This window comes from Phacochoerus africanus, chromosome 14 (genome assembly GCF_016906955.1).
Source record: "Phacochoerus africanus isolate WHEZ1 chromosome 14, ROS_Pafr_v1, whole genome shotgun sequence".
NCBI classification, from domain to species: Eukaryota; Metazoa; Chordata; class Mammalia; order Artiodactyla; family Suidae; genus Phacochoerus; species Phacochoerus africanus.
The window spans coordinates 27,337,058-27,567,832 of NC_062557.1; the positions used below are offsets into that span (position 1 = coordinate 27,337,058).

Below are 230,775 nucleotides of genomic sequence, written 5' to 3' on the forward strand. Positions count from 1 at the left end.
AGGTCTAGAACACTGATTAAATGACTGGAGGAACAACCTTCAACATAATAGACTGGAAACTATCAAAAAAGATATCCTACTCCAGAAGACCAAAGAGAAGCCCACATCAAGATGGTACGAAGGGCGATAACACGATATACGCAACCCCATACCTGCTGGGTGGGTGGCCCACAGACTGGAAAGTACCTATACTGCAGAGGCTCACCCATGGGAGTGAGAGTTCTGAGCCCCATGCCTGGGGATCTGGCATTGGGAGGAGGAGTCCCTGGAGCATTTGATGTTGAGGGCTGGCAAGGCTTGTGTGCAGGAACTCTGCAGGACTAGGGGAAACGGCTTTCATGTGCACAGGGCCCCAAGGCAAAGCAGAGACTCCACAAGAATCTGGGTCAGACCTGCCTGAGGTTCTCCTGGGAAAAGAGGGGGTGACTGTGGCTCATTGTGGGGGAAGGTCTCAGGAATAATCATTAGTGTGAACTGAGGTGGCCATTTTGAAAAAAATCTGGCACTGCCCATCAGGGCTGAGAAGTCCCAGGCCAAGTAACAAACCAGGTAGGAACACAGACCAACCCATCAGCAAACGGGCTGCCTAAGACACCCCCCCCCCGCCCCCCGCCCCCGCCCCTGCCACCAAGGCATACAGCCTCCTCTAATCACACCCAGAGACAAAGCCCCACTCACCAGAGGGATAAGAACCAGCTCCACCTACCAGTGGGCAGGCACCTCCCATCAAGAAGCCTATACCCACTTCAGCCACAGGGGGACAGGCAAGAGGCTACAACCCTATGGTTTGCAAAAAGAAGACCACACCAAAAATCTATATGAAATGAAAAGGCAGAGAATTATGACTCAGATAAGGGAACAAGAAAAAAAAACAAAACAAAACAGAAAAACAGCTAAGTGATCAGGAGATTATCAACCTCCATGAAAAAGACTTTAGACTGATGATAGTGAAGGTGATTCAAGATCTTGGCAATAAACTGGAGGCAAAGATTGACAAATTACAAGAAACACTGAGCAAAGAAATAGGAGATTTAAAGATTAAGCAAGTAGAGATGCAAAAATACAATAACTGAAATTAAAAATTCATTAGAAGGAACCAACAGCAGAATACAGGAGGCAGAAGAACAAATAAGTGAGGTTGAAGAGAGACTGGTGGAAATCACTGACATGGAATGGAAAAGAGAAAAAAGATTGAAAAGAAATGAAGACACTCTAAGAGAACTTTGGGACAATGTTAAATGCACCAACATCCACATTATAGGGGTGCCAGAAGGCGAAGAGAGAAAGGGCCAGAGAAAATATCTGAAGAGATAATAGCCAAAAACATCCCTAACATGGGAAAGGAATTAGTCACTCAAATACAGCACCATATAAAATAAACCCAAGGAGGAACATCCAGAGACATATTAATCAAACGCACCAAAATTAAGACAAAGAGAAAATACTCTAAGCAGCTAGGGAAAAGAAACAAATAACATACAAGGGAAACCCAAAAAGGTTATCAGCTGATTTTTTTCAGCAGAAACTGCAGGCCAGAAGGGAGTGGCACAATACACTTAAAGGGATGAAAAGAAAAAAGCCTCTAACCAAGTTTACTCTACCCAGCAAGGCTCTTATTCAGATTTGAAGGAGAAATCAAAAGCTTTACAGACAAGCAAAAGCTAAGAGAATTCAGCAACACTATAACAGCTTTACAACAAATACTAAAGGAACTTCTCTAGGTGGAAAAGAAAAGGCCACAACAGGAAACAAAAATACCACAAATGACAAGGCTCAGTCGTAAAGGCATACATATAGTAAAGGCAGGAAATCATCCACACATGAATATGCTACCAAAACCAGAAATCATGAGAAGAGATGGGTACAAATGCAGGACACTGGAGATGCACTTGCAATTAAGAGACCAACGACTTAAAACAATCTTGTATATATATAGACTCTGTATATATATAGACTCTGATAACTAAACTTTATGGTAACTGCAAACCAAAAATCTACAATAGATACACACACAGGTAAGGAAAAGCAATCCAAACACAACATTAAAGACAGTCATCAAACCACAAGAGAACAAGAGAAGAAGGGAAGAAAAAAGACCAACAAAAACAAATCCCAAATAATAAAATACCAGTAAGAACATACATGTCAACAATTACTTTAAATGTATTTGGTTGGGACTAAATGCCCCAACCAAAAGACACAGACTGGCTGAAGGGATACAAAAACAAGACCCATACATGTGTGGTCTTCAAGAGACCCACTTCAGTTCTAGGGACACATAAAAAGTGAAAGTGAGAGAACAGAAGAAAATATTCCATGCAAACGGAAATCAAAAGAAAGCTGGAGTAGCAATACTCATATCAGACAAAACAGGCCTATTTAAATAAATAATATTATAAGAGACAAAGAAGGACAAGCCATGATGATGACAGCTCAATTCAAGAATAAGACAAAACAATTGTAAATATATAAGCACCTCCATATAAGGCAACTGTTAACAACCTTAAAAGGAAAAATTAAAATAACACAATAATAGTGGGAGGCTTTAACACCCCACTTACAGCAATGGACAGATCATCCAGACAGAAAATAAACTTGGAAAAACAGGCCTTAAATGATGCATTAGACCAGATGGACTTAATAGATATTTATAGAATGTTCCATCCCAAAGCAGCAGAATACACATTCTCTTCACGTGCACACAGAACATTCTCTAGGATAGATTACATTCTGGGCCACAAATCAAGCCTTGGTAAATTTAAGAAAACTGAAATAATATCACGCATCTTTTCCAATCACAATGCTAAGTGACTGGAAATCAACAAGAAAAAAACTGCGAAAACACGAATCTGTGAAGACAGAACAACATGCTACTAAATAAGCGATGGATCACTGAAGAAATTAAAGAGGAAATTAAAAAATACCTGGAGGCAAATGACAACAAAGTCATAACAATCCAAAACACATGGGATGCAGCAAAAGCAGTTCTAAGAGGGAAGTTTATAGCAATACAAGCCTCCATCAGGAAACAAGAAAAATCTCAAATAAACAACCTAATTTTACACCTAAAGCATCTACAGAAAAAAGAAACGACAAAACCCAAAGTTAGCAGAAGGAAAGAAATCATAAAGATCAGAGCAGAAATCAATGAAATAGGAGTAAAGAGAACCAAAGAAAAGATCAATGAAACTAAAAGCTGGTTCTTTGAAAAGATCAACAAAATCGATAAAACATTACCCACACTCATCAAGAAAAAAAAAGAGGATTCAAATTAGTAAAATTAGAAATGGGAGTTTGTGTCATGGCTCAGCAGTAATGAACCTGACTAGTATCCTTGAGGATGTGGATTTGATCCCTGGTCCCACTCAGTGGGTTAAAGATCTGGTGTTGTGGTGAGCTGTGGTGTAGGTCGCAGACACGGCTGGGATCTGGCGTTGCTGTGGCTGTGGTATCAGCCAGCAGCTACAGCTCCGATTTGACAGCTACAGCTCCGATTTGACCCCTGGCCTGGGAACTTCCATATGCCGTGGGTGTGGCCCTAAAAAGAGAGAGAGAAAAAAGAAAAATTAGAAATGAAAAATGAGATGTTACAATGGACACCATAGTCTCATAAGAGACTACTACAACCAACTACATGCTAATAAAACAGACAACATAGAAGAAATGGACACATTCTTAGAAAAGTACACTATTCCAAGACTAAACCACGATGAAATAGAAAAGACGAATGGACCAACCAAGTACTTAGATTGAAACTATGATTTAAAAACTTCCAACAAACAAAAGTCCAGGACCAGATGGCTTCACAAACTAATTCCGTCAAAAATTTAGAGAAGAGTTAGTATCTATCCTTCTGAAACTATTCCAAAAAACTGCAGAGGAAGGAACACTCCCAAACACATTCTGTGAAGTCACTATCACCCTGATACTAAAACCAGACAAAGATATCACACACACACAAAAGAAAATTACAGGCCAATATCACCGATGAACATAGATGTAAAAATCCTCAACAAAATACTAGCAAACCAAATCCAGCAATACATTAAGAGGATCATACACCATGATCAAGTGGGATTTATCCCAGAGAGGCAAGGATTTTTCAACATCCACAAATCAATCAGTGTGATATACCACATTAACACACTGAAGAATAAACATCATAAGATCCTCTCAATAGATGCAGAAAAAGCTTTTGACAAAATCCAACACCCATTTCTGATAAAAACCCTCCAGAAAGTGGGCACAGAGGGAACCTACCTCAATATAATAAAGACCATAGATGACAAACTCACAGCTAACATCATTCTCAAGGGTGAAAAGCTGAAAGAATTCCTGCTAAGATCCACTCACTCCACTACTATTTAACATAGTTTTGGAAGTCCTAGCCATGGCAATCAGAGAAGAAAGAGAAATAAAAGGAATCCAAATGGAAAGGAAGAAGTAAAACTATCACTGTTTGCAGATGACATGATACTATACCTAGAGAATCCTAAAGACTCTACCAAAAAACTGTTAGAGCTCACCAATGAATTTGGTAAAGTTTCAGGATACAAAATTAATATACAGAAATCAACTGCATTTATATACACTAACAATGAAAGATTAGAAAGAGAAATTAAGGAAACACTCCCATTTGCTATCACATCAAAGAGAATAAAATACCTAGGAAATAAACATACCTAAAGAGACAAAAGACCTGTACTCTGAAAACTCTAAGACACTGATGAAAGAAATCAAAGATGACATAAACAGATGCAAGGATATACCATGCTCTTGGATTGGAAGAATCAATATTGTCAAAAATGGCTATACTTACCCAAGGCAATCTTACCCAGATTCAATGCAATCCCTATCAAATTACCAATGACATTTTTCACATAACTAGAACAAAACATTTTAAAGTTTGTTTGGAACCAGAGGAGATCCAGAATAGCCAAAACCATCCTGAGAAAGAAAAATGCAGCTGGAGGAATCAGGCTCCCTGACCTCGGAGTACACTACAAAGGTAAAGTCATCAAAACAGTTTGGTACTGGCACAAAAACAGAAATATAGATTCAGTGGAACAGAACAGAAAGCCTAGAATCAAACCCACACACCTACAGCCAACTAACCTATGACAAAGGAGGCAAGAATATACAATGGAGAAAAGACAGTCCCTTCAATAAGTGGTTCTGGGAAAACTGGATAGCTACATGTAAAAGAATGAAATTAGAACACTCCTTAATTCCATACAGAAAAATAAACTCAAAATGGATTAAAAACCTAAATATAAGACCAGATACTATAAAACTCTTAAAGGAAAACATAGGCCCAACACTCTCTGATGTAAACCACAACAGTTTCTTCCTGGGATCAGATCCACCTCCTAGAGTAATGACAATAACAATAAAAATAAACATATGGGACATACTTAAAATTAGAAGTTTTTGCACAGCAAAGGAAATCGTAAACAAAATGAAAAGTCAACCTACAGAATGGGAGGAAATATTTGCAAATGAAGTGACTGACAAGGGATTAATCCCCCAAATATATAAACATCTCTTTGCAGCTCAATACCAAAAATAAACGACACCATCAAAAAACGGGCAGAAAAGATCTAAACAGACAATTCTCCAAAGACATACAGATGGCCAAAAAACATATGAGAAGATGTTTAACATCACTAATTTTTAGAGAAATGCAAATCAAAGCTACTATGAGGTACTTATCACCTTATACCAGCCAGAATGGCTATCATCAAAAAGTCTACAAACAATAAATTCCAGAGAGGGTGTGGAGAAAAGGGAACCCTCTTACACTGTTTGTGGGAATGTAAATTGGTGCAACTTCTATGGAGATTCCTCAAAAAACTAAAAATAGAATTGCTATTTAATCCAGCAATCCCACTCCTGGGCATCTATCCAGAGAAAACCATGACTCGAAAAGATACATATACCCCAACATTCACTGCAGCACTATACCCCATAGCCAAGATGTTGAAGCAGCCTAAATGCCCACTGACAGAGAAATGGATAAAGATGTGGTATATACACAAAATGGAGTATTACTCAGCCATAAAAAGGAATGAATAATGGCATTTGCCACAAAATGGATGGACCTAGAAATTACCATGCTAAGTGAAGTCAGTCAGTGAGACACAAACATCATATGCTATCACTTACATGTGGAATCTAAAAAAAGGATACAATGAACTTATTTGCAGAACAGAAACTGACTCAAAGACTTTGAAAAACTTTATAGTAACCAACAGGTTGGGGCACAGGAGGGATGGGCTGGGGGTCTGGGATGGAAAACGTTGTAAAATTAGGTTGTGATAATGGTTGTACAACTATAAATATATATATATATATAATTCATTCAAAAAATAGAAGACGAAATAAAAGTGTTCTGTGCTACATAAGCATTGAAGACAGTTTTTCTCATGTTTTTACCACATTACAAAATAGCCAAAGCAGGCACCATAGGGATATCATTTTTCAGCTAACAACTCAACGGACAAACTTGCTTGACTCCACCATTTTCATGTCCACTTTCTTCTCTTACCCTAATCTCCAGGGTGTTTTACTCACCTTCACATACCCAACACCTAGGGACCTCCAAAACCTGCTGTTGGGTGCCTAGTGGGGGCAGGCAATGGGCTGGTTGCTATCACATCGTTACTTCACTTAGCCATCATGAGAACTCTTTGGGTGTTACTCTCCTTTTAAGGTAAGGAAACAGACTAGTTTGGTAACTAGTGAAGGTCTCAAAATTAGGGAACAGCACACTCAGGATTCAAACCCAAATCTCCTGATCTGAAATCTAGTACTTTTCCCAACACACTGGCAGTAGCCTCTAGTATGGAGTTCATCTGGTTATACCTCCCTGTGAGGACCTTGGGCTTCTGCTCATCTCAGGTAGACCTGTTTACCAATGGGCAAGGTCCCTCCTGCAGCCAAGCCTCTGGATCACCTCAGCACAATAATATACTCCAAAGGGTGAAAAACAAAACAAAACTAAAAAACAAACGGTGGCTCTGTGGATCACTTGTGAATTTACGGAGTAAGTACCTGGAGAAAATTTAGATGTCATGCAAATACAAGCTAGTCATAACAACTAAAGGGTTATAGCTTTTTTCTACCAAAAAAAAAAAAAATAGACGTACCAAGTGAATGGATATGAAATATTCTCTTTAAGCTTTTAACGTAGCAGAAAGTTCAAAGAACCCTAAACTTCGATTATCCCTAAATCAAAAAGGGAAGAGTATTGAGTTGAGTCTGTGCTTGTTTATTATGGCTAAGAATGAAGAAGCTTTGTGCTCCTGGAAAACAGATGTCTGTGAATGCAGCTGGGCTGCTCAGAGTTTCTCTTAAGTAGCTGTTCCCAAGAGAAGGACCAGAATCACCAGGGTAACAGTTCTTCTAAACACACTAGCAGAGTCTGATACTTCTGAGGTGAGAGAAAAAAGGAAGCAATTTCATTCTGGAACCAGCTCCTGGGTGATTCTGGCCACACCTCTCTCTCCTGGCCTGGTTGAGAACTGCTGGGCCCTCTGAGCTAGGGCTTATTGATCCACTTCTCCCTTGAGACCTCAAATCGAATCATAATTACTTTCTGTCTGTGGGTGGTAGCCAATGTTTTGCTTGGACATAAAAGCAAGTAGGAGTTCCTGTCGTGGCTCAGCGGAAACGAATCTGACTTAGCATCCATGAGGACACAGGTTCGATCCCTGGCCTTGCTCAATGGGTTAAGGATCCGGTGTTGCTGTGAGCTGTGGTGTAGGTCACAGACACAGCTTGGATCCCACGTGTTGTGGCTGTGGTGTAGGCCAGCAACTACTGTTCCAATTCAACCCCTAGCCTAGGAACTTCCATGTGCCATGGGTATGGCCCTAAAAAGACAATAAAGTAAAATAAAAGCAAGGAGCTAAACTACCTGTCTCTTTTGAACAGTGATGTTCCGATAAATAGGGTTTTCTAAGTAATCAAATCCCACCGACAAGATATCTAGGCCCCAAGGGGGACTGGACAATCCTGGACCTGTAAGCAGGCATGGCTAGTATCTAGACAACCCACCAAGGCAAATTAGAGCCAGGCTCACAGACACAGAATTTTTTAAAAGATCACCTGTATAAACCAACCCTCAACTAACACGAGAACTAGGGTCCAAAGACACTAAAGCAGTAGTCCTCAAGCTAAGTGACACATCACACTTACCTGTGACACTTTACAGATGCCCAGGTCCACACCCATAAGAGAGTCAATTCAACAGGTCTGGAGTAATTTTATGTCTTTGTGGGTGGCTCTGGGGTGCTATGCTGGAAGGAGTGGCCAATGGTCACTGCAGGGGCAAGGCCTGTTCAGCTCTACTGCCTTCTTTCCCACTGTTCCACTGTCTCTAAAGGAAGTGAGTTTAAAAACTGAACTGTATTGGAAGTTCCCATGTGATGCAGGGGGTTAAGGAGCCAGTGCTGCCATAGCTGTGGTGCAGGTTGCAGCTTTGGCTCAGGTTGTAACTGTGGTGCAGGTTTGAAACCTGGCCCAGGAACTTCCATGTGCTACAGGCAAGGCCAAACAAATAAACAATGACTGAACTTTATTAATTACAAATATTTAAGGCATTCTGAGAAGTTCCCTAACTACAACACCTTCCCTAACAGATTGGCTGCTGCTGAAGAGAGAGTTCATGCTTTTGTGTCACCAGGACTCTCTCCTGGCCACAGTTAATGTGAGAGGCCTGAAAGCTGGTGAAGAGGAGCTTGGAGGTTTAGGCATATCTCTCCACTAAGGTTTGAAAGATAGTTTTGCCTCTGGGTGGGACTGAGGGCTACAGTTCCAGTTAGGAGGACAGGGTTCCTGTCCTGTCCCCCCAACAAAATTAAAATGAACGTTTGCTCCTCTGTGTTGCTACTCTAGTCTCTCACTAGAGACTGGCTGAATCAGGAACAGGACTGAGGCTCAAAAAAATCAGCTTCCAGGAGTTCTGTCGTGGCTCAGTGGTTAACAAATCCAACCAGGAACCATGAGGTTTCGGGTTCGATCCGTGGACTTGCTCAGTGGGTTAGGGATCCGGCTGCTGTGAGCTCTGGTATAGGGTGTAGACGCGGGTCAGATCCTGTGTTGCTGTGGCTCTGGCGTAGGCCGGCAGCTACAGCTCTGATTTGACCCTTAGCCTGGGAACCTTCATATGCTGCAGGTGCGGCCCTAAAAAGACCAAAAAACAAAACAAAACAAAACAAAACAAAAACAAACCCAGCTTCCAAAACAATGATTTGGCAGGCCCCAAAGGACAAAGGGGCAGTTAATGAAGGTCCTGTAAAGTAGGAATGAGAAGTCATTAATTATATTCTAGAGCATCCAACCTCACTGGATAGATGGCTGTGCCTCCATCTGGCCAACTGTCCCATTAACATGCCAATCGGGGCTACTTTTACTATCACGTTGGAGACATGTAAACAAAGCATATGGCACTAGACTCAATACCACCCCACTGATTGTGTGGATTCACATTGTGCTACCACATGATTAGTTTTTATAATCATCCTTGCCTCTACAGTCTCTCCTGAGCAAATGGATCACAAGTAAGCATACCGTATTATTAACATCATATTACAGCCTGCCTCTTGTTACTGAGTAATCTGGCAAATGGTATGCCTTGGTATCATGTGTGGGGTGATACTCAACACACCCACATTTCTAGAAAACCCTCCTGTCTATTACTCATATCTCACTTAAACACGTGAGCCAAGCAAACATGTTTTTCATGTATTCCTCATGGTTCATCTTCAGCCAGTGCCAAATGGTGACAGTCCTGACCCTCAGAAATGACATTTGATGGGGGATGTTTACTGGACTTTCAAATAAAAATCAAGTTCAGACCCCTAGGAAAGGCAAAACCAAAACAAAACACACTGAACCTCATACATGTTTCATATACATATTTATATATATTTCATGTACAAAGTTACATTCCGAACCCCAGGGATTCCATAATAGAAATAAATACTGAAATAACTACAATGCTAAATGAGCTTTTTGCTCACAGAAATGAAGCATCAGCCTCTAACCAAACAGCAAGTAGGACATACTAGAACCCATTTTTAAGATTATAGAGGCAAGTAAAATTCTGAATAAAATGTCTAGGACAAAAAAAACAAATGCAGAACATAAAATGGTTAAGTATATTCAAATACTGAGAAATGTATAACAAAATTAATAAAAACTTAATTTTTTTTAAAAAGAAAGGAAAGACATTTAGTGTTACAAAATAGCACAACCCTGTTAGAAAAGCATTTATGATTTCCACATTTATTTCTCTCTTCTCTTCCTGTTACAAACTGGGACCAAAATGAATCCCTTTCTCAACATGATCAATTCAGAAGAGCCCTAAATCTCGCTGAATCCTTTGGTAACGATCATAATACTCACAAGGAAATAAATATTCAGTTCCACAGCATTTGCAAGACACACGTTCTTTAGGACAGTTAATATTATGAGACAACTGTTTTGTTCTGTTTTGTCACTAAGGCAGCCTATGTTAAAGGGTCTATTCTCAAACGTAAGAAGTTACAAAAAAGAACAACACAGCAACTGAGAAGAATGTGTTTTAACCTTTTCTATGCAAACACACTTCATCTGAAAAGTTATGTGCTGCATATTTTGTGCTCAAAATGTTTTACACTCTCAACAAGCTGCAGCTATTAAGATATTCATTCCTATTTTAAAAATTTAGATCCACAGGAGTTCTCAAAACTGAGTTCCTAAAGAATATTCTCCCTTTGCCCCATAAGGATTTTAACCTGCATTTAGCAGTAAGTATTAGATTGACATATATGAATACTGCCGTTTCCGTAGATCAGTAATAGTTGAATATCAGCAACTTCACATGCTTCAACGTCATATATAAACCAAGCATAACAAAATAAGAAAATTCTGGGTATTCCTTTTTTCTTCTAATAGGGATAATTTTTTTTTTTTTTTTTTTTTACATAGACCAACCCGAGCTACTCTGGACTCTTCTCTATCATTGATAGTAGTAGCTACAGGCAGTTTATACCAACCGCTTGCTGCTTGCAACTATACATTTTGGCATCTACTTCCAAAGGCTTCAACCTTTACCAAAGTGAATGTTACAAGAACATATACCTATTATTGGGGAAAAAGCAGAAGTAAAACAATCTGTAGAAAATATTTAACTGAAATTACAAACATAAAGACAAGCCCTTAAAACAAATTGTACAGGCATTTTTGTACTCTCTAGTCCCTTAAGTTATTAACAGGGCCACAGATACCTGACAGCTTTAGATAATAAACTACATACCTACATTCCTTAAGTTAAAGCCAGCAAGTTTAAAAAGAGCAATAAACAACCATTGTAACATGCTTGCATTTTTCATGTTTTAACTCCTGGTTTCCTAAATTACATTCTGTCATAGAAACATGTAAAAGACTGAACAGCAAATGGGGTATGACTCTGGGATGTTTATTTCTTGGGATTAAAATTCCCAAACACTTTGGTGTCTTTTTTTTGTGTGTGAATTTATATAACATTCCTCCCAAATGTTTAAGGATGTGGGTTTTCTGTGTTTTTTGTTTTCTTTTTTTTTAAGGTATTGCCAAAAATGGCTCAGATTTAAAGTAAAATAAAAACATAGCTTATAAGCTATGGAAAAGTGACCTAAGTTTTGGTGCCCTGAAGAAAAGTGACTTAGCAGTTCAGGCAAGAAATCATCCTTTTAATACAGCTTTACCCAGAGTTTTTTTTTTTTCCCTCTAGTCATCTAAAGTGGCCACAACTGTACTGTGTACATAATGTGCTTATAGACACATGTAGCCAAATGGATTGAAAAGCCTCCTCTAATTCATTAAATCCTGTGAATTTTAAAATCTAGCCTAATCATCTCTATGCTTAAAAGACACTGGTAGTACTTTTCACTGGTAGTACTTTTCAGTGTCTTAGAAATATCTTTCTAAGACAGTTTACGAAAAAAGGCCCTGGACCTCAAGGATGCTTAGACAATCTGAGACCTCTGTTGCTTCCTTTTCCTGAAGTAGTTGTTGTAGTCCTTTTTTTTTTTTTTTTTAAATCCCCCTCTTTGTCCAATAAATTTATATTTTAAAATAGTGCTTAAATTTATATTTAGTTTTGCTTAAAGTAATGGATAATAAATGGTAAATGACATATTTTCAAGAAGCTTGAGAGGGAAAAAAACTGCAGCACAATGGGTTTTAAAAACTTCTTAAGCAAGAAAATCAGTTAAGCCTAGACTCCTTTTTTTAAATGGGCATTGTGAGTGAAAAGAGGTAATAACTTTTACTTTATGCTATTTTGGCTTTGTCTTCTCCTTCATGGTTTTCCTCTTTGAAGATGGCATTTTAATCTTAAAAAGGGCACAAAAGCTTAAATGTCATTTACATACAGAATATCAAGTCCTGGCAGTTGTGTTTTATATAGAACAAGAGAAAATCCCATTTCTAATCAAATCTCCCATTCAGTTCATTATGCCATATTCCATCACCAATACAGACTTACTCTTATTAACTGCTAAGAGCAGTCCAAGAACAACTGGTAAACAAGAAATTTTTTTATATGGAAAAAACTCATTCAACCAATATCACCCATTGGTACAAGAAATCCAAAACACATTTTCCATTTTAAAAAAGTTCCCCCATTGCTGAAGTATATCGTCTAAGTCTTATAAATAATAAACCTTTGAAATATGTCAGTGTGAAAATGAGACTAACCTCAAAAACAAACAAAAAAACAAATAGAATATTCAGAGAAGCAGGCCTCATAAACTTTAGAGCTCTAATAAGTCAGAAACAAGAAACTTTTATTTAAATAGTGTAGTCTTAATTTCTTTAATATAAAACCCCCCATGAAACTTGATGAAAACAAAGTTTTATATACCATATAAACAAGATTTGTCAGATTTGAAAGTGAAAGCAGTTTACAGTTAGCTTTTAGCCCTCTCGGGTCATTTAGATAGATCCTGATATTAGTTTGTGTCAATTTTATGATACAATGGGGAAAATTTTACTATTGTACTTAATAGTACAGTTTCATTTATCAAGTGTTTCCATTAATTCCATTATTAGTGACAGGTAAAAAGTGACCCCATTAAATGAAGTGAGCGACATTAGCTGTGGCAGAGTAAACCACATCTGGATTGCTTTCTATAATTCACCAGTTTGCAGAAAGTAAACATTCTTTGATTTGTTCATAACATACTGAAATTGCCTAGAACACTGGTGCAGTAAAACAGCTAGTTAACTGTATTGTTACGGTAGGACAGATTTTATAGTATAAAGTCGACAAGAAAAAAAATGCTCACACATTATGTGGTGAAACTTATTTCACAAAGAGAGCATTAAATAAAGGGAAAAAGGGAAAATAAACCATGCAGAAGAGACGGCTTCCCTGTTACCACCTGTTTCCTATGGGTTCACTCACTACCATACATCACTTGCCACACTATCAAGTGACTCCTTTCTGCTTTGGTGACAGAAGGTTCGAGTGGAAGATCTTCTCCAAGAAGCTCTGATTCCCCACCTTCATCACCTGGTAGATGATAAAGAGACTGAAGTTAGGTTAAGCATGGGAGATGTATATCAGATTCATGGTTAGTCCATGAGCGGTATGTCTGACACCCATTTCAGAGAACACAGGGAAAGAAATGCCATGAGATCAATTTCCCATTGCTAAAATATTACAGGATATGAAGAAGGAAATGGAGGCAAAAAAGAATTGAATTTAAAATTCAATTTTTAGGAGTTCCCATCGTGGCTCAGAGGTTAACGAATCCAAGAACCATGAGGTTGTGGGTTCGATCCCTGGCCTTGCTCAGTGGGTTAAGGATCTGGCGTTGCCATGAGCTGTGGTGTAGGTTGCAGACGTGGCTCGGATCCTGCATTGCTGTGGCTCTGGCGTAGGCCAGCAGCTACAGCTCCGATTTGATCCCTAGCCTGGGAACCTCCATATGCCGCGGGAGCAGCCCAAGAAAATGGCAAAAAGACAAAAAAAAAAATTCAGTTTTTAGGAGTTCTCATCATGGCTCAGTGGTTAACGAACCCAACTAGTATCCACGAGGACAACGGTTTGATCCCTGGCCCTGTTCAGTGGGTTAAGGATCTGGGGTTGCCATGGGCTGTGGTGTAAGTAGGTCACAGATGTGGCTCAGATCCCACGTTGCTATGGCTATGGCGTCGGCTGCCGGTTACAGCTCTGATTCGACCCCTAGCCTGGGAACTCCCATGTGCCGTGGGTGTGGCCCTAAAATAAATAAATAAATAAATAAATAAATAAATAAAATTTTAAAAGCATACTTTTAAAATCAACCTATGCTTTAAGACGAATCTGCTTTTGGAGTTCCTGTCGTTGCACAGTGATTAACGAATCCAACTAGGAATCAGAGGTTGTGAGTTCGATCCCTGGCCTTGCTCAGTGGGTTAAGGATCCGGTGTCGCCGTGAGGAGGTTGCAGACACGGTTCAGATCCTGCGTTGCTGTGACTCTGGCGTAGGCCGCTAAAGCTCTGATTCAACCCCTAGCCTGGGAACCTCCATGTGCCGCGGGAGCAGCCCTAGAAAAGGCAAAAAAAGACCAAAAAAAAAAAAAAGACAAATCTGCTTTTCATGCTGTATTACCCAGAGTTACTGATAAATCTGCTTAAGCAATTTTTATGTTTTTTTTTTTTAATTTTTATAGCCACATCCATGACATATATACATTCCCAGGCCAGGGATTGAATCTGAGCTGCAAGGTGCAACCCAAACCACAGTTGTGGCAACGCCAGATCCTTTAACCCACTGCACCAGGCCAAGGACAGAATCCGCACCTCTGCAGTGATCTGAGACACTGCAGTCAGATTCTCTGTGCAGTGTGCCACACAGGAACTCCTTTAGTATTTTTAGGACCCATGACGAAAGAGATTTTTAGGGGAAATGGAAAAACCACATAAAGATTTTATAAACATATTACTCAGTATGATTCCAACTACCATGCTATATTGAAAAAAAAGTTCCAAATATCACTCCAGCTAAGCGAAGTCCATCTCTATAAAGGAATCCTGAACCAAGAGTCACTTATTTAAAACACTTTGAAGCAACTCCATTCCTGCTGATATCACCAGATCAACCGATTCCTAAACTTAACATCGAAAGCCCTGCCTTAAAAATGTGTCAGTAAGCCTTCTGCATCAGATTTTAGTTTATTACATGTGGCACACTGTCCCTTATATAACCCTAAATTTTATTTTTCATACTTTATTAGTTGCCATAAAGCCTTACGTTTAGAAAGGTTTCCAGTCACTGTGATTTCAGGCCAGTCCAAAGGATCCCTTTATGTATTGTAAATAGATAAATTTACATTGCAGTGCTTTATAGTTTACAAATCACTACACTTTTAGAAACATCTATACCCGCATTTTCTTTGAAATCTCTATGGCCATTCCTCCCTAAATCTACCCTTCATAAGCTCTAATTATTCTTGGAGTTCCTGCCGAGGCTCAGCAGTTAACAACACTGGCTAGCATCCATAAGGACATGGGTTCGAAGCCTGGCCTTGCTCAGTGGGTTAAGGATCCTGCGTTGCCATGAGCTGTGGTATAGGTCGCAGACCTGGCTTGGATCCCACGTTGCTGTGGCTTTGGTGTAGGCTGGCGGCTATAGCTCCAATTTGACCCCTAGCTTGGAAACTTCCATATGCCCATGGGTGTGGCCATTAAAAAAAAAAAAGATGAAGAAGAAAAACAAAATAAAACAAAAACATGAAAGTGTGTGTGGGGGGGAGAAATATAAAGTCATTTTCCAAATAAAGAGTTCAAAGAAAACCCCTTAGAAATCACTTATCTTAGTTTCTTGTTTGAAATCACTTATCTGAGTTTCCTGTTTGCTATGGGTGAAAAACTACATTATGGAACAGTGGAAAGAGAGCTGCCAGAAGCAATGACATACCCATTCGGAAGTCAATGTAGCCCTCTCCTCCACTGATGACTAGCATAGACTTCAAGGGTGTTTGGCTGCCAGGCTCCTGTGCAGATGGCCCTACTTTGTCAGCTGTTAGATCTGTGCCACTGCTGCCACTCTGTGGGCTGATGACTTGACCTATTTATAGAAGAACAGAAGAAAATATTACTTATCACAGATTAGGGTGGGAGAAACAATTTTTTTTCTGAATATTTTCATAGAGCAGAACAAAAAGCTAAGTATCCCATAGTACGACCAAAAGTACGGGAATGTTGGAAGCCTCTGCATGATCAGAAAATATCAATAAAGGTCACCAAAGCCTCATTTGAAAATCTAAGTAAAGCCACTTTATATTAAAGCAGAAATAGGTTCAGAATCCAGCATGAGATCTGTATATGGCTCGGCTGGTCTTAGCTGCCTGCTTCAGACTATTATAATCTACTTTATTTCATCTGAGGAACAGTGAGTGGAAAGATCTCTCCCCTGCAAGGGTACATGTGCATTTGTATAAGAGAATGAGAAAGGTCTTCAATTTAAGCCTTATGAATTTGGACATTCATAATTAATATTCAAATTGATTTCAAATCCATGGGTTTCCTCATATTTAAGAAAAGTACATTTTATTTTTAATTTAGATTACACAAATAAAATTCCTAGTAAATGTGTAATTTGTCCTAACATTTAAGTTCTAAGATAGAATCCTTTTTTTTTTTTTCCCCTTTTTTGCCCCATCCCAAGGCATGTGGAGTTCCCCGGCCAGGGATCAAATCTGAGTGGAGGTACAACATTTGCCACAGATGCAGCAATGCTGGATCCTTGCCTGGCATCAAACCCGCATTCCTGCCACTGCAGAGACACCACTGATCCCACTGTACCACAACAGGGACACCTAAGGTAGAATCTTTGAGCATGAAATGATAGAGAGAGACCTTGAAATACTATTCACATGATAATTTCTATGACATCTCTCTTAGAAAGCTCTGAGTGTGGATTATTTGTTCTTGCCAGATATGCTGTCCTTTGGTCAAACTAGTGACTATGCCTCCAGGCAACAGCAGGACACAGTCCTATGATGTGATACACCTTATAAATGATTAATTTATGTTGGACATGGATAGGACAGCTTGATTTATTTTCATAGTGTCTTATTCATGTATTACTCAGTTAGACTCTGGAAGAAATTAAGCCTGCCAGTTCTGTTAGCAGACTGGTTTAGCTTTGCCAGAGAAGCAAGGGCACAGTGGTATTATATTAATTAAGGCCAAGCTGGGTGTTTAATCCTTAGGGCCAACTGGTCAACAAACAACAATGCACTTCCGGATTTGTACCCAAGAGCAAAGTCTTTCCCACAGGGCACAAGGTCTACTGTTCTTAACAGTGGAGGAGAGAAGAGAAAAAAACCTACAGGTTCATCCATAGGAAAATGGATAAGAAGTAGCACACTGGGAGTTAACCACATTGTGTTGCAGTGGTTAAGAATCTAATTGCTGGAGTTCCCGTCGTGGCGCAGTGGTTAACGAATCCGACTAGGAACCATGAGGTTGCGGGTTCGGTCCCTGCCCTTGCTCAGTGGGTTAAGGATCCGGCGTTGCCGTGAGCTGTGGTGTAGGTCACAGACGCCGCTCGGATCCCGCGTTGCTGTGGCTCTGGTGTAGGCCGGTGGCTACAGCTCTGATTCGACCCCTAGCCTGGGAACCTCCATATGCCGCGGGAGTGGCCCAAGAAATAGCAAAAAGCCAAAAAAAAAAAAAAGAATCTAATTGCAGGAATTCCTGTTGTGGCTCAGCAGGTTAAGAACCAAACGTTGTCTCTCAGTATTTGGGTTTGATTCCTGGCCTTGCTCAGTGGGTTATGGATCTGTTGTTGCTGTGAGCTATGGCGTAGGTTGCAGAGATGGCTCAGATCTGGTGTTGCTGTGGCTCTGGCATAGGCTAGCAGCTACAGCTCATGGCCCAGGAACTTCCATATGCCACAGGTGTGGCTGTAAAAAGAAAAAAGAATCTGACTGCAGCAGCTCTGGTCATTGCAAAGGCTCAGGTTCGAACCCTGACCCTGGCCCTGGCCCGGCTCAGTGGGTTAAAGGACCTTGTACTGCTGCAGCTCTACTGTACATCACAGCTGTGGCTCAGATTGAATCCTTGGCCCGGGAACTTCCATTTGCTGTGGCTGTGGTCATTTTAAAAAAAAAAGTAGCACATTTGTTCAGATATTACAATACCACAGTTAAATGAATAAATATAAATATTAAATTTCAAAAATGAGAAACAAGTTGCAGAAAAAAAATATGTAACATAAGACTTAAGTTCAAAAATACAAATATATCTTGTTTATAGGTATGCTCCAATGTAGTAAAAATACCAAAACATGGCCAGGAAGATACACGTCAACTTCAGAAGAGTTTTAAATGGAGAGGGGAATGGGATTAGAGAGACACGAAGGAGACCCAAAGGGGACTCCATTACATTTATTTTATTTTGAGAAAAGCAAGTAAAGATTATTACCAGCAATTCCATTTCTAGGAGTTTATCCTAGAGGATAACTCTACAAAAACATACACAGGAAGCACATTACCATGTTGTTAAGAATCCTGAATCACTGGTTAGGGTAACATGTGCTGGCCCTACACTACGTACATTTAATCATTCAATCTTTGGAATACCCTTGGAAAATGAGTGTGATAGCTAATTTTGTGGGTCAACTTGGCTAGGTTACAGTGCCCAGCTATGCGGTCAAACTCCAGTCTAGATACTGCTGTGAAGGTATTTTTTAGATATAAAGAACATTTAAGTCAGTGGGCTTTGAGTAAAGCATATTACTCTCCATAATGTGGGTGGGCCAATCAGTTGAAGATCCTAAGAGACAAAGATAGGTCCACCAAGGAAAAGGGAATTCTGCCCTCAGGCTGCTTTTAGACTTGAGCTGCAAAACAACTCTTTCTTAGGCCTCCAACCTGCTCTGCAGATCTCAGACTTGCTAGCCTCCATAATCACGAAGCAATTTCTTAAATCAATCAACCTACCAACCAGCCTCTCTCCCTCTCACACATGCACACCCTACTGGTTCTGTTTCTCTTCAGAACCCTGAGAAACCACCATGTCTAACGTCACACGGTTGGTGTGGCAAAGCCAGATTTGAATTTTGTCTAACTTCTAAACTTGCCTCTAATGGGGAAAAAAAAAATCCAAAACATAGGTCCTGCTTAGAGACGGTCAGAACATCATTTTAGTATTCTCTGGACAAACATTTTCCACTGGATGTCACCACTGCCACCTTTCATCTGGATGGTGCTTTATAGTTCCCAAAGCACTTTCATTAATCTTCACAACAAATGAGGTTGACAGAACAGATATTTATCACATTCACTTAGAAAATGAAGAAATGAGTATCAGATGTTAAGCAATTTGTTTAAGAAAATAAGACAAGTGGCCAGGCCGAGACCCCCAGACTCCTAGTCTATTGCTCTTTGCCACAACACTGACAAAACTACCAGAGCACAATCTCCATCTCTTCCTGAATACAGCCTTGATGATAGGGGCTTCTTTCTAGATATCTCCCTTATGAAGCCAAAATCATTTTGGTATCCTGCAGTGACAAAATAATATCATTGATTTTCAAAAGTAAAGAAGTCTCTTTTTTTTTTCTTTCTGTCTTTTTGCTATTTCTTTGGGCCGCTTCCGCAGCATATGGAGGTTCCCAGGCTAGGGGTCCAATCGGAGCTGTAGCCACCGGCCTACGCCAGAGCCACAGCAATGCAGGATCCGAGCCGCGTCTGCAACCTACACCACAGCTCACGGCAACGCCAGATCGTTAACCCACTGAGCAAGCGCAGGGACCGAACCCGCAACCTCATGGTTCCTAGTCGGATTCGTTAACCACTGCGCCATGACGGGAACTCCAATAAGTCTCTTAAATAAAAATCAAGTTTGCTTTAGGGTAGAGAAGAGAGTCCCAAAAAAGCTTCAGTAAAGTATTCCTACAGTACTTTATTCATACCTCCAGTACAGAACATTTCATGCATCATATTGGAATTATCTGTAGTTTCAGTATTTAGTATTGGACTAGGAAGAGGAACAGACATTTGACCCTTGAACAACTCGGGGGGTGGGGTACAAAACTCTGAGTGTAATTAGTAGCCAGCCCTCCACATTCAGGTCGTGTAGTACTTAAGTGTTTACTACTGAAAAAAATCCATGTATAAGTGGATCCGTGCAATTCAGATGCTTATTGTTCAAGGGTCAGCTGGACATGCAACTTCTCATTAGAATAACTCACCTGGAACTGCCACAAAGAATTTCACAGCATCCCGGTGCCCATGGAAGCAAAGTTGTGCATGTGCCATTGAACAATAGGGTATGAATGTCCCTGGTGTCACTTTATCACTGTTTTCATCACCATATACTCGGATGACACTTCCAGGGCGATTTCCCGATGCTCCTGAGGTTTTATTTGCTGCAACAGAAAAACCAAACACCAAATATTTCCCTCTAGAAAACAGTAATGATACAAGACGTTACTGGTTAATCCTTATGATATTATCTAAAAGCTACAGCCAGTTGAGATAAAACAAGGGCAGCGATGCCAATTCAAGACAAAGCTGGAAAAAAGAGATATATAGCATGCTAGTTATTTTTAAGTATCTCAGTAAATGGAGTGGGGGATTTTGCCAGTCTAGCAATAACTAAATTTACTTTTAAAAAACCCTATTAATTTTTTAAAAGTCACTTTAGTTAACAAAAGAAAACAGATTTCTTAGGTATGTCTCTTTTGTTTTAAAATCCTCATTTTAGAAAACTAACCGGGTATATAGCTTAAAGTGAATAGGTATATTTTCAAGTAAAATTTTTATAGTTTATCTTCTGATTTTTTTTTCTCCCCTGTGGTCAGAATATCTCACTTGAAGGGTGGTAAAAGCTGTATTTAAAAAGACCCAGCCAGTACAATAGAGTAGTTTTTATTTACACCAGACTAATGGTTTGCTGAATTATTTTAGAATGAGCAGACTCACAAAACATCCCCATTCCATGGGCCAGTAAGTGAATGAAAGTAACATGATCGATAACAAGAGTAAACAACGTAGATTAATGACAGTTTTCAGAGATGTTTTGTGTTTTTATTGGAGGGAAAACAAAGTCTGAAAGAAAAGTTCAGCTGCAACAAAAGAGGATAAACAGACTAAGCTGCTGAGCAGTAGTTTGGTGGCCATGTAACAAATATTAAAAAAACAAAAACAAAAAAACACCTGCTGCAATGCAGTGACTGCAAGTGGATGACATTTAGGAACATTCAAGAGGGTATCTAGAGACGTGAGAACGGCCTCACGGTGGCCATGAGAAGCCGGGAAGAGTGTGGTTCAGGATCTGCACTTACCCCTCAGCCCCAGTAAACGTCCCTGGTGGAGGATTACGGCTAAAGTGAGAGAGGAGGAAAGGGGACATGGAGAGGTGCATGACAGGGAGGAGAAGGATTACTATGAGCCCCACTCTCAGCATCTTCTATCTGAACCCAGGAGCTCAAAGCTCCTAACTAAATTAACAAATCCAACTTGGTATAATACCAAGAAACACACAAAGTTCTTACCAAAGCCTCTAAAGAATATCTCTGCTCAAAAAGGATTTGAGTAAATTTTATTTCCTGCTTTTCTTAATTATAAAGCAATTTCACCAAATAAGAACTTATTGGGGAATATTTCCTAAATGCTACTATTTCCCCCTTTTCTTTAAAAAATGCAGTGCTGGAGTTCCCACTGTGCCAGGTAGGTATCCATGAGGATGTGGGTTCCATCCCTAGTCTTGCTTAGTGGGTTAAGGAACCAGCATTGCTGCAAGCTGTAGCGTAGGTCACAGAGATGGCTCGGATCCCACGTTGCTGTGGCTGTGGTGTAGACCAGTGGCTACGGCTCCAATTTGAGCCCTAGCTTGGGAATTTCCATATGCTGCAGGTGCAGTCCTAAAAAAGACCCCCCCACCAGAAAAAAATTTGTGCAAATAATTATGCTAAAATGAAGCTCTACAAAGAACTGAAATGAACTCTGGGGAACCTGGAATCTCTTAGGACATAAGAAGTGGTCTAAACATGCAGATTTATAAGTAATTGTAGAAAAACAGCCGGGATTAAGAATTTGCGTTCTTTAAAAAGGCTCCAGACATACCACCATCCAGTCCTCCTCCTTTCCCCTGAAAACTCTAAGGTGTTTGTTTATTAACTTATTTTATGGACTTGGAAGAACCATTCCCTGCCCATGAATTTTGCAACACAAAAACTTATTTAATGAATGATCAATGTAATGGAACACAATATGGAAAACATACAATGTACATTTTGTTCATAAAAATAATAATAATGGAGTACAATATAAAAAACATACAATGTACATTTTGTTCACAATCTTTTCAAATACATTATAGATGCTTGTCTCCATCATAGGAAAGGTTTGCTGACCTCCTAAGAAATTTTTCTCATAACCCTAAGCCAAATGGAATATCCTAAACTAACTGCTACAGAGATACAAAAACCTAGGATATTCCTAGTTAGGTAATGTTTTTGGATACTGGTATAATAAAGCTGGAAGAAAAATGGACTTCGACCATTATTTAAAAGATGAAATAGGACTGGGGTTCCTAAAATGAGAAAAAAATTTCTTGCCATGAAAAACTTTTAACTGTAAATGTTGGTCCTGATACATTTGCTAGAGTTTATAAATTTCATAGAAAGAGTGAAGGGACAATAGATCTTTGCCATCCACTTCACTTTCTGAATTACCACAGATTTGCCAATAACTAAACAATTCCTTCCACCTGAATTCCAGACTTGACTATTCCCTGTAACTCCTAACTGCACTGTGAAAGTCAGCTAAAAACATACTTACTTTCCGTCAGTGGGATGGAGATAATGACACCGTTTCCTGTCCCCACCCACAAACGATTGCAAGACACCATAAGAGCTGTGATCCTCACAAAAGAGAAGCCCAGTTTTCCAGTACCTATACAATGGAAGGAAAAACATTTTATTGAAAAACTTGAGCAGATGATGTTTTAAGTTCCAAGTCCATCAGAGTACTGGATTAATAGAGAGGACATGTAATCAGAGTTAGGGGGATGTTTCCTGAAGGTGAACACCAATCAAGGCTAACTCTCATTTGCTATTATCATCTATCTGACAATTTATGGTTAATGGAAAAAAATTCCAAAAGTGGCTGGCATTACATTATCTTTCAGAAGGAAGATACTGTGCACCTGGAAGCATGATTAGTATTTATTTAAGAAGCTGCAAATCCAACTAACCAAACCAAACCAAATCAAAACACACAAAAAAACAAACAAACAAAAAAAACCCTCAACAAAAACAGTTTACTTAGATTGGGGAAATCAAATGTCCTTCCACAAGCTGAGAAAGTTTTAGATTGCCTTAAATTTCTCTGCATAAGTAAGAAACAATCTTTGCTAACAAAACCCATACTCTTTCCTTGTTTACATATTTGGGTCTAAAGCAGATCTAATCCTAAATTTTAGGATAGCATATGCACATAATTTAGGGAGTATGAATGCATGTTTTTATTTTAAGGGAATTTTTTAATTGATCTTATTTTCACAAATTTGAGAGGCAAAATTATTAAAAGCTAATAGATTTAAGACAAACAGCAGTGTTCCTGTTGTAGCTCAGTGGGTTAAGGATCTGGGGTTGGTGCAAGCTGCAGTGTAGGTCACAGATGCGGCTTGGTTCTGGTGGTGCTGTGGCTGTGGTGTAGCCTGGAAGCTGCAGCTCTGATTTGACCCCGAGCCTGGGCACTTCCGTAAGCCCCAGGTGTGGCCCTAAAAAGAAAAGGAGGAGGAGAAAAAAAAAATTCAAACAGCATTTAGTTACTCATAAATCCTACTGACTAGAAATGAGAATATGATCATAGAATCACAGTGTTAGTCTAAGCTAGCGATCTTTAACCTATGGTCAAAGTATATTTCTGGAATTTGTGTGTGTGTGTGTGTGTGTGTGTGTATTCTAGGGAGAGGCATGGCTATCATGTTTTTTGAAGTCGACAACCATAAAAAGGTTAAAAACCACCAATGCAGTTCAACCTCTCTTGATAAAGAAATCATTTACAACATCCCTAAGAGTCACGTAGCAGTGAACTGTGTGCTAAGGATACTGCAAGGAACAAGCCAGAGATAATCCCCTGCCTTTCATACGGCTTAAGTTTTATGGAGGAGAGAGACAGTATAATATTGGTATAACCACAGTAATAAGGCAATGTAGAAAAAGTATGAGAGGACCTAGATCAAACTGGGAGATTAGGAAAGGTCTCTTCCGGATGTGACACGTAAGCCATGACCTGAAAGCCAAGTAAAAAGGGATTAAAAACGGCTCAGCACACATGAGGATATAGCACATGTGAAGGCCTTGAAACAGTAAAGGACTTGTTGAGTTTAGGTCAGTGTAGGCAGAACAGAGTGAGTGAGGAGAGTGGTCCAGACCTTTTAAGTTCTTCTGATAATGTCACAAAATGTCATCTCACCTAAGGACAAGAATATTCTAAAAGTGGCTGGCATTATATAAGTAGAGGTACGTCATGGTGCTATGGGCACACTGGTTATTACGCAGAAGATCAGCTGGAGTGGAGATAGGGAGACAGTCAAGAGGCTCATGGTCACCTAGGGGAGAAAGGATGGTGACCTGGCCTAGAGGAACAGTGGGAGAGATAAAGACATAACTGATGTAAGATATTTGGGAGGAAGACTTGACAGTTCCTAGTGAGGGATTAGGTGTGAGGAACAAGAAAGAAGTCAAAAATGATCCCAAGTTTCTGTCAAGTACCACAGGGTAGATGGAGCATCTGCCTGACACTTTCAGTGATAAGAGATCACTATTCCTGAGACAACTTATTCAGTGGTTCTACCCAGCATGTAGGACCATTTAAGAATAAACCAGGGAGTTCCTGTAATGCCTCAGTGGTGACGAACCCAACCAGTATCAATGAGGATGGACGTGGGTTTGATCCCTGGCCTCGCTCAGTGGGTTAAGGATCTAGCGTTGCCGTGTAGATCACAGACATGGCTCAGATCTGGTGTTGCTGTGGCGGTGGCATTGGCCTGCAGCTGCAGCTCCAATTTGACCCCTAGCCTGGGAACTATGCCATGGGTGCAGCCCTAAAAAAAAATTAATTAATCAATTAAAAAATAATAATAATAATTAAAAAAATAAAAAGATAAAAACCAACCAACCAACCAACAAATCATTTTCGGATGGTTTATGATTGACAAAGATAAAATGCTTTGGAAGCTTACCTAGCATTTTGCTTACATAAGGCTCAATGTCCACATCCTGCAGATGTTGGTAAGTGTGAGCATGATACAGGCGGAGTGTAGAATCCAAACGAATGGAGACCCACACACCATCACCCACCCACGCAAGCTGCCGCACTTGGCTCTCCTTCCTAGGGTGTGCATCAAATGATTTCTAGGAAAATTGTTCAATCACAATGTTATTTTTATTATTTAGGATTTTTTATTAGGTTATTTCTATTACATAGAAGCGTTTAAAAACTGTGCTAATTTAATTTGTACAATAATTTGGAAGACTATATATTAAAAGAGGAGCCTTTGTTAAATTAAAAATAGTAAATATTGTTTACTCTTATATACACAATTGTTATTATCCTAGACTGCAAAACAAAACGAAGAAGCACTAAAGGATGTCGGATTCTAGCATTGTGTGGGATATCAACTTCTGAAAGCAACACTGGCACATTCATATCACGTAACAGTGTTCTTAACAAAAAGACTGAATTTGATCTCAGGACTTCAGAGCAATACATGGAATAAGATAATTAAATAAAATACATATGTACAAAATTAGACATACACAACAATGCTATGTGTGTGGGGGGTGTGGGTGTGGGTATGTCTATCTCTGCATGTAAGGAATACATCTGAAAAATAAACACCAAATGTTTAAATTTGGAACTTTTAGGGTTGGGAACAGGATTTGAGACAAAGGGAGAAGAACTTACACCTTAAAAATTTCCAACTGTTCTTTAAAAAAAAAAAAAATTAGAAGAAATTAATGTATTGTGGCAAAACTTTTGTCTAAGAAAATAATACTAAAGAGGTTTTTTTGTTTTTACAACAAATTTGCACTGTGATATTATTCCTCAGTCTGGATACACATGTAGTAGTGGGAGAGACTTGGGAGTCCTCCTCCCAAACAGCAGATACATAACTAAACATTTCAAGAGTCACGTATTCAAATAATACATGTACGCATCTATGGATGCTCAGACACACATGCAGACATTTATGTGTGAATTCACCCTCGTTTTAAAAAAAAGTACTTCCCACCATAATAGTCAAAAGCGGCAACAGAGGTAAAGCAACACAGAAAGCTGAGAAGTCATTCTCTGTAACAGTGAAGTACCCTAAAACACATAGATTCAGAAAACAATTTCTAAAGAAGCTGAAAATTATTAGTCTTAGGGTCTTCAGATAATACAGATTCAACATGTACAGAACACATGAGTTAACTTGCCTCTATCTTCATGGCCTTTGGCTGAACCACATAAATTTTGTTCCTATAGCCACACCACACTTTGTCATGTACCACAGTCATGCATCGAATGGAATGGTGAGGTCGTCCAAGATCTAACAAGTGATAGTTTGACAAATCCCACTGCCCATCTTTAAAATAAGAAAGAGATTATTAGGTTACGCATACCACCTTTTACCCAATTTTAACTCAAGAAACATTCTATTTGGGTGTGTAATTAAATTTATTGATGAAACACTCTCAAATACCATGTATTCAGTATATCTTTATTTGCAGAGGTTAAATTCTCTTATTATATAAAAGGCAAAGTTGGAAGAGACCTCAAAGGTCATCTAGCCTAACCTGTCACCCCTTATGCTCTCAACAGCAGTGATGTGATAAATCATTCATAAGTTATCTGTTTATAATAATATTTTATGAATTAGAATGGATTTAAGGTTATTTTGGGTATAACATCTCTCTTGCTCATTTGCATTTTGATGTATTCTGGGGGGGAGAAGTCAAGGGCAACTTATTGCTGACACTTTAGAAATTATACATACTATAATTTTAGCAATGGTAGAAATACATACGAATGAGAACCAACCACTGGAAGCTTACTTTGCTTGAACAACTTCAGTGAAAGAAAACATACTGCCTCACAAACCAGCTGTTCCACTTTAAGAAAGCCATAACTGTTTGAAAAATATCCCCCATACCTAGCTCAAGTCTTGACTCCTTGTATGTAATCACTCATTAGTCTACAGTTTTGCCCAATGGAAGTACAGAATAAATGCAGTTCCAATTCACTGCTACTGCTTCACTGGAAGCTACTGCTTCACTGGAAGCAAAGTAAGCTTCCAGTGGTTGGTTCTCATTTGTACATATTTCTTTCACTGAAGGTGTTCAGCTGTGGCACAGGCTGGCAGCTGCAGCTCTGATTCAACCACTATATTATGTTTTCTCCTTTCAAAACCAAGCTTCTTCAGCATGTGTTTTGTACACACCACACCTTCATCCTAATTCTGCTTTGTCCAGGTCCATTTAATGTTGTCTTTCTACCAGAGTGGAGCAGGATTACTGCCAGCTCTGCTCTGCACACTAATTTCTCTAAGGCACAGGATGTTAACTAACTTGTTTTGAGTTTGATGTCAACCTTCAAGTAATCACACTCTTTAAGGCCTATCTCCTGCATCTACTCTTAGGAACCCAAATGTGTGTCTTTACGTTTATCCTTATTAAATGTTTTTGTCTTGTTCAATATACTTTTTTTAATGATTTTTATTTTTCCCATTATGGTTGATTTACAGTGTTCTGTCAATTTCTACTGTACAGCAAAGTGACCCAGTCACACATATATACATATATATATTCTCTTTCTCACGTTATCCTCCATTATGTTCCATCACAAGTGACCAGATATAGTTCTCTGTGCTATACAGCAGGATCTCATTGCTTATCCGATATATTTTAAGATTCAGTTTACTAGAATATTTATTACTCCATTTTTTCCAGGATCTTCTACTCACTAGTTAAGTGACCACGAAGAAGTGATTAAAATACTTTGCCTCAGTTTCCTCATCTATAGAAAGAAGGTGGAAAACAAAAGAAGATGACAATAGAATTTTCCTCATAAGTTATTGTGAGGATTAAACTCATATAAAATCTGTAAAGGGCCTGAACAAGGAAAAACAGAGGCCTCTGTTTGTTTTCAAGTCATTAATCAGCAATCTCTAGGCACCTAAGTATCATCTACCTCACATTTCTTGAGGCCCCAAAGGACATGAGACTTTGGGAAAAGCCTTGTATCTATGTTTTTATAATATTTTCCTGACCTACTCATCTCATAGTAGGAAATGGGGTATACTTTTGGTTGATATATGTACCAAGGAGTTACATGTTCATTTCCTTTAATTCACTCAAGGTGGTATTCTGACACCACCAACCCTCTGCCTGCAGATGGTAGAAACACTGGTTTAAGGGGAAGAATATAAATAAAGTGACATGAAAATAATGAACCCTTACCCAATCATAAATTCTTTCAAAAAACATTCCAAATGTAAGTGGATCCAAATTATATTTAAAATACTGGAGAAAACATAACCTCTCACTAAATGTCTCCCTATTAAGTATAGAAATAAAAAACAAATGCCTCCATAGGATATTATATAAGAGGACCATGGGAGTTCCTGCTGTGGATCAGCAGGTTTAGAACCTGACTAGTATCCATGAGGATGCAGGCTCGATCTCTGGCCTCTCTCAGTGAGTTTAGGATCCGGCGTTGCCACAAGCTGTGGCACAGGTCACAGATGTGGCTTGGGTGGGGCATTGCTGTGGCTGTGGCATAGGCTGGCAGCTGTAGCTCTGGTTCGACCACTAGCCTGCAGGAACTTTTCATGCCGCAGGTGTGGCTATAAAAAAGAAGGAAAAAATAAAAATAAAATAAGAGGACCATGAGGACTATTTACTTACTATGGTAAACAGATTTTCACTGAAGTATACTATTACTAATGTATGCCTCCAGCAAGCATTCACATAGTCACTGATGGCATACATGGTTAGTATTCAGTTTAAACTTTTATTCTTTCTCCTATTAAGTATCATTTCTTTAAAACACAAGAAGCCAATATGCTTCAAAATGCTCTTGCAAAGTAACAAATTAGTGCATGTGTTACATATTCATAATAACTCACCAACTCCTCTGTGAAAGATTGCAAGGGTACCATCAGCCAGGGCCACTAACACAATTCCTTTCACATGTCTGCAAACAGGAAAGGGAATTTTAGGACTCTTTATTCAGGAATACGACATCACATGCTACCAAACTAGTTCAGAGGTTCTCAGAAGGCCAATCCGTGATGCATGAGCAACTTACACGAGAACCTAAATGAACACACTCTTTGCTTCATTGAGAAAGTCTTGCTACGAAAATGTTAGCTGAACTAAATGCAAAGCCTATGTGGTGACTCAGTTGTTTCACTTTCTAGCCCAAGTTCCTCTCCTCACTGCAGACTGTCAGGACAAGGTCCACAGACCAGAGACACACACCTTGAGAAGAACTAACAGAGTCAGCTCTTTGAACTTAAAAGACAAACTGACTTTTGTTGGTCAACATATAGTAAAGGACTAGTAAACAAATGCTCCAATCAACATAAAGTATAAAGAACATTCTAAAACAGATATAAATTCCTGAGTATTAATAGTTTTCTCTCCCAAAATACTAAAGAACTTTCAGTATGTTGAGGAATCAATTCGGCAAGTTTTTTCTTCTACTTAAAGTTCTCTGGTTTACTTTCTAGCTAGAGTATCAATCTCACTCATACAGAGGGTTTAAAAAATAGGGACACTGATTTAGTCATGAAGTATATGTTAAGCTTAATATCTAGTTTATACCAAAATATATCTTTTAAAAAGGAAGAATTTCTAAAATAAAACTTACACAATACTGAGAATCGAATCTTTAAGTTTAATAGAATGGAGACATTTCCTCCACTGGGCTACAGATGAATGGACATACAAACTGTAAGAACAAAATCAAGACTGGTAAGGCATAGAGAACATCAAGTAGTTGCTTATATCTAATAAAGGACATAAAGTTCCTTCAGGAGGAAAAGAAGAGTAACATAAAAATTTTAGGAAAAAACAACAAAGAGGGTAAGAGCAGGCCTAAGGCAGAGAAATAAGTGGCTTAAGCAAACAAACATATGAAGAATGAAAAGCCAGAACTAATACATGGTTAGGTAGTTTCGGGTTATCCTATCGGAATCCTTGGCTATAAACCTTTTTAAAAAATAATGTTACTTTTCTACTAAACTGAGCTATAACTTTCTGATGTCAGAGTGGTTTATATCAAGGAGTGATAAACTAAGGCCTGTAGGCCAAATCCAGCCATCTACCTGTTTTTGGTATAGTCTGCAAGCTCAAAATGGTCTTCACATTTTTCCAATGTTTGGGAAAAAATCAAAAGGAGAGTATTTCATGACATGTAAGATTTATATGGAATTCAGCACTCATAAATAAAGTATTATTATTGGAATATGGCCACACTAGTTCACTTCCGTATTGTCAGTACAATGGCTGCTTTTGCATCACAACAGCGAAGTTGAGAAGTTGCTACAAAGATCACATGGCCATAAAGCTGAACATATTTCTTATCTGACCCTGCACAGAAAAAGTGTGCCAAACCTTCATTTTTTAGTATTAGCCCTCCATGGAAAAGATGCACTAGCCACCCTGATTAACCTTTGGAAAAGCACAGTTCTGTAAGATTCCCCACACTACTGCAAAGTAAACAAACCATATAATATTCATTTTCATCTCCTAAGCTTTTGGACTGTGATTTGTCTTGGTTTTCCTAGTAACTCTAATAGGAAGTTAGGAAGTAACTCAAATAGGAAGTTATGCTTAAAATTGGGCCTCTTTGCAGCCAAAGAGATTGCTTTAATCCCTACTATTCCCTGAACACACTCCAGCCTATATAAACCTTCTATGCAACAGTAATTGTCTTTTGTTGGTCAGGATCTCCTATTTCTAGATCACCCAGATTTTCAAGTTTTATTTACCTCTTTTTCCAAGAATATTATAGAAAAGGCACATTCTGTGACAGATAGTTTACCATTCAGAACCAATCCAAGTCCACTTTATGAGGTAGCTATAACATAACCTCAAAATTGGGTATATATAAAATTCTTTGGTTTAATAGGAATTTTTGTTTGTATTTGTATATACAAATTTCACTTCACAAGCAAAAATGAAAGACTAAAGACTTCTAACATTAAAGGAGTTGGCACCTACCAGCCATTCTGAGCTCCGAGCCACATAGTTGGTAAAAGGCTACTCATTTTCTGGGCTTCTTCCCTCACCAGGTCTTGTTCATTTGGCAATACTGATATTTGATCTTTATATGCATCTGAGTCATTACTGGAAAAAATGGGACAAAAGGAAAAAAATCTGAATATGTTTAGTTAGGATTGATCATTTTTGCATTTTAATTTACAGTTTAAAAAAATAAACAACTGAACACTAAAATTTCAGTAAAGCCAAAGTTAAATAAATATTTCAAAAAGAAAGAAAGAGAGGGAAAGGAAAGGAAAAGGAAAAAAACAAGGCAATGGGGAGGGGAGGGGAAAGGGAGAGAGAGGGAGAGAGAGAGAGAAAGAGAGAGAGAAAGAATGAGGGGGTTCCCAGCATGGCTCAGCAGAAACAAATCTGACTAGCATCCACAGGGACGAGGGTTCGATTTCTGGCCTCCCTTAGTGTGTTAAGGATCTGGCGTTGCTGTGAGCTGTGGTGTAGTTTGCAGACGCAGCTCGGATCTCAAGTTACTGTGGCTGTGGTGTAGGCCGGCAGCTGTAGCTCCGACTAGAACCCTAGCCTGAAACCTCCATAGGTCACAGGTTCGGCCCTAAAAAGACAAAAAAAAAAAAAAAGAATGAATGAAATATATGTATTTCAGCAATTGTACTATAAGTAACATTAACATACCAGGAGGTCCAAGGTACAGATTAAGGGAGTTAAGACACAGTGATGAAATATAGCAGTTAATATCCAGACTATAGTTAAAGTTCTCCCTTACAGTTATTTTGAACTTTATGAGTTTCTTCTGTGGGGAGAGGAGGAAGAGAGATGGTTTATCTTCAAAGTAAACACATACACACACACACACTTGGGTGAATTATGAAGAATTTTCTTTTTTTCTTTCTTTCTTTTTTTTTTTTGTCTTTTTTGCCATTTCTAGGGCTGCTCCCGTGGCATATGGAGGTTCCCAGGCTAGGGGTCAAATCAGAGCTGTAGCCACTGGCCTACGCCAGAGCCATAGCAATGCGGGATCCAAGCTGCATCTGCAACCTACACCACAGCTCACAGCAACGCCAGATCCTTAACTCGCTGAGCAAGGCCAAGGACCAAACTCGCAACCTCATGGTCCCTGATTGGATTCGTTAACCACTGAGCCACGACGGGCACTCCAAGAATTTTCTAAAATAAATTCATAAGCTGAAACATGCTTGTATTCTATCCGAAAACCTTCTTTCTTTTGGACTGTCAGAGGACATTTACCTAGGGGCTATCAAATTACAAACAGACAAATGAATCAGTAAGTATAAAACGATGATTTTATTCTTAAATTAACAATTAAATGTTAATTAAATATTAATAGGCACTTGATTGCTCTATTCACTAAAATGAAGAATATTAAACAGTAAAAAGACTCCAGTTTGACAGATACCCTTGTTATCTTTCTATAAGGCCTCGAGAAGGGAAGAAAGAAAAATTAAAGAATTTGCTAAATGGGTATCCTTTTGAAAGCAGAGTCTAAAACAAATTGTTTTCTAATAAAATATTTGCCAGAAATCTAAATTCAAAAGGTCATTAAAACCCACATAGGAAATTTAAATTTAAATAGCCAATTTTGTTGATAGAGTGGGTGTGAGAGAAGGGGTAGGGATTAAAATGGCAAAGAGTTATTAATCGAATGGAAGATAGTGAGTACAGCAATTTAAAAAAATAGAGGAGAAAATGACTGGGAAGATTTCTGACTCATATACTTTATAGGGAAGATTTTTTTAAGTTGGAAGGAAAAGAGAGCAAATGGGAAGGGAAAAAAAAAAAATGTCCAGAGATAATGTAAGACAGATGAAGACATAGTAAGAATAAGTAATAACATCTAAATTTGCCATAACAATGTCAATGAGTAGGAACATTTTGGCTACTTGAGATCATTTTGGTTCCTTTTGAGTACACTTATCTAGTTTGCTATTTTGTTGATCTATCTGTATACCTTGACTGATACACTGGTGAGAGGTCTTCTGGGATTTGAACTCCCAAAGGATCTGTAAAAACATGCTCTGTGTACACGCCAGCTTGGGAGATGTCCACAGTATCTTCAGCTGACCCTGCATTGCCTTCTGTGGCTTCAGTTGCTTCTTCTGCTGTTGGAACATTTTCATCAACCTCACTATTTTCTGCTTCCTTTTCTAAAAAGTAAATAAAACATGCTAAATATTACAAGTTTGAACATTTCTCCCAGTAATTTCCCTCACACAAACCCTCCTCTAGAGAATCCCACTCCATTAACCCCTTCTTTTCCAGACTATATAATAAAATTAGGAATTCTTGATTTCATTTAACATTCACTATAGCATCTTCTTTCAAGCTCTTTCATCCTTGTTACTTTAAGATCTAAGTTAAGTCCATAATGAAGTATCTGGGACAGGCTCAGACTCTATACAGGTGGAATCTACAGAGTACAGATATACCTGGTGGCTTTTCCGTCACTGGAGAAGTTCCATTGGTACTAGGGGAAGTGGCGACTGCTGTCACACCTTCGGTAGAACAACCAACCACTGTGATGCCTCCCAACAGACTATCTGTCTCTGTTGAGCTATTGCTTGTCATGCTTCCACATAAAGATGCTTTGTCTACCTGTCCAGATTCTGAAAGCTCTTCTCCTGCAGGGTAGTCTGTTTCTCGTGCTCCTGAAAAACAAGATAAACCTTCACTTAATAGCTAAGTAAATTCCTATAAAAAAAATTTTCTTCTATGAAGGCAACTGTAGATTTGAAAAAGTGTGAAGACAATAAAAGTGTGAAGGTGAGACAAATAGCTATTCAAATACAATGCCAAGATGGTCACTAACTTTTATTTAAAATAATTTAAAATCAATTCACAAATTGAGAAAGTAGCTTTAAAAACTAATTTAGGAGTTCCCGTCGTGGCGCAGTGGTTAACGAATCCGACTAGGAACCATGAGGTTGCGGGTTCGGTCCCTGCCCTTGCTCAGTGGGTTAACAATCCGGCATTGCCGTGAGCTGTGGTGTAGGTTGCAGACGCGGCTCGGATCCCGCGTTGCTGTGGCTCTGGCGTAGGCCGGTGGCTACAGCTCCGATTCGACCCCTAGCCTGGGAACCTCCATATGCCGCGGGAGCGGCCCAAGAAATAGCAACAACAACAACAAAAAAGACAAAAAGACCAAAAAAAAAAATCTAATTTAATAACTTCTATTAACACAAGCACAAGTAAACATGAAAATGTCAGGAATGACGCTTTTGTTCTTAATATGAGCTCTTCAGCAGCCACCTAATGAGATTAAAAATAATGAAATCTAAATATTTCTTAGAAGTCAGCAAAAAATATTTTAAATTATCAAGATTACTATTTGAAATATGAACTTCCACCATTACTAAAAATTAATACAGGAGGTTCCCACTGTGGCTAAGTGGTTAACGAACCCAATTAGTATCCATGAGTATATGGGTTCGACCCCTGGCCCCGCTCAGTGGCTTAAAGATCCAGTGTTGTCATGACCTGTGGTGTAGGATGCAGATGAGCCTTGGATCTGGTGTTGGTGTGGCTGTGGTGTGGGCCGGCAGCTGTAGCTCCAATTCAACCCCTAGCCTGGGAATTTCCATATGCTGTGGGTGCATCCCTATAAAGAAAAAAACAAAACAAAAACACAGCCTAGGTGTATGTAAGTGCCTTAAGATATTAATAACAGGGAGTTCCCTTTATGGCTCAGCAGTAACCAACCCAACTAGCATTCATGCGGATGTGGATCCAATCCCTGACCTTGCTCAGTGGATTAAGGATCTGGTGTTGCCATGAACTGCACTATAGGTCACAGAGGTAGCTCAGATCTGGAGTGGCTGTGGCTGGTAGCCACAGCTCCAATTTGACCCGTGGCCTGGAACTTCCATATGCCCATGGTTGCAGCCCTAAAGGGACCTCCCCCCCAAAAAGACATGAGTAACATATTTTGAAACTAAACATTTACCATATGCTGATAAATCTCTTCAGTTCTTTTTATTTAGAGAGCTGTTTTTATTCATATCATATTCAAAATTTTATCATAGTCAAATATCATATATACTACAAAAAACTTGCCATCATTTTAACCATTTTAAGTACACAATTCAGTGGCATTAATTACATTCACAATGTTGTGCAGCCATCACAGCTGCACAAAACTTTTCCATCACTCCACATGCAAAATATGCACTCATTACCTACCCCTGGTAATGTCTAATTAAATTTTGTCTTCATGAATTTGCCTACTCTGGATAGCTCATATAAGCAGAATAATACACTATTTATTTCTGGGTCATTTTACATAGCATAATGTTTCCAAGGTTAGTCCATGTTATGGCACATACTAGAATCTCATTCCTTTACATGGCTGAATAGTATTCTACTCTATAGATAAAACATCAACCTCTTTAATTTTTAAACCAATGTTTTAACATCACATAATATTTTATCCAGAACTTTAGAAGGCCTTCCCTTACTAATCAACCTAAATAGCCCCTTCCCCTCTGTCTCCAACTCATCTTCTCATATTTCCATTGTTTTATTTTCTTCACAGTATCTGAAAATATCCTGCTTAGTCATTTGTTCCTGGTTTATTTTTGATCTTCGCCAACTAGAACATAAACTCCACGAGAGAGTGGTACATAACTATCTCCAGTAACCAATCAGTTCCTGTCAGTTAAGGATCTATGCACAGTGGAAAGAGAAGAGCATGAGTCACTCTTACCTGGTACACTAGCTATACACAGAACATGAGAGTTGCAAACAGTGAAGCTATCTAAGATGTTGCCTGGCTGAACAGCATCAATAATGATAACTTTTGTAGCCGAATGAGTGCTGGTACAGATCCAGACTAGACTGGATAATTCTTCTTGATTTTTTAACTCCTTCTGCTGTTCCTGCATAGGCAAAGTAGGGAAAATGAATGTTTAAAATGGTATGTATATGTAAATAGTCATATGTTATGCTATTACAGTAAAAGGCAATACCATTTCAAATTTATTTCCAGATTATTCGGAAGGTTGAAAATATAACCACCATTCAACAATAATTAGTAGACTAAAAAACTAGCAGTTAAAGCAGATCAGTGATAAACATATTCTGTATTTTGGTTATTATATATTTGTCAAAACTCTTTGAACTGTACCCATTCCGAGAGTACACTTTAATTTATGGAAAATATACCCCAGTAAAACTGATTTAAGGTGGGGGCAGGAGTAAGGAGTAGGCAAGGGCATAGTAATCCCAATTAGAAGCTGGACCCACAATTAAGTTTGAGGCCAAAGAGCTAAACTTTGGTCTCAGAAACCAGGTCAAATGTTAGTATAAGCACTTACCTTAAGTTCCTGATCTAACTTGTCTAAACTACTCTGAGATGCACTTCGCTGTTTACTGCCTTCGGATTCCAAACCAGCAACATCCTTATAAAATACACTTGCTCCAACAACAGAACCACCATCTCTGGTCTTCCCACCTGATAAATTGACTCCAACAGCACACCACAGCTTTTGGGGTTAAAAAAGGATGGTATTAAGTCACTTTCTCTCTAAAAATGTTTAGAATTTTCACATTTCTTTTAAAAAATCTAATGATTACAAATAGAGGGCTCTAATAGTCAAAGTATTCAAGTCTAAAACTACAAAATGGACAATAATCCCACCCACAGGAGAATTTAAACTTTTTTAGTTTAAAAAAAAAACAACTCAGAGCTTAAGTAATATTTCCTTTAACTTCAAAATTTTTTATTACCTAGTGAATTTTATTACATTTATAGTTGTACAACGATCATCACAACCAAATTGTATAGCATTTCAATTTATACCATTTCAATTTTATAGCACTTCAAAATTAATTTACCTTCATTGATGCATCTTTTTCATCTAGAGGTCTGAGATAGACAGGCACAGGTAAATTTTTCATCTTATTTTCCCCTTGTCCATTGGTTACCTTATGATTGGAGAGGGGAAAGACACATTTGTAAACTTCATCAGAAGTGAACTTACAGAACTACTAACCACTGCTGTTTCATTATTTACTCTATGAAATCAAGTTCAAGTTAATTTTGTCATTCTTATTTGAAAAATAAACAAAAAATGTAATGGCAATTAGAGAAAATAAAATGATATGGGGGCTTAGAAAAGATATACTAATTCACGGACCTGTTAGTACACGCATGTGAGTGTGCATGCGTGTGTGCGTGTGTGTGTCTATCTTTTAGGAGTAGGGAATACAATAAGGTTCCTGAAGACCTGAATTGAATGGGCTTTTTTTTTTTTTTGGCCAAGCTCATGGCATGTGGAAGTTCCCAGACCAGGGATTGAACCCATGCCCCAACAGTGAATATGCTGGATTCTTAATCTGCTGAACCACAGCAGATTATGTATTTCTTTATGTATTTATTTATTTATTTTGTCTTTTTAGGGCCACACCTGCGGCACATGGAAGTTCCCAGGCTAGGGGTTGAATCAGAGATAACAGCTGCAGCAACATGGGATCCAAACCTCATCTGTGACCTACACCATAGTTCATAGCAATGCTGGATCCTTAACCCACTGAGCGAGGCCAGGGATCAAACCTAAGTCCTCATGGATACCAGTCAGGTTTGTTACCACGGAGCCATGATGGGAACTCCCTGAAGTGAGTTTTACATAACAGTTTGAAAGGCTCCGTGACAATGGCTTCCTCAAATATTTAAAATAGTTTTTTAAATGAAATCTTCAAATATTAAAAATAGAGCAGCACACCCCGAGTCTCATGTACACAGCCATCTCTTAATGATCCCTCTCTCTACTCATAGACTCAGAGGCATTTCTTTTGAGCTGTAGGGCTTTGGAAAACAGTCTGAAAACTCCTACCCTCAACACTTCACTAGCCATGTGCCAAGTCCAAGCAGCTTGAAAGGAGCAGGTTTGGGATGTACATTTCGAGTCCTTCGTGCCCAGGCATACACGCCTGTCCCCTGGCATTTCCCACTAGATGCTCTTACCATGGTCATACGCTACCTGTTTGTACTTCTGAGGCAGGCTCCAGCCAAAAGCCTGCACTCTACCATCTTCCTTCTGAACATGTGCCTTTACCTGACGATACTGTTCCCTCTTTTGTTCTCTGCGTGAAGCTAAACTAGCTTCAGTTCTAAAAGGAAAAGAAATTTCCTTTTTAAATTAAGCAAATTAACAGTTTATCTCCCTTCTCCTGCTAAAACAGCAGAAATAACAAGAAAAAATTACCTTTGTGTCAGACACTTTAGAGACACTATATTATTTAATCCTAACACATCTGAGATAGGTTATCATACTCGTTTTATAGGAAGAGAGACTGGGGCTCTGAGAGGTTAACGTCCCCAAGTTCATATACCTAATGAATAGCAGGATCAGGATGGGAAGTCAATTCCTTCGACACTAAAGGAAATTCAAACATTTAGGACAAAGGCTTACATGAACTTTCAAAATTCCTATTAATATTTATCAATGTTACCATACCAGCAAAAAGGAGCTTTTAAAAAATTTCTTCTCTTTATGAAAACTATGAGCAACGTAGGTAGTCAAGTTACAGGAATAGTTTATAGTTTTATCTAAACCCTTATAACTCATCTGATAAGAGGCAAAAATACTCTGAACTGTTACCATTAAAATGATTTAGGCCATAACCACTACTCTGGAAAATACTTACTCTTCGCTAAGGAAATCAAAGGCTTTGGACTTATCCCCAGGGAGCTGAGATAGGGTGCTGCTTCTTTTCTTGACCGAAGGAGTAACATGAGAGGTGGGTGCATTGTATTTCAGATTAACGGGTGGTTCAGGCTTCTTAGTAGTGTTACTTGAGGAGCTGAAAAGTCGGCTGAAACTAAAAAGAAGTAAGAGAGGATTTGTTTATAATAAGTGTGTATGTGGTGTGTGTATGTAAGTGTGATGAAAAACAAACCACCATTTCCCACAAATTCCAGAGTAGCTTTCATGAGGCAATGAGTTAGAAACCAGCAAAAAAAAAAAAAAAAAGTTTGCAGTCACACACTGCAGCCTTAGCAGTTACTCACAGCCAAACTCAGACATTCAGGAAAGAGAAACTATTGCATAGAATGGCAGATCCTTGTTCTTTAATTGGCAATTCTCATAATGAAAGGAAGATTTATTTATTTTGGGGTTTTTTTTTTGTTTTTTTTTTTGCTTTTTAGGGCCACACCTGCAGCATATGGAGGTTCCCAGGCTAGAGGCTGAACTGGAGCTACAGGTGCCTGCCTAAGCCACAGCAATACCAGATCCGAGCCGCATACACCACAGCTCGTGGCAATGATGGATCCTTAACCCACTGAGCGAGGCCAGGGATCAAACCTGCAACCTCATGGTTCCTAGTCAGATTCGTTTCCACTGTGTCATGATGGGAACTCCAAGATGTTTCTTAAGTACAGGGAAATTCTCATAATGAAGAAATAAAATGAAATGGTTCCTTTAGCCAGTGATTGTTAAATAGCAAGGTTATGGCTTGAACAGAAGCTTAGCAAGCCAGTTCTAAAAACAGTCATAGAACAGATATTACCATTTTAGCACACATCTTATACATTCCCTTAGTAACCTCAATTTAAATAACTATTTTCACATCCACTCAAAAAAATTTTTTTTTCAATTAAATAGCAGATTCATCAAAAGGGGGGTAAGTTTTAAGCACAGTAAATGCACAATACTTCTGGCGCAAACCGTTCAAATGCAAAATACATACACACGCACACTATTCAAACCCCACAAACACTAAATTTCTAATCTTCACTTTGTAAAGTTCCTTACAATCACATAACCAGTGAATCAATAACTTATTTAATGGGGGTCCAGGAAATTATCAACTCTAAGAATAATTTTGCATTCTTTTATTAATTCAGCAGAGGGTTCCACCAAATGCATAATCAATATGATGCAGCTTACGACAGCTTTTTTTTTGGTCCTCAAGAACAGCCTTACCGAGCTGGCATACTACATACCATAAAAAAGAAAAAGTTCAGTTTAGCTATAAATTCTAAATTTAAGAAAGAAAGCATGAAAACACAAAATCATTCTTAAAAATAAATTTTGATTCTCATCTTCTTGCATCAAAGTGCTCATGTTTTATGTGTTTTTAGATACTTACAACTGCCAAATGCTTGACCTTTTTTTTTCCTGCATGGCTGGATTTTCTCTTGATGCTCTACAAGGAAAGGGAGAGGGAAAAGGAGAGAGACAGGGAGAGGGAAAAGGAGAGGGAGAGAAGGGAAAGGTGTTATTAGTGAGTTGTTCTAGCTTTCTATCTGAAGAACAAGGGACCCAAGAAATTCAGGAAATATACGGAGGACAGTCAACAAGTTCAGTAAGTAGTTACTTTGACATATCATGTATCATCAGCCAGCTAAGGCCAATACAACTAATATAAATAAAATACCATCTCTCCCTCAAAGAGCTCAGACTACTGATGGAGGCAAGATTGCTATCGGTGCTAGACAGATAGCCAACAAGCCTAAATGTCAAGTTAACCTAAAAGTTATCTTCCAACTTTCTCTTTGATCAAAATATTGCCTTGTACATTCCTATCTCTACATAAAGGTGTCATTTGTCTTATACTTTCATATTTCAAAAACTAGCTTACAACTTACCATTCTGATGGGTCATTTTCACAGGACTAAAACTTTAACATCATGGAAAAGTTGAGCACGGAAGAAAAGAAACTAGACTGACAGACAATTCAACAAAATTTCAAAAAGGAAGAAAAGGCATTTCAAACTGATTTATTAGTAAGGTTGCATGGATTCTGCCATCACTATCAGATGCACAGCCCCCTTTTCACTTTTTTTTGTTTGTTTTGGTTTTTTTTATTTTATCTGTTTTTGTTTTGTTTTGTTTTGTTGCTTTTTAGGGCTGCACTAGCAGCATATAAAAGTTTCCAGGCTAGGGGTCGAATCAGAGCTGTAGCTGCCAGCTTACATCATAGCCACAGCTAGGCAGGATCTCAGCAGCGTCTGCAATCTACACCACAGCTCACAGCAACGCCTTAGCCCACTGAACAAGGCCAGGGGATAGAACCCGAATCTACACAGATACTAGTCTGATTCATTACCACTGAGCCAAGATGATAACTCCTCGCCCTTTGTTTTTTTTAAGATTAAATTTAAAACATCTTTTAATTCAATGGAGAAAGTTAAAATTTACCTTTATTTGCACTTGTTGACTACCATTTGGCTTCTAGAATTAAAAATAGTAATGAAAAGTAGAGCCTGCCCATATGCCTCCGTTTAAGAAATATTTACTAATTATTTAGCTAATAACCATTAAAAGGCTGGTGTTAAGAACATACTTATCAGCACATTAGTTTCTTTGTGCAACAAATAAAGATTATGATATTAATCTTCTTTCTTAGCAACTATAAGCAATTACCATTTTTACAAATTGTAAATGTGCTATACAAAATGTTTTGTTCATTATTGTTGAGCAAGTAAAAGAATATCATTAGGAAGTTCAAGCTGGTGGTTAGAAAATATGTTCATATACTTTAAAACAATGTGTCAGTGTGTACTGCTTACTGATTAACGTGATGTGACAATCTGAACTCAAAAATACGGGCAAATTAGGGGGCAACTAGTTTATAAACTTTTCATGAGCTCTTTCTAAAATTAAAGTAAGGAATGCTATTACTGAGGATATGACCATTAGATGGCAGCATTAGATGAGATTTAAGATCCAACTGACAAAGATATCAATGCAAGTTGGATTTTGCATGACTCGTCAGAAAGGGTGAAAAAAAAAAAAAGAAAAAAAATCAGGGGAATTCCCTGTTGTGGCTCAGTGGAAACAAACCCGATTAGTATCCATGAAGATTTCGGTTCAATCCCTGGCCCCACTCGGGGTTAAGGGTCCAGTGTGACTGAGTTCTGGTGTAGGTCCCGCTGCTCGGATCCCATGTTGCTGTGGCTGTGGCTGAGGCCAGTGCTACAGCTCTTATTTGACTCTTAGCCTGAGAATGTCCATGTGGAGCACTTGCAGCCCTTTAAAAAAAAAAAAAAAAAAAAAGGAGTAATTACAGTATTTTACAGGAAGACAATGAGTAAAAGTGATTTCATTTCTTACGTAGCATATGAAATTTTTACTTTCTCCTGACACTATTGCAAAAGTAGTGTCAAATTTTTATATTCTTTTGAAAAATGGCTGATGAAAGAAATTTCTAAACACTGAGGTATGGGGAAGTCATTCTGGCTTATACAAGATGTTATGCTAACTAAAACAGCTTGTTTGTGGCCTATCAAACATACATTGTACACCTGCTTTAATTATTAGAGAAAAGGGTGCATCGACCAGAAGTAAAAAGAATGTCCACGTGACAAATAAAGATGAAATGCCTCCCTTCCTGGGACACCAATGCTAGTACTCCTTTGATGATAAGGCTTCCTTCCCAGGTGCCAAGGCCATACTGACTCATTGTGTATGTGTTGATCTGTTTTTTTTTGAAACCTTGAAGGAATATATCCCTGATTTATTTGATGCTGTTTCTTCTTACAAAATACACAACTGTGCTGAAAATCATGTTTCTCCAGAGCAGTTCCTCAGAGTTAATCTGAGAGGCTGTCTCCTAGGCTACAGTCCTCAGTTTGGCTCAAGTAAAACTTTTCTATTCCTATTATAGGTTGTTTATTATTTTCATCAACAGACATCATTTAAGTAATAACAACTGCCTTTTAGCTGTTGTGGGAACATTCTCTAAGAGCCCTTACTGGCCTAAAAGGCACCCAACTTTGATAATATTCTGTTACTAACTGCCAGTGGTTTTTTTTAGACCTCTCCTAGTAAACAGAGCAAGGGGCCTGGATCCCCAGTGCAGGAAGAACTCTAGTTCAGAATGAAGGAATAGTCAAACATAGCAAACAAAAAGCAAAAAAACCACCAGAGGTATTTCTCATACAAACCGAATCATCTCTGTCCATCGAACAGCTTCCTGAAGCTCCATCAGTCTCTCTTTATATTGGTTTCTCTCCATTAGAACTCGGGCCATTTCTACTCTAGTAAACCGCTTCCTTTGGGCTGTGGGAATATCACTCTATAACGAAAAGAAGACTGAAGATCACTCTGGGACCCTGAATCTGTTTTAGTGTTAACTCAGACTGAAGTAATATCTTTAAACTTTTAACATTCCTTAAATTTTTATTCTTTTTACAGCCACACCTGCAGCATATGGAAGTTCCCGGCTAGAGGTCGAATGAGAGCTACAGCTGCCAGCCTACGTCACAGCAACAATGGATCTGAGCCACACATGCGACCCACACCACAGCTTGCAACAACACGAGATCCTTAACCCACCGAGCGAGGCCAGGGATTGAACCCACATCCTCATGGACACTACGTCGGGTTCTTAATCCTCTGAACTACAATGGGAACTCCCAACATTTCTAATATAATAGTTAATTTAAAGAAAAATGGCCTTACAAAAATAAAATCTATAAAGAGATTTATTTAACTGCTTATGACTGAAAAGAAGTAGAAAATTTAATTTCTGAATATAAATACAAATATTTAAACATATTATAAAGGAAATATAAGAACAGTGTAGATTTTAAAGAAAACCAATATATCTTTACAGATTTAATAAGCTCACCTGGAAATGTCCTCATAATAGTACTTTACATTCGTGTCCTATAATAAATGCTAGTCACTCAGAAATTAGTTATAAGTAGTTCCAAAAGGGTTCTACCAAACTATATATACACTCAAGGTCAGCATAAAGTGTAAACTTACTGGAGCTAGTTACCAAGATACCCCATGCTAAAACTCCAAAAGAAATACAAGATGGGGACAACTATATTAACCAGAATTATTATTAGAGTGTGAGTATAGTGAGAACCCAAAGGGGAATGCTCAAGTCAACTTCCTTCTGCTGATTTCTAAGCGCTCTTCTGGAAAGGAAGGTTGGTTTAACCGCAGGGCTTTAGTTTTGTTGAGTGGAGTATACACATTTTGAATCAAAGCTGAAAAGTCAGAGGACAGTAAGAAAGAGGCTGAGCTTATTAGCTTATTAGTTCTCAGCAGTCTCCTCTTCTGTCCTCCTGCCACAGAACTTGACCTTTCCTTTTAAAAACAGGTCAGTGGAGTTCCCATCCTGGCACAGCGGAAACGAATCTAAGAACCATGAGGTTTGAGGGTTCGATCCCTGGCCTCGCTCAGTGGGTTAAGGATCCGGTATTGCTGTGAGCTGTGGTGTAGGTAGCAAACACAGCTCAGATCACGAGTTGCTGTGGCTGTGGCGTAGGCTGGCAGCTGTAGCTCCAATTTGATCCCTAGCCTGGGAACCTCCATACGCTGAGGGTAAGGCCCTAAAAAGCAAAACAAACAAACAAAAAACCTTGGCAAGAAGCTCACATTTGTTCTTTTGTATTTATATATGTTGACAGCAGTATGGGCTAACTCTTTTTATGTTTAATACCATTAAATTATTTTTATTACTAAGCCTTTCATTTATTTCTAAATTAAAATTGAAACAAAACAAACAACAACAAAAAACTCCAAATGTCCCCCAGCTAGTCCTTGAGCTTGAACATGTTTATAGAGCACAAAGCCACAGAGGAAAAATGTGCCTACTACATGTAGCTAGATAGCTTAGCATCTGGATACCATGTGGTAGCATGATCTATCCTATCCACAACCATAATTATGATTTCGACTTTTCTTTTTGATCGTTATAACATGATAGCCAAAGCTTAACTAACAAGATTTCCCCTAAATACCAAAAGGGGCTAAGGTAAAAAAACAAGTTCAAAATTATAAACCTACATCATCATCATCTTTTGCTTTTTGCCTTGCATCTTCAGCTTCTGCACGAGCTCTAGTGGGCGAGAAAAAAAAATCAAAACATTATTTGAGTTGCGTTCACCATTTTAAAGAATAAAAGTTTAAACTACCGCTAAATGATTACTTTTCTTTTCCCAAAGAATATTTAGCTTCCTTCATGTAAAAGAACATTATCATAGCACTGTTCTCAGAAAATCAGGTGTTAAACAAAACTGGGTAAAGGAAAAAAAAAAAAAAATCAATGTTTACAATTTCCTAACAATATTTGAACACTTTTTGGAACTTTTTTCACATCATGACTTATACAAAACAATTACACTATTCAATAAATGGAAGGGTCTGTTCAGAGCAGAAGCAATCACCTGGGCATTCCACCCTATCCCAGGCAGCTCTGGGCCCTTTAGGACTTGAGAGGGCCAAAGACAGCAGTCCTGGGTTTATACCTATAGTCTTGGTGGCACAATGGCAAATCTTGTTTAGAACAACATGATGAAAACTTACTTTCTAAGCTCTTCCTCTAATTCTTTGTTCTTTTCCTCTAGCTTCAGCTTGGCTTGTTTCACAGCTTCCAACTCCCCTTGCAGCACGTCTTTTTCACAGGTAAGTTCATCCACTTTTGCTATCAAATCATTCTTCACTACATTCAATGCATTTCTAAGAAACACATATTTCAAGAGAACCATTACAAACAAATATTCTTTCTCTTAGCTTATTTATCTTGTGGACTAAAGTAACTATACAATCAATCATAAAGCTAAATAATAAATGAATACTTCAAAGTTATTCTACCTGATGTTGTTTGTAAATAAAGGTTAAAAAAAACCCACAAAGCAACGCCTATTTTTACTCTTCCCACATATCAACAAAGAATAAATGGATAGAGAGTTCCCTGGTGGTCTAGATGGTTAGATTTGGTGCTTTTATGACTGCAGCCCAGGTTCAGTCCCTGGTCTAGGAACTGAGATCCCACATCAGCAGATGCACACAGCAGCAAGAAAAAAAAAAAAAAAGAATTAGAAGTTCCTGTTGTGGGGAGTTCCCTTCATGGAGCAGCAGAAACAAATCTGACTAGCATCCGTGAGGACGCAGGTTCAATCTCTGGCCTTGCTCAGTGGGTTAAGGATCCAGCATTGCCGGGAGCTGGCAACTTCCATATGCCACGAGTGCAGCCCTAAAAAGACCAAAACAACAACAACAACAAAAAAAGAAGTTCCTGTTGTGGCTCGCTGGTTAAAAACCCAACTAGCATCCATGAGGATTCAGGTTTGATCCTGGCCTTGCTCAATGGATTAGAATTGGCATTGCCACAAGCTGCAGGGTAGGTTACAGATGTGGCTCAGATCTCGAGTTGCTGTGGCTGTGGTGTAGGCCAGAAGCTGCAGCTCTGATTTGACCCCTAGTCTGGGAACCTCCATAGGCTGCGAGTGCGGCCCTAAAAAGCAAAAAAAGGAGAGAGAGAGAAATTCTACTTGGAAAAAAAAAAAAAATCAAAGATCTAGTTCCTTTTTGGATATAGTGGGCAGAGGACCTTATTAGAGCTACATTGTTTTGGATATACACAGATGTTGCAAAGTTACTCTGACATAGCAAGTTAACAAAAGGCCTAATCTGCTTTTCCGTATGACTTAGGACCTCCTGCACTAAACACAATAAACACAACTCCAATGTGTCTGAGGGCTAAGACCCCACAAATTGTACCTGAGAATCTGCTACTATGGGGGAGAGCTCTGAAGAGGTGGGGTGGGTATAGATTAAGGCATTTATGCAGAAATAAAAGAAATCCCAGTTGGAGAGATAATAAAATAGACAGGTCAGAACCCCCAAGGGAGCAAAAACCACATAAAACACATCTAAAAGATTAAGAGAAAGGCACAGGTACTTATAGGGTAGAAAGGAGATCAGTGAAATTAGGTCCCATTAACTATTTGCTTGTGTTTTATGTGTACACATGAGCCCACACAAAGAGAAGGGGAAGGAGATGGGGTAGTGAGACTGCATTTGTGCTGTGTTAAAGAAGTGCCACTGATTTGAATGAGAAGAAATTTCTGTATCTTTTGTTCCTTGTTAAAATTCTTTACTTACTTGGTTTCCAACAGTTGTGTATTTTCTAATATAAGATTCTCAACTTCACGACCCATTCCTACCAAAGATAAAAGATAAAAATCTTGAAAATAAACTTAATAAAATTATATAAACTTTTAATAAGCAATAGTCACAAAATTTTATAAATGTTATCTGTCCTTTAGTAATCTCATTTAGTCTATAATTTCACTTAGCATATCTACTTGTATGGATTATAAAATCATAAACAATTGTCTACCACAAAACAAAGCTAAAGTTTTTGTTACTCAGTATTTTGCTTCTCATAAATTATATTTCAAAAGAATGAAGACCTCTCTGCCAAGTATTCTAAAAGGTAGCAGTATTTAGGGGGGAAAAAAAAAAAGAGTAGCATAAATATGGGTCAGAAATCATTACTAAATCACATGTGATACTGTAGGCATTTGCCTAAAAATTAGGTCTTAATAATAGAGAACAGGCAGAAGCAAGAAAGATGGAACCCCAAAGCAGCTGAAACCTTACCAAAGAAATTATGGTCTTAAAGCCCATGCATTCCATGTAAAGCAAAAACAAAGAACAAGAAATGTTTTATGTAAGAAACAGCATGAAAATAGATCATTAATCTATAAAGTTTTATGCATGATATGAAAAACATCTGAAACCACAATGTAAGGATTTAACGTACAATGATGTGCAACAGACAGAAATTAGGATGATTTCCTTCATTCAGAAGTATGCCCTGATACGTTATTCCTAAACAAATGCTTTACTAGTTCCTTCACAAAATAAAATTGAATATAATTAGCATGAAAAACCAAGCTCAGTAATATAAAGGTTTCTTCAAAGTGCCACCTCTGAAATGATAATGTTTAGTTGTCAATTTATAAATGGTGCTTAATACTGAATGAGTAGGTGATAGAGCACTCAATGCAAGATCCAATGCAGTCATCTTTAGGAGAAGAAGCTATTTAGTTTGCTACTCGTAAGAAACTGAAGAAATGAAACAACATTCTAGGGAATATACCTCAACAAACTGAAAAAACAGCAAAGCAAAACAAACAAAAAACACCTACCACTCCCTTATCCTAAGCTAATGTTGCAAAGTCACATAAAATGGAAGAAGTAACACTCATAAACCACCTGAAAAAAGGAGGAAACATTTCTAAAGCATAAGGTAAAGGAGCTAACACGTGTATTTATTTTTAAAAAGAAATAATACTTGAAATGACTTAAAGACATTTTAAAACTCAACCAACAGAATTAAAAGTTCAATGCTCACATATGGACTCATTTTATCTGTATTATAATTATCTCAAATATTCTCAAAAAATAAGGAACTTCTACCATGAAAACATAAATATTAGAGTAGCTTATTTAATCACCTATATATTCCCCAAAAATTAAAAACAAACTAAAAAAGTTTCCAAATAACAATTTAAAAATTAATTTTGACAAAATACAGTCAACTAAACACTAATGTTAACTTTTCAATAAAGTTATAGAGTCAGAAGATATAGGGTTATTGTTGGGTGAAAAAATTTACATAATGACTATGTTTGCTAACTCTCAAGCACATAGGGAGATAAGCATAGAAGCTGAAAATATATACAGGGAAAAAAATAGTTGAGCAGGAAAAAAAATAACGAGAAAGCATTAAATGAGAACAGCAGCCATGAACACCTAGCTTAAGAAGCAATAATATTAAAGTATTTAAAAGCATACACACCAGAATATTCTCCTGGGTAAGCAGCCCAAGAGAAAAAAAATGAATGAGAATCTCAATTAGACTGTTCAGAAAGTAAGATCTACACTCATTTATTTCAAAAAGAAGAGTCAATAATATCAAAAAGATGTAGAGAAATCAAATAGAATGAAATGTAAATACTATAAATTAGAAAATTTTTTGAAATATGTATTCTACAGAAATCATATCCTATAATGTGGTTTCTAATATTGAAAAATACCCATTGAAGAGTTTCTTAAAATCTAGTATATAAATTTAATATATGATCAACAGACTGTCCAAAATTTTCACTTTGAAGTGTATTGATAAAAACTAATAACTATAAGAAAAACATAACTTCAAGTGGTCCCATTTCTATTCATGACTTCAACTAAGTATAAACTTAGGTCTAACATATTTGGAAAGTTTACCTACTAAAATGTGCAAAAAAACTGCCTGACAGGTTTTAAAATAATAGATTTTGGCACAGATTCTCAAGTGAGGTCCACAAATGGGCTTTCAAATTATCTGTTAATTCCTTGAGAAAGTATGCACAATTTTATCTATTTAATGTGCATTTTTTTCAAAAGTACACTGCTCTCTTACAGATTCTCCTGTAAAGGAGCTTTAATTCCAAATGGTAAAGAAGCATAGATTTAGAGGTGAAACAAAATGTAGAACTATTTAGTAATGCATTCACTTAGCTGCTGTACTGTGCGTCAAAGACTCAACAGTGAGCAAAAGACATAGCTGTCTTGGCCACACTGAGCTTAAAATCTAGCCAGGGAGACCAAATTAAAAAATTACAATAAAGTATGAAGAGTGGCATAATAAACTGCAGTGCTAGGGAAACACGTTTCGAGACAACTGAGCTTTAAGTAGGGAATCAAGGCAGAATTCCTAGAGGAGGATATGCCATTAAATCAGAGGCAAGGAGTTATGTAGATAGATATTTTTAAGAAAGGAAGCAAATGATCCTTCATGATTGGTTGTGAGGGAAGTGAGAGAGATTTAGGATGGAGAACTGAGCTGACGGTGAAGTCATTCATTGAGTTAATATATGCTGGTAAAGAATAGCCTTAGGGAATAAGGACAATAAAGATATTGATGAACTGAGCAGTAGGCTTATCAACTAGATAAAGCTCTACAAGTCTTCTTAAAGGTGTCTAGTATGCTGTTTGGAAGGGCTCTAGAAAATAATCTTGAGTAGAGATAAAAAAAACTTTTTATCAATCAGCCATGAAAGCCAAGAAGCAACAAGAATAATAAGATTTCCCAAACATGGAAGCAGGGGGCAGAGACAGGATCCTGCAAAGAAGACTGAAAATAAATAGTCAGAAGCAGAAAAGGATGCAGGGAAACCTGACACCACAGAACCCCAGCACAGTTTTAAAGACAACAGCACAGTTTTAAAGACAAATGCTATCTGAGAAGTCATGTGAATGACTGAGAAGGAACAGCTGGACACAGCAAATAAGAAGGCTGTTTCAGGAAAGGTTAGTTGGGGCAGAGCCAGATTTCAGCCTGATGAGATGCAAGTAGGACAGAGGAAATCTTGCCAGGTAAAAGCAGCCACCCTTGAGTTCCTGTTGTGTTTAGCTGGTTAAGAACCCCAATAGTATTCATGAGGATGCAGGTTCAATCCCTGGCCTCAATCAGTGGGTTAAGGATCCTGCATTGCCTGGAACTGCAGTGTAGGTTGCAGACACAGGCTTGGATCTGGCATTGCTGTGGCTGCAGTGTAAGACGGTTGCTGCAGCTCAGATTTGACCCCTAGCCTGGGAACGTCCATATGCCAGAGGTGCAGCCCTAAAAAGAAAGAAAAAGTAGCCACCCTTTCAAGAAGTCTGTTTTGTTCAGTGGTATATCACAAGCATCTAGAATAGTGCCAGAGACATAACAGACAACTATCTCATTAATAGTGCCGCGAAAAGCATGACTAGAAATGAGGGGAGAATAAGTGATGAGGTGGGAAGGTACTAAAGCTATGGGGTCACGGGAGGGTAGTAGTTTTAAGTGGAAAAGACCTAAATATGTTTAAATGATAATAGGAAGAAGTTAGTAAAAATAGTAATGTTGAAAATACAGAATTTAGGAGTTCCCATTGACTTAGCAGGTTAAAAATTTGACACTGTGTCCGTGAGGATGCGGGTTCCATCCCTGGCCTCAGTCAGTGGGTTAAGGATCTTGCATTGCTGCAAGCTGTGGTATAGGCTGTAGATGCAGCTTGGATCTGCTGTGGCTGTGCTGTGGGCCTGTAAATGAAGCTCTGATGCAACCCCTAGCCCAGGAACTTCCTTACGCCAGAGCTGTGGCCATAAAAAGAACATAAAAATTATATAAAAAAAATACAGAATTCAGGAGTTCCCTTGTGGCACACTGGGTTAAAGATCCAGTGTTGTTGGCACATGTTTGATCCCCAGCCCAGAAATTTCTACATGCCCAGGTGCCTTCCATATATATATATACATACATATAATTTTATACATACATATACAAAATTTAATCAAGAGAAAGATAATAATGAGTAGGATATATGAATGTATATTTCCAAGTTCTAGAATGTGGCCATGGAGAGTAAGTGACCAAAGTGAATGGAGAAAAGGATCATTGAAAATAAGAAAGTCAAGGGATGAGACACCAATCAAGATAAAGGACAAAGTGCAGAGGATTATCTCTTTTAAATTATTAAAACTGAAAAAAAGTAATCTAAATACTGAGTACATGTATAATGACTTCAAAAACAAGAGAAGAGTTTTATAACACAGTAATTAGAAAAATGAATAATGAGTTACAGAAATGGAGTATGTATTTATTTATCAACAGAAGATCATTTAAGGAACTTTGAAAAACAACTTCGCTAGTTTAACTATGTTCTATTTACTGAGAATTACTATTGCTGAAATGAAGAGACGCCAAGGACCAACTATGTGCCTTGGAGATTTCATTTAACATCTTTGACCAAAAATATTCATACTGGTATAAATCATTACACTTAAGGTAATATATTAAAATCCTCTAACATTCTAGAGATAAACATATCAATATATGCAAAAGCAAAAGACAGTAGTTTACAGTCTATTTCTTATTTTCAAAATGGAAAGGAAATAAGGATTTTGCTTTTACCTATTTATTATGCTCAATTTCCTGACTTAAAGAATGGAAGCTGGAGTTCCCATCCTGGCTCATTGGTTAATGAACCCGACTAGTACCCATGAGGACGTGGGTTCAATCTCCGCCTTTGCTGAGTGGGTTAAGGATTCGGCATTGCCATGAGCTAAGGTGTAGATCACAAATGTGGCTCAGATCCAGAGTTGCTGTAGCTGTGGTGCTGGCTGGCAGCTGTAGCTCCGATTCGACCCCTAGCCTGGGAACCTCCATGTGCCACAGGTGTGGCCCTAAAAAGACAAAACAACCCTCCCCCCCCCAAAAAAAAAAGAATGGAAGCTTTTAGAAAATACTTAATTTAAAAGACCACAATTATTTCTAAGTACTATGTGGCTTCTTCTTTTTTGTTTTGTTTTAATTTAGGGCTGCACCTGCAGCATATGGAAGTTCCCCAGCTAAGGGTCAAATCAGAGCTGCAGCTGCCATCCTAAGCCTACACCATAGCCACAGAAACACCAAATCTGAGACACATGTGTGACCTACACCATAGCTCACGGCAACACCGGATCCTTAACTCACTGAGCGAGGCCAGGGATCCAATCCGCAACCTCATGGATACTAGTCGGGTTTGTTACTGCTGAGCCACAATGGGAACTCTGTATGTGGCTTCATAATTCTTCATGAAGAAGAAAGTTTGAGGCCACCTACCTCAATAATGATATTATTCAATATTGGATTATAAGGCAGCAGAGGGTACAAAACACATTAAAAAGTACCTCACCCTGGTTAAACACAAAGGGAAAGCATGAAGGAATTTTTGTGGGTGATGTATATTGATTCTGATGGTAGTTACACAACTGTATGCATTTGTCAAAATAAAGAATTCACTAAAAGAGTGCACTTTACTGTATATCAATTTGAATATGTTTCAATATTTTAAACTTCTTTTAACATTTTTTGCAACCACCCTGTCTGCCCCTCAGTTTTGCTAGGGAGTCAGCTTCTTAAACTGGTCAAATCTTAAAAGGAACTTTTCATGCATAACTTAATGTTAACAAAGTTAGAGTATAAACTTAAATGTAAAAATGGAATGTTCCTTAAGAATTAATCTTTTAGCCTTTCTTTAGAAATGTAAACTCATTTACTTACTTCCAATGTTTTACTTATTAGACTTGGATGGTAGGAATTTATGTCTAATGCAGAACACTTTTATTTATACACTTTGAGTCTCTCTTACTTTGGATAAGACTGTGGGCTCGGTTTAGATAGAACTTGTGTTTCCATCAAAAACTATCTGTCAAGGACATAATTGGTAATCAATAAATTTAACATAAATGAATGTAAGTAAGACTATAGTCACAAGAATTTACAAATAGCACCTTTTGAGAACAGTGTAATCTATATTAAATCTACACTAAGAGATACAAAAAATGTTTGAAAACCAGAATCTATTCCAAAGGTATAGATTTTTAATACTATAAGGTTTCCAATTTCTGTAAGGTCTTAAGTTACAAGAAAGGCATGCCTAAGCTAATTGACAAGTCAGAGTCATATAATTATTGTTGAAAGCAACTTTAGAGATCACCTAGACCAGAAGCAAAACTTTTAAGGGCCAGATGGCAAATATTTTAGCCTTTGTAAACGACATAATCTCTGTTGCCGTCAACTCTGCTGCTGTGGTGCAAAAGCAACTACAGACAATATATAAACAAATGAGTGTGGCTGTGTCCCAAAAAAACTTTATTTGTATGCATGGGTGGGGAGCTATGGATTTGCCCCAAGAGCTACAGTTTGTCCAATCCCTGAACTAGAGCCCAACTCTTTCTTTTAATACACAAAAAAACCTAAGGTTCAGAGAATTTAAGCTACTTGGCAAAGGTCACCAGATAAACAGCAGAAGAGCCAAATGCGGTATTCTTTTCAAACCAGATATTTTTCAACAATACAAACTCTGAAGATTACATTTCCCAAAATTCCTAAAATTTTACAGAATACTCTGTGAAATCTCAGAAAATTCAAGTGTTGTAGTTTCCTATTTAATTAAGGTCAACAGAATTTAATGAAATCTATATAAGCCAAAAAGTAACAATCCATCTATCCATAAATCTATATATTGACACTATATTACTATGTTTATGTCATACTGTTCTCAGAATAGTTTAATAAATTATGTTATATGAATTTAATATACAAATTAGAATGCAATTCAATTCTAGGCACATCCGCATGTAAAGACACTTTCATTTAAAACTTTCATGATCTCAAAGAAAGGTTAATAATTCCTATAAACCATCTAAAAGTGCAATAATTCTGCTCCAATGGGCAGTTATAGACATTTAAAGAAATTGTCCATTAAATCATTTAAAAAAATTTTAATAACAGAATGAGAGAGTTCACATTGTGGCTCAGCAGGTTATGAACCCAACTATCCATGAGGATGTGGGTTTGATCCCTGGCCTTGCCCAGTTTGTTAAGGCTCTGGTGTTGCTGTGAGCTGTGGTGTAGGTTGCAGATGTGGCTCGGATCTGGCATGGCTGTGGCCGAGCTATAGCTCAGATTCAACCCCTAGCCTGGGAAATTCCATATGCCTTGGGTGCGGTCCTAAAAAAGTGGGAAAAAAAAAAAAGCAGAAAACCCCGAACAAACAGTATGATACTACTCCAGATAAACTACCATACCTAGTAAATCTGCTCCTTCATCCACATCTCCAATTAGGCCTGAACCAGCTGAAGAGAGTTCTTCAAAGAGAGATTCTGTATTGCGATCAAAAGCTTTGTTCTCTATGCCTTTGGTGGGAGTGCTATGCAACAAAACAACAAAACCAAATCAACCAATGTGTCAAAAAATTTTAACAGTGCAAAATGAATACAAAAGGCTAAGTTACATAGGAATATTTCACCTGTAATTTACATTTAATATAAAATATAGTTTAAAAGAATTTCTCACAGGTTTACTAAGAAAGCTCCATTAAACTCCACGGAGAGAACTGCTGAAGAAAATATAGAATGTTTCTGCAGTGATATTGTAGTGAACACAAACAATAATAGCAGCTAACAAAGAGCATTACTCTGCATTGTATCAGGCACTGGTCTATGTGCTTTCACAAACCACCTTATTAAAATCTTCACACCTCCTCTACAAAAGAGCTGCTGATATTATCCCAATTTCACAGAAAAGGAAACTAAAGAGGTTAAGGTATTGGTCAAAATCATCCACCAAATGAGTCCAAGAGGCAAGATTCAAACCAGGCAGCCAAGCTTCAGAATCCATAATCTTAACTATCACGGTTTATGTATCTAGGTATAAATTGGTATGGTCATTTTATTTTCCTTTTAAGGGCAACTTGGCAGTATCCACTAAAATTTAAAATGCAAATACCCACTGACCCAAGAATTTGATGTCCAAAAAACTTCCCATAGTTCTCCTCTTATAGCACAACAGGTTATGGATCTGACAGTGCCTTAAGACTAGGCCATCAGGGAATTCCTAAAAGTGCTTTATAAAAAGCAAGTTGCGGGAGTTCCCTGGTGGCCTAGTGTTTAAGGACTTGGTGTTGTCACTGTAGTGGCTTGGGTTCAATCCCTGTGCTGCCATAGGTGTGGACACACACACACACACACACACACACGTTGCAATACAGTCCTTTTTTGCAGGTGTGGAGGGGAATGGGGAAATGTGCGTGTATGTTTGTGCATTAATATTACATTAATAGAAAATATCTACAAAGGATTTCCAATTAAACATGGTGAATAATAGTTATTTATCACCCAATAATTCAGAAACTCAACTAAAATGACAATAAAGGAATTAAGAAGGTATAAGCCCACAAGGACGTAGAGAACCGAAAAGAAAACTATAGCAGATAAGGAATTCCCTCATGGCTCAGTGGGTTAAGGATCTAGCAATATCACCGTTATGGCTCAGGTATACTGTGCCATGGGTTTGATCCATGGCCCAGGAACTTTTGCATGCCAAAGGTGCAGTTGAAGAAAAAAACTATAGCAGATTAAATATAAATAAAATTATATAAGATGGAAAACAAATGGGCAAACAATAGAAACAGATCCATACAAGAGCTGAAACTTAAGCCATTAGTATTTAAGTTAGTATGCGGCCAGAGGCCCTAAAAGGCCCAGAAACTTAAGGAACCAGCAATCTTCAGAGAGAAGCATGCAAGAGGGAACATAAGATAGAATGAAAGATAGCACACGAAATAATATGAGATCTAAATCCAATCCACTAGAATACTGAGACCTTCCTTCCATATTGTTCTCTGAACAATGGAAGCCAAGGTTAAATGTTAGAGGGAGAAAACTTTAGAATCAGCATCATTTACTTAAGTATGAGCAAAACAGCCACAGAACAGTAGATATTCAAAGCAGCAGTAAATCTACTATCAAATCTATTATGATAGTAAAATTCTATCATAATATTTAGAGCCCCCAAACAGGAGTTCCCATCTTGGCACAGCAGGAACAAATCCGACTAGGAATCATGAGGTTGTGGGTTCGATCTCTGGTCTTGCTCAGAGAGTTAAGGATCTAGCATTGCCGTGAGTTGTGGTGTGGGTCACAGACACAGCTCAGATCTGGTGTTGCTGTGGCTGTAGTGTAGGCAGGCAGCTGAAGCTCCAGTTAGACCCTTCACCTGGGAACTTCCATATGCTGCAGGTACAGCCCTAAAAACCAAAAAAAAAAAAAAAAAAGAGTCCCAAACAAATGGACTGTGACAGGAAAAGGAAACAATGAATGCAGACAATAAGGGAAAAAACTTATTTTTTTCATAATAAATGTTACATTCATAAGAGAATTGTACGATGTTTTTAAAGGTAGCCATCTGAGAAAAATAAAAAACAAATTTTTAGAAAAAAATTGATGAGCATTGAAAGAGAAAGTTGAAGAAGTCACCCAGAAGTTGTAACAAAAATAGAAGAGACAAAAAGGAGGAGGAAAGGGAATTATGAGGGTCAGGCCAGGATGTTCAATATCTGATAGATGTTCTCCAAAAGAAAGAAATAAAGAGAAAATTTCTCAACTGGGAAACACAAATATCCAGATAAAAAGACCTTTACATCAAATATATAATCATGAACTTTTAAAAGGAAAAAAACAAAACAACCAAAAAAAAAAAAAACCCAAAACAGGGATAAAGGGAAAATCTTAAAAAGCTTACAGAGACAATACAAAAGAATCCAAAGAGCAATACTCCAAATTTAACATGACAATGAAGCAATGTCTTCACAATTCTAAAGGAAAACTTCTGAAGATTTTCCAACCTAGCAGTTCCCCTCATGGATCAGTGGTAACGAACCCAACTAGTATCTATGAGGATACAGGTTCTGTCCCTGGCCTTGCTCAGTGGGTTAAAGGATCTGGCGTTGCAGTGAGCTGTAGTGTAGGTTGCAAGTGCAGCTCAGATCCTAATGCTGCTGTGGCTGTGGTATAAGCCAGCAGCTATAGCTCCTATTTGACCCCTAGTCAGGGAACCTCCACTTGCCGCATATGTGGCCCTACAAAGCAAAAAATAAAATAAAATAAAATTTTAAAATATAATAAAAAAATTCCAACCTAGAATTTTGCATTCAGCCAAACTACCACTCATGTCTTTGAATAACATTTACCACATTCAAGTTGTCAAAAAACTGACTCCAGAGTTCTCGTTGTGGTGCAGTGGAAACGAATCCAACTAGGAACCATGAGGTTGCGGATTTGATCCCTGGCCTTGCTCAGGGGGTTAAGATCCGGCATTGCCGTGAGCTGTGGTGTAGGTCGCAGACGTGGCTCGGATCTGGTGTTGCTGTGGCTGTGGTGTAGGCCAACAGCTACAGCTCTGATTGGACCCCTAGCCTGGGAACCTCCATATGCCACAGGTGCGGCCCTAAAAAAGGATTAAAAAAGACAAAAACCAAACAAACAAAAAAACTGACTCCTCCCCACAGCCTTTGCCAAGAAGGATAGTTATATATGTATTGCGTGTGTGTGTGTGTGTGTGTGTGCGCGCGTGTGTGTATCTCCTCTGTCCAGGAGGTGGGAGTTAGGCCACTCCCCTTCCTCCCCCAGTGAACTGTAGCAACCTCCTGCCACAGTGGGCAGGGGCTCCCAAAGCCCGTTCCCAGGACATCTTTAAGACTGAGGCGCTGCAGCAGCATGAGTAACCAGCTTATTTGTTCCTAACCAAGATTTTGTTCATGGGGGGGGGGGAGTGGGGATGGAGGCCTGGGAGCCTTGAGCCATGGGTAGGTGGGTTCCTGACTTTTGCTGTGTGGCGACTATCATCCTGAAGGCATTGTTCAGAACTTCTGTAAATGCTAGCACACCCCAGTCCTGCTTGCCCTCTCAGATCCTTGGTATCTCCTGCACACTGTTTGTCCATCTCCTTCAAAGGCTGTGCATCCTTCCTGCTGGAGTGGCTGTATCCCCTGAGTGTTAAGTACACCCTGCTGTCAAGTAAGCACTGAGCAAAGCACCTGCCGCCTTCTAAGAAAGGCCTTTCTCTTGGTGTTCTTTATGCTGTGAATCTTTCCATCGGAGGAACTCTTGAGCCTACAGAGGAAGGGTATCCATGGCTCCACCGAGGGGACTGTGAATGGGAACTAAGAATGAAGAAGGGCTGTGGAAGCCGTCCCTCTCCCTTTGACTCATGCTTTGGCAAAATCATGACTGAGTATGGCTTTGAAAGGTGTCTTTTCTACACTGATGCCAAGTTCAGTTTGTAGCATTTATAACCATTTGGTATGGTTTGGGGATTTTCTTCCCCAATAGAAAAGAGCAGCACTCAGTGAGAAATATGCTAGTTTTAATTCCCACTGTGAGGAACATGCTAGTTTTAATTCATGTTGATTCCTGTAAGCATTTGACTGATTCACAGTATTTCCCCCAGAACTTTTTCAGGAAATAGGTGTCATTTGGCTGATAACTGCTTAGTGACTTCAGGTTGCTTAATTCATTGGACAGAGGTAGTAATCTATTTTAAAGATAAAGTGGTTAAGTGAGGAAATTTATAAAGCTAAATACTATATATTTTATTTTTCATACGTTTTAAGTGCAAATATGTAGAAATTCCATTTGTAGGACAAGCTGACATACCCATTCTGACACTGTATGCTACAAGAACTCTTAAGATGGCATTTTGATTAAAATGCACTGGAAGATACAAAAAGAAAAAGAGAAAAGAAATATATAAAACAGAAACAATAAAACTCCCAAGGTTTTTTGATTGTTAAATCAAAAACCTAAATTAAAGAAACACAAAGTTGTAAAAGAAAGTAAATGTAACCTAATAGTATATTTTATGGCTAGGCTGTGATTAGTATTTATATAATCATGATATAAACAATGAATGTTAATGTAACAAAAACTGAGATATAATTATATTAGGAGGATGAAAGGAAAGACGATGGTTTAAAGAGATATAAAGTTAATAATCAATATTACATCCTTTATAAAACCAGGCCTCCTCATTTGATCCAAAGAATACAGAAATTTGAGTGACTATATTTTCAATTCTCCCAAAGATAGCACACAGCTAGTACTGTTACAGATACACAAAGTATAGGTAATCCATTATATACAAGGAGTGCCTTAGGGCATTGGGACTTAATTTTCCCACAGAATTCCAACTGAGAAAAAAAGGGACCAAGGAAGAACAGCAGAAGGATATGATTTAAATACCTGAAGATAAATACCCCAAAACAACTGAGAAGGGATACAAATTGCCTCTCAGGAGTGAGAATGAGGGGTCAGTAGGGGCAAGGGACAACTATTGGCCTTCATATTTTCTATTACTATTTGACTTTAATACTGCATACGTGCTTTAGTCTAATGAAAAAATGTTTTTGATTTTTAAAAAGAGGTTCAGAATGACAAGAGTGTACAACCGTTAATAAGAAGCTCTATTTCCTAGGTTTAGGAGAAGATGGAAATTTCATTGTTTACACTCTGCAATGTTTAATTTCTCAAATAAACAATAAAGGAAAAAATATTTTAATATGACACAGCCTTTGAAATCAGAGTCCCAGACTGAGTCCCAGCTCCACCTCTTGCTAGGTTGGTATTCTTGGACAAGTTACTATACAATTCTGAGCCTCCTTATTGATCAAATGAGGGTGAAGACATCTACCTCAAAGGTTATAATTAAGATAAAATTATATGGGAGTTCTCGCTATGGCAGAGCTGCCGGTCTAGTGGGATTTGTTTCCACTGCGCCATGAAGGGAACTCCCTCTGTGCTGTTCTTGAACATCAGTCTATTTCAGATGACCTTCGTTAAGATGATTATACATAGCCATCCTCTTCCCACCACTAAACAACCTCCCTATGTAAAAAGATACTTGAAATGAGACTAATTCCTTCCAGCAATGAAATCACTACTTTTTGAAGGAAAAAAGTCTCTTCTGATCTGGGGGAAGGAATAAATTTTCCTCAAATTATTCCTTTCCCCATTTTTGCTTTTATGTTTTCTCAAGTACCAAAAAACATAAAATACTCATTTTTTATCCCCATCCTCCCACATGTTCCCAGTCCCTGATGTTGCAAAGGTAACACTTTATACAACATTTAAACCATACACAACACTCAGCTTCAATAACAGAAGACTGAAATATAGTATCGACATTTCTTTTTTTTCTTTCTTTTTTTTTTTGTCTTTTTGCTATTTCTTGGGCCGCTCCCTCGGCATATGGAGATTCCCAGGCTAGGGGTCTAATCAGAGCCATAGCCACCAGCCTACGCCAGAGCCACAGCAATGCGTGATCCGAGCCACGTCTGCAACCTGCACCACAGCTCACGGCAACACTGGATCGTTAACCACTGAGCAAGGGCAGGGACCGAACCTGCAACCTCATGGTTCCTAGTCGGATTCGTTAACCACTGCGCCACGACAGGAACTCCTAGTATCGACATTTCTTCATCAAAATTTCTGAATATATTTTGGTCAGAGACCCAAGGACAACAGTATGCCTCTGGAAGCAAGAAAAGAGGGTAAGATGTCCTAATTTGACATTTACCATACCTTGAGCCTTTATATCCACTGAGATCTTTGTCCATATCCAACTCAGGAGTGGATTCAATGATTGCCTGAACTTCTGACTTCTCTTCATTTTCAGCAGAGCCTTAAAGCATAACATAAATAATGCAAATAACACATACTGCCCTTGATATGAAAATCCTTTTACTTCTACGGTTTTAAATATATTATATGATCATAAAAAATTTTAAAGAGTTGATTCTAGCAAACACAAGGTTAGATGGAAAGTACATGATATATTCAACTAATAGTCGATATCAGAAATTAATTAAATAACCAAAAAGTTTCATTTGTGTTTCTTGGGACACAGTGCCATGTACACAGGTCAGAACTCGCTGTTTCCATTCTATTTAATGGGTAGAATAGAGAGAAATTAAAGACAAAGACTGGGAATTCCTTGGTGGTCTAGTGATTAGGATTCAACGCTTTCATGGCTGTAGCCCAGGTTCAATCCCCTGTCTTATAACTGAGATCCCACATCAGGCCGCTGCACACCTCAGCCAAAAAAAAAGAGACAAAGACTAATGACCTAAGAAAGGGAACAGAAAAAGACTGCCCTCCTGCCTTTCTTTCAAGCTCTCCAGTGCTCCAGTCCTCACTCCCCCTTTTTCTCTCCAAAACCTTAATCATTATCTTTTTTTTAGGCATATGGAAGTTCCCGGGCTAGAGGTCGAATTGGAGCTACAGCTGCCAGCCTACGATACAGCCACAGCAACGCCAGATCCAAGCCACATCTGCAACCTACATCACAGCTCACAGCAATGCCAGATCCTTAACCCACTAAACAAAGCCAGGAATCGAACCCGCATCCTTATGGATACTAGTTGGGTTCACTACCAGTGAGCCACAATGGGAATTCCTAATCATTACTTCTTTTAAGCTTATTTACAATTGAGTACAATTTTCTAAGTTTACAGTCCAACACCCCAAAGATGTATGTTCTCACGCCCACATCATCTGGATTTATTAAATACTTTGCTAGCCAGGAAGGAATCAGGGTCACTTACCTATTGATACATTTCTAGTTTCTTGGGCTACCTGTACTTCAATGTGCTTGCTTATCTCTGACTTGTCTGGTGTTTCTGCAACCTTCACAAAACCTTCATTATCTTCATTTAAGGGAGTATCAGCAGGAATTGCTGCTACATCAGAAGCAGCTGTTGATGCTGGAGTGGTAGCTTTAGATCCTCCTTGGCTAACATCAGAAAGTTCATCCTACAAGCAAATAATTAAAGAAAAAAATCTGATTAGCAATTTATTTAAAATTATTTCTAAAATGGAGTAAGAAACTTGAGAGAAAAATCTATCAAAAAACACTAAGTCACTGATTACCAAAGGAAATCATATTGAAGTAATCATATTTTACTAGACATACACAAGATTCTTCTAAATAGAAAATCTGAAGATAAAAGCAGATTGAAGGTGTTAGTAATAAAATTATATATTAATCATTAATCAGAGTTTGTAATGACAGCTCTAATTTGTACAATCATTTTATAATAAAGACCTATTTCAAGATAGAACATGTACTGTGTAGTAGCTACTCCAAAACAGCAATGGAATAACAAGATTCTTAATCTGAGGACAGTTTTGTTCTTTTTTTTTGCTTTTTGCTTCTTAGGGCTGTACCCACAGCATATGGAGGCTCCCAGGCTAGGGGTTGAATCAGAGCTACAGCTACCGGCCTACACCACAGCCACAGCCACGCCGATCCGAGCCGTGTCAGTGACCTACACCACAGCTCACGGCAAAGCCAGATCCTTAACCCACAGAGCGAGGCCAGGGATTGAACTCACAACCTCATGGTTCCTAGTCAGATTCATTTCCACTGCGCCACAATGGGAACTCCTAGTTTTCTTCCTAAAATATCTTGCATACAGATCATTTGAAGTGCTTGTAGAAAGGACAGATTCTAAGTCCAAGTCCAGACTCTAGGCAGTGAGATCAGGTAATCTGTGTGTTAACAGACAATCCAGGTGATCTACATACTCATTAAAATTTAATAACACTTCTAAAGTACTCAGACTTTAAGAAATATATACCCAGAGGGAAAATTTATGTAAAAATATGTATATAATGTATTTTTCTAGGAAAAGAATCTACAACTTTCATCAGATTTTCAAAGGAGTTTGTGACTCCAAAATTAAAAACAGCTGTTCAGGGAGTTCCTGTTGTGGCTCAGTGGTAACAAACCTGACTAGTATCCACAAGGATACACATTCCATTCCTGGCTTTTGGAAGGTTAAGGACCCAGTGCTGCTCGTGGCTGTGGTGTAGGCTGGCAGCTGCTGCAGCTCCCATACAACTCCTAGCCTGGGAACTCCTATAGGCTGTGGGTATGGCCCTGAAAGGCAAAAAAACAAAACAAAACAACAGATGTCCAATGGGTACCAATAATGAGACAGCTCTTTATGCAAAGTACCCACGTCTTAAAAAAAAGAGAACCTGTCAAAATGTTTACTACTAGTAATGATGATGATGACGATTAGTATGAATTTACCAAATGTATAATTTTGGATAAGGTATGCATTTTTTCTATACCTACATTTTCTTAATGGTATCCAATTCATTGTGATATTTTAAATTTTTCTATATAAAGACTTAGCAATGTGTTCACATATACTAAATGTTTAAAATGTTGAGTATTACAATTTATAATAATACATTATGCACAACTTTGAAAATTTTGCAATACATGCTTTTGGCATAAGATAAAAAAAGAATATATAAACATATTGAGTTGTGCTATCTATGGTGAGGGATGATTATTAGTGATTTTTATCTCCCTCTTTAACATTTTATCTCCTTAAACTTTTTTTTTTCCATATCCATAGCTTGTGGAAGTTCCCAGGCCAGGGCTTAAATTTGTGCTGTTTCAACCTGCACTACAGCTGTGGCAAGACCAGATCCTAAACTCAATATGCCACATGGGAAATTTTTTTTAACTTTTGTTCTTTTTATGTCCACAACCCCCAGCATATGAAAGTTCCGGGACCAAGGTCTGGATCCAAGCTGCAGCTGTGACAATGGTTGATACTTCTAAACTACTGCAATAGCCAGGGACTGAGTCACTGCAGTTGAATTCTCCCCTCCCACTTTTTTTTTTTTTTTTTAAGGCCCCACCTGTGGCATATGGAAATTCTGGGGCTAAGGGTCGAATTGGAGCTGTAGCTGCCGGCCTATGCCACAGCCACAGCAATGCTGGATTCAAGCCATGTCTGCAACCTACACCAAAGTTTATAGCAACGCCAGGTCCTTAACCCATTGAGCAAGGCCAGGGATTAAACCCGAATCCTCACAGACACTACGTGGGGTTCTTAACCTACCGAGCCACAACAGAAATTCCCTGCAGTAGGATTCCTAATCCACTGCACCACAGTGGGAACTCCAAACTTTTAAAGAACATTATTTAAAATAGATCACAGTTAAATTAACTAACTTCAATTTTTTTAATTTTAAAAAATTTAATAAAATACATTATAGCCATAAAAATAATGGAATATAATACAAGCAATTAAAAATAACACCATACCAATCTTACACTACCTGATTTCAGTTTTTTTAAACACTGAGATCTAAGAGGGTGTTCAAATTCAAGTTTAAAACTCTATTCAAGGGAGATCCCATTGTGGGTCAGTGGTAATGAATCCGACCAGTATCCATGAGGATTCGGGTTTGATCCCTGTGCCAACTCAGCGGGTTAAGGATCCAGCATTTCTGAGCTGTGGTGTAGGTCACAGCCTCGGCTCGGGTCCCGTGCTGCTGTGGCTGTGGAGCAGGATGCCAGCCAGCTATGGCTCACATTCGACCCCTAGCCTGGGAACTTCCATATGCTGCAGCTGTGGCCCTAAAAAGCAAAAAATAAATAAGTAAAATAAAATTTAAAAAACAAAACAAAACAAAACTCTGAGTATAAGAAAAAAACCAAACAGGAGTTCCTGTTGTGGCTCAGTGGTTAACGAATCCGACTGGGAACCATGAGGTTGCAGGTTGGATCCCTGGCCTTGTTCAGTGGGTTAAGGATCTGGTGTTGCCATGAGCTGTGGTGTAGGTTGCAGATGCGGCTCAGATCCCGCATTGCTGTGGCTGTGGCGTAGGCCGGTGGCTACAGCTCCGAATGGACCCCTAGCCTGGGAACCTCCATATGCCTTGGGAGCAGCCCAAGATATGGCAAAAATACAAAAAAAGAAAAAAAAGAAAAAAAGAAAAGAAACCAAACAAAAAAAAAGAAACCTGCAAAAAGTACAAGAAAACATTTTTTGGCACATATTCAACTTATACATGCTATGATGTACAGCAACTATAATGAAAGTAATCACACTTGGAGAACTTCACCACCACCAAAACTCTTTCACAACATTAAAACATTTTCATCTCCACTATCTTCTCTTATTATTTTAATTCACTATCATGCATTTTGATGTATGGCTGAACTAATATGAATCAATTACCAGATGAGAACATATGGTTATAAGAGAAAATATATTTGCTATGGCAAACTGAGAGCTCTTTATTCCTTCAATAGTCCTCTCAACTCCACTACTCATCCCAAACTCAGGCTTTTGGAAGGTTTTTTTTCTCCTTGTTTTTGTTTTAAATGATGATAAATGTATAATGTCACAGAATGTGGCCTAGCATGATGTTACTCACTAAAAGTCCTGAATGTCTTAGCTCTACTGATGGGCTTAAGCTCTAACAGATTTAAAAAACCTAAATGTATGCTGAAGATCTTCATCTTAATAAATTTTTGCTAGTCTCATCTTCTGACAGTTTACATTGCATCTTGACTTTTATACCAGTTGGTCAGCTAGTGACTATTTACTGCTCATTATAATTTTAAGAAATATATATATATATATATAACAGATGATCCATTTACCAAAAACAAACTCTGAGATTCTAAATCTATCAAAAGAAAAGCAAAATGGTACATGGCATACAACATTAACTTAGAAGGAATTTTCAATGACATAGGAAAATGATATGTTGTTAGAAAAAAATGTACTTTTAAAAAATAATCAGTTTTTTTTTTTTTTTTTTTGTCTTTTTGCCATTTCTTGGGCTGCTCCCTAGGCATATGAAGGTTCTCAAGCTAGGGGTCGAATCAGAGCTGTAGCCGCCAGCCTACACCAGAGCCACAGCAATGCGGGATCCGAGCCGCGTCTGCAACTACACCACAGCTCATGGCAACGCTGGATCCTTAACCCACTGAGCAAGGTCAGGGATCGAACCCGCAACCTCATGGTTCCTAGTCGGATTCGTCAACCACTGCGCCATGATGGGAACTCCATGTCATTTATAACAGCAAAAAAATAAAAATAAAAATAAAAAAAAGCAAACAACCTAAATGCTCCAAAATAGGAAATTAGGCAAATTATAGTACATCCATACAACAGAATACTATGAAGCAATTTAAAAAATTGTGTTGTAGAATAATATCTTCTGAAATGAAAAATATTCAAAGTATTATGCAAAGAGATTGGGGATGAAAACAGTTCTGTATAGTATGATCAACCAAAAATTGGCTACAAAAATCTGTTAGGACACCTGACAATTTTAATAGGGTTGTCACTGGGTAGTTGGATAATGAGTAACTTTTGCTTTTACTATGCCCTTATTAGCATTTGTATATATGTAGAAAAAATACTAAAAATCAGAAAACAAATTTATAAGAAGTACGGTCTCAAAAACAATTTAAGTATATAAAGTAACTAGAAATAGTAAGCATAGATGAGATTCTCTTTTGATTTCAAAGTTTTGAGAAAAAGAAAACCATTCATATTTATGAATTGGGACTATCCATACATTACCACCTTGTGTTTAAAATAACTTTGAGTACCTACAGTGCAATATTAAACTTAATAAAATTAGCTGAATCATACAGCCAACTCTTTTCTTCTCTGCATCTCAAATACAGGGCTGATTCCCAATGGGAAGAAAAGCAAACCAAAGACATAAATAATAAATAGCTCAATTCTCTATCATCTCCTCCTGTCTTAAAATAAAAAGAAAAAATTACAATTTCCGTGAGCTGGAGACTGGCACCTAATATAAAAGTAGCTAATAAAAATTTAGTCAAGCAGGAGTTCCCATTGTGGCACAGTAGAAATGATTCCAAATAGTATCCATAAGGATGCAGGTTTGATCCCTGGCTTCCCTCAGTTGGCTGGGGATCCAGTATTAGGTGGCTGTGGCATAGGCCAGCAGGTATAGCTCCAATTCAACCCCTAGCCTAGGAAACTCATATGCTGCAGGTGTGGCCCTAAAAAGGAAAAAAAAAAAAAAAAAATTAGTCAAAAAGCAGTTCCCGGAGTTCCCCTCAATGGCTCAGTGGTTAACAAATCCAACTAGAAGCCATAGGTTACGGGTTCGATTCCTGGCCTTGCTCAGTGGGTTAAGGATCCGGAGTTGCCGTGAGTTGTGGTGCAGGTTGCAGATGTGGCTCGGATCCGGTGTTGCTGTGACTCTGGCATAGGCCGGCAGCTACGGCTCCAATTGGACCCCTAGCCTGGGAACCTCCATATGCCGCAGGAACGGCCCAAGAAATAGCAAAAAGACAAAAAGACAAAAAAAAAAAAAAGCAGCAGCAGTTCCCTCCTGGCTCAGCGGGTTTAAGACCCAGCACTGTCACTGCTGTGGCTCTGGTTATAGCTGTGGTAGGGATTTGGTCCCTGCATGCAGCAGGTGAGGCCAAAAAATTAAAAATTAAAAAAAAAATTTAGTCAAGCAAATTAGCTTGTTACGAGCTGAGTCAGAAAAACTGAGAATAATATTTCCGAAGCCAAAGAGGACAACAGTGAAGAAAACTAGACGTCAGCCTGAGTATTACCCTCTCGGTCTTTGTTTTGATGTGCACTCTACTTAACAGAAAAAGTAAAAGTGGTACTATTTGGATTAATCTAACAGCCTGGTTATTTCATATTTATATTATCATATATACGAATGCCTACTATTTTAAAGTTGAAAATATGAATTACATTTACAAATTAACATAAAATACGAATTCCCTTGTGGCAGAGCAGGTTAAGGATCCAGTGTTGTCACCGCGGCAGCTCAAGGCCATGCTAAGGCGCAGGTTCAATTTCTGGCCTGGGAACTCACACATGCCATAAGTATGGCATAAAATAAATAATAATAATGATATAAAATAAAGAGTCTAGGTTCCTGATGAATAGTGTTGATGAACAGCACTTAAAGCCATCAAGATTATGGATTCAGAAAGCCCTAGAGGATATCAAGTTCATCTACAATGAGAAAATGATATGCCATTGAAGCTATTTGAAAAATAAATGATGGGAGGTCAATCTTGACCTTGTCATTCATCTCTCAAAAGACAAGAAGAGAAATTATTTCCCCTGCTTTCTTATCACGCTACCCTCCAAGGTCTAGCTATTTTAACCTTTCAAAAATTACTTAATTGGAGTTCCTGTTGTGGCTCAGCAGTAATGAACCTGACTAGCATCCATGAGGATGTGGGTTCAATCCCTAGCCTCATTCAGTGGGTTATGAATCTGGTGTTGCCATGAGCTGTGGTTGTGGCCTGCAGCTACAGCTCCTATTCAGCCCTTATTCTGGGAACTTCCATATGCCAAGGGTGCAGCCCTAGAATCAAGAAAAAAATAAATCAAGAAAAAAAAATTAGTAATCAAAAAGTTCACAATATAAATAGCTTGGCAAAATCGCTTGTCTGCAAATTCATTTGTGGATCTAGGAGTATGAAATAAAGTAACCAGGAAGGAGCTCAGCCTAAAATATGAGAAGGACTGTGACAGGGGATCTCAAGGTTCAGGGCTACAAGGAAGTGGTGAATTAGGATTTGCTTAGAAAAAGATGATTATCTGAAGTTTTTTTTTTGTTTTTTTTTTTTTAATTTTATGGCCACACACATGTCATATGTAAGTTCCCAGGCCAGGGACTAAATGTGAGCCAGAGCTGTGGCCAATGCCAGATCCTTTTAACTCACTGTGCTAGACTAGGGATTGAATCCATACCTCCACAGCAACCCAATCCACTGCAGTCAGATCCTTCATCTACTGTACCTGGCAGGAACTCCTTAAGATTTTTAAGATTTGTCCTAGGCTATCCAAATAACACGAGTTTATTAAGGAGTTCCCTTGTGACACAGTGGGTTAGGCACCCGGTGTAGTCACTGTAGTGGCTCGGGTTGCTGCTGTGGCACAGGTTCCATCCCTGGACCAGGAACGTCCACATGCTATGAGTGCAACCAAAAAAAAGCTAATAACATGAAATTATTCATCTGTAACTTATTTCCCACATACTTTTGCCACGTATTATTTTACACAAAATAAATAGCTCACTATGTGGGTTGTACTTCTGACAACTGGATCCCAGGAATAGAGCATGAGAGCTAAGAAGGGAAAAGCTTTGAATTCTAGGGAATAATTTTCAAAAGAGGTATTTCTCCTTGGTCTCTCAGGCAGTGGAGACATAAAGCCCCTAATATTAGCAGGATAAGTAATGAGATGGAAAGTGTCTGCTACAATGTTTGACCAAGGGCATAATATTCTACTTTATCTCCTACGGAAGAAATTATGAAATTCTATCACTAAAATGCCTCCAACTAAGAGAGAAGGAAGAAAAATGCAAACCTAAATACTATTCTGTTAGAAGATAAAATATATCATTTTTAGTCAACAGTAAGTTTATAGGATACCACATGCAAAAAAAGGATGAAAAATTTTTCCTAGTTATCTAAATGGAAACTGGAAACATTTATAGGAATTATTAAACATCAAGTTACAGGGGAGTTGCAAGCTATTATTTCACATTCAATCTGTGGCTTCCTATTTTACGCCAGCCATATGCCAGGATGTACTATTTTATCTAACGGTCTTGATTACAAATGCTGCTTTATTTCTCTGAGGACCACTGGGCTATCAATTTCAATTACCTGATGTCATTACGATATCCTCTTTAGTGGCACATGTGGGTGCTAAACATGGAGACTTACTGAATTTTCAAGTCTCTTTCTGATAAACATACTTATTTTGTAACCTCTTTCTCACTCCTTCAGTCTTTAAGAAACTCTCACATTGTAGGCATTCATGTCACTGGAGAATGCCCACAAAAAGCAGGACCTGACTTGGGGTCCCAGTGCTATAACTATAAGAAAACGGCACTGTTGTGCAATAAGAATATAACAAGTGCTGGTGAGATGTGGAGAAAACAAACAGGAACCTTGTGTACTGTCGGTAGGGTGGTAAAATGTGCAATTGCTATGGAAAACAGAATGGAGTTTCCACATAAAATTAAAAATTGAACTACCACATGATCTAACACTACCCCTTCTAGGCATAAAACCAAAAGATGTGAAAGGAGAGCTACAAAGAGGTAACTGTACACCCACTTTCACAGCAGTACTATTCATAATGATCCAGAGGTAGACGAAACTCAAATGTCCATAGAGGGATGAATGGATAAACAAAATGTGGCATATATATAATGGAATATTACTTGGCCTTTATAAGGAAGCAAATCCTGTCACATGCTACAACATGGATGAATCTTAAGGACGTAAGGGAAATAAGCTAGTCACAAAAAGACAAATACTACATACTACATGATTCCTCTTATATGAGGTAGCTAAAATTGTCAAATTTATAGAAACACTAAGTAGACCAGTAATTACCAGGGCTGAGGGGAGGGGGGAAGGAGGAGTTATTTAATGGGTAAAGAGTTTCAGGTATTTTAGGAGTTCCCATCATGGCTCAACAGTAATGAACCCAACTAGAACCCATCAGGATGCAGGTTCAATCCCTGGCCTCACTCAGTGGGTTAAGGATCCAGCATTGCCATGAGCTGTGGCGTAGGTCACAGACATGGCTCAGGTCCCACATTGCCGTGGCTGTGGCACAGGTCAGCAGCTGTAGCTCCCATTCAGCCCCTAGCCTGGAAACTTCCATAGGCCACAGATGTGGCCCTAAAAAGCAAAAACAACAACAACAACAACAACAACCAAAAAAAACAAAAAACAAAACAACTTTCATGCCTTCACAAAATATTTTCATTTGTTCCATTCATCAAATACCTCATGTACTCAGTGCTATATAGGATACATGTCATGTGTTATGTGGCATTGCCACATTTCTACTTATGTTCAGAGAGACTATAAAGTAAGTTTGCAACTAGAAAAATAAAGACAACTTAGAAATGTTTCAATGTAGTGTTTTCCTAAGTAGCCTATCTGATTTCACCTGAAATAAGCTAAAAAAAGAGGCAAACAACTCTGATACGTAAGTTTGTATTTTAGCATCAAAGATTTTAGGCCTACTGGAAGTAAAGACAGAATTACAGAAAGTAATTAGTCCCATGGATCCCCCAGTATAACACTTATCATATACATACATTTTTTTTAATTTATTTTTTTCCCACTGTACAGCAAGGGGATCAAGTTATCCTTACATGTATACATTTTTCCCCCACCCTTTGTTCTGCTGAAATATGAGTACCTAGACATAGTTCTCAATGCTACTCAGCAGGATCTCCTTGTAAATCTATTCCAAGTTGTGTCTGATAACCCCAAGCTCCCGATCCCTCCCACTCCTTCCCTCTCCCATCAGGCAGCCACAAGTCTATCCTCCAAGTCCATGATTTTCTTTTCTGTGGAGATGTTCATTTGTGCTGGCTATTAGATTCCAGTTATAAGTGATATCATATGGTATTTTGTCTTTGTCTTTCTGACTCATTTCACTCAGTATGAGAGTCTCTAGTTCCATCCATGTGGCTGCAAATGGCATTATGTCATTCTTTTTTATGGCTGAGTAGTATTCCATTGTGTATATATACCACATCTTCCGAATCCAATCCTCTGTCGATGGACATTTGGGTTGTTTCCATGTCCTGGCTATTGTGAATAGTGCTGCAATGAACATGCGGGTGCATGTGTCTCTTTTAAGTAGAGTTTTGTCCGGATATCTGCCCAAGAGTGGGATTGCGGGGTCATATGGAAGTTCTATGCACATACATACATTTTGGTTGTTGTTGTTGTTCAGCTCCATGAAAGATCTCAGTTCCTAGACCAGGGATTGAATCCAGGCCACAGCAGGGAAAGCACCAAGTCCTAACTACTAAACCACAAGGGAAATCCCAGCTTATCCCCTTATATTTTAAATTCTATGCTTACATTTTTCTCCCCAAGTAAAAGTTAAATGTCCAAAGCAAGAGTTTTAGTGCTCTTGTGACTTACAACTCTACAGCATAACAGAATCAAAACGTGTACATGTACTTTCTGGAAATCTTTATAAAACTTTAATTTGATTCCTAAAGGAGTCTATGTCCTAAACAAATACTGAGAACTCTAAACACATTTAGATGAAATAAGTGTTGATATAAATTATACCAGAAGTTCAAAAAAATTCAGTGTTAAAGGAGAGGCATGGATAGATGTCCTACCTCAGACGATATTTCTGAAGAAGAAGCTATTTCACTGTCATGAACCTGCTGAAGGGTTTGCATGGTTAACTCTAATCTGGTAGGTAGAAGAGAGCCTTATTTTGTCTTTATATCCCCAGTGCCTAGCATATCAAGCCTGACGTGAAACAGACTCTCAAAAGATGTTTACTGGAGTTCTCGTCATGGCTCAGTGGTTAACAAACCCGACTAGGATCCATGAGGACGCAGGTGCCATCCCTGGCCTCGATCAGTGGGTTAAGGATCTGGCGTTGCCTTGAGCTGTGGTGTAGGTCACAGAAGCAGCTCAGATCTGGCGTTGCTGTGGCTGTGGCCTAGGCCAGCTGCTACAGCTCTGGTTCAACCCCCAGCCTGGGAATCTCCATATGCTGCGGGTGTGGCCATAAATAGACAAAAGACAAAAAAAAGATGCTTGCTGTATGAAGCTAAATAGTGCCCGAATGGGGCTGCAGAAATCTGTTCAACTAGGGAGGCAGCCCTTGGTAAAATGACATACTAGGCTGTCTCCAGGATACATACAAGTTATGTACATTCTGCCCTGAGGAAGGAATTTATGCAAAGCACACTAGTTTTCTCACCTAGAGCTGGATAAATAGAAATAGGCTAAATTTCCACAGGATTTACTTATATTTTCTTGACTTTACTTCAAAATGCTAACTTTAGAGAAGTAAATTATAGAGTGTGGTAAAGCCCTAGCAACCACTGTAGAAGAAATAATTTTCTTTTGTATTTCATTTTATTTTTTTTCCTTTTCAGGGCTGCACCTGCAGCATATGGAAGTTCCCAGGCTAGGGGTTGAATTGGAGCTGCAGCTACCATCCTACGCCACAGCCACAGCAACACCAGATCCAAGCCACATCCAAGACCTATGCTGCAGTGTGCAGCAACACCAGATCCTTAAGCCACTGAGCGAGGCTAGGGATTGAACCTGCAACTTCATGGGTACCAGTCAGAGTTCTTAACCTGCTGAACCTCCTTCTTTTGTACTTCACTGAATAACACCAGTTGTCTTCCAAACTGAGTACTTGATGGCTTTAAGAATAGCAGTTGAGAAAGTAACCAAAAGTTAATCACTTTCGGTTACATTTTGCAAAATGTTTTGAAATCCCATTCTCACCTCCTGTTCTATAGCCTTCACAGGTTCAGGACTACTGCTGACCTGCGAAGAGGGAAAGATTATAAAAGAGAAAAAAAATCATGTATTTACTAGGTATTAGCATATTTCTAATCATCTTTGGTTTGTGTTACCTCTCAGGATAACAAGATCCATCTCTCTTATCTACTTCGTTAAGATAAGAGTTTTAGGGTTTTGTTTTGTTTTGGCTTAAAATCAATTCCTTTAAGCCTCTATTTTTAGCAACATCATGATTCAAAAGCCACCACTTGGGTCTTATCTTATATTTATCAATAAGCAATTCATCATTTAACATTTTTTTTTCTGTTCACACAGCTATGTCGAAATCATTCTGAAATTTATCCTAATCATTTAGAAAAATTAACATAATAAATATTCCAATTTAACACATTTGGAAATGTAAACCGTACCCTCCTCCCCACTCTCCACTATTTCAGAAACTGTTAGATAACACTAATCAATGAAGGATAACCAAGATTCAAATTCATTTTCACAAATCATCTACTCATATATTTGCCCTCTTTCAAACAAAAGTGCTTCTATTAAACACAAAGCAACTTCAAGTTTTAAATATTATTGATCTAGAAATCCATCAAAGTTTTGTTGAAAGTCTAAAGTACAGCTGTTCTAGCTCTCTGTTAATTCACACACACACACACACACACACACACACACACACACGAACCACAGTGAGCAAGGCATAGTTCACATCTTTTTCTTTTCTTCTTTGTTTTTTCTGGAGCTTTCCCAGGCGGGGCTGCCATACAAACCTCCAACCTGACGAGAAGCCACTGGTGCCACCACCAAACTAGAAGCAGGAACCCCTAGAGCAGGTTCCACCTGTGGCTACCTGCTCATGCAGAGTTGATTCCTGCAGACTAGGAGGCCCCCTTTTTTCTTTCTTTTTTTCTTTCGGCCACATCCATGGCATGTGGAAGTTCCTAGGCCAAAGATCGAACCTGTGCCACAGCTGCAACCCAAGTTATAGCAATGACAACACCAGGTCCTCAACCCACTGAGCCACCAGGGAACTGTTTACTTTCTAAGTTGAAATATAATTGACTTACAATAACATACTAGTTTCAGGTGTGCAACATAGTAGTTCAATATTTTTATACATTACAAAATGATCACCATGATAAGTCCAAATACCATTTGTCACCAAAGTTATAATATTATTAACTATATTTTCTATCCTGTACATTACATCCCTTTGAACTTCATTTTATGAATGTAGTTTGTATCTCTTAATCTTCATCACTTATTTCACTTATCACCTAACCCTCCCCCCTCTGGCAACTACTAATTTGTTTTATGTATCTACGAGTCTGTTTCTATTTGATTACATTTGTTCATTTTGTTTTGTTTTTTTAGGTTCCATATATAAGTGAAATCACATGGTATTTGTCTTTCTCGGTCTGACTTTTCTCACTTAGCATAATACCCTTTAGGCCAACCACGTTGTCACAAACGGAAAGACTTTACTCTTTTTTATGGTTAGGTAATACTCCATTAAATATACCATGGCATGATCCACTTTATAGAAACCCAGATTGCTTCACCCTTAATTTTTGTTTACATGATCTCTGAGTTTGGAGTCTCATCTTTAACTCTTCTCAACTATCATTTCATCAAAAGTTCGGTAAATAACTAGGTAACACTCTCTAAATAAAAACAAAAGACTGTGAACATACATTTAAAAAACATAAAACAAGCTACAGGAAATACTTAGAGCATAAACCCATTTATTTTACAAAGACACACCTGAGTATGTATTATCTATGTGCATATGTAAAGAAAAGGGTATGAAGGATACACCAACTATTCATAGTGACTGGGGAAAAGGAACGAAATTTAGAGTTGTAGAAACTTTACATATTACTTGAGATTCTTTGATATTATTTGATTGTGAAATGGGCTTGATATAACTTTTTAAAAATTTTCTAAGCATATTTTATAAAATACTTGGACTCTGAGCATCTTTTCTATATTTCTAGCATCTGGCATTAAAAAACTTAAATGTATAATTGGGTTGCTTTGCTGAACATCAGAAATTGACAGAACATTGTAAATCAACTATAATAAATTTTTTTAAGAACTTGTGTTTTTTTTTTTTTTTTTTTGTCTTTTTGCTATTTCTTTGGGCTGCTCCCACGGCATATGGAGGTTCCCAGGCTAGGGGTCGAATCGGAGCTGTAGCCGCCGGCCTACGCCAGAGCCACAGCAACGCGGGATCCAAGCCGCGTCTGCAACCTACACCACAGCTCACGGCAATGCCGGATCGTTAACCCATTGAGCAAGGGCAGGGACCGAACCCGCAACCTCATGGTTCCTAGTCGGATTCGTTAACCACTGCGCCACGACGGGAACTCCAAGAACTTGTTTTAAAAATAAACAAAAAGCAAGGTAATTTTCCTTCAGCAGAATATATTTAAAGCTATTTTTCCTATTCTAACAGCTTAAAGATTAAGTATCAAGAGTATGTAATAGATACTCATGTGCAAATTACTTTAAAAGAAGTCACATTACAAATATAAGTTTTAGGAGTTCTCTGGTGGCTCAGCATACTAAAGATCTGGCATTGTCACTGCTGTGGCTCAAACAACTGCTGTAGTGTGGGTTCAATCCCTGGTTTGGGAACTTCCACATGCCATGCGTGTGGCCAAAAAAAAAAAAGAGAGAGAGAGAGAGAAATATAAGCTTTAAACACCATCATTTTTATTTGTTTGTTTGTTTAATTTTTTTGGCTGTGCCTGTGGCATGCAGAAGCTCCTAGGCCAGGGATCCAGTCCTCGCCCAAGCCACTGCAGTGACAATGCCATATCCTTAACCAGCTGAGCCACACAGGAACTCCTAAACACCATTTTAAAATAAGCGTTGTTTATTTAGAGTTTTAGCAATTTTCATTCTCAACATACACTTGTACCTGATCAATAAATATGCCAAGAAGAGAAAAAAAAATCTCATTTATAAACATTTACTAAGAAAGAAAGAATTCCATTCCTTCTTCTCCAAGTAAGAGTTTAAATAGAAAGAAGAACATCTCTATAATTTTGTCAATTGAACCCCAATAAAGATGAACAGAAAAGCACCAAAATATTAAAAAGAGTAAATCATCACTCCTTTCTCCTTCAAACCACAACTATAAGCTGTGGATGATTCCTGAAATTATCAAATGAGGATACATGTGAGCCAGAAAATTTGTAAATAAAAATTGAACTTAGAGAAAAAATTCCTTTCCCTCTGTCCCAAGCAAAACCAACATAAAATATCACAAAATATTGTTTTTTTCAAAATTCTATTTTTATTTTACCCTACTGTAGACACTATAAATAAAATCCATGAGTTCCCATCGTGGCTCAGCGGTTAACAAATCTGACTAGCATCCATGAGGATGCAGGTTCGATCCCTGGCCTCACTCAGTGGGTTAAGGATCCAGTGTTTCCATGAGCTGTGGTATAGGTCACAGATGCGGCTCAGATCCTGCGTTGCTGGGACTGTGGCATAGGCCAGCTGCTATAGCTCTGATTTGGCCCCTAGCATGGGAACTTCCATATGCCTCAGGTGCAGCCCTAAAAAGAAAAAAAAAAAAAAATCCGAAAGGAGGTAACATATAACATAAACTATGGAAAAACCCAACATAAGACGAAAGGGAAAACAGACCTAGAAGCAATGACATTTCAGGCAATAAGCACATTTAGTTCCTAAATACCATCTTCCAATAAAGAGAACCTAGGTTCCTTGGAGCCACAGTCGACTGCAGGCCTGGGGCAGGAAATATACAAGAGCCTGGAGCATCTGGTGGTGTCAGAAAAGCAGGCAGGCAGGAAAAGACCCAAAAGACTAGAGACATGTCAAAAGGATGACTTCTAAAAGACCTCCTGATGTCCAAAGCTGGAACAACTTGAACAACAAAATAAATGACAGCATTGTATATCCTACAGAATGAAATGATATCCATTAGTACAAAGGAGGAAGGAAAGTTAGCAATTCTCCCTTCTAAAAGAATTCCAGTTAATACATGTAGGATGAAGAAAACAGAAAATAAGCATCAAAGCATCACAGTAATACAGAGTTCCCATTATGGCTCAGCAGGTTAGGAACCCAACATAGTCTCCATAAGGTTGTGAGTTTGAATCCTGGCCTCACCCAGAGGGTTTAAGGATTTGGCATCGCCAAAAGTTGGGCTGTAGGTCACAGATGCAACTTGGATCTGGTGTTGCTGTGGCTGTGGCACAGGCTAGCAGCTGCAACTATGATTTGACCCCTAGCCTGGGAATTTCCATATGCTGAGGGTGCAGCCATAAAAAGAAAATTAAAAAAAAAAAAAATGAACACCACAGTACTAACTGCTGTGGGTAAGCTCCACTGATGGACGCTAAAATCAGTGAATGAAAGTTTGAGAAGCACAAAATCAAAATATATCCATCAAGATATTAATTAAATGATAAAGGCAAAACCAGTAACTTTACAGTGGAGAAATACAACACATACCACCTGAACCAAGGGATCGAGGTTAACATCCCCACCACTACAGCATGTTGTTCCTCTAGTATCCTTGCCAAAAATATATAGCCTCAATCTAATCAACAGAAATCAGAGAAGCCCAAATTGAGAGATATTCTAAAAAAATAACCAGTACTCTTCAAGGCTGAAGGTCATGAAAAACAATGAAAGGCTACACACATTAGAAGAGACTGAGGAAACCACCCAATGCAATGTGGGCTCCTGGATCAGATCCTGGAACAAAGAACAGTAGTGGGAAAACTGGCAAAATCTAAATACAAGTCTGTGGTTGAGCTAACAGTATCGTGCCAATGTTAATTTATTAGTTTTGATATTTTCATCATAGTTAACAATCAATAATGGATGGTGGGTGATGGGTGTAATTCCCTCTGTAATATTTGTGCAATTTTCCTGCATGTCTAAAATACTTCAAAATGAAAAGTTTTTTAAAAAAGAGCTTTAACTTTTAAAATTTTTAATTTACATGTTCATTTTATAATAGGAATCTTTAACCACAGAAGATACACAAATAAAGTTTAACTACCGTAGAGATTCGATCTTAGGAAAATTAAAGAAATATGAACAATTTAAGAACTTAACCACAAATGGAGGAGGATGGAAAATTCTTATAAACAAGAATGCTGGCTCTGTTCAGACATTTCCTATTCTGTATGCTAAGCACATCCCCTGAAGAATGCAGCACACACTGACCACTGGCTTTACATACCAAACCCTGCTAACAAGACCTTTTCAGAGCAATTCCACTGGAGTATTTTGAGTTATGCGGTTTTAAAAGAACTCTTTAAAATGTTCACAAGTAGGTACCAATCCAACTGTTTTTTTTTTAGCCAAAGTTTTTTTCTCAGTTCTAAAAGTCACACCCTAGGAGTTCCTGTTGTGGCTCGTTGAACCTGACTAGTATCCATGAGGATGCAGGTTCGATCCCTGGCTTCACTCAGTGGGTCAAGGATCTGGCGTTGCCAGGAACTGTGATGTAGGTCACAGACATGGCTCAGATCCCAAGTTGCTGTAGCTGTGGCATAGGCTGACAGCTACAGCTCTGATTCAACCCCTAGCCTGGGAACTTCCATATGCCGCAGGTGTGGCCCTAAAAAGCAAAATAAATAAATAAATAGATAAAAGTCACACTCTACTAATACACAACAATGCCGCAAAATCTTCAAAGGAAAAAAATAATACTTTTTTGGAGTATATATATACATACATATGCATACACTCATATATGTGTCTTTAGGTACATGGAGGTACATATATACACATAGGTGTGTGTGTGTATATATACACACACACACACATTGTGTATATGTGAAACTAGATGGAATCTATAAAATCACTGCCAAAGTGAAACCAACCAAGGCCTAGAAAACAGCATGAAAATTTTATGCATAGGATATTTTAAATAATATTTAAAGCACCTCGTTCTCTCTCTTTACACACTTGGGCATGAGGGAGAGATACCCGAACTCCGAACTTGTTTTTGTTTTGTTTTGTTTTGTTTAGGGCTGCACCCTTGGCACATGGAGGTTCCCAGGCTAAGGATCTAATCGGAGCTGTAGCCACCAGCCTATGCCAGAGCCACAACAAGACCAGATCTGAGCCACGTCTGCGACCTACACCACAGCTCACGGCAAGGCCGATCCTTAACCCACTGAGCGAGGCCAGGGATCGAACGCGTTCCTAGTTGGGTTTCATTTCCTCTGCACCGTGACGGGAACTCCTGAACACCGAACTTGTAAAGCAATGAAGAACTTAGACAGGGAGTTCCCGTCGTGGCGTAGTGGTTAACGAATCCGACTAGGAACCATGAGGTTGAGGGTTCGGTCCCTGCCCTCACTCAGTGGGTTAACGATCCGGCGTTGCTGTGGCTCTGGCGTAGGCCGGTGGCTACAGCTCCAATTCGACCCCTAGCCTGGGAACCTCCATATGCCGCGGGAGTGGCCCAAGAAATAGCAACAACAACAACAACAAAAGACAAAAAAAAAAAAAAGAACTTATACAATATGGCTGGTGAGAATACAAATGGCTACCATCCCTTTGGCACTCAATTTGGTAATATCTAGCCAAAGATTTTGGTAAAATCTTATACACCTGCTTTGATCTAGCAATCCCACTTATGGGAATTAGAAATACAAGTATAAAATTATGTATAAGGTTATTTGCTGTAGTATTGCTTATAATAGCAAAAGACTTGCTTATAATAGCAAAAGACTAGGCAAAACTGGAATTTCTGCTGTGGCACAGTGGGTTAAGAAACCGACTGCAAAGGCTCAGGTCACAGCTCAGGCTTGGATTCAATCCCTGGTCCAGGAACTTCCATATGTTCAGGATGCGAACATTAAAAAAAAAGATGTAGAACCTCACGTCCCACCGCAGACCTAATGAATCAGAAGACTCATTTTTGTTTTGTCTCTCTCTCTCTTTTTTTAAGGAATACGGAAGGTCCCAGGCTAGGGGTCGAATCAGAGCTGGAGCTGCCAGCCTACACCACAGCCACAACAAAGCAGGATCTGAGCAGTGTCTGAGACCTACACCCCAGCTCACAGCAATGCCAGATCCTTACCACACTGAGCAAGGCCAGGGATCGAACCTGTGTCCTCATGGATACTAGACAGGTTCGTTACTACTGAGCCACGATGAGAACTCCCCAGAGGATTCATTATATCAAGATTCACTTGCAAATTTTTCTTGTGCATATTAAAGTTTGAAGTTTGAGAAACACTGGGCTGGGGGCCCTTTGTTAAGTCTGCATTGTCACTGCCTGAGGACCAAAACAAACTCCTCTGCTTTCTGCCTTAAACTGATCCCTAAACTAGATTTGAGGACCATTAAGAAGGTGTCAGGTGAAGCTTCATGTAAACTGTGGCATTTAGATTAGCCTTAAAATGGTCCCCTAAGCAGGATACAAATACACATGTGAGAAAACTATATAGAAAGCAACTACATGAAAAGGTGTGGAGTTGAGGACAGGGTTCAAAGTCAGTCAGAGATTCAAATTTGTGAATACTGATGGGTGGATGGCATTTACAGACAAGAAAATTGAGCTACCCAGATTAAGTAGAGGAGAAAGTAGAGGTTTACGCCCTAGAGAACTCCAACATTTAGAGGCCCCAAACCAGCAATGGAAAAGGATCTGTGAAGAAAACCAGTCAGAGAATGACAAAAATTGTATCCTGGGAGCAAAATGAAGAAATTATTTCAAGAGGCAGAAAGATTCAAATGTATCAAATGCTACTAACAAGGCAGGGCAAGACTGAGAATTTTCCATCATATTAAGAAAGACGGAATTTTGGGTAACCTTGAAAGGTGCACTGGTGAGGTGGGTAGGACTGAAGTCTCAGAGGAATGGGATGAGGAGGGGAAAAAAAAGTTCCTCAAACATGCCAAGGTCAAACATGTAAAGATAGCTCAGGGTCTTTACAGATGCTATTTGATTGTCCTGAAACACATATTCCTCTAGACCTTTGCATGCACTTGTACATCTTCAGCGTCAGGGCACAAGTTACCACTTCCAAGAGGTTACCCTCACCAGCCTAAAATAAGCACCCCTCCTTACTAATTACTCTCTAGCCTCTTCTTTTGCTTTTTTTATACAGTGCATAAGAGTACTTGAAATTCTATGATTTGTTTGTTGATTCCCCCCCCAAGAATATAATAAATAAAGGAATAATATGTACCATACTTCTTTTTAATAACTTACATATTTTTCCAGGTGCATCAGTCCTAGAAAATTTTCCAGTACAGTTGTCCCTTGGTATCTGTAGAGGACTGTTTCCAGGACTCCCACAGATAAAAAAAATCTACAGATGCCCAAGTCCCTTATATAAAATGGTATAGTATATGTGAAGATATATCCTTATTGACTACAACTCTCTCACAGTGAGCGTTGTAAAAAAAAAAATTATTTCTTGCAATAAAGCAACAAAGAAGGCTACAATCATTGCTAAATCCCATGTACTGCCATTCTTCTGCCACAAAGTTTCCTATATATAGTTCTGTTCCCTTGGTTATAACCCATCATGAGGTTTTCTCAGAGAACATTTTCACCTTAACCTCACTTCACAGAAAAATTGTGCCAGTAAAACTAGTATTAATTTCACCTTCCCATTTTTTATAACAGAGGCAAAGCATACTCTAAACATAGCTAGGTCATCCTCAAAGTTCTCAAAGAAACGAAAGGTGAAGAACACCTTACATTAGTGCAACTCCTGTCAGACATGGAAACTAAGACGAGTGTGTGTTCAACGCACTCCGAAAGTGAACTCTAAACCCTGTCTCCCTGGCTTTTGTAAAGTTACAGAAAGACATGTGATTAATAATTAGGGCTTAGGTAAACAATAAAATATGTCCCAATTATGAGACATACTTCATATATTGGCCTTGTACTTTTTTTTTTTTTTTTTGCTTTTTAGGGCTGTACCCACAGCATATGCAGGTTCCCAGGCGAAAGGTCAAATCGGAGCTATAGCTGCTGGCCACGGCCACAGCCACAGCCACAGCCACAGCCACAGCCACGCCAGATCTGAGTCTCGTCTGCAATGCCCTGCACCACAGTTCACAGCAATGCTGGATCCTTAACCCACTGAACGAGGACAAAGATCAAACCTGCAACCTCATGGCTCCTAGTCAGATTCGCTTCCACTGCACCACGATGGGAACTCCACGGACTTTTACCATTTTGTAATGTATCATTTGGTTCCCAGAAATCCTTGTCTGTTGAGCCTTTATCTCATGTACTGGCCCCATGTCCAGAGTAGAGACAGACTAGATTTTATTTAAAAAACCTCTCTGGGGAGTTCCCTTTGTGGCTCAGCGGGTTAAGGATCTGGTGTTGTCATTGTATCAGCTTGGGTCACTTCTGTGGTGCAGGTTCAATGCCTAGCCTGAGAACTTCTACATGCCATGGGTACAGCCAAAAAAACCCAACCAACAAAACAAAACAAAAAAACCTTTCTGGGGAATACTTGCCTGAGTATATCTAGGGAGGACACCAAAAAAAAAAAAAGAAAAACCCATGTTTAAATCCATTTTAATAATCTGTTAACCAGTTTATAACTTGTCAGTAGAGTTCTGTCAGGGCATGTCAATAAATTAATTCTACAAGAGAATTATAACAATCTTCTCTTTAAGGTCTTTTGGATAGTAATTAAAATACAGTTACCATACGGTATACATTTTTGAAGTATCCTTCCTACCTAATTTTGTTTTGGAAAAGGGAGATGGCAAGTAGGTGATTAAGGGATGGGTGTTTTGGAAGATCTATTAAACCAGAAGGCAGGCTAAAAAAGCCAGTGTGGCCGTAGAAGTAGGAGTGAAAAAATTCCTAGCCTCACTGTGGACTGATACTGAGCAGCTGCATAATTACCTGCTAATAAGTTAAACAAAAAACAAAGGAGAAGGGGAAAAAGGTGAGGTTAGACCTACTGGTAAAAATACTTTTCAGTGGGAGCAAAGCTGTGAAATAGTTATTCACTACTTACTGTTTTGAGCACATTTCAAAGTTCAATGGAATGAATTCTAAATGCCTCTACCTACTAGAGCTAAGAAGCAGACCATTTATATTATCCCAAAAGAGTCGTTTTAACATCTAAAACAAATGATTCATTCATTTGACAGACATATTCCAAGTGACAACTACGTGCTAGGCACTTTTCTAAGTGCTAGGGATACAGTAGCAAATAATCTGCATGGGCTTTCTGTTCTTAGTGGAGAGAAACAGACCAAGCAAATAAGTAAACGACCAAGTATTTCAGAAGTATTATAAGAGTTATCGTTAAGTACTTAAACCATGAAAACCAATTTCAAGAAAAAGAGAGCAGAAAAAGGAGATAAGACTTGTAACTCAATTGCACTCACTGTATGTGGCCTGTTTATTTATGACAAAGTAGATTTTCTAATGTAACAAGGTTCTTTTATAAACAATGTTCTGTTTATAAATATTCCACTTTATAAGATATAGGCTAAAACTTCAAATATTTTAAATTATTAATATAATTCCATTCCTAGACTATCTTATTGTTTATATTTATAACTTAGTAAGTTTTATTGTGATAGTTGATTTACAATGTTGTATATAATTATTTGATGACAAGATATCATCAAGAACATAATCTATAATTAACACCAGCCCTCTTTAGCTAAACACAATGCACTTTTTGATACTGCTTTGTGAAGGTTTTGAGGAAGGTACCATGTTTCATTTTATTTTTTTAAAGTGAAGCCTACTAAACTGTGAAGCAATCAAACTGAACCAAGGATTTCAGTTGGCAATGATTTTTAATTCTAAAAAACATAATTAGGTTCAGTGGACACCTCATCCTAAGGTAAATCAAACAGAAATAGCCTAAATCAAATAGAAATTTTAGTCACTAGCTAATGAGCATGCCAATCAAGATGTAATAAATGTTGATTCTGTTTTCCTACATAACTTGAAAAAGAATAATAAAAACACTAAAACTCTTCATTTCCTATTAAAAAAGGGGATTAGTTTCACAAACTAAAATATATACATACTATTTCATTTTCTTATGTTCTGGTTATCTAGCACTTCAATTTGGATAAGAATGCCTATAAAATGAAAACTGGAGGAGTTCCCCTTGTAGTGCAGTGGGTTAAGGACCCGATGTTGTCTCTATGAAGATGCTGGTTGATCCCAGGCCTTGCTCAGTGGGTTAAGGATCCAGTGTTGCTGTAAACTGCGGCACAGGTCACAGCTACCACTCGGATTCAACCCCTGGCCCAGTAACTTCCATGTGCTGTAGATGTGGCCATAAAAATAAAAATAAAATAAAATGTAAATTGGAGATTTTCATAGACTAAAGCTTACCTTCAGGCTGGTATGAGAACGTGGTTGACTTAATTCCTGAAATTTCCATTGTTCTGAGCCAGGGGTCTCACCACCTTTCTGAGTGTCAGGTGTAAGCAATCCCTCTCCAGCAGGTAATGGGAAAATCCCTAATGATATAGGGCGTTCTTTTCTATTTGGAAAGATGAGAAAAAAAATTAAGCATTACTCTGTTTTTAATTTTTATTCATCATGACCGTAAGTTATAAGCCCAGGCTGTCATAGCTTTAGAAGCATCACTCTTAATTAAATAATATCGTCTACCTTTCTGAATAAGCAGACTTACCAAAGAGAAAGGACAAAGTCTCAGAGGTTAAATTAGCCCCAAGATATCAATGAAGAAATGTAGTTTAAAAAAAAAAAAAGTTAAGGAAATCTTATAAGTTACTGATGAGATCCTCAGCCAGGTAGCAAGAAGAGCTACCACATTTTTACTCTGCTTATTAAGTAAGCCCTAAGAAACTTCAACTCCTTTAGAAGTGATCTCAACTCCACTTCCCAAGTCCTCACACTAATCCATAGATATTTACCCAAGCCTGCTCAGGCTACCTCTTCAGGCTAGAGGCCTCTTTCTGCCTAGAGGAAAATCAATATATGGTCTAAATCAGGGCTACTGATAGAGCTCCCTGGTGGCTCAGCAGGTTAAAGATCCAGCATTGCCACTGTTGTGGTTTGGGTCACTGCTGTGGTACCGGTTTAATCCCTGGCCTAAGAACTTCTGCATGCTGTGGGCATGGCCATAAATAAGTAAATAAAGTCAGAGTTTCTCATTAATAGTAAAAACAGCATGTGGATTAAAAAAATAAGAATACTGCCTACCATTCAGAAACATACAAATTTTGCCAGCCATCAAGCCATCAGCCAATGCAGCTGCCCTGACCGTGTGCCCTGAGGGGAATTCAGGATGGAAAAAAAACAGTATACTGACCCTAGGTGGTTAAGCTGCATTATCAAAGGAATAATTTCAATGAGCCCAGACTCCTACATCTTCCCATACCTAGAAAAGCACTAAAATCATTAACTTGAGATGTCAGTTTTTTGTGACTAGCAGAAATCTTTTGATGTCCCACTATATGTTTTTTGGTTTGTTTTTTTTTCCCCTCTCAGTCAAAATCCCTACATATCCTGGCTCTTCCCTTACCTCTTTGGGACACTTCCTCAGAGCTGACAGTCTCCCCTCCAGGACTATAGTCTTTGGTAATGTCCCTGAATAAAACATAATTCTCAACTTTCAGGTTGTACTTTTTTTTTTTTTCAGTCGACGAACTCAAGATTTCATCCCCTAAAGTAGGAAAACTGTTATTTTTCTACAGGACCAATGTATGAGTTTCTTTCCATCACAGTATATATGAGAAAACAATTGTCATTTTTTCCAAACAAGGAGATTACAAAATTCTATGAAAGACTGTGGGGTTTCCAATGCTTTGTAAGATATTTCAATGAATAAGAGTTTCGATTTTAATAACAGAATTTTAAAAACAAAAAACACATCCTTTGCTGATACAAAGGACTCTGAAAGGCTAAAAACAACCCTACTAACAGGTCATCCTGGTCATTAACTGAAGCAGAAACTGGCAAGAAATGAGACACTAAAGGTTTGTGGCCTCCAGGAATCGTACTGGTTAATGCGCTTCTGGTAAAAATGTAATTTAGAATAGAAACTACAAGGTTGCAAATAAAAGTGGGAAAATATTCACTTTTGCTAAATAGGTCTTTATTCTGTGAACTCATTTTTATACCAAGAAACTTAAGCCACTTTTGAAATAATGCCCTCACATAACACAAAGGGTACACTGCTTTCATGCCTAATGACAATCAGAAAGGATTAATATGACTGTCAAACACCTTCTTAAAGATTAGGTGAAGCAAAAAGGTTGAGAGATTGCATTTTATTAAAGTTGTATGGACAAAGAAATAGAACAGGACTTTACCAGAGTGAATTACTCATCATTTCTTTACACTTGGATACTTTTCCTACTTGATTTGTGAGGAAAATTCAAGTGCAAGTAGGCAGCACAATAAAAGGGTAGATTTTAAAATCAAATCTAAGTTTGTCTCCATGACCTGCCAGAACAACCAAGTAACAAAGTAGTTGGCTATTCTGTTTATACCAGTTACTCCAAAATGGTGGTTAGGCAAAAAAAAAGTTTTCATAAGTCCACAGCAAATAAAAGAGGTATTACTTATTATATCCTTACTGGATAATATAGACATATAATACATGTTTCCACATATTGCAGAACCTGTTCTTTCTTGAGAATGACTCACCCTTCTTTCTACAATTTTTCTGCTTCTTTAAATTTAAGTTGCCCTGTATTTCAAATGACTGACAATGACTGGTAATTGGATTTTTTTTTTTTAGTGTCTACACATGACAAAATGAAAACTTATTGACCTGATGTTTATCCCTCGATTTTGGGAGAACATATTTTGGGAAACGAAAATCTAAGGGGTCTAAGAGCTACTACATTATTTACCTATTTTTTAAAAAATATCTTAATGACTTAAGCAAAATTGACCAGGAATTTAATCAGATGGAATTTAATGGAATGCTCTCTTAACTCAAAATGCAAAGAAAGATAATACATACTTCATCTGAATCCATCACATTGCCAAAAGGAATCAAAATACAGGCCAATTATGAGAATTATCTTCCTTTATGAATGATAATACAATCATTTTCACACAGGCAATACCAAAAAAATAAAAAACTACTGGGAGGAGTCAGCTATGGATTCAAGTTTTACATTCCTACTCCTGTTTAATATATTTAATCTACAATCCAAAATATAAGTAGAATTCAAACCTTTACATTGCTTTTATTTATCCATCAGAAACTGCTCTACAGGGAGGGGATTTCCGCCAGTCTACACCAGAGCCACAGCAACTCGGGATCTGAGCCCCATCTACGATCTACACCACAGCTCATGGCAACGCTGGATCCTTAACCCAATGAGTGAGGCCAGGGATCGAACCGCAACCTCATGGTTCCTAGTCGGATTCGTTAACCACTGAACCACAAGGGGAACTCCCATATATTTTTTTAATTGTCATATATCCTTTTTTTTTTTTTTTGTCTTTTTAGGGCTGCATTCCAGGCACATGGAACTTCTCAGGCAAGGGACTGAACAGAAGCTGCAGCTGTCAGCCTACATCACAGCCACAGCAACGTGAGATCTGAGCTGCATCTGCAACCTATACCACAGCTCATGGCAACACCAGATCCTTAACCCACTAGGTGGAGCCAGGGATTGAACCCACATCCTCATGGATACTAATAGGGTTCATCACTGCTGAGCCACAACAGGAACTCCCACATATCCATTTTTAAATCAGTTATTTAAATGTTACTTTACGTGCATAAATAATTTTGCAAATGTGCTTTGAAACAGCTTTTTGGCTATATTCCCATTTAAAACAAATACAATCTACTATACACACATAAGGGCAGTAAAAAGATTTACATTGCTCAACACCCACCACGTGGCAAGTACTAAGAAGGATGATTTATTTACATTATCTCATTTAAATCCTAAGGAAATAGAAATTATTTTCCCTATTTTCAGACTAGGAAAAGTGATGCCCAGAGACTTTAGAACTAGTAATCAGAAGAAATGGGATTCCAAGCCAGGCCTGTTTGACTCCAAGACCCATGTGCTTTCCTTTAACTACCTACAACTTAATCTCTCTCTCTCTCTCTTTTTAGGGCCGCCCCCATAGCATATGGAACTTCCCAGGCTAGGGGTCCAATTGGAGCTGTAGCTGCTGGCCTACACCACAGCCACACCACCACCAGATCCAAGCCGCATCTACAACCTATACCACAGCTTGTGGCAGGGCCATTGAGCAGGGCCAGGTATCACACCTGTGTCCTCATGGACACTAGGCAGGTTCGTTACCACTGAGCCACAACAGGACACCCGATAATTTAATCATAATATTGAGGACTTTGATATCAGTCTTCAATCAGATCAACAGCAACTTTTACGTCAAGGAACTTAAACTTAATCATAAATCATTTTATTAATAAAACAGCTAAAATAGTTGTTAAAATGGAGTAAATATGACTATGAAAATATTTGTTTAATTTACAATATACCTTGTAATTGGTTAAATACAAAATAATCATCTCACTTGATTTTTAAAACAGCCCAACCGGGTAAGAATCTCAGAAGAGGAAACTCAGGCATAGACATTAAGCAACCTGCCAGAGGTCCCACGGCTCACATGGGGCAGAGCATTTGTACCAGTCAGTCCAACTCCAAACCTCTTATCCACTGCATGGCACAGCACAGCACCAGCTTCTTAAATGGAACTGAAACCCAAGACAGCCCTTTAAAATTAATCTCATTTTAATGGTCTGTATGTTCCTGAGTTAAGGTATTTTTTAATTTCCTAAAAGCCTATGTATACATACATACAAATCTTTTAGGTACTAAAATATACACAAGTAATAAGATTGCACCTGATTGCTATAAAATCAGGAAAGAAAATAAATGACCAAGTACCTTATAGTTTTAAAACCACAGATGAAATTTAATTTCTGGGCCTTAGCCTAATGTTGAATGTGAATGGACCTCTGAATAAAAAAGAAAACATTGAGGGAATTTACTACTTTATTTCATCTTAATTTATCTAAATCCATAATTAGGAGCTGAGTATTTTAAATGAGCATTTAAATAATAAAAGTTATAAACTATGAACTCTCATTTAAAACCATGCACGAAGCCGAAATATCAACACATCAGGTAGTTTTAGTTTGATGAGTAAGTAAACAAAAGAAACCAAAACATTAAACCTCTAAAATACAGAAGTGCACAAGGAGAGTGAACAGCAAAAAAGCTACAGAGATTAATGACCACCCCCACAGGCAGGCATGGATATTTGTCACCCAAGTCTACAAAGAAAGGGCAACATCTGACAAAACAATAGTGAATAGGCTTTGTAAAGCTTTCCCAACTTTGATGTGTAAATAATAGCGAAAAAAATGCATTCCTTGCCCTAAAAGGCTTAAATCCTTTCACTTTAAAATATATTTTGTTTTAGGAGGAAAATATTTTAACTGTCAGGTCCCATGAACTGCTGTCAAAAACTGCAAAAAGATGTCTGAATCTCCATCAAAGGATAAATGAAGCAAAATAAGCACCTATGGCCTCTGGCTAATCAACGACAAGTCCCTGCATAGAAGATATTTGCTTCTCCATGTTCAGATGCTAAACGAAAGGTTGTGTAAACTTGGACCCAATGCTGCTCTACTCCTGCTCTCCCTTTACTCTTTGAACACTCTGCTTAAAACAAGACCACAATGACCTTGTATTTGTGTATAAAGTACAATCTGAAAATCCTTTTCTTAAGTCAGTGATTTCCAAACACAAAGCCATTATCCCTGAGTGAGAGCCTATAAATTGCTATATATAAAAATCAAAATCCTAGCTTCAGGCCATTTTCCATTGTTTCAATCTGCAACAGAAATGGTTACAAAGCAGACCCGTGAAGCTAAAAATTCAAGAAAAACCAACTAAACGGGGACTTCTAAGAGAGACTGGAATACCTGAGTATCCTTGGTAGGTTCTGCGTCAGAGCTGGCACTCCGGTAGAAATAGAAAAGTGCACAAGCAGCAAAACAGAGAGAGATACTAAGATAGCAGAATTAATAACCACCGCCCCGCCAACAAAGCCAAACACAAACAGCAGCATGCATCCAGGACTCATGGCGCTGTGCTGGCATGGTGAAACACCCGAACCAGGAGGCCTACTCGGGGGCCAAAGGGGTATCTTTGTAGTGAGGATCTGTCATTCAGCTGCTGCCACAAAAACAATGCCATCGGCAGCAGCTTTCCACTCCATCCTGCAGCAGCTCCCAAGCGATGACGTCATCCCACTCTCCCCACCTCATAACCATAGAGCTGCTGCTCCTCGCATTTATGCAGCAATCCAGAGAGACAGCCAGCCTATTAACTATTTTCCTCTCCACTAAGAGTCCTGGCTTAGCCTATTGGCTGCAATGCTTGGAGATTTACATAATTTATTCACACTCCTACATCAAACAGAAGTCTAGCTAACCCTTTAAAACATGCCTCTCCAAAGCAAAAAAGACAGTAAAACAATTATACAGGAGAAATAAAAAATTTTCAGCATTCTCACAAATCAGAAAACTTTAAACCTGGTGCAATCTCCATTAAGTATTAGAAAATAATCAAAATACCTCAAAATATTGCTTATGTGGCATGGCTCACAATTTACCTTTCATTAGTGAAAGCTGTTCTGTTTTTCTATGCTATTCTCTCCTACAGCATTCCAACTACAGTAGAAAGCTTTTTCCATCAGCCTAACTATTGTTCCAGGATTAAAGAACAGGGAAAAACAGAAACAGATTATTTATATTGCTTTTTCCTCCCAAGGCAAAAATGTGTAAAATGCTTACCTAATTCTACTATGAGCTGTGGATTCTAGTTGATCACTTCCTGAAAGCTGATGAAGTTTTGTTCTTTCTAAGTGTTCCATATAGTTATGGATCATCTATTTTGAAGAAAAGAATACACAAAATTTTAAGGCTAATACTTGAAATAAAAACATACTGTTTTAACAATGGAAACGTATTAATATAAATTTCTTATTTAATTACCCATAGTTCCATGGAAAGGATATTAAGGATGAAATTTTCTTTTAACGGCAAAAGAATATTCAAATACTTACATCTAATGATGCTAACGTCTGTAAAAGTAGCCAACATCTTGTTTAGCATAGCAAAAACTTTATTTTTTACCATATGTAATGCTATTCAATAATGCTTGCAAGTAACACAAATTAAGACTGGGAAGGAGCTGACCAGAGGTTACCAGGTTAAAAAAAAGAGAGGGCATCTGAGATATCCACCACTAAAAATGCAAAACAACAAAGAAATTAACATGAAACTTGAGAAGAAACCATAACCCTTATTTTTTCCTTTTTTTTTTTTTTTTGTCTTTTCAGGGCCATACCCTTGGCATATGGAGGTTTCCAGGCTAGTGGTCAAATCGGAGCCAAGGCTACTGTACTGGCCTGCACCACAGCTACAGCAACATCAGATCTGAGCAGCTTCTGTGACCTACGCCACGCTCAGGGCAACACCAGATCCTTAACCCAGAGCAAGGCCAGGGATCAAACCCTCAACCTCATGGTTCCTAGCCGGATTCGTTTCTGCTGTGCCATGATGGGAACTCCCTATTTTTTCCATTTTACAAAGGGGTCACAAAGTAAAGATTATTTTCAATTTATTACCAAGATGTTTATTCCTTTTGTCTACAGATTTAGTTCAAAGAATGCTAAAATATTCTCTCCTTTGATTACCAGAATCATCACTTAATATAATCATGGGTAATAACAGCATCAAATTAAAACAAATGAAAAATCAGAGTATTCTAAGTCTTAGACAAGGAACCATAAGACAGACAAGCAGAGAGTTCCCACTGTCGTGCAGCCTGGCCAAGTTGGTTAAAAGATCCATCACTGCTGCAGCTGTGGCTTGATTCAATCCCTGGCCTAGGGACTTCCACATGCAGTCAGTACAGCCATTTAAAAAAAAAAAGGAGTTCCCATCATGTAGGTGCGGACGAGGCTCGGATCTGGCATTGCTGTGGCTGTTGGTGCAGGCCAGTGACTACAGCTCTGATTCGACCCCTGGCCTGGGAACCTCCATATGCCTTAGGTGAGGTCCTAAAAAGACAAAACAAACAAACAAAAAAACAGACAAACTGAATATGGATATGAAAATTTCAAGAGTATCAAGTATATAACCTCTCAAGAAATGCTATAGTCCTATTTGATACTTGATCTACAGTTTCACTTTTAAGATACCTAAATCCTTATTTCCCACTGTGGCTCAGTGGAAACAAACCTGACTAGTATACAGGAGGATGCAAGTTCTATCCCTAGCCCTGCTCAGTGGGTTAAGGATCCAGTGTTGCTACAAGCTGTAATGCAGGTTGCAGATGCAGCTTGGATCTGGCATTGCTGTGGCTGTGGCTGGCAGGTGTAGCTCCAACTCAACCCCTAGCCTGGGAACTTCCATATGGCCCTAAAAAGAAAAAAAAAGAAAAAGAAAAAAGAAACCTAAATCCTGGAGTTCTCTCATGGTGCTGACGGTTAAGGATATCACCTAACCTTCACTGTCACTGCAGTGGTTTAAGTTCAGTTCCTGCCCCAGAAACTTCCACATGCTGCAGGTGAGGCAAAAATAAAAAATAAAAAGAAAGAGGAGTTCTAGCTTCAGCGCAGTGGGTTAAGAACCTGACTGCAGTGGCCCAGGTCACTGGGCAGGTACAGGTTCAACCCCCAGCCGGTACAGTGGGTTAAAGGATTGGGTATTGTCACAGGTGCAATGTAGGTCATAGCTGCAGCTCGGACGTGACTCCTGGTCTAGGAACTTCCAGATGCTGCAGGTATAATCAAAAAAGAGGAAAAAAAAAATAACTAGCCCAGATAAGAAATGTACCAAGCAAAGAAAAATGAATATAGAATCACATGGATATGGTATGTGAAAGCATTTTTAAAACTTTTAAACTTATAACTTTCAATTTTAAATTCAGAGATTTTCTCTTTACCATTTAAAGAACAGTTTTGCAGAAATATCGTTTTTGTCTTTGTGTCAATAAGTCAGAAATAATGAGCTGTTTCCTCCTTGTATCAGGAAAAACTTAAAGGGAAAAATTTATTTTATTTGTTTATTTATTTTTGCTTTTTAGGGCTGCACCTGAGGCATATGGAGGTTCCCAGGCTAGGGTCTAATCAAAGCTACAGCTGCCAGCCTAAACCACAGCCACAGCCATGCAGGATCCAAGCCACATCTGCAACCTACACCACAGGTCATGGCAACGCCAGATCCTTAACTCACTGAGTGAGGCCAAGGATCAAACCCACAACCTCATGGTTCCTAGTCGTATTCATTTACGCTGCTCCACGAAAGAACTCCAAGGGAAAAAATTTTAATGAAACTGGTATAACAAAGTGATGGTTTGGCCAAATAGATATCAATACAAATTTTCCAAAAGTTTTAGAAAATCTAAGTTGAATTCTTTTTTTTTTTTTTTTTTTTTTGGTAGGGCCACACACTTAGCATATGGAAGTTCCCAGGCTAGGAGTCGATAAGTTGAATTCTTATATAATGAATCGTATCAATATGATCAGTTCAAATGGAAGAATCGAAGTTTCTTTAAGCACTCAAATGAATAGACATCTCCCCTAGAGTGCTTTTATAATAGTCTACTTATTCCATCTAGAAAAATTAAAAGAATTATTAAATAAAATGCAAAGATACAGAATCAGTTTTACCCCAAATAGATCATTCTATAGACTAGTTCTCATGTTAAATTATTAATTTTTTTCAAATTTAGAAAATGCTGAATTCCAAACCTTCTTCAAATGACTGAGACCAGGTAACTGCAAATACAGTATTCTGACAAAATGGTCTACATAATGAAACTGGTTTCAACCCAACTAACCCAGTGCTTAATAGGAGAGAACAACAAGAACAAAATGGCAGTTAATATTTATTGAGCACCAACTACAAATCAGCCATTGCATGTACAGCCATTGTTTTAATTAATCCTCCAACAATACAATTTTCTGTATAAATTCCAGTTTAAGGTTGTTAAAGTAACTCATCCAATTTGATCAGCTAGTTAATGATTAACAGATTCTAGCTGTTTTTAGCTATTTGGCTCTGGGGCCAGAACCCAGATCCATCTGGCTCAGCAATCAGAGCAGTTAAGCATTATAGGACTTATGGTGTATCTGCCCTTTCAGTCAATTCTGGAGGCGGGCAATAAGCTCATTGTCCTTTCTTCCTCACCCTCACACCCACAAGAAACCCCACACCCTAAAGCATTTCCTGATATGTGAAATATAAAATCTGCACTATATATACGTGCACAAAAAAGAAAAAAATAAATTGTATATAAAAATTTAAATTTTAATTACAGGGCTTTACAGAGTAGCTCTGGCTTTTTTTTTTTTTTTTTTCCCCTAAAAAACTGAGTGAGAGGGAAGCATCAGTGCTACCAGACAGAAAAGAGAGTAAATCAGGGCACACTTTAGAAAATCTTCTGTTGGGTCCACCAGCCCCATCCCTCCTGATTTCAGAATTGCAATCCTCAATTTTCTCAGGTATGCACATTAATTCACACATATTCAAGAGCCAATTTAGCAATAAATAGCTGGGAGTCATGAAGAAGGATCCCAAGCCACTGGAACATCCCAAATCCCCTTCCAATCTAGAGAAATCTTCACAGCAAAGGTTAATGTCAGCTTTGGCTAAAATTGAAGAGCAAGGTGATAGTTACTAGAAAACAAGGTAAAAACAGATGTTTTGGAGACAAGTGCATGAATCCCTTTAATTCTATTGGCCTTGAATCTTTCCACGTGCAGCTCAAGAATCCTATAAGCATATCCAAAATGCCACTATTCTAAAAATGGTTGAGAAAGTTCCCCTTGTGGCTCAGTGGTAATGAGCCTGACTAGTATCCATTTATGACTCAGGTTCAATCCCTGGCCTTGCTCAGTGTGTTAGGGATCCAGTATTGACGTGACCTGTGGTGTATGTAGTCAGAGATGGCGCTTGGACGCTGCATTGCTGGGGCTATGGCTGGCAGCTATGGCTTTAATTTGACCCCTAGCCTGGGAACTTCCATATGCCACAGGTGCAGCTTTAAAAAAGCAAAAACATTTTTTTTATTTAAAAAAATAAAAATAGTTGAGGTGCCATAAAGCAAAGAAGCACAAAAAATTTTCTAATGCATTTAACACCCATGTATTCCATAACCTAAAAGCATTATTAAAAGTTCAGACAAGAGAATCAGATAGACCATAGGTTCAAATCCATATACTGGTATGGCATTTGGGACAAATCACTTCATCTTCTCTTTCTAAGCTTAAATCTAAAAAATGAGGATGGAGGATAGTTTTGTCAAAGAATGAAATGAGAATGTATCAAAACACTCCTTGTCGTAAGACCAGGGTTCAAGTTTTTGGTAATTAAAATAAGAGTAAGTACAAGTGTGGCCCAAGTGCCTTACAGCTTGATGTTTATATTTCCTCCACTGCCCTCCTTAAGATACGCCCTCTTTTAAGCAAATTCAGCAATGTGTATAAAATTTTAATTTGATTAGAGAACAGCTATTCACATATAAAAAAGAGCCAGAGATTTCCCTTAAGCAGCCAACAATGCTATTTGATAAAAGCGCTATTTAAACAATTTTTGTATGCCTATAAAAAGGGTTACTTTAGTTAGAAGTAAACAGTGGCGAGATTAAGGTTAAATCCTTCAGCCTCCCTTTCCCTGAAGGTTTTAGAATTTACCTTTAAAGGACACCTAGTTCTTCAGCATTGGATAGCTATTTATAATTGCTAATTGAATTGTATTTCTAGTACAGATGTATAAACACAAAAAAATGTGGGCTAGAGTAGAACAGACCCACATTTCAAAGCAGCCCTATCTGTGTTATATAAGCCTTCCTTGAGGCAGAGCAAAATAGAGGGAGTCTAGCAGGGCAGAGGATAGAAGCTGCTTATGACTGAGAGAAGGGATCCTATGAAAATGCTGCATGGGAGATCTGCCTTGGTTAATAGACAGGCACAACTCCCTGCCTGAAGTCATTTTTCTTCCTGGATTGTCCTTCTCTGAAGGAACAGAAGTAGAAAAAGTATGTTACCTTTTCATTTGAAATTAAGATATCAGGTTGTTTTTTTCTGTTGGAACACATCTTCACTTTGATAATACATATGAGAAAATATGAAATTTCACTTTACAATGAATTTTCAAGACTGCATCTATTTTACACATATTTAAATTTAAAAATTCTCAATTATTACAAAAGTTAAAATTAAAACTTCAATAAAAAAAACAAGTGATTATTCATTACTCATCACTATCAGTTATGTATGGCATATAAATCTATTCCCTAAAAATATCTATAAGTATCAGCATTGACAAGCACTGTACAGGGCTTATCAAGGCACTGAAATGATGGGGGTGGGGGGAGACCAACAATAGGCCTTTAACAATCAATTGGGTTTTTTTAACAGCCTTAATATCTACCAAATATCTATTAAATATCTGTCATTAAAATGTGGTTATTTTTTACCAACTGAGAAGGCTGCTTGCTGTGTAAGCTGTTCCTGTTTTCCCAGAGCTCTATGGTTCCAGCCCTCCATGGCCAATCTTTTTCCTCTACCAATGAGTATCAATTCTGTAACACTTTGTGCTTTGTTTGCCGCTGTGCAAGCTACGACACTAATAATAAATCTCACAGGTCAGAAAGAAACTCCAGCACCTTCCGAAGAAAGCGTTAAGCACATTACTCTCCAAAGCAAATGAAACTGAATGCAGTAGAGTTTTATATTCCTTTAAAGCAACAGTATAGGTCCCTACCAGAGGCAGAATAAGAGATCACCCAAACTAGTGAAAGGAAATGGAAGCTGAAGACTGGAACCATCTCCATCATGGGAAAGACTGGACCAGAAAGGAAAAAGAGCAATTTTTTTTTCACGTAAAAATAGTGAGTAGTGCCTGAGTCTATGAACATTCTATTCATCCAGGTATATTAACCCTAGAATGACCAAAATATTTTTTTAAAAAATTCACATTAAGGAGATAAGGAGAAACAAAGGCAACATATAAAAAGGCTGAGACAGAATCATAAAAAAGATTAAAAAATCCTCAAATACATTTTCTTTTTTTTTTTTTTTTGGTCTTTTTCTAGGGCTGCACTCAAGGCATATGGAGGTTCCCAGGCTAGGGTCTAATCAGAGCTGTAGCCGCTGGCCTATACCAGAGCCACAGCAACTCGGGAATCCGAGCCGTGTCTACGACCTACACCACAGCTCACGGCAATGCCGGATCCTTAACCCAATGAGCGAGGCCAGAGATGGAACCCGCAACCTCATGGTTCCTAGTCGGATTCATTAACCACTGAGCCACGACAGGAACTCCCTCAAGTACATTTTCTAACTTTCTCTGGAGAGATTATGTGCTAGAGTTGTTAATTTAAAATACTAAAATTTCTTGCAGAAAATCTATTTTAGAGTCATTTAAAGACATTATAATTTGTGTTTATTATTTGTTATGAGCTTAATGCAAATAAGTCCTTTATACTGTACTATAAATGCAGAGAGACCCTGGCCAACAATTTAGCAATCCATCATTTCCCAACTGGTAACGAAATAAATCAATTCTATCATATTAATATAACACACAGCTTTTTATTAAGCACTTGTAAATTTTTTCTTAACCAGCCAAAGAAGCAATAATGGAACTGCCTTAATAATTATATTACTCTGTGGCACACTAATTCACCACAAGAAATGTTATTCCAGATAAAGGGCATTAAGAGTCAGCATTTGGCAACTAAGTAAATGCTACATGAAATTTAACGTCTTCTTGAAATAATCCCCAAGGATTACACTAATTTTCAAAGAAAAACTAAGGCATTATTTTCGATGGTTAATTTATCTCAACATTAGCATGGTAAGAACAACCTAGGAACCCACCTCAGTGTGTCTTTGATGTAATGCATTATATTCCTTCTTCAGTTCTGCTTCTCTTTCTTCAAGTCTGCTAACTGAAATTAAGATACATACACTTAATCAAAACAAAACATAAGAAATTTACTTGAAAATTCTATCTTTGCAACTGGAATGGGTTATCCATAATTCGTGGCAGCTTCAGGACTCACTGCTCCATATGAAATTCTTCACAAAGCTAGTTACCTCGTTTAATGTCTTAAATAAAACTTTTGGAGAGGGGATAAACTAATTTTTTTTAAAAGAAACCGAACATCCTGTAAGTTCCCTTGTGGTGCAGTGAAGGGATCCAGCATAACCACAGTTGAGGCACAGGGTGCAACTATAATAAGGGTTCAATACCTGGGCTCAGGCTCAGCCAAAAAAACCATCCAATTGTTTCTCCTAATATGCATATGTATATCAGGTCATCCCCTCCAAGTAGGTTTTTAACATGATACAGAATTAGCTCTTCCAAAAACACTCTACAGGAAGTTCCTGATGTGGCTCAGCAGGTAAAATCCCACCAGTATACATGAGGACGCAGGTTCAATCCCTGGCCTCCCTGGGTTAAGGATGTGACAATGCCATGAACTATGGTGTAGGTCGCAGATGCAGCCTGGATCTGACATTGCTGTGGCTGCAGCACAGGATGGCAGCCACAGCTCCAATTTGACCCCTAGCCTTACTAGAACTTACACACGCCGCAGGTGCAGCCCCCCAAAAAAACCCTTTACAAATCTCCTCACAGAAGCTTGAAGTTGGGACTAAGGCCCAAATCACTGATTTTTAACATTATTCCAGTTATTTTTCACTTCTGAGCAGTAATGTGAACATGTCACTGTTGAAAACACTTTTTCTGCTTTAGGTCTTAATTTCAGGGACTCATCTTCTTTTATTTAGCTCCCTCTGCTGATGAAGTTTGTGAGTGGCACCACTTTGGGAGAGTGCTCAATAGAACACAGCTTATAGTTTTAGATCTTTGGATGCAGAATATCAGGACAGATTTCCACAGGGAAGAATGGTATCAGAGAGAAACGATTCTGAGAGAAGATGGAATCCCAGCAGGACCATGAAGAAATTAGAGTAGACAAGATATTATGGTGATGAGCGTGTCGCAGGCACTGTTACCACGGGTACAGGAACACACACAAAACTGTGGAGGTGGTGGAGCAGAGAGGCAACCAGTCAGCCTGGAGGAGGAGCCCATATTGGCTAAGGAGAAGTGGGAGACAGTCAACTGGGGAAAAGAAAAGCTAGTGCTAAAGAAGCTTGTCAAGATAGTCATTTAAGTTAGTTTGAAAACACGAGAGTAACTGGAATTCTCTTGGTATAAGGGTCAGCTAGCTACAAATATACAAGGCTATGTGGAAGTGACAGCCTGTGTCTGTGTCAGCATAGTGAACACACAGAGTGTTTTCATAGGCCTAATATTAACACACCAGACACTACACAATACAAAACTTGTGCTACCTGGTAAATTCATTTACCAGGTAAATGAGTAAAAGTATAGCTTAACTTGCCGCCTTTGTTTGAATATCCTGAAAATATGCCATTAATTAGGAAAACTCTGGCTGTGACTTTTGATTTGTTTCTAATCAAGCCCATGTGTTGGCTCATAGTGAATAAACACACCACAGTATCCAGAGCGCCACACTTTATCATGCCAGGCAAGGCTTGAGTGCATGTGATGCTCATCTTATCTTGTGGCTAAAAGCAATAAAAAGCAAATTTGTAAGGCAGCTGTTTTGTGGTAACACAATAGATATTGAAACCATAATAATTTTTAGTGCAGCTTCTGTGACTTATTTAAAAACAAGAAATCCTAGAGAATTTAGATATTCAGTAACAACTTCAAAATAAACATTTTCTATTACTTCTCATCAATTAAACTGATCCTGAAAAATAATCCTGGAGTTTCCTAGTGGCTCAGCGTGTTAGAGATAAACTGTTGTCACTGCTGTGGCTCAGGTTCAATCCCTAGCCTGGGAACTTAGAACATGCCAAGAGTGCAGCAAAAAAAAAAAAAAAAAAAAAAAAAAAAAAAAAAAAAAAAAAAAAGAAGAAAGAAAGAAAGAAAAAAAAAGCATAACCCTAAAACCAAAACTAATAATAATCCTAAAACTACTGAGTGAATCTTAAGGTTTTGTTTTTTTGTCTTTTGTCTTTTTAGGGCCGAACCCACGGCATATGGAGGTTCCCAGGCTAGGTGTCTAATCAGAGCTGTAGCTGATGGCCTATGCCACAGCCACAGCAACACGGTATCCGAGCTGCATCTGCAACCTACACCACAGCTCACGGCAACACTGGATCCTTAACCCACTGAGCAAGGCCAGGGATCAAACCCGAGTCCTCATGGATTCTAGTCAGGTTTGTTAACCACTGAGCCACAGTGGGAACTCCAACCTTAAGTATTTTCAATTGTTTGTCTGGGTGAACCATTTTGTTGGTATTGTGCAACCAAAACAAAAAATTGGAGGCTGAGGCTGAAATAAAATTGAAAACATCACCCATAACCCTCAATTTCAAATTTGTGCTCAACAGTACTGCCTCATTATTCCTCCTGTCAACCAACTTTATATGAATTCACAAAATAGATTTGCATCACCATCAGCACCACTACAACTAACGTTCTTACACAGGACTCCCATGTACTTTATATAAACATACTTGAGCTTGACAATATACTTATCAAGAAAGCTTATTACATTCATTTCAGAGATGAGGAAACTGAAGCAAATGGGTTAATTAAATAACTTTCTGAAATTCACACAGCTAGTAAATAGCAAAACTAGGATTCCTAATGGAGGACCCAAGCCTGGGTCCAGACTGCTTTTAATTACCATGGTATTCTGCCTCTCAAGAAATACCCCTTTTAATCTGTTTTATTTATTGGAGTCTACTTTAAAATTTCATTTGGGGGAAAAAAATGGAGTACGCCTTTTTTACTTGAAACAAAAAAACCCTCTGTTCCAGAAAGAACTTAATTACAGATATTACAACTTAAAGGTATCATACTGCAAAGTAAAATACGTACCCAACTTTAATAATCATGATGAAATGCATTATTAAAACCAAAATGTGGAGTTCTCATCATGGCTCAGCAGAAGTGAATCTGACTAGTATCCAGGAGAATATAGGTTCCATCACTGGCCTTGCTGAGTGGGTTAAGGATCTGAAGTAGCTGTGAGCTGTGGTGTAGGCAGACATGGCTTGGATCCCACGTTGCGTGGCCATGGTGTAGGCCAGCAGCTTCAGCTCTGATTCAACTCCTAGCCTGGGAACCTCAATATGCTGTGGGTGAAGCCCTTTAAAAAAAAAAAAAAAAGAGATATCGCTACATATCTGTCAGAATAGCTAAAATAAAAAACAGTACACCAAGTGCTATTAAGGCACTTTCATATACTGCTGGTGAGAGTATAAACTGGTACACCCAATGTGAAAACTCTTCAGCAAGATTTAATAAAGCTGAATATCTGCCAATCCCTGTGATAAAACAAGCTTAATGCTAGGAAATATGTATACGTGTCCACCAAAAGGCATTTATTTTCAAGGCAGCACTACTTGTGCTCCAACCTGGAATCAACCCAAATATCCATGAACAGGAGTTCCCGTCGTGGCGCAGTGGTTAACGAATCCGACTAGGAACCACGAGGTTGCGGGTTCGACCCCTGCCCTTGCTCAGTGGGTTAACGATCCGGCATTGCCGTGAGCTGTGGTGTAGGTCGCAGACGCGGCTCGGATCCCGCGTTGCTGTGGTTCTGGCGTAGGCCGGTGGCTACAGCTCTGATTAGACCCCTAACCTGGGAACCTCCATATGCCGCGGGAGCGGCCCAAGAAACAGCAAAGAGACAAAAAAAAAAAAAAAAAAATCCATGAACAGCAGAATGAATAAATACATAATAAATACTACACAATAATGAGAATGAAGAAATTACCACTGTACACAACATCATGGATGGATCTCACAAACAGGATACTGAGGAAAAGAAACAGAAGCAAAAGAATACAAAATTCATATACATAAGAGAAGTAACCTAAAACTAATCTAATGTATTAGAAATCAAGAAAGTGGTTACCTTTAGGAGGAGCTAGGACCTGATGAATTTAAAGTGTACACACCCATAGTCCACCCCAGGCTAAACATAATGGGTACCTGTTCACACAAGCACTTTCTTTAGCTTGAATACTCATCATTCTTTATGAAAGTTCAACATACAGCACAGAATTTAAACAGACAATTCAGAACTACACCAAATATGCTGTCCTAATTCACCATTAAAATTTACAGGAGGATGAACAAAAATAATACCAGATTAGAGAATTATAAAAAGAAATAAAAAATTATTGCCATCATTAGAGAATAAAATGGAATTGCTCTTTTAAGGTCATGTGGGTGATATGTATAAAATAAGCCGACATGTATATCTCTCTACCCAGACTTACTATTCTTAATTATCCTACAGAAACACACCAAAGCCCAGATATAAAAGTGGATGTTCCATGCAACGTATCTTAGAGTAATTCCCAAAATGGAACTTCCTCCCAAATATGTTATTAGTTGTTTGATGAACTGAATTATGATAGTCATATAGTAGACTACAATGCAGTGACTTTGCTACTTCCAAGTTATGTTACCTTGAGTATATTAACCTCTCTGGGCCTTAGGGTCCTTATTAATGATTGAGAAATAATAATAATATATCAGAGCTGATATTAGGATTAAAGAAAGTTAATGCTTATAAAGGGAATAGAACAGTGCCTGACACACATGTGTTTTTCAAACACAATTAAAGTTAGTATTAAAATGAATGCAGTATCATCTATATGTACTGACATGGGACGGTGCCTAAAAGTGAATGGAAGGATGTTGAATCTTATTGCTCTATCTGAAATTTAAAAACATTAAACAACATATAAAATGATATCACTAAGGTGTCTACAAAGTCAAAACTGAACTGTTTTTTGTTTTTTTTTTTTTTGGTCTTTTGTCTTCTTAGGGCCGCGCCTGCAACATATGGAGGTTCCCAGGCTAGGGGTCTAATCGGAGCTGGAGCTGCCAGCCTAACACCACAGCAACACCATAGCAATGCCAGATCCGAGCCACGTCTGAGACCTACACCACAGCTCATGGCAGTGCCAGATCCTTAACCCACCAAGCAAGACCAGGAATCGAAGCTGCAACCTCACGGTTCCTAGTCGGATTTGTTTCTGCTGCACCACAATGGGAACTCCAAAACTGAACTGATTTTCTTTTCCAAACCCGCTTTTTCCCATGATCTTCTAACTCAAATAAAAATTTTGCAGCTATTCTTTTGCTCTTCTCGTTCTTCCACATTGCAATCTAAACAGCAAAATCTGACCACACTTTACCTTCAAAATAAATCTAGAGTCTGACAACTTTTTACCACTTCTATCACTCACACCATGACCTAAGATACCATCTTTTGCCTGGATTATTATAATTATCTCCTGACTAATGGCTCTGCTCTAGCCTTTGCTCCCCAGTATTCTCAAAATAGTAGCCTGGGTGGAATCAGACACTGACTGCTCAAAACGCTTCAACAAGCGGCTTCCTGTGATAGAAAGAAAGGATGGAGGGAGGGTGAGGGGGAATTCTTACAGTGACCTATAAGACCCTTCAGGATCTGATGTGTCAAGGCGCACCATTCTTTGCTCCCATGAAGAACTCCTGTCTCCTGATCCAAATGTTACAGACTGTACTGTGGCCTCCCCAAATTCTTATGTTGAACCCCTAACCAATGTAACTATTTGTAGACAGGACCTTTAAGAAGATAATTAAGGTTAATGAGATCATAAGACGGAGTCCTAATTCAATAGGACTGGTGTCCTGTTATAAGAGGAAGAGATACCAGAGCTCTTTCCCACCCCGCCCCACCCCCACACACAGAAGGCCATCTGCAAGCCAGGAAGAGAGGTCTCAGAAGAAACCAAACCTGCCAGCACTTTTCAACCTTTAAAAGTGTGAAAAAATTAATTTCTGAAATTTAAACCACCCAGTATGTGGTATTTTGTTATGGCAGCCCTCTCTTCCTCTCTTTTAGGGTCACACCTGCGGTATATGGAAGTTCCCAGGCTAGAGGTTGAATCAGAACTACAGCAGCTGGCCTACACCACAGCCACAGCAATGCCAGATCCAAACCGCATCTGCGAGCTACACCACAGCTCATGGCAACATCGGATCCTTAACCCACTGAGCAAGGCCAGGGATAGAACCCACATCCTCACGGATACTAGTTACCACTGTGCCATCAAGAGAACTCCCCCTTCCTCTCTTTTATGGCAAACTGATCTGTTTATTATTTCTATAGTTTTGCCTTTTCCAGAATGCCATATAGTTGGAATCATACTGTATGCATGCAGCCTTTTCAGATCAGCTTCTTTTACTTAGTACTACATTTCTGAAGTTCCCCCATGATAGATCACTGCTTTTTAGCACTGAACAATATTCCTGTACCTCAGTTTATTCCTGTTATCTTCATAAGTGCTACAGTCTTAAAACTATAAGCCTCAACACTCAAAGATAGCACTAAAGTTAATTTTTTTATCTACAAAAAAGTATTTTCAATTAGTATTGCTGTACATTATAAAATTCTATGCTGACAGATAATTTCCAACTTTTCACTGTTTTTAATACAAAATAAATCACAAGTCTGCTTAAATCAAGGTCTCTTGGTTTTTTACATAAATATTTTTTTACCTTTTATACTATCTAACACTTATTTTATTTTTTCAAGCAGCAAAAGATCCAGGTTAAAAGAACATATTCACCTCAAAAGGAGACTGACAACACTGCATTTTACAGCTTATTAGTCTGATGCATCACTCTTATATTCGGACTTTCTGCCTCATCTGGAACTACGTTTTTGTTTTGTTTTGTTTTGTTTTTTGTTTGTTTTTTTGTCTTTTTGTGTATTCTAGGGCCGCACCCACAGCGCATGGAGGTTCCCAGGCTAGGCGTCTAATCGAAGCTGTAGCCACTGGCCTAAGCCAGAGCCACAGCAACACAGGATCCAAGCCGTGTCTGCGACCTATACCACAGCTCACAGCAACGTCGGATTCTTAACCCACTGAGTGAACCCAGGGACTGAACCCAAAACCTCACGGTTCCTAGTCAGATCAGATTCGTTAACCACTGAGACACGACGGGAATTCCTGGAACTACGCTTTTTAAGACCTAAGTAAAACTACTGAACCACTTAAAAATAAATAATGATTTTTAAATTTCCACAAACACACCAACAACTTGAACAATACACAAAGACGTTCTAAGGTGGAATCACTAATAAAAAGACAAGACTAAAATAGGCTATTCCTCCACTTACTTATCTCTAAAACCAAACTAGAAAATTCTCTATAGTAGACTATTTCCCATTCTATATGCCTCCAAAATACTCCCTTTTAGTTGCACATTGTTTTAAATCTAATTACAATACTCTGGTAAAGCAAAAAAGAGAAATAAGTAAAGGACAACTGAACATCCAAGCCACATTGACTACCTAGACCGTATTGCAACAACACTGGATCCTTAACCCACAGAGCAAGGCCAGGGATCAACCTGCATCCTCATGGATAGCAGCTGGATTCTTATCCTGCTGAGCCACAAAAGGAGCTCTGAAAATATTGGTCTTAAATGACACATTAGATCAATGTACTTATTAGATATATATAGAACATTTTACCCAAAAGTTGCAGAAATTATGCACTCCTTTAAGTGCACATGAAACATTCTCCAGCACAGATCACATGCTAGGCCACAAAACAACTCTCAAAAAATTTAAGAACACTAAAATCATATCGAACATCTTTTCCGGAGTTCCTGCAGTGGCGCAGCAAGAACAAATCTGACTAGGAACCATGAGGTTGTGGGTTTGATCCCTGGCCTCAGTCAGTGGGTTAAGGATCTGGTGTTGCCATGAGCTGTGGTGTAGGTTGCAGACTCAGCTTGGATCCTGAGTTGCTGTTGCTATGTCTATGGGGTAGGTCGGCAGCTGTAGCTCAAATTGGACCCCTAGCCTGGGAACCTCCATATGTTGTGGATGTGGCCCTAAAAAGACAAAAATAAAATAAAATAGGAGTTCCCATCATGGCTCAGTGGTTAATAAATCCGACTAGGAAACGTGAGGTTTTGGGTTCGATCCCTGGCCTTGCTCAATGGGTTAAGGATCTGGCATTGCCATGAGCTGTGGTGTAAGTCTGGCATTGCTGTGGCTCTGGCGTAGGCTGGTGGCTACAGCTCCGACTGACCCCTAGCCTGGGAACCTCCATATGCCACGGGTGCAGCCCTAGAAAGGACAAAAAATAAATAAAATAAAAAAATAAAAAATAAAATAAGCTGTTCAATTAAAAAAATATGTATTTTCCAACCACAATGCAATGAGACTAGAAATCACCTACAAGGAAAAAAAAAAAAAAACTACCAAAATTACAGACATGTGGAAGTTAAACAACATCCTACTAGCAACTAATAGGTAATGAAGAAATCAAAGAGAAAACCAAAAAATACCTTGAGATAAATGAATATGGAGACAATGTTCCAAAATCTATGAGGCAGAGCAAAAGCAGTTCTAAGAGGGAAATTCAAGAAACAAGAAAAATCTCAAATAAGCAATCTTACCTTAGGAAACAGAAAAGGAAAAACAAAGCCAAAAGTTAACTGAAAGAAGGAAATAATAAAGATTAGAGTGTAAATAAGTGAAACAGAAAATTAAAAAAAAAAATAGAAAACATAATTGAAACTAAAACATAGGCCTTTGAAAGATGAATAAACTTAATAAAGCTTTAGCCAGACTCATCAAGAAAAAAAGAGAGGACCCAAATATATAAAATCAGAAATGAAAGCAAAGTTACAACAGATTCCACAGAAATGCAAACAATCATAAGTGACTTCTACAAACAATTATAAGCCAACAAATTAGACAACCCATAAGAAATGGATAAATTCCTGGAGTTCCCGTCGTGGCGCAGTGGTTAACGAATCCGACTAGGAACCATGAGGTTGCGGGTTCGGTCCCTGCCCTTGCTCAGTGGGTTAACGATCCGGCGTTGCCGTGAGCTGTGGTGTAGGTTGCAGACGCGGCTCGGATCCCGCGTTGCTGTGGCTCTGGCGTAGGCCGGTGGCTACAGCTCCGATTCAACCCCTAGCCTGGGAACCTCCATATGCCGCGGGAGCGGCCCAAGAAATAGCAACAACAACAACAACAACAACAACAACAAAAAGACAAAAAAAAAGAAATGGATAAATTCCTATAAACATGCAATCTTCCAAGGCTAAATCAGGAAAAACTAGAAAATCCGAATGGACCAATTACTAGTAATGAAACTGAATCAGTAATAAATTAAAAAAAAAAAACTTTTCAAAAAATAAAAGTCCAGGACCAGAGAGCCTACCAGGAGAATTTCACCAAACATTTAAAGATGATTTAGTATCTATCTTTCTCAAACTACCACACACACACACAAAATTGAAGAGAAAGAAATGCTTCTAAATTCATTTTATGAGGCCAGTATTACTGATACAAAAACTAGACAAACACACAACAACAAAAAAAGAAAGTCACAGGCCACATCCCTTATGAACAAAAATGAAAAAATCCTCAACCAAATATTAGCAAACCAAATTCAACAATACAATAAAAGAATCATACACAATGATCAAGTGAGATTTTTTTCCCCAGGGATATAAATGGTTTAATATAGGCAAATCAATCAATGCAATATACCATATTAACAAAATGAAGAATTAAAACAAATGATCATACATCTCAATAAATGCAGAAAAAGTATGACAAAATTTAACATTAATTTAGGAGTTCCCGTCATGGTGCAGCAGAAACGAATCTGACTAGGAACTATGAGGTTGCAGGTTTGATCCCTGGCCTCGCTCAGTGGGTTAAGGAGCTGGCATTGCTGTGAGCTGTGGTGTAGGTCACAGACGTGGCTCGGATCTGGTATTGCTGTGGCCGTGGTGTAGGGCAGCAGCTATAACTCTGATTAGACCCTTAGCCTGGGAACATCCATATGCTGTGGGTGTGGCCCTAAAAAGCAAAAACAACAACAACAAAAAAAACCTAAAGTCAGCAAAAGGAATGAAATAATAAACATCACAGAGGAAATAAAATAGAGATTTTTAAAAAAACAGAAAAAATCTACAAGAAACAGACGATTTGAACAGACAGATCACTAGAAACGAAATTGAACACGTTAAAAAAAAAAAAAAAAAAAGCCCACTCCCTACAAGTGCAGGACCAGATGGCTTCACAAGTGAATTCTACAAAACATACAAAGAAGAACTTACACTGATCCTGCTTAAATTCTTCCAACAGACTGAAGGAACACTCCCAAAGACATTCTATGATGCCACCATCATCCTAATACCAAAATCAGACCAAGATACTCCCAAAATGGAAAATTATGGGCTAATATCTATATAGATACAAAAATTCTCAACAAAAACTTTATTTATTTATTTATTTATTTACTGTCTTTCTGCCTTTTCTAAGGCCGCTTCTGCGGCATGTGGAGTTTCCCAGGCTAGGGATCTAATTGGAGCTGTAATTGCTGGCCTACGCCAGAACCACAGCAACGTGGGATCTGAGCCACGTCTGCGACCCTCACCACAGCTCACGGCAACGCCAGATCCTTAACCCACTGAGCAAGGTCAGGGATTGAACCGCAACCTCATGGTTCCTAGTCGGATTTGTTAACCACTGAGCCACAAGGGGAACTCAATAAAAATTTTAACAAACCAAACACCACAACACATAAAAAAAGTTCATACACCTTGACCAAGTGGGATTCATTCCAAGTTCACCAGGATGGTTCAACATATGCAAATCTATCAATGTAACAGACCACAGAAAGACTCACAGACATGGAGAACAGACTTGTTTTTGCCAAGAAGGAGGAGGGAAGGAGTGGGATGAACTGGAAGTCTGGGGCTAATAGATGCAAACTATTACATTTAGAATGAATAGATATAGGGTCCCACTATACAGCACAGCAAACTATATCCAATCTTCTGGGATACACCATGATGGAAAATAATATTTTAAAAAAGGATGTATATATATGTATGACTGAATCACTTTGCTAAGAATTGCAGAAACTGGCACAACATTGTAATCCAACTATAATAAAAATAAATGAGCAAATAGATAAATTAATGAAATGTGTAAGGAACTGGAAAAGATCCCAAAGAGCCAAAGCAATCGTGAGAAAAAAGAACAAAGCCGAGGTACCATGTTCCCTGATTTCAAACCATATAACAAAGCTATAGAAATCAGAACAGTTGTGGTACTGGCAAAAAAAGACACCTGGATCAACAGAAGAGAGAACCCAGAAATGAACCCACATTTATATTAACCTATGACAAAGGAGACAAGGATATACAATGGGGAAAATGAAGTCTCCGGGAGTTCCCGTCGTGGCGCAGTGGTCAACGAATCCGACTAGGAACCATGAGGTTGTGGGTTCGATCCCTGGCCTTGCTCAGTGGGTTAAGGATCCGGCGTTGCCGTGAGCTGTGGTGAGGGTCACAGACATGGCTCGGATCCCATGTTGCTGTGGCTCTGACATAGGCTGGCAGCTACAGTTCCAATTAGACCCCCTAGCCTGGGAACCTCCCATATGCCACGGGAGCAGCCCAAGAAATGGCAAAAAGACAAAAAAAAAAGTCTCTTCAATAAATTATGCTAGGAAAATAAGAGAGCCACATGCAAAACAATGGATCTAGACCATTTTCTTACATCATATACAAAAATAAACTCAAAATGGATTAAACACTTAAATATAGTTTTTAAACCATAAAGCTCCCAGCAGACAACTAAGGTAGTATGCTTTCACATTTGTAATTTTTTTGGGTCTATCTCCTCAAACAATGGCAACAAAAGCACAAATAAATAAATGGAGAAACATCAAACTAAAAAGCTTTTGCACAGTGATGGAAACCATCAATAAAACAAAAACGCTAGCTAGCTACTGAATGGGAGAAGATGTTTGCAAATGATATGTTGGATAAAAGGTTAATATCCAAAATATATGAAAAAATAAATTAATTAAATTAACATTTTTTAAAAAAAAAAGGGAGTTCCCGTTGTGGCAAAGTGGAAACAAATCCAACCAGGAACCATGACGTTGCAGATTCAATCCCTGGCTTTATCAGTGGGTTAGTGATCTGGCATTGCTGTGGCTGTGGTGTAGGCTGGAGGCTACAGCTCTGATTCAACCCCCAGCCTGTGAATTTCCACATGTCATGGGTACGTCCCAATAAAGCAAAAAATAAAATAATTTAAAAAAAAACCAAATACATAAAGAACTCATTTAACTCAATTATCAAAAAACCAAATGACCCAATTAAAAAATAAGCACAGGAGTTCCCATCGTGGCTCAGCAGTTAATAAACTGGACTGGTATCCCTGAGGATGCGGGTTTGATCCCTGGCCTCGCTCAGTGAGTTGGGGTTCTGGCATTGCTGTGAGCTGTGGTGTTGGTCTCAGACTCAGCTCAGATCCCATGTTGATGTGGCTGTGGTGTAGGCCGGCAGCTGTGGTTTCACTTCGACCCCTAGCCTGGGAACTTCCATGCGCCAGGTGAGGCCCTAAAACAACCAAGGGGAAAAAAAAAAAAAAAAAAAGCAAGCACAGGCAGGCCCTGAAAAGACATTTTTCCAAAGAAGACTTACTGATAGTCAACAGGCACATGAAAAGATGCTCAACATCACTAATCATCAGAGAAATGCAAATCAAAACCACAACGAAACATCACCTTACACCTGTCAGAATGGCTATTATCAAAAGCAATAGAAATAAGTGTCTGAAAGGATATGGAGAAAAGGCTCAGCCATAAAAAGAATGAAATCTTGCCATTTGTGACAACATGGATGAACCTAAGTTAAAAAGACTGACAAAGGCAAGTATCACATCATCTCATTTACATATAGATTCTAAAAAACAAGAGAAATTTAACAAAACAGAAATACAATCATAGATACACAGAATGAACTACTAGTTATCAGAAGGGATGGTAGTAGGAGGAAGAGGGAAATAGGTAAAGCATGATGAAGAGGTACAAATTTCTGGAGTCCCCAAAATGGCTCAGCGGAAACAAATCTGACTAGTATCCATGAGGAGTCACATTCGCTCCCTGGCCTCGCTCAGTGGGTTAAGGATCTGGTGGTGCTGCAAGCTGTGGTGTAGGTCATGGACAAGGCTCGGATCTGGCGTTGCTGTGGCTGTGGTGTAGCTGTGGCAGTGGCTGTAGCTCTGATTAGACCCCTAGCCTGGGAACCTCCATGTGCCATGGGTGTGGCCCTAAAAAGAAAAAAAAAGAGAGATACAAATTTCCAAAATAAATAAGTCATGGAGATGTAGTTACAACAAAGGGAATAAACTCTGTATAGTGACAGACAGTAACGACTTAACAGTGATGATATAAAAGTATCAAATCATTACACTGTACACCTAAAACTAATATTTTTAAGTCAATTATACTTTAAGAAATTTAATAAAAGCAGACAAATTTTCTTATAGTTAAATGTCTACATAAATTAGATTTAAATCTATAGAAATGGTAATCAGCTTCTCTAGCCTAAGTATATTTATATTCTTCCATCTTCCTCTCCATTCCAGTACAAGGACTTAAAGAGTCTATTTACTTGAGGCCCTTAAATGATCTATCCCATTAAAAGTAAACAAGTTTTTTCTTTTGTATAGTTACACCCAGTTGTATGATACAAATCAAAACAAGAACACTAGGAAGTTCCTGTGTGGTACAACAGGCTAAGGATCCTGAGTTGCTGCAGCTATGGCAGACTGCAACTGTGGCAAGGGTTCGATTCCTGGCCCCGGAAACTTCCACATACTGCAGGTACAGCTGGAAAAAAAAGAAAAAAAAAACTCAAAACAAAAAAATAGGAACACTAACATATCAACTACTAGTAGACAACTACATTCAAAAGAATATGATTCAAAGATAGTTCAAATATTAAATTGTCCACTTCCCCACTTATGAACTAGTAACTAAACAAGACAGGATGCCAATGAAAAATCCAAAGGATGGAGTTCCCATCATGGCGCAATAGAAATAAATGTGACTAGGAACCATGAGGTTGCAGGTAAAATCCCTGGCCTCACTGGGTGGGTTAAGGATCCGGCATTGCCGCGAGCTGTGGTGTAGGTCGCAGACGTGGCTCGGATCTGGCCTTGCTGTGGTTCTGGCATAGGCCTGCAGCAACAGCTCTGATTAGACCCCTAGCCTGGGAACCTCCATATGCCTCAGGTGCATTCCTAACAGGACAAAAGACAAAAAAAAAGAAAAGAAAAATCCAAAGGATATCTTCTGAAAGTGGTTATTCATTATACTCAACTCTAGAAAACTATGTAGGCTTTCAGACAGCCAAGGGAGAGTTCTGACTGTTTCTAGTTATGAGACTATCAGGAAATTAGCAATTAAAGATGGGGGGTGAGAAAATATAGTATTATCCACATAATGGAATATTATTCAACTTTAAAAGGAATGAAGTACTGACACATGCTAAAACATGGATGAACCTTACACCAAATGAAAGAAGCCGGTCACAAAAGAACATATATTATAAAATTTCATTTATATGAAATGTCCACAATAGGCAAATCCATAGAGACAGAAAGATTTGCAGTTGCCAAGAGCTAGGGGAAAGCCAGGAGGAATGAGGAATGAGTGCTAACAGGTATGATATTTCTTTTTAGAATGATGAAAATGTTCTGGAATTAGATAGTGGTGATGGTTGTACAACTTTATTAAAATACTAAATACCACTGAATTTTCTACCCTAAAATGGTGGATTTTATGGTATCTAAATTACATTCTTTTTTTTTTGTCTTTTTGCTATTTCTTGGGCCGCTCCCACGGCATATGGAGGTTCCCAGACTGGGGGTCTAATTGGAGCTGTAGCCACCTGCCTACGCCACAGCCACAGCAACGCGGGATCCGAGCCTCGTCTGCAATCTACACTGCAGCTCACAGCAACGCCGGATTGTTAACCCACCAAGCAAGGGCAGGGACCGAACCCGCAACCTCATGGTTCCTAGTCGGATTCGTTAACCACTGCGCCACGACGGGAACTCCTCTAAATTACATTTTTTAAAGGAGCAGAGTTATCATTCAAAGCCTATCCCTGGAGTTCACATTGTGGCTCAGTAGGTTAAGAACCCAACATAGTGTCTGTGAGGATGCATGTTTGATCCCTGGCCTTTCTCACTGGGTTGGGGATCCAGCAACCCCTATCCCAGGAACTTCCATATTCTGCAGGTGCAGCCGTAAAAAGAAAAAAAAGAGAAGAAAAGCCTATCCCTAATATAAGCATCAGAAAATTACATCTCAATTTAATACTAACCTATTTTTTAAAGGAAAAGTCAGGAAGTCAAGGGAACAAAAACAAAATCTCAACACTCAGTAAATGTCTGTTGAACAAGTGAACATTCAGTTAAGTTTTTTTTTTTTTTTTAATAGCCACATCTATAGCTTCCATCTATATGGAAGTTCCTGGGCCAGGGACTGAATCCAAGACGCAGCTGCCACTTTCGCCACAGCAGCTGCAGCTGCATCGCCAGATCCTTTAACCCAGTTCATGGGGCTGGGAATCAAAGTCGTGCCCCCACAGTGACCCAAGCCACTGCAGTTGGATTCTTAACCCACTGTACCACAGTGGGAACTCTTTCGGTGAAGAGATTTAAAGCAATAGTAACAATTAACCAGAGTAACCCTATAGTAATTTTTAAAACCAGATGAGAATACAAATCATGAATGCTATATTTTCATTGAAGTTTTCTGACCTTCTCTTCCTCAGAGTATTCACAGTAGAAAGAATAAGCAGATGGTTGCTAAGTTTTAGGTACCTTGCCTCAACACTGTGGAAAACCATGTACAATCTTAGTAGGCTGTTAGGCTGGGGCAAAGACTGGCCAGATATACTAAAGCAGTTTCTCTTCTTCCTGGGACACATAGCTAGACTACATATCCCAGTCTCTGTAAGTGAGTTTCTGATTGAGTGAAGGAGAAGCAAAAGTTATGTGTGCTACTCCTAGGCCTGGCCCAATTAAGAGCCTTCCACATGGGGGTTCCTGCTGTGGCTCAGTGGAAATGAATCTGACTAGTATCCATAAGGATACTGGTTTGATCCTGGTAAAGGATCCAGCACTGCCTTGAGCTGTGGTGTAGGTGGCAGACATGACCTGGATCCCGAGTGGCCTGTGGCCATGGCTGTGGCTGGCAGCTGTAGCTCCAATTTAACCCCTAGCCTGGGAACTTCCACATGTTATGGATGCAGCCCCAAAAATCACAAAACTTCCACACGCAATCCTCCATTCTCTGTCCTCTTCCTCCACCTCAATGTAGGTGAGTATAAGAAACTCGGAGGAAAGCTGGAAAGGGGATATGTGTCTCCAAGGGAGCCACTCATGTATCAGAAACATCTAATATAAACTTCACATGAACAAGAAATAACATACAATATTTGAGTCACTGTACATGTTTTCATGGCTTATCTGCTACAGCAATAAGCTTTACCTTACTCATACATTAGCATAATAAACATGCATTTAAAAACACTTAAAAGTCATCCTAAATTATCGAAGGTGTGTTACCTCATGATGCTTAATAGTTTAGGTCTTTGTTATTCTGGATGATTTTCTGAATGTTACTTTGGCAATTATTTTCTCCAACCTAATACCTCCTGCAAGTACCTCGACAGAAACTATGACTTCCCATATTTCATGTTTTCTTATCTACACTGTGATTCTAAATATTAGTACTATATTTTTAGCTATATGAGTTAACCACCAAGATCATATAATACAAATTCAGAACTTAGCACTCTTATACTTACATCAGTACAACAACGTAGTCAATGGATTCAGTTTTCTTAAGACCTAAGTCACATGAGATGATACAGTGTTTTAACTGAAAAGTACCTTTAAATGCTGGGAAGAGCTGTATCTTCAAAGTCCTGAATGCCACTAATCCGTCAGGGGAAAAGAAAAGGGAAGTAGAAGGGAAGGGAAAGCGGGAAAAGAACGGCCCATCTGGGCAAAGATGATAGACATCCCCGAAAACATCAAATATCATAAAGTTAACTTACATCTATACTGTTGTATGATACCAAAATGTTTAGATAAGGAAAGATCATTTCTTGTTTTATGGTTCCCATGTGAACACAATCCTCAAAATAATCTCAGGGAAAATTCTAAAATCATTTAATTTTACTCAAACTAGCCACAACCTGAGACTAACTTGAAATAAACAAGATTCTGTTCATCCTTCCTATCCCAAAACAACAGATAACTAACCTGCCATTTTTTTTAACCTACTATAATATTCTAGGGGGAAAAAATCAAATCAAGGCATTAAAAAAGAAAAAGAGTGGAGGGGCAAGATAAAAGAAGAATCAAAAGACTAATTCGAAATGTTCCCACTCTAATAGCTAATGAAGATACTTCAGCCTTGTTTTAAATGCTCTTTTGCATTCATCTTTCCAAAGAGCAAGAGGGTATGATTAAGGCAGGATGAGCCACCTGCTCTACCTGCTCAAAATCAGAGCTTACCTCCTTAGATTGATGGCCTTTGCCAAGTTTGGAACACCTTCCATCTCTGTTGTCTTCTGCCCCATCAGATTGCTGATAGGCCTATGGGGGGAAGAAAGAGAAACAGACCTGCTAGAATGCCATATACAACTCATTATTAGCCTTCTCAAAAGGAATCATCAGTTCTTACTATTCAAGGAAGGCAGATAATCCAGCTGTTACTTGGCCTCAGAAGATTGACATTGGTCTCTCAGAGGCTTTCCTTGAACAATTTAGCATCAGAAGTCTCAACAGGTAAGCAAGAATCAAACGCTCACTTAAGAGCAAACAAATCACAGACAACCACATCAAAACAACAATAAAAACCTCTATTCTGCCAACTAAGTCCTTCACCATGTCCCTAAACTTCAAAGATTTTCAAACAGATGGTATATGCCACCTAAAGTCTCAATATAGGGAGAGTCCACGCTTTCCCTCAGCACATATATATATATCACCTTCATGGTCAAGGAATACTTCCTCATGATCAACCAAAATCAACAAATTCATTTTCTCTGATTTAATCTCCCAAATACAGAAAAACAACTTGGTATCTTCCTTACTCATTTCTTTATGTTTGAAGAATAACCAAATCATTCATGTTTATTCTAGTTCTAAGCGAAATCAACAACAACCCTTTAACTCTCACTCATAAAATTTAGTTCTAGATATTAATTACAAACTACAACCTTGAGGTTCTCAATAGACAACACTAGACTACAGAAATGAAATAGTCCAGATATAGATAATAAAACAAAAAGAGATCTGAAGACCACATAGATATCACTTAATGAAGCAGAAGTAATAAAATGTTAGTGTTTGCATAAATTATCATGTGCTTAATTGTCTGCCTTCCCTCTCATATAAAGGCTCTAAAAAAATCCTTAAAGTTTATTAAATATACAGATATTCTTTTTCTGTGTGTCTTTTTTGTTTGTTGTTGTTCCCTATCATGGGAATATCTATATGCCATGGCTGCACCCATGACATATAGAGGTTCCCAGAGGTTCCCAGGATAGGGGTCCAATCGGAGCTGTAGCCGCCAGCCTTCACCAGAGCCACAGCAACGCGGGATCCGAGCCACCTCTGCAACCTACACCACAGCTCACGGCAACGCCAGATCCTTAAACCCCTGAGCGAGGCCAGGGATCGAACCCGCGTCCTCATAGATGCCAGTGGTTAACTGCTGAGCCACGAAGAGAACTCCATTTACAGTTACTCTTAATAATGCAAAGAACCAGACTACAACCAAATGAATTTTTAAAATCAGGACATATAATTGTGAAAGTTCTAATTAAGAAATATACTTTCCAAAAAATACAAATCATTAGTTATCTACTTTCATCATTCTAAAAATAACATAGAAAGGGATTGCCTACTGACAAGATAAAACAGAAGTAGCCTATTACAGTATTATTGAAATTCTGAGAATATTAAAATTCTTTGCCAACTTCAAGGTACAGTAAAGAGGCTGATAAAAGCTTTTTATTGCCCTGAAAGTATTTTTTTAAATAATTTACAATGACAGAATATATTTAGTCCCTCTCAACTATTAACTTAATGGAATGAAACTATACCTGTTAAACTAAAAGAGGCTAATTTTCTTCTGTGCTGTGAAAATTCTCCATTTATCAATCACATTTACAAGACAGTCTTTGCTTGTATATAATTCCCAAATCTGAAGTATATTTTAAGCCTTTATTCCTTTAAAATTAAAAACACTGATTGCTGATTATACTACTGTCCCATATTTTCCATCTAGGGGCATGCTAATTTTTATGACCAATAAATAAGAGTTTCCCTTCCAATTATAAGTGTTCCGAGGTAAAGGCTTGATGGTATTTTATTAGACTAAAATCTTGAAACTAAATTTAAAAAGCAAATGAATACTATATGGGAGAAGGGAAGGGTACAAAAGTCAGAATGCAAGGCTCCATTACAAATATCTTCAGTTATCAAAAATATTTTTCAGACATACACCTAGCATCTTAATGGAAGGAAAATGAGGGGAACTTAGATTATGATTTATTAAAGACAATTTCTATTACACTGTTCTTTTTTTTTTTTTTTTGTCTTTTTGCTATTTCTTGGGCCGCTTCCACGGCACATGGAGGTTCCCACGCTAGGGGTCCAATCGGAGCTGTAGCCACCGGCCTACACCAGAGCCACGGCAACGCAGGATCCAAGCCGCGTCTGCAACCTACACCACAGCTCACGGCAACGCCGGATCCCCAACCCACTGAGCAAGGGCAGGGACCGAACCCGCAACCTCATGGTTCCTAGTCGGATTCGTTAACCACTGCGCCACGACGGGAACTCCTATTACACTGTTCTTTATGACAAGTGACATTTTAAATTTTAAAGTAAAACCTTATCATGCCTTTTTTTTTTTTTTTTTGGCCTAACACTGAGGCCTTAAACCTGAGGCTCCTGTGCATGATGGAATTCTTATAACATACACCTGTGCATCATAGAAAGCTACCACTCTGTTTCTCTTATGTATTCTTAATCTAGTTTATTAAGAATAACAAGCACATCTTTTCCAAAAATATATGTTTTTCCTTTTTTTTTTAATGGATTTTTGCAGTTCTCTAGTGGCACAGCAATTAGGGACTTGGCATTGTCACTGCTGTGACTTGGGTTACTGCTGTGGCTCAGGTTCAGTCCCTGGCCCAGGAACTTCTACATGCAGCAGACAAGGTCATAAATAGATTAATTATTGTAATTAATTTTGAAAATGGATTTTCATTCAAAGGAAGAAAAGGCAGATTCAGAGATTATTTAAGTAGCTTAAAATCACTACCCTCTATATCTTGCCATCTTCTCCACAATTCAAGGATGAGATCTTCTCTTATAAACTCAAGTAACTTGAGGGCAACGGAATTTTCCTGAGAGAGAATCAAATAATAATGGTTCTCTATCAACTCTGGTGCTAATACATTGTAAAGGATGATTCAAATTCTTAAGTTAGGATAACTAAAATGGAATTTGCTACTAACTCTCCTTACTTCTCCAATTCTATTCACATTAAAAATGGCCAAACACAAATAACAAAAACCATTAAAGTATTCATATTCCTTGAGCTACTTCTGTAAATATACTGAAAGAATAGTACCAAAAAGAGGGAAATCCATAGTATGAAAAAATATTCACTGTAATATGATTTGCTACACTGGAAAAAAGTCCAACCAACTAACAGAAGTGTTTTGCTTGTTTGTTTGTTTGTTTTGCTTTTGAGGGCCATACTTGTGGCATATGGAAGTTTCCACACTAGGGGTCGAATCAGAGCTACAGCTGCCAGCCTACACCACAGCCACAGCAACACCAGATCTGAGAAACGTCTGCTAGCCTATACCATAGCTCACAGCATGCTGGATCCTTACCTACTGAGCTGATCCAGGGATTGAACCTGCATCTTCATGGATACTAATCGGGTTCCTTTCTGCTGAGTCACAACAGGAACTCCTAGCAGTTTTTTTAAGTTTTTTTTTTTAATTCATCTATATTTATTTTTACCCTGATGCATTCCTCTATTCTACAAAGGATTTGAGGTTGTTTACAAAACACATAACAATTCACTATCTATGTGTAAAATGCAGATCAAGGGAAAAAAATTTAAATATGCCACCCAAGTAAGGCCCAAACCAGTTCTGTATTTCATTCAAAGTTTGTTCTGAGTTTCTGAGTAGCTAAACTAAAAAAATCAAAGTAGCCATTAAATAATTCTTATTAGAGCTAAAGGCACAGCTCCCCAGAGAAAACAAGAATTGTTAATAGATAGCACAGCTTCTGGATGATGGGTGTAGGCACACATTTAAAAAACAATAAAGATTATACAATAAGGAAAATATTTATGATAATTTTAAGGAAAAGATACAAAGCTATACATACACTCTAACTGCAGTGATATAAAAGCATGATCCATATGGAAAAGATGAGAAGGTCATACACATAACCTTTTCCCCAAAAAAACTATTATTTCATTGACGGTTCTTCTGTGCCAAAACCATACCTAGAGGCTGGAAGCTAAGAAGACAACAGTAGTTTAACTTTTTTTTTTTTGTCTTTTTGCTATTTCTTGGGCCACTCCCGCGGCATATGGAGGTTCCCAGGCTAGGGGTCCAATCGGAGCTGTAGCCACCAGCCTACGCCAGAGCCACAGCAACGCGGGATCCGAGCCGCGTCTGCAACCTACATCACAGCTCATGGCAACGCCGGATCCCCAACCCACTGAGCAAGGGCAGGGACCGAACCCGCAACCTCATGGTTCCTAGTCGGATTCGTTAACCACTGCGCCACGACGGGAACTCCTAACATTTTTAACATATTAAAATGTCTATATTTACTTGCCTTAGAATTAAGATGTACTTTAAAAAAAAAGAATTAAGATATATTTAGCTTACAAGAATGGAAGTAATCATAATCAATACACACACAGAAATCAGGATTTCCCAGTGGTCTAGCAAGGTTAAGAATCTGGCGCTGTCACTGCTGTGACTCAGGTCACTGCTGGGCCCAGGTTGGATCCTTGGCCTGGGAACTTTTGTATGCCATGGGTGCAGCCAAAAAAAAAGAGAAGGGGAGAGAAGAAAAAGAAAAAATATAAAAAGTATTTTCTAACAAAGAAAACATTACTGCCATACTATGAATGGTAAGGTTGACTGCAGATACCTAGTGTAGAAGAAAAGTACAACAGGGCTTTCTTTTTTTGTCTTCTTGCCATTTCTTGGGCCGCTTCTGCAGCATATGGAGGTTCCCAGGTAAGGTGTCGAATCGGAGCCGTAGCTGCCGGCCTACACCACAGCCACAGCAATGTGGGATCCAAGCCATGTCTGCAACCTACACCACAGCTCACAGCAACGCCAGATCCTTAACCCAATGAGCAAGGGCAGGGACCGAACCCGCAACCTCATGGTTCCTAGTCAGATTCGTTAACCACCGAGCCACAACAGGAACTCCAACAGGGCTTTCTCCACCCCCCCCCGCCCCCCCCCGCTGTACAGCATGGGAATCAAGTTATCAAGTTACATGGATACATACATTTTTTCCCCTACCCTTTGTTCTGTTGCAATATGAGTATCTAGACAAAGTTCTCAATGCTACTCAGCAGGATCTCCTTGTAAATCTATTCCAAGTTGTGTCTGATAAGCCCAAGCTCCTGATTCCTCCCATTCCCTCCCTCTCCCGTCAGGCAGCCACAAGTCTATTTTCCAAGTCCATGATTTTCTTTTCTGAGGAGATGTTCATTTGTGCTGGCTATTAGATTCCAGTTATAAGTGATATCATATGGTATTTTGTCTTTGTCTTTCTGACTCATTTCACTCAGTATGAGAGTCTCTAGTTCCATCCATGTGGCTGCAAATGGCATTATGTCATTCTTTTTTTATGGCTGAGTAGTATTCCATTGTGTATATATACCACCTCTTCCGAACCCAATCATCTGTTGATGGACATTTGGGTTGTTTCCATGTCCTGGCTATTGTGAATAGTGCTGCAGTGAACATGCGGGTGCATGTGTCTCTTTTAAGGAGAGTTTTGTCCAGATATCTGCCCAAGAGTGGGATTGCAGGGTCATATGGTAGTTCTGTGTATAGATTTCTAAGGTATCTCCAAACTGTTCTCCATAGTGGCTGTACCAGTTTACATTCCCACCAACAGTGTAGGAGGGTTCCCTTTTCTCCACACCCCCTCCAGCACTTGTTATTTGTGGATTTATTAATGATGGCCATTCTGACTGGTGTGAGGTGGTATCTCATGGTAGTTTTGATTTGCATTTCTCTTATAATCAGCGATGTTGAGCATTTTTTCAGGTGTTTGCTGGCCATCTGTATATCTTCCTTGGAAAAATGTCTATTCAGGTCTTTTGCCCATTTTTCCATTGATTGACTGGCTTTTTTGCTGTTGAGCTGTATAAGTTGCTTATATATTCTAGAGGTTAAGCCCTTGTTGGTTGCATCATTTGAAACTATTTTCTCCCATTCTGTAAGTTGTCTTTTTGTTTTCTTTTTGGTTCCAACAGGGCTTTCTTAATCCCAAACCTCCTTACTCCACTTCACATATACTTCTTTTCTTTTCTTCTTTTTTTTTTTTTGGTCTTTTTGCCTATTCTAGGGCTTTACCCGCGGCATATGGCAGTTCCCAGGTGAGGGGTCTAATCAGAGCTATAGCCGCTGGCCTACACCACAGCCACAGCCATGCCAGATCTGAGTCGGGTCTGTGACCTACACCACAGCTCACGGCAACGCCAGATCCTTAACCCACCCAGCGAGGCCAGGGATCGAACCCGCAACCTCATGGTTCCTAGTCGAATTTGTTAACCACTGAGCCACAACGGGAACTCCCACATATATTTCAGATTCTTCCTTAAGTTTCACAAGATGTGAATAATATGTGGCCTTTTAAAAAATGCTTTATTCATTTGGAAAAGCCTACATAGTTCTTATGTAATTCAAATTTTGAAAAGAGAGCAACCAGAAATCTCCAAAATCAAATATAACCATAAAATAACTAAATTTTCATATTCCCAAATATTTTTAAAGCATACCACAACAACCTAATAGATTCTATCAAAAGCAATGTGCCCTTTAATTCAGTTCCTAATTCTTGACTTTTTCTTGCTTCTCAAATAGCAAGTAACTACAACCAAAAATTCCCCTTTTAACATAGGAAGTAAGTCTCAAAGCAGAACTGGCACTTTCATTGTGGCTACTTTTTAAAGGGGATATATGCTCTAAAACATGTCAATCAGAATTTGACAATCTTAAAGACTCTAAACATTTAAAAAGTTAAATAGATGTTGGGTTACAGTAACTAATAAAAATCATTATAGTCTTTAAAAAACAAACCAGTATAATTAAGATTAAATAGTCCAGATATTCTGTTTTCTATTATTTATAACTAATATCTTCTGACATAAATACACTTAAATTTGTTTTCACCCTTTTAAAAACAAATTTATGGCCACACCCATTGCATATGGAAATTTCTGGGCCAGGGACTGAATCCAAGCCACAGCTTCAACCTCCATCACAGCTGCAGCAACACTGGATGCTTTAACACATTGAAATGGGTCAGAGATTGAACCTGCAACTCCACAGCAAGCCAAACTGCTGCAGTCGGATTCTTAATCCACTGCACCACAGTGGCAACTCCTGTTTTCACCTTTCCAAAAAATATATTCCTAGTCCTGGTTTTCCAGTAGAATAGGGAACTGATGGTACTTAAAGATTACCTACTACTACTACCTCTTTAAAAATAGTAAGGGGAGTTCCCGTCATGGCTCATCGGATAAGGAACCTGACTAGTATCCATGAGGACGTGGATTCGACCCCTGGCCTCATTGAGTGAGTTAAGGATCCGGCATCGCTGTGAGCTGTGGTATAGGTCGCAGAGACAGCTGGGACCTTGCATCGCTGTGGCTATGGTCTAGGCTGGCGGCTACAGCTCTGATTTGACCCCTAGCCTGCCACAGGCACAGCCCTTAAGAAAAAAAAAAAAGTCAAATAAATAAATAAGGGGCTTTTTTTGGGAGGGGGCACATCCACAGGATATAGAAATTCCTGGGCCACAGCAGCAACCTGAGCCACTGCAGTGATGATGCCGGATACTTAACCGAGTCACACAGGAATTCCAAAAATAAGGGGCTTTGATTCATACTGGAGATCTGAGGGAGGGAAAACTAAGACGGTAAAAAGGAAAAAGTCAAACTATTTCTCCCCGATTTTTTTTCAGATGTTTAAAATGTAGTTTAAAAAAAAGACCAGAAGAAAAATTTTAGCTACATACTTAGATTTCATATTACATTCACTTAGAGAAAAACAGAAAGAAGAGAGAGGAAGATAATTAGATGAAAAAGAAAAAAAGATTCCAAGGTATCAAAGGAGAGGGAGTAAGTTCCAAAGCATTAATAAAAGAAGGCTCATTATACCCATAGCTCATGGACCAAGAGATTATCAGCTTTGTGCTTCTGAATGGTCAATTTTGACTAACCACAGTTTTTTAAGTTCTTCATTAACTGCTATTTAGACAAGATTTATTTCAAAATAGGAGAGCACGAAAAAGGCGGAGGTGAGGTTGCAGATATCCAGGAGGATAAATTCTTAGAGGGATATTATGTTAATAATAAAAATAAAGTTTTCAGATCAAATTTAGCTCAAGACCATTTCCAATACTTGGTGAAGAATTTCCTCATCCCTTCCGTAGACAATTACCAATTTTTTTCTCTTTTTTTTTGGTCACAGGGTGGCATATGGAGTTCCCAGGCCAAGGATCAGATCCAGGCCACAGCTGCAACAATGCCGAATCCTTAACCCAGGGCACCAGGCTGGGGATCAAACCTATGTCCCAGCTCTGCAGAAGACACCACCAATTCCACTGCACCACAGCAGGAATTCCAGGAGAATAACCAATTACTTTTAAATGACACCTTATTTTTAAACATTATTTTGAATTAACTTAGAAAACATGGTATCAGTGCTTTTGAGAGAGAAATAAGAGAATGTATACCAAAGAACGTGACAACTCCGAAAAAGGTATATATGATTTACTGGAATGAATAACAGTCTTAATTTAAAAATCATTACATCAAGTACAAGATAATTCTTTCTTCAATATTTTCCTGTCGTATGAAAGCCAATTTTTTAATGCATAAAAACATTCTGGACAAGTTCCTTTCTAAGCCAAAAGAAAATTTCCTCATCTAAAACTTGATATGGTTCTGTCACAACTGCACCTTTAGCATTTGGTTCTAAAATGCTGCTATAGTCCCTGATATGAAAACACAATCAAGTTAGGATTAAAATATTATCTCTGATAGCTACTTTTTCTCCTCCCTTGAGCAGAGAATACTCAACTCTTGAAATGCACCAAAAGCTTACAATTGCTACAAGATGGTTTCCTCAGATGAGCGGTACTCAGGGTGATGTGATATATTTGTAATATATTTGTTAGGGTAATCTGTTTTTAGTGTATGCACTGTGGAGTCCACCATATAGCTCTCTAAGACCTAAAATTTCTATAGTATGATCATAGAAGTCACTTGATGTATTCTATGTTAGTAAAGGAAGGGTAGAGTACTCTAAGTATCTACAAGCCTAAAAAAACCAAGACATGACAGGAGTTCCCGTCATGGCTCAGCAGAAACGAATCCGACTAGGAACCATGAGGTTGCGGGGTTCAATCCCTGAACTGGCTCAGTGGGTTAAAGATCTGGCATTGCCATGAGCTGATTTGGCGTTGCTGTGGCTGTAGCTGTGGCTGTGGTGTAGGCAGGCAGCCAGTTCCGATTTGACTCCTAGCCTGGGAATTTCCATATGCCAGGTGTGGCCCTAAAAAGGGAAAAAAAAAAAAAAAAAAGACATGACATATGGCCCATTCTGTCTCACTCTGATTGGTTTCCATTACCAAATATCCACTGGTTCCATTCTATGACATCTGCTTAACAGTCATGTGAGTTCTCCTTGAATTCTAGAACACTTAAATTTCAGATTCCTAATGATTGTAGATTCAGCTCTGTTAGGCTCTAAGCCTGATAGTGAAGGTTATTATCCCTCACCAGTGCCAGTCCTTTTATGGTAGATCTCACAATGCAGCCTTAATGGGTGATATGGGAAGAGTAACTACTGGCTATCTCTTGCTCCCTGGGGGTCTTAAAGTTTAACAATCCTGGGAGGGAAAACTGGAGAGTGACCTGCCTAAAGCAAACATGGAAATTTGTCACAAAGTTTCTTTTTTGAATTCTGTCTTAATTAGGTCAACTTTCACTAGCCAAAAAAGGGAAATTATCTTCAGGATTTGAAACAATAATTATTTGGCCACACCCAAGGCACATGGAAGTTGCCAGGCCAGTAATCAAATCCTCACCATACCAGCAACCCGAACCACAGTAGTGTCAATGCTGGATCCTTAGCCTACTGCACCACAAGGGAACTCTGAAACAAAAATTATTTTTGAATCAAGTGTGATAGGAGAAATATATTAAAAATGAAATGATTCTGAAAAATGACATTCTACTTCCCTAAACACCCTCAGTTTTCCAGTTAGAAAGGAATAAAAAAAAGAATTCAGTAATTTTTTTATACTATACCTCAAAGCTAGAGGTTCTCTTACTCTTTGTTGAAAGGTCCCACCCGCAGCATATGTTCATTCCCAGGCCAGGGACTGAATCTGAGCCGCAGCTTCAACCTACGCTGTAGCTTCGGCAACACCGGATCCTTTAACTCACTGCGCTAGGCCAGGGATCAAACCCATACCTCCTCGGCAACCCGAGCCATGGCAGTCAGACTCTTGACCCACTATGCCTCTTACATTTTTGTCTTACATTTTAAAATCTCAAAGTAATATACAACTTTGTGTAGCTGATCAAAATTAGAAGAAATGATCAACAAGCACACACCCCCAAATCCTGCATAATAGATACAGCATCGTGTTAACTACTATACAGTGTAAATCACAAACAAAAGCTAAGAACTAAATTGAAGAAGAGAGTCCTATGGTTATCAGATTTAGTCATTTCTAAAGACATGTGTACCACATGAAAACATGAACAAAAAAGAACTAAACCTAGCTCCCAGTTCTCACTCTTGAGTATGGGACTATAAATGCAAACATTTATTTGGAACGCTAGTCAAATGTCAGGATGAGTCATCCCACTCTTTAACCTGTTTTACTTACTCTGGTCGGCATAGTTTTTTGCTTTGAGTTCAAGTTGTCTTGTTTGAGATTCTAAAGATTCCACTCTGGTCTGTAAATCCTTTTTTTCCTGTTCTTGAGAGTCTTCAAATTCAATGAATTTCTGATAAAGAAGAAAAAATATATTATTGTCATTAGGTAAATGAAAAAATCTTTTTTTTGGCTTTTTAGTGCCATACCCACAGCATATGAAGTTCCCAGTCTAGGGGTCCAAACGGAGCTATAGCTGCCGGGCTACACCACAGCCACAGCAACATCAGATCCAAGCCAGCATCTTCGACCTACAGCACAGCTCATGGCAATGCTGGATCCTTAAGCCAGGGAGAGAAGTCAGGGATCGAACCCCCGTCCTCATGGTTACTAGTCAGATTTGTTTAATTTTTAAACATTGTCAACTTCCGTGTTACTTGGTATCAAGAATTACAATTAGGCATCAACTACTCAAAAAGATCTCAGAATCATGAACTTAAGGCTGATTTTTAGTTTCTCTATAAAAGTCATTTTAAAATCTCCAAATATAGAAAGAAAAAGATGATAAAATAAGTTATAAAAGTGTTCCCACTTCATATAATAGGCATTCCTAAGAAAATACATTTACCTACTTGAAATATATTATGTAACCTAATTAGCATACTTACATATTCATATAAATCCAATACATAATTTTACATATAAGAGTATGAAAGAATAATGGATTAATAAATATGTTAATTATTTGATAAATGAACAGTCTTTAGATTACCTGAACCATGGAGTTTAAATTCCTAAGAAAAAGAATGTATTAGAAATATCTCTACCAATTAAATTTAATCTACTAAAAGCACTCTCTGGCAGAGATTACCATTGAATCTCAGTCCCCCTTGGTTTGTTTTTATTTGGTTGGGGTTTTTGTTTGTTTTTTTGTCTGCTCCTGCAGTATATGGAAGTTCCCAGGCCAGGGATCAAATCCGAGCCACAGCAGCAACCCAAGCCACTGCAATGACAACACCAGCTCTTTAACCTGCTGCACCACAAAGGAACTCCCTTGCCATGCATTTTTGGGGGGGTTTTTGGGTTTTTTTGGTCCACACACATGACATGTGGAGGTTCTCAGGCTATGCGTCAAATCAGAACTGTAGCTCCTGGCCTAAACCACAGCCACAGCAACACCAGATCAACTCACGGCAATGCCAGATCCTTAACCCACTGAGCAAGGCCAGGGATCAAACCTGAGTTCTCACGGATCCTAGTCAGATTAGTTTCTGCTGTGCCCCAAAGGGAACTCTCCTCAACTTGTTTTTAAAATTGTTTTTATCAGAGTTCCTGTCGTGGCTCAGTGGTCAATGAATCCGACTAGGAACCATGAGGTTGCAGGTTCGATCCCTGGCCTTGCTCAGTGGGTTAAGGATCCAGCATTGCCATGAGCTGTGGTGTAGGTCGCAGATGCAACTCGGATCTGGCATTGCCGTGGCTCTGGTCAAGGCTGGCAGCTATAGCTCTGATTAGACCCATGGCCTGGGAACTTCCATGTGCCAAGGGTGTGGCCCTAGAAAAAGACAAAAAAAAATTTGTTTTTATCTATAGCATGTGACAACTGATCACTCACTCCTCCTTAAAACTTTTTTTCAATTTGGTCTTTTCCTTGTTTTCTTTCCTCTTTTCTTCTTGATCTTCTTTGTTTGTTCTTCCTTTTGTCCCCAATTTCTTAACACTGGCAAGCTCTGTCCCTAAACAACTCCTTTTCTTCCTTGTTTATTCTTATTCCCTGGTGATCTCATCCAGTTTCATGACATGATTATTTTTTTGGCCCCACATGTGGCATGTGGAAATTCCCGGGCCAGAGACCGAACCTGCACCACAGCAGCAACCCAAGCCACTGCATTGACAATGCCAGATCCTTAACCCACTGCATCACAAGAGAACTCCAGAGTGACCCTTTAAAAAAATCAGATCAGTATATCCCCCTGCGCAAAATCCTCTAATTGCTTACATTCTCCCAAAGTCCTTACCATAGCCACTCAGGATACAAGCTACCATTCTCTTACTTCTTCACCATCTCTTCCAATCCTCCTCCTCCTCCCCTTTTCCCCCACCTGCTGCACATACTCTCATTCAAGCCTCCTTGCACTTCCTGCAATGTAAGCCTTTGCACTTGCTTCCTATTGCCTGGAATTCTCTTCCCCCTGATATCCAAATGGCTTGTTTTCTCCTCACCTCCTTAAAATCTTTGTTCAAATGTTGGCTTCTTACTAAGACTTTGTTTGCCCAATATATTTAAAACTCTAATACTCACTTCCTACTTTCCTTCTTGATTTTTTCTCCACAGCACTTATTCTCATCTAACATACTACATATTTTAGTAATTTATCTTATCTATTATCTGCCTTGCCTTACTAGAATGTAGGTTCTAGGGCAAGGATTTGTTTTGTTTGCTGTTGTATTCCCAGCGCAAAGAATGATGCAATATTTGTTAAATGAATGAATGAATGAATGAAAAACTCTGAATAAAAAGTTAAAATTCACATAGAAAAATATACAGAACACAAACTTAGATATCACTAAATACACTCCAATTTTAATATGATATTTTCTGTCTCTTACCTATTTTATCTGTCTTGAAACTTTTCAATCACTGAGTGGACATTGTTTTTTGTCTGTACACATTGTTTTCCTTTGAGGAACTTCTCCCCAACTTCATACTAATTCTATTCAGTCCAAGCAATTTGACTGGTTAAGACGCCAATCTCCCTAAGGATAATAAGCATATGACCTGAACTAGACTGGTCAGAGTCCTCTCGGGAGGAGTTCCTGGTGGCTCAGCAGGTTAAGGCCTGCCATTACTGTGATTTAGGTTTGATTCCTACCCTAGGAACTTTTGCATGCCACAGATATGGTGGGAAGGGAAAGAGAGAAGGGGAAAACAGGAAGGGAGAGAAGGGAAGGGAAGGGACTATTTACTTAGACTATTTACTATGCTCCAGGCACATGACAGTAAGTTAACACATTATCACTGCCTTCCAAAGGTGTTCACTGGCTACAATATGAATGCAAGCAGAAAACTGATACAGAGGTTACACTGAACAGAAAAGGAGCACTATATTACAGGATGTTGCTGATGAAGTCTGAGTCAGTATTTCAACATTTAGCCTGAGGAAAAAAGCAAAGACTAAAAATTAATAAGAAAATGTAATTACTTTTTGGCCTGCTTTGAAAATGATGCTCCCTTGGCTAACTGAACTGCCATATCTAAGCAAACAACCAGAAAACTTTATTTCAGGCTTGTGTACTAAGGATAAAATGCTATTGTAAAGAACACACAGGAAACATTTACCAAGCAACACCCAAAATGCTGTGCTACTAAAATGCTAACAAAAAACTTTTTTGGCCTCTGGAAGTTCCCCGGCAAGGGATTGAACTCTTGCCACATTGTGGCAACACAGGATCCTTAACCTGCTGAACCACAAGGGAACATACAAAAAACTTTTACCACTAACAGACTGGCAGTTGCCAAGGGCAGAGGGAGGGGCTAGGGAAAAGAGGTGAAGGTGGTCAAATAGTACAAACTTGCACTTTTAAGTCCGGGTGATGTAACCCACAGCATGGTAAGTCTAGCTAACAATACTACTGTAGTGTACATATGAAAGTTTCTAAGAAAGTACATTTTTAAAGTTCTCACCACACACAAAAAAATGTAACCATGTGAAGTGAAGGCAATGTGTGAACTAACTTTTTTGTGCTAATCATTCTGCAACATTTATCAGATCATTACACTGTATACACCTTAAACTTACACAATGTTATATGTCAATTATTTCTCCATAAACCTAGGGGAAAAATCCAACTTTACCATTGTTTACTGTCTTTCAGAACAACTTTCTGAATGATAGAAGAAATACCATCACGAACACACAGGTTTAGGTCTGCTTTGTTTCTCAGTGACCCAGTTTGGCTGCATAAGGGCATGAATAATCAATCCATAACTGTTTAGCAGTCACTACTATAGGCTTACTCTTCAAGCAGACCTACACCTAGATGGTTCCAGCTTCAGATTTTTTTCACATTTTATTATGATTTATATAAATATCACCTTAAGTAAATAGGGCAAAAGAAGGGGGGGGGTTTTGTTTTGTTCAAAATGATATGACTTTTTTTGGAACAGCAGGATTATTTATCTTCAAATGAAAATCACTTGTTTCTGCAATTTCCCTTCACAGGAAAGAACTGGCAGTAACGAAAATATTCCCAAGCAAATACATAACCCCAGGCCTTTCCTTCAAGCAAATTAAAACAGATAAACTTAGAGGCTACAAAACAAAGTGTTTTTCACAAGGATGCATGTGGCTTTTTTTTTTTTTTGGTTTTCTGTTTTATGGTCACACCTAGATCACACAGGGCACTGAAAGCCTAGGCAGATAAACACTTCAAAAAATAATCAAGAGGAGTTCCCATTGTGGCTCAGCAGTAACGAACACTAGTATCCATGAGGACGTGGGTTCGACCTCCGGTGTTGCAGTGAGTTGTGGTGTAGGTCGCAGATGCAGCTCGGATTCCACATTGCTGTGGCTGTGGTGTAGGCCAGCAGCTATAGCTCCCATTTGACCCCTAACCTTGGAACTTCCATATGCCATAGGTGCGGCCCTAAAAAGACAAAAAAGAAAAAAAAGTAATCAAGAAAAATAACAAATAATTGAAATTTTCTAAATTGTTATCCAAGAAAAATATTAGTCAAATAGGCTAGTTTTGAGCCAGTTTTGAAAAATGTCCCTGATAACACATATAACCTTGAGAATGAAAGTTGCTCTAAGGTAAGGTAGCTCAGAAACACAACACTCATAATAAGTACAAAAAACTCTCAAATGCCTGGCTCATTATGGCAATTAGCAATAATGTGAAAGTGAGAAATACATATAAAATTTTTTGTTTTGTTTTGTCTTTTTAGGGCTTCACTCTTGGCATGTGGAAGTTCCCAGGCTAGGGATCGAATCAGAACTGTAGCTAGCTGCCAGCCTACACCACAGCCACAGCAACACCGGATCCTTAACCCACTGATCAAGGCCAGGGATTAAACCCAAGTCCTCATGGATACTAGTCGGATTTGTTACCGCTGAGCCAGGATGGGAACTCCTAAAAATTTAAGAAAAAGAAAATTGTAATAGAAATAGAAAAGGTGCCATGAAGGTCAATCAAGCACTAATATAAGGCTAGTTAGTAGAAAAAGGTTTGGATTCACGGCCCTAACAGGAGACTCCTTTTTCCTAGGTGTGGGTTAGGGGCAAAGTTAAAAAGGAGGTAATGAGAACTATTTCTTTTTCCTGTACCTAACCCTCTCACACTATAGTGAAAATAATTAGGCAATAGGTAGCATGGATTACACTAAAAAGAAAGTTCTCCAACAAGGATTTCTACTTCTCTGCTATGGTTGGAGATCCTAAGTGCTAATAGCATACGTGAGTAGTACTATTGAACCTCTCTGTAGCTTTGCAAACTACAAACATGTCTGATTCTTGTTTTAAAGTCTTAATTTACATAAAAAAAGTCTGCTCTCTTGTCCTGTATTTTCAACTTAACACATAAACTGAGATAACATAAAAATAGGAACATATCCCATTCTGTCACTTTCTGGTCAAAGAAAAAATTGTTGTCGTGATTAAATAAAACCACATACTTATTTACAATGATTGTTCATTAGATAATAGCAAAAGTACAGAACAGGCAGTTAGGTAGAACAGAGATATTTATTACAAACTACTAAGTATGACATAAGATTCATTCTTATATATTAACTAAAAACTAAAATTCTGTATCCACTTAGCCAATCCAAGCACTTACTCCACAATGGCCATCAAAGAAACACAGTAAACAGTTATCAACATAACATGGTAAGTACTACAATGGAAGCAAGTGTAAGGGGCAATAGAAAGATAAATAAGTAACGATTTAGCAGATTTATGCTTCAGTAAGAGAAGCGGAGTTCCTGCCGTGGTGCAGTGGGTTAAGAACCCAACTATAATGGACCAAGTAGCTTCAGAGGCACAGAGCAGTGGGTTAAAGGATCAGGTGTTGCTTAGCATTGGTGTAGGTGGCATCAGTGGCTCAGATTCAATCCCTGGCCGAGCAACTTCCATGTGCCACGAGAGCGACCATTAAAAAATAAATAAATAAAAATAAAAACCAAAAAATAAAAAGATAAAAAACAAAAAATAAATAAAGAGAAGCCATTTCAGCTGACTCCAAAAGAGAGTTTATCCAAAAAAGTGGGGTAGACACACTCCAGGCAAAGGTAACAGCACATGCAAAGGCATAGAAGCATCAAGATCATGGTATGCCCAAGAAAATAAGATAGATCAGCATTGGCATTTCAGTAAATGATGCAAAGGGTAAACCATTAGCCAAAGAATAAATTGGGACTCTCTCCTCTGATTCACAAAGGGAGTAAGTGGGCAAAGCAAGATTCCATTCATCCACCCACTCTTTCAACACACAAGTTTTTTTTTCCTTGCTTTTTTTAGGGTTGCACTCATGGCATATGGAGGTTCCCAGGCTAGGGGTTGAATCGGAGCAATAGCTGCTGTCCTACACCACAGCTCCCAGCAACACCAGATCCTTAACCCTGAGCGAGGCCAGGGATCGAACCTGCAATCTCATGGTTCCTAGTCGGATTCATTTCCACTGGGCCACAACAGGAACTCCTCAACACACAACTTGAGTTGAATTAGTCTAAGTATTCCCATGTGCTGGGAATGTAGTAGATTACAAAACCCACCAAGTCCCTAGGCTCCATTCCTTGAAATGTGGCAGAAGAAAACAGACATCAGTCATGCGTAACTGACAGAGATTGATCTGCAGAAGATGAGTAATACAACAATTGCCTAATTTGAGGTTAACACTGATAAGGGATGACTGTGTCACTACTACCTAAGTGAACCCAACAAGAGGTAACAACACAACCTTGGTTTCAATTCAGTCTCAGGTTTGTATAGGATAGATTCTTGTAAGACTTTCTGAAATGAGGAATTAACACTTCAAACTTTGAATACTAAATGAGACTTTAAAAAATCACATAGTTCAAGTCCACACACAATGCAACCACACTGTGCTCCCAAGTGACAAAAGAAATGGTACAAGAAATCAGAAAGTGAATAAAGGGGAACTAATATGACTCAGGGAAGACATTCCTGAGACATTTAAACTGAAACCTGCATGATAAAAAAAAAAAAAGTTTATATCAAGTAAAGAGCAAAATGTTTATCAAGCTGAAAGAAGCCAAGGAAGTCCAGAATGGCCAAGTTCAGAGATACAGAGAGAACGGCCTGAGATAAGGATGGAACATAGACAAGGAACAAAACATACATGGCCTTATAAGATACTGGATCACATTAGGATGCTGAACTCCATCTGAGCGAATATAGAAATGGGCTGTGTTGAGAAGGGAACAAGACCCTTTGAAGGAAGACCAAAGGTTACTGCAGCAACTTAAACTAGAGATGAACATGGAAGAAAGAACAAATCCGACTCCATATCATTATTTTTTTTTTTTTTTGCTTTTTGCTTTTTAGGGCTGCAACCACGGCATACGGAGGTTCCCAGGCTAGGGGTCAAATCACAGCTACAACTGCCCAGCCTACACCACAGCCACAGCAACACAGGATCCAAGCCAAATCTGTGACCTACACCACAGCTCACGGCAATGCCGAAACCTTAACCCAATGAGTGAGGAGCCTGCAGCCTCATGGTTCCTAGTCTGATTTGTTTTTACTGCGCCACGATGGGAATTCCCTGACTCCATAGTAGATCTGCTTCTTTTACTTTAACCTTTGTAGAACTTATGGTATACATAGTGACCTATCTCAGGGAACCCCGCTCCCATGCTCAAATGTTAAATTAAAATGTCTTTGTGCAGCTCACAGGGAACATCCTGACATAGCCCATCTGTAAATGGCTTCAGGAAAGAAAAAATTAATATATCTCCTCAAGTCTGGTTGAAAGCAGGAGATATTTGCAACAATTTATGACCTGTATTGTCTGTTTCACAAAACTGTTGTTTCTTATATTAACAAATATGTGACTGAGCCTCTGATAATACAGAGTTTTCCATATGAGATCAATAACTAATAGTGTAACTCTGGATATGGGAAGAAGCAATAAGGAGGGAATATCCTCCCGGAGTGTAAGAGACTAGTAAGATAGGTGGGCCAGAGACTTTTGGCTACCAGGCCTAGTCCAGTAATAGCACACTGAGTGGCCTATAAAATGAAATCTTTGCCAGACCTGGAAATAAACATTCCTAGCACTGGGCAAAATGGTCACGAAATGCCCCCAAAACCAAGGCTAAATTTATGACCATGAAGGGGACCTGCAAACTAAAAATTGGCACTTGCCATCTGCCTTTACAAGGAAGAGGTCAACAACACTGTAGTCACTGACCTTCAATACCCCTTGAAGGGAATTCAGGGTAGAAATAAGGAATGAGGCACTCTGCTCTGGGAAAAAACTGACAGAACAGGCCCTCAAAATTAGGTATCTTCAGAAGATTTGATGAGCTCAAATTCTTGCATGTTCTTCTATCTAGAAAAACAACTACTTTGGCCACTGGGGAGAGAACTACATTTGGAAGTAAAAACAGAGTAGCTAGGTCAGACTTGGATGCCACCAACAATTCTCAAAACAGTATTTGGTGATGAAATTCAGCAGAACCCTGGGGGTACCCCTGTCAAAATTATGATTAACCTCCTTAACTGAATATTCCTTTTCTTGTCCAACACTTGTTCTCAAGACCGAGGCGTATCAAAGAAAAGGGGGCCTGCCGTCAATTAATCTTTGACAAAGGAGCGAAGAATATAAAATGGGAAAAAAACAGTCTTTTCAGCAAGTACTGCTGGGAAAACTGGACAGCTGCATGCAAATCAATGAAACTGGAACACACCCTCACACCATGCACAAAAATAAACTCAAAAAGGCTGAAAGACTTAAATATAAGACAAGACACCCTCAAACTCCTAGAAGAGATCATAGGCAAAAAAGTCTCTGACATTAACTTACAAATGTTTTCTCAGGTCAGTTTCCCAAGGGAACAGAAATAAAAGCAAAAATAAACCAATGGAACCTAATCAAACTGACAAGCTTTTGCACAACAAAGGAAACTATAAAAAAAGACAACTTGGAGTTCCCGTCGTGGCGCAGTGGTTAACGAATCTGACTAGGAACCATGAGGTTGCGGGTTCGGTCCCTGCCCTTGCTCAGTGGGTTAAGGATCCGGCATTGCCGTGAGCTGTGGTGTAGGTTGCAGATGCGGCTCGGATCCCGCGTTGCTGTGGCTCTGGTGTAGGCCGGTGGCTACAGCTCCGATTCAACCCCTAGCCTGGGAACCTCCATATGCCTCGGGAGCGGCTCAAGAAATAACAACAACAACAACAACAACAAAGACAAAAGACAAAAAAAAAAAAAAAAGACAACTTACAGAATGGGAGAAAATAGTTTCAAATGATGCAACTGACAAGGGCTTAATCTCTAAAATACACAAACAACTTATACAACTCAACAGCAAAAAGCCAACAACCCAACAGAAAAATGGGCAAAAGACCTAAATAGGCATTTCTTGAAAGAAGATATACAGATGGCCAACAAACACATGAAAAAAATGCTCAACATCACTGATTATTACAGAAATGCAAATCGAAACTATTATGAGGGGAGTTCCCATTGTGGCACAGTAGAAACAGATCTGACTAGGAACCTTGAGGTTTCGGGTTCGATCCCTGGCCTTGCTTAGTGGGTTAAGGATCCAGCATTGCTGTAAGCTATGGTGTAGTCACAGACACATTTCAGATCTGGCGTTGCTATGGCTGTGATGTAGGCCAGCAACTGTAGCTCCAATTCAACCCCTAGCCTGGGAACCTCCATTTGCCTCAGATGTGGCCCTAAAAAGCAAAAAAAAAAAACTCACAAATAACAAATGCTGGAGAGGGTGTGGAGAAAAGGGAACCCTCCTACACTGTTAGTGAGAATGTAAATTGGTACAACCACTAAGGAAAACAGTATGAAGGTACCTCAGAAAACTAAATATAAAACTACCACATGACCCAGCAATCCCACTCTTGGGTGTATAAACGGACAAAACCTTCCTTGAAATAGACACATGCACCCATATGTTCATGTAGCATTATTCACAATATCCATCAACAGATGAATGGTTTAAGAAGATGTGGTATATATACACAGTGGAATACTACTCAGCCAAAAAAAGAACAAAATGCCATTTGCAGCAACATGAATGGAACTAGACTCTCATACTAAGTGAAATAAGTCAGAAAGAGAAAAAAAATACCATATGATATCACTTATATCTGGAATTTAATATACGGCACAAATGAACCTTTCCACAGAAAAGAAAATCATGGACTTAGACAACATACTTGTGGTTGCCAAGGGGGAAGGGGAGGGAGTGGGATGGACTGGTAATTTGGGGTTAATAGATGCAGACTATTGCCTTTGGAATGGATAAGCAATGAGATCCTGCTATACTGCAGGGAATTATATCTAGTTACTTATGATGGCAGATAATAGGAGAAAAAAGAATGTATATATGTATGTGTGACTCGGTCACCTTGCTATACAGTAGAAAACTGATAGAACACTGTAAACCAGCTATAATGGAAACTATAAAAATCATTTAAAATTAAAAAAAAGAAAGAAAGAAAAGAGGGGAGGAGTCCTCTGGTGGCCTAGCAAGATAAGGATCCAAAATCACCATTGTGACACAGGTTTGATCCCTGGCCCAGGAACTTCCACATGTCACAGGTATGGCCAAAAAAAAAAAAGAAAAGAAAAAAGAAAAGTATGGGATTGTAACTGAGCAGAACCCTATGGGGCCTTCCAGGGACAGGCCCTTCCTTCACATTCTGCTTTAGTTCCCCTCTGAAGTATCTGACACACATTTCCTGAGTTGCTTTACAAATGCACCAAGACACAGGTTCAATTCCCTGGCCCCACACAGTGGATTAAAGGACCCAGCACTGCTGCAGTGGCGGTGTAGGTGCCAAATGAGGCTCAGATCTGACCCCTAGCCAAGGAACTCTATATGCTGCAGGGGAGCCAGAAAAGAAAAAGTCCTTATAAAAATGTATGCATTCCCTGACTTCAGACTATACTACAAAGCAACAGTCATCAAAACCATATGGTAGTGGCACAAAGACAGAAATCTAGATCAGTGGAACAGGATAGAAAGCCCGGAATTAAACCCACACACCTACAGCCAACTAATCTATGACAAAGGAGGCAAGAATATACAATGGAGAAAAGACAGCCTGTTCAATAAGTCATTCTGGGAAAACTGGACAGCCACATGTAAAAGAATGAAATTAGAACACTCCCTAATACCATACACAAAAATAAACTCAAAATGGATTAGAGACCTAGATATAAGACCAAATACTATAAAACTCTTAGAGGAAAATATAGGCCAAACACTCTCCAATATAAATGACAGCAACATCTTCTCAGATCCATGTCTTAGAGTAATGACAGTAAAAACAAAAATAAACAAATGGGACCTAATTAAACTTAAAAGTTTCTGCACAGCAAAGGAAACCTTAAACAAAATGAAAAGACGACCCACAGAATGGGAGAAAATTTTGCAAATGAATCAACTGACAAGGGAGTCATCTCCAAAATGTATAAAAACCTTCTGCAGCTCCATACCAAAAAAAAACAAACAACCCCATCAAAAAATGGGCAGAAGATTTAAACGGACAATTCTCCAAAGAAGACATAGAGATGGCCAAAACACACATGAAAAGATGTGCAACATCACTCATCATTAGAGAAATGCAAATCAAAACCACTATGAGGTACCACCTTACACTGGCCAGAATAGCCATCATCAAAAAGTCTACAAACAATAAGTGCTGGAGAGGGTATGGAGAAAAAGGAACGCTATTATACTGTTGGTGGGATTGTAAATTGGTGCAACCACTGTGGAAAACAGTATGGAGAGTCCTCAGAAAACTAAAAACAGAACTACCATTTGATGCAGCAATCCCCCTCCTGGGCATCTATCCAGAGAAACCCATGACTCGAAAAGACACATGTACTCCGATGTTCATTGCAGCACTATTTTCAATAGCCAAGACATGGAAACAACCTAAATGTCCATTGACAGAGGAGTGGATCAAGATGTGGTACATATACACAATGGAATATTACTCAGTCATTAAAAGGAACGAAATACCGGCATTTTTAGCAACATGGGTGGACCTAGGAATTATCAGGCTAAGTGAAGTCAGCCATACAATGAGACACCAACATCAAATGCTTTCATTGACATGTGGAATCTGAAAAAAGGACAGAATGAACTTCTTTGCAGAACAGATACTGACTCAACAGACTTGGAAAAACGTATGGTTTCCAAAGGAAAGTTTGGGGGGTAGGGGGATGCACTGGGGTTGTGAGATGGAAAGCCTATAAAATTGGATTGTGATGATCATTGTACAACTATAAAAAAAAAAAATCCTAAGGTAATATATTTTTAAAATTTGTATTGAAATAAAGTTGACTTACAATGTTGAAAAAAATGTATGCAAAGTGTTACTTTTATCATGCTTTAAGAGCTTTGATATATAACCTTATATATAATGTGATCCTACTTTTATACACTGATAAACTGGAAGAATAAGTAGATAGGAAAAAGAAAAGCTTTGGAGGCATATATTAAAATGACTGTTTATCAGTGGTGAAATTTAGGATGACTACCTTTTTTAATAGCCTTATTTTTTTATTTTAATGTATTTTATTTATCCCAGTATATCCAAAATGAAAAATGATCCATGAGACATTCTGCATTTTTTGCTACTAAGTCCTCAGAGGTGGATGTGTATTTTACACCTAAAGCACATCTCCATTTGCAAGAACCACCTTTCACAAGCTCAGAGCTGCATGTTAACAGCCTTATTCTTAAGTAGTCTAAAGCTGCTAGGGTTTTCTCTTTTTTTTACTATAAACATGGATTATTTACACATTTTAAAATAATATAGAAGGAAATGCAATCTACAAGCCTACACCTCTTCAACAGAAGCATTTCATACTAGAAAAGCTTGACATATCAAGCATTAATATTACCATTTATCTAACCAAAAATGGCTATGAGCATTTTTCTAAATGTAGTTAACCAAAAAAAAACACAAACCCTGAAATAGCGATACTGAGGGAGAGGAAAATCAATGTGAAAGGATAATTCCCCTTTTTTAAAATTATATACATTCATGCTACACACCATGACAGTATATTAGATCTGTTAAAGGTAAAAGCTAAAATACAGGAGTGAGGTATTTCAGAAGTAGGATATAGAAGTTTGGATCCATTCCAAAAAGCCCATAGAAAGACTATACAAAACAGATTTAATCTGATAGACTTAACTCGTTCCTATATCTTTGGTTTGTTTGTTTTGGCCACACGCAGGGCATGCAAAAGTTTCCAGGCCAGGGATCCAACTCCAGCCACAACAGTGACAACACCAAGTCCTAACTGGGAACTCCATTCTTTCCTATATCTTAAAGGGATTTCTAACAAATAGTTCTCAATATAACCGAAAGGTTTTCATTTATTACTACAAAAAGTGTTGGGACAACACAGTAAAAGCCCACCAATGGGTATGTATTATAAATACATCTTCAGTAGATAGCCCTTATCCCTCTCAACAGCTAATTGGCCAGCAACAAATATAACTCAGACATAACTCTCCTGGGAGACAACTAGACACAGTTTAAAAAAAAAAAAAAAAAAAAAAAGCAGTAGACAATACAGATTCATGTCAGGACCTAAAAAGAACAAGCTTTGTGATGAAGCAAAATGCTTTCAAGTCCAGATGGCTTTTAGGGGCTCTTTTGCCCCACTGTTAGGAAGAAAAACAAATGTATACTTTGAAAAGGCAAGCTCCTTAAGTGTAAAAACAAAGTCTCTAGAGATTGTTGCTTACTAGAGAAAGATGCCAAGAGACAAACAAAAGCAACAAAAACAAACACAATCTTTAAAAGAGTAACTGTTATTACAACATTGTAAATCAACTATAATAAAGCTTTTAAAAATAGAAAAAATAAATAGTAACTGTGACTACAGTAGTTGTCTAAAGAAGTACCATGAATAAAAGCCTGGCTTGGAGTTCCCATCATGGCGAAGTGGAAATGAATCCCAACTACGAACCATGAAGTTGAGGGATCGATCCCTGGCCTTGCTCGGTAGGTTGAGGATATGGCGTTGCCGTGACCTGTGGTATAGGTCGCAGACAAGGCTTGGATCCTGTTTTGCTGTGGCTGTGGTATAGACCAGCGGCTACAGCTCCAATTCAACTCCTAGCCTGGGAACTTCCATATGCCCCAGGTGTGGCCCTAAAAAAAAATTTTTAAACTTTTGTGTTTCAAAGGACATCATCATGAAAGTAAAGACAACCCACAGAATGGGAGAAAACATTAGCAAATCATTTATCGTATAAGACCATTTATATATATTCAGCCTTAAAAAGGAAAGAAATTATGGTACATGCTACAAAATGGCTGAAACCTGGAAACATGCTAAGTGAAACAGAATAGACATAAAAGGGCAAATACTATATGATTCCATTTCTATGAGATTCCTAGGACAAATTCATTCAGACAGAAACAGGATAGTGGTTTCCGGGAGCTAGGATGAGGGAAATTGGAAGTATTCTTCTATGGGTAAGGGGTCTCAGTTTGAGATGATGAGGCTGTACAACAATATGAATGTATTTAGTACCTGAACTGTACACTTAAAAACTGTTTAGGGAGTTCTCTTATCTGGTAAAATACAGAGAAGCCATGAGTTCCCTTATGACACAGCAGCGTAAGGATCTGGCATTGTCATTGTTGCAGCTCAGGTCACTGCCATGGCACAGGTTCAATCCCTGGCCTGGGAATTCCAAACGCCACGGGCATGGCCAAAAAAACTGTTTAAATTGATAAATTTTTATGTATATTTTATTACAATAGTTTTTGTTTGTTTGTTTGTTTGTTTTTGGTCTTTTTACGGCCACACCTGCGGCACATGGAGGTTCCCAGGCTAGGGGTCTAATCAGAGCTACAGCTGCTGGCCTACACCAGAGCCACAGCAACGCGGGATCCGAGCCGCATCTGCAACCTACACCACAGCTCACGGCAACGCCGGATCCTTAACCCACTGAGCAAGGCCAGGGATCAAACCTGCAACCTCATGGTTCCTAGTCAGATTTGTTTCCACTGTGCCATGACAGGAACTCCATAGTACAATAGAAATTTTTAAGGAAAAAAACGTGGCAACTACATAAAGTTAAATTTTCACAAAAAGAAAAAAATCAAGTCTATTTATTTATTTATTTAGTCTTTTAGGGCCGCACACATGACATATGGAGGTTTCCAGGCTAGGGGTCGAATCGGAGCTGTAGCCTCTGGCCTATGCCAGAACCACAGCAATGCGCAATCTGAGCCACATCTGCAGACCTACACCACAGCTCAAGGGAATGCCAGATCCATAACCCACTGAGCAAGGCCAGGGATCGAACCTGAGTTCTCATGGATGCTAGTCAGGTTCATTAACCACTGAGCCACGAGGGGAACTCAAGTTAGTCTATTTAGAACAAATGCAGTTTGTTGGGGAAATGAAAATTTCAATGTCAACAATATTATCAGTAGATTATTATTACTAAGAAATGGAATATTTTTATAATCATATTTTTAAGAAAAACTGAAGCACCAAGACATTTTTGTCATAGTTTCTAGAATTTCATAATACCAACCTCCTTAAAATGAAGGATATCAAATAAAATCTAACTTTTTGTTGGTAAGAATCATCATTCTGAATTACTGTGAATCACAATTATAAACCACACTACATTAAAGTGTGTAACATCAACTTTGACAACACAGTCCTTTACTCTCTGATTAGCTATTCAACCTCAACTCTTGCCACTCACCTATGCAACAGAACAAGAGTGTATTTTTTAAAGACATATGGAAAACTAATATTTATGACAAATATATTTTTAAAATTATTATGTGTTGTTGTTCTCTGAATACAGCACACACTTTCAAATCTCCCGTACTTTGATTCAGTGACACATAACCCAGTGAAATGCCACTTTGTCTCTGTGAACCCATCTACGGGTTGACTTAGGCTTTCAGCACTTTGTACACACAGTACTTGTATTTTGGGGTTTTTTTTTTTCCTTTTCTAGGGCCGCACCCGTGGCATATGGAGGTTCCCAGGCTGGGGTCTAATCGGAGCTGCAGCTGCTGGCCTACACCACAGCCACAGCAACTCAGGATCCGAGCAGCGTCTGTGACCTACATCACAGCTCACAGCAATGCCAGATCCTTAACCCACTGAGAAAGGCCAGGGATCAAACCCACAGCCTCATGGTTCCTACCTAGTCAGATTCATTAACCACTGCACCACTACGGGAACTCCTAGAAGATGCTTTTAATCAATATAGATTTCAATGCCTAAGATATAAATGTTTACTACTCTTCAGGATGAACTTTTCTTCTAAAAAATCAGTGTTGTCTTACTAACCATTTATTTGTTACTACAGGGTACTACTGTTGTATTCTAATTAGAAATGTCTACCAGGAGTTCCCGTCGTGGCGCAGAGGAAACAAATCTGACTAGAATCCATGATGCAGGTTCGATCCCTGGCCTTGCTCAGTGGGTTAAGGATCCAGTGTTGCTGTGGCTGTGGTATAGGCCAGCAGCTACAGCTCCAATTTGACCCCTAGCCTGGGAACCTCCATATGCTGTGGGTGGGCCCTAAAAAGCAAAAAACAAACAAACAAAATATTGGAGCATCATGGTGCTAACATGATTTTCGAGATCACCTAGCCCTATATTTGCAAATGTAGAAATAATCCCTTCATTACTCTGACAATAGTTCTAATGATCTTAACATTTCAATTTTTCAGATGTCTAAATATTTACAGAATATCTACTATGTATAAAACAATGTAGGTTAAGTATCTACAATAACTATACTCAGGAGTAGTCACCTTTTCATATATGCCTAACTCAAAGGACTTACTGAAGAACCGTTTTGGAAGTTTTAGCATAACTTGGCACCAACAGTAAGAACAATAACTTGAACGCACAAAAAAGAATTTTAAATAGCCAGGCTTTGAAATCTGAACTTTAGCATACTTAACTATCCATCCAACCAACCAACAAATATCTAATACCTACCACATCACAGTAGTTTAGTGGGGGGATTAAAGCAAAAGGTTAGCTGGATATAACACTGAAAGTTCTACAAAAGGGGAAGGACAGTATGCTATGGGAAGATATTAAATCCATACTTGGGTATCATAAAAGGCATTCCAGAATTGACACCTGAAAAATGAATAATGGTAGCCAGGAAACAGAAGAGAAAGAGTGCCAACAGAGAGGAAGCTTTTAAGAAGACCTGGAGGGAATACTTTTTGCATAACAAACTCAAGGGGTTCAGTATGGTTCTAAAAAGAGAAGATTAGTCTGGTAAAATATAGAGCACCCAGGAGTTACCTTGTGGTGCAGTGAGTTAAGGATATAGCCTTGTCACGGCAGTGGCTCATGTCACTGCTGCGGTGTGGGTGTGATCCCTGGCTTGGGAACATCCACATGCTATAGCCATAGCCAAAATATATACATATAAAGAAAGCAGCCAAATTATAAATCTTCATATGTTAGGAACTTTAGTGATTTCAACAACTTTAGACAGAGCAACTAATGGCTTTTAAGTGTGGAAATTATATGATCAGATTTCCATTTTGGAGAGATCTGGATAGTGTGATGGGCAGTTTATATAGTGGCAATACTGGAAATAGACAGATTAGGTATGGGACAGTTTCAGTTATCCATTTATTCAGAAATAGTCAATGGTGGAGTTCCCGTCGTGGCGCAGTGGTTAACGAATCCGACTAGGAACCATGAAGTTGCGGGTTCGGTCCCTGCCCTTGCTCAGTGGGTTGACGATCCGGCGTTGCCATGAGCTGTGGTGTAGGTTGCAGACACGGCTCGGATCCCGCGTTGCTGTGGCTCTGGCGTAGGCCGGTGGCTACAGCTCCGATTCGACCCCTAGCCTGGGAACCTCCATATGCCGCGGGAGCGGCCCAAGAAATAGCAACAACAACAACAACAACAACACAAAAAACCAAAAAAAAAAAGAAATAGTCAATGGTACTTCCTATATGCCAGACCTGGTATTGAGTGTGCATGAAAAAAGTTCCAGCTCCTCAGAGTAGTGAAAATGATTTTCAGAGTAGTAAAAATGGATCTGAAGAGTAAAGAGATTCCAGTTACATTTAAAAGTTGAACCAGCTATAATGGAAAAAAATAAAAATCATTAAAAAATTTTTTTAAATGTAAAAAAATAAAAGCTGGTAACAGGGAGTTCCCTGTGTGGCCCAGCAGAAATGAATCCAACTAGTATCCATGAGGATGTGGGTTCCACCCCTGGCCTCAATCAGTGGGTCAGGGGTCCAGCAATCCCTGAGCTGTGGTAGAGGTCACAGATGAGGCTTGGATCCCAAACCGCTGTGGCTGTGGTGTAGGCCGGCAGCTGTAGCTCTTATATTCGACCCCTAGGCTGGGAACTTCCAAATGCTGCAGGTGTAGCCCTAAAAAGCAAAAAAAAAAAAAAAAGAAAGAAAGAAAGAAAGAAAACAGGGAGTTCCCATTGTGGCTCAGCAGTAACCAATCCAACTAGCATCCATGAGGACATGGGTTTGATCCCTTGTTCCAATGAGTTAAGGATCTGGCATTGCAGTGAGCTATGGTGTGGGTTGCAGATGAAGACGCTCGGATCCTCCATTGCTATGGCTGTGGCGTAAGCTGGCAGCTATAGTTCTGATTCAACCCCTAGCCTGGGAATTTCCATAGGCTGTGGCTACAGTCCTAAAAAGACAAAAAAATAAATAAATAAATAAAAAATGAAAGTTGATGGAGTTCCCATCATGGCTCAATTGTTAACCTGACTAGTATCCATGAGGATGCCGGTTCAATCCCTGGCCTTGCTCAGTGGGTTAAGGATCCAACGTTGCCATGAGCTGTGGTGTAGGTCGCAGAAGCAGCTTGGATCCCGAGTTGCTGTGGCGGTGGTGTAGGCGGGCAGCTACAGCTCTGATTGAACCCCTAGCCTGGGAACCACCATATGCCACGGGTGCGGCCCTAAAAAGACAAAGAAAGAAAGAAAGTTGAAAACAAAGAAGGTAGCAATGGAGATGAAAGGGACAGAACAATTAAGAATGGTGACCAGGATTTCCTGCAACGGTACAGTGAGTTAATAATCTAGCTTGTCTCGCTGGCAGTGCTGGTTCAATCCCCAGCCCAGCACAGTGGGTTAAGGATCCAGCACTGCTAAAGCTGTGCTGCAGGTTGCAGCTGCAGCTCAGATTAGATCCCTGGCCCTGGGAACTTCCACATGCCACAAGGAAGGAAGGAAGGAAAGCAAGCAAGCAAGCAAGCAAGCAAGCAAAGAGAAGGAACCTGTCCAGGTAGATGGTGGTATCCCTCATGAAGACTGGGAAAAGATGATGATCAAGCTTAGGAGATAAGTTCAGTTTTGGACATCTCAGGAGATATCTGTATCCAATAAACAACAGTAATAGGGATTTAAAATTCCAAAGAGAAATCTGGCTTTAAAAGGCTGTTCTTGAGGGAGGGAAGAGGGAGTGGGATGGACTGGGAGTTTGGAGTTAGTAGATGCAAACTATTACATTTAGAATGGATAGACAGGTCCTAATGTATAGCACAGGGAACTATATCCAACTTCCCATAATAAACCCTGATGGAAAAGAACATAAAAAAGGCACAGTTTGGGCCATGGTACAATGGATTAAGAATTCAGCTGCAGCGGCTTGGGTCCATGCAAAGATGTGAGTTTGATTCCCTAGCCTGGTGCATCAGGTTAAAGGATCCAGCAGAAACCTGCAGCTCAGATTCAGTCCCATGGGAACTTCCATATGCCACAGATTCAGCCATAAAATTAAAAACAAAAAAATTTTTAAATAATATATATTATGTATAATTGAGTCAAGACACTTTGCTGTTTAGCAGAAATTGGCACAACACTGTAAATCAACTATACTTTAGTAAAAGTTAACTTTAAAAATGAATAAATTTTTAAAAATAGGCTGTTCTTAGTAGGCTATTCGTTCCATGAGGTAAGAATCTTGTCTATTTTACTCACCACTGTATTCCCCAAAAACACAGGAAGAGGCACATAGTTGGCACTCAGTAAGTATCAGTTAAATGAATGATACACATTTTGGGAGTTCCCGTCATGGCGCAGAAGGCAAATCTGACTGGGAACCATGAGGATGCAGGTTTGATCCCTGGCCTCGCTCAGTGGGTTAAGGATCTGGCGTTGCCGTGAGTTGTGGTGTAGGTGGTAGACACGGCTTGGATCTGGCGTTGCTGTGGCTGTGGTGGAGGCCGGGATTAGACCCCTAGCCTGGAAACCTCCATGTGCCCCAGGTGCGGCCCTGAAAAGACAAAACAAAACAAAAAAAAACAGATAGACATTTTGGAATAGTCAACAAATGGTAAGTAATCCCATCAGAAAGGATAACATGAGATAGGCAGAGGATCTTAGAGCACCAAGGAATACCAAAACTAATGTAAGAGAAATCCACAGAGTAGTAAAATAAGAGGAAAACCAAGAGATTACAAAGTCAAGAGAAACAACGTTTCTTTCTCTTTTTTTTTTGGTCTTTTGGCCATTTCTTGGGCCGCTCCCGCAGCATGTGGAGGTTCCCAGGCTACGGGTTGAATCGGAGCTGTAGCCCCCAGCCTACGCCACAGCCACAGCAATGCAGGATCCAAACCGCATCTGTGACCTACACCACAGCTCACGGCAACACCGGATCCTTAACCCATTGAGCAAGGCGAGAGATGGAACCCGCAACCCCATGGTTCCTAGTCAGATTCGTTAACCACTGAGCCACGACGGGAACTCCAAAACAATGTTTCTTAAGGAGTGACTAAAAACGTCAAACGCTGGAGTTCCCATTGGGGCTCAGAGGTAATGAACCTGACTACTAGCCATGAGGATGCATGTTCACCGGCAGCTGCAGCTCCAATTTGACCCCTAGCCTAAGAACTTCTATATGCCACAGGTACGGCCCAAAAAAAGAAAAAAGAGTCAAACGTTGCTGAGAGGTCAACTATGAGAAGGAATAAAACAGAAAATAGAAAAAAATGAATTTATGAGAGCTACTTACTTTTGGGTATTTTCAGGAATCTGAGTAAAAGAAACTCTATTATGCCTAAAGTTTCATATCTAAATAATTACTCTTGTGAAATGAATTATTTCCTACATGGGCAGCTTACCCTTTTTTGGGCCATACCCATGGCTTACAGAAGTTCCTGGGCCAGGGATCAAACCCCCGCCACAGCAGTGACAATGCCAGATCCTTAACTCACTGCAACACCAGGGAACTTCAGTTTACCCTTTTATAAACTTGTTTGTCCAACCTCATGAGCCTACCTCTTTACTCTTCATCACATCACCTTCCTTTTTTTTGCTTTTTAGGGCCACATCTGCAGAATATGGAGGTTCTCAGGCTAGGGGTCGAATCAGAGCTACAGCTGCAGGCCTACATCACAGCTCACAGCAATGCTGGATCCTTAACCAGGGATCGAACCCACAACGTCATGGTTCCTAGTCGGATTCATTAACCACTGAGCCATGACGGGAGCTCCAACACATCACCTTTTTTATTTCCTGTGTAACATCTATCACAACCTGTAAATAACTGGTTTGTTTATTCTTTAATACAATATAAACTCTAAGAAAGCAAGGGCTACCTTCCTTGTCTGTTTTGTTTATGGCCACATTCCCAGAGTCTAAAACAGTTTCTGGCTCAATAAATAGTTCTTTCTGATTATTCATGTGTCCTGTTTGTCTTTCTATCTACCAATAGGAATTAATATGGAAGAACTGGAAGATTTTCCTCCCAACCCTTAAAAAGTACCTCCAAGGAGTTCCCCTGGTGGCTCAGAGATGCTGCCAATCCCACTGCACCACAGGGGGAACTCCCAAATTAGTGTTTTTAAGTTCCTAATAATAAATAATTCTGCATCCTCAACATAAATAATGCCCTATTATATTGATTAATACGTAAGTTTCCATGGTTCAGTTCAAACATTTTTGGCTAAACTATCCCAAATAACTACACGCCAGAATTCCTAAGTGAATTTCATAGGTTGCTTTCAAACTAATAACTAAATATCACCAACCAAATTTTCTAAATGTACAGAATTTACACACATACATTTCTGGGTGTTTTGTTTGTTTTTTTAGGGCTGCACCCTTGGAAGAGGTTCCCAGGCTAGGGGTTGAATCGGACCTACAGCTGCCAACCAATGCCACAGCTATAGCAACACAAGATCAGAACCGCCTCTGCAACCTACACCACAGCTCATGGCAATGTCAGACCCTCAACCCGGTGAGCAAGGACAGGGTTCGAACCTGTGTCCTCATGGATACTAGTCAGATTCATTTCCACTGAGCCATGACAGGAACTCCTCCTTCACTTTTTTAAAGTGTTTGAAAACTTTATGTCAAATGTTAACATCCAGTAGACTAGCAGTTTGTTCTCCTGTACCAACAGATCATCTGTGCACATATATAAACTACCTTTCCCCTACTGTCCCACTATAGTGGAATAAAACCTACCTAATGGCAAAGTGAAATTTCTTACAATTATGGCTAAAAATCTGAACAACCATCATAATTACTAATTTAATTAACAACTGTGCTAAAGATACAAAATAAACTTAATGTTGAAGCAAATACGGAATTTCCACTTTTAACATCCCAAGTCTTCAACAGCCACCATAAGTAAATATAAGTAAAATATACAAAATTACTCTTCACTCCAGTCATATTTTCCTTTTTAAAGTGTTTATTAAAGAGATGAACTTGCATTGTAAATTATTTTGCAAATGAATCAAAACTTTCTTAACACTCTTGATTAAAATATTCTTATGAATGAGAACTATAACATTAACACCACAGCCACAGCAATGCCAGATCTGAGCCATATCTGTGACCTACACCACAGCTCACAGCAACACTGGATCCTTAACCTACTGAGCGGTGCCAGCGATCGAACCCACATTCTCATAGATAACCCACTGGGCCACATTAGGAACTCCCCCTGCCCATAAATCTTATCACTTATTCCCATGTTCATCTGCTTCCAAAGAAAAATCTCATTAAAGTCTTCATACAATCAATTGTGTTACTGCTTTTAAGTGCTAATTAATTAGAAAATTCTCAGTAATCTCTCTAACCTCTGTATTTAATCACCCCGTTTTTTTAGATAAAAAGCCACAGAAAAGCAGTCATAAAATGACATGACAAAGATATTCTCCCTTCAACCCATTCTCTTCATATATGCCTCCAAAATCAAAAACGATGAAGAGGGAACACTGTCATTTTTATGTACAAGCTTCCTGCACCCAATAATGCTAAATAAACTCTAACTTTAAATACTTAAGAAAAAGGTTAACTTATTTGTCTACTTTAGAGAAGTTTTCCCTTTTTTTTTTTTTTTTTTTTTTTTTGCTTTTTAGGGCAACATCCCCAGCATATTGGAGGTTCCCAGGCTAGGGGTACAATTGAAGCTACAGCTGCTGGCCTACACCAGAGCCACAGCAACGCGGGATCCAAGCCGCATCTACAACCTACACCATAGCTCACGGCAATGCCAGATCCTTAACCCACTGAGTGAAGCCAGGGATGGAACCAGCAACCTCATGGTTCCTGGTTGGATTCGTTTCTGCTGCTCCATGACAGGAACTCCATAAGTTTTCTTTTTTAAACGATTCAAAACAAATCATGTCTATTTTAAAAGAATCAGAACTTACACAAACAAAAACAAAAAACATTAACGTATTCTTCCCAAGAACATCTCTCTCCAGATGTTTTTTAAAATCACCGATTTACAGATAAATTTTCCATAGACTCACAAGGCTTACTCTGGGTAAAGTAGACATGAAAAGTCTAGCTGAAGAAGTGAAATATAAGCTGAGCTAAAAGTGAGGAACTAGCTAGGGTGAAGTTCTGAGGAAGAAGCATTCTAGGTCAAGGAAACAGCACTGGCAAAGATATCAGACAGGACTTGGTTGAGGAATGGAAAAAAAATATAAATGGCTGAAGCAGGGAGCCCAAAGGCCAAAATGGTGAGCAATAAAATGACAGATTTCTCCATTAGCATTTGAAACTGCTCACAAATCTATCTCAACTCAGCCCTCCTTCAGGCTGTTTATATTTACAGACTCACAAAACCAGCAGGCTAATTTTACACAAAAATTTCAAATAGGAGTTCCTGCTGTGAGGCGATGGGCATCTTGTGGAGTGCTGGGACACTGGTTCCATCCCCAGCCCAGCAAAGTGGGTTCAGGATCCATCATTGCAGCAGCTGTGGCTTAGGTCGCAACTGCATCTCTGATCTTACCCCTGGCCCAGGAACTCCACATGCCGCAGGGACACCAAAAAAAGGAAAAAAAGTTTTTTTCAGATAAAATAAATAAAAAAGCAGAACGTATGCAAATTAAGTAATGTCACTATAATAAATATTAAATTTCTGATTCCTTGTGAGAATTCACACCTCCTAAAACATCCTCATCATTAAAACATCCTCCTAAATTTGCACAAAGGTGCTTAGAATTTACTTTACATTTTCTGATGATGGACAATTTCCATGCTTTCAAATACTCTAGCAGTCAATACCTAGGCATTTTTGCTATAAAAGCAGACTCTCAGTCTCTGTATTAAAGGCCACAAACAAAGCACTCACAGAAAATTAAACACAGAATTCACTTCTGCATATCAGCCAGAGAGACTGAATTTCTGAGCACTGGATAAAAAACTTGTTTTATGATCTCCAGTGAAAATTGATAACAGGATAATTTTATGTTTGTGGCCTGGAAGTTGGCTTATCTAGCATTTCATCAATGTTTTCTATTCTCAGGTCATGAACCTTTGCCCAAAGGTTTCATTATAGAGGATTTATAGATGTATTTGAAAAAGCACAAATTATAAATAAAGTCTTTGGATAATCTATTTTTATTCTTTTTTAAGCCATGCCCATGGCATGTGGCAGTTCCTGGGCCAGGGATGGAATACATGCCAGAGTAGTGACCATAGCTGCTACAGTGACACCACCAGATCCTTAATCTGCTGCACCACAAGGAACTCCAGGATAATCTTCTTTTTAAGTCATTTACTTAATTTTTTCTTTTTTTTACTACTCAATGAGTTTATTACATTTATAGTCGTACAATGATCATCACAATCCAGTTTTATAGGATTTCCATCCCACAACCCCATAAGTCTTTTACTTAAGAAATTAATATATAGTCCACAGTCTAGCAGCTCAGTCAGTTTATCCTCTGATTCCGCAACCTGTAGCAAATGGTTTTCCTGGCACGTGTGACCCTGGCATTTTGCCCATGTTTACATGAACTGACAGGAGTTTAAAGCTGAAGGGATGGAATTCCCATCGTGGTGCAGCAGAAACAAATCCGGACTAGGAACCATGAGGTTTCGAGTTCAATCCCTGGCTTCTCTCAGTAGGTCAAGTATCTGGTGTTGCTGTGAGCTGTGGTGTAGGTCACAGGCACGGCTCGGATCTGGCGTGGCTGTGGCTGTGGCTTAGGCCGGCAGCTACAGCTCTGATTAGACCCCTAGCCTTGGAACCTCCATATGCTGCGGGTACAACCCTAAAAAGACAAAAGAAAAAAAAAAGGCTGAAGGAATCCATTTCTTTTATCTGTGGTCACAGGTCATGCTGGGCCTGCTCCTCACCTGTGTGTTTATTTGGTTAATTCCACTGTCTTTCCATGTACATCCACACACTGGCAAGGGCCTGTCTGAGCATGAAGATTATAGCATGTCATCTCATGAGGAGTATATGAACTCTGCCATAAACAGTGCTAATAAATTACTGGAAATTGTGATTCTATCCTTAGATTGTTTTTCAACAGCTTCTTCCCTATATACTTTGAAATGCTCCTGAAATAAAGCCAATTTTCCTTGGCAAATTCAATGGCAATCCTGTGAGACAAATGGATCACAAAATCAGAACTAAAAATCATCATACAAACCTAAGAAAAAAGAAAAAAACTAGCTGACCTGGTACAAAGGCGTTATGTGACAAAAAGTCTACATGGTTGTACTATTTAGTGTTAGGAAATTAGCTACTAAACAGATCTCACATCCTTAAAGTTTTTCAAATATTTCTGAAAATATTTTGTTGTCTTTCATTTCTTCAAGTCATTCTCTCAATAATTATTTAGCTTCCTTCAATTACCATGTATTTAGCCAGTTGTGCTAGATGCTCAGGAAACAAGGATGAATTAACTTCATCTGCATTAACTACTAAGTTCCAGAGAAATAACGCCAACACAGCCTGAAAGCTAAAATGCTTAGACTGTCTCAAGACGTCAAAGACGTATCACTGGCAGTCCAGAAATCCAAAAGGTTCACAAGATGAGGGCACTGGGGTCACACCGCTGAGGCGCAAAAGTTAGAAGTCAGCCAAGTGCACCTGTAAACTGCAGTCTATGAAAAGGGTTGCCAGATGTCATCTACACCTCCAACCCTCCTCCCACCGCGCTCCCATCCTCTTTATCAGAGTTTTTAAAGGGAACTGTCCAAGGTTACCACCTGACAGGAAGGAATACTTTGATGTGGGCTACCAATAAAATAAAAATGCACACTCTCTATATTTAGAGTATTGCTATACAACATCTAAGGGTTGACAAAGTGTCAACCATGGTACATAAAACAAAACAAAACAAAACAAAAAAACCCTCCTTCTCAACAGGGTTAAAACGTCAATAAGAAACTGACCGAAAGAGGGAGATCTCTAACTTCCCAAAACAGCAACCCCCAGGAAAGGTACTGGAATCAGCGGAAGTTACTGAGGACAGAAGTGTTTAAATGCCCCCCTTCCCCAGCCCACGGTAAAAGTTTGATTCGCCGTCTATCTCACACGGTGGTCGGAAACTTCCCTAAACAACAGGCAAGCGGACACCCTAAACTCCTCTCTCAGCCAACCCGAGGTGCCCTCAAGCCAGGCTCTGGCTTCCTCCCCCATCTCACCCTCTTCTGGACACTCTCTAGCCTGCCTCAGGGTCCAAACCCGGCCGGTGGTTCCGCGACCTCACGGCCTCCGGGCTCAGTCAGGTGGGCCTCGGCCTCAGGCCCGCCCCCAGGAGACCTGCGCGGCGCTCCTCTCCTCCCGGGACAGACCCGTGACCCCGGCCCGCCCTCAGGCCCAGCCCTCGCCCTCCCCGCCGGCCGGCCCTCACCTCCTCAGCGTGCTTGCGCAGCGCCTTCTCTCGCTCGTACTGGGTGATAAGCTGCTCGTTGTCGTCCCGCAGCAGCTCCAGCTCCACCTGGTGCTCCTGATCCTGCGCGAACACCGAGTCCAGGTTCTCCAGCACGGCCACCACCAGTGGCATCAGCTCCTTGACCACCTCCTCGTCGTAGCGCCCGATGAGCCTCTCGAACTCGCGGTAGATGGAGCCGGCCAGGCCGGACACCCTCTCAGACATCACGGCCCCGGAACCACCGGGCTCCTCCTGGTACACCACACCGTCCTCCAGCTCCATGGTTGCGGGCGGGCGGCCTGCCTGCCCGGGGCGTCACCGGCTGAAGGAGCGACTCGGGCCCGTACGGGACGGGCCGCTGGAGCTAGGGCTGGGGCTGGGCCCGGCGGGGTGGGGGCCGGGGCCGTAGGAGGGGAGGGGTGAGGCGAGCGCACTCAGCCCAACCGCCGCTGCACCAACTGCCGGGGCGGCCGGGCCGCGCGCGCCACACGTCACTCGTGGGGCGGTACCCGCGCGGCGTCGGCCTGTAGGGCGGGGCCCCGCGGGGGGCCGGGCGAGGCCGGGGGCGGGGCCGAATGCGTCACTATGCGCCGGCGGAGGCGGCGTGGCGTCAACACTCGGCGCCGCGCGACGTTGGTACGCCAATGGGAAAGTCTGCGAGAGAGGATGGCGAGAACTGCTGCCCCGGGCGGGGTTTGCCGGGCAAGTCCCAGAGGAAAGGGAGGGGTTCTGGAAGAGTGACTCGCAGTCCAGAGTTAGCATAGCTAACATTTTATTACTTTTTGCAGCTCACAGAGGGTTTTCTCGTTTGTTCTTCACAGCAGGCTTAGTGCTGTAGAAGTTTGGCCTTCGTTTCACAGACAAGGAAAGTAGACCCTGAGAAGTTAGGCTTCACTCAAGGTCACACAGCTAGAACGGGAAGGAGGATAATCTGGGATTCAAACCAATTCTGTCTGAGAAGTCCCGACCTAGAGAAGCGGAAAACAGGGAGAGAGAGAGAGAGAAAGCAACCTTAAATGAGACGAGGTCTGCCTCAGTGATAAGGTGGTCTTGAATAGGATAGAATTATTTGGGGAAAAATAGATTAAGGAAAAACTTAAACATAAGACATGCGCAGCATCCTGGAGATGAGTAAAACTGGAACACCACATCTTGCACTTTCCCGTACACAATTTTCTCTGCCTCTCCTGGCCAGCTTGGGAGCATGGCATTTCCTGGCTCCAGCCACCCGCCTTTCCTCTAATCTTGAGGAAGTGGGGTGGGGCGGGCTAATAGGGGGTTGGGGAGTGGAAGAGGAAAGAGGTGGAGTCACTGCAGTGAGTAAGTCCTGTTATACTTGAGGTTTCCACCACCTGGTAAAGAATCACGTGTGGGGAATGACACAACACCCAAACCCCTGGAGGGCTGAGTTAAGGATCACTTCCCAATGCTTCTTTTAGCCTCCGCAAATGCAGAAGACACTCTCAAAACCCCTTATCTCCAGGGGAGGTCGCTCAGAAGTTCTCTGGCCTCTACTCTAAGAATAGGGTAGGGCTGGCAGAACTTGGATAAAGAATGGTTTAGCGCTGGAGTCAGCTACCTCTCAGGATCATAAATACCCTCAACTTGGTATTTAAAGTTCAAGTTCTCCCCATCAAGCACAAACTAGTTCTCCAAAGTTTCCCAAATTTAGACCCACTTGGAGACTCACAAAAGCAGTAAGGAGGTTAGCTAAGCTATAAACTCAAAATGACAAAAATGAAGATACTAAGCCTGGAGTTCCGACGTGTTGAGGCAGAATACTAACTCAGGTAGTCAGCATAGGAGCATGAGCTTTGATGCATTCTTTGATATGGATATTGATTAACATTTGTGGTTTAAGGACTCCAGAGCAACATCCTCACAGGCCTTGTTTGCTATAAAAAGTGTACCTACACCCACATGGACCTTTATCTCTAACCCCCTCCTCGATTGACAGAAAAGAAATGAGAGGAAGTGTGCCTCAGTCTAAGGGAAGAAAAGGGCAAAGAAATCATAAAACTTATGGGCCATTTCCACCTCTAAAACCCCTATTGGACAAGGACTGATATAGGTAACTGGGCAAGGCCAATGAGAGAAAACCACATTTTTCTGGACCCCAGGTTGGAAACCCCCATCTTTAAAGGATAAAAACCCCGATAGGACAGTAGAGAGCAGGGCCTCTTCCCCCCCCCCCCCCACCCACCCCCAGCAGCCCTGGGAGCTATTTGCTTTCCTATTACAGTAAAGACTTTGCTGCCTTTGTGTTCATGAAGTTCATTCTTCAGCTTTGCAAACAACTCAGATTCTGGTAACATCTTTCCGGCAACATCTTTCCGGCATCATCTTTTGGGGGCTCGTCCAGGATCCAATCCAGTACACCATCGCTCACCAGGTAAGCAGCAGCAAGCTTGCACTTTCTACTTTATTCAGTTTCATTTGCCTCTGAAAGGAGGGTGAGTGTGTGAATGAGCGTCCAAGCCTGAGACGTGTCCTGAACACAAATCGAGTGCAGAGTCCCACACCATGGTTCCACTGAAGCTCCTAAGCAACCTCATACAGCTAAAAGGCAGCCCTCCTGAGTCCAGTTGGGCCAAGAGTCCAGTCAGGGGTTTATACCATCCTGCTGTATGCCAAACGGGGTGTCCCAAGAGGGAGACGACCAGAGATGGACAAAGCATCATGAGGCAAACTTTCATTCCCTTTCCCACACCCCAAAATCGCCTCTCTATGTAGTCTATAGTGTTTCTAAAGCATTTGGGAAGTCACAGTTTACTACATTTCTGAAGGTTAGCAATTGTTGAATGGCAGGTGAGGAACAAAAATGTTGTTTTTTGTGAATTCTTGAAGGGTGATGAAGGGTTTAAAGTAGCCATCCCTGACGCCTTTCGGGACTCTCATCTCCACCTTTCTCTTCCTTCCTCTGCATTCCTCCTAAAATCCTTAGGAGCTAGGGTTTTACAGTAAGTGATGTTAGTTGAGTGGCTGGAGTCCAAATTTTGATGGAAATCTTTTAGTGGCATCCCTAAGAGGACAAGACACAAAGAGACCCCTTGCACTGTTCGGGGGGGGGGGACGTTAAGGGCTATATGGACAAAAGTCCTCATAATCCAGTTCTGTAAATTTAGGGAGTTCCCCTTGAATTATAAGTCCATCCCATTATATCGTACTTACAGTCTTTTATCCCTTGCTATTTTTAGCCAATTCAGCACCCCCTTGGGCTTTAGGCCAATTATTACCCCCTCTTATGTGACTTCAGCCTTGTCCCCTATGCTGGGATCAGTCATTGTTATATTCTTCTTGTCAAACAATGCCCGATCTCCTTAGGAGTCCTTTAAAAGGCTCGACTAATACGATCCTTTATCATTTCCTTTGCCATTACCTCAAATGGAGCTGTGGGGGCAAAGGAAATAGACCTCTAGATGGTAAGACTACCCTGAGTTATTACCATTCCTGTGAGGGAGAAGGAGTTCATAACTAGTATTCATCCAAATTAGGCCAAGTGTTTAGTCTCAGAGCCAGGGATAGTCAGTTTTGCTTTTTGCTATTTTCTTTCACCCTGGTTGGAGAAACCGGTAGCTGGTTCATCCAATTTACCCATTAACTGTGGCTTGGGAACTTTCCTAATATATATAAATATAGATGTCAGCGTGAACATCCTAGGATTCTGAAGTTCAGGACAGGGCCTGCATGCCTGAGTTTTCTTCACCTCTGTCCAGAGACAGGCAATGGGCAGGGACAGAAAAAGAGGCTACACTGGTAAGGAGTGGTTAATTCCAGTCAGCCTAAGGTCAGATGGGACACTTGACCACTAACGTCTAACTGCTGCGTACAAGAGAGGGGACACCTCACATAATCGAGAAAGGACAATAGGAGCTGGATTCTGTTCTTTTCTCTTTTTCAGATGGGAGCCACATCCTCAAGCCTGGTGCACACCTCAATAGCAACTCCTCTGACATGTGCCTTAAAAAAAAAAAAAAAAACTGGGAAAAGTTTGACCCTCTGACTCTGAGAAAGAAACATTTAATTTTCTTTTGCATGAAAGCCTGCCCACTATATAACCTGTCAGACGAGGAGCGATGGCAATCTGAAGACGCTCTAGGTTATATTACTGTTCTCCAATTAGACCTATTTTGTAGACGAGAAGGGAGATGGTCAGAGATGCCTTGTGTTCTTTACAATGAGGGAATGACACTGAACTGAAGAAGGCTTGTGGACTTCCCCAGCGGGTGATGCCACCTCCCTCAGGACCTAGATGGCCACCATGTCCTGGCCCAATTGTTTCAGGCCCACCCGAAGTTAATCAGCCTTCTCCAATACTGCCCAAGACTCCTCCTCTCCCCTCTCCAGTGCCAAAGTTATATCCCTCTTTACTCCCTTTACAAGATGTAGCAAACAAAAACGGGGATTGATACAGGTCCATGTGCCTTTTTCACTTCAGGACTTAAAGCAGATAAAAACAGATTTGGGAAATTTTGCTGACAACCCAGATAGATATATTGAGGTCTCTCAGGGTCTCACGCAGTCCTTTGAGTTATCCTGGAAGGACACCATGGTACTACTAAAACAGATAAAGTCTTAGAAAATGCTCAAGACTGGGGAGATGAGCGGTATGCTATAAATGCCAGAGACAGATCAGAAGAGGAACAAACAAGATTCCCCACAGGGTGTCAGGTGGTTCCTATGAGCTAATTTATCTGCTAATGAGGGGGATAAAGACAATTGGCATAGAAATTGGCATAGAAATATTACTTGTATTGTTAGGGACCAAAAGCTGCAAAAGTAAAGCCCATTAACTACTCCAAACTATTGGAGGTTTGTCAAGGGGAACAAGGGAGTCCATTGGCTTTCTTAGAAAGACTCAGAGAGACATTGAGGAGTTCCTGTCGTGGCTCAGAGGGAACAAATCTGAATAGGAACTATAAGGTTGCCGGTTCGATCCCTGGCCTTGCTCAGTGGGTTAAGGATCCGGCGTTGCCATGAGCTGTGGTGTAGGTCACAGACACGGCTCAGATCCTGTGTTGCTGTGGCTGTGGCGTAGGCTGACAGCTGTAGCTATGATTCGACCCCTAGCCTGGGAACTTTCACATACTGTGGGTGCAGCCCCACAAAGTAAAAATGAAACAAAACAAAAAAGGGAAAGACTCATAGGCATTGAGAAAGCATATACCAATAGACCCAGAATCAATGGAGGCCAAATAATTCTTTTTTTGCTTTTTAGGGCTGCTCCCATGGCATGTGGCGGTTGCCAGGCTAGGGATCTAATCGGAGCTACAGCTGCCAGCCACAGCCACAGCCACAGCCACAGCCACAGCAACACAGGATCCTTGACCCACTGAGCAAGGCTAGGGGTCGAACCTGCAACCTCATGTTCAGCTCTGAACATATTTTTTTTCCAAATAATTCTTTTTTTTTTTTGTCTTTTTTGCTATTTCTTGGGCCGCTCCCGCGGCATATGGAGGTTCCCAGGCTAGGGGTCGAATCGGAGCTGTAGCCACCGGCCTACGCCAGAGCCACAGCAACGCAGGATCCGAGCTGCTTCTGCAACCTACACCACAGCTCATGGCAACGCCGGATCGTTAACCCACTGAGCAAGGGCAGGGACCGAACCCGCAACCTCATGGTTCCTAGTCAGATTCGTTAACCACTGCGCCACAACGGGAACTCCCCCAAATAATTCTTAAAGAAAAATTTATAACTCAATCAGCACCAGATATACAAAGAAAGCTCCAAAAATTGGCTTTTGGCCCTGGTCAGGACCTGGAGCACCTCCTTAGAGTAACAATTCAGAGTTCCCGTCATGGCTCAGTGGTTAACGAATCCAACTAGGAATGATGAGGTTTCAGGTTTGCTCCCTGGCCTTGCTCAGTAGGTTAAGAATCTGGTGTTGCCCTGAGCTGTGGTGTGGGTCACAGACGAGGCTCAGATCCCAAGTTGCTGTGGCTGTGGCATAGGCCAGAGGCTACAGCTCCAACTGGACTCCTAGCCTGGGAACCTCCACATGCCATGGGTGCAGCCCTAGAAAATATAAAAAAGACCAAAAAAAAAAAAAGTAACAATTCGAGTATATTATAATTGGGACAAGGAAAACAAAAGGAGAATAAGAGGAGAGACAGAAAAGGCTGAGGCTCTAGTTATGGCACTACAGGGAGTCAACCTGGAAGCTTCCAAGGTGAGAGGACTAGGGCAGAGACCTAAGGCCGGAGCCTGTTTCTTCTGTGGAAAAGAGGGACACTTTAAATGGGAATGCCCCAAGGCTCAGACCCCACCATCTAGGCTGTGTCCCATATGTAGGGGAGGTCACTGGAAGAGAGAGTTCCCCCAAAGACTAAGGTCCCCTGGGGCTGACCCCTCAGGCCCAGGATCAAAACTGACAGGACCCGAGGCTTTCCATATTGGCTCCTGCTATTATCACCACTCAGGAGCCCTGGGTGACTCTAAATGTAGGAGGACAGCCTATCAACTTCCTCTTGGATTCGAGAGCCACCTCTTTGGTGGCTTTCCAACCCTGGGCCCCCCCCTCAAATAAATCTGCCACAATTTGTGGTATTCCCGGCAAGCCAGTTACAAGATTCTTTATACAGCCTTTGAGTTGTGACTGGGAGTCTGTTTTCTTCTCTCATGCTTTTCTGATTGTTCCAGAGCCCAACTCCTCCTTTAGGAAGAGATATTTTGTCAAAGGTTAAAGCCTCAAGTTACATGACAGTGGAGCCCAATTAAGGGTTTGTTGTTGTTGTTGTTGTTTTGTCTTTGCCATTTCTTGGGCTGCTGCCTCGGCATATGGAGGTTCCCAGGCTAGGGATCTAATCGGAGCCATACCCGCTGGCCTATGCCAGAGCCACAGCAACGCAGAATCCGAGCCGCGTCTGCAACCTACACCACAGCTCACGGCAATGCCGTATCCTTAACCCGCTGAGCAAGACCATGGATAGAACCCGCAACCTCGTGGTTCCTAGTCAGATTCATTAACCACTGCGCCACAAGGGGAACTCCCCAGTTAAGGTTTATGTCTCCCTTTGATGGAAGTAGATATTAACCCAGGAGTCTGAGCCACTGGAGGAAAGATAGGAAGAGCAAAAAATGCTCAACCAGTGGAAATAATTCTTAAAGGTCAAAATTATTTATTTCCTTGCCAAAAGCAGCATCCTCTGAGATCTGAGGTACGACAGGGACTTATCCCAATTATAAGAAACCTAAAGGAACAAGGATTATTAATGAAATGTAACAGCCCCTGAAACACCACTATATTGGGAGTCCAAACGCCTAATGGGGCTTGGCGCCTAGTGCAAGACCTTCGTCTAATAAATGAGGCAGAGTTCCCATGGCATACAGTGGTGCCCAACCCCTATACTCTCCTCTCACAAATTCCAGAAACAGCAGCCTGGTTTACTGTATCAGATATAAAAGATGCCTTTTTCTACATTCCCTTGTCTAAGACTTCACATATATAAACTCTCAAAATATGGAAGGGAACTAACTGGCCAGAATTAATTGTTAGGTTCATGTAAACTGGGGAATATTCAGTATTAAATTACTATCTTATATTAGAATTGAAGTGTGTTGATCTAATTAATAGAGACATGTCATTATAGTTATCAACATTAAGTATAATATCTTATTGCACCTTGGTTTAATAGAAGTCAAATGAGACACTGAGACATCAGTTACTAAACAGAGAATCTAAAGGTATTTAAGACTATTAATATGTTTAGTGCCACCCTGAGATGGTATCTATAAGAAAAACACGCATTTTTAGAAATTATGGAAGACAGTCCATGGTTGCTTTAGAAAAGTAGAATGTGTGTGCTTTCAGTAAAGAAGGTGTAAGGAGTGGAATTGCATTTTATTAAGGGAAAAGAATGACAGTCTGTCTTTAGCTTGTTGCTCTGGATGGCAAAATAAGGGGCAGACTAATATGGATACAGAAATTGATGCAAGGTGTGTGGGAAGTAGATACTGAGAAAAGTATTTTGCACATGGTAGGGACTAAGTTTAGAATAAATTTAATTGAGTAAATTAATTTTAAAGGTAAGGTGGTGCCATAAATCATACTCCTCACAAAGACATAAGGTAACTTTAAATTATATGCTGACTAAGGAAACGGCATACAAATTATTTCATGACCAGCCAGAAAAATCAGAGAAGTCATACAGGTTATAGGTATTTTAGTCAATTTTATCAAATGTGGGATCAATATATGTGGATCGCTCCTGAAAAGAGTTTTTTAACCTAGCCCACATCTAGTTGCTGGGAGCAAAATAAACAATATGTTGGCCTTGGGGGGCTGGAACAGACTGGAAATTTAATCCTGGAGTACATTGGCTGGCCCCAAATGAAACTTACCGGATACATGGAACTAATCTGTGGCCTTGGCTGCCCCCAGGATGGGTAGGACGCTGCACTCTGGGATCGGCTTTTGCTCATGGCAGCATTATGAAAACTCTGAGCCAAGCACCAGCCAAGCTTCCCTATTTACATGCTAGATGAGCCAGGCCAGTGTCCCACTGGTATACTTACTTAGCAGCAAAATTTGTGCCTTCATTGGGAAACACAGACAAAATGCTGCGGGTGGAAGCCTTAACTAATTTTACTTAACAAGCTCTTAAGGATACTGCAGAAGCTGTTTCTACCCTAAATGTGGAACAACAAATAAGAAAAGTAGTACTGCAAAACTGAATGGCCTTAGATGTACTCACTGCAGCTCAAGGAGATACCTGTGCTATTATAAAATCTGAATGTTGGAGTTCCCATCATGGTGCAGTGGTTATCGAATCCGACTAGGAACCATGAGGTTGCATGTTCAATCCCTGGCCTTGCTCAGTGGGTTAAGGATCCGGCATTGCCGTGAGCTGTGGTGTGGGTCACAGACGCACTCAGATCCCACATTGCTGTGGCTCTGGCGTAGGCTGGTGGCTACAGCTCTGATTTTTTGACCCCTAGCCTGGGAACCTCCATATGCTACGGGAGCAGCCCAAGAAAAGGCAAAAAGACAAAAAAAAAAAAACCTGAATGTTGTGGCTATATTTCTGATTACTCACAGAATGTGTCTGATTCCCTGAGAGATCTCCAGCAGCAGATTCATAAGATGTCTGATCCGGCTCCAGCTTTTAGAGCTGCCCTCTGGAGCTTGTTGGTCTCCTCCTGGTGGAAATACTTGCTCATCATGGTCATCATTGTGATCTTGGATCCTGTATAATTAATTGTATTTCTCACTTCATTACATCCCTATTAAAAAGCTATCAACCTTCAAATTGTGATAGAAGGGGTACCCAATGTAATATATCAAAGCCCACTCAACCATCCCATGAGTGGAGACCTAACTGCTTCCCCCTAATGATGCCCCTTTTCAGCAGGAAGCAGTCAGAGCAGTTGTCACCCCCTTTCCCCGCAGTTAGAGTCTCCAACTCTAGAAGGGAGGATTGAGGCAGAATACTAACTCAGGTAGTCAGTGTAGGAGCATGGCTTTGATGCCTTCTTTGGCATGGCTGTTGATTAACATTTGGGCTTAAGGACTCCAGAGAGTAACATCCCCACAGGCCTTGTTTACTATAGAAAGTATACCTACACCCACAGGGACCTTAATCTCTGACTCCTCAATTGATAGAAAAGGAATGGGAGGAAGGGTGCCTCAGTCTAAGGGAAGAGAAGCACAAAGAAATCGTAAAATTTGGAGTTCCTGTCACGGCGCAGTGGAAACGAATCCTACTAGGAACCATGAGGTTGTGGGTTCGATCCCTGGCCTCGCTCAGTGGGTTAAGGATCCGGCATTGCCATGAGCTGTGATGTAGGTCACAGACATGGCTCGGATCTGGCGTTGCTGTGGCTGTGGTGTAGACCAGTGGCTACAGCTGTGATTAGACCCCTAGTCTGGGAAACTCCACGTGCCACAGGCGTGGCCCTAAAAGGACAAAGGACAAAAAAAAAAAAATCATAAAATTTATGGGACATTTCCACCTCCAAAACCCCTATTGGACAAGGACTGATATAGGTAACTGGGCAAGGCCAATGAGAGAAGACCACATTTTTCTGGACCCCACATTGGTACCTTCCCATCTTTAAAGGATAAAAACCCCTATAGGACAATAGAGAGCAGGGCCTCTTTCCCCCCCTCCCAGCAGCCCTTGGAGCTATTTGCTTTCCTATTACGATAAAGTGTTTGCTTGCTGCCTGTGTGTTCACAAAGTTCATTCTTCGGCTTTGCAAACAAGAGCTCAGATTCCGGTAACATCTTCCCAGCATCAGTGTCTCAGCGGAAACGAATCTGACTATTATCCATGAGGATACAGGTTCAATCCTGTCCTCACTCAGTGGGTTAAGGATCCGGCATTGCCGTGAGCTGTGGTATAGGCTGAATATGCCACACAGATCTGGTGTTGCTGTAGCTGTGGTGTAGGTCAGCAGCTGCAGCTCTCATTCAGTCCCTAGCCTGGGAAGCTCCATATGCTATGGGGATGGCCCTAAAAAGGAAAAAAGAAAGAAAGAAAGAAAGAAAATAATAAGCCTTACGAGGTCAGACATGACTGATTTTGTGGCCTGTACTGCCCCCTTCCTCACCCTCACCCTACAGTCACCCTTAAATTGTGTATATGCCTGGGTCTTAAATTCACCTATCAGCTAGTAGGGTTGAGCCCCAAATGCACTTTCTTTTCTAAATCTCAATTTGAAGACTGGCAGAGTCTTGCCCTAGATCTTTTCTCCTCTTTTTTTTTTTTTTTCCTTTAAGTATAAAATCAAGATAGGAATATTTGAAATACATATTTATGTCTTGATTTTAAGCTTCTGATAGATCAGAGATCACATTTCACTGTTTAAAATAACATTACCAGAGTTCCCTGGTGGCTCAACAGGTTAAGAACCCAGTGTCTTCACTGCTGTGCCTTTGGTTAAATAAATAAGCAAACAAACAAAGAAATAAGTAAAATAACACTGGCTAGTATCCATCAACTCTTTTGTGGGTGGTGGGAGCACCATGTTCATGCATGCAGAAGTTCCCTGGGCCAGGGATCCAGCGCGCACCACAGCAGTAATCCAAGCTGCTGCAGTGACAGCATGACAAGAGAACCCCATCAACTCTTGAATAGATAAATAAAATGTGTATGCATATAGTGGAATATTTATTATTCAGCAAATTAATTTTAGTTTGTTTTTATTGCGGAATACTAAATTAGTAATAAATTAATAATTTGTTGCAGTTCATTCATTCACTGCAAAATGAATGAACCTTGAAAATATTATGTTAAGTAAAAGAAGCCAGTTACTGGGAGTTCCCATTGTGGCGCAGTGGAACTGAAGCCAACTGGTATTCATTAGGATGCAGGTTCGATCCCTGGCCTCGCTCAGGTTTAAGGACCAAGCGTTGCCAAGAGCCACGGTGTAGGTCGAAGATGTGGCCTGGATCCAGTGTTGCTGTGGCTGTGGTGTAGACCAGCAGCTATAGCTCTGATTCAACCCCAAAATAAATTTATGGCTATAATGACTTTATGGTTAACCCAATAGGACCACATAACTCACTGTGATAGTGGAAAGAAAATGGTTTTAGGGTTTTATTTTTGGTTTTTTTTTTTTGTTTTTGTTTTTGTTTTTGTTTTTGTCTTTTTAGGGCCGTATCCTTGGCATATTTAGGTTCCCAGGCTAGGGGTCAAATTGGAGCTACAGCTGCCGTCCTACCCCACAGCCACAGCAACGTGGGATCCAAGCCACGTCTGCAACCTACACCAGAGCTCACAGCAATGCTGGATCCTTAACCCACTGATCAAGGCCAGGGATCAAACCTGCTTCCTCATGGATACTAGTCAGATTTGTTTCCACTGAGCCACAACAGGAACTCCTGTTTTGAATTTTTTTGGCCATGCCCACAGCATGTAGAAGTTCCCAGGCCAAGGACTGAACCCACACCACAACTGTGACATTGCTGGATTCTTAATCTGCTGAGCCAATAAGGAACTTTGAAAATGGTTGTTTGTTTTGCCATGGTAGAGGCATGTGGAATTTCCTGGGCCAGGGATTGAACTCGAGCCATAGAAGTGACCTAAATCACTGTAACTGACAACATCAGATCCTTAACCCACTGCACCACAAGGGAACTCCTGAAAATGTTTTTTAAATTGGGAATGTTAGGAATTCCTGCTGTGGCACAACGCATTTAGGATCCGGCCTTGTCTCTGCAGCACCGTGGGTTTGATCCCTAGTCTGGCACAGTGGGTGAAGGATCTGGCATTGCCACAGCTGTAGGAAGGTCACAGCTACTGCTCAGATTTGATCCCTAGCTCAGGAATTTCCATCAGCTGTGGATGTAGGGGAAAAAAGACAGAAAGAAAACAAAATTAGGAATGTTATACTCTAGAATGGACTGGTCATTTTAAATAATTTAGGCCAGAAACAAAAAAGCTAATGGTTGGGAGTTCCCATCATGGCTCAGTGGTTAATGAACCCGACTAGTATCCATAAAGACATGAGTTCAATCCCTGGCCTCACTCAGTGGGTTAAGGATCCAGCGTTGCTGTGACCTGTGGTGTAGGTCGGTAGATGGGGTTCAGATCCCGTGTTGCTGTGGCTGTGGTGTAGGCCGGCAGCGGTAGCTCCGATTCAACCCCTAGCCAGGAACCTCCATATGCCGAGGCGGCGATCCTAAAAAGACAAAAAGACAAAAAGACAAAAAAAAAAAAAGCAAGTAAGCAAGCAAATGGTTACTAAGTACTACAGGGCCTCAATATTTGTATATGATCAAGAGGTATGTTACAGAATCTGTAAAGACTTCTTGCAATTCTAAGATCCTATGATTCTGGTTTGTAGGTGGGAGAGAAAGACAGGAGAGAGGGCCTTGAGATTGAGTTCCTTTAGTCAACTCCTAATTTTGTAGGCAATAATACTACCTCCTATACTAAACCATCTGGATAAATTCCAAGCACCCACCTCTAAGACCATGGGCTGAGATTACTGTTAAAGGCTAAGAGTCATTCAGGAAAACAAGTCATGTTGTGGATTTAGAGTAAATGTTTACCTTTGATTAGGAAGGAAATTCCATTTTAAGAGATTACTTGGCCTTGCAAAAGTACGGAGGACACTCATGGGAGCAGAAGTGGGGAGGAACTGATGAGGAAAGGAAGGGAGGCGTTTCTTCCTAAGCTCAATTACTGTAATCACTGCAAACCCAAAATTACTAGTTTTGTTGTTTGTCTAGCCTTCTAGAACCTTTCAAGTTGTTTCTATGTGAATCGGTTTCTCTGCTTTCACGAACTACATTCTCCCACATGGGGAGAGAGCGTCATTGAAAGAGGAAAGGAGGGCTCCTGGCGCACAAGGGCCCCCACCTATGGCAATGGGAAATGGTAAGTGATTCATCCCCCCTAACAAACCTGAACAAACTCGGTGAGGCAGTTCAGTTGTAGAATTTAGGGCTCTTGAAATGTGCCAGAGGACTTTGGGAGGCTCTTAAGGTGTCAGGATAAGAGGGCTAAATCTGACCAGACTGAAGATGCAAGAAGGCCTATACCCTGTAGCACCCTCGCCCACCCCCTAAACCCCACTCAGAACATCAGACTAACAGAAATTGCCTCTGAAATAAGAAGGTTGAACATATGGCTGAAACAAGAATCCCATTTTTTTTTTTTTTTGCTCATTTTGCTTTTTCTAGGGCCACTCCCATGGCATATGCTGGTTCCCAGGCTAGGGGTCTAATTAGAGCTGTAGCCGCCAGCCTACACCACAGCCACAGCAACGCGGGATCCAAACCAAGTCTGCGACCTACACCACAGCTCACGGCAATGCCGGATCCTTAACCCACTGAGTGAGGCCAGGGATCGAACCCGCAACCATATGGTTCCTAGTCAGATTTGTTAACCACTGAGCCAGAATGGGAACTCCCCAAGAATCCCATTATTTGAGGCTGGCTTTGATGGGTCCAAGATATGCTGGTCCTATTTTGTGTTCAAGTCTGTTTTCTCTCCACTTTCTCTCTACTTGTGTTGAGTAGAAAAGGCGGCCCATCACCCAACTCTCAGTATACTTTTTACACACAGAGTTGAAGTTCACTCTGGGAGTAAAAGACATGTTTTCAAAACAGTAGGGTAAAGGAATTCCTGTGACAGCTCTCAGTCATAACCAACCTGACTAATATCTATGAGGACTCAGGTTGGATCCCTGGCCTCACTCGGTGTATTAAGGATCTGGTGTTGCTGTGGCTGTGGTGTAGGCCTCCAGCCACAGCTCTGATTTGGACCCTAGCCTGAGAACTTTCATATGCCATGGGTATGGCCCTAAAAAGACACACAAACACACACACACAAAATGGTAGGTTAAGGAGTTCCCTTGTGATGTAGTGGGTTAAGGATCCGGCATTGCTGCTGCAGGATCTCGGGTTGCTGCTTAAGCATGGGTTCAATGATCCCTGGCCCAGAAACTTCCACATGCCACAGGTTCGGCCACCCCCCCACCCCCAAAAAGTAGGTCGGGCAGTTTTTTTCCCCTGATTATAGGCAAAACATATACTTACTACAGAAAATTACTAAATACAGAAAAACACAAAGAAATTTAAAAACACCCAGAATATCCCATGTCCAAAATATCACATAATTAACATTCAAAAATCTGAAGAGGGAGTTCCTATCGTGGCTCAGTCAGTAGTTAACGTATCCGACTAGGAACCATGTGTGTTCTATCCTTGGTCTCGCTCAGTGGGTTAAGGATCTGACATTGCCGTGAGCTGTGGTGTAGGTTGCAGATGAGGCTCGGATCCTGCGTTGCTGTGGCTCTGGCATAGGCCAGTGGCTACAGCTCTGATTTGACCCCTAGCCTGGGAACCTCCATATGCTGCGGGAGTGGCCCAAGAAATGGTAAAAAGACAAAAAATAAAAATAAATAATAAAAAAAAATCTGAAGAGAAAAAAAAAAAAAAGGAGTTCCCACTGTGGCACACCGTGATCAGTGGTGTCTTGGGAGCACTGGGACACAGGTTTGATTGCCAGCCCAAGACAGTGGGTTAAGGACCTGGGGTTTCTGAAGTTGCAGCTTAGGTCTCAGTTATGGCTCAGTCCCTGGCCCAGGAACTCCACATGCTGCAGGGCAGCCAAAAAAGAAAAAAAAAAACTGTAAGGTGGTACAATAAATTATTGTCCTTGTGGGAGAAGAGTCCAAAGCAAGGGGAGTTTTCTCTGGAGCATGTAAGCATCCAGTTAGACTCGCCACCAAGAAAACTTTATTTTGAGCCCTCACCCTACTCCCTCACCTGAGTCGCCAAAGTAAATAAGTGAGAAAGGTATAGATTAGGATTTTTAGGAAACATCAAAAAAAAAAAAACCCAGGGCCCATCTTCAAAAGTCTTTAAATGGATTTCATTGGGAATGACATGGTAAAGCCATTCTAGTTTGTTGTGTTTTTTTTGGTCTTTTTGTTATTTCTTGGGCCGCTCCTGCGGCATATGGAGGTTCCCAGGCTAGGGGTCGAATCGGAGCTGTAGTCTCCGGCCTACACCAGAGCCACAGCAAGGCGGGATCCGAGCCGCATCTGCAACCTGCACCACAGCTCACAGCAACGCCGGATCATTAACCCACTGAGCAAGGGCAGGGACCGAACCCGCAACCTCATGGTTCCTAGTCGGATTTGTTAACCACTGCGCCATGATGGGAACTCCCATTCTGGTTTTTTGTTTGTTTTCTTTTTTTGTATTTTTAGGGCAGCACCTGTGGCATATGGAGGTTCCAGGCTAGGGGTTGAATCAGAGCTGCAGCTGCCGGCCTACACCACAGCAACACCATCTGAGCCCTGTCTGCTACCTACACCACAGCTCATGGCAACACCAGAGCCTTAACCCACTGAGCAAGGCCAGGAATGGAACCCGAATCCCACTGAGCCACGACAGGAACTCCTCGACACAGTTTTTAACAGTCATGCTGGAAAAGCAATGGAGATGAAAAGAAACCACTTAATTTTTCCAAATTGCAATTAGTTTCTGTATATGAGTTTGAAGGGAAGGTCTCAGTGACCCAAAATATCACACCTGAAATCCACCATCTTGGAGTTCCCGTCACGGCTCAGCAGAAATGAATCTGACTAGCACCCATGAGGATGCAGGTTCGATCCCTTGCTCAGTGGGTTAAGGATCTGGCATTGCTGTGAGCTCTGGTGTAGGTTGAAGATGTGGCTTGGATCTGGCGTTGCTGTAGCTGTGGCATAGGCCATTGGCTACAGCTCCAATTTGCCCTCCCATCTGGAAACCTCCGTATATCATGGGTGCAGCCCTAAAAAGACAAAAAAAAAAAATGCTGGTCCTGTGTTTAGAGGCCCAAGGTGAAGGTGCTAGGCCAATGTCAAGATGAGTCAGTCACAATGATTTCCCCCAAGACAAGTGGTCTAGTGAAAGAGGCAGGCCTGAGAAGCATAAATCCTGGGCAAGTGCAATAATTTAAATATGCATGAGGGAAAATGATAAAGGAATCCTCTTCCAGACAAGGCTCAGATCCCGCCTTGCTGTGGCTCTGGCATAGGCCAGTGGCTACAGCTCCGATTGAGGCTGTAGGATCCAGTGTTGAGGATCCAGTGTTGAGGATCCAGTGGTTGAGGATCCAGTATTGTCACCACAGTAGCTTGGGTTGCTGCTGTGGTGTGGGTTTGATTCCTGGCCCAGGAACTTCTGCATGCTGTGGGCTTGGGGGAAAAAAAAAAGATCAGCAATAAAGAGGAAAGAATGGTTAACTCTGTTTGGAAGTTATTTAAGTGGAGGGCTCCTAGAGGATTTTGCCAAGTGGGAAGGTAATCTGCAGAGATTTGGTTTGGGAGTTAACTCACAGATTCAGATAAGTGGAGAAAAATTATTTATTTGTTTTTTCTAAACATAATCTGGCCTACTTCCTAACACCTCACAGAGCAGACCTAGTTCAAAGGAAAGCCTGGTCAAAAGGGATTATTGAAACAGTCCTTTAAGGTCATGTGGGGTCTCTTTTTTCTTCCCATTTTTTAAAGTTTTATTAAAGTACAGTCGATTAAGGAACTCCCGTTGTGTCTCAGCAGTTAACGGACCCAAATTAGCATCCATGAGGATGCAGGTTGGAACCCTGGCTTTGCTCAGTGGATTAAGGATTCAGCGTCCCCGTGAGCTGTGGTGTAGGTTGCAGACATGGTTCAGAGCCCATGTTGCTGTGTCTGTGCTATAGGCTGGCAGCTAGAGCTCTGATTGAACCCATAGCCTGGAAACCTCCTTATGTTGCGGGTGCGGCCCTAAAAAGACAAAAAAAGAAAAAAAGTATAGTTGATTTACAATGTTGTGATAATTTCTGCTGTACAACAAAGTGATTCAGTTATGCATGTACGCAAGTCCATTCTGTTTCAGATTCTTTTCCCACATAGATTATCACAGACTTCCTTGTGCTATACAGCAGGTCCCCATTAGCCAATTATTCTATATATCACAGTGTGCATATGTCAATCCCAAACACCCAATCCATCCCTCCTTGCAACCTGTGCCTTTTGGTAACCATAAATTTGTTTTCAGAGTCTGTGAGTCTGTTTCTGTTCTGCAAATAAGTTCTTTTGCATCCTTGTGTGTGTGTGTGTGTGTGTGTGTGTGTGTGTGTGTGTGTGTGTGTGTGTGTGTGTGTGTGTGTCTTTTTAGGGCCGCACCCTCAGTATATGGAGTTTCTCAGTCTAGGGGTCCAATCAGAGCTGTAGTCACCAGCCTATGTCACACCCGCAGCAATTCAGGATCTGAGCCGCGTCTGTGACCTACACCACAGCTCATGGCAACACCGGATCCTTAACCCACTGAGCAGGCCAGAGACTGAATCCAAGTCTTCAGGGATACTAGGTGACTTCGTTAACCACTGAGGTAGGACGGGAATTCCTCTATCTTTTTTCAGATTCCACATATAAGTGATATATGATTTTTGTCTTTCACTGTCCAACTTCATTTAGTGTTATGTGTGCAGTGTCTCTTAAATACGAATGATGGGAGTTCCTGTCGTGGCCCATTGGAAACGAATCCGACCAGGAACCATGAGGTTGCGGGTTCAATCCCTGGCCTCGCTCAGTGAGTTAAGGATCCAGCGTTGCCGTGAGCTGTGGTATAGGTCACAGATGGGGCTTGGATCCTGCGTTGCTGTGGCTGTGGTGTAGGCCAGCAGCTACAGCTCCAATTAGATCCCTAGCCTGGGAACCTTCATATGCCACAGGTGAAGCCCTCAAAAAAGACAAAAGACAAAAGTAAATAGATAGATAGATAGATACGAATGATGGATTTTTCAGCTAAACTCTCCCCTTCCTGTTTTCCCCTTTAGAGTATTTAGATTATGAGGGGCAAGTGTTTCTTTGGCCACTTGATCAAGGTGGATAAATGTGGTGGTCTCTGTGTACGGGAAGTGATCTTTGCTCTTTGGCTTCTAGTTTCTTAGCAATGTTTCTTGCTTGCCTGGCCTCTGGATATCCGGCAGGCCTTCAAAGTTGAAGTTTTGAGCTACTGGAACTCAGGGTCCATTCTTTTCATGTCACTCCCCACCTAACTCGGCCCTTGGCCTCCTTTGGCTCTGATGTTACATGAGATGTGTCTGAGGACTGGCTGAGATGGTAGCCTTCCTTGCAGCACCCACCTCAGAGCAACCTGCTGCCTACCACCCGCCCCCACCCCAAGTTCCCAGGGTAGATTTGGGAAGCTAACACTCTGGGCTTCCCACCACCTAAGCCCCCAACACAGCCAATTTGATGTACTATTTTCCTAGGTTGATATGGAGTGGTCTTCAGGGCAGCGTCTTCCTGAGCCCCAGATAAGAGGAGGGTGGGACCCTCACTGTTATTTTCATCTATTCCACACTTCTCGGAGTTCCCCTTGTGGGGCAGCAAAAACAAATCCGACTAGTATTCATAAGGATGCGGGTTCGATCCCTGGCCTCACTCAGTAGGTCAGGGATCCTGCGTTGCTGTAAGCTGTGGTGTAAGTCGAAAACGTGGCTCAGATCTGGCGTTGCTGTGGCTGTGGTGTAAAGCCAGCCGCCGCAGCTCCAATTTGACCCCCTAACCAGGGAACTTCCATAAGTCGCAGGTGCGGCTCTAAAAAGCAAAAACAAAACAAAACAAAAAAACCCACTTCTCCTAATCTCTGACAAGCCTAGACTTCCAAAAATGTCTGATGGTTTTTTTCTTTTTTTTTTTCTTTTTAGGGCCACACCTGTGGCATATGGAGGTTCCCAGGCTAGGGGTTGAATCAGAGCTATAGCTGCCAGCCTACACCACAGCCATAGCAACACCAGATCTGAGCCATGTCTGCAACCTACACCACAGCTCATGGCAACACCGGATCCTTAACCCACTGAGCAAGGCCAGGGATCAAAACTGTGATATCACGGATGCTAATCAGATTGGCTTCCACTGAGCCACAATGGGAACTCCCATGTCTGATAGTTTAATTCTCTTTATACCATGTCTGATACCTTTATTCTCTTTATATTCTTTTTGCCACCATCCATTCAATCTTTCAGTCTGAAAAGTAAGGACTTTTCCCCTGTGTTCTTTCTCTGTGTCAGCTTCAACTCCCAGATAAATCTTAATAGTGAGTAGAGGTATTTTCTCTCCATTTTGGGAGCTTGGATATGCTAAAAAGTAGTGGTGGAAGAGTTCCTTTTGTGGCTCAGAAAGTTACCAACATGACTAGTATCCATGAGGATGCAGGTTCGATCCTTGGCCGCACTCAATTTGGATTAAGGATCTGGCGCCACGAGCTGCGATGTAGTCTGGCATCTGCAGCTCCAACTCGACCCCCTCACCTGGGAAATTCCATAAACCAAAAGTGAAGTCCTGGAGTTCCCTTGGTGGCTCAGTGGTTAACAAACCTGACTAGGATCCATGAGGAAATGGGTTCCATCCCTGGCCTCGCTCAGTGGGTTAAGGATCTGGCATTTCCGTGAGCTGTGGTGTAGGTCACAGACAAGGCTCGGATCTTGCATTTCTGTGGCTGTGGTGTAGGCTGGAAGCTGTAGCTCTGATGTATGTAGTCCCTAGCCTGGGAACCTCCATATGCCGTGGGTGTGGCCCTAAAACGCAAAATAAAATAAAATAAAATTTTGTCTGGTTTGCCAGGCTAATGTCTTGGTGCATATACTTTTTGTTGTTGTTGTTGTCTTCTTAGGACTGCATCGTGGCATATGGAGCTTCCCAGGCTAGGGGTCAAATCAGAGCTCTAGACACTGGCCTACGCCACAGCCAGAGCAATGCCAGATCTGAGATGTGTCTGTGACCTATACCACAGCTCATGGCAACACTGGATCCTTAATCCCCTGAGAGAAACCAGGGATCGAACCTTTGTTCTCATGGATACTAGTCAGATTCATTTCCACTGAGCCACAGTTGAAACTCCTGTTGGTGCAGATACTTATGTTGAACTTGAATATTTCTCTTTGCATCCCAGGAGTATGTGTCTCATCTCCCTCCCTACCTCCCCATTCTTTATGTTATGGTAATGGCACTGGTATAGATGGGAGAAATATTTGAGAAATCCAGTGGACAGAATTTGGTAGGTATAGAGGATGACAGAAAGGGACTTGGGTTTCTGGTTTGGGGAAATGGGTAAATGGTGGTACTACCAATCAAAAGGGTTAATTCAGAAAGGAAGTAGCTTTTTTCCCCCAAGAAAGCAAAGTGAGGATTTATTAAGTAGGCTCTCAATGGGAAAGCAGGCAGACTCAGATGAGTAGCTGTCAGGAAAGCAGTTTGTTTTTTCTTTTCTGGGGTTTTTTGGTTTTGTTTTGCCATTCCTGTGGCATTTGGAAGTTCCTGGGCCTTGGATCAAACCCGAGCCACAGAAGTAACCAGAGCCACAGCAATGACAATTGCAGATCCTTAACCCACTGAGCCACCAGGGAACTCCAAAAGTAGCTTTTTTAAAAAAATAAGTTTATTTTGGAGTTCCCATCGTGGTGCAGTGGTTAACGAATCCGACTAGGAACCATGAGGTTGCGGGTTCGGTCCCTGCCCTTGCTCAGTGGGTTAACGATCTGGCGTTACTGTGAGCTGTGGTGTAGTTCGCAGACACAGCTCAGATCCTGCGTTGCTGTGGCTCTGGCCTAGGCCGGTGGCTACAGCTCCGATTCAACCCCTAGCCTGGGAACTTCCATATGCCCCAGGAGTGGCCCAAGAAATGGCAAAAAGACAAAAAAAAAAAAAAGAAAGAAAGAAAAAAATAATAAAGACCACCCAACTTAAGATAAGGAAAAATTATTTTACAGTGTTGCCCAGGATGGGTCCCGTCCCCATGAGACGGTACCACGTGGAGAAGACATTGGGAAACCACCCTCAGGTTGCCACATCACCAGGGGGTGGCTGCCTAATCACTTCATAAACTGTAAAGTGTGGTTTCGAATGTTGTTAATATCAACCTCTAGTCTTCAGAAAAGTACAAATCCCTGCTCTAAAGAAAAGGCCAATCCCCAAGCAGAGAACAGGATATGAACAAACTAAAACACAATAGAATACTGTTGAATATGTTTTCTATTTAAGGTATATAGCTTATCTGAAATAGCAAAAGAGGGGCTGGTTGGGAACAAGGGGTGGTGTCTGATTGGAAGGGAAATAAACCACAGATCCTGTATGACCTTTGTCACTATTTTCCTCCACATATTCATGCATGAAAATGACTCAGCCCTAACACCAGTGGCTTATTTTTAGTAGGGGCAACAGGGCCAGTTGAAAGCCTAAGCGTAGTAACTATTGCCAATCGACAGCTTTACACATCAGAAGCGGGGAACAGATGCTCATTTGTTCATTTCAATTTGATATATGTGACTCAAGGGGCACCAGAAAGTCTGCTTCTTTCAAGGTATATTTGTTCTTTCCTTCTGCCACAGTACTGGAAACCCCCAGAGGGAAAATCCTTCCTTTGGACATGAAATGTCAGCATGAGAAGTCCCTTAGAGCAGAGTGGAGTCGAGTTCCCTCATTTTACAATTGAATAATCATCCATAGTCATATGTAAAGTTATGAATTAATATCTGGAGCGCGGGACTCTCAACTCACTGACCAATTCGACCTGCCTTTTTTCAAGTTCCTGAGTCAAGACCAAATAATATCATATGTTTGACATTAGACCATAGGTCTGAAAGAAAAGGACATGTCCCAGCTGAAATCCTGGTCGTTGTTGTTTTTTAGGGCCACTGTGGCATGGAAGTTCCCAGGCTAGGGGTCAAATTGGAGCTGTGGCTGCCGGGCTACACCATAGCCATAGCAACTCCAGATCTAAACCACATCTTCAGCCTACACCAGAGCTCACAGCAACGCCAGATCCTTAACGCACTGAGCAAGGCCAGGAATCGATCCTGTGTCCTCCTGGATAGTAGTCAGTTTCGTTTCTGCTGAGCCATGAGGAGAACTCCTACTATCGTTGTTTTGTTTGTTTGTTTGTTTGTTTTTGCTTTTTAGGTCTGAACTTACAGCATGTGCAAGTTCCCAGGCTAGAGGTCAAAATATGAGCTATAGCTGCCAGCCTCCGCCACTGCCATGCAGGATCCAAGCTCCATCCGTGACCTACACCACAGCTCACAGCAATGCCAAATCCCCAGCCCACTGAGAGAGGCCAGGGATCGAAATCGCATCCTCATGCATACTAGTCGGATTCATTTCTGCACCATGACAAAACTCCCTTCATTTTCTTTCTTTTTCTTTTTCTTTTTTTTTTTTTTGTCTTTTGTCTTTTTTGTTTTTAGAGCCGCACCTGCGGCATATGGAGGTTCCCAGGCTAGGGGTCGAAGCAGAGCTGTAGCCACTGGCCTGCACCACAGCCACAGCAGCGCCAGGTCCAAGCCATGTCTGAGATCTACACCACAGCTCAGGGCAATGCTGGATCCTTAACCCACTCAGCAAAGCCAGGGATCGAACCCTCAACCTCATGGTTCCTAGTCGAATTCGTTTCTGCTGTGCCATGACAGGAACTCCAAAACTCCCTTCATTTTTCTACTTTGCATTTTCTTCTTAAGGTTTACACAGGATGACATTATCTCTTGAAAACTACAAAGGCCAGGAATATTCTGGGGAAAGTGGCCTGATTAGAAATGGGAACTTAAGTGCTGACATGAGAAGTGTTTGAAGTAACTGGCCATGATTACCCTATTTAAGAGGCCCTCTGAGGAGATTATGGAGCTGTCTTGAAATAGCAGGTCATGTAGGGAGAGGACTAGAGGAAAGATTATTATCAAAGCTACAAGAAGGTACATTTATTCTCAAGATAATTCTTTTTTTTTTTTTTGTCTTTTCTAGGGCCACATTCGTGGCATATGGAGGTTCCCAGGCTAGGGGTCTAATTGGAGCTGTAGCTGCCAGCCTACATCACAGCCACAACAACGCCAGATCTAAGCCATTTCTGCGACCTACACCACAGCTCACGGAAATGCCAGATCCTTAACCCACTGAGCAAGGCCAGGGATCGAACCCACAACCTCATGGTTCCTAGTCAGATTTGTTAACCACTGAGCCACGAAGGGAACTCCAAGATAATTCTTTTTAAAAAAAAAAAGACAAAAAAAAACTTAATAACACTGAAGTTTTTTAAAAAATTTAAAAATGGGTGCGAATTGTCCAAAATGGTTCAGGGCATACTGGGAAATAGTGGAGTCCCCAGCACTTGAGTTCTTCAAGCCCAGCTTGGGCAGCAAGTGGCAAGAATGTGGTCAAGGGAAGCACAAGGTGGAGCTGGAATAGGTGGATTTCAGATCCTGTTCACTAGCTTCGTGATCTTAAAACCATTAGGCAAAATAAATTCATTAATTAAATTAAATAATTAACCTGGTACAGTTGTTCTTGGAACCAACCACTTTCTTTTTCTGCTGCTTTTTCTTTTTCTTTTTTGTTTTGCTTTTATTTTTGCTTTTTACGGCCACACCTGCAGCATATGGAGCTTCCCAGTCTAGGGGTTTAATCGGAGTTACAGCTGCCTGCCTTACACCACAGCCACAGCAACGCAGGATCGGAGCCATGTCTGCAACCTACACCACAGCTCATGGAAATGCCGCATCCTTAATGCACTGAGCAAGGCTAGGGATCTCCCTAACCAGGAAGAGGAAGACTCTTAACTCGTTAAAGGAGAAGACACCTGAGTTCCCATTTTGGCTCAGTGGTTAACGAACCTGACTAGTATCCATGAGGATGCAGGTTCGATCCCTGGCCTTGCTCAGTGGGTCAAGGATCTGGCGTTGCCGTGAGCTGTGGTGTAGGTTGCAGAGGTGGTTCGGATCCTGCGTTGCTGTGGCTCTGGTGAAGGCCGGCAGCTACTACGGCTCTGATTAGACCCCTGGCCTGGGAACTTCCAAATGCCGCAGGAGTGGCCCTAGAAAAGGCAAAAAGACATAAAAAATAATAATAATAAAATTAAAGTTTCATTGAAGTAGGTACAACAAAGTGATTCAGTTATACAAATATACACATCCATTATCTTTCAGATTCTTTTCCCACATAGATTATCACAGAATACTGGGTAGAATTCTCTGTGCTATACAGCAAATCCCTGTTGGCCAATCATTCCATAAACCACAGTGTGCACATACCAATCCCAAACCCCCAGTCTACCTCTCCCCTCCACAACCAGTTGGTAAAGGGGGAAAAAAAAGTCTCCTCAAGCTAATTCTTACTAAAATATAAATGACTTTATGTATTCTCTTCCCATGAGTACTTACCCCCCCCCTTTATAGGAGCCAAATCCACAGCATATGGAGGTTCCCAGGCTAGGGGTCAAATTGGAGCTACAGTCACCGGCCTATACCACAGCCACAGTGACACAGGATCCAGGCCCCCAACTGGTGACCTATGCCACAGCTCATGGCAACACCAGATCTTTAACCCACTGAGCAAGGCCAGGGATCGAACCTGTGTCTTCATAGATGCTATTCAGATTCATTTGCTCTGAGCCATGATGAGAACTCTAGGATACATCCCTTTAAAATGAAATACTTGGGAGTTCCTATCATTGCTCAGCAGTAATGAACCCAGCTAGTATCCACGAGGACATGAATTTGATCCCTGGCCTCGCTCAGTGGATTAAGGATCTGGTGTTGCCGTGAGCTGTGGTGTAGGTCACAGATATAGCTTGGATCCCAAGTTGCTGTGGCTGTGGCATAAACTGTCAGCTGAAGTTTCAATTGAACCCTAGCCTGGGAACTTCAATATGCCTGAGGTGCAGTCCTAAAAAAAAAAAAAAAAAAGGCACATTTTCCTTTTGTAAGGGAAATTTCCAGGAGTTCTCTTGTAGTGCAGTGGGTTGGGGATCGGGCATTGTCACAGCAGCAAGTCGCTGCTGTGGTGTGGATTGCACCCTTGGCCCAGGAACTTCCACATAACTTGGGTGAAGCCAAAAAAAAAAGTTTCCAGTTGTAAATGGTATCTCTCTCTCCCTAACCAGGAAGAGGAAGACTCATAACTCATTAAAGGAGAAGGTACCTGAGTTCCCATTTTGGCTTAGTGGTTAACGAACCTGACTAGTATCCATGAGGATGCAGGTTCAATCCCTGGCCTCGCTCAATGGGTTAAGGATCCAGCATTGCCGTGAGCTGTGATGTAGGTTGCAGGTGCAGCTCAGATCTGGCATTGCTGCGGCTGTGGTGTAGGCTGGCAACTATATCTGATTTGACCCCGAGACTGGGAAACTCCATATGCCTCAGGTGAGGCCCTAAAAAGACAAATAAACCAATAAATAAAGAAATAAAGGAGAAGGCACCCACTTAAATCCACATAACAAACCTTACTTTGACAGCTCTTGTTTTACCGCACTTTTCCTGATCAACTTCCTTTTTTTTTTCTTTTTAGGGCCACACCTGTGGCATATGGAGATTCCCAGGCTCAGGGTCGAATCAGAGCTACAGCTGCCAGTCTATGCCACAGCTATAGCAATGCCAGATCCCAGCCTCTGTGAGACCTACACCACAGCTCACAGCAATGCCGGATCCTTAACCCACTGAGCGAGGCCAGGGATTGAAATTGCAACCTCATGTTTCCTAGTTGGATTCATTTCCACTCCGCCACGATGGGAACTCCTGCTCACCTTCCAATTACTTGCTTCCCCTGCCCAGAAGCCCCCATTTTTTTCTCCATTGTTTAGCCTAAGGTGGGATTATGCCCAAATGCTAATCACCCTTTGGGTTTTTTGTCTTTTGTTAATCTGTCTTCGGTCACTCTAATTTATTGGGTCCCAGCTGAAGAACCCAAGATGGGTAGAGGAAAAGATTTTTTTTCTCCTCCTTTACAATTGGAAAGAAGTACGCAAACAATAATTTTTAGATTGGTACAGTTAATTTTTATTTTTTAAGAGTTTCCTGAAACACTGCTCTCATAGTGCTTTTATTAAAAACAAAAGCATGACGTTAGTGCTTATTCTGATCAGAACATGAGTAAAGTGTGGAAGAAGAAAACCTATTTCTAGCAGAGACTGTTAGGGCCCTTTCCCAGAGATCTCTTGTCTGATCTGTCCTAGGGAAATAGTGGACCAGAGCGGCTCTTTGACCTGCCTTCCAGAAGATTTATTCAACATTGTTTTATCTCTTTTGTATTTCCCCCTCTCTCCCTCACTTTAATCGACCCCAGAGAGTGCTTCTTGTGGGTTTTTTTTTTTCTTTTTCTTCTTACAGCCACACCTGTGGTACATGGAAGTTCCTAGGCTAGGGGTTCAAGGCCTACACAATGGCCACAGCAACACCAGATCTGAGCCGCATCTGGGACCTATGCCTCAGCTTGCGGCAATACTAGATCCTTAACCCACAGAGTGAGGCCAGGGATCAAACCTGCATCCTCACAGAGACAACGTCAGATCCTTAACCTACTGAGCTCCCTTTAAAAAAAATTGTTTTATTTGTATTTATTTTTTGTTTCTTAGTCTTAATAGCTTCCATTTATTTATTTATTTATTTATTTTTTATTTATTTATTTTTTTTTTTGCTTTTTAGGGCCGCACGTGCAGCATATGGAGGTTCCCAGGCTAGGAGTCCAATCAGAGCTACAGCTGCCGGCCTACACCACAGCCACAGCAACACCAGATCTGAGCTGCCTCTGCGACCTACACTGCAGCTCATAGCAATACCGGATCCCCGACCCACTGAGCGAAGCCAGGGATTGAACCTCATCCTCATGCATACTAGTTGGATTCGTTTCCGCTGAGCCATGACAGAAACTCTCAATAGCTTCAATTTTAATTGCAGAAAACTTAGGGGGTCTTTCCAGACAATTCTCAGCTGGGTAGATCCTGGAAGATGACTAAATGCAAAAGTGGGGATGAGGGAGAAAACTCTGCAGCTGTGAGGCATGCCTGTAAAAGAGCAAAGTCAGGGTCATCTGACAGGAGATAAAACACTCCAAAGGACAAGAATTGGATTAAACTATAATGTGTGGATTTAAAGGCAGAAGGTTCAAGTCCAAGGTACAAGTGGATGGCCTGTGACTAGACTGGGGAAGGAAGAGACAAGATCGCAGCATTTGATACATTAATGAGATGAGGGCAAAGACATTTCCTGCTCATAGAATGCCCTGTGTTACTCCTTAGTTCCTAGCTCCCTTAGAGTTACACATGGACATTTGAATAGCTCTGGGCAACGGGCTGGAAGGACTCACCTTCAGGCTAAACCAACCTTTCAAGGGCTACTGCATGACCCTCCAGCTCTTTCTGGCCTGTGTGGTGCACTTAGTATTAAGATAACAGAGCCACAAGCTGGAAAGAACCACATTCCCAGGTCACTGCAAGGGAAGAACTAATTGCAGAAGTGCTGGTGCTGCAGCAGATTTTAGGCGAGTGAGAAAGTTCAGTTTTTTTCAGGCCATTAGACTAAATGTTTATGTCTCCACCACCTGCCCCAGCCCTCAATTCATATGTTGAGATCCTAACCCCCTAAGTATTAGAAGGTTGGGGCCTTTGGATGACATCATAAGGGTGGAGCCCTCGTGAATGGAGTTGTGCCCTTAAAAAAATGACCCGGAGAGGAGTTCCCACTATGGCTCAATGAGTTATGAACCGGACTAGCAACCGTGAGAATGCAGGTTGCATCCTTGGCCTCTGTCAGTGGGTTAAGGACCCATCGTTGCTGTGAGTTGTGGTGTAGGTTGCAGACGCACAGCTCCGATGCTGCATTGCTATAGCTGTTGCGTAGGCCGGCAGCTGCAGCTATGATTTGACTCCTAGTCTGGGAACTTCCATATGCCCTGGGTGTGGCCCTAAAAAGCAAAAAAAAAAAAAAAAAAAAAAAGAGTTCCCACAGTGGTGCAATGGAAACAAATCCAACTAGGAAGCATGAGGTTGCGGGTTTGATCCCTGGTCTCCCTCAGTGGGTTAAGGATCCAGGATTGCCCTGAGCTGTAGTCACAGATGCAGCTTGGATCCCACGCTGCTATGGCTGTGGCGTAGGCTCGCGGCTGTAGCTCCAATTTGAGCCCTAGCCTGGGAACCTCCATATGCCGAGGGAGCAGCCCCAGAAAAGGCAAAAAGACAAAAAAAAAAAAAAAAAAATCAGGAGTTCCCGTCGTGGCTCAGTGGTTAACGAATCCCACTAGGAACCTTGAGGTTGCGGGTTCAATCCCTGGCCTTGCTCAGTGGGTTAGGGATCCAGCCTTGCCGTGAGCTGTGATGTAGGTCATAGACGCAGCTCGGATCCCCAAGTTGTTGTGGCTGTGGTGTAGGCCAGTGGCTACAGCTCCGATTAGACCCCTAGCCTGGGAACCTCCATATGCCTCGGGAGCGGCCCAAGAAATGGCAAAAAGACAAAAAAAAAATCACAGTTTACATGACATTCAGCCCCAACCTGAAGAAGCAGAAGAGAGAAAGGTGAGAGATTGCTAAACCAGTCTAATCATAATCTTCAACAGTAAAGACCAAAGATATCACGCCCGGATCACAGGCTCCCAATAGAGATCCTGAAGAGTCCAAGGATATGAAAGCAAGAAAAGGGATTAACACTAAATCACTGCTTTAAATGTAGAGCCTCTTCAGCTGCATAATCCTTGCTCTAGAGAGTTTTAGCCTGAAAGACTAGATCAGGGTCAAGGCAGGTAGAGAAACCGTTATAGGCAGAGTCCAGCAAAGTGACTCAGTCTTGTCTTTTTTTTTTTTTTTTTTTTTTTAATGGCCACACTTGTGACATATGGAAGTTCCTGGGCCAGGGATTGAATCTGAGCTGCAGTTGTGGCCTATGCCACAGCTGCAACAACTCCAGATCCTTAACCCACTGCTCTGGGATCGAACCGGTGCCACAATAGAGACAAGCCAGGTCATTAATCCACTGCACCACAGCAGGAACTCCTCAGAGACCATGTTTTCAAATGGGGCTTTACTACACCTAAGCTTAGAAAGTGGAGGGAGACAAGAGAAAAAAAGATAGAAACAAAGTGAAGACAAGAGAAAGGTTGTAAGAGAATATAAAAATAAATGGATTGAGGAGTTCATGAAAAAAAGATCCATGGTTTTAGTGTCGTTCGTTGTTCATTGGCAAGTCAGAAAACAAAGAAATGTCAAAGGAAGACAATATAATTGAATAGAAGGAAAGAGATGACTGATATAATTTGGGTTGGATTTTTATCCTTAAGATCTCATTGGGGAGTCCCTGTTGTGGTGCAGTGGTTAACGAATCCGACTAGGAACCATGAGGTTGTGGGTTCGATCCCTGGCCTTGCTCAGTAGGTTAAGGATCTGGTGTTGCCGTGAGCTGTGGTGTAGGTGGCAGACGAGGCTTAGATCTGGCGTTGCTGTGGCTGTGGTGTAAGCTGGCAGCTACAGCTCCAATTCGACCCCTAGCCTGGGAACCTCCATATGCTGCAGGAGCGGCCCTAGAAAAAGCAAAAAAAAAAAAAAAAGATCTCATTGGGAATCAACTAACTATATTTTAATAAACACATTAAAAAAAAATAAAAGATCTCATGGAGTTCCCATTGTGGCTCAGCAGTAACAAACCTGACTGTATCCATGAGGATGCAGGTTCGATCTCTAGCCTCACACAGTGGGTTAAGGATCTGGTGTTGCCATGAGCTGTGGTGTAGGTCGCAGACGTGGCTCGGATCTGGTGTTGCCATGAGCTGTGGTGTAGGTCGCAGACGTGGCTCAGATCTGGTGTTGCTTTCGCACAGGCTGGCAGCTCTGATTCCACTCCTAGCCTGGGAACGTCCATGTGCTGCAGATTTGGCCCTAAAAAGCAATAATAATAATAATAATAATAATAATAATAATAATAATCTCATTGGAAGTCTGTGATTTCTGAGAACATCACATTCTTTGGGGTATAGTATTGTAGTTAAGCGTGCGAGCTCTGGAGCAAGAGGGATTTACAGCTGGGGTCTGCCACTTAAGAGCTTTTATAGATTTGGGGGAAGTTATTTAACTTTCCTGTGCCTCTGTTTCCCCATTTAAAACAGGAATAGAACTCCTCTTTGGAGTTTCCGTCGTGGCTCAGCGGTTAATGAACCAGACAAGTATCCATGAGGACGAGGGTTTGATCCCTGGCCTTGCTCAGTAGATTAAAGATCCAGAGTTGCTATGAGCTCTGGTATAGGTTGCAAATGCGGCTGGAATTCAGTGTTGCTGTGGCTGTGGCATAGGCTGGCAGCTACAGCTCTGATTTGACCCCTAGCCTGGGAACCTCCATATGCCTTAAAAGCCAAAAAAAAAAAAAAAAGGAAGAGTGCCGTCTTTGTATGGCTGTGGCACCAGACTATGTGAGGAGTCTCTCAACTTCCCTCCCCAATCAGCAAATCATGCAGGTTTCCCAAAAAGTTCTCCCTCTTCCTCCCTCAGTGATCAGGGTCTCACTTAGACGATTGAGGAGATGGTTTCCCTTACATACTTTAGAGCTAGAAGCAGGCAGACAAAAACTGGGCGTAGTTTTTGTGAAACAGAGGCGATTACCTTCACGAAATGATCCCGCTGTTTGATTTGTAGTTTGACTCTGGAGTCAAAGGTGGGAAGGTTCATACTTCATTCTTGCTTCTGGGCAGTGAAGATTCCCCAGGGGCTCATGCCCAATTAGTGTAATGAATGTTCTCGCTTTGCCCTGCATTCCAGATGCCTTTCCATTTCTCACATGCAAACATAATGCATTGGTTGCTCTGAGTCCTTAAATCATTTATAACGGGACAATCAGGACCTGAATTAATTCTATTCTTTCCACACTGTTGTTGTACTGGTCTCAAATTATTTCTTTTGCACCGCATAGGGATCCCCTCATAGAACTGAGCACTGGGGGGTTCCCGTAGTGGCACAGGGGAAACGAATCCCATCAGGAACTATGAGGTTGCAGGTTCGATCCCTGGTCTTGCTCATTGGGTTAAGGATCCAGCATTGCTGTGATCTGTAGTGTAGGTTGCAGACATGGCTCGGATCTGGCGTTGCTGTGGCTCTGGCCTAGGCTGGCAGCTGTAGCTCTGATTCGACCCCTAGCTGGGGAACTTCCATATACCACGGGTGTGGCTGTTCAAAGCAAAAAAAAAAAAAGGAAGTGAAAACTGAAAATAAAGCCTTTTGCTGAGTGAAGCAGCATATATGTGTCTTAGGGCCCAGGCTCTGGTGCTGTGCGGATTGGTTTAAATCCTGGTTCTTCCTCTTCCAGCTACCTGAACCTGGGCAAGTTATCCACCCTCCATGAGCTTCATTTTCCTCACCTAAAGAATGAGTATAAGGAGTTCCCCCTTGTGGCTCAGTGGTAATGAACCCAACTAGTATCCATGAGGATGTGAATTTGATCCTTGGCCTTGCTCATTGGGTTAAGGATTCGGTACTGCTGTGAGCTGTGGCGTGGCTCCAATTCGTGGCTCCAGTTCGATCCCTAGCCTGGGAACTTCCACATGCTGCAGGCGTGGCCTTAAAAAGACAAAAAAAAAAAAAAAAGCCAATGAGAATAATCGTAGTATGTATATCATTAAGTGGTTGTGCAGATTAAACAAGTTACTATAAGTAAAGCACTTTGTACCTGGCACCCAGCAATGTTTCAATAAACATTAGTTATTATTTATTTCTGTGTAGTAAATGAATGGTAATTACTGCTCTTTTGTAAATATTTTATAGGTCTACAAATCACTTTTATGCAGATAATTCCTACATCTCTCTCCCTAAGTCTAACATCTGTTCTGAACCTCAGATATATATCCTTCACTGAGCACTATGTATTTTATCTCCCTACCTGATTCAGCATTACACCAAACTCATCTTCCTCTAGCTGGCTCCCTCTTGTCTTCCCTATTTCTGTTAATATCATTATTGTCACTGTTTCTTTCTTTTTAAAAAAAAAATATTTCAGGAGATCTTTATTTATTTAGTCTTTTTGCTATTTCTTGGGCCGCTCCCATGGCACATGGAGGTTCCCAGGCTAGAGGTCGAATCAGAGCTGTAGCCACCGGCCTACACCATAGCCACAGCAATGCAAGATCCAAGCCGCATCTGCAGGATCCTTAACCCACCGAGCAAGGCCAGGGATCGAACCTGCAACCTCATAGTTCCTAGTCAGATTTGTTAACCACTGCACCACGACTGGAACTCCGTCACTGTTTCTTAGGTGTAATAATTTTGCCACCCATAGCTATGAAAGAGCCAAATAGCTGACATTTATTTACCATGTTCCAGACACTGTGTTAAATTTTTATTGGATTACTTTAAATAATCCTCATAACAGTCTTATGATGATTTAGCAAATATAGAAACTGAGGCTTAGTGGGAATTCCCATCGTGGTTCAGCGGTCAGAGAACGTAGGTTCGATCCCTGGCCTTGCTCAGTGGGTTAAGGATCCGGTGATGCCGTGAGCTGTGGTGTAGGTCACAGATGCGGCATGGATCCTGTGTTGCTGTGGCTGTGGTGTAGGCTGGCGGCTACAGCTCCGATTCGACCCCAAGCCTGGGAACCTCCATATGCCATGGTGCGGCCTTAAAAAACAAAGCCAAAAAAAAAAAACCCTCAAAAAAAAAAAAAAAACATAGCTCTCCCTATGTACCAGTATAATCTTGAATCCTCATTTCTGCTCTTTGTGTAAAGTGAGTGAATGGTCTTGATGGGTTTTTTGGTTCTTGTTTTATTTTGTGTTTTTAGGGCTGCACATGCCCCAGGCTAGGGGTCAAATCAGAGCTGCAGCTACCGGTCTAGACCACAGCCACAGCAATGCCAGATCTGAGCTGCATCTTCAACCTACACCACAGCTCACAGCAACACCGGATCCTTGACCCACTGAGCCAGGCCAGGGATTGAACCCGAAACCTCATGGTTCCTAGTCGGATTTCCGCTGTGCCACTATGGGAACTCTGACTTTTTTTTTTTTTTTTTTGAGTTATAGAATTTTAAGGTATTTTTCCAGCACTTTCCTATCCCCAAGACTTCAATGTCCTTCCATTAACTACAATCTAAGTTCTAAACTGGACTAGCATTCAAGGCCTGTCACTAATCTTTTTTTTTTTTCTTTTCTGGCCACACCCATGGCATATGGACGTTCCTGAGCTAGGGATAAAATTCTAGTGTCAACTTCGACCTATACCACAGTTGCAGTAACACCAGATCCTTTAACCACTGCACAGGCCAGGGATCAAACCCGTGCTGCCAGATACTTAACCTGCTGTGCCACAGTGGGAACTCTGGCTTTTCAACAATCTTAATGGTTCTATCCATGACTATTCTATAGCACTTTATTAGGAATGTCTAATCAGTTTCTCAGATATTTTCTACATTTCCCTGCTTTCATTCTTTGCTTCTGGCTACTTTCCTGATCTCCCAGCACCTACAGACTTATCTATTAATTATCCTTTTTTTGTGTATCCAAATCCTACCTCCTCCACAAAACCTTCCCCCTACTCTTTTTTTTTTTTTTGTCTTTTTGCCTTTTCTAGAGCCGCTCCTGTGGCACATAGAGGTTCCCAGGCTAGGGGTCGAATCAAAGCTGTAGCCACCAGCCTATACCAGAGCCACAGCAACGTGGGATCCAAGCCTCATCTGTGACCTACACCACAGCTCATGGCATTGCCAGATCCTTAAGCCACTGAGCAAGGCCAGGGATCGAACCCGCAACCTCATGGTTCCCAGTCAGATTTGTTAACCACTGAGCCACGACAGGAACTCCCCTCTACTCTATTAAGGCAGTCTTGTGACCACTCTTTCTCTCTTCGAAATAGTTGATATGATTAGTATAGTTCCCTAAACTTCTTTTTTTTTTTTTGTCTTTTGTCTTTTTGTTGTTGTTGTTGCTATTTCTTGGGCCGCTCCCGCGGCATATGGAGGTTCCCAGGCTAGGGGTCCAATCGGAGCTGTAGCCACCGGCCTATGCCAGAGCCACAGCAACGCAGGATCCGAGCCGAGTCTGCAACCTACACCACAGCTCACGGCAACGCCGGATCGTTAACCCACTGAGCAAGGGCAGGGACCGAACCTGCAACCTCATGGTTCCTAGTCGGATTCGTTAACCACTACGCCACGACGGGAACTCCCCATTTTTTTTTTTTTGTCTCCTAAACTTCTACTGTTATTTGGGGAGGTGAATGTATTTGATTAGCAGGTTTTTCAGCAAGAGGAAGGTGGAAAGTTAGTGATCTAATGTCTGAAGTAGTAAATTCCCATCCTTGGAGGTTTCTGATTGAGACTGAAACCCCTTGCTAGGGTTTCTGGAGGGGAGGTTGGTCCATTTGGCTGTTCAGATTACTTTCAGATTTAAATTCTTATTGTTTGCTGATCTGGTTTGCAGACACATTTACCTGTGGAAGCCTGCAGGTTTGTGTGTGGGTTGGGAAAGGAAGATTTGGGTGAATCACATAATTAGGGTGACTTCCAGGAAGAGATAACTTCCTCTTTTCTGCTGCCCATCCCCCTTCTCCAACATCTGCCTGGGCAAGACAAGACCCTCCCCACCCAGTAAAGCTTAAATCATCAATTTAAAAGAAACTGATTCTAGAGGTCCTGCTGCGGTGCAATGGGATCTGGGATCTTTGGTGTCTCTGGAGTGCTGGGACGCAAGTTTGATCCCTGGCTGGGCACTGTAGGTTAAGCATCCAGCATTGTGGCAGCTGTGGGGTAGGTTGCAACTGCAGCTTGGATCTGATCCCTGGCCCAGGAATTTCACTTGCTGCTGGGTGCAGAGCGGCACCCCCCAAAAAAATAAATAAATAAAAGAAACTGACTCTAGGAGTTCCCGTTGTGTTGCAGTGGAAATGAATCTGACTAGGAACCATAAGGTTGTGGGTTCAATTCATGGCCTCTCGCTCAGTGGGTTAAGGATCTGCCATTGCCGTGAGCTGTGGTGTAGGCTGCAGACATGGCTCAGATCTGGCGTTGCTGTGACTGTGGTGTAGGCCGGCAGCTGTAGCTCCAATTGGACCCCTAACTAGGAACCTCCATATGCTGCGGGTGCAGCCCTGAAAAGACAAAAAAAAAAAAAAAGAATTTGCATTTTAACAAATTCCCAGTGATTCATTTGAACACAGAAATTTTATTTTATTTTATTGCTAGGGATACAGTATGCCACTTTGTATAATGCTATTTATTCATTTATATTTATTTATTTTGTTTTTTTAGGGCCACACCTGCAGCACACGGAGGTTCCCAGGCTAGGATTTGAGTCGGAGCTGTAGCTGCCACAGCACACAGCAACACAGGATCTGAGCCGTGCCTGTGACTGACACCACAGCTCCCGGCAACACCAGATCCTTAACCCACTGGGCGAAGCCATGGATCAAACCCGCGCCCTCATGGTTCCTAGTCGGATTCGTCGGATTCGTTTCCGCTGTGCCACAACAGGAACTCTGAACAAAGAAATTTTAGAAGCACTATTACAGTAGACTCTAAACACTAAAAAGATGCTTTATAAATACCTCCATTCAACTGATATTTAATGTATCCTGTAGAAAAGAAAAAGAAAAGAGGAGTTCCCGTCATGGCGCAGTGGTTAACGAATCCAACTAGGAACCATGAGGTTGTGGGTTTGATCCCTGGCCTTGCTCAGTGGGTTGAGGATCCGGTGTTGCCATGAGCTGTGATGTGGGTTGCAGACACCGCTCGGATCCTACGTTGCTGTGGCTCTGGAGTAGGCTGGTGGCTACAGCTCCGATTCGACCCCTGGCCTGAGAACCTCCATGTGCCGAGGGAGCAGCCCAAGAAATGGCAAAAAGACAAAAAAAAAAAATTAAAAAAAAAGAAAAGGAAAGGAAAAAGAAAGAATGGAAGAAAGAAAGGAGAGAAAAAAACTAGGAGTTAACATCTATTTTTCTTCTCTCACGCTCCACATCCTATCCATCAAGACGTGGGCTCATCCTGTTAATAACTACCTTCTCTCTTTTGTCACCACTTATTGCAAACCACCATCATCTACCTCTTGGACCACTACTATGTTTCTACTTAGAAATTTTTTATTTTTTATTTTTTTATTTTTATTTTAATTTTTTTTACTTTTTGCCTTTTCTAGGGTCGCTTCCTCGGCATATGGAGGTTCCCAGGCTAGGGGTCGAATCGGAGCTGTAGCCGTCAGCCTACACCACAGCCACAGCAACGCAGGATCCGAGCCGCGTCTGCGAACTACACTACAGCTCACAGCAACGCCGGATCGTTAACCCACTGAGCAAGGGCAGGGACCGAACCCGCAACCTCATGGTTCCTAGAAATTTTTTAAATGTTGAAATAATTATAGATTTATGGGAAGTTGCAAAAAAAAAAAGGTAAAAGGAAGTCCCATATGTCTTTCACCCAGTGCCTCTAAGCGTAACATCTTATATAACTATAGTACAATAGCAAAGCCAGGAAATCGATGTAGGTATAAGCCACTGAATTCATTTGATTCTTATCAGATTTACATGCACTCATTTGCGTGTGTGTATAGTTTTATGCAACTTTGTCATATGTGTAGATTCATGTAACTGCCACCACTATCGAGATACAGAACTGTTCCTGGAGTTCCTGTTGTGGTTCAGTGGGTTGTGAACCTGCTTAGTATCCATGAGGATGCAGGTTTGATCCCTGGCCTTGCTCAGCGGCTTGGGGATCTGGCATTAGCCTGGGCTGGGGTGTAGGTCGCAGATGAACCTTGGATCCTGCATTGCTGTGGCTGTGCTATAGGCCGGCAGCTGCAGCTCCAATTTGACCTGGGAACCCCTAGCACATGTAGCCCTGAAAAGCAAAAACAAACACATAAAAATACAAAAAAAAAAAAAAAGAACTATTCCAGTTACCACAAGACCCCCTTGTGCTACCCCTTTAGAATATACCCATGTCCTCTCCCTAACCCCTAATTACTGGCAAACACTAATCTATTCTCTATTAACGAATCCCACTAGGAACCATGAGGCTGTGGGTTCAATCCCTGGCCTTGCTCAGTGGGTTAAGGATCCGGCATTGCCATGAGCTGTGGTGTAGGTTGCAGACACGGTTTAGATCTGGCATTGCTGTGGCTGTGGCATAGGCTGGTGGCTACAGCTCCGATTAGACCCCTAGCCTGGGAACCTCCATATGCCGTGGGTGTGGCCCCAGAAAAGACAAAAAAAAAAAGACAACAACAACGAAAAAGAATGTTGTATAAATGGGAGTTCCCTTCGTGGCTCAGTGGTTAATGAATCAGACCAGTATCCGGGTTCGATCCCTGGCCTTGCTCAGTGGGTTAAGGATACGGCGTTGTGGTGAGCTATGGCTTAGGCCGGCAGCTGTAGCTCCAATTCGACCCCTGTCCTGGGAACCTCCATATCCTGTAGGTATGGCCCTAAAGAGACAAAATACCAAAAAAAAAAAAAAAAGAATATTGTATAAATGCAATAATATAGTATGCAGCTTTTTTTGCAATTGGCTCTTCTCTCTCAGCATAATTCTCTTGAGATCTGCCCAAGTTGTTGTGCATTATCAGTGGCTTTTTTCTTTTTTTTTTTAATTGCTGAGTAGTTTTTCATGGTATGGAGGGACCACAGTTGTTTAGGCATTTAGTTGATTGACATTTGGGTTGTTTCCAGTTTGGGGCTACTACAAATAGAGCTGCTATTGTAACCCGAAAACTGGGCTCGCCTGTTGGTGGGTGTCAAGCCAAAAGACACAACCAAGCTCAAGAGTAGGAAAAGGAAGGATTTATTATTTAAGTCAAGTAAGGAGAACACTAGGAGTTCCCGTCGTGGCTCAGTGGTTAGTGAACCCAACTAGCATCCATGAAGATGTGGGTTCTATCCCTGGCTCAGTGGGTTAAAGATCCGGGATTGCCATGAGCTGTGGTGTAGGTCACAGAGAAGCTGTTCGGGTCTGGCATTGCTGTGGCTGTGGTGTAGACCGGTGGCTACAGCTCCTATTGGACCCCTAGCCTGGGAACGTCCATATGCCATGGGTGCGGCCCTCAAAAGACAAAAAGAACAGCAACAACAAAAAAAGTAAGGAGAACATTAGATGTTGCAGGAAAATTGAGGCACAAGAGGATGGTCATGTCCCAGGCCTTGGGTGAATACCTTGGACAAGATGCCAAGTGAGGAAACAATTCAAGAGCGAGCCATAGTAAAGTGAATGCAGGATTGGTTAGAGAGATAGACGTTCCATAGAAAGAATGCAATCTCGGAAAGTGAGAGTTTTGCTGGGAGAAATACTCCATAGACAGAGTGTGGACCATCTCAGAAGGGTTCATAAAGTGACAGGTGACCCCAGGGCATGGGGTCATCTCTTTGGAAAGTAAGGGTGGCTCTGGGCTGTGGGAGTAGTTAGGTTTTTTTTTTTTTTTGCTTTCCAGGGCCGCACCCAAGGCATATGGAGGTTCCCAGGCTAGGGGTTGAATCGGAGCTACAGCTGCCGGCCTACACCATATCCACAGCAATGCAGGATCCTTAACCCATTGAGCCAGTGTGGGAATCGAATCCACAACCTCATGGTTCCTAGTTGGATTCGTTTCCGCTGTGCCTTGACGGGAACTCCCAGGAGTGGTTAGTTTCTATGGGCTGTGTAATAGTGGGAAGATTGTTCCAATTATTTTGGGGAAAAGGTGGAGATTTCCATGAATTGGGCCACTGCCCACTTTTTTGCCTTTTATGGCCAGCCTAGGAACTGACTTGGTGCCTGTGGGTGTATCATGTAGCTGTTAATATATTATAATGAGAATATAATGAGCCTCAATCTCCACTGGAAGTCAAGCCCTGTGCCATCTTGAGCCTAATCTGTTCTAACCAGTTTTTGTCCTATTCTCAAGGGCTATGTCATTCTTTTGGGGGGTGGGCAAGTCGATCCGCTTTTATTATTGTTTATTTCTTTTTTATTTATTTTTTGATCCACTTTTCATACAGAGTCAGAAGAAAAATCTGGTTTTGCCCCCCCAAAACCCACTCCCCCCCAAATATTTGGGTTAACACATTTCAAATTTTTTTTTTTTTGTCATTTCTTGGGCCACTCTCACAGCATATGGAGGTTCCCAGGCTAGGGGTCTAATTGGAACTGTATCCACCGGCCTACACCAGAGCCATAGCAACATGGGATCCGAGTCGCGTCTGTGACCTACACCACAGCTCACGGCAACGCTGGATCCTTAACCCACTGAGCAAGGCCAGGGATCAAACCCACAACCTCATGGTTCCTAGTTGGATTTGTTAACCACTGCGCCACGACGGGAACTCCAACGTATTTCAAAATTTTAAGTAAAAAGTTGCTGCAATTGGGTGAAGGTAGCCCCGGGTCCATCCACCAGGAAGTGCTGTCCTTATCTGCAGGGCCATCCAGCTCTTGAGGGGACTATCAGCTTGGGTCTCCTCTGTAATTATTTCAGAGCTCCAATTTGCTCCGGGTGAGTCAGGAGCTCCCCTCTCTCATGCATGCTTCCTAGATCAATGCATCCACTTATACACTCTCTACCAGTAAAGACCCAATACTGTTCTGGCTTCTGTGAGCTGTTACACGTAATCTTGAATCTTGTTGGTGTCAATGGTGGCTGTGATATCAACAAATTCCAGAAGCCATTCTTTGAAGGGCAGTTGGCTGAGGAGCTCCTGGGTGTTTCTGCAGTAGGGGTAGGTATGCTTGATGAAAACCACCACCTTCCCAGGCTGGATTTTGCTGTTCACAAATGCTTGAGCCATGCTGACAGGAAACCTCAATTGCAGGTATTGCTCTGGTGTAAAACCCGCCCCCTTCCCTCCTTTCTCACAGGGATCCTTCCCAAAGCAGTGTCTTCCCAATAGCGAAATTGGGGAAGTTTTAAACCAAGGATATACGCATATTCATAAGTGGGTTTGAGTGGAGGAGAATTCAGCATAGAATTGGGTCAAAGTGTTGCCAAAATTTGGCCTCTGTCACTGGTACAGAATTGAAATGCAGAGAAGAGTTTTGGGTAAAGTAGAAAAAGATAGCTTTATTGTTTTGCCAGGCAGAGGGGCGCATGGCTGTCTAATGCCTTAAAGACTGAGCCCTCCTTGGAAGAGGTTAGGAGGTGCATTTACAGTTTTGGGAGCGGAATCAGGATCAGGGCCACAGAAAAGGATTGATGTAGTGGCAAGTTTGCATCGTTTCTCAAAGGTGGTGTTTAGTGGCCCCAGGTATGGTTCTGGTGGTCCTCCTTCTTCTGGGAATGAAGAATGCCTCATCAAGTAGTTCTTCCAATTGTTGGGGGTTTTAGTTCTACAGAAAGGCTCAAAGATATTGTTATGTATGTTCCTTGAGGAGGAATGAGTACTCTGTATTATTACTAAACTATTATTTCTTGACTGCTTTTCCTTTGTTCCTGCATTACTGAGTTCTCTTAAGATCATCAATTATTGGAGGTCCCATCGTGGCTCAGTGGTTAACGCATCTGACTAGGAACCATGAGGTTCCAGGTTCGATCCCTAGCCTTGCTCAGTGGGTTAAGGATCTGGCATTGCTGTGAGCTGTGGTGAAGGTTGCACATGTGGCTCGGATCCTGCAGTGCTGTGGCTCTGGCGTACGTAGGCTTGCAGCTGCAGCTCCGATTCAACCCTCAGCCTGGGAAACTCCACATGTGGTAGGTGCGGCCTGAAAAAGATGAAAGACAAAAAAAGAAAGAAAAAAAGATCATTAATTACTAAGACCTGTTCAAGGGCAAGCATTGTGGCCAGGCTTAGATCACAAAGTGGCTTAGGCCAAAAATGGCCTCTCTCATGTCAAGAAAACTGTAATTGGTTCTTTCTCTGGAGACCTCCTACCTTACCTACTCACACAATGAAGATCTGTATATAGGTTTTTGTGTGAACTGAACATAAGTTCATTTCTTGGGGATAAACATCCAGGAGGGTAATTGCTGGGTCATATGGTAAGTACATGTTTCATTTTACAAGACACTGCCAGACTTTTTCAGAGTGGCTGTACCGTTTTTATATTTCCACCAGAAATGTATGAGTGGATCCAGTTTCTCCACCCCCTTGAGAGTGTTTGATGTTGTCACTATTTTTTTTTATTTTAGCCATTATCATAGATGTGTAGCATAACCTTATTGTAGTGTTGTTTTCTTTTTTGGCCACCCCGAGGCATATGGAGTTCCCAGGCCAGGGATCAGAGCTGAGTGGCAGTTGTGAACTACACCACAGCTGCGGCAATGCTGGATCCTTTAACTGACTGTACCAGACTGTGGATCAAATCTGCAAGCTGGTGCTACAGTGATGCAACCTATTCTGTTTCGCCACAGTGGGGAATCCACCTCATTGTGGCTTTAATTTACATTTCTCTAATGGCTAATGATGCTGAACATCTTTTTCATGTGCTCATTTGCCATCTGTGTATCCTCTTTTTTTTTTTTTTTGTCTTTTTAGGGCCACACCCGAGGCATATGGAGGTTGCCAGGCTAGGGGTCGGATCAGAGCTGTAGCCACCGGCCTACCCAGAGGCACAGCAACACTGGATCCAAGTCATGTCTGCAATCTACACCACAGCTCATGGCAATGCTGGATCCTTAACCCACTGAGCAAGGCCAGGGATTGAACCCACAACCTCATGGTTCTCAGTTGGATTCATTTACAATGCACCATGATGGGAACTCCCCATCTATGTATCCTCTTCAGTAAATGTCTATTTTTATCTTTTGTTCATTTTCTTTTTTTAAAATTAATTAATTAATTGATTGATTTTTGCTTGTTAGGGCCACAACCACGGCATATGGAGGTTTCCAAGTTAGGGGTCGAATCAGAGCTCCAGCCACCAGCCTACACCACAGGGACTGCAACTCTGGATCTGAGCCATGTCTGCAACCCACACCACAGCTCATGGCAACGCTGGATTCTTACCCCACTGAGCAAAGCCAGGGATTGAACTGGAGTCCTCATGGATACTAGTCAGGTTCGTTAACCACCAAGCCACAATGGGAACTCTTTGCTCATTCTCTATTTGGATTTTTTTCTTTACAGTTGAGTTATAAGAATTCTCTATATAGTCTCGATACCGGGGCTGTGTTGGACATGCAGTCTGCAAATATTTTCTTCTACCCTGCAGCTTATTTTTTTTTAATCCTCTTCTTGGGGTCTTTTGAAGAGCCAAAGATTTTAATTTTGATAAGATCCAACTTATCAAAGTTTTCCTTTTATGGATTTTGCTTTAGGTGGCAAGTCTAAAAACTTGCCTACCCCTTGGTCTTGAAGAATTTTTTTTTTGGCCGCACCTTGGGCATATGGAAGTTCTTGGGCCAGGAAGTTAATCCAAGCCACAGCCATGGCAACACCAGATCCTTTAACCCACTGCACCACAGCAGGAACACCTGAAGATTTTTTTCACCATGTTTTCTTTTTCTAAACTTTTTGTAGGTTCATTGAAAAAAAAAAAGCACAACCTAAAAGTTGTGAATTATGTTTTATTTGGTGACCTTTCTATGACTATAGCTTGGGAGACAGACTCTCAGATAGCTCTAAGGAACTGTTCCGAAGAAGTAAGAAAGAAGTCAGGATATTCAGATTTTACTGAGAAAACAAACAAATAAACCATAAAACATGTTAGTAGAGTTCCCTTGCGGCACAGTAGATTAAGGATCCAGCATTACCATTGCAGTGGCTCAAGTTGCTACTGTGGCTTGGGCTCCATCCCTGGCCTAGGAACCTCAACATGCCCTGAGCATGGCTGAAAAAAAAGTTAGTGGAACATCAAAAGATTATTGCTAATTTCAAAACATAGATGCATTTGCATTGAGAAAACAACAACCAAAATGCTCATTGAAATTATTCCTTTGAGGATTTCCTGTTGTGGCTCAGCAGTAATGAACCTGACTAGAAACCATGAGTAAGCAGTTTTGATCCCTGGCCTTACTTAAGGGGTTAAGGATCTGACGTTGCCGAGAGCTGTCATGTAGGTTGAAGACAGACTCAGCTTGGATCCCAAGTTGCTGTGGCTGTGGCTTAGGCCAGCAGCTGCATCTCTGATTTGACTCGTAGCCTGGGAACTTCCATATGCTGCAGGTGTGACACTAACCAAAAAAAAAAAAAAAAAAAAAAAGAAGAAAGAAAGAAATTATTCCTTCGATATGCATCTTTATCTGGGCCAGTATCCTATTTTTCTCTTCAGGGTGCACTTTTGGGGAGGCTGCAGTGGCTGATGGCTTGATGACAGGCCATATTCTTTGTTTACTGAAATGGCAGGCATAGTTTTTTTTTTTTTTTTTTTTTTTGCTTTTTAGGGCTACACCTTCGGCATATGTAAGTTCCCACGCTTGTGGTTGAATCAGAGCTGCAGCTGCTGGCCTACACCACAGTCACAGCCACAGCTAAGGTCAAGCCAGATCTGAGCTGCGTCTATCACCTACACCACAGTTCACGGCAATGCTGGATCCTTAACCCACTGAGCCAGGATAGGGATTGAACCCATATCCTCATGGATACTAGTTAGGTTTGTAATCCTCTGAACTGCCACCTGTTTTGTTTTGGGGGTTTTGGGGTTGCACCTGGGGCACGTGGAAGTTCTCTGAGCTCAGGATCAAATCCATGCCACCGCAGCTACCCAATCTGCTGCAGTGACAATGCTGTATCCTTAACCTGCTGTGCTACAAGGGAACTCCTATCCACATAGTTTTACACTTACAAATCTATAATCCCTCTGGAGTGATTTTCTTTCAAAGTGGGAGGTTTTTTCTTTCCTTCCTTCCTTTATTCTTACTTTCTTTCTGCCTATAGGTGCTCCAGCACATTTTTTGAAAAGGCTCCTGATTCTATCTTGTACTCTATCACAGCCATTCCTCCTGCAGCAGGCAATGAATTTTTTTTTTTAAATGTATCAGATGACATCATGCCCTGCTCAAAATTCTCCAATGGCTTCCCACCACATCATAATCTTGCTGCTCTCCAGTTGCATTTTCTAGCACTTAATGTCCACTGGCTCTCAGGTAATCTGACTTCAGCAGGTCTATTCTACTGTCACCCCCTGAGAGAGCACGCCAGTCAACATTTAAAGTACTCCTTTACCCTACCCCCCCCACCGCTGTGCTTTTTCTCAATAATATTTACATGCTATGATATATTACATGTTAATTTGCTCATTTGTTTATTGTTTGTCTTTATTCCCAACCCCACGAGAAGTTCCAAGAAAGTTTACTGCTATACCCCAGACTCTGAAACAATATCTGACACATAGAAGGTACTCAATAAATAATTTGCTTGACAGGCTGGAAAGAATGAGCAAATGTAAAACGAGGACACTGACTACTTCTAGGTCAGGCGCTAGTTCAGTTTTCACGCAAAGTGTGAGCGCCACCTCTCGGGAAGCCAGTTTGCTCGCGAAAGAAGGAAGTGAGTCACAGAATCTTAAGGGGAAAAAAAAGATGGCTGGAGCGTGTGAGAAGAATAGGGAAATGCCGTACCGGAAGTTGAACTTCAGGAAGTTGCTCCCTTGAACGATATCCGACTGTCGGGAGGAAGCGTAGGCGAGTGGTGTTCTGCAAAATGGGCTCTCCTGCAGCCGATTATGCGCAGAAGCGTTCCGCGCGAGCGGGTGCTAGGAACCACGAGGAGCTGGGGTGTGTTTCCGGTGCGGGTGACAGGCGACGAAGTTGAAGCCCAAGTGCCCGGAGGGGTGAGAAGGGTTCGGGGTCCTGAGAGAAAAGAGAGAAGAGTGGGGTCCAGGGAGGGGGAGGTGAAGAGGTCGGCTAAGTTCCACTCGGAGAAGTGGCCAGGGGGATCGGGTGGGAGGGACGCACCCATTGACAGGTGCAAACCTGTCAGCTCACGTCCCGCGCCACGTGGACTCGGCTTTGTCTGTGGCTGCTTTTCCCATCAGTCCGTGACTGTAAGGGTTGTGCCTTATTTGTTTATGTCGAGTGCAGTGCTCAGTGCTTACTGAATGAATGACAGATATGTATCAAGAGTGGGTGTGGAGAACACGTATAGGGACTGTTGTTTGTGGCTCTTGAGCCCCATGTTCTCCTAGGGAATTCATGCTTGCTGTAGCTTCTATTAGGAGTTCTCCGCCAGTTCTTGGGCCTTGTCTCTTTTTCTTGGAGGTGCAGGGCGGTTATCATTTAAGATATTTTCTTTGCCCTTATTGAGTACTAGGCCCTGTAACTAGGTACTAGGGACAGACACAGAAGTAAATCATCTCTGTATTCAGGGGCAGGCCTGTGAGAAATAAACAGAAAATTCACATATATTGTTAAGGTGTTGTAATAAAAGGCCAACTAAATTATAGGAAGGTAGAGCCAGGAGGTGGTGCTGCTATCCACATAGGGATTGTCTTTCAAGGTGAGGGGACTCCTTTGTCACCTTGTGGAGGCAGAGCAGGTCCTGAGTTGAGACTTCTTACCTGTAAAAGGAAAAGTCTGAAGTAGGTGGTCTCTAGGCTTTCTTCCAACAGATATTACTCATGGCTACAGTTCTCCCACAATCCACCATTTATTGGTTAGTCAGAATATTCATTACATCTTGTGATGTAGCATAAGCTGCATAGGGTTGGGAAATCTGGATTGTGACCCTCCTTCTGGTACTCCAGATGTGTTTCCTCATTTGTAAAAGAAAAGATTGTAATGAAATAATCTCTAAAACTCCTTCCTGTTCTAATAGCATGCTGAGGTAGTAGGTCAAACTACAGTATTTCATACTGCCTTGTTTTAGACATCACTCACATATTATCACTGTAGTTTCCCTCATCTGGATAATCCAGAAAGATATTCTTTTCTTTTTCTCTTAAAACTTCTTGTCTCAGTTCTGCCATAGTATTGGGTACCCAGTAGATGCTTATGTTAGTCCCCATTGTGGCTCAGTGGCTTAAGAAGCCGACTAGTGTCTGTAAGGATGCAGGTTCGATCCCTGGCCTCACTCAGTGGGTTAAGGATACACATTGCCACAAGCTGCAGCGTAGGTCACAGATGCAGCGTGGATCCGGTGTGGCTGTGGCTGTGGTGTAGGCCTGCAGCTGCACTCTGATTCTACCTCTAGCCTTTCTGTATGCTAGAAGGGTGGGTACAGCCCTAAAAACAAAAACAAAAACAAAAAACTGGCTTCTGTACACAAAGGCAAGGAGAGACTGAAGAAAGGCAGACCACTCCAGATTAGTAGGTGGCAGTTGTAATGACCAAGGGAGCTTGAGGTGGCTGCTGTCACCTACCAGAATTTTAAAAGTTATGCATAGAGTCTTTAAGTGGGTTTAGTCATCTATTCAGTCCAGATGGTCTCAACAACACTTTACTCTCTCAAGGCTATGTTTTGTCCTTCGAACAGCCCCTACTATGGGGACAGTAGGCAGAGTGTACCTTTCAAGGACAGAGGTGAGGAGCCTCTAGTTGCCTGGGGACGTATTCTCTCGATGACCTCCTCCAATACTCCACCCCTTGCAACTAGCTGTCACAACCTCATCCCCACTCCCCAGCTGCATTGTGCCCTGAGAGATCAGCAAAGGGTGGAGGCGGCTCATTTGGCAGCCATCTGATTGCGGTGGAGGCAGATGTCAGAGCGGCATTATAGAGGCATGTGTAAGAGACGCATGGATTAAGACGATTCCCTAAATAATAACAATTTTCTCCTCCAGGAGCCTCATCATCTGAACCATTGATTTACTAAATCCCTTTGTCAGGCAGTAATAATGTCCTGCTTTGGAGGACAGCTTTTGCCATTAAAGATAAAGTGTTCCGTAAAGACAGGTTTTGCAGGCTTGCTGGGTGAATTTAGTAAGGGCTTCTCTCTGTGCTATAATGCCCGTCAGGCCAAAGGAGAGGACAAAAATGGTGGCTAAATGATTGTTCCAGTGGGAAACCGAATGTGCCCACCTGGCCTGGAGGAGAGGGAGGTTGGCAGCTCTAGGAACTTGACCTAGTTATGTATGCTATACATGTTGGCCAGGGCAGGCAGCCCTGTCTGGCATGAGGAGATGGAGTAGGGGTGGGATGTGCCAGACCAGGACCCCTTCCTCCTCCCCTCTTCAGAGGTGCATGTTCCCTTCCAGGTATAGCACATCTCAACAGGCCAGCTTGTGGCAGGACTGCAGCCTCCCAGTGGAAACTGAGTAATTCCCCCTCACCCAGGGGTGGGGCTTAGTGTTCTCAGCAGCACAGTCCATTGATCCACAGAGAGAGCTGTTTCCCAAGACATTGGGTATCTTGGCAGGGGTCTCTCGTCTGGCATAAAGGGCCACAAGTTCTACTGGTTCATCATTCAAATGTATCAAAGTCTGGGACAGTACTTCAGTCCACCTGGCCAGGGTGGTTTTACTTTTTAGTACTTTTTACTTATTTATTTATTTATTTATTTATTTATTTATTTATTTATTTATTTATTGTCTTTTTGCCTTTTCTAGGGCTGCTCCCGCGGCATATGGAGGTTCCCAGGCTAAGGGTCTAATCGGAGCTGTAGCTGCCAGCCTACGCCAGAGCCACAGCAACGCAGAATCCGGGCCCTGTCTGCAAACTACACCAGATCCTTAACCCACTGAGCAAGGCCAGGGATCGAACCCACAACGTCATGGTTCCTAGTCAGATTTGTTTCCCACTGAGCCATGACGGGAACTCCCAACTAGGACTCATTTCTGGTCTAGGGCAGCAGCTTCCTGATTGCCAGAGGATGTCAGTGCCTTATAAACCAGGATGTGCAAGACCGGGAGGACTGCCTAAGGCTCTTGCAGGTGAACCCAAATGTCTTTCTACATATCCTGCCCCCACAAAGCTTACTTATGATCATTCACCCCTCATCTTTCTCTTGTCCAGCTATAGGGTTAATCCCTTTAGATGAGCCCAGCTGTCAGTGCAAAGGGTTAATGACCAGGACTCACCAGCCAAACCATTCTGAGTTCAGCCCCCTGGAGGCTGCCCTGCGCTCCTCTCTCTGGGCATGTATATACCAGGCACGGTGGGAATTTCCTTCACTCCCTCTCTACAGGCCGACACAGGAACGAGGGCAGACCTTTGGAAGATCTACATTCTCTATAGTGCCTGGAGCATCCACATTTCTAGAGACAGGGGGCTGGCAGCAGGGTGCTCCTCTGTTGCAAATAGGTATGCCTCTTAGTGGGGAGGTTGGAGCCATGAGGTTGCCGGTTCGATCCCTGGCCTTGAAGTGAGTCAATGGAACATACTCTCAACCTACCCCTTCAAAGTAAGGGAAGTTTTTTCTTGTTTTTGTTTGTCTTTTTTTTTTTTTTTTTAGGGCCACACCCTCAGCATATGGAGGTTCCCAGGCTAGGGGTCCAGTCAGAGCTACAGCTGCCAGCCTACACCACAGCCATAGCAACGCCCGATCCGAGCCACGTCTGCAACCCACATCACAGCTCACGGCAACACCAGATCCTTCACCCACTGAGCGAGGCCAGGGATCAAACCCACAATCTCATGGTTCCTAGTCGGATTTGTTTCTGCTGCATCATGACCGGAACTCCCACAGGGAAGTTCTTACTCTGATGTACGCTTCCTTCTTGGGAGGCTCTACCTGGAGGAGCGCTGGGTACACTGCTAGAAACTGTTGTGTGGGGTTATATTGAGTTTTTGCCCCCTACAGGGCTGGGACCAAATTCCCAGGGATGTTCTCCTCTGTCTCTGCCACAGAGCACAGCCCATACCTTGGGAGTCACAGGTACATCTAATTCAAAATGGTAGCCCCACTGGGAGATGCCCAGAGCTTTAATCTGCTTCACTAGTATTTTTGCCTTCTTACAGGTGGCTTGCTTCCCAGATCCCCCGTTGCACATATGCCCTCTCTTTACCAGATGGTGTGAGGGATGGAGGCACTGTGCCAGGTGGGGAATAAAAGTCCTCTAAGCCCCCCAAAGCTCTACAAGGGCTTGCACCTCTTTCACATTTCTAGGAGTAGATAGGCTTGCTCCTTCTTAATTACAGCCCTGGAACAACTTGGCTCTTACTCAACAAAAGAACTGCCAAAAACTTTGCCATGGTGCCTGGCTGGGCCTTGAATTTTCTGTGGATTCACCACCCACCCTCTTGTGCACAGATGCTCCAGCAAAGCCTGCAGCAAGGTCAAGTCTTCACATGTTAACGTTCTGTCATCAGTGAAAGGAGCTTGTTTTACTGAAGTGGGGAAGGAGAACAGAGACAGGTCTTGGGCTCTTATCCTGTGGCATATGCTGAGGCTGTGCAGGTAGCCGTGGGGAAACCCACTAGTGCTCCTCCCACATGAAGGCAAGTTGACCTTAATTATCAGAAATCTATGCTTGTCAAAATTTTTCCATAAATCTCCTTGAAGATGAAGTGCTTTTGCAGGAACATTTTTGTGAAAGCATCAGAGTGTTCTTCTTTTTTTAAAAAATTTTTTATTTTTTTGCTTTTTAGGGTCACACCCATGGCTTATGGAGGTTCCCAGGCTAAGGGTCTAATTGGAGCTACAGCTGCTGGTGTTGTGACCTATAGCACAGCTCACGGCAGTGCCGGATCATTAACCCACTGATCGAGGCCAGGGATCGAACCCAAATCCTCATGGATACTAGCTGGGTTCATTAACCCCTGAGCCAAGATGGGAACTCCCACTTTAAAACTATAATGAGAGTTCCCCGGTGCTCAGTGGATTAAGAATCTGGCATTGTTACTGGTGTGCATCTATGGCAATCTGCTGCCAAGGCAAAGGTTCAGTCCCTGGCCTGGGAAATTCCTCATGCCATGGGTGCGGCCTCTCCAAAATTAATTAGTTAAAAAAATTATAACTGATAACGTTATATCAGGACATAGCAGATTTTTACAAATCTCATACAAATATACCTAAAGAAAGTTTAACATCACTTTTTTCCCCCTTTTCCTTTCTTTTTAGGGCCACACCTGCAGCATCTGGAAGTTCCCAGGCTAGGGGCTGAATTGGAGCTGCAGCTGCCAGCCTATACCACAGCCATCCCAATGCCAGATCTGAGCCGCATCTATGACCTACACCATAGCTCATGGCAACACCAATCCTTAACCCACTGAGTGAGACCAGGGATCAAACCCACATCTTTTTTTGTTTGTTTGTTTTTGTCTTTTTAGGGCCATACTTGTGGCATGTAGAGTTTCCCAGGTTCGGGGTTGAGTCGGAGCCATAGCTGCTAACCTACACCACAGCCACAGAAATCCCAGATCTGAGCCACATCAGCAACCTACACCATAGCTCACGGCTACACCAGATCTTGAACCCACTGAGAGAGGCCAGGGATTGAACCTGCGTCCTCATGGATGCTAGTCAGATTCATTTCTGCTGAGCCATGATGGGAACTCCTAACATCACTTCTTTATTTGACTGTGTTTTCCATGTATTTAATATACCAAATAGGCTAATTAGTTTAATACCTGTCTTGTATTTATTTATTTATTTATTTTGCCCTGCCCGCTGATCGAGGTCAGGGATCGAACCCACATCTTCATGGTTACTAGTCAGGTTTGTTACTGCTGAGCCACAACGGGAACTCTGCAAATTAATTTTGACCATACTCTCTTGAGATAGAAAAACATTACCTGTACGTAATATACATGCATAGACATATGAGCATATAAACAGAAACAGAATCCATAGCTTTCACTCCAAAACCTTAGCCCTGAATCAGGTATCCATTCACGTGGCAGAAGCTTTTTACTAATCTTTGTGGAGAGGACTAAAAAAAAAAGTGTATTTGCCCTTGATGAATAAACTCTGGAGGCTGTGGCTTAGATTTTGTGTGAGGGAGTTCCTAGAGCCGGCTGTGTTTTCACACACACCTCCTCTCCCTTTTTCTTCAGTCTCTGTGGGCAGTCTTTTCGTTAGTTATCTCCTGGGGTGTTTAGACTTCAAAGACATGGTAAGAGTTCCAATTTCAAGGGAGAGAAGAGGAACACAGCTTTTCTCCTTGGGGTATATGTCTCTCTTATCCGAAGTCTAGGGTAACTGAACTTTTTATTTGTATTGGGGTTGAACTGCATGGGGCCCTTCACCTGTTTCATTGTCTATCACACAGCATCCTCCCCCTTGTGCGCCTCACTTTCCCAGGGATTTTGCCTCTTAGTGTCCTAATCAGGCTTTGTCACAGCGCTTGGACTTTAATCCGGCTGCAGCTTGTTCTCTCCTAGCTTTGCCAAGTGGCAGGTTCAGGTTTCCAACTTATTTTATTTTATTTTTGTCTTTTTAGGGCCACACCCGCCAACATATGGAAGTTCCCAGGCCTGGGGTTGAATCAGAGCTGGAGCTGCTGGCCTGCACCACAGCCACAGCAGTGCTGGATCCGAGCCCTGTCTTCAGCCTACACCCCAGCCTGTGGCAAAGCCAGATCCTTAACCCACTGAATGGGGCCAGGGATCGAACCTGCCGCCTCATGGTTTTTAGTCTGATTTGTTACCACTGAATCAAGACGGGAACTCCCAGGTCTCCAACTTATTATCCTGTTCTACTTGTCCGCCAGCTCCACGGCTGGCAGAGTAGTGGACGCCTTCACGTTATTCTCTAACTCTGGTTCTCCTTCCCGCTGTCTAATTGAGTTTCAGCCTCTAGTTGTGCATCTTTGGCCAGCAGCCTGCCCACCGTAGAGGCCAACCCACTCTGGCAGCCATTCATTTCCCGTCTTTGCTGCTCTGTATAGTTTCTCAAACAAATGCATTAAAGCAGCCTGCATTTTAGGACATCCCTGTTCTCATGTGGGGATCCACAAGCATCAAACCTACGGGCCACCCCTCTGCACGTAGAGGTCGATGGTCAACTTGGGCTCTCACCCAGGGAGGACCCTTTCCCAAGGCCAGTTTCTTTTCTTTTCTTTTTTTCTTTTTTCTTTTCTTTTTTTTTTTTTTGTCTTTTTGCCTTTTCTAGGGCTGCTCCTGCAGCATATGGAGGTTTCCAGGCTGGGGGTTGAATCAGAGCTGTAGCCGCCGGCCTACACCAGAGCCGCAGCAACGCAGGATCCGAGCCGCATCTGCGACCTACACCACAGCTCACAGCAACACCGGATCGTTAACCCACTGAGCAAGGGCAGGAATCGAACCTGCAACCTCATGGTTCCTGGTCGGATTCGTTAACCACTGTGCCACGACGGGAACTCCCAAGGCCTGTTTCTTCAGGCTCCTGGCTGGCTCACCAAGTGTGCACAAACTGGCCCCTGCACATGAAGGGCAAGGAGAGCCCAAAGAAAGAGGCAGACCACTCCAGATCGGAAGGTGACATTTTTCATTTTAATTTATTTTTAATTTATTTTTTGGCTTTTTAGGGCCACACCTGCAGCACATGGAGGTTCCCAGGCTAGGGGTCAAATCAGAGCTGTAGCCGCCGGCCTACACCACAGCCACGGCATTTTCAGGATCTGAATCCCATCTGTGACCTACACCACAGCTCATGGCAATGCCAGGTCCTTAACCCACTGAGCAAGGCCAGGGATTGAACCTCCAACCTCATGGTTCCTAGTCAGATTCGTTTCCTCTGTGCCACGACAGGAACTCCGGAAGGTGGCACTTTTAATAAGTAAGGGAATATACGTGTCAGGCTTGTCTTGGCCAGCTGTGGGGTAAGTAGGTCATCATACCCACCTATCAAGAATCTTAAACTTTCGGAGTTCCCGTCGTGGCACAGTAGTTAACGAATCCGACTAGGAACCGTGAGGTTGCGGGTTCGATCCCTGGCCTCGCTCTGTGGGTTAAGGATCCAGTGTGGCGGTGAGCTGTGGGGTAGGTCGCAGACGCGGCTCGGATCCCGCGTTGCTGTGGCTCTGATGTAGGCCAGCAGCTACAGCTCCCATTAGACCCCTAGCCTGGGAACTTCCGTATACCATGGGAGTGGCCCTGGAAAAAGGCAAAAAGACAAAAAAAAAAAAAGGAATCAAACTTTCTGTGGAGGCCTTAACTGGGTTTAGTCACATATTCAGTCCAGATGATCTCATCTTAGCAACACCTGACTCTCTTAAGGCTGCATCCTTGGAACGGCTCCCACTGTGGGAACCGTGTACAGAGTATATATTCCCAGGTCGGGGAGGGGGTGAGAAACCTTCACTTGCCTGGAGGTCCAGCTCATGGGCGACCTGGCAGCCGTGTCCTCTGGATTACCTCCTTCACCAGCTTCATAGAAGCTTATTAAGTCAAATGGGATAGAAATTATAGCCCCTTCTTCACTTTGGTACATTAGTTCATAGATGAGAGGACGGAGGCGGAATTAGGTTTTCAGCAGAGTGCTGGCGTTGACGTGACAGCCTTAAACCAGTTTTATGGGGTAATCCGCTTGAGGCGGATAATGATGTAAGCAGGATATCCAGGGTGCTCTCATCCCTTCACCTGTCTCTCCCCAGGACCATGGCCAGCAGCGAGCGCACCTTCATTGCCATCAAGCCCGATGGGGTCCAGCGCGGCCTCGTGGGCGAGATCATCAAGCGTTTTGAGCAGAAGGGATTCCGCCTCGTTGCCATGAAATTCATGCAGGCAAGTGGACTTCATTCTCACTATGTCTGTTATTTCATAGTACAGGGGAGCCTCATAGGTGAGCCTCTCCATCTCTTCCCTCCCTTCCTTTTTATTTTTATATTTATTTATTTATTTATTTATTTATTTTTGGTCTTTTTTTGTCTTTTTTTTAGGGCCACACCCGAGGCATATGGAACTTCCCAGGCTAGGGGTCCAATGGGAGCTACAGCTGCCGGCCTACGCCAGAGCCACAGCAACGCCAGATCCAAGCCACATCTGCGACCTACACCACGGCTCACAGCAACGCCGGATCCTTAACCCATGGAGCGAGGCCAGGGATCGAACGTGCAACCTCCTGGTTCCTAGTCAGATTCGTTTCTACTGTACCACGATGGGAACTCCACTCCCCTCCTTTTTAGATTTCTCCATTTAGAGTGAACACAAATGTCCTGAAACCTGGAAACTCCTTGGTGACCTGCTTTCTCTGCTGAGTCTTAGAACAAAAGCAATTATTTGGGACTATTGGAAATAGCCTCCCTTTTTTCTCAGCAATGCAGAGTTCCACGTATTACTGCAGCACTGTGCCCTCTCTCTCTATCTCTCTCGGTTTTTTTGGCCATGTCTGTGGCGTGTGGACGTTCCCAGGCCAGGGATAGAACCCATGCCACAGCAGTGACAGTGCTGGGACACCAGGGAACTCCAGCACTGTGATCTCTGATTCAAAGCCCTGAGCGTGTTTGAGCTCCCTGTCTTGAGCTTCCTGAGCAGATAATTTTAGAGAACTTTCCCCCTCATTTGAGGCGGGTTGTTTTTCAGCAAAGAAATCATTCCACCTTTATTTATCACCCACCTCGGGTTTAGCACGATCAGGGCATTTAGGGGGAAGTTGTGGTTTTGCCCTTGGGGAGGCCCACCTGAAACAGCAAAGAGCAGACACACTTGCAAGACACCTACAAAGCAATATTTCAAAAAAGGCAAAGGATTGGTGTTCCTTGGCGGTGCAGCGGGTTAAGGAGCTGGCATTATCACTGCTGTGGCTCAGGTCACACTGTGGTACTGGTTCGATCCCTGGCCCAGGAACTTTTGTATGACTTGGGCACAGCAAAAAAAAAAAAAAAAAAAGGCGGGGGGGGGGCGGGGGGGGAGTTCCTATTGTGGCTCAGCGGGTTACCAACCAACCTGACTAGGATGCTGGTTCGATCCCCGGCCTCGCTCAGTGGGTTAAGGATGTAGCATTGCCAGGAGCTGTGGTGAAGGTCACATACATGGCTCCAGTCTGGCGTTGCTGTGACTGTGGTGTAGGCTGGTGGCTACAGCTCTGATTCAACCCCTAGCCTGGGAACATCTATATGCCATAGGTGTGGTGTAAAAAAAAAAAAAAATGCAAAGGGTTGGTTGGCCAAGAACTCCTGGTCAAAGAGACCTGGCAAATGAGAATTTAAACTTCCAAAGCAAATAAATTAGGAGATCACCTTTTTTCCTATTAGAAGTTAACGTTGGACTTTCCTAGTGCATATTACTTTACTTTTTTTGTGGCTGCACCTGTGGCATATGGAAGTTCTTGGGCTAGGGGTTGAATCAGAACTGTAGCTGGGGCCTGTGCCACAGCCACAGCAACGCTGGATCCAAGCTGCATCTGTGACCTATGCTGCAGCTTGTGGTAATGCTGGATTCTTATCACTTGCTGAGCTGGGGTTCGAACTCACATCCCTGCTGCTTTGGAGACACTGTTGATTCCACTTCACCACAGTAGGAACTTCCGTAGTGCATTTTAAATTTAGTGTGGATTTTTTTTTTTTTTTTTTGCTTTTTAGGGCTGCCCTCGAGGCATAGGGAGGTTCCCAGGCTAGGGGTCCAATTAGAGCTACAGCTGCCAGCCTGTGCCACAGCCACAGCAATGCCAGGTCTGAGCCACTTCTGTGACCTACACCACAGCTCCCATCAATGCCAGATCCTTAACCCACTGAGTGAGGCCAGGGATCGCACCTGCAACCTCATGGTTCCTAGTCAGATTCGTTTCTGCTGTGCCACAACGGGAACTCCAAATTTAGTTTGATTCGAACCTATTTCCTATGTGATGTTTTAGAAAAACTGTGTTAATACAAAAGGAAGTAGACTGATGTTAATGTTGAGGGGAAAGCACGATGGAATGATTAGAGTCAGGTATTGGACAAGCAGTGCTTTCTAGAGAGTTCGTTCGTATATCAGATTTGAAGGTAAAGTGAAGTCAGAAGTATTTTTTTTCTTAAAGTTTATTTTTTATTTTTTAATATTTTTTTGCTTTTCATGTGGAAATTCCCAGGCTAGGGGTCGAATTGGAGCTATAGCTGCCAACCTACACCACAGCCACAGCAACACAGGATCTGAGCTGTGTCTTTGAACTACACTCACAGCAGTGCCAGATCCTTAACCCACTGAGCGAGGCCAGGAATCGAACCCACATCCTCATGGTTCCTAGTCGGTGTCATTAACCACTGAGCCAGGAAGGAAACTTTTTTTTTAAGTTTGATGGGGTCCCATTGGTTTATTTTATTTTATTTTGTCTTTTTAGGGCCACACCCATGGCATAAGGAGGTTCCCAGGCTAGGGTTGAATCAGAGTTGCAGCCACTGGCCTATACCACAGCAACTAGGGATCTGAGCCACATCTGTGACCTACACCAGAGCTCACGGCAACACCGGATCCTTAACCCATTGAGCGAAGCCAGGGATCGAACCTGTGTCCTCATGGATACTAGTTGGATTCTGTTTCCACTAAGCCACAACGGGAATTCCCCAGAGTATTGTTGATCAAGTATTTGCCATGTGCTGGGCACATGTGTTTTCTCATCCAGCTCTCATGACAACCCAGAGAGATACTTACTCCTATGTCCATGGTCGTTGGTGATGAGGAAGCTGAGGCTTAGAGAGAGTGAGTAATGTGTGGCTACCTAGTCCATGATGCAGCTGGGATTTTTTTTTTTTTCCTTTTCTTTTTCTGGCCTCACCTGCAGCATATGTAAGTTTCCAGGGTGGGATCCATCAGAGCTGCAGCTGCTGGCCTATGCCACAGCCACAGCAATTCGGGATCTCAGACACATCCGCAATCTACACTATAGCTTTTGGCAACACCAGATCCTTACCCCTCTGGGCGAGGCCTGGGGTCTGACCTACATCCTCATGGATACAAGTCCAGTTCTTAACCCGCTGAGCCACAACAGGAACTCTGCAGCGGGGTCTCTTGACCCCTAAGAGCATACATTTTGACCTTTATACTGAGTTTCCTGTCAAGGACATGGACTTGGTGAAATTCTCCACCAAGGAGGAGGGATAGTTGCCATGAGCCTACAGGGTTATGTAAATCTGATGTGGAGCAAAGTGAGGGAAATCCTGAGCCCAGTCCACGCCTCTCCCCACCTCCCCCAAAAGCCTCTGATCTGTTTTGCAGAGTAAAGGTCATCAGAACCAATTAGCAGAATGAAAAGAGTATTCTGGCATTTCTGTCCTGGCTCGGCTCAGCAGTCACGAACCCTACTAGTATCCACGAGGACGTGAGTTCGATCCCTGGTCTTGCTCAGTGGGTTAAGGATTTGGCATTGCCGGGAGCTGTGGGGTAGGTCAAAGACGTGGCTTGGATCTGGTGTGGCTATGGCTGTGGCGTAGGCTGGCAGCCACAGCTCTAATTCAATCCCTAGCCTAGAAACTTCCATAGGCTGTGGCCCTTAAAAAAAAAAAAAAAAAAAGAGAGTACTGTGGTAAGGGAGGGTCATCAGTGTGTGTGAGGAGACTACCCCTTGCAGGTCTGCCATTTGGATTGAAGGGGATGGGTCAGGGTGAAGGCTGACACAGAGTGATCCCTTCGCTGTGTCATTTGGCAATTGACACTCAAATGGGGGCTGAATGATAGGATGTTCAGGCTGTGCCTTTCGGCAGCAACCCTCCCACATTTGTGTGTATTACCGAGGTGTGTGATGTGCCATGCGCTGCAGCCCCACAGAACTGGGAAAACTAATGGACCTCATTAGACCCTTAACACGTATGTCTGCGGTGGGGATGAGAGAACACAGAAGAGTCGAGCCGGCCTTGCTGAGCAGGTGGTTTGCTCTCTCGTTAACTTGATTTGTTCCCAAACACCAGCCTTTTGACATGAAAGATTGTAATTCCCTCTTACGTCAAATTACTTACTGCCAGATGTCATGTACTTTTGGGTGGTTGGTAGGGAACTGTGGGAACTGCGTAATCTCCTCACCAGGCCTTTATTCTCTAAATAAATGTGAAGAGAAATGGAGCTCCTTGGGGGCACAGTGGGTTAAGGATCTGGCGTTGCCACTGATGTGGCTCAGATTGCAGCCGTTGAGACGTGAGTTCAATCCCTGGCCCAGGAGCTTGCACATGCCGAGGGTGTGGCCAAAAAAAAAAAAAAAAATTCCATGGCTGGATTCAGTTCTAATGTTCTATAAATTTATCCTGATCAATCCAGGCTGGTAAGGGGAAAACTGGTATAAAGCTGAAGCACTTTTAGTAACTGTCACTCCTTCCCTGTAGTAAAGTCAAGAGTTGGGTTGTAACAGAACAAGTGAGCTAAGAGCTCACATTTCAAACAGCAGGACGGGTAAGTGGGAAATAATTACAATTCTCATTCTCTATCCTGCGGAATAGGCTTCCGAAGACCTTCTCAAGGAGCATTACATTGACCTGAAGGACCGTCCCTTTTTTGCTGGCCTGGTGACGTACATGCATTCAGGGCCAGTGGTTGCCATGGTGAGTGGACATGTGTGGGATGCTGGCGTGAATGACTCAGTTGGGAGGGAAGAGGGAATGTTGCGATTCCTGCTTCTGATGCCAGAGGATACGGAGGCTGGGGCGTTGGACATTTAGGATGTGAGTCAGCTCTCTGAGTCACCAAAGACAAAATACATTTGCTTGGGGAACTGAAGACTCACATCCAGAGAGATCAGAAGAAATCTGCCTGATTGTAAGCTCCTGGAGGGCAGGGAGACGGTTTCTTGTTTAAAGCAGTGATTCTTCTCTGAGTATGTATTGGTTGTCATCTTTGTGCCAGCCTCATTTCTAGACCTTAGGGACACAGTCAAGAATGAGACAAAATAGGTAATGGTTTTCATAGCTTTCCTTGCCTACATTTCTTGAACAGGGAGGATGGGCAGATCATAAAGAAACCTAATATACATATCTGCTAATGATTAGTGATAGCTGAAATAGGATGAATGAAATAGGATATTGTGATAGCAAGTGACCACTTTAGATTTGGTGGTCAAGCAATGTGATTTTTATGCTGAGATCTTAATGATAAGGAGCCAGCCTTGCACACATTTCACAGTGAAGAGCAGTCTCAGCCATGAAAATAGCATGTGCAAGGGACCTGGGGTGGGGGAGTTTTTGAAGTACAGAAAGAAGTTTGGGGAAGTTCCCGTCGTGGCTCAGTGGTTAACGAATCCGACTAGAAACCATGAGGTTGCAGGTTCGATCCCTACCCTCGCTCAGTAGGTTGACGATCCGGCGTTGCCGTGAGCTGTGGTGTAGGTCGCAGACGCAGCTCGGATCCCCAAGTTGCTGTGGCTGTGGCGTAGGCCAGTGGCTACAGCTCCGATTAGACCCCTAGCCTGGGAACCTCCGTATGCCGCGGGAGTGGCCCAAGAAATAGCAAAAAGACAAAAAAAAAAAGAAAGAAAGAAAGAAGTTTGGAGTAGTGGAAGCCTGGCAGGTAAAAAGGAAGGTTGGGTTCCCTTTTACGCATAAAACTCTCATCGATGGGTTCAGAGGCACAGGCAAAGAGGCCAGATCATGTAGGACTAGGAAGCTATGGGAAGTATTTTACATTTTGGTGTTTTATTTTTTAATTTTTTATTTTATTTTATTTTTTCCTATTTTTATGGCTGCACCTGTGGCATACGGAGGCTCCCAGGCAGGGATTGAATCTGAGCTGCAACTGCTACCTAAGCCGCAGCTGTGGCAATGCTGGATCCTTTAATCCACTGCCCAGGCTGGGGACTGAACCAGCGCCTTCGCAGCAACCTGAAATGCTGCAGTCACATTCTTTTTTTTTTTTTTCTTTGCTTTTTAGGGTCAAGGCATATGGAAGTTCCCAGGCTAGGGGTTAAACTGGAGCTACAGCTGCTGGCCTACGCCACAGCCACAGCAACACTGGATCCAAGCCATGTCTGCAACCTACGCCACAGGTCATGGCAATGCTGGACCCTTAACTCACTGAGCGAGGCCAGGGATCCAACCCACAACCTCATGGATACTAGTTGGATTCGTTTCTGCTGTGCCACCACGGGAACTCCTGCAGTCAAATTCTTAACTCACTGTGCCATGATGTTAACTCCTACACTTGGTGTAAGGCCCACTCTGGGAAGTTCTCACCATGGTGCAGTGGGTTAAGAATTCAGCTGCAGGAGTTCCTGTTGTGGCTCAGTGGGTTAAGAACCTGGCATAGTGTCCTTGAGGATGCTAGCCTTGTTCAGTGGATTAAGTATCTGGCATTGCTGTAAGATGCAGTGTAGGTCACAGTTGTGATTCAGGTCCAGCATTGCTGTGGCTGTGGCATAGGCTGGCAGCTGCAGCTCTGACGCACCCTTTAGCCTGGGAACTTCCACGTGCTGCAGGCATGGCCATAAAAAGGAAAAAAAAAAAAATGTGATTGTAGCAGCATGGGTCACTGTGGAGGAATGGGTTCTATCACTGGACCGGAAACTTCTGTGTGCTGCGGTTTTGGCCAAAAAGATTTATCAAGAATGGATTGTAGAGGAGTTCCCATCATGGCTCAGGGGTTAAGGAATCTTACTAGCATCCATGAGGACACAGGTTCGATTCCTGACCTTGCTCAGTGGGTTAAGGATCCAGCGTTGCCGTGAACTGTGGTGTAGGTCACAGATGCAGCGTGGATCCTGCGTTGCTGTGGCTCTGGTATAGGCCGGCAGGTATAGCTCTGATTAGACCCCTAGCCTGGGAATCTCCATATGCTGTGGGTGCGGCCCTAAAAATATATATATATATAATGGATTGTAGAAAGGGCAGGGAAACCAGTATTTTCAGTGCTGGAACACGTCAATGCTCCATAAATGAATGAATCTTTTTCTTTTTTTTCTTGAATTAAGTTTCCACTGAGATTGGTTTTCTTCCTTGACCATATCTTCTTTTGTCCTTGGAGGTCTGGGAAGGGCTGAATGTTGTGAAGACAGGTCGAGTGATGCTTGGGGAGACCAACCCTGCAGATTCCAAGCCTGGGACCATCCGAGGGGACTTCTGCATCCAAGTCGGCAGGTGGGAGTTGGTGCACTTTACCCTTTGCTAAATAAATTCCAAGTTAGGTGCCATAAGAATTTTGTTTCTGAAACTGGGGATGCACATGATACCATATACTGATCAATTTGGAATCAGGTTTTTTTCCATCTTAAACTGGTGTTTGGCTTGGCAGGCTCTCTGCTTGGTCATCAACATCACTGGTTGCCCCTCTGCTGTGAGAGCAGAACCTGGTGCAGTGGACTTTGCTGGCCAGAGTCCTTCCTGAAGGCTGCCACTGCTTGCATCAGTGTTGCTAGGAGGGATGGAGGTGGGGAGCGCATTTCCTAATTCCCTGGTAGTCATGGGCTTTTTGCTTTTGACATGGAATAATGTACATGGAGCTTTGTTTTTTTCCTACTCCAGTGATTGTTGGCTTTCTAGCAGTGGGAATGAGGTGAGCGTCTGGGCAGTTTAGTCCTTCTGGTCTTGGTAATTTCGGCCCTCTCTTTGTCCATCCAGAAACATCATCCATGGCAGTGACTCTGTGGAGAGCGCAGAGAAAGAGATTGGCTTGTGGTTTCACCCTGAGGAACTGGTAGATTACAAGAGCTGTGCTCAGGCCTGGATCTACGAGTGACATGAAAGCAGACCGCAGTGCTTGTCCCATTCCATTTCTCCTCTCTCCCACGGGCAGGGGACCAGGCTCTAGCAAATCGAGTTATTTCTGAGAACTTCCTTTTCATCTGGAGGGAAACTCTTGGAGCTGTGAGTGCTCCCTGTACAGTGTTATGTGCTACCATCAGATTAAAATGTTTCATCGCAAGGAAGGAGTCTCTGAGATGACTTTGTCTTGTCGTGTTGCTTTGTATTTTTTTTTTTTTCCTTTTCACCTACTCTGGCCTACCTGAGCTATAATAAATTAATTAATTAATTTAAAACTTTTATGGCTGTACCCATGGCACATGGAAGTTCCTGGGCCAGGGACTGAATCCAAGCCACAGTTGTGCCTCACGCCGCAGCTGTGGCAACTTTGGATCCTTTAACCCACTGCGCTGGGCTGGGGATTGAACCCACACCTTCACATTGACCTGAGCTGCTGCAGTCGGATTCTTAACCCACTCTGCCACAGTAGGAACTCCCTGAGTTATAATTTATAATTTTATAATTTATACATTTATAACTTATAAGGTATTTATCTGAGAGTGTAAATAGTATATAAATTATTTATATTAGCCTGAGAGCTCACACATACACACACACACTCTTTATCTGTTCCTCTTGTCCCTCCTGTCTTCCATCCATGCTTGGCACTGAACCAGTCAACAGCTATCCATCAGGGATCTGCTAGGTTGCCAAGACTGTACTATGCATTGAGGATTCACTGGAAATAAAAGATAACTTTTCCTGGAGTTCCTGTCATGGCTCAGTGGTTAACGAATCTGACTAGGAACCATGAGGTTGCGGGTTTGATCCCTGGCCTTGCTCAGTGGATTAAGGATCTGGTGTTGCGGTGAGCTGTGGTGTAGGTTGCAGACTCAGCTCGGATCCCGAGTTGCTGTGGCTCTGGCCTAGGAACCTCCCTATGCTGTGGGAGCGGCCCTAGAAATGGCAAAAAAACAAAACAAAACAAAAAGATAACCTTTCCTGCTCTTGAGAAGATCTTAGGGAATTCAGTGGCTGGGGGAGTGTGAGAAGTTGTAGCTTCTCTAAAATAGAAAAGCTAGGAGCTCTCGTCATGGTGCAGCAGAAACGAATATGACTAGCAACCATGAGGTTTCAGGTTCGATCCCTCACCTTACTCAGTGGGTTAAGGATCTGGCTGGCGGCTACAGCGCTGATTAGACCCCTAGCCTGGGAACCTCCATATGCCGCAGATTTGGCCCTAAAAAGACAAAAGGCAAAAAAAAAATAAAATAAAGCTATGTGGATAGTGGGTCTGGCTTTCTGGGATGACCTCAAAAGAAGAAAGAGATATCCTGTAAATCATTTTGATTTGTTATGATATTGATTTGGTTGCTTTAACTGGGATAAGATGGAAATTATTTATTTAAAATCTCAAACTGGAGCTCTATCATAAAGCACTGTGACTATAGTTAGTAATACTGTACTGTATATTTGAAATTTGCTAACAGGGTAGATCTTAAGTGTTCTCACAAAAAAAAAAAAAGGAAAAGAAAATGGTAACTATGGGAAGTGATTGTTATGTGAAGTAGCTTGATTGTATCACTTGCAGCTAGATACAGCCACAAGATTAAGTTCTGGCCAAAGAGATGTGAAAAAGCAAAGGTGGTAAATTCAAGGTTGTACCTTTGAAAGGAAGGGATAATCCTACTTCCCTTCCCAACTTGATGGAAGGCGGATGTAGGGGTGGTAACTGTCTTGAACTGGCTTGAGGGAACCAAGTCCCTGGAGCACCTCAAGGATCAGAACCTGCACCATCACCCATCACCACCTCTATGTAACTGCTGGGATCCCCCCTCCCCACCCCAGTTTTTTTTTTTTTTTTGTCTTTTTGCCATTACTTGGGCCACTCCCGAGGCATATGGAGATTCCCAGGCTAGGGGTCGAATCGGAGCTGTAGCCACCGGCCTACGCCAGAGCCACAGCAATGCGGGATCCGACCCGAGTTTGCAACCTACACTACAGCTCACGGCAACGCCGGATCCTTAACTCACTAAGCAAGGCCAGGGATCGAACCCGCAACCTCATGGTTCTTAGTCGGATTCGTTAACCACTGCGCCACGACAGGAACTCCCTGCCCCAGTTTTATTGCTGTATACTTGACACATAAAACTGTTAGATTTTTTTTCTTTTGTCTTTTTAGGGCTGCATTTGCGGCATATGGAGGTTCCCAGGCTAGGGGTCTAATCGGAGCTATAGCCACAGGCCTACACCACAGCCACAGCAACACCAGATCTGAGCCGCGTCTGCGACCAACACTGAGGCTCAGGGCAACATTGGGATCCTTGACCTGCTGAGCGAGGCCAGGGATTGAACCCTCAATCTCATGGTTCCTAGTCAGATTCGTTTCCCTGTGCAACGAAGGGAACTCCAAAACTGTTAGATATTTAAAGTGTACAACATGATGACATAAGTATACATTGTGAAAGGATTTCCCCCAATGGGAGGGGCTTTTTTGGGGGGGGGGGCAGCTGAGGACTTAAGTTCATTTCTGTTTCACTCAAAGATTAGGGGCTGAGGAGTTCCCATCGTGTAGTGGCAGAAACGAATCCAACTAGGAACCATGGGGTTTCGCATTCAGTCCCTGGCCTCGCTCAGTGGGTTAAGAATCCAGCGTTGCCATGAGCCATGGTGTGGGTTGCAGATGTGGCTCAGATCTGATGTTGCCGTGGCTGTGGGGTAGGCCGGCAGCTGCAACTCTGATTCAACTCCTAGGCTGGGAACCTCCACATGCTGCAGGTGCGGCCCTAAAATGCCATAAAAAGGGGGAGAGGGGCTGAGGTAGAGAACCAGAACTCGGAGGAGAAGGAGTATATGTGCAGCAAGGCAGGAGGGTTATACCTTCTCCAGTTAAGGACAGTCTTCTCAGGAAGGAAAGGAGAGGTGAAAGGCAGAGGGCTTCGACTGGCTGTACCACAAGGTGGTATTAGCGACAAGAGACACAAAGCTCTGCAGGGAAAGAGCCAGTGGAATGTCTACTCTCAACATGTGATAACTCTAAAAAGGAAGCCCCAATAAAAGTGTACTGCAGATTGAGGCCCAAGGGAACACCGGGTGTCCCTGCTTTGGAATGAAGACTGCAGGTGTACTGTGGTTTCATTTAAGGCCCTACACTAGAAGTCTGAAAAGCCTGCAAGGGGTAATAGAGCCATGTCATCCAACACAGGTTATCGGCGGGGTGCCAGGACTGCTAGGGGGATGACCCAGGATTCCTGTGGTCAGCTCACTGCCCTGAGAATAGAGACACTGGGGCTCTGCTCATCTCAGGCTACAAACACTGCTGTACAGGGGTCAGGACACATACTGAGAGGATGGGCTTGCTGGCTCCTCCAGGGAAGCTGGGTACCACCGAAGCGTAGCTAGTGGTTTGCAGGCAGAGAGGAGACAGAGATTGTCTGCAAACATATGTCAGGGCTGATTTCTTTCTTTCTTTCTTTCTTTTTTGTATTTTTGCCTTTTCTAGGGCCGCTCCAGCAGCATATGGAGGTTCCCAGGCTAGGGGTCTAATCGGAGCTGCAGCCACAGGCCTATGCCAGAGCCACAGCAACGCGGGATCCGAGCCGCGTCTGCGACCTACACCACAGCTCACGGCCACGCCGGATCCTTAACCCACTGAGCAAGGCCGGGAACGAACGCGCAACCTCATGGTTCCTAGTCGGATTCGTTAACCACTGCGCCACGACAGGAACTCCTGTCAGGCCTGATTTCTATGAGAATCTAGCATCTAGTCAAGGGTGTATCTCAGGCTGAACTGGATAATCTGACCGCAGGATAATACTGGGGCAGAGATCATCATTTCTGAGTGGGAACAGGGCAGCGAAATTGGGCTGGGAAAGTGGGTGGGGAGACAGGCAGCACGGAGCCGGGCACTCTGTGGAAATCACTGGGTATTTTGCTAAATGAGCATTCATGCCATCTCCAGGCAGGATGAGTCATCAGAGCAGGGCCGAGGGGTCAGATAGTGTTTGAGAAGCCTTCTGAGGGAGGTTCCTTGCCAAAGATGTGAGGTTGAGGCGCACTGAGAGGCTGCCGGTTCGATGAGGGAGGTGGAGGGCTAGAAGCAGGGCTCCAGCAGAGAGGAGGGAAAGGGGAAACTGGATTTCACAGGTAGAATAAGGACCTGTGGTGCCTGAGCGGGAGGCGAGAGAGCTTAGCTCTGGGTGCTCGGCGGAGGGGGAAAGCAGAAGGTACCGGCCGGGATGCGGCCTCGAGAGCGGGACAGGTTTTCGTGCGAGCGCGCGATGGGAGGCAATTTGGAAAGGAGTTGGATTGGACGCCCGCGGCCCTGCGGCGGCACGTCCAGGTGGAGAGGAAACCACTTCCTGGCCCAGGAGCCCTCCCCGGCTTCTTCCGCAAACCCGGGGCGAGGACAGAGTCGTCCGGCCGCCTCCCGCCTCGCGGGTTGGGCGGCGGGCCGTCCGGGGTGTGGCCGCGGTGGGCCCCTCCTCCGCGGGCTCCAGGCCGCGGGGGGTCCCTCCGCTCTCAGGTCTCCGCTCACTTCTCCACCGCCGCTCGCAGTCCGCCCTCCAACCGGTAAGGTAGCGGCTCCTTCGCCTTCCCGCCCTCGGGCCCCTTTCCGCTCGCGCCGTGGCCGGCCGGTCCCGGGCCGCAGCCCCCCCCCCCCCCCCCGCTCGGCCCCGCAGGCCCGGCCTTCCTCTCGGGGCCCCTGCCGCGTCCCCTCCGCTGGCGCCCGGGTTGGCTGAGGGGCGGCGGCAGGGCGGCGGCCTCCGGGAGGCCACGTGTCCCCGCAGAAGCGTCTGCGGGCGGGGGCGGGTGCCACGTGGCCTCGGGGCCCGGGTCTGGGGCCCCGGTGCGGCCTGTGTGGGCCCTGCCGCGGGGTCCTGAATGCACCTGCCGCTTGCAGGACCATGGCCCACGCGGAGCGCACCTTCATCGCGGTCAAGCCGGACGGCGTCCAGCGCGGTCTCGTGGGCGAGATCATCAAGCGCTTCGAGCAGAAGGGATTCCGCCTCGTTGCCTTGAAGTTCCTTCAGGTATATGCCCCGCTCCCCTGCCCCTGCGGCCGCAGGGTCGCGGGTGGTTCTTCTTACCCCAGTGGCGATGCGGGTCTTTTTTCCCAGTCAGAGACTCCCCCCCCAGCCTTGAATGATTTCGCCCCTGCGAGAACCTCTTTGCCCTGGATCCCCTCCCCAGGGTGCCTCGGCCCCACTGACCCTTCCTCGCAGCCCGGGGGGGGAAAGACGCCCTTGGAAGGTTAAGCGGAGGTAACGTGACTCGGGCCCCGGGGCTGCTTCCTTCCCGCGGCTGCGTTGGGCCGTGAGCCGCAGGGGGGCAGCAGGGAGTGGCGAAGGCCTGAGCCTCGGGCCCACGCGGGTCCACCCAGGCTGGGGCTGGAGGGTGGAATCCTTTTGTGCTTTAGCTTGCAACTCTTGAGAGGCTTGAGGTTTTCAGGGGGGCGCCCTTTCTTCTGCTCATTTTCTGCAGGCTCTCGTTGGCTTAGGGCAGTAACTTTATTTTCCACATTAAAATTGGGGCTTGGATCCGGACCCGTCAGGGATAAATAAGAACTGAAATTTAAACTAAACTCATCAGTGAAGAGGTGGTTCTCAGTTCAAGTCTGAAATGTTTAAAAGGGCAGTGTGGGCCAGAGGGTTCGATATGGCTGCTGCCATATTTCCTTTGATTCCAGCCAACAGTTAACTTCCTAAATCTAGATCCTCAAACCACCGACTTTTTTCATTTTTGGCTGCCTTGCAGCATATGGAGCTCCCAGGCCAGGGATCAGATCCCAGCTGCAGCTACGGCATAAAGTGCGATCCTTAATGCACTGTGCCAGGCCAGGGATCCATCCTGAATCCCAGTGCCTCAGAGATGCTGCTGATCCCGTTGTGTCACAGCGGGAGCTCCTGGATGGGATTATAAAAAGCAAAACCACACCTTATGAATCCTGGCTAAAATCAGGGCTTTTAGAGAACCTACCCTGTTATAGAATGGTGGTGGTTGGGGGCGGGGGTTTGTGAGGATGGGGTAGGGCCCTCTTTGGGCCTTTTAAATTTATTTCCTAATTGGCACCTCCTCTTCAATGCCAGGCCTCTGAGGAACTCCTGAAGCAGCACTACATTGACCTGAAAGACCGGCCCTTCTTCCCGGGGCTGGTGAAGTACATGGGCTCAGGGCCAGTTGTGGCCATGGTAAGTGCTGGTGCTAGGGAAGGGGGCACTAAGGAAAATAAGATTACTGGGTTTGCTGACAGGTTAGTGGGTGTGCTTCATGTCTGCATGTCCCTTTTAGACATCTTCCTGGAGTTCCCTTTGTGGCTCAGTGGTTAACGAATCAGAATAGGAACCATGAGGTTGCGGGTTCGATCCCTGGCCTTGCTCAGTGGGTTAAGGATCTGGCATTGCCGTGAGCTGTGGTGTAGGTCGCAGACACGGCTCAGATCCTGTGTTGCTGTGGCTCTGGTGTAGGCTGGTGGCTACAGCTCCGATTCGACCCCTAGCCTGGGAACTCCATATGCCGAGGGAGCAGCCCTAGAAAAGGCAAAAAGACAAAAAAAAGAAAAAAAAGACATCTTCCTTAGATACTCCAAATTTTCTCTTTTTTGGGGGGGGCTTTTTTTTTTTTTTTTGTCTGTCTTTTTAGGGCCGCACCCACAGCATATGGAGGTCCCCAAGTTAGGGGTCAAATCAGAGCTACAGCTGTCAGTCTACACCACAGCCACAGCAATGCAGGATCCGAGCTGCATCTGCAACCTACACCACAGCTCACAGCAATGCTGGATCCTTAACCCACTGAGCAAGGCCAGGGATCAAACCTGCAACCTCATGGTTACCAGCCGGATTTGCTTCTCCTGCACCACAATGGGAACTCCCAAATTCTTTATTGGAGTTAGTTTATAGGGTAGCTGGGAGCTTGGGACGAAAAAGAAAGCAAGAATCAGATCTTACAAAAATTTTTCTTCAATATTGTGCTAGAAATGAAGTGGTTTATTTCTTCCTGTGGCATTAATGTCCAATTGGAAATGAAGTGAATAGAAGCAGAGGATATAACAGGGAGGCAGTGAAATTGTTGAGAAAGAAGACCTACTTCCTGTTCCCTAAGGATGACCTCTTCTCCTTTTTGCTCTTCCCTGGAACACACTTTCCTTTTTCATGTCACTCTTTGCCATCTCTTGCTCTAATAGTCTTCTGGGATGCCCTGCTCACTGCTCCTGTACCAGTCTGGTCACTTTTCTTTCTTTCATCACTTTTTTTGTGTGTGTGTGCTTTTTAGGGCCGCACCCACAGCATATGGAGGTTTGCAGGCTAGAGGTTTAATCTGAGCTGTAGCCGCTGGCCTAATGCCACAGCCACAGGAATGAGGGATCAGGATCTGCGCCGCATCTGCGACCTACACCACAGCTCACGGCATCGCCCGGATCCTTAACCCACTGAGCAAGGCCAGGGATTGAACCCGCATCTTCATGGATACTAGTCAGCTTCATTTCCAATGAGCCATAGCGGGAACTCCATACCCTTTCATCATTATTTAAGAGTTTGTGGGTGCATGAGAGTCCTTCAGTCTTGTTAATCTCTGTTTCAGCTAGACTAGGAAGCCCCCGGGTTGGGCAGACTTTATCTCTGTATTCTAGCAGTACACTTGGGTTGCAGCTCGGCGTATTTTATTTTTTCCACTTTATGGCCGATCCTTTGACATAAGGGAATTCCTGGGCTAGACACTGAATCCGAGCCATAGCTGTGGCAACGCAAGATCCTTAACCTGCTGTGCCATGGTGGGAACTCTGAACATGGAGTATTTATTTTATATTGGCCACTTAGGAGTTCCTGTCATGGCTCAGTGAACCACATCGTGGCTTAATGAACCCAACTAGTATCCATGAGGACACGGGTTCGATCCCTGGCCTTGCTCAGTGAGTTAAGGATCTGGCGTTGCCACGAGCTGTGGTGTAGGCTGCAGATGCAGCTTGGATCCCGCCTTGCTGTGGCTGTGCATAGATGGGCAGCAACAGCTCTGATTAGACCCCTAGGCTGGGAACCTTCATATGCCACGGGTGTGGCCCTAAAAAGACGAAAAAAAATAAAAAAGAAAATTCTATACTGTCCTCTTACTACTACTGAGGTTATCTGATGATCATGTCACTAATTTGATTGATGTGTGCTACTAGGTAAGGAGACATTTTGTTGTTGTTTTTGTTTTTGTTTTTGCTTTTTAGGGCCACACTCGTGGCATATGGATGTTCCCAGGCTAGGGGTCCAATCTGAGCTACAGCTGCCAGTCTATGCCACAGCCATAGCAATGCCAGATCTAAGCCACGTCTGTGACCTACACCACAGCTCACGGCAATGCCCGATCCTTAACCCACTGAGGCCAGGGACCGAACCCGCAACCTCATGGTTCCTAGTCGGATTCCTTTCTGCCGAGCCACGATGGGAAGGAGACATGTTTTTAATGGTCCTGAGTGGCAGAACTGATGCCATTTCTTCTGCCGTCAAGGTCTGGGAGGGGCTGAATGTAGTGAAGACAGGCCGAGTGATGCTTGGAGAGACCAACCCAGCGGATTCTAAGCCAGGCACCATTCGCGGGGACTTCTGCATTCAAGTTGGCAGGTGAGTTCCGAGGGGCACTAATGACTTTTCCTCAAAGCCAGTTAATTAAGATTAAGACATTTTTGGCATATTCCAATTTTAGAAAAATTTGAACTTTTAGATTAGGTAGTAATTATCATCCGATGAAAGTGTTCTTAAGCAGTTACTTCTCTAGGTTACTTAATGTTTTAGCCAAGACACTGCACAAAGGAGCTGCCTATGGTAGGTTCCTGTGTGACACAGCAGAACATGTGAAGAATGAGGCAAGGGAGGGAGGGATCCCTTGGCTCTGCCCTGAGTGGCGCTGTGTCAACGGTGTGTCACTATTAGCCTTTTGGTACCCTCACTGATACAAAATCTCTACCAAAATTTTACAGTTACACAATTGAAATGGAATAAAGGATTTGTCAGTAAGCAGGACCGTCTTAGTTGGGCTTTACAAATTATTGTTGTAAGAAAATGCAGCAGAAATGGCCCTTGAAAATGAATATGTTACATCTTGTTTGGGTTTTGGTCTGGCCAGTCCTGTGTTTTTCAGAATTTGAGAAGGGATGTTTAGTGGCATGGCAGTCTTGGGCACAAGCACTGTTTTGAAAACATGGAAGCATGATAACACTGAACCGAGAGATGCTTTTGGATGAAGTACTTTTATAGTTTTAAAGTGGCTTTAAAGAGAAAATACTTTGGGGTAGTCTCCTGCTTCAGGAGACAGTTGGCTGAAGCTCTCTTTATCCATTATACAGACTTTTGCACTTTGTCTTTTTTTTTTTAAGGGCCACACTCGCAGCATATGGAGGTTCCCAGGCTAGGGGTCAAATTGGAGCTGTAGCCACCGGCCTACACCAGAGCCACAGCCACAGCCACAGCCACATGGGATCTGAGCCGTGTCTGCAACCTACACCACAGCTCACGGCAATGCTGGATCTTTAACCCACTGAGCAAGGCCAGGGATCGAACCTGCGTCTTCGTGGATATACGTTGGGTTCTTTAACCACCAAGCCATGACGGGAACTCCAGACTTTTGTACTTTAAAATGTGGTAACTGGTCAACTGTTCTCCTTCTTAGGAACATCATTCATGGCAGTGATTCAGTAAAAAGCGCTGAGAAAGAAATCAGCCTGTGGTTTAAGCCCGAAGAATTGGTTGAGTACAAGTCTTGTGCTTTTGACTGGATCTATGAATAAGAGGTGGACAGAGCATCAGTCCCCTTTGGCACGGCCTGATGTGTCCTGAGACACAGCTCTTCATTCCATGGACTTGGAAGCAGTAGGATGGGTCTTCCCTGAGGCGTATTTACCAATAAAGCCTTTAAAAACTGGGTGCAGCCTCCTGTGATTGCTTGTTGCCAACCTGGAAGAAGCGATGCGGTTCCCTTGTATTATAGCATTATCCGGAATTCATTAATCCTGCTTGTTACGGAAAAATGATCTGACCCTTCTGGAGGTACCTGGTGTCCTTCCAGACTTGAAGCGGGAAAGCAGTGAGGCCGAAGAGGACAGATGTGGCACTGGTTGTACAGCTGAGAAAACCAGTAAGGAAAGAACCAACATAACAAGGATCGCAACTGCTTTAGCTGATGTAAAAATGCACATTATTTTATTTATTTATTTATTTGTCTTTTTGCCTTTTTTAGGGCCGCTTCCCACGGCATATGGAGGTTCCCAGGCTAGGGGTCTAATCAGAGCTGTAGCCACCGGCCTATGCCACAGTCGCAACAATTCCGGATCCGAGCCGCGTCTGCAACCTACACCACAGCTCACAGCAACGCCAGATCCTTAACCCACTGAGCGAGGGCAGGGACCGAACCCATGACCTCATGGTTCCTAGTCCGATTCGTTAATCACTGCGCCACGACGGGAACTCCAAAAAATGCACATTATTTTTAAAGCCAAAGTAGTAGTTTTATTTTTTAAAAAAATTGTATTGGGAGTTCCTGTTGTGGCTCTGTGGTTAACGAATCCGACTAGGAACCATGAAGTTGTGGGTTCGATCCCTGGCCTCGCTCAGTGGGTTAAGGATCTGGCGTTGCCGTGAGCTGTGGTGTGGGTTGCAGACGCAGCTCGGATCCTGTGTTGCTGTGGCTCTGGTGTAGGCTGGTGGCTGGAGCTCCGATTGGATCCCTAGCCTGGGAACCTCCATATGCCGTGGGAGCGGCCCAAGAAATGGAAGGAAAAAAAAATTTATTGGAGTATAGTTGATTTAAAGTGTTATTAGTTACAGGTGTATGGAAAAGTGATTCAGTTATATCCATTCCTTTTTGGATTCTTTTCCCATCAGGTTATTACAGAATATTGAGTAGAGTTCCCTGTGCTGTACAGTAAGTCCTTGTTGGTGAAATGCACATTTCTATACAAAGGATTGGTTGAAATTTGAGATAGAGTGAAACCTCATCAAATTGTCCAGATTTATGTTTTTGTTAACTGCAAACTGGAGAAGTTATATATGAGGAAAAGGAAGCCTAGTGACACATGAAAGGTGACGGGGATACTGTGGCAATGCAGAGTTAAATGAAATGATGCATATAAAACAGTTAACCTAGTGCTTGGCCTGTGTGGTTACAAAATCCATACTGAATGCTTTTTTTTTTTGTCTTTTTGTTATTTCTTGGGCCGCTCCTGTGGCACATGGAGGTTCCCAGGCTAGGGGTCTAATCGGAGCTGTAGCTGCCAGCCTACGCCAGAGGCACAGCAACGCAGGATCCGAGCCGCTTCTGCAACCTACACCACAGCTCAAGGCAATGCCGGATCCTTAACCCACTGAGCAAGGGCGGGGACCGAACCCGCAACCTCATGGTTCCTAGTCCGATTCGTTAACCACTGCGCCACGATGGGAACTCCCATACTGAATGCTTTTAAAAATAAAAGATTTTGGAGTTCCTGTCGTGGCACAGTGGTTAAAGAATCCGACTAGGAACCATGAGGTTGCGGGTTCGGTCCCCGCCCTTGCTCAGTGGGTTAAGGATCCGCGTTGCCATGAACTGTCGTGTAGGTGGCAGACAAGGCTCGGATCTAGCATGGCTGTGGTGTAGGCCGGCAGCTGTATCTCCAAATAGACCCCTGGCCTGGGAACTTCCATATGCTGTGGGTGTGGCCCTAAAAGGAAAAAAAGTTAAAAAAAACCCTGGAGATTATAGAAATTGTGAGTTTATGACTACCTGCTTTCTTAAGAGACTGATGAAAGCTTTTTATGCTGCTTCCATATAACCCAACACTTGTTTTTTATATACATTGCTATAATGACAAATGTACTGATAGCTTGGTAGGAAAAATGTGTCAGGATTTTAATTTCAAGTCAACAATTAACAAGAATTTAACATTTTCTCAGTCATTTTTTTTTCTTTTTATGGCTGCACCCGCAGCATATGGAAGTTCCCAGGTTAGGGGTCTAATTGGAGCTGTAGCTGCCAGCCTATGCCACAGCCACAACCACAGCAAGGTGGGATCCTAGCCATATCTGCAAACTACGCCACAGTTCATGGCAACGCTGGACCTTAAACCCACTGATCGAGGCAAGGAATCGATCCCACATCATACCAGTCAGGTTCTTAACTTGCTGAGCCACAGTGGGAACTCCCATATTTTCAAATGAATCTCATACATACTATCTGCTTTCACTACATTAAGTTGCAGTTTATTAAAACTACAGATTCTGGGGCTCTGCCTTTTTTTGTTTGTTTTTGTTTTTTTCTTTTTAGGGCTGCAACTAGGGATCCAAGAGCTGCATCTGTGACCTATACCACAGCTCATGGCAGTGCCAGATCCTTAACCCACTGTGCAGGGCCTGGGATCCAACCCACATCCTCATGGCTACCATGTGGATTCGTTAATGCTGAGCCACGACGGGAATTCCCTGAGGCTCTGTATTTTAATATAGTACCTCCCGTGATCCCCATGCACACTGGCTGAGGTACTTGTAATTAGCAGAGGCAGTTGTGCATAGGCTTACTCTATGCCAGGGATTTTTTTTTTTTTGGGGGGGGGGGGTCTTTCTTTTTAGGGCCATACCTGCAGCACACGGAAGTTCCCAGGCTAGGGGTTGAGTCAGCTGCAGCTGCCAGCTTACAGCACAGGGACAGCAACTCTGGATCCGAGTCATGTCTACAACCCACGCCACAGCTCACAGCAATGATGGGTCCTTAGCCCGCTGAGCGAGGCCAGGGATCAAACCTGCATCCTCATGGTTACTCATTTAATTACCTCTGAGGCACGATGGCAACCCCCACTAGGGAAGTTCTAACAACTTTATGTACGTGAATTCATTTAATCATCACAATGCTTAAGAGGTTGGTACTACTATCCTGTTTAACACCTGAGGAACCTGATTCATTACAGAGCTAACAAGTGATGGAGTCCGGTTCCAATACAAGCAGCTGGCCTCAGACTATGTTTTTTTTTTTTTTTTTGGGCTGCACCTGCAGCACATGGAGGTTCCCAGGCTAGGGTCTGAATCAGAGCTGTAAATACAGGCCTAAGCCACAGGCACAGCCACAGCCACGCCAGATCTGAGCAGGGCTGGGTCTTCGACCTACACTACAGCTCATAGCAATGCAGGATCCCCAACCCACTCAGCAAGGCTAGGGATTGAACCTGCGTCCTCATGGATACTGGTCAGATTTGTTTCCACTGGGCCATGACGGGAACGCCCAGATTGTGTTCTTGACCAATGCTTTACTGCTTTTATATAGTTTTCCAAGTGATATAATAAAATCTTGACTTTGGCAGGTGAGTGAAGTCATACTTGGACTGGTGAGAAAGGAGAGGAAGGATATGGATATTAGGACTTTGGTAGAGTTGACTGAGGAAGGGTAGACAATGGTGAGAATAAAAGTACTCCATAGCAAGGCTGAGTTTTGGACTTAATTTTATATACCAGCTGAGTGTGTAGCTGAGTGTGTAAAAGTGTGCAACTCATTCAGTACCTGTTATGCTTTCAATAAAACTGTATTTCGGGAGTTCCCGTTGGATTATGAACCTGTCTAGTATCTATGAGGATAGGGGTTTGAGCCCTGGCCTTGCACAGTGGGTTAAGAATCTTGTGTTAGGAGTTCCCGTCATGGCGCAGTGGTTAACGAATCCGACTAGGAACCATGAGGTTGCGGGTTCGGTCCCTGGCCTTGCTCAGTGGGTTAAGGATCCGGCGTTGCCGTGAGCTGCGGTGTAGGTTGCAGACGCGGCTTGGATCCTGCGTGGCGGTGGCTGTGGCGTAGGCCGGTGGCTACAGCTCCAATTTGACCCCTAGCCTGGCAAACTCCATATGCCGTGGGAGCGGCCCAAAGAAATAGCAAAAAGACAAAAAAAAAAAAAAAAGAATCTTGTGTTATGCAAACTATTGCCTTTGGAATGGATAAGCAATGAGATCCTGCTGTATAGCACTGGAAGCTCTAACTAGTCACTTATGATGGAGCATGATGGAGGATAATGTGAGAAAAAGAATGTATGTATGTGTGACTGAGTCATTTTGCTGTACAGTAGAAAACTGACAGACCACTATAAACCAACTATAATGAAAAAAATAAAAATCATTAAAAAAAAGAATCTGGCATTGCTGTGAACTGTGGTGTAGGTTGCAGATGCAGCTGGGATCCAGCGTTGCTGTGGCTTTGGTGTAGGCTGGTAGCTGCAGCTTTGATTTGAACCCTAGCCTGGGAACTTTCACATGCTGCAGGTGTAGCCCTGAAGAAGAAAAAAATAATTGTCTTTTGAACACATAGTAATTGCATTAAACTGCTTTACTTTTTACACAATTATTTGTTGTCAATAACTAAGCCCTATTTTGGCTGCTCCGCTGCCTATGGAGTTCCTGGGCTCCTTGGATATCAGATCCAAGCTGTAGCTGGGACCTAAGCCACAGCTGTGACAATGCTGGATCTTTAACCCACTGTGCTGGGCCAGGGATGGATCCTGCATCCCATCGATCCCAAGACACCGCCGATCCCGTTTGTGCCACAGTGGGAACTCCAGCTTTGTAATTCTTTTTTTTTTTTGTCTTTTTGCCTTTTCTAGGGCCACTCCCGAGGCCTATGTAGGTTCCCAGGTTAGGGGTGTAATTGGCGCTGTAGCCGCCAGCCTACACTGGAGCCACAGCAGTGCGGGATCTGAGCTTTGTCTGCGACCTACACCACAGCGCACAGCAACGCCGGATCCTTAACCCACTGAGCGAGGCCAGGGATAGGAAGCCACATCATCCTCATGGTTCCTAGTCGGATTCGTTAACCACTGAGCCACGACAGTAACTCCAAGGCTTGTAATTCTTAACAGGCCAGAAAAGGTTGTTACTCTAGCCTCAGCAAGTCTGTAGAAAGGGAATAGTTTAGCTGTTCTTCCTATCTCACAAGGCTGGATAAACAACACAGTGCTAAAAAGATACTTGTTCTGGGGAAAGACTTCTCATAAAATATGCTATGGGCATAAAGCACATTAAGAAACTGGTTTCTCAAGAGGCATGTAATGATTTAAGGAAGAATATATATGTCAAAGCTCATGAGATAGTAATTGAGGACAACCTGGGAATTCCAATTTACTAGAACAACTGCTCAAGCCACTTAAGGTAGGAAGCAGGACAGGAATTAGGTTCTGTTTTTCTCGGAGTGTGTTATATTTTGCTGAAGTGTGATGAAAATAACCCCTGAAGAGACCC

At 41.5% G+C, this 230,775-nt stretch overlaps 3 protein-coding genes and 1 pseudogene across 15 annotated transcripts; 2 read left to right on the top strand and 2 right to left on the bottom strand.

The window, feature by feature from the left end:
• Positions 1–9,905: 9,905 nt before the first annotated feature.
• Positions 9,906–154,545, bottom strand: SPAG9 (sperm associated antigen 9). Of its 11 annotated transcripts, XM_047759104.1 has the most exons (31): positions 154,056–154,542; positions 126,726–126,846; positions 98,425–98,495; positions 91,325–91,419; positions 84,883–85,033; positions 73,515–73,556; positions 61,975–62,182; positions 60,953–61,052; positions 54,623–54,744; positions 47,135–47,192; positions 45,554–45,706; positions 45,035–45,086; positions 43,177–43,307; positions 40,377–40,433; positions 38,931–39,104; positions 38,264–38,393; positions 37,119–37,208; positions 36,599–36,766; positions 35,989–36,160; positions 33,716–33,934; positions 33,238–33,433; positions 31,254–31,379; positions 29,899–29,979; positions 29,153–29,220; positions 26,463–26,611; positions 25,223–25,394; positions 22,813–22,926; positions 21,315–21,353; positions 20,220–20,396; positions 15,936–16,085; positions 9,906–13,543 (listed from the first exon to the last, which is right to left on the bottom strand). In XM_047759104.1, exons 1-31 carry the CDS (start codon positions 154,356–154,358, stop codon positions 13,428–13,430), a joined length of 4,005 nt encoding a protein of 1,334 aa, XP_047615060.1. In that variant the 5' UTR covers positions 154,359–154,542; the 3' UTR covers positions 9,906–13,427. The 11 variants fall into 11 exon arrangements, 9 of the variants coding, with proteins under 9 accessions (XP_047615060.1, XP_047615065.1, XP_047615063.1 ...); XM_047759109.1 differs by lacking the exon at positions 36,599–36,766 and having other exon boundaries at positions 154,056–154,543; XM_047759107.1 differs by lacking the exon at positions 73,515–73,556.
• Positions 154,546–193,721: 39,176 nt separating this feature from the next.
• On the bottom strand, positions 193,722–194,040 carry LOC125113916 (glutaredoxin-1-like; annotated as a pseudogene).
• Positions 194,041–198,850: 4,810 nt separating this feature from the next.
• On the top strand, positions 198,851–215,739 carry NME1 (NME/NM23 nucleoside diphosphate kinase 1). Of its 3 annotated transcripts, XM_047757565.1 has the most exons (6): positions 198,851–198,958; positions 201,908–201,994; positions 207,578–207,707; positions 212,327–212,428; positions 214,839–214,951; positions 215,432–215,739. In XM_047757565.1, the coding sequence occupies exons 3-6, from the start codon at positions 207,582–207,584 to the stop codon at positions 215,547–215,549; spliced, it is 459 nt and encodes a 152-aa protein (XP_047613521.1). In that variant the 5' UTR covers positions 198,851–198,958; positions 201,908–201,994; positions 207,578–207,581; the 3' UTR covers positions 215,550–215,739. The 3 variants fall into 3 exon arrangements, with proteins under 3 accessions (XP_047613521.1, XP_047613520.1, XP_047613522.1); XM_047757564.1 differs by lacking the exon at positions 201,908–201,994 and having other exon boundaries at positions 198,853–198,958; XM_047757566.1 differs by lacking the exons at positions 198,851–198,958; positions 201,908–201,994 and adding an exon at positions 206,343–206,459.
• Positions 215,740–219,977: 4,238 nt separating this feature from the next.
• NME2 (NME/NM23 nucleoside diphosphate kinase 2) lies at positions 219,978–225,457 on the top strand. Its single transcript, XM_047757563.1, has 5 exons — positions 219,978–220,126; positions 220,458–220,587; positions 221,644–221,745; positions 224,048–224,160; positions 225,206–225,457. Exons 2-5 carry the CDS (start codon positions 220,462–220,464, stop codon positions 225,321–225,323), a joined length of 459 nt encoding a protein of 152 aa, XP_047613519.1. The 5' UTR covers positions 219,978–220,126; positions 220,458–220,461; the 3' UTR covers positions 225,324–225,457.
• The last annotated feature ends 5,318 nt before the right edge of the window (positions 225,458–230,775 follow it).

What these genes read in the sequence shown, in the direction of transcription:
- SPAG9 (XM_047759104.1), bottom strand. Translation starts at nt 154,358, where the DNA reads ATGGAGCTGGAGGACGGTGTGGTGTACCAGGAGGAGCCCGGTGGTTCC. An exon ending in TTAGAGGAAGAGCTTAGAAA is followed by an intron (nt 45,087 to 45,553) that starts GTAAGTTTTCAT and finishes CTCGCCCACTAG; the next exon opens with AGCTCGTGCAGAAGCTGAAG. An exon ending in TTATGTAAGCAAAATGCTAG is followed by an intron (nt 22,927 to 25,222) that starts GTAAGCTTCCAA and finishes TCCATTGTATAG; the next exon opens with GTACTGGAAAACTGGGCTTC.
- NME1 (XM_047757565.1), top strand. Translation starts at nt 207,582, where the DNA reads ATGGCCAGCAGCGAGCGCACCTTCATTGCCATCAAGCCCGATGGGGTC. An exon ending in TTGCCATGAAATTCATGCAG is followed by an intron (nt 207,708 to 212,326) that starts GCAAGTGGACTT and finishes CCTGCGGAATAG; the next exon opens with GCTTCCGAAGACCTTCTCAA. An exon ending in TTCTGCATCCAAGTCGGCAG is followed by an intron (nt 214,952 to 215,431) that starts GTGGGAGTTGGT and finishes TTGTCCATCCAG; the next exon opens with AAACATCATCCATGGCAGTG.
- NME2 (XM_047757563.1), top strand. Translation starts at nt 220,462, where the DNA reads ATGGCCCACGCGGAGCGCACCTTCATCGCGGTCAAGCCGGACGGCGTC. An exon ending in TTGCCTTGAAGTTCCTTCAG is followed by an intron (nt 220,588 to 221,643) that starts GTATATGCCCCG and finishes CTTCAATGCCAG; the next exon opens with GCCTCTGAGGAACTCCTGAA. An exon ending in CAGGGCCAGTTGTGGCCATG is followed by an intron (nt 221,746 to 224,047) that starts GTAAGTGCTGGT and finishes TCTGCCGTCAAG; the next exon opens with GTCTGGGAGGGGCTGAATGT.